This window comes from Bombus impatiens, unplaced genomic scaffold (genome assembly GCF_000188095.3).
Source record: "Bombus impatiens unplaced genomic scaffold, BIMP_2.2 scf_0670, whole genome shotgun sequence".
NCBI classification, from domain to species: Eukaryota; Metazoa; Arthropoda; class Insecta; order Hymenoptera; family Apidae; genus Bombus; species Bombus impatiens.
The window spans coordinates 1-235,087 of NT_177089.1; the positions used below are offsets into that span (position 1 = coordinate 1).

Sequence of the window (235,087 nt, forward strand, 5' to 3'; positions counted from 1 at the left end):
TGCTTTCTCTTACGTGCAGCCGATTTTCTCGACATCTTTCTGTCTAGCTAGCAATTTTATTACTACGACAGCAAGTGCAGGACTAATTAGAAATTTTATTGCGGTTTTGGTAGTTTGGACTCGTAATCCTTCGAAGAAGGATGAGCTGTAAGCCTCCCCACTATTTCTTGATTGGCCAATGGTCCTTTCGGCGGCAGGGTACTGGACAGTGATGTTTTCCTGCCAAATTTCTTCCATTGCTAGCGTTGTTTTACCGTTTGGCTAATTAAAGACATGAAATATCGAGTCGCTCCGCGTCTTTATCAATGATAAATCTTTGAATATGCTCGTTATTCGTGCTACGAAACTTACCAATTGGTACAAGTAATTGAGCATACCAAAGAGAAATCAATTACGATGAATTTGAAGATATATCAATATTAATATTAACATGATAATATTAATATTATTTGAAAATATAGTATAATTATAGAAGAGAAGGATTGATGAATAAATGGAAATTATTTTAGTAATATTACTTATGATTTATTGAGAAATAGGCATAACATTGAGAGCTTCAGATAGACGAACAAACAGTCACGTACTCTTCTTAACGAGAAGTTATCGCGATGATGGAATTCGCGACTATATATTTGGAAATGAAGGCACAAATCGAAACACTGTTTGTGGTAGTGATGAATTATGCGAAATTGTAATTTGAAAGCATGTGCACGATTTGACGGGATGCGTTGGGCTGGCCACGAGTTTCGAAAGAAAACTGGACGGAACGGCAGAAAGCTCCGACTAGACACCGTGTCAATTCGTGAGATAAGATAAGGTCGGAGGAAATATTCACAACGACAGGGTATTTTCTGAAATTTTCTCGTGCAAAATATTATTGTTCTATTATAATTATTATCTTTATTTTACTCGGGACTGAATTAGACAAGTTATATACATGTTTCGAGCAACTATTCGGTGGTAATTTTGAAGACTTCATAATTGCATTCGTGAATATTTAATACAATAATATTTGATAATTATAGACAATAAGAGAATTTCATATTCGTTATGACTCGCTCATATTTCTATTCTTAATCTTGTACCACAGAATATTTATATTTCATTTCATAGGCACTTGATTTATGGTATATTGTAATGACGATTAAAGTACCATTTCTAATACAGATATCAATACACTAAGAATACGATCAAGCAATTCCAACGACAGTGAAGCAAATTTTAGTTTCTTGTACCATTGTAATTTGTATCTTCCTCCTCGTTTATCCCTGTGACTAATTAGAAAATTTTATGTATCTTCGTATTTACAGAATATATTCTAAGCCCATTCATTACTCATAGTAATGAGACATGGAACAAACTATTGTGAATCAAAATAATATTATTAGTTCCGTTTCTACGGAATGGCACAAACATTTCATTGTCGTGTTATCGTATTAGACAGGTTTTTTTTATAACAAACACCTGTCCAGTGGGGAAGAATTGATCTACAAGTAGAGGAAAACATGCTCTTAGATTATAAAGCAGCAGTAGCAATTTATATATACGTATGCATATGTGTGTACAGGTTTATCGCGAGAATTTAATATATAAATATATAATATATAATAGGCGAATAAAATATAATACGAAGATATAACTAATTACGTAATTAATACAGATTAACTGCAAGATAATTTCTTAATATCTTTGATATTTAAAAAGTTCAATCTAGATTCTGAAAGAGTTAATGTTGAAGCATAATAATCAGAAGAAATTACTACTGGTGATACTGTTATATTTGTGATTTTTATTGAAATAAACTTATACTTTAACAGTATAATTACCCCGAAGATTTCAGATTTTCTTTTTGCGCTTACCAAAAATACGTGTGTATTATAACAAAATTGATCTTAACTTTTACTGAAATAGAAACATTATCTGATATTATTTCAATTATGATTATATCTATACTATATATATAGTATATCAAAGCATATTACAGTTCGGTAATTCTAGTATTGATTGGATGATGAAGGTAAAATGTAGGAATATTTAAGAAAATAGAATTGCTTAAAATTTATAGATATAACCGTGTATTTATAGTCCTTTATACAAGATTTATATTCTCGTAGTACCTAAACAGGTTGATTAATGAATTTAATTTCATTGGTTTAATAAACAGATAATAAAGTGCACAAAGCTGGCTTTCGCTTTCTTTTACGCTACATTCACGTATGATAATAAAAATTATAAATTACACAAAAAAGTTTATATCATTTGTAATTCTCGAACAAATATTTTCTATTGTTCGAGTGAAATTATGTTATGACAATTACATTGCACAGCCATTGATTAATAAATATAGTTCGTGTAAATTTCGAAGGTAGAATTCTGTCTGATATAACGTAGAAAAAGAATTGAATGCCTATGTTTAAAATAGGCAAGAAGAGTGAACAAAAAACTCATTGTTTACTACAATTATATATATTATTTGTTAAAGTCGCATTAATATCGAATTAATGTAATGTTTTACTGATGTTTTCTTAAAACTAGGAGAAAAACGAATAGACACTCCACGCAATCTATTCAAACAGATCGGCGAAATGGTAAAAGACAATGCCTGTAATTCGTAGACCGGGGAACGAATAAAACTAGAACGCCATTAAATGTATTACTGAACAAATGCAAACTGCTGCTCCGTGAATCGACATGATGTATGATACAGATTAAATGGGAGTCGAACGTCGAAATTCCATCCAAAGTTTGCGATCGAAACGTACACTCGTTCATTTGTACAAAGTAGAATGTTACTTTTTTTTCATTGCATCAGCAAGAATACTATCGCTAGCAATATGTGAAAGAACAAAGTACATTGTAATAAAAGATTTTTGACCGTAATCGATAAAAGTTATACTACCGTAACACTGTATTCGTAAAGTGCAATACATGTACATTAACTGAATATATCTACGAATGTATAAGATCTCTGAGTAAAAAGGAAAGATCCTTAATACTTTTCAATCATTAATTAGTCTCTTAGTTATCAACAACGCACCTAACATAATATAATTGGACAACATTGATCTATTGCTATTATTATTGCTACTCTCGTTACATGTATCGAGTTTTGTTACTGAAAATCAAGTAGTCGTGATAGTATCCTTGCTAATATACATGTCAATCTATCACTAGAGGAAAGGAAAATTTGTACATCGTTTGTACAATGGTGTGACTCAATCTTGTCTGCGCCATGTGAATTTCGCCCTTTGACTAGACGCCTCCACAGCGACCGGCATCGGGTGAGAATATGGACACGCTGGTTTAGTGCAGAATGGGTGATACTTGCACTGCTGGGCGGGATGAGAGAACACGCATCCTAGTTTTGTGCAGGACAAGCCGAATTTACATTTGGGATGTCTGTAAGCACACTTGTCTCCAAACTTACACGCAGGAAATGCACTATAATGTAGGAAAAGATAAGAAGCAGTTAAAAAATACTTAACTAATGTGAATGATAATGAATGGAAAGAATTAAATAAAATAGTAACCTGCACATAATGAGGGGATGAAGATACGCGCACTTATTTCCTAATGTACAATTGGGCCAGTATCTACATTTCTCTTTCGATTTATCTATCACCGCTACCGTGTTTTCTGTTAGTGGTTTTTTATCTAGACCTGGATGCAAAAGACAACGTTATAAAATTTGTATTATAGAATTTATGTAAGAAGTAAATTAGTGAAATTGTATTATTTACGTTTAGCTAATGGATTCGTTAATAATGTGCTGGATTTTAAATCTGTGGGACTTGGTAAACGAGATCTATTATAAATAATTGGGCTTAATTTTCTCCTTTTTTTTGGTATCTCTTCTATTTTCTCTACATTCTCCGTATTGCAATTTTCATTGTTCTCCTCCGTTCTTTCTTTTACACTTATATCACCTTCAGTTTCAATTTCCGTTGCTTGAAAGACAGAAGTTTCTGATTCATTCTGAATATATATATCGTTTTGAATTGTTGATAGTGCAAGTTCGTCATCCTCATTCACCTATAAGTTAATGTCAATTGATAAAATGAATAAGTAGAATCAAAGAAAATTTACGGTTCAGACAATTACAAAGTACGTACCTCCATTTCCAGTCGTTCATCGTCGTCAGACGTCACTTTATCTTTCATTAAATTAGTGTTATATCCATTGAGTGTAACTAAAAATTTTTGGTTGTCGTCACTCCTTTGGAATAAAGACATTACGACACCCATATGTTCCTCGGTAACTGGTTGCGGTACATCTACAGACCGTATAATACTAAATATTAGAGAAACAATTTTAAGTATCATATATATCTCCAAAAAAAAAGAAAAAGTAGAGTAAAAATACACTTACAAGGCTTTGATTTCGATTCTGAAACATCTGTATTTAATTCTACTTGTATCTTTTCCATAACTAATCTTTTATTGGAATTCAAATGTACTGATAAATTTTGACCCACGTCTCGCACAGCGGGTGATTTAAGATGTTTCAATGTTTGCTTTTTTTCCTGTGAAAGTTTCTTAATGAAAAAATATTCATCGATTAAAATATGTATCAAATTGTTTTTAATCAGTACTATTAATATCTATTACATTTTATACATACCAATAAGGATGGCTCCGGATTCTTTTGTGTAACAACAGATTGATTTGCCTCGGCAACAGCTCTTAATAAAAGTGATTGCGTAGCACGTTTTTGCGTTGGTTGCAATGGTTTTAGAGGTCTTGGTGTCACAATTACTTTACTGGGTATTTTAGTTTCCTCAACTTCTTCCTCTGCATCGCTGCATTCTTTGTTATTCTTTGCTAATAATTTCAGTCGTTTTCTATCAGTCTTAACTGGTACAGGTTTATTTACAGCTATTATATGGGATTTAATAGGTCCACTTGTACCCACAGATTGTGGGTCATCATCTAATTCCTCTTCTGCACCTAGATTGAGGTAGTCCTCATCCTCGCTACTTTGAGAACGTCTGATTGACGAATTAAAGCCAGACTTAACGCTAACTGGCTTAAAATTATTCTTTAATGGTCCCAATCTATTCTTTATATTTTTATTGTTGGACAAGGTATCGCGATCTTGTTCCAAAGGTTTGCTTTTAAATTCTATATGTTCTTTATTCCCTAATTGTTTAGGTGATTTATTAACAGTCGCGATCCCTAAGCGATCTTTAATCGTACCCGTTGTTTTTTCTGCCGATTTCGATTTTAGATTAGAATTTACTTTCTCCCTTAACTCTAAATTTTTGGATGCTTTTTCGACCTTGGAATTACCCAGTCGAGTTTTTATACTACTAACTTTATCAGATTCATGTTTCAATTCGATCTCACGGTTCTTCTTCGTACGATCCTCCGTATCAAAAGGTCTTCCCCTCGGAAAATTATTATTGCGATTATCCAACCGACGCTTTTCAGTCTGCCTATACCGACTTTCGATATCCGTTTTCTCTCTGTGAACTTCAAACTTTTTTCTTGGTGATACCACACCTAAACGATTTTTTACAGATACAACAGATGTAACTTTCGGTTTATTGACGCAAGACTTCAATTTCTTCGTGTTATCATCTGTTCTGCTCTCTCCATCCTCCTCGACTTTTGACTTTTTCACTTCACTTTGCTTTTTCTCCAAACTATCCTTATAACTATTTGTCGTGTCTAGTGATCTTTTTAAATTTCTAGATGGTGTATCGTCCATTTTTGTCTCAACATAGGAGTCTCTAGATTTATTATTAGAAGACTCAAAAGTTGAAACTTCTTTATTTGTATTCATACTTTGACTATCATTTGTCTGTATTCTTTTTGGTACTGATTGCTGGGGAACAATATGATTTGCTGTTCCATCTGATTTAGTCTCGTTATTGGCAACTTTTACAAGTTTATCTACACTTTTATTTTGTGTTGTCTCCAATTTTTGACTAGATAAGAATGTTTTTGTATTTTGTTTATGGAATGATTTATCATCTTTCACACTTTTATTGGAAGACTTATCAATGGTCTGATTAGCAGCTTGATCTTCCAAAAAGGAAGTTGTTGATGTCTTCCTCTTTTTCCTTTCTTCTTCTTGTTTTACAACGACTGTAGGCACAAATTCCCTCAATGATCTTTTCTTAGCTACAGTAACCTTCTGCAATTTTTTCAATACTTGGTCATGCAACCAATCGACAAATGGAGTTGTGCAATTTTCCAGAAATAAATATAGATCCTCGTGCATCTGTTGACGAGACTTTTTATTTACAACCATTACTAAAATATAATCTGGTAGTTCTTCATCGTATCTTATCCCTAATTCCAATAATTTAGCACGAATAGCACTCTGAAAAGAAAAAATAATAAGTCATTTTTATTGTGAAGTTTCTGATATAGAGATTGATGTGTTTCCCTTATAATTTATATAATTTCTTATTATTTTTGGCCATTTACAAAATTTCAACATCTTTATCGTTTCCAAATATTTTATTTTCAATGCTTTTCCACTTTTTCTTGACTTTTAAATATATATATATGAAATTTCTATGCAAATTAATCACTAAATTAATCGAGCGTCGTATCGAAAGTGTAACTCCCATATAAAATTACAATAATTGTAATGTGTAAATTGTCAAAACCTAACGACAAAACTATCATACAACAAGAAAGACATTAAACAGAGACTTGTCGATAATTCGCCAAAGTTCTGCATCGGAAATTATTGAACACAACAAGGCGAATAGAACAATGCAAGTATAATCAGGTAAAAGCGTAAATCTTTCACTTACCCGCAATTGATTCGTAACTTCTATCCCGCGTATATCCATGATGTTGATCACATTTAATAAATTGAACACGCGGGGAAAGAAAACTATTGTCGAGTCACAAAATCGACGATATTATCACGGATATTGAAGAATAAAAACATTCTCCGCCACGAAGGATCAGAATCAGAATGCTTCCTCCTAGTAAGTAAGCAACCTAGGCAGGAAACTCTGTACGTATTCCAAGTATATAGACCTATATTATATAAATAACAATTACTTCTCCTTAATACTTTTATAAACAGGGCGTTTATAAATCTCTTATTACCAAACTAAAAATAATATTCATACCGAAATTACATCGTTTATAATTTAAAATTATACAAGCGCAATGTGGATATAATAAATGCTCAATTCGCTTTTCATCAACTTTATATATACAGTTTCCCCTCTATTAGAATGAGCATACCGTGGACGGAAATAGTTTTGCCGTTGGTACGAGCAGGTAGGTCAGTCTATACTTTACTATCTTCATGACGTAGCAAAGGCGGCAATATATAAATTGAACATATATTTAAATGAAAAGAAAAGATGTGATCATGAATTTGACTAACTTCAAAAATATGTCTTTTCTGAATTGTTTTCTTGGCAAGTCCAAACAAGGAAAAATATATAGGTATTTTAATGTAATTCTCGAAATAAATAGTCCCTAAAGGTTTTACGTAACAGAAAACAGAAGCATTTCTACAACTGTCATTAACCATTGAATATTAATCAAAGCATTCAACGATTAATCGAGCAACTTCAAACAGAAAAGTCGAGATGTCCTGTATGAAAAGTATCTTCACATTTTCTCATTTACTGTATGATCTTTTTGTCTTTTCTATGAGGATTACTTTCGCCATGACTGTAGCTGCTTTTAAAATGATTGTACCCTCTCGATCAAAGAATTTGCTAGGCGAAACGGTGTTGGTAAATAAATTTCATATTTATAGTTTCCACATTCTATTTCTCATCTCCTAAATATGTACATTCATTAGATAACCGGCGCTGGTCATGGAATTGGCCGCGAATTGGCTATACAATTAGCTTCTTTGGGTTGCATAATCGTTTGTTGGGACGTAGATACCGAAGCAAATCGGTCGACGATGAGTCTGGTATCAAAAAATGGTGGAGAAGTAAGGAAAAAGAAATAAAAGGCAGTTTGAAATAAGAGATTGCGTTAAAAGTTTTAAGTATAAGTATTCAGGTGGTATAATAGCAAGTCGTAAGCTCCATCAAATACAAATTTATTTCTATAATATAATTTATTTCTAATAATCGCAACTTTGTTATTGTACCAACAAGCCCTATACCTTAATTAATATATCTATCTATCATATAGGATAGAAATCATTGGAAACCCTAATTTCTAATATTTTTGAATAAATAAAAATCTTATAATATTTTTATTTGATCTTCGATAGGCATTTTCATTGAAAAAGATATATACATATATGTATATTTAGGCTTACGGTTTCGTAGTCGATGTATCGAAAAGATTGGAAGTCCGAGAGGCAGCGAGGTTAATGAGAAAAGTCGGCGTGCCAGAAGTGTCTATCCTGATTAATAACGCCGCTGTATTATATCATTGCCCTTTTTTGAATCAAGACACGGATATCATAGAAAAGACGTTCAACGTTAATGTTTTATCAAATTTTTGGGTTCGTTCATCAAATGTTCACTAATAATTTATAAAATGAAAAAGTTACTTAAAATTACAAGCAACATTAAAAATTGTAAATACCAATGAAACTCTCACTTAAACCTCGAATTTTTTCAACAGACGATAGAAACTTTTTTGCCCACCATGATGCAAAATGGAAAAGGTCATGTAGTTTGCGTGTGTAGCATGTGTGGTATATATGGTGTGTCCCAAAAAGTAGCCTACTGTTCTTCCAAATTTGCTGTGAGAGGTAGAGGAATTTTTAATTGAAATATAATAATTTTTTAAATAGTTTGCCCATCGTTAAAAATGTGTTCAACATAACATTAATGCTGTAAATGCATCATAAATGGTATTGCCGTATTTTATTCCTTCTTTTAAATGAATATGACGCATTTCATGAAAAAGTATGAAATTACTAATAGTTGAATTTTAATAGGTTTGATGGAGGCTCTTTATGAGGAACTGCGATTGGACCACAAGAATACTAACATACAATTTACAACCATTTATCCATTTTATGTGGATACTGGGCTAGCCAGAGATCCAAAATATAGGTAACGTGTGGATAAAAAGTGTCTTGATTCAATCTTTCATTCCAAGTGTATGATTTTTATAGGTTTCCTTATATATTCGGTGTAGTATCACCTGGATATGCAGCGGGAGAAATAATCAAAGCAGTTAGAAGAAATTATACTGAATACTCTATTCCTAGATGTCTTCTTACCCTAAATTCCATTAACAGGTACTTTATATAGGATGATTCAGCTTTTTCCAGCCAAACGTTGTCAATATATTCTATAGATCAAGGTAAAAAAAACACGCCGTATAAATATATGTCACTGGAAGAATTGTTCTGAAGAGGAGTTCTAAGAATTATATGCGAAATGAACGGTGACGAACGTGCGTTATTATGATACGAAGTATAAGTAGGTGCGGAGTATTTACATAAGGTATCGTAATACTTCTATAATTCTAGCTGCATTTAATAAAAATGTTTACGACGTTCGTTACCGCTCATTTGATATACCGTTTTCTTGCTATAACTCTTCTTCTCCTACTAATATATATTTATCTAACATATTTTTTTATCTTTTTCTGTAAAATATACTGATAACGTTTGGCCGGAAGAAAACTGGGATACAGTCGATCTTCATAAATTTTATTACTCTAATTCAGGCTCAAATTCAATCAAGTTCTACTTCTACAAATTCTACAAATTCCAACATTTGAATATTAAATACTTATATTCAACATATTCATTTTCTAATTTATACTCTCGCAAGCATAACATTTTTTTTGAACGTTTATGGCCCACAGATTGATTCCCGAAAGTGCGATGAGGTTGATCCTTGATTTCTTGGCGAATGTGGATCGTAAACGCCGAGAAAAACTTGCAGCCCGTGAAACTGTCGCTTCGTAAAACATAATAATATTCATACATATATAAATTTATGTTTATAGAATGCGTCACAAGATAATGACACGTAATGTCCAATTTAAAAATTACATTGTATTACATACAAACTAGATAACAAGACAATTTTTTGTTAGTACATACGTCATTAGGTATCTTACAGAATAATTACAATAATTATTTTAATTTTATTTATCTCATAGTAAAATATTTTAATAAAGGATTAAAGATAATAGATAAATCAATTCTGTGCAATTAAAGTTGGATGCAAATCACATATTTATTGATGTTAGAAATAATTTGCAATTTAAATTAGTTTCGTTACTTAGAAAAAAAGTTTCCCTATAAATATTCAAAATGTAGAAAACAGGCAAAATAAACAAGTTCTTTAATTTTTCGTACATACAAAGTAGATATAATCCTACTTTTTTCTTCTACAAGATTTTTTCAAAATATTTATGACCTTAAATTTTGAATCAGTTGATAGACCGTTGCGCGTACTCTGTATGTTGCATCCTTTCACTTCCATAAAAAACTTATAGAACTAGATAAAGATAGTATAATGATCGTGCACTTAGGTGGGTACATGTCATTTTGGTTGACAACGTATCGCGACGACGAAAATCGTTATCGAACTGTTACCGCATCATTGGCGAAAAAAATAGGAAAGAATCTTGATCAGCTTAAATGACAATTGATACGATTATGATATGAGGCCGAGATATGACGATGAAAACACAATTATCTTCCTCGACGTATCTGACTCTACTATAATAGTAGTGATAATAAGTATCGCAGACTTCGTTAAGAATCAGAATATTTTTTTTTATTTGTCTATTGAAAGGAAAAGTTACTTCATTTTCGCTGTATTATTAATCACGTTGTGATTAATAATTTGCTTTATAAAATCCAAGCATTGTATTTGCATCATACATTTCGTGAAATTTAAGAGAACGATTTCAATCGAATTCAATGGGAATCGATGAGTTTTCCTTTTGATCTACCTGAACAAACGTTATCGCAGATTAAAAACATATTTTCTAAATAGAAGGTGAAGGTGAGTGTGCTATCGGTGATGTACAGCGAATTCCTACAAGGAGTCCCTTTTCAAGAGACTGGAATGAACTATCTTAATTGATCGTACGAACACTTGTTTTGGCGAAATCTTAGATTTCATTGCGGGAATATAAACTCACTGACTGTGATGTGGTTTTCTCAGCATGTCTCGCGAAACTATATGACCAGCAAAGTCATCTGAACAGAAATTGAAAATATATATACAGGAAAAAAAAATGAATATATATATATATATAAAAATGCCATTTATTTTCATAAAACGGCAATTTTAGAGCGTAGATGTCTTGGAAAACTGCATTGTTTATTTAAATCGTTAGCGAAAGGAATGACAGCAGTCGTAAAAAATAAAGAAAACTATACGAACATGGCAATATCTTTTGTAAATGTGAGTAACTTTTCATTTTTCTGCAGACTGTCCTATCATTTTGTTCGACGTTATATTTCTAATCTTGCAAGAAAAAATTATTTATTTTCGCTTTATGAGTATGTCGGAGATGAAATTTGAAATTTTGGGAAAATCTTCTAATACTTTAGCCTAGATTCTAGCATAGCCGTAATTAAGCGATTGTTGTCATTCAATCTGATTGTAATTATTGGAGATTTGTGATAGTGAGATTGGGCTCGGAGGCGACGCAACTGGTCGCCAAACGCAGCCACGGTCATGGGATGGACGTTTTGCCTGACGGAGGTGTGGAATGGTTGTATGGTTCTCCCTAGAAATGTGGCTGTGGCGACATATGGTCTCAAGGATCGGCCTGGCTACGTGTGATTTTATCTCGGAGGTGTCAATATAATGGGACACACGTTGTATTAATAATCAAACTCCAGGCAGAAACTGCCTAGCAACGGCGATTGGAACTTTCTCGATGCTCCTAAAGAATATTTAACAAACGAACACAATTGTAAGAGAGGAAGATTTTCATCAGTTTGTTATTCGTGCGATCGCCTTGGAAAGTTACACATCGAGCAGTTTATACCGAGCGTCTCAACAATCGTACTTCATGCTTAAAAAGTATTCTACGCTTAATAAAGAGTTATCCCGTTGACCGTGGATTCGCTATCGAACCCAAGAACATTGTCAATTGCATCTTGCGTGTCTAAACACCATGGTTGTTCGTTAAACTTTGTAAAAGTCATTTTTTTGTACCTGTAAATGTAATCTTTATTGTACAAAACTAATGGCTAATTCAAATGAAGAATTGTTACGCGCCTTAAATTCTAACGATAACCCGACAAGTGTATAGCGATATGTTAAAAACTAGTTGTTAATGAAATATGTTTCTATATCTTCGTTTGTTATTCAATAAAATTCTTCGAATTTGTGGCACGCGGTATTTTCCTGTACGGGAGTGCAGTACTGCTTAGCCAAGTTAAACCAGTTGCAGATCTGTCACGTGGAGCCGCATCTTCTGCTAGTGCTTCCATAAAATTCTTCGAAGATCACTCAGTCTTTATGAAATAACGCTTCAGTTACTTCTGGTAAGTCATCTATTCCAACTTTCGATATAGTTCCGCTATAATCGTTATAAAAAAATCCTGCTATAAAGTTTGTGAGTTTCAAACAGAGTGTTTCATTTTATGGTGTCTGTCGTTAGCTAAATAAATCTCTTTACAGTGACTTTGATGTGATTAGTAAGTGTAATTAAAAAGAAATGAAAGAGATCGTGTGATATACATATGTTTTAATCTAATAACGAAATATAAAAAGTGACTCATACGTATTTTTTACTTGGTTTCTTTCTCGGTACACGTCTCGCTAAACAAGTTTACCTTGAAACAAATTGAAAAATTGAAAGGCAAGTTCATGATAAACCTTCCCATACAAGGGCGTAACGTTAAAAGTCAATGACGCCAACATCGTTGGGTTATCGTACGATTATTCTTCTTTGTGGAATTGTGGAATTTGAGAGACTCAGAAATAAAATTTTCTTACATGTTCTCCTTCATACACGTATACAGTATACAGTAACTCGCACAGGACATAGACACCAATGTGTTCGAGAAATTATTGCTCTATACGTATATTTATCTATAATAATATTATTGCATTAATTGTTTTTAAATATGTTAGAACACTTATTGCGATTGGCAGAAATATAAATTTTGCTTCTTTAATACACATAGCCTTTTTGTATAATACGTATATATTAACACATCATTGTCACAAGTCATAAAAATATGGTTTTTGTTGACTGCTTGTAAAATGCCGGAGACACATAAATAGGGCGTTCAAGCACTGCGGTTATACCCAATCTGTAATCATACTCAACGTATAATTTTATTCATGAAAAAACATATGGTTGAAAAAATTGAAGGTAATAGGAAAATATATGCTCAAGATGCCAATGCAGTAAACACAATAAACGATTTACATTTGCTTACATTGTAACCTACGCAGTTCTTCGGGGAGACACGTGCATCGAAAAATATCAAAGAGTAAGAATTGATTAGTATCGAAATGAAATATATGTATTTTGTTTAAAATAAAAAATTCGATCGTTCGATCATTTATTTGTATAATTGAATTTGAATAAGATCTTCCTCGAATGGAGCAAGTATCTTATAAATTAATTGTAAAATAATTACTATGCAGAGTTTCGATTTCAAATTTCATAAAAAAATGTCCGATGTTTTAAAAGTTACAAACATTGTTGTAATATTATCCGATATAGATGAAAACTTCAAAATAAACCAGTTCCCTCGCGGATTTATACGCGGAAGATAATACGAGTCATTGTATCTCAGATTCTTTTGGTGTATTTTTCAAGAATACTTTCTAAAGGCTAACTGTTACAACTTTCAAAGTTCAAACATAAAATGTCAAAGTAAAAGATTCAATTTCTAATTTAATGGGTTCAAAAGTTTAAACATTTAAATCTGAAGCTGCATGATGTATACTTTCTTATTAAAATGCGCTCTTACTATCTTTTTACGCAAATATTTCCGATTTCTTTCACATCCTAAAGTGTCCCATTTTTTTTCAAAATGCCGAATCACGTTTCTCCAGTTTCTCATTTTAATCTATCGAACACAACCAACACTGAACAAGGATCTGGTTTCAGTTCACCTTAACTACCGCTTCCTTCTTTCTCGATCGCTGACTTTTAACACAAAAAGAAAAAGAGAAATAACAATAATTCGTAACGGACTAGCTGTTTCATGAATAAAGAGAGAAAATCAGTCGCGGGACACCCGGAAGAAATTTAACTAGACATGCAATTATTCTGGTACGTGGGCTATGGTTAGTTAAATTCTGTATCTATATGCGATCATTCAGACCCAGTACACTCTTTCACGTAATATCTGTTACATAATGTGTGCAGACTTTTCCTGTTTTTGATTTACAATTCTATATGTATATCATGATAGCTGTCTACTACGTAGCTTAGCAGTTATCGATGCAGGCTGTTACTATTACAATCAAAAGAGAGGGACGGAGAACCGTTGTTCTATGCAATATCTTGCACGCTTTATGCGCTTTTATATTTCATAAAAGGCCATTGTTTTCTCCTGTTTAATAAACATGACGACGTACGTATATAAATTGCTGGAAGAAAATAAAATAAATGGACTTGGAATTTATTTTAGTATTTAATTTGTATTTATAAAAATTGATTTGCTAATATATAGTATCTAAACTATATTAGTATATAAATATATTAACAACACCATTTGTTTAAAAATAGTAATACAATTTATTATGATATTATTAACAATACTACAAAATAATGTTGTAAATAAGTACATGTATGCAAATGTAAAAATGTACGTAAATGATGCCTATTTTAATGAAATTCGTAATTTTCTCGATGACGAAAGATTGAAGTATTGATAAGCGAGAAATAACATGCATATGGATTTATTACGTAAGTCTGCTTGTAAAACGTGATAATATTTGTACTAGATTAGTTCCAGATAGATAGAATTAATACGAGATAACAAATAGTTTCAGAATGATGGAATTCTAAAGAAGACAATAAAAGGCGAATTATCACAAATAATCCAGTCGCTTTTCTGCGACTTATCATATACCAGCATTATCATATATCAAACGAAACTACACTATTACGATTTAACACTCCGGTTCGCATGTTCGATTATGCGGATAAAATGATTTGAAAAAGAAAAGTGTAGAAGCCGGCACGATAGTGTTCAAGCGATCTACAAGCTCAACAAGGGGGGATAAGAGGTTCATAAGGAGCTCGAGTTGGTAGGCTGGCCAGTGATATTAAGCTACACATCAAACTTCAACCATAAAATCGGCCATACGGCGATGGGGTTTCGACGTCATTTCACCAGTTACTAATTGCCCCATTACGCAATGTTGATACACTTTCGCTATATTATTGGATACCAATACTTCCGGATATAATTAGTATACTACGGTACACGAGGCTCCCGTACGATAGCGCGTCATTTGTAGAATATTCTGGAATTGACGCGGAGCTCTCTGGCGTTTCCTCTTTCGTCATGAAATTTGTTCATATACCTATCTTTTTAATTTTCCGATACTGAATCCCCTGACTTTAACATTCTTTTTTTTATCGTATCGTATCTTTCAGAATTTATTTCGTTGATTAAATTATCATAAATTTTCAATTTTAAATTTGCATAAATTTTAAATACTCGATTGCATCACTAGTTAATGATTAGGAGAACGGTTAATCGTTAAAATAAAAAGGAAGTGTTTCTTATGAAATAATTTAGTACACAATTTGCATCGAACGAAAAGTATTGGCATTTCCTACATTTTCATGCTGATCTCTACTAATTTTAATTTCTTTTCCCTTTCAGTGCAATGCATCCCATAAAAGACGAGATGGCGATCGTGGGCTCAAGAATACCGTACTCTTCGTTCACCATTTGGCTCTTTCTCAGCATCGAATTCGTAATTACCATGTTGTTATCTATCTTTCTGAGAATCCTTAAGATATTCAAATCACTGCTGCCGGAACCACCGAGAGATTTGTCTGGAGACGTGGTTTTGGTAAGAATGCAAGGCATCTCTCGTGATCTTTCAGAATACACGCTTGAAATTAAACGTTTCGAAAGTTGAACTTTTTAACGAAAGATCGCAAACCTCAAATTTTGAAGCTTAACGCGAAATTCGAAAGTTGACATTTACCGAACGATCGTGCTCTGATGGAAAATAAATTTTTTAATAGTCTTATGTATGACTTTATGTTCTTCAGGTGGCCGGTGCTACTTCCTCTTTAGGCAGATCTCTCGCGGCTGAATTCGTGAAAAGCGGGTGCTCCGTTATTTGCGTGGATAACGATCACAAGTTAATCGAGGAAACAGCATCGAGATTGAAACGACAGCATCTCACCACCGACGAAACCAAGCCGAGGCACAGAGAGAACGATTCTTCACGATGCAGCTCGACTATATCTGCTTACGAGTGCGATTTCTCAAATAGAGATGCCATTAAGAGAACAGCTCAAAAAGTGAAAGACGATATCGGAAAGATCAACACTTTAGTGACCTGCATTGACAATTCGAACGGGGACGTCTTCGACACGACCAGCAAGACTTTAATGACTCATTTTTGGGTATATAAACTTGTCTTTCTGATTGTTTCTCTTTGTTTCTCTTTGTTGGAACCTTTTAAAGAATACGATCAATGGACACATTAATCTTCATTCACAATTTTAATTTTCACCTCACAATTAATTTTTTTCAGGCAATTAAGAATCGTTAAAAGGAAGGATTGAAATCAATTTATAATTTTATTTATTATTGCTGGGTAGAGTTGTTTATTAATTATCGTTGAATTTGTTAGCGATTATTATAAGAAACGTTAATGACCTTGTGGATGATGAGTACAATTTTATTTATAGGATAGAAAGACAGAATTATGTAAAATATCGAAGAAGATGATGGAATTAGCAGGGTATTATAAATTTATAAATTTTTTTAAATAGCCTCTTAATCTAATTTCGTTAAAAAATGACACGATCGTTCAAATAGTAAAAACGTTTATATTCGGTTCTAACGTGGATGTAAGGAATATATGTTAAGGTATTTCTTCCATTGCATTTACAGACAGTCCTCGCGTTTCTTCCAATGATATTGGATCAAAAACGAGCCTATATAATTGGAGTGACCCCAATCGCATCGAATAACGACTCTTATCATGGTTCCAAGGCAGCTGTGATGAGTAAGCATCTTTGAATATTATTGACACTACTAATTTACTAATAATTAATAATTTAATAATTAATAATTCATTAATAATTAATCTAATTATTGATGTAGGTTTCATGGAATGCATGTGTCAAGAATTGAACCACCATAGTAACGATTTAACATTTTTGGCATTCTCTCCAATTAGAGAATGCAGGTAATGGTACTTCAAACATTTAGATAAAAATAATAATCGGAATATTCAGCGTCTTTCATAGAAAGACTGCTTCTTCGAGTTACTTGGGCAAATATTTCTTCAATCGAAAAAATGTAGACCGTCTACAAGACTTCTCCACGTACAGTGATTCCTATTAATATTCGAACAGTGTTTATAGTATGCGAATATTAATAAGAGTCGCTGTATGTAAATTCCTTTTTTTGGGTCAAATTAATTGGATTTCTGTGACTGTCACAGTACGTTGAAAGAGAATGAAGAACGAGTGGCCAAGAACATCGTGAAAGCAGTACGGACCAATCAGTATAATATGAGCGTCAGCTGGATATCCAAATCGCTGTATCACATAAGGTATTAAAAGATAAATACAGAGTAAAAAGTAATTTTTATCATTCTAGAAAAAAGGTGGACAATTTTTGAGTAATTTCAATCTATTAATTTTCTCAAATCTTTCTTCTGCGATCTATTTGATAAATAAATATTGACATCAAATTCGAAGATCTCCTATATAAAACAAACTCGGTTCCTTATTTGCCTGTTTTATTTTCCAGTTGTATGATCTACAACGGAATAACCTTGCTCACAGAGTGGACCCATTTTCATGGATGCGATTATCACGCGTAAATATGAGACCTCTCTCGTTTCACGCTCGACAGAATCATTAAAAGAAGGATGTCTAGAAATCGCAATACCACGATCTACGATGTTCCAAGGACAGCCTCGGAAGTTCTTTTAATAATTAAAAGAAAAGCAAAGCGCATCCGTACAAAATGATATTTTATTTTAGTCGCTCACGTATCGTCCGACAATTGAAAAGTCTACACAATAGAAGGAAGAGAACATCCAAATAGCGACGCAAAGTTTAAAGAATAATCAACGATAATTACAAAGTTTCCATATACGAGAGATATAGTACAAATTATATACGCATTAGAAAAGAAAAAAATAACGTGTTTATTATTTTTAAGTATACGGTTGTTTTTGCTTGAAAATTCGTTCGTCAATCAGGAACTAGCACGTCGTAATGACCGCTGTCCGAATTACCGGTGAATAACAGTCTAGCTGTAGGGTACTGCGAGCTCACATGATTGTGAAATACTCGTTTAAGTTCGGGTCTGTCTTTGATCTCTCGATAGATCGACAGATTCATGTTATACATCTTGGTGGCGACCGTGCATTCGAGTTCACTGGCGAACGTGCCCACCATGTCCATGTAATTTTCGTAAGTTTGCCGATCCGATATGTTCCACTCGGCCATCACGAAAGGCCCGTACTCGTGCCAATTTTCCTTGATGTGTTGCACAACCTGTCGAACAAGATTTCTATCGTTCGTAGAAATAAAAGGCGCGAAGGGCATGCGATGAAAAGACTTAATTCTTCTTTGAAATCGAACGAAAAATTCTTTCGCTTAATTACAATTCTTCTTTTAAGATGAAAAGGAAGCATTAAAGCGATTTAGAGATTCATAAGATTCTATGGGATAGTTTCTAAATTAGAAATTTTGTTAAGATAAGAAGGTATATAGTAACTGATAGATATAAGATATAGATTGCTTGAAATAAATGGAGGATCTTTTGTTCGTCCAAAGAGTTTCCATCGTTTTATCAAATACGGATCAAATTTGATTTTCCTTCGATGCGTTAAATATTAAACTTTGGTTCTTCTGTAGAACATTTTTATACATTTTCTAATATTCTTTCTATACAGTCTTTGATTATTTCAAGCAATTTATTTTGCCGTACTATAGATCTTTTTCGTAGTTTGCCCGAAAGAATCGCATAAACGGAAACGAAGCGCACCATTGATCGCAGATACCGATGCTCGTCCTCGTTTTGCCATAAAATGTAGCTAATCGCCCGAAACATGCAATTACCATCGCCGTAAATGTTTTGCACGCGAAACGTGCCTTCAGCGCACCTTAAACGAGCCGTATCTGTAACATAAAGATCGTCATTTATATTTTATTACCACTAAGTGCAACATTAAATCTCGCACGCACGTCGATTTACGTTTTAAATCCTCTTAAAACAATAGTAAGTTCTATTACGAAGGTGTACCTCTTTTAAAAAAGATAGAACGCCTGTTTTTATCTCTTTTAACACGTGTATGTGAACAAAATTGTTCACAGGGGATCCAATTAGTTTGTCGATTCCAAACAGAGTTCGTTCGTCGAATATCGGAAGCGTGGATGTAGAAGTCTCCGCGGTCCAGGTGCAGTTCGTGTCCGAATCGATTATATCTTTTCGCATTCTTAAGCAGCGACGAGCGATGTACGCACTTGTCTATTAATAAAACGTGCAAACAGATAATCGATGGCTGTTTTTATAAATAGAGTACTAAAAGTATCAAACAAAAATATAGCCTATTTCGAATATAGCTTCTGTAAAGTTGCTTATGTCGACTCTCTGTCCGTGCGAATATTTTATATTAATTATTTTTGAATATTAAAAATGTCGCATAAATTATCGATTATTATTTATGAAAGGTTACTCTGCGTGTTTTCCCATCTTCTTCGAGTTTCATCGATACTTTTTTTTTTTTTTTTTCTTTAACGAGATAAAAGGAATTCTTCGTTTGAAAAAAAATTGTAAAGATCGGCGCGTGCTGTTGAAAGCAGAATTATTATCGGTATTTTATCCTTCTTCTACTTTTACCTTCTTCAAAGATGTGGCTACAGAAAAGGAAACACCAGAGGCAAGGCAAGAGGAACGCCTTTAAAAATTTTAATACGTGGACTTTAGTGACGTCCAGTTTAGGTATCCTTCTACAACGACAGTATTCGTAAGCCACATTTTTAACTAATTTAATAGTTTAAATCAGGAACAGGTTTGATATTTCGCCTTTTTCCCCTCTTTTTCTCTCCTTTCTTTTTCTTCTTTTTTTTTTTTTTTTTTTACTTAATATCGAATTTATTCATATGCAGATTAATTTATACAGACATAATTTCGTTTATCGACATTAACATTTTAAAAGATTTGACGGGAAGTTCGATCTTCTAATGTCTTCCTTAGTTTGTAATGGGATTACGTTCGCTCGTAGCGTTTTATACATTGGAAAATCAATTTTTAACATATATAAATCAAGAGTACGATAATATCATGTGCTGTAAACGTATCTTCGTTTTAATTATTTCTATAAATTAATGATTTAGAATTTTTATTTTCCTATTCTTTATTACTACAGTTCTTTTTCTATTATTTCGCGATCGACAAGATTACTTAATTAAAATTGATAAATTGATAAATGTGAAAGAATTATATAAAGTATTATATGATATTTAAGATTGTAAATTAAAGATTATGTCTTTTGAAATAATTTGTAATGATCGTTGAACAGATTATTTCAATAACTTATTAAATATTACAAATTTTTTAAATTCCCTCGTTTCATGGGTCACGAAAAACTACCGCCACATAGCGATGAAAAGGTGGAACTAATTATCAGGTGGTAAAATTAACAAATTTAAATTTCTCGGCTACTGGGTTCAATGCTTTAATTTTTGAGAACGTACATGTAGATTTAGAACCTAACGATGTAATTGAAATCAGTTTCTTCTAAATATTCCCCTTCATAGTTATAAGCAATTTTAAAAAATCGTTTATTTTATGGACCATGGAACGCTATAACCATCTAGCCTCGAAATCGGGAAGTTCGGATTTCTTAATTTTACCTCCTGTCGATTAGTTTCATCTATTCCCTGTTAGATGACAGTAGTGCCACATTGTCTATCGACAAAATGATTTTCTAAAATTGCTTATAATTGGGAAACTAGACATACTTAAAAAAACTAATTTTAAACAAAAACATTCGTTTGAAACGTCAAAAGTTAAAAAATTCTGTCTCGGAACTGAGAAGTTGGATTTCTTAATTTTACCTCCTGTCGATAAGTTTCACCTATTCACCGCTAGATGGGTGTAGCGTTTCGGGGTCCATGAAACGAGCAAATTTCAAAAATTCTTAACGTTTTTACGTTCTTATGCTTTTTCTCTAATAGCTTCACGATTTCTGTATGTACGTTCTTAATAAAAAAAAACTTTTAATATCGGATGCGTATAATAAAATTGATATTAAATTTCTCTCGTATATTATATTTCCTTTCATTTCTTTCAGTACTCATTCAATTATGATTCTGTGCTCCTGTTATCTTGGAAGCTTTTTAATAAAAATTTATAATCTAAGCTGAGTAAACAAGAGACTATCCAGGAATAATATATAAATATGTAAAGTTATTTAATATTTGATAAAAAACTTTATTTATTCATTTGGTACAAAATAAATTGTGTTACAATTTATAATAATACATTTTAATATTATTTATGAACATAATGAATACTATTTACGTTTATAAAGATAATTAAGAAAATTTTACAAGACTTTTACATATCTAAAACTTTCCATTGCCTTTATTCAGATATGTGTTTAAAGAAGATATACGTACAAGATAGGAAATGAATGTAAAAAAGGGATCAAAAACTGACCTAGAACGCAATGTATGTAAAGAAGCGGTAGGTAGAGAGGAATACAAAGAGCGGAAAACAGGGGAAATAAAGGAGAATGACCTGACAAGACGAAAAAGGATCGAACCCGTTGCAGGCAACAAAAATGTGGCACTAAGCTTTAAAATAAGCAAGTAAATGCAACACTATTTCGCTGCTCATCCGTTTCAAATAGAATTTCATACTTTAAAAATTATTAATTGTAAAACTATATAAATTATATATCTACTTATAAGGACAAAAATCCCGCTTGCTGCAAATATTTTATTAAAATTAAAAATGCGTCATTTTTATTTCACCTATCAGCATAATGTATACTATATAAACACGTAATACATATTGCGCGTGTCACCATTCACAAACACCGAAATTCACAATGCATTCCGTAGATGGTAGAACAAAAACACAATACGCTCTTCTATACGCTATAGTCTACTCAATTAAATCGTTCCATTCTAAGGAGAACTTTTAAATACATACATACATAGCTTCTTCCGCCTTTAATGCGTAGCACTTCCGCAATTAGAATTCTTGATTTACCCGTGAACTATGTAAAAAGAAAACTCATGTTCGCTAACTTCGAGTAACATCTAAAAATAAGTGAATTAATTCTTTATTAATTCCTCTGTTAATTCCTATCAAGCAGATTTCTGATTAAACTCTTTCATAGAGCGTAGAAGTCCCGCTAATTATAATCGGGATATATATATTTGCAACGTAATACATACATATTTACAATTTGTTGTTTCAGAAGAACCGTTTCACAGAGATTTTGTGTGCCACCTCCTTACACATCATATTCTACTAATACAAATCCCCAATTTGGGGCCAAAAATTCCTGTCGATTCCTAAAGAAGGATTCATAATTTGTAAAGAATTGCTTAGTTCTACATAACAGTTTAAAATTAAACAAAACTGTATGTATTTGTACTTACGTATTGCCACTACCAATTGTACTGGCAGAGAGTAACAAAGTAGGAAAAGCGTAGCGATATCGTCGTTCCAATAGAACGGAACTAGCTCGAGTAGACCGTAGTCAAGTTGCTTGGCTACAAAATCGTGTTCGTATATACGTCGGTGCATGTCACTTGCACCAGTCGGTCGCAAGAAAGGGACGGAACAAGTGCCAAGGAAACATGGCGACGCATTGGAACGTGCCACAGTAATGCAGCTAACGTGCAACGAGATCGTTTCTATCGAGTGATCAAAGATACCCGTGGCCTCGCACGCGAAAACATCTATCTGGCCAAATGACATGGGAATTTGTAATCGAAGGCACTTCCTGCTGACAATATGCACCTTGCAACTCGTGAGTTTCTTCGATGGAAAAATGTTTTTGTCCTCTCATAGAGAAAATTATCGTCATCCTGTGACACACGTAATTCGTATTTCTCTAGCACTGAGTCACTGCGTGGTATTCTTATGAGAAGACTCTGATTATTGGACAGATATTAATCATCGAGTATTTTTTAAATAAAAATAAAGAGTTTAAAGAGTTTGATCTATGGATTGTTGCATTGATATAAACTGTAAACGATTCGAAATGTTTTATCGACGATATCATGGCTCGATGAAACATAGGCACATGCTTGATTATCGCATCGCTTTATCGATCTATAGATCGCATGGTTTATCTCCGCGGAATAAAGATCTCCGTGTAGAAACTGACCGATCCATTTAACATCGCTTTTACTACTTTCTAAGCGCTTTCTTGTCGACTCGCATCGATACCGATACAGAGTTCTACATTGCACTACAGAGATGTTTTTGCTAATTGAAAAATGCAGTAAGTGCATATGAAATAGGATAACTTAACAAAATCGGTTAATTCAATATCGTGTTAATTGATGCAATATCGATTAATTGAGCTTTAAAGGATTTAAAATGGAATATGATAAAAGTAAAAATACAATGGGATGTTATTTAAAGCAAGTATCTTAGTTGAAAGCAAAAAATATGTTAAATGGTTCATGAACACTGGCTCGCATTTGATCCATCGGATTAATTGGGTATTTAGAACACAGAGCAATTGGTGCAAATTAAGATTGTAGACAAAAAGGAGTTGGTAGAAATGAAAGAAATTAATCTTTTAAGATTCAGACATATTCTACTCAGACTCTTTGTTGATTTATTGAATTTAATTGGAATTATTTCATTTTTGCTTGTAGATCACTACGGTAGAGCGCCAGGTCTTCGACTTCCTGGGCTTTATGTGGGCCCCGATACTGGTCAATTTTTTCAACATTATATTTGTAATCTTAGGGTTTTTCGGAGCTTTTCAATATAGACCTAAATATATCATATCAGTAAGTACAATCTCTTCATTTTACTTTAATATATTTTTATATACATATTTATTATAAACAGAAATAATTGTTTGTATACTAAATTTATTTTAGTATTGTATATGGAATACACTATGGTTAGGGTGGAATATATTCATGATATGTTTCTACCTCGATGTTGGTGTACTTGACAAAGTAAGTACTCCTTTTTGAGTAATTTTTTTTCATAATTTTAATTGATTTTTAATCACAATTAATTTTTTAGAATAGTGATATTTTAAATCTTGGTACTGGTAGTTTTTCCTGGTGGCATGTCAATGGACCAGGTTGTAAAGCTATTTATGATGTTACTGAACCAGAATTATTCAGACCTGCCCGACCTACAAACGTGACAGATTGTGTGCTAGATTATGAAGTAGTTGAAATTTTACATGCATCTACTCAATGTATCTTAGGTGTAAGTACCATTAAGTTTCACTATTTAGTAAAAGTGCACTAATTACAATATTTAAAGTAATATTTCTTTTGTTTTAGTTTATTGCAATAGTAGGTGGTATTTGTCTAAGTAAGGTTTTCCTGGAGGAAGATGATAGCTGTAAGTATAAAACTCAAGAATTTCTGTTTTGATTAATGCCAGTGTCAGATTAGCATAAGAATTAGTTTGCAGAGTGAAATTATTTTCTATTTTATCCTGGGATATTATTTGGTCGTAAATTTAGGTAATATTTTTTCCTGATATCGGTAAACAAGATCTAGGAAAAATTTTCAAAATTTAATTTTTTATTTTTATACAGTCAAAAAACTAAAACGTGCAATGATAAATCTTTTTATAATACAGAATAACATGTTTCGCTACAGAAAAAGATTGTGCCAGCCATTCTGGATATTTCTTTTTTAATGATATAAATTTAAGATTTATTATTGCTTGAAAAGAGGGTTGTCGGTTACAGTTGATTTCATTGGTGGATTTGATCCTCCACTTTGGTAAGTGCTTTGCCTGATTCATGGTTTGCACGCATTTGCTCCTTTTGTAAAGCACGAAGTAAAATGGTTTCTCTCATGCACATCATTACTCATCGATTCTCTTGCGAATGTTCAATGTACTGTGAAATAACATCTTTGAAGCTTGAATATTACGCGAATTTATTTTTCGATCTCTGATACAACATGTATTGCAAACGTATAAACTGTTGTGAAATTGGCTATATTCGAATGAGTCTCATATACCATCTAATTTAATTTTAATCAAAAAGAATCACTACCTTCACGTCACAAACACAATAAAATTCGATCTAATGCAATCGATTCTACGTCATATTTCAGTTGACTTTGTGGGAGGTGATGACTTTGGGTTGGCAGGCCACACGCCGTTACATCCTATGTACGTTAGCTACTCGGCTCTTCCATCACCTGCCCACCCTCACAAAAATTCCGCTCAAAATTACCCCGCAGGCACAGCTAGCTCTCATCAATCAGTTTGTCACGATACCAGCTTCCCAAAACATAACGATAAAACATTTAACAGCTCTGGACGAAGTAAATGTAGCTTCAGAAATGACACGATCAGAACTGAACGAAGCAATCTATCCAGTCGCGACTTAAAGTATGTTGATTACTCTAACGACTATTCGAATCCGTTGGATCATTTACAGAGGCCTGTATCCCCATACGACGAATACGATTCATTGGACAGTGCCGCTAAATTGAAGTATCAAAAGAACAAATTGTACCATCCGCACTCGTCCAAATATAGTCCCGTTGCATCTCCGCGTGTCAAATGTCGACCTGTTGCAGCAAAGCAAAATAAAGCCCCCAACAAGCCTAGAGTCTTTACCGACCACGTTCGCGAACAGTCAATGCGGTCGTTTTACTCAGATCCAAGATTGGCAATTGAGAATCAACAGAACGTGACTGACCAAGAGAAACAGAATAGGTCTAAAAGAGATAGTAGACCTCTGTCGTTGTATGCCAGTAATTTTTAAATTGTTAGAAATTAGAAAAATATATATAGAGTTTATTTCTTTCTAACTTAATCCATTCGAGGTCGGGATCTCATTTGAAGAGGATCCTGAGAAATCTAATACTATTTTTAATATCTCAGCAGAACAGTGAACCACTTTTTTATTTAAACCGATAATGATGTAAATGTTTCACCCATTTCTTTTTATACTATTTGACTTTTGTATAGTGTTTCCTGAAGATTTCTAAATTATTGATTTGCTTAAAATTCTTTTTAAGAGAGTTTGCGTTGGATTAATAGTATAGGGTGCATACAGTGCATCGTCGACCTCGAATTGATTAAAACAGCATATGGACTGAAGTGAAATGTATTTTAATGCTATTTTGTAGAGAATTCGAAGGTGTTACATAGAATTCCTATCCTTGCCAAATAGATAGAACGATTAGAGAGTAGCTAGCTTAGGGTGCCTTCTCCGATTGATTTCTTCTTGTTAGTCTAGAAAGAATATCTTTTTCTTTCCTAAATCAGTTTTTTAACATCACAGTAACAGGTTAATAATTTCTACTACGTCTTTAAAGTATTTCGACTGATAACGCAGAATAGACAATGTGTGTTCAGTAGCATCGTTTGCTTTTTTTACGAAGATTTTTATTTACATTTGCTCATAGATATTTTCATATATACGATTCATGTTGGATTAGACAACCATGCATTATTATATTAATGCATACACTGTGATACGTATAGAACTATGAATCATGTTGGTTGAAAATGTTTATTCGATCTTTTTATTATCGAACTTGTAACTTTAAGAAGCTATGCTTGATAGATGAGCTTTCATAATATACGAGACAAAATAACGTTGCATCTGAAAGGGAACGAAGAGTACAGCATGAATGGAAGAAACGCTATATGTAAACATTCACTAATGTATAGGATTATTTATATATTTTTTTTCCTTTTTGTTATACGAATAGTACTTATTAAGAATTCCCTTGATGACACGCGTGGCCTGGCTTACAACATAGCATTATGATAGAGACCTTTAGACTGCATTGAAATTAGCTTATTGTATCATGATGGTGAAGAACTTGTGTTTATAAGGTGCTGCGAAACACTTTTTCATTTTAATGAAACGTGTATGAGTATTTGGTAGTGCATGCTAATACTTGTTTACGGTCCTTAAGTTCGATAGAATATTTTATTTTATATTCTTCTTTTTTAAACAACGATGAAGCTACATTTTGCATATCTATGTAGATGAAAGTATACAGATAATCGAAATTTGTAAGATATCATATACACAGACTCCCTCATAAATTTTTACTAAATTAGTACTTTTGACATTCCATGGATCAATCAATCAAAGAATGTCTAATAATATGTCGAAGCTAAAAAGAAAAATCTGAAGTGACGAAGATGCTGTTCTTATTATAGACTTCTGTGCATCTTAATTACACAGAATGTTCTGTGAGTTGCAGATCAAGGCTCGTTGAAATAGTAGTCCAATCATAAGTGTGATGAGTAAACAACATTCAAAGAATCATCAGGTATTTAACAACTAAACTTATATTCTAGAGTCGAAGATTGATTTAATTAAGATATAAAATTTCATTAAAGAAAAAAGAAAGATATACAAATTGCTTACTCACCAAGAATTGGTTTCTTCAGATGGCACGAATATAAATCATGAATAGGCACGAAGATATCACTGTTTCCACTGTTCTGATAAACAGTTGGTTAATTTGCCAACAATCAAAATCGCACAATAATCGATCAATGAACATTTAATGCAATCCGATAATAGACAATACTTATAATGCAATGCTTATTGAGCTATGCATATACAAATGCACTGAAGAAACGGTAGAGTTACGTTTTGCAGTGATTAATTGATGCTGATAGTTATATAATTTTCAATGTTAAGTATCTACATTCAGGTATACACCTATTCTAAACATCTGTCACAGTCACAATGAAATAGCTCTATACAATAATGAGTTGTTTTTCTCATCACATCTCATTGGACTTAAAGCTGACCTTGTTCACGACTCACGATACTGCCTGTGCGTTACTTAAGATATATTACTTTAAGTTTAATTCTTATTGAATAACTTTGCAAACATTGCATACAATATTATTCGCACAATTATATGATTACTCATCTATTATATTTTAACTCAGACATACTTGACTTAATGAATTTTGCAAGTAAATTGCTCACTAAATGTATACTGTACATATATATAATTACGTTTACGTATTTTACGTAATTTATTTATAAGAGTAATAAAACGTTTCACATTATGCACTGGAGGATTTAGCCGAATATTTAATATTAACGAGTCACTTCAGATTCAACGTTGAAACGTTTGTTCGTAGTACAATCGAAGATTCTTTTATCTTTCCCTTCTTTTGTCGAAAGCTTGTACAGTAGTGTCGTTCTGTACTCCGTTTAAGGCCGTAGATTTTAATTTTATAGTATAATTTATTTTACTGTATCATATAATTTACTTTTGGTGCAGTTTACTGGCGACAATAAACGTGCAATGCCTACTACTTGCTTGCTTTTTTATTTATTAACCCCCATTCTTTTCTTTCACTCCTTCTCTAACATTCTCCTATTCTTCTGTGGGTTTTCGGGGAACTATTTTATTTTATTGTATTTTTTTTCATTCTCGATGTTTTTGTCTTTCAGTCAGTACTTTCCTACTAGATTACTGCAATCTAAAATCTTTACACGATAATTTACCATTTGGTTAGACGAATAAATGACAATTTTAGACTAGGTCTGACTGATCCTTTAAAAAAGAGTCTAACTAATTCAATTACTCAAGATCACGTGAAAGTCGCATCATCGTTTGAAAATTTAGAAAAGAAATGAACATTGATCAGCCATCGAATCGCGTTGGGAGCGTGTTTCTCGCTGTGCATGTAATAATTCAACCACTTCGATTGTTTTTCTCATTCATACAGTTGAAGATTTGTATTGATACTTCGATAACACGCAACTACATTTGTCACTTGACTCAAAAGTGTGTGTTTAACTTTGCAGTTTGTGCTTGGTATACAAATCCAAATATAAAAATCTTAGAAAATATTACTACTTTCTAATCTTCGTTCCAAAAATGAAGGTCCGACGTGATCTATAAGAAATTTCGTTCAAATGTGGTGTAAGAATCGTAAAAAATTTAATACCTAAACTTTATAGTAATTTTTTAATCACTTATTACTTCGAGATTCACCTATCTATTTAATATTCCATTTTTAGATTTCAAATTTCATCCAAAATCACCGCAACTATCTACATTCAGAATTATTGCAGAACCAATCTGCGATATTAATTCGTCAGTATCCAAGCGCAAACTGAATAATTACCTTAACAGAACACCTACTGACAAGATTTTTGTTTGTTTCCAACGCAGCCCAAGCTAAGCGGAAGAAAAAGCAACCGCGGCCTCTGTACAGCATCGAGTACTCTCAGCCAGAGCCCACGGTTCACGACGACAGCGTGTCTCCAAAGCCAATGACTCCACGCAGAGTGAAAAGAAGATCTGTGATCTCTCGTGACGGGACAAGAAGATCCAGCAGAAGGAGTTCTATAAGGCAGTCACGCAGAAAGAATCCCGTGAACAGAATCATGGATCATCAGGAAAGTCTATACGCTAATACAACGCCCAGCAATCTTACCAATCAAAATGTGAATTCATTGTCTCAAGGCACGCTCAACTATGATAGAATCTCGATGAGTTGGGACAGAGATAGGAACTCCAACTGGCAGCCGGAAGCTGTAAATATGGCTGTGTCTTCTCCTACCTTATGGAACCAAGATTCTTCTAACAATTACTCTAACACTAGCAATTATACGAATCAGAGTTACCCTAATTGGGATGCTAGCAACTCTACCAGAAATCTTACTGATAATTGGCAACCAAACGAATTGAGCCCAATGCAGTGGCAAGGTCAGAGTAACCCAACTTTTCAACAAACTAGTACGCAAAGCTTAAACGGGGAAGATTTGGATGAGATCTATAATAATCGACCAGCTAGTGCTAGGTCGAGTTATAGCAATTATCATGGAGTGAGAGCTACACCTCAGGTTCCCAACAGAACAGATATTGTTAGGCAGAGCCAGAGGCAATTTGTTCTCAGTGGACCTCCTGCTTATCAGGATACGGTAATCTGAGAAGTCTGGGGGGAGGTGGTTGGAAACCTGCGTTTGGTGGATGTTTAGTTGGTTAAGGGAATAGTTTGATGGTAATATCGTTTAATGTGTAATTTTTCAAATTGTGATAGTTTTAATGTAATTATGGAATTCTGTAATTCTCTATTGAGAAACTAAAGTATTTTTAATCGTATAGATCTGTTTAGAGGAACTTGTAGAGGATCGAGATCTAGAACCATTGTACTTAATTTTATTAATTTTTATTTTAATTTCAATTTTAAAGGGAATTGATACTAAACGTCCAATACGAACATAGGTTTATTTTTTGATAAGTTATAGTTACTATATTCTTACATTGTAATTGTTACTATTAAGGAACAGGAAGTATTTGTTACTTCTCTGATCGATCAAGCTTTACTCGATAACAATGGATGCAATTGTCTGCATCTTGTTATACTTTGCGATAGATATCTTTAAAGTTTATTAACTTTCAGAAAGATTTCGCGATACTTCGATCTCGTAGCGATCTTCTATGATTTTTAAGCTCCGCCTTTTTATCTCAGGACAGTAACTCACTTTTTAACAAATATTTAAAAGTAATGTTTCATACAATTCGCGATATATACGTATACTCGTACATATCAGCCCTTGATAAGACTTTATCACAGTTGCAATGTGAGACGATAAAAAATTATATCCTTCATACGAGAAATAGAATTCACGCGTTAGATGAAACTATACGAATTCGCTGTTGTACAATTTTTAGAAATCTCTTTGCTCCACAACATTTTCAATTATCTATCCATTATTAACACGATTATTTATAACACTGAATTGTTTTTCATCGGAGAAGTCATCTGTAAATATCGATCTATGATCACACAATCATCCTTATTTATACCCTTTTTCACCTCGAGCCTTCGAAATGAAACGTTTACGCGATATTTTAGAGAAACATTAATTTTTCTACGATCTATTTTCTGAAAATGAGATTTTTACAATGTATATTGGGCGCCATTCGTGTTATAGTCTTCCAGGTATCGAGAAAAGATTGTTATAAAATCGTGAATTTCACGGTGACCAATCTAATGAAAAATTTGGAAAACGAAAAAAATGATTACGTGTTGTAATCATATATATAATAAAATATAATAAAAAAATAAAAAAATGGTCACTGGTTGAATTCATAAACGTGTTTAAACGCTCTATGCATGATAAGTGCAATAAGAGATATTTTTTCATGCGAAAAATCAAAATAGACTACGTCGATGATGATAGGACGTGTGAAATGAAAACCAAAGTATTAAACATCGGTGTAAGTTAATGATAATACTTGTAATATTCTGTATGAATGTAAAACTGCCTCAACTCTTTCGCTGACTGTCGTACAACATAGGTTTAATTAATTAGGCGGTCAACTTACACGATCCAAGTACTTAATTTTTATTATTCTTCGAGAATCTCTAGACGCTTGGTTCATCGATCACGTAGTTATATGTTACTTAAAAATATCATTATACTCTTATTCAACGAATGTGTTGTCTTATTCTTTTTTTATTACATGTTCAAATACTGCGTCGATGAACAAGGTGTTGATTTTTAGAAACTTTAACATTAAGTTTTTAATAGGTTTCTGTTGCCACACGATTGTCTTTTAATAGGATTTTTTAATCGAGGCAATATTAAATACAAATATTCGTTATTTTTGAAAATCTTTTCGGTAGGTCGATCTACTGTGATACTGTGCAGTGGAAAATATAAAACAATAAGAGATTTTTATCATAGAAGGAATGAAAGGACCAAGTATAATAAGTCAAAATAAATTTTGAAAAATCGAAGTTTCGACTTCGATTTTATCTTAATTCTTAATTCGTATATGCAAATTTTACTTTCTATATATAGAATTTTTTATGAATACGATTTGAATAATAATTTCATTTTAAGGTCGAAAAAAGTAAAGTATTAGTGCCGTATAAGTATTAAATATTAAAAATGCAAGATTAATTCTCGAAATTATTTGCAATTTCTGCTTATGCGAATCACTTTTTCGTTTTTCCTTCGCACGGTATTGCAATTGTATAATTGTACTCTCTGTATTTTATAGAATTTATCGTATAAGTATGTTAAGTTTATTTAAAGGGCAGCTACCTTTAATTAATTACGAAATCACGTAAGACTCAACCGTCACCAGCTTGTACTTATTATATTGTTTCTGATTCTTCACGCTCAGGATTGTACACGATTCGTCATCGTTTACCATTACCATTCACCAATGTACAATTATAACACGAAGCAATAATAGCAAGACAATAATAAACGAAGAATAATTTTGATTCAATGAATAGTTTTATTCTCAAACATAAATTTAATAGCCAAATTCTTTCAAAGATTTTGTCTTATTTTTATCGAGTCTGCGTGGTATGTTTTTTGAAGCGATAAATGGAAGAGCGATATACAAACGCTGTACATACACATATATGATTTTTAAATGGATTTAAAACTTTATCTAGATAAAATACGAACTGTTGTTGATAACGAATAAAGGATTAAATTTAATAAATATTAAAATAGATATTAATACAAAAGCAAATATTTTTTCGTGTATAATGTAATCGAAGAATAAAAATTGGTGAAGTAAATGAAAATTCTAGCTTACAACAAGGAAAAGGTTGCGTTGTCTGGTACTTCATGCAAGTGTTAATTGTACAGAGAACTTTCAAATTAGAGAAAAGCGTTCGTTAAGATGTAGAATCAAGATTGTAGATAAGTACCATTCTTTAAGCTCTTCATTTTAACGGAATATTTCCTTTTAACGACGTAGTAACACAAAAACATACTTAGTACTAACTAAAAAACACCCTCGTTAATATACAAATCTATAAAAATGTATAAAAAATGTCAAACCTTCACTATGCTTATCTGACCAACACATTTTATATCACAGACGAATCAATGATCATCCAACATTTACCAAGCACCGTTCTCATATTCCACGAACCTTGCTATGCAAATCAGCTTTCACAGAAGGAAGGGATTCGAACCCTCCACGTCGAACCCACAAAAAGATCCAATTCGCATCAACCCGTTCAGCAATCACTTCCATTCACTCACCAGCCAGCAGATGAACGTTTATACTCCGGTGAATTTCACAATGCCGCGTCGAAGTCGCGCATGTGCCCTATTCGCCGGCTTCTTTCCCTCCTGGCAAAAGACCCTTTCTTGCCTCAGTACCACGTTATTGTCGGGACGTCGAGGGTCTCTCGTGTCATCGTTTCTGAGAACTTACGTGTGTCTAGAAGAGGAAGATCGAAGGAGGAAGTGTCAGCCAACGTGAATCTTCGTGCCAGTTAATCCACGTTGAGTTACTTCTTCGCAGTCGCGTTTTGCTTTGGCGAACAGCTCGAATGAACTGCGAGGCGATCGTCAGGGGCGTGAGAATGCTGAAGATCGTCAAGGTCGGCTCGAACGGACTCAGAAGGCTGCACACAAGCAATAAGGTGCGAAGAATTGCAAAGTCAAGTAGATTCCGAGAGATTCTACTTCGTAGATTTATTGATTGGAGGATTGCCAAGTGCTCGGGCTTTTTGGCACGGCGTGAGAATGTCTCATCGATTGCTTCGTGGACTTGGTGTTCAATACAGAGTTAGACTAGAGGATATTTAATAATTTATTTCGAACGATTTCGCTGACTTTGGAATTAAGATGTGTTGTAGAATTTCCAATTCTATATCCAATATTTATTGGATAGAGAATGAAAGAATGTTCAGTCGCTGATAATTGAATTTGGAGAACAAGAGCAGTATTCAAGGCTGATTATTTCCTATTTAAAATTTTATAGAGAGCTGGACCTAGAAATATTTAAAGGATTATAAACTTTGCAGCTGACTATGAAATATATGTTGGATAGAGGATGAAAGAACGTTCGATTGCTGATAATTGATTTTGGAGAATAACAGAAGCATTCAACATTGATTATTTTCTGATTATTTTGTGGAGAGTTAGACTAGATAAACTCTTTAACTACTTGTCTTCGAAGGTACTAAAGGATGTTGGAATATTTGGTTACGCTAATTGAATTTGGAAAGTACAAGTATTCAGAAGACACGAGCAGAATCTTCTAGAGGATTAGAGGATTCGTTGATTAGGCAGTGTTGAGGTGCTTCTGACCTCGAGGGAGAATCGTCGCTGATTGATCAATCACTAAAAGAACTCAGACGTTGTTAAATAAGACGAAAGTCTAAATGAAAGAGAGCAATAAATTGAATATTCTTTTATCGAAATATTCGACATATATCAAAGAAAATACATTTACTTTCATTTTAATCTTAACATTCTGTGAATATTTGCGTAAAAAATAATACTATTGTATAAATATGTACACAAATCATACAGTGTATACAGTTCGAGGGAAAAAGGTATCTGACATAACGGAGGAGACGTGTTAAAATTGTTCGTTCGCGGTGTGTCCACGTGGGCGACAGCAATGTCCCATTTCAGCGACAGAAATACGCGGCTACTTGGAGTGCACGCGTCTGGATTGGACCGTGTTAACATTTCTGCGCGATAAATTGATGTCAATGTTCATCAACGAGCTATCATACGTCTCATGTTATTTATCATTTATAGTATTTGATCTAGTATGACTAAAAGTCATATGGAATTTATAGAATTGGTTTTCCAATATCGTGGAAAAAATGAGGGGTCTCAGAGGGGTTGAAAACAGAAGAAATTGCGAATAATTATTCTTCCGCAATTCAAATTCGAAATTTGTTCTTGTATTTGTATCTGAACTTTTCCTTAGAAAACCTGAAAGATTAGAAAACTTAACTTTCGATTCGACTTAAAGAAGATTTAAGATTTAATAATATATTTAATAAAATCCATTGTGACTTGTAAACTCTATGAAACTATGTATGAAATTTTGGAGACAAGGTACATTTTAGTGCAAGAGAAACCACTTCCCAATTATTTGAATCGTCTTTCGATCATTCAACTAAAACTTGGATTAAAAGTTATAGAGAATAGATCAGTTTCCTTTATTGTTTTCGTTCTCGTTCATGCAGATCCTGCTGATCTGAATTAAGGGTACACGTGGCAGGTTTCGGCTTAGGGCTATGGTAGTTGATTCATCGAAGAATCAATACAGAATTGCTTGGCAACCACCACTTTTCACCCCTCGTACGTTTTACCGACCCGAAATTTGTTTATCGATCGTTGGACCGGTTTCTGAAAAGCGGAATTGTGCCTCCTTCTCTTTTTATTTCCACCGCTTTTATAATGGAAAAGCGGATTTGACGTTGAAATGGAAAAATGGACACAGAATAGAATAGCAAACGCACAGAATAGAATTTTATACGTTTAATTTTACTATTCTGAAATAATGAATGGATGTAGTAAATCATACTAATTTTTAAGAACAATTCTATATTACGTTAAATGAATTTAAATTCAGATTACAATACATTTTTCTAAAGGCACTTAAATCAAATATCGATAGACGATAATTTGAACTATATAATGAAAACATTCAACAAAAAGAACAAGTTTCAAAATAAATTTGAACAAGTTTGAAATAAAATCGAAACGTTCTCCAACAAATCGTGACAAATTAGAAAATAAAATAAAGCGAAATATTCTTCAAACATGCTTGTTCTAACTAGTTTCTACATTATTTCAGAGACGAGCGGCGGTACCAGCGTCGAAGAAACTGGGACGTGCAAAATACTTGGATGCCGCTTTTGGAAGTGCCTTAGAATTAGAACGAGCACAGACACGGTAATTAATTCATTATCTTACTTCTACCTCTGTTTCATTCTAAATTTTTACAACAAGTCACTCGATTATTTTTAAATTTGTAATTATAGCGTGATCTAAAAGATATCTATTTACAAAGTTAGTTTTAAACAACTCGATTATGTTTTGTAGTTATAGTTTCGTTTCAAAGAACGCGCGTTCTCGTTATTTATTCTCTGTCACGAAGCTACTAATATTAACAATAAGCGATACGACTCGAATGGTGTTACATTTAATCGCGCAAAATGATCCGTAATTACGTGACATTCTCGAATTTCGCATAGCTCCGACCGTGAGAGGAAAACTACGACGTTAGACTAAGTTCTCCAGAGAATATGAGATTTCGCAAGGTATAACGATGAAAATCTATACAAAATCTATACGAGATATGTACATTATGGAACATCAATTCATATAGGCAATGTTAAATCTCAAAAGTTGACTCCTCTTTTTAATTCGCAATTTTATCACTTTTGCAATTAGACAATTTCACGAAGAGAGTATCGACACTTAGGTAAAAAAGAAATGCAGAAAGTCTTTACGAAAAAGAAGCAACTATTCCTAATATGTATTGTTCATTCCGAGTTCTTTGATTTTTTTTTTCACCGTCAAAGAGTTAATCGCTGGTTTCTTTTTATTAATCATTAGTTTCGAAATCATCGGTTGTGATACGTAAGAGAGAATGCCTCTGCAAATAGTGTAATGAAACTATTTCGATTGCATAATTTAAACAACGAACGAAGTCAGAGCAGTTGAACCACGCCAATGAGTACAATAGTCTTCGCAGATGTTTAATCATTTCGTTCATTTAGATAAAAAAAGAAGGATCGTTTCTCGTAACAATGAAGAAATAGATCCGTACTACTAAGTGGAACACAATGGAGTATCAATAAATCCGAAGTAATCGATACTGGTGGTTCTCAATCGCTTCTATTTGTAGAGTTGTTAATTATCATGATACAAAAAGGAAGAAAATGCAATTGTTCCTCCATTGATTCTGCCATTTCCATTTAAATCCCCCTGTAACACTAATCATTTGTGTATTCTTATCTTTCAAGCAATTGCAATATCTTTTTTAAATTAATTTCTTTAATGTCACCTTCCAGTTATCTCTCCGTTCTTCCTTTTGTAATTAATTCGATTATAGATCATCCTTCAAAATTCCTTCTCTTTCGATTCGTAAATTGATGACATCGAAAAGATGATATTGATTATTAATTGAGAACCATTGAACGACAGAGAACTCGACCCCATAGGTTGTATTTATTGTCTGAACGTCATTGCTGGCCATTTAAATACTCCAAAGGATGTCCCTTCGTTGTCTCTCAGAACTTTGCTCGACTTTCGAGAAACTCGATCTTTCGCAGAAGAGTGTTTTGTGTTTGAAATAGACGTATTTAGATAATAGAGCTTCTCATTCAACAATGGACGATTAGTATTCGACCGATTGCTTTTCGCGTTAAAGACAGAAGATAATGGACAGTTTCGACTTCTGTGAACCATTTCTAGACGATTTTCCTCATTTTCAAAAAACGTACTTACGGTAAGAATTGTTACAAAAATCAATATCATACGTATAATATTTCCATATCGTATCATTTTCATTAGTCACAAAAATTGTCCCGAGATGATTTATTTTTAAAGGATTTCTGCGATTTATGGTTGATTTATATTATAATATACACTGTATAAATGCGAAAATATGATTTTTCCTTCGATGGAAATTAAAATATAATGTCTCCAATAATGTAAAAAGAGATCTGAGATTTATGAAAGTCTCAATGAATTTGTTGAAGTAGGAAGCATATTTTATTTACCTTCAACTTTGCATAAGATTTTTCGCATTGTCGGCTTTAAATTGAACTAAAAAGCTTTTGTCACTATTGACCACACGATCGTCACTGTCGACGGTCCAGTGGTTCTAATTAAGCCTAATCAACTGTTTACCGCAGGTGTGATTTATTGTGTAGTATTCAACGTTTGCTTGCGTAAATCACGTGTTCATATCGTGCTATAATGCAACCAATGCGTCGAACATAAAATTTGAACAAGCTCTTTGATATGAAATATTCCCTTAGGAAATACCCTTGCACAATTTCTTTAGATATTTACCTCAAATTCTGCTTTTTTTCATTTAAATTCCATTTATTATTATATATATTATAACTACTCTATACATTATAAATCCATGTTTAATTATTTAATTTATTATCATTTTATTCATTATAATATTTTGTTAAACAAATTAAATAAACAGAATATGTAGGAATTGAAATTAAAATGGAAGGATCTTATTAAATCTGCTCGATAGATGTGGAAATGGTGTGGAAAATATTGAGATACTGCGCAAATATGAAAACATGAAGTACAGTAATAGATGAGTAAAGAGACGGAGCAGAACAACTAAATAGTAGGCAATCTTTGTTTGCAGTTATGCAATTCTTCGGAATCTCGATGTACCGAACCTATTTGCTCCAGAATATACATACTCGAACCGCTCTCATGGAGATTGCTACCTGTTAGCATCTTCCGCTATTTTTGGATCGTGTTTTCCTTTGTTCGAGTGGGGTCGTTTTTCTCAGCTAATATAAGACCGCGTTTCCGGTTATCTTGTACAAACCAACCTGATAAGAATTGTGGAGGAATTGTCTGTGACTCTTCTGAAAGATTTTCCGTTTGGAGAACGTCCATCAAGATCGTAGAATTCGACATTATCAATCAAAACTGTGACTGTCGTGTGGAGCGATGTGCCAATTAATTTGAAATATCGATTTTTTTATTAATACTTGAATCGTTTATTGATCAGTGCTTAAACAAAAATTGGTAGATAATTCTCAAATCAAGTATTTTGGATTGCAAGAAATAGCAAATTAATTTCAAGTTACATACAAAGCTTTTTTAATTTTGATATTAAAATATGAAGGACATGGATCAGAGCATCGTTATGCCTTGTATAGAATTGAACGATAAATGTTCAATGGAAAATTCGGAGTTAGTGCCGATGAGTAGCTTCGTCGATCCTGAATACTATTCAATGAGAACGAAAATTACGTGTTCAATGTGGTTAGAAAAGAAGAGTGAAAATTCGAGGAGGATGCTGGCGCGTTTTCTTAGGTAAAATACACGATTCTCTTTTTAATCTCTTGTCCTTATTCTGTTTTTGCAGCGAGTACAGCTTCATTCATGACAGTCATTACATGTAGTGAGTACTGTGCAACTATGTTGCTGTCAACTATTGCATGGTGCAACATGTGGAATGTTTCAAATCATTTTTTATAAATTGTAGCTATTGAATTCTCCTTTGGTGAAGTGATAATAGGTTTTCCCGTTTCTTGAATACTATGACTATGTATACAGACCGTTGTCAAGTTTCTTCGAATTGATATAATTTCCCATAAACTTCGAGATTTGTAGTTTTAATATAATTGAAATTGCAGAGTGAATTTAAGTTTTCTGAGAAACTTTACAACAAATCTCTCGAATTTTTGTATTATATAACAATATTCTCCCTAAAAGCAATTAACTTACTTACAATGAACATTTACCATAGAGAACATTTATATACAGGTATGTATACGTGGTGTGTTATTTAAATCATTTTAAGATTTTACCATCACTGTCACTCATTACAGTACTGATGCAATTTTAAAATATTTTGTGTAATATATTCATAGAAGATTTCTATAAGTGTTCAAATATTTTTGTGGGTCATTATATAAGTTCTATTATCTATCATAAATATCGTCTAGTAAATGTACTATCATCTTGTTTTTCTAACTTTGTTTTTTTATAAATAGTGTCATTCATCTAATCAATTTCTAATAAAAACTAGTGCTAACAAATTACGTCATTCAATAAACGTCAACTTCGTTAGTCAAGGTATTGATGACGATGTAGCCACAACTAAATTTAGCTTCCCTCGATAGAAACTTTTCAGACAGAGATCCAAGTTTCAAATGTCTCTGTGGTCTATGTTTTGTTACGTTTACAAATAACGAATATTGGCATAGATCCTAGCTTATGCGTACAATACCCACTATACTGTATCAACTATATGATTAGTAATAGTTATGCATGACAGTGGTGAAGTATGTCTTCCCCAAACTTGTTATTATTGTATATCGATAAAAGCAAAGATATATGTCATAAAGTCAAGTAAATTCGTCACTTTGCCAAGATAATAAGTTGCATGCCACGTGGCATATATAGAATATAAGTAGAATGATGCACAATAGTAAGCGTATTATATCTTCCCTCTAGTAAATTGCACCAACGTAGACTGAGAAGATGGTAGTTTGAATTTTTATTGCTATTTTCCGCATTTTTACTCCTATTTTTCAAATTCTATCCATACTCAGCGATCTAATTAAAATTACACAAATATGAAACGAATAATCGTCCAATTTCTCTACTTATTTCAGCACTAGAGATCAAGATCAAGCAACGAACGCGGAAGATGTTCTCTTCGACATGTTTAAAAACGAGGATACCGGCCTCCTAGCGGTGGGAAAGTTTTTGGCTGTAAGTATACCCATCAATTTCATTTTCATGTAATTGATCATTTATTATTTCATTCTCATATAATTGTAGGCTCTGAGGACCACCGGTTTGCGAAACGAAGACCCTAGACTTCAAGAATTTACGGATAATTTACGAAAGGAACACTTGAAGTGCGGAGGTCACGAGGGTGTATCTCACGAGACTCAAAAATTGAATAGAGAACAATTTAGACGGTAATTTCCTCGCAGCGAATTAACATAACTCTCGTTTAATGTTATTTAAAAAATAAAAATTCGCGATACTTAAATTGCTAACAAAAATTCTACCAATTTCTTTTGTTTCTGCTAACAACTGTCCATGATTTAAAAAAGATCTACCGAAACGGAAGATTTAGATTTCTTAGATTCGTTCATAAATTCGTAGATCTAGATCGGTTCAAGATTAAATGATTCGAAATGAGTAGCTTTAATTAATATTAAAATTTCAACTGTATTTCAGAATTATAAATCCGAACATAGTGCTGATCTCGCGGGCGTTTAGGCATCAATTCATTATCCCCGACTGGTCGGGCTTCACCAAGCACATAGAGGACTTCTATTGGAAATGCAAATCGAACTCGGAGGGCAAGGTCGCCTCGTACATACCGCAATTAGCGAGGATGAATCCAGATTATTGGGGCGTTTCCGTTTGCACGATCGATGGACAGAGATTCAGCATCGGCGACACCTCGATCCCGTTTACTTTGCAAAGTTGTAGCAAGCCCTTGACTTATGCGATCGCTTTAGATAGGCTGGGACAGGAAGTGGTCCATCAATACGTTGGCCAGGAACCATCCGGACGAAACTTCAACGAGTTGGTGCTAGATTACAACAGTAAGTTTTAGATTATTATTCGTAGATTGCAGATTTTATATTTTTATGAACGCAATTAAAAAATAAAATCTAAATAAAAAATTAGTTTTACCTATTAAAAATTATAACGAATGCTATATTTTGAATATTTCCTTCTTAGCTTTATAAATACTCTTTATTACTTTTTTTAAGATTTCTTGTTTCTTTGCCATCGTTTTATGTATTTGATATTTTTATGTTTTATTATTTTTATATTATCAAATGTCACACATATATATAAATATTTAATTCCTTACAGAGAAACCTCATAATCCTATGATCAACGCTGGGGCAATCTTAATCTGTTCTCTCCTAAAGTCTCTAATCAAGCCTGAAATGACTTTAGCCGAAAAATTCGATTTTACATTAAACTACTTCAAGAGGCTAGCTGGTGAAGAGAATCTAGGCTTCAACAACGCTGTGTTTTTATCGGAACGGGAAGCTGCTGACAGAAATTACGCACTTGGATTCTACATGAGGGAGCACAATTGTTATCCCGATAAATCGAATCTAAAAGAAATCTTGGATTTCTATTTCCAGGTAAATTCTCTTGGTTTGTCTTTCGTCGTAACTTGTTACAGAAAATACGAGGAAAATGATGTTGAGTAAATATTTAAATAACATGTTTGTTGTAAAGTGTTGCTCCATGGAGGCGAATTGTGACACAATGGCAGTGATGGCAGCCACTTTGGCCAACGGTGGTATTTGTCCCATCACCGAAGAAAAAGTTTTAAAGCCTGACAGCGTTCGAGATGTTCTGAGTTTAATGCACAGTTGTGGAATGTACGACTACAGTGGCCAATTTGCGTTCAAGGTAATTTTTTACCTTTTTAAGGAAGGATATTAAGCTAGAAAGAAATATTCTTGTCATCAAAAGCAGCTTAATAAAGATAAGTCGCGAGAAGAAATCAAGTCAAAATGAAAATCTTGCGAAAATGCAATTTTTTACTGAAATGTTTATCTTTCCTCTGAACTGTTCTATCAATTTATCCTTCGCAACTTATTATTGATAGATATTGAAAATAAATTATGTAACTGAGTATAGGTTGGCATACCAGCGAAGTCCGGAGTGTCAGGATGTCTCTTGGTAGTGATACCAAACGTGATGGGTATTTGCACGTGGTCTCCACCATTGGATCCCCTTGGGAACTCCTGCAGAGGCGTCCAATTCTGCCAGGAACTCGTCTCTGAGTTCAACTTTCATAGGTACGCATGTTATTGACTTTCGTTTAGCGTGCTTGCATAGATTTCAACTTACGTTTAGTTACATTTTGCACACCAACGATCACTATAGAAACAACGTATTAGCTTTTGTAAAAATAAAAAAGAAGTGAAAGAAAAAGAGAAACAATAGTAGCTGCAAACACACGAAATTTAGGAAAGATTTAAACGATTAGATGTCCACTTTTAGATGTAACAAATTTCTTGATTGTTTATGCTATAAAAAGACCACCGAGATCAGTGATAACACACATTAATTAAACTGTTTGTTCTCCTTCCTTTGCTTTTCTCACAACCCCTGGTACACGCAAACCCTGCACGAACATACCAAACCCGAACAAACACGTTCTGCCTATTACTCTCTTCTTTACATCGTCTGTGTTCATTGATGTCCCGTCGTTTTCCATCCCGTCCCGATTAGTGTAGCACCTACTATGATCACAGGTACGACAATCTGAAGCACGCGACTAACAAGAAAGATCCGAGGAGGCACAAATACGAAACCAAAGGGCTGTCGATCGTTAATCTTCTGTTCAGCGCAGCCAGTGGCGATGTTACGGCGATGAGAAGGTTATTATCATTAATTATTTGATTATTAATATGCTTCAGCTTTGCTATTATTGAGACGTATTTTATTTAACTCTGCCGCGGTCATTGCGACATTTTCGGTGCAATCATATTTTTCTATTATTAAAATTATTGATCATTTATAACAGTTATTTGCGATCGGAACACTTACAAATTAAGAATTTTTATTTATTTAAATTATAATCTATATTTATATTTAATTTCAGGCATCGATTGAGCGGAATGGACATGACCCTGTCGGATTATGATGGTCGAACAGCTCTGCATTTAGCTGCTAGCGAAGGGCATCTGGATTGTGTCGAATTTTTAATCGAACAGTGTGGAGTTCCTCACAATCCTAAGGATAGGTAAGTGCCACCTAATCTTTCTATCTTTTAGCTTTGTATCCCCTAATATTCATAAAGAAGATAAATTTTATAATGAATTCCCAGTCAATTAATTCATCTCTCGATTAGAGTCCTTCGATTAATTTTCAAATTTATTTCAAAATACAAAATAACAATATCTCATGGAAATATCGGGTTTTAAGATGGGGAAAAAGGCCGATCGATGAAGCAGAAACATTCGGACACATGCAAGTGGTGGAATACTTAAACAACTACGCTATAGCCTTAAAGACGGAACAGAAAAACGAAGAGAAGGAGAATAATACGGAGGAAGGGGATCAAATGAAAGTAGCTGAATCAACGACGCAAACGCCGATACCATAAGATCATAGCAGCTTTAGATAGGATATTTTTCATAGAAAGTGCGCGGCGTGATTGACTTACAATAAGAAAATGACGGAAGGATCTCGAGATCACAGTGAATCGATTATTTTCCTACAAAAACACACGTTACGGCTGATTTAGTTTATTTTTACGATTAGTTGAATTTGCAGCCTAGAATCAAAATCATTATAATCTTGTTCTTACCACCAAATAGTGTAAATTATATTTATAGCCGTTTCTTTTCTTGTGTCTTAATTATTTGATCTTTTTGTATGAATGTGTGCGTATGTGTATAGATTTTAAGAAACGTATGAATGTTTTTTTGAACTATGTTAATTATTTTTGTTTCTTTTTAACAGGATACGATTCGTATGGCATTTTTAGTATTAAAGATTTATCGTTCATGAAATAGCGACAGTTTGGATGACAGAAGGCTAGCACGTTCATGGTAATTTTACAGTATTATTTACGTGATTTAGTTCTTATTTATGATAAGGAATACTTATACGTAAATGTCGTCTGTTTAAGTATTAATTTATATTTCGAATGATTGTGCAAGAGAACTGACGTATACCGATGATAATTTCTATAATAGTATAAAGAACATTTCGTTCATTTACTACGATACTCGTTCCTACGTGTTCATCGGTGTATGCTTTGAGTATCAGGAAGGAAAAGTTCCAAATTTAGGTACAACTAAGAATCATTTTCTATCAATTTGCAATTGACACTTTCCTAATTTTAGTATTTCCTGTTCCATTTCGTTTAACCTTCCATTTTATTGCTATGTTATATTATATTTCATCAGCGTAGTATTATATTGAAATAAAACGATTTATTTATGACAATTGTTAATAACGAGATTTTAAATTGAAAAAACCAGAACTGTGATTGTCTGTATCCTATATATAAAATTATTAGTCAAAGGAATAAGGGTCGTGGATCTCTATATTAGTAGAGGAAGAGAACAACAAAAAGTGGCTACCGGAAGCGTCTTCTGCTTCCTGTATAGGTGGTACATTTTACCACTATCTGTTTATTCAATCAAATGTTCAACCCTTTATTTGGCAAAATGGAAATGCAGAAAATTGATATTGTTTAACTTCCAAAGAAACTCACTTTTCTGTGAATCATTTGCTTTATAAAATTATTGAAATCCGAATTGCCGAATAAGGGGTTCGTGTTAGTGTCACGTTTCGTCAATTACCTCGAAATCTGCCTTAAAGTAGACGAAAGAATGGTAATTATACAAAGGGGAGTAAAAAACTTATCAAATTTCGCTTTGTGCGATTCTTCATTGTCTCGTGAGCAAGAACATGTAAAAATCGAAGACGCGAAGTGGAATGAACTGCATGGATAACATGGATATTGTCCATTTGGAATCTCTTACCTGAAAAGAGAATTTTCGTGTCAGGAAAGATTCGCCAGATGAGAAACATATCGTTCTGAATACGTGTTTAAATTGGAAATTTCTTTGTGATTCTTGCAAAATGCATCTAAATCTAATTTTTTATTTAAACAAAAATTTCAGTTTATGTAGCATTCTATTGTTTCGCACCTAATTTGAAATAAAAGTAATTAAAGGCACGAATGTTAACACTTCTCGCATTTTTTTGTATAATGCTACCTAAACTTGGAAATTTCTAAACGATTGTATCTAAAAACTGCTGAAAGAGAAAGATCTATACATATACGAAAACGAAGAAGTTTGCCTCTTAAATTCATTCAGGAGATTTGTTAGAAATTCGAGCAGTTATCCTTGCTTAATAAGTGTAAAGAAAAACCACGTTCAACGGGTGGATTAGCAAAGACACGTACAATGAGCGTCAATTATTTCCTCTTAAGTTCACCAGGACTGTCGGAAAAAACGAAATAAGCTTGATTAACGTAAAAAGCAAAACAAAAAAATTAATACTTCAAAGTATCGTATCAAATAAATTTTCCAAAAATGTTACCTTCGCAAATATATAAATTTTCAAGGTCTGAATTCTCCGTCATTTGAATGTTTCGAAACGTCCAATTAATGCTATTTCAAATGTATACATAATGTATAGCAAAATATTCTTCCAATGGACAAAAGACAATACCGATATCTAATATTGGGAAAGGTATTTATGCAAAGGCGACTTTTACTTTCGATCGATGTTATAATTTTACATAAAAATATTTTATATAAATTTATATAATGTTGTCATCGAATATTTTATTCTAATTTCATTCGCGTGGATATTACGAATTAAATTTACGATTATTATTTTATTCCAAAAGTTGAAAGTTGGAAATTACCATAAAAAATATTTTGTATCTTTAACATGACATTAACAATATATACAGATAATAATATTGTCGGTTGAAAGTAAAAACAGCAAAAATAAAATACCTTTTTCTGCCTACATATTATACGATCCTCCAATTGATTTAAGTTCAGATTTTCACTTACAAGTGGACAATAACTTTCATCGATACAATCATTATTCCGTTCATTAACACTCGATCCGATCATGTTTTATTCTTTTATCTTATTGCTATAATAATAGGATGGATTATTTGTGTTAATATTTTGTAAGAATGTTATAAATTGCGTTTAAAGAAGAAAAGTTGGAGAAATTATTTTAGAAATATGTAACTCGTACATCTCCACGATTGTACTTAAATTGCTTGTGAAATAAATATTTCAAGTACACGTCTTTTGTTTTCATTCTTTGACTATTCGAACAAATCTAAATAAGTTTATAGCTCTATAGTGAACCTAAATTATAAAATTTATATAAATTAAAAATTATAAAAAAAAATAAACCCAATTATATAAATATTTCCACAATATTATTTATATGTATCAAATTAATTACAAGAGAAAAATTCTTGACGAAATCTTATTAAAAATAAAAATATAACAAATATAATTAATACAAATATAAAATATAACATAAACAAGAAACTCACTCGGTAAATTTCATAAATTAATGTTTCGTTCATCACGATCACGATACCAATGAAACATCGAATCTTTCATCTTTATAAATCGATATCGCAAATCGATTTTTGATTTGCTACGATCACTCGGAGTTAAATCTTGAGCGATATTAGAATGTGTTTGAAACATGTATTCGAAATACGCAAAACACCTATTTTCAAAATAAAGAATTATATGTAGTCGATTTTTTTATGTAACAAGAGAGAAAGATAAAAAATGTTTCAATTTATTATCTTATTAGTTTATTATTTTGTTCAATTACTTTATATAAAAATTTGTTTCACTTTCTGAAATGATAAAACTTCTTTTCCTACAAAGCACGTGGTAAATGTCATGGTATATGTCATTCGTATAAAGTTTAATAAACTTCGTTCCATAATATCGAGGCATTTAAGACTGACAATACACTACTGTCAAGCACATATCCAATCAGCTGTTTCTGTTTCGTTTCTCGTAGTTATCCGTCAGATCGTTGTTGATCTTGTGCCTGTTTTTGTTCTCGTTCAAAAATTAACTTCGACATAGAAGTTGATTAGAACAACGAATTTTAATCAACATATATATAACATATAGTGCTGAATAAGAAAATCGTTTCAATGGAAGGATCGCCGAAATGAACGATTAACCTCACTTTTCAGCCGCTAGGTTCCTCGAGCAACCATGTAAATCATTGAAAACATTCCAATGTATCATTTAAGTCGATCGTACGGCGCGGATAGTTCATCCACGTTCTTTTCTGCGACATATCGGAACGGTTTGAATTGTTCTCCTCGAAGTATTATCCTCAATGAGATTTCTCGTGGAATCAAGTTGCTGCAGTGCTCTCGAAAACTTGTAGTACGGGTGCTCGGTGTCGACGTTTGCACTAATTATAATATACTATGATGACCGAGAAATCCAGGAAAATAGTGACTAGATTTCACCCGACTCACGGGGAAAATATTATGTTGAGAGAGGACAACACTGTGGCATATCGTACTGCTAGTTTTGCAAACTCTCTGGCCTTCAGCGAAAAGCCACTACAACCAGGTGAAATATTCTTGGTGGAAATTGAGAAGACTGAAAGAGGATGGAGTGGACACATGAGACTGGGACTGACTCTTATAGATCCTGCTTCCATAAACAATAGTCTGCCACAGTTCGCTATGCCTAATCTTGCTAAGCTTGGTAATACATGGATATTTGCCATTACTAAAAGTCATACTATATGGGATAGTATTGAAGGATATGGTAGGGATTTGTAACTTGGTTTCATGTAGTTTAAATCTTTATTAACTAAGTTTTACGTTTATACATATTTAAGGTGAAGGAATACCATCTGGAGAGAAGAAATTAATCACAGATGGAGTAAATGTGCAAACTTCTCGAGGAGTTATCCCATTTAATTCCCTTAGACCAAATACAGTTGATTCTTCTCAGTATATTCTACCTACAGATGCTGGTAGTCGTATTGGAATTATGTATGTGCCACAAGCTGGTTCAGATAAAGCAGAAATGCATTTTATAATTAATGGTGAAGACCAAGGTGTATGTGGAAAAGACATACCATATAAGGCAGGTCCTTTACGTGCTGTAGTAGATGTATATGGTACCACAAAACAAGTCAGAATAGTTCAGCTATATGGTGGTATGTTCCTTTTGTTTCTTAGGTATATTATCTTTAGAGGAATTTCGTTTTCCTTAATAATTATATGTTTCAGCAGTATCTACTCTACAAAGTGCCTGCCGTGATGCTATACTACAGTATACTAAAAGGAATGCAGTTGATTTACTTCCACTTCCACGAGTTCTAAAAGATTATCTGTTGTACCAATCACAATGAAATTTCATCTTATCTCTCGACTGTATTTCCTCTACTCGTTTGTATAGCCATTTCAATACCCATATAATTTCTTTGACAATTCATTTTTTCTACAATTTGCAATGCATTTGTTGCATAAATCATACTTTCATTTATTCTAATTATTTTATCCTAGGACGGATGAATGAAACTTTGTAAAACAAATCTAGAATTGCTTTCATTCTTCTAATTAGCTGTTCTTTCACTTTTTTAAAGTGTATAATTTAACACCTATGTAATACGTGTACTTTGCGTAAATGCTAGGATGTAATATGTACATAATGTAAGAAGTTGTTGACAGAACAGTGAATAAGTTCTGATAAGCGACGGAGTATCGCCTTTTCTAATTCTTGCATTTAGCACTTATTAGCGATTACACTTTTACAAGTTTATGACTCTGCCATTCGCTAGAATTCACACATTTCATGCCGCATGTAAATCTATATAAAATATCATCTAAAGCAAATTTCACTCAGATTCATCGAGGTATGTCATTCTTTTTCTATTGTTACAATTCATCGTACGTAAAAAGAACATTGTAAAATGAATTTGGTCGCACTGTTAAGATTCGCAAAAATGGATCCGATGTTTTTCAAAATAAATGTATTTATTAAAAAAAAAAAGAAAGGAAAAATCAAAGATTTTTTGAAACATCCAACCTTTTTCAATCTAGGGACTTGTGATCAAATAATTCAACGAACATTGTAATTGTATCAAGAATGCTTTACATTTTTTTAAACTGCTTTTAATGTACGTTATAATAAAAACGTCTGTTCACAAATTAAATTTTTAAAAGGAACTTGCGAATCTGCTTGTTGGTAAGAAAATAATTAGCAATATCACGTAAGTGAATAAAACGGTTAAGAAAGCAAGCCATCCAATCACAACCGAAGTGTACCTCCATGTCGATTCTTTTTTATTGGAAGATACTAAATTCGTATTGTCATCCACGTTCATTTCGATTGTAGCCGATACTTTCGGATCCAAAATGCTTAATAAAAATATCTGGCCTATTCTGCTTTTTAAAACCTTAACGGTGGTGACGGATATCCACGCAGGTGCTTCAGCGTTTATTTCATGCATATATCGCAGAATGCTGGTCAATATGAGTGAAAACGTGGCAAGTGCAAGAGATTTCTCATAGAATAGAACTAAAAAAAGAAAAAATGCAATGATAATCTCCATCGATCAGAAGGATTCGTAAAATAAAAAAAATTTTAACTTTCTCTCATTTAAGACTTTTTCATTCCTAATCATCCCATCTATATTTCATTCCTTATTTTAAAAACAAAATAATTAAAGACTTACTTAATCGTGGAGGATGGGTCCCATTGAATGGAAGCTTCCACTGAAGATCCAACAGGCAGAATAAATGCAAAATGAAATTTAAATTCGATATTATCATACGTTCCGTGGACCTTGGCTCTAGCCACAGTACCATCAGTGTCATCATCATCAAGACTACACGTAAATGTAAAATAACATTTTTTATCATATTACACATCCATATATCATAAAATGTTCATTATATTTTACAAACCTATAGCCGACGTCATATACGTTGTAGTATTCATAGAGGAATGTCTTCTTAAAAGAACGTGGTAAGATAATTGATCGGTTGTAAAACCTAAACCGTACTTGGATACTATTACACGTTCACTTTTAAAAAGATCCACCACTTCCCATTCCAAATTATCCTCGGTCGAATTCTCTGAAAACTGAGAATAATATAGAGCGTAAGAATTCTTAAATTTTCTTTCAAAAATTCGAATAATTGATCCATTAAATTACCAATGACATTAATATCTCATATTATCAATAAATTAAACAATCTAAAATTGGTCGTCTATAGTTTATAAAGAATTAGATTATTAACGAGAATTAACGATAATTAACGAGATCTTCGAGACATTGAAGTTTCATACATACATCGTTTAATGTGAAGGAACGTAAACTAATCTCGTTGCTCCCATGAGACCACGAGGCAATATGAATAGTACAATTCATCATATCATAAGGCCACCAAGTGTGATCAGATTCGCAAAATGTTGCGTATGTTGTCATTGGTACACAAAGTATCACACCATCGTGTTGTACTATGCACTCAGCTTGTGGCATCTCAACATCAACGCCCGTATCTGTTCTAAATGTCAAGATTAATGATAATAGTTAAATACTTAAATCTGATAAGCGAAAGTTTGAATGAATTGAAATGGGTTTAACAGGTGGACTCTCGAAATTCAGAAACTAAAAATGATCGTTAGAAAGATTGTTAATAAACGTTGAATCATGCGACGTGTATTTTTATTAATAATTAGACTGTAGATATTTGCATTTACATCTTTATCAATAACTAGACTGCGGGATGTTCTAACAACAATTAGACTGCGAATATGAATGTAATTAAAAAGATGACACTTAAGTAGAAAATTAGTTATTAAATATTGTAACAAGGGGTGCATACCTTGGATATCTTTCCACATTACGTACATTCTGTGCATTTTTGCATCTTGAAATTTCGCATAAATATATAAAAATTCTCAGTCTATCGATAACTTACGTGCTGTGCGTTACGATATCCGGAACCCAGATCTCGTAGCTTTTTACGTGAAGTGAAGTGATAGAATCAAATTGCGATTCGTCCCAAGTGAAATGAGGGTCTTTCCAAACCTATTATTCATTAGAAATATGAAAAATTTAAATTCCTTACATCTGTTATCTAATAAAAATCAAAAATACATCAGAATGATATTATTACTCACCAATCTTAGCCAAACATCGAATATAACGCTGTTGGTTATATCATTCTAACAAATAAAAACAAAGAAGGTAATATATCTAAATCTATAAATGTATTATACGTTGTTATTATAGTTATAAAGACTAAAATCCTTTCAGTTTTATTTATCCATAATTATGTAATTAATGTACATCTTATAAAAAATAAGCGTATAAGAAGAGTTGCTGTAACAATTATAAGAAATATTCAAGGAAATATGTACAAAGATCCTTATTGTGAAATTTTCCAGAGAAATAGGAAATCTCTTTATCTTCGCATCAGAAATATTACTTACAACTTCAAATTGTTGTATGTTTAATCCCAAGTTAATAATAGTGGCGTTGTTATAATGTTTTGTGGGCCTGATTTCCCTATTATAATCGCAAAATAAATAATCTTTCAGCCGCGTTAACGCAGAAGTGGTGGTGATGTCTTTGCACTGCATCGCGCAAATTCCCTGTTTATATGACAGAACGTTGAAGATCACAAATAAAACAGAAAACAAATTCTTCATGTTTAAACCGTGAGGGCACGAAACGAAATGACAGATCCACAACTGTACATCGATAGATCGAGAAGAGCAGTCGCACGCCCAGTGAAACGTTAAACCGAGAAGGTTGAAAACCGCCCCCTTTTCTTCCTTATCATTTAAACTTTTATCAATTTTAGAATTTTCAGTTGTAATATCAAATAAAATAGAACTAGATGATTTTTTATTCGAGAGATCGTTTCAATGAGACAATCGAGACTGAATATAAAATTGTTAGAAAAATCGTGACGTCTTACTGGCAGTGTGAAAAATATTGATCTTGAATCATACTTTTTGAAGTTTAAAGTGAAATTAGATTCATCTACAGTATGGTCAAGTATAAACAGCTTCTTTTATAGTTATACTTAATTATAAAATCTCGTTCGTATTCTATAATTATGCTTAACTATTTGTCACGGTGATATATTTAAAGATCTATATTTATACATTTCTATCAAAAGGCAATAAAAAGTATCAGTATCATTTATTATAAAGGCATCTATTAATAGTATCAGTCTATGGCGATATCGATAAATAAAAATAGATTTATTAGAGGTTACTCAGATTAAAATTCAAAAAAATCTATGTACATAATTTATTTGATAGCTCTACAAATCTTCAATCGATTGTTGGAAAACACCATCCGTCTATAATTTAACATACTGAATAGAATGCGCACAAGGAGTAACTGAAACTCCCACAAATATAATAAGAAAAAGAGGCATCTCCATAAATGATCGTTTATTGACAATGAGAATCTACAATTGACTTTTGATGGAACGTAGAACAAGAAACGATTTTTCATGTGGATGGTACAAGAGTGATCAGAATGATAATGTAGGTGAAAATGGTCACGAAGAAAGACAGCCATTCAATGATGGCAGCGAAATGTCTCCACGACGATTCCTTCGGTTCTCTTCCAGATTTTGGTAAGTCTGAATTATCCTCGCCTTCTCCGCCCAATATTCCCGTGGTAGACAATTTGGAATCGTCGTCAGTAAGAATAAGAAAACGCCCAGCTCTGTTACTCAAGATGAACGATGTGGTCGTAGAGATCCAATAGGGCATCTCGATACTCATTTCTTGCATTTTACGGAGTGCAGCGGTTAAAACTAAGGCGAACACGGCTAAAGCTAATGAATCTCGGTAGTACAGTACTGAAAGAACAAGTATTTGATCTGTTACGATTATTACGTTGATTACAAGATGAGTTGCCGGCAAGCAAAGAGCAGGATATCTACTTTGATAGTCTAATAGAATATTTCAATGTGACGGACGTGGTAGAATGGTTGGATAAGATATTTGCATGAGTTATGCGAATGTAGAATGGAATTATATTTCAGTAGTATTATATGTAGCTAGCATTATGTAACAAATACTTACATATATTTGGAGGATTGATACCATTGTGAGGTAGCTGCCAATGCAAATCGAACATACAAAGTATATGGCAGATTAAGTTCACACCGGCCACAGCCATTCTTTCCGTTGATCTCGAATCCAACCAAAGTACAGTTAACGTAAGTAACATCATCGCTATAGCAGGTGTGATATACGTAGTATGCATTACACCATAATGCCGACTTATAGCGAACTCATAAACGATCATCGGATAAGTATCGTTTGGACAGCATTTATATTTCCTTAATACTTTGTACGCGTTTAATACTTTGAAATCCCACTCGGTATTATTCGCGAACCCATCCATTTGGAACTATCAAATCACGTAAGATTAAATATTAACGTCATAGATATTAATCCTTCATAGACATAGAACAAACTGGGACGTCTGCGTCCCACGTCCAATTCTTTTATTATTCTAAGCTTTTAAAAATTCTGGAATATTTATTGAAGCTTGTACTATGTTACACAATCGGTTTTCAGGTAAAATGATTAAAATGTTTCCCGGGACAATTAAAGATTCGCTTGGAAGAAATTCACAAATGAAATTTCACTCGGTGTACGAGCGACTTAGGTTGCCTACGAAGAATTAATATCAATTATTTAAGATATCATAAATTTTCTCGAATTTCGCTCAAGGAGTCTATCAAAATTCTATTGCCTTATTTCGCTAGCTTTAGAATTTCGAAAATATTTATGAAAATTGGAACTATTTCAACTCAATACCAATTACCGCTTTCTTGTCTAGATTAAAATTCACTTCCTCCCCCGAATGAGACCACGAACCAAAATTAATTCGACACCGATGCGTGTCGTAGGGCCATGAAGCAAAGTCTGTGGCGCATTTAGCAACGTGCATCACCGATGGTACACAGCTAACCGATCCTGTGTTGAAGACCAAACATGTCGTCGGTGGTATACCGGTCTGGTCGAACATCATATCACCACTATATAAAAGAAATGAGATATTTAATGATTAACAGACCGGTACAGATAGATACCTACAAACGATAACCTTACATATATTTATATCTTTTATTTCGGTCAAAAGGAAATTAAGTTCAAGAAAAATTAATATTCTAGCGCTTCTAATGCTTATAATTGAAATATCGATGATTTTTCAAAATCGGAGAGCACAAGATGAGTGGAAGATTCTATTTTAATAAAAGGACCAATCTTGATTTCGTATTCCAATTAAAATTCATATTTTCGATGTCAATTCCTATTATTCTAAGATTTTTGAGAATGCTTGAGAATATTTTTTGAGAAATGTAATGACGATCATTCTGTTGCTTACGAATTATAAACGGAAATATCAGGAATCCAAATGCTATCGCTTCGTACGTGAATAAAATTGATTCCATCAAAGTCACTGGGCTTCCAAGACAGATGAGCGTCGTTCCAAACCTACAAAGAAAAGTGTTTGAATTCTTCTATGAGAAATACAATAAATAAGTAAGTAAATTAAAGAATAAACGTCACTTACGAGCGTCATCCAACTGTGCAGTGTCATTCTGCCATTCCAATCATCCTAGAGACCGATTCCAGCAAATAATAACACAGACGTACAATAAGATCGAGATCTTTAGATTGTGAACAATTTAAATAATTTTGAAAAAATATATTTTCTATTTTAATCGACGCTTACGAAATCCAGGATTTTTGGTAGTAGTTGCATGGTGACGTTGTTGGCAACTTGATGAGACAGAGTCGGTCGAATACTATTATCATATTCACAAAATAGGAACCTCTTCAACCTCAACATTGGCGGGACGGTGTCATGACTTTTGCAATTGTATGCAAGTTCGACATCCTCGATGAAAGCAATTGCTGAGACAGTATTTGGAATCGAAATGAAACTTTTTGAATGGCAGAACTCTGAAGTAGTAGGGTTGTAATAATAAGATCCTCATAAATCTCACGAACAATAAAAAAAGTAACAAGGAGTAATTATAATATTAAAATAATAATTTGACGAATTTTGTTAATATTAACAGAGAACGAAAATTAAATTTACAAATTACTTAATAGTGGATCTTTCAACGATTTGGTTACCACTAAAAACATCCATACATTACGTAAAACTGAATTTTTAAAATGATCGTGGCTGTTATTATTAAAGCATGAAGCTTATTATCATCTTAAACGATGGGCCTTTGTATCTTTTTGAAAGATTCAGAATTCGAACTAAATATAATATGTTCCTTCATACCACTAAAGTTGTTAACATTTATTTTTAAACAGAATGATAGTAAAACACCGGATAGAAAAATTCTGACTATTATTCTAGAATAATATCAAGAAAAATCATAGACAGAACACAATTTTTATAATTTTTTATTTCCTGTCTTAAGTTAAAAGAGAGAGGTGACAGCGATAATCGATGACACTTTACCCGAATTATAGCCAAGAAGAAGGAAGCATCCAAGCACCGTTTGTATTCTCATTTTGATTGAAATGAGCCAACAGCCATCAGTCGACTGAACGATTTCTCGTTCGTAGCAGAACGATTATCAGACGCCCCGTGAAATTCGAAGCTACAGATACGCGAGACGCCCCCAGGGTGGTTCAATACTTTTCAAATATTTTCAGATAGAGTAATAATAACGAGAGAATTCACTATACACAAGCAGTCTGACTAGCCGACAGAATTTTCGATGAGTTTATTCAACCGTGTTCCAGAAGAGTTATCGTTTTCATTGTACGATGATTCGAAGCATAATTTCTAAAATACTTTCGCGATCAATCACATCATACTCGCATTGTATAGGATTAAATTCACTTCTTCTGATCATATTATCCATTAAACAAATAATAACTCCTCTTATCAAATCAAAATAAATATTTCGAAAGTCTTCTTATTTCAAAAACACAAAATTCCATTTAACAAACGATAAAGTAACACATTCTATTAAAACAAAGACTCGGTTCATTCATGTACATGTAGTCTGTTAACTATGCATCATATCCATTCAATGTAAAAAATTGTACAACATATAATATAAGTTTATTTGAAAGATAAAGAGAAAAACACGAGCAACTTCGTGTATTTCAATATATTTTAAAGAGTACAAATGTACTATATAGAGAACATTTTAACCATGGAAAACAGTATAACAAACATATTAATACTACGGTAGAAATCTCTATAATAGCCTTCATAACAAAAAGGTTAACATCCTAGTCGCGATATCCGGCGGAACAAGTTCCCTCATTGTTGGAATGAGTTCATCGCTACAGTTTCTCCCGTACGTGCTTACAATACCGATAAAGTAGCTATTTGGACATGCGTAGTACTACGTTTTCTTTTATATACAACCTACACGCGCTGAACACCAGTCTGCCGCGCGTCTTCGTGCGACCGGACAGTAGTTGTGTAAATATATTTTTCCTCTGGCCATCGAAATCAATTGGAACAATACGTGAACGAATCGAGTGAAGGATCAGGATCGAATTGCTGGGAAAAATATGAAATACATCGGGGCACTCGACGTGGGCACTACTACCGTGCGTTTTCATATAATCGACGAAGAAGCGAACACGATTGCTTCCTCAGCGGAGAAGGTTCGTTATGTTTATTATCAGCTTTCACTTAAGATCAACGAAGAGATATAGATCTGCTGACAACGTTCATAGTTTTTGATTTCTAACAAACGAAATTTATAACAGTTTGTTAGAAGATTTATTTCAGAGCGTGATAAATAATGAAGCGAGTATGATAGATTTTGATGATTGGAAGAATTATTTGGAGGATCTTAGACTTTTTTTTGAACCTCTTCGTTCGATAGTGATCACGTAATTCAGTGTCGTTGCTTATCTTGTATTAACAAGTTTCTTATTTTCTAACTGGGACAGGTATTCTAGAGCGAACCTTAAGTCTTAAATTACAAATTCAAGTTGAAAAGTCAGAAATACACAGAAATGTTGAACTAACTTTCAAGTCAATATGCAACTATATGGATGAATCGATAGCGATAGATTATACAGGAGTGTCTTATTCTCACACATGTAAGAAACTATTTAAAATATTAATAATTCGTGTACACGTGTACATGCTTGCGATAAGCATTCATACATTGATAATATGTGCATAAACGGAGCATACATTTTTTACTGTTGGTGTTACGATGTGTTATCACGTAACAGCTTCTTTTACATAAGATAAAGCATTTTATATCTAAAGACTGTTTCTTGACTACCTTAGCTAATAGAAAAGGTAATAACCTTATCAATCTCTCGATTACGTATCACTGACAAAAAAAAATAAAGCTATTGAGTGATACAACCGAATCGATTAATTAAAATTTTAAAATATTTCCAGAATACACAATATATTAGTTACACGCAACAGCGATTCGGAAGAACAGTATCTCAATCATAGCAACAACTGTATAATTATATCCTCCGTTGGAAAGAAACACTTGCCATAATAACACGAATAATTCTATTTATATCATAGTATGTTATAATTACTTATCTATCATCTTTAAATCGCTATCATCAATACGAAAGAAGATATTCAACTAAAAATAGTCCATCGCATTTAAACAGCAGATAGAATATTATAATATTGAGATATGAATGGTAATTGTAAAGGAACGATTTAAACATTTTAAATAAACAAATAAAGAAAAAAAATGTATAAAAATATGTGAAAGTAATATGTTACAAATAGAGAAATTCTTCTAGCTTAGAAGATTACAAATCGGAAGATGTTACATAAATAATACAAAGAATTACTAATGACCTTCTCACTTTGATCTCTGCTTACGTAGTAATATAAATCGAATAAATTTTCCCGTGTTATTTTTCTATTCAGAATTTATCATGACTGTAATTCTCTCTTACTTTTAACGAAATTGTCGTTCGTCGTTTAAATGGATGAAGCGGTTTTGACGGTATTACATTCTGTCTACATTTGCTTTCTTGTCGCAGATGAGTCGTGACAATATGATATCAACAATGGAAGATCCTGATGATTTAACGATATCACACGTTCTTAGATGCGTCATTAATTACATTATGACAATATTGTATTTGTCGCTGGCAACTGCTTTTTGAAAAGATAACGTGTCAGTAAATGTGTGTTGGCATTACTTTGTCGTTATTTACCAGCTTTTACCCGCGACAAAATATATTAAATTATAAAAAGACTCGATTTCAGAACAAACACGACGTAAACAATAACCATCGTTGCTTGATCTCTACAAATAATCTGCATATAAAATTTTTATTCAAAATATTCAAATTTCTATTATCCGAGCTAGTATAGGATACAGTTTCAGTTATATAAACACATATTCTTATAAGGGACATATTAATATATAATATTATAATATGGAAGTCACAGGTGGAAAATATGCTAATTCAATCATGAATAAAATTTACAAGATTCATTTAATTAGTGACATAGAAAGGCGAACGAACTTATTACGCGATCTAACGCAACTAAAACGTCTAATTCCTTTATTCTTTTAAATACCAGGTTCAACTTTTATATCCAAAGCCGGGCTTCGTAGAAATAGATCCAGACAAGCTATGGACGATCATCGTGAACGTAATAAAGAACACTTTAAAAGGTAAGCTTTAGTGATCGAATAGAACATTGTAGTATCGAAGAATCGAAATTATTTTTTTCTTTTATTGCTCTAGAGGCCAAAGTGGACCCGGAATCGATCGTTGGTATCGGTATTTCCACGCAACGAGGTAGCTTTACGACATGGAACTCGAAAGATGGAAAACATTATCACAAGCCAGTATAACCAACCATTCATTATGCATTTCTGTAGTTTTTTTTTATAAATGTTCGAACGTTTTATTTTACGTTTCAGCTTTATCACGTGGAAAGATCTACGTGCTGACAGCATAGTGAAGCAATGGAACTCGTCGTTGACGATAAGAGGATTGCGAATAGGATCGTACATTTTGCACAAGATTCTGGGCGAAAAACGATTCTTGTTGATGAGTGTTTTTAAATTCCTGAATACACAGGTTCTTGTCTCCTTTAAATTTTCACAAAATTACGTGCCTTCTTTGCATCTTGACATTATTCTTTTCATAATAGTTTAGAAAAAGAAAATTTTGTCTGCTTCCGAATGGAACGTGAAGTACGAATTCTGAATGAAAGATGAAAAATGAGAATTGTAATCACTTCGTTTTCAACGATTGATCTACTATTTTCATTTTCGGTAATTATGCTCAAAAGCGAGCCTCATCTCCGATGATCTTGACCTTGAGATATATTGTAAAAGGGAAAGATTCTGAGCAACGTGCACTTCTTCTTTTGGACCTCCCCATCTCCCATGAAATCTAATCCAACTTACCACTATTATCGCAATACTACACAAATGCAATTTCATCTTTAAACGCCATATAGTTTGGAGTAAATTTAATCTAACAATATAATCTAACCGTTTTCTTTTTCTCGTAATTTTTAAAACAAGATCGTCCCACACCTGGGACAAAGTGCATGTTGCTCAGGACCCTCCCCTTTACGATATATTCGAAATTCAACACAATGGGAGTTGAAGCCTCTTCTTATGCATAATTGTCTCGTTTTCAATCGATTTTGAATCCTGCTGATCACTTAAATCTGAGTTAGTCTTCTGTAATCGAAATTTTATTTGCTTATTGAAAAGAAATGTTATAACTGTGTATGTACATTGCTATTTTTCACTCTGTTATGAATGAAAGATTATCCTAATATAATGATAGAATACAGTAGTATAGAGTGATAGGAAATAAAATAATATTCAGAACACGTAGACGGTTATGAAATTTTGATTTACATATCGTTTATTTTTTGCTACTTGTTTTGCGATGCAACTTAGATAACTCTAAGGTTATTGTGGGCTCTGCAAAACGTGCCAGGTTTGCAGGAGGCGGCGAACGACGGAAACGCCTTATTTGGAAGCATTGATTGTTGGCTTTTGTATAAACTTACGGGTATTCATTTCAACATTATATTTTAAAAGCATATATTTATTTTAAACGAGTAAAAACAGTTCATTTTATTATTTATTTAGAACGTTCAAGACAATTCAGTTTACCAAGACTTTGTTTCAATTTAATTATTAACTATACTTGTTTTAACTTTTAATATCGTCACACCAAGACGTATTATCTTAAAACGATGAAATAAAAAGAGAATCGATGAGAATAAGTAACTTTCTTATTTATATGTAGTAGCATCTTTGAAATAATGTATTTTTTCTATAGGAAAACACGTGACAGACGTTTCGAGCGCAGCAGCAACTGGACTTTTCGATCCATTTCTTATGACTTGGTCTGACCTAATGATGAGACTTCTGGGAATTCCATGTAATATGTTTCCGGAAGTAGTTGATACCAGTAGGAATTTTGGCGTTATCCCAAAGGACATATTTGGTGTTGAAATTCCTATATTTTGCTCAGTAAGTTGTACTTTATTTTACTTGTAACTTTATTGTAACTTGTAACTTTATTTTAGAAGTTGAAACGGCCGAACAGTTCTCAATATCAGATATTTTGTTTATAATAATGTAATTTTTTAACAATGTAATTTGAAACAGATGGCAGATCAATCGGCCTCGCTGTTTGGTTCCGGATGCATGCAGCCTGGAGATTTGAAAATTACTCTGGGAACTGGGACCTTTATGAATGTGAACTCAGGAAGAAAATTACATGCTTCGGTCGCAGGTGATTTTTCCATTAGAATAATTAATTGTTTTATTTATTTCTAGCAGAATAATATCGTTAAAAATCGCAGAACACAAACAGATGAGATTATTCTGCAGTCATGCTTCTAGAAAAAGAATAGACAATCTAAGTATTAGTAAATTTAAAAGATAAATGGAATCATGATTTTTAATCTTTTTCTCAATAGGTTTGTATCCTGTGGTCGGATGGCAGATAGGCGATGAATTAGTATACATGATAGAAGGTGCATGGAACGACACTGGAACTATTGTCGAATGGGCCAAAAATATAGGTAATTTCTCTTAACGAAATTTTCGAGTACATCCACACTGTCATTCGCAAGTAATATGATCTGAAGTAATACGATCTAAATTGGTTAACAAATCGTTGGAATTTTAAAGACTTAGTTCGTTTCAGGTATAATCGACAATCTTGCTGAAACAGCGAAAATTGCAAACTCAGTAAACGACTCCGATGGAGTATATTTTATTCCCGCATTTAGCGGTTTACACGTAAGTTCAATGCTTTAAAAATCATGTTCATAAAAATGAAGAAGTTTTAATTCGATGAAATCGATTGGATTAAGAAAATTCCTTACAATTTATTTACAGATTCCAATAAATGATTACACAGCAGCAGCAGGTTTTATAGGCATAAAACCTACTACAAATAAAAGTCACATTATTCGATCGTTGTTAGAAAGCATCGTTTTCGGAATAATGCAACTTTTCTACGTACTAGGCGAAGAAACTAACTTCACTCATCAGAAAATACGGTTAGCAACGAATTCCTTATGAAAATCACGTTAGACATGAAAAGAATATCCAAAAAATTTGAAATATGCACTAACAATACTTCCTATTATTGTGTTAATTTTAATTCTGCTTTGCTATTCTTGTCATAGGATCGATGGTGGAGTGTCAGCAAACGATTTTGTGTTGCAATTATTAGCCGACCTAACAGGTCTTGACGTAGAACGAGGGACAACCACGGAGATGTCTATTTTAGGAGTGGCATTTCTCGCTGGTTTACAATGCGGTATGTAAATTGCTAGACCGCATTGAACTCTCTACAACTAGAATCCTTGTATCATAAATAGCCACAACAATAACTTGAAATGGTCTACCATGTTCGACTTGTATTTTTCATTATTCTGTTCCTCATTCTTACACAAATTTAACCCAAACTATTGTGATCACATATGTTAGTATCGTGGTCACATCGGTTAGAAACTGAGCCATAAATTAAATTGTATCTGTTTGAAACGTAGTATTATACGATGCAAAATCTAGCATAACATGCCTTTTATTCTACTTTCGCACCGTACAATAATGGAGAAAGTTCGAAACAGTGCGCTTATTTAATCGCACTTTCTCGCGTAATACAAAATGTAGAGAGGCTAATAACGTGAAACTATATTATTTCTTTCCTCTCCTACGTTCACTGATAACCCTTCTGCTTTCCATTTTAATTATATTAACTTTAATTATACTTTAATTATTCGCTTATTTAGGCGTATGGAAGAACAGAGAGGATGTAGAAAAACTTCGAAAAACAGCAAGGATATTCCATCCAAATAAAGAGAACATGATTCGTTATCAACCGATAATTGCTCAATGGAAACAAGCTCTCGAAAGATTCGGCCGATGGTATTCTCGAGATTCGTAATTGACATTAAGTACATAACAAACGAAAAAGAAAACGTTGTACGAGTGAAAAATACATTAAGAAATGCGATATCCTGTGACAGCAAAAATTTATTAATAATATACTTGCATATTGATATTTGTATACTGTCGTAATAAAACTTGTATTTTTATTAAAAAAAAGCAATATAATATTCCTTTAAATCCACAAGAAAATAATCACGGTTCTAAAAAATAAATATATCCCTGTTCAATTACACATTCTATTCGTAACAAATATTTTAGTGAAAGAATTCATTATTATTTAAAAAAATTAAAAATTTCCTATATGTCCATACCTAATTGGAAATAGTATTGAATTGTCATATCTACATATATACTTAACAAAAATTGCAGTTACACGCTTGATGAAAATGGTACGAAAATTCTCGGCATACTTCTATATTTTACTTCTGTGCGCCTTTATTTTAAAATTAGTAGATATACGTCCGACAAAAGTTGCTCGTATCGTATTAACAAAAAAGACAGGAGAAACGTTTAAATTATTAATTTGGTTCGAGAAAAGTCGGGCCGATCGAACGAAGGTTAAAGGTAATATGCCTGACATTGAGGATGGGTGGTCCTGAACGCATAAGAAAATTATATATTAGTCTGCGAAGTGAAGACATTTTATACTGATATTTGTGTGATTTTTCATGGAAACTTCACCTGTGATATTAAAGATTTCCATTGCGTTAAATGCACTTTCACATTCTGGTTAAATTTTTATTTTTCTGACACGACCCACTTGTCCACGTGTTTCATGAGAATACGAAATTACCAAATTGAAGATTCGTAAGAGTTTCAAATAAGATATAACTTGATCTGAAAATTAATGCTGATTCAAAATCTAATTCGAGTAGTCGAGGAATAAGAATTTATCTTACAGAAATATGTCCGAATCATTTTTAAAGATATATTTTTTCCTCTAAATTTTGATCGATTCGATAGTTTTTATCGTAAAGCAGCTTGAAATAAATCAACATTGATATTTTTAGAAAGTTGAATAAACCAGTTTTCTAATATTATTATACAATTATGGCGGAGATTGCGTGATAGACTTTCCCGATTACGTTTACTTCATACAAGTTTGTCCGCACAGGATACATCTGCATCCGCAGAGAAAGTGCCAAAGAAAGTGAACCGAGAAGTCACATTTCACGAACGATCTAGGAAAGTAGGAAATAAAAACGTGCAACTCACTGGAAGAAAGACAACCTCTAATTTAAAGATTGAGCTGGAGAAATTGCGTCGCATTAATTTATTTACATTTCTTAATTTTGCAGCTTAAAATGTCGGCAAGAGCATCTTAAAGTATTTTCTTATTCGAATAATGTCAAATAACTCACACCTGAATGCTATTAATGCAAATTCATTCGCATATTATTTAGTTTAAATATTATTCTACTCCAAGAATTCACAAATTTTACTTCATTGTTATCTTACTATTATCTATTATCGAAACCGAATGAAGCTTGTTAACGTTTAACGTTGAAAATATCGATCCAAATACTCGGACGATAATCGCCGATACGGCGTTTGTATGCAAATAAGCACGACCTCGACTTTTTAAATTCAGCGTAATGTTTCTAATGAAGTTCCAGTTCCCACCAGTCGTTCTATCATTATAGAAATCGACATTCAGTCCTTGATTTTCATCGATTACGTTTGAACGATCGATCGCGCGACGATATTCCCCACAGTACCTCAACAATAATCATCGCATGTTTGTTGGAAAAGTGTACTGGAAAATTACTTGCAACGCATAAGCTTCCCATAATAAACCGTGAAATATGACTGATCAACAAAAATCAGCTATGGTGAGTACAATATTCGCATAGTATGGATTCAAACCTTATGATATTTTCTTCTTTCGTTCAGGAATTCGCTAACAATCCACCTTATCAGTTAATTTTTAATAAATATGATAAAGTCGATCGATCACGCTACCTTTTTCTTTATAAGACAAATCTGAGTAATTGAAAACGACGGTTTATCATCATCGTCACGTTACATAAACAATAAAAAAAAATGTGACGATATTGGTAAATAAGGAAAAAGTCAAAAAATGCAAAAAGTCGTGTTATTCAAAATAAAATATTGTGAGTGCAAATATAATCTATATCTACGATTAAAAAAGAGAAGCTTCTTGAATTTTTATGAAAAACGCGGCAAGAAAAATTGTTCAGGGTCAAATCGAAGAGAACTAATAACACGATATTCTGATTTAACGAAACCGGCAAGTCATCGCATTTGAAAAAGTAAGCTTAAAATAGAATGACTTGTTCTGGTCATTAAATTCTTCAAAACTCGTGTATGTTTCGATCACGAGAGATCGTTTGACATTTATTTAGATAGTTTGCATATGTTAATTTGTTTCTGTACCAATGAATCTCATATTCCTAACAAAATTAGTGGCATTGTCAATTGTATCTTCCGTTCGCATAATGTCGTATAATTTCAATTTAGATGAGATGGACAGTTATGAATAATAAAATTGAAAATAGTTGATAATCGGAGAATACAAGGAAATAATGAAACGTTTAAATTGAAGCGTTGTGACAAAGAAAGGGAATTTATCGAGAAAGCAAAAATAACTTGGTGTGATAGACATATCGAAGGAAATAATTTAAAGAAGAAACAGTGATGAACTGCGGAAGATAAAAGATTTTTATGAAAAATGAGAGAAAAATCTGAAATGAAACGGAAACGTTTCAGATTCTTTTAAAATTAAGAATAAAATATCTTCATGAATTTAATTATTTTCGCTACAAAATTACAAACAACATTTTAATAATGGCGTTGAAGTCAGAGGAATATAAATTATAAATGATGAATGTTGAATATTAAATTTTGATTCTATTAACAAATTATATTATTTCAGCAATAACTTAATTGGCTATTGTAAGTTGGCATAGTAAGTTGATAAGGAAGTCATTAAGCTTGAATGAAATATAATGGATAGAATATTATTAAAACAAAATATGAAAATAACATATAGTTCAATTCCCGTCTACTATTTGTTATAATTAAATACATGTATATACAATATATTGAAATGTATGGAATTTGTATTTTAACAGCACTGTTTTATTTGTGCTTAAATTTCTACGATACGGCAAATCAATATACCTGCTTTTGAGCAAAGCATTCGTTTCAGAGAAAGGAAAAGTAAAAGTAGGCTGGTCACGTGGGTATTTCTTAGCACTTTCGTACAAATTATTTATATCGAATTGTTTATATTGGTTATTTTAAGACGTTTCGTATCTGGAACTGTTCCACATTTCTTCGTTTTCTTTATTTTTCTTTATTTCTTTATTTTTCTTTATTTTTTATTTCCATGTATCTTCACCTTTTTAATATAAAGTAGAAAAAAAGAACAAATTACTCTTAAAACTATATTTAATTGCATGCTTAACAAATATTGTAGTACCCTAAAAACAAAGCGAAACTTCGAGAAGAAGAAAAAGACAAACAAAAATTTAGATAGCGATTATCGTAAATTCCTCGTCTTCGACCTCTCATGTTTGTATAGCTAATTCTTTTCTTATGTTCCGAACATCATTCTCAAATGGAATTGCCATCGTGAAAATTTCATCGTTAGAACCACCAATCCTTTTACTTTATTTTCTATCGCGGAACCCGTTCGAAAAGGATACTTCTCTATTCAGTCGTGATACAGCTGTATGAAAGGCAACTTCGTCTTTTCGACATTCGTAACATGACTAGTTAAAGATCTTGGAGGCGCGATTATTTCGTAAGTGCTTTTGCAATTAATTACGTCTGTGTTACGCTTTAAGAAGTATTTCCTACTACTGATAACCACTTGATTTCATCGTTGGAAAAATTTCGCGTTAATGGTAAACTATGTACGGTGTAATTTAACTGACAAAAAGATCAGTTACATAAACTTGAATTTAGTTTGAAGCAATTAATGTTTCGAACAATTATTGAGTCGTGTGTTTATGTACATATGAACAAGAATCATATATGTATACGTTTACAGAAACCTTTTATGTGAATATACCATGTGTGTTAATAGGAAACATTTTTCAATTTCATTAACACTGTAATGACTATTCTGATCAGATTGGTGAGATCGAAAATAAAACTGAAAATTTGCAGCTTCAAAAAATTCGTTCACGAAATAAGAGAAAACGACTGTTAAAACGATCAAAATTACCGTGCGTATTAATAACGATGGATTAACTACATTTCCTACGCACCAGATGACGAAATTGTAATACTTTGTTCCGTTCCTAAGCCTCAGATAAAATATTTTTTTTCTATGAAATATTGATCACTTGGGATTATCTCGAGTGACTACATAATTTGAATATTCTGATTCAGCAAATGTAATGTTCTTATGATTAGAACAGAAATCAAAATAAAAAGTACGCAACTAAGTTCTCAACTATTGTTAACAATAAGATTTATCGATCGTTAAGTCTCTTATCTACGATAATGTTACGAACCTTAAATAATATAAAAATATCGAAACTTATCAATTTAAATAATAGATTGTTTGGTTCTGTGATATGTAAACTTCGCTAATATGCTAATTGATACGGTTATTTTCAGAGAGAAGTGGTGCTTGAAATGAGTGATACGAATGGAGAACCAATTCGTCCCAAGTTACAGAATATAACGCCAGTCGTAGAAGAGCACCGGATCGATATAGAGTCAGAATTACCAGACGACGACAAGTCCAGTGAGTGATCTCGATTAACATTATTATTATTAATCTTTCATTCCTCGTTCTTCGTATCTTCATCCATATAATATATAATGATATATGGTAATAAATAAATATAATAATCGAGATGATTAATGATATGGTTTTACGAAGGCTTTAAAAAGATCCAACGATGATAAATCGATAAATTTGAAAGTGATTATTTTTGAGACCACGAAGTAAAATTTAACAAATGTGAATATATAATTCATTGCCTTAGGTTCCACGTCGCATTAAATTATAAGAAAATTCTTCATTGTATTATTTAATGAATAATTATTACGATGTTTCGACTTTTGGACGTCGATCGAGTAAGATCAATCTGTCTATGACGAATAAAATATAGTTAATGAAAATAAACTTGTTTAACAGTATTTCTTACGCGGAGCAATTTAATTGTAGTTATGATTATCATATACTGGAGGCCAGTATAAAATTACTTCTTATATATATTATATAATGGGAATACTCATTCCTTTATCTCTTTTATTTAATGGGTCCTAGAGAAAAATGGTGTAAGCAACAAAATCTTTAATTTTGCATTAGACAAAACTGTGAATAAAGCTAAATTTCAATATTTCTATAAGGAAAAACAATCGGTATGCTTCCAACATTGAAACATTTAGACTTTTCTATAATTATTATTTCTTTTAGTATAAGAAAGAGAAATCTCAAAGAAATATTAATTCCAATTTTTATTCTATTATAATTTCGATTCATACCTGTAATAGTTAAAAAATAAATTCGCAACAGAATTGTCAAAATAATATAAATAAATCTTCGTGCATCGTTTTTCTTTCTGCTTTCTTCAATGAAATTTGCTTTCATTTGTTTCTTAAGTCCAATTTGATAAAATCGAATTATCTGTGTTACGTGTCAATCCAATACGTTTGTGTAAGAGACGACAGGAGCGATGTCATTTCTATAAAATACGGTGCTGAGTTTCAACAGTTCCAACACTTCGAGGACGTATAAATTATTCTGTAAATCACTGATCCACGCTAAACACATATCTATCTTTAAACTTTCTTGACTGTCCATCTGTATGATTTTCGAACCAGCTGAAAGTTGCCACAGCTCTCTTATTAAGCAACGCATCATTACGTAGTAACGTAAAGCCGTAATACGTGAAGCTATGCAATGCGGAACTTGTTTCGATTTTTATAATATACTGTACTAAATTGTGCTAGTGGTTTTAGATATCGGTAATGGGATAAATTTTGCAGAAAAGAGCTACACAGAGCCAAAAAAAAAAAAAAAACGAAACTTAAATATAAATGTATTTCGTCTACTAAATATTATAACAAATACTCTACTATGGGTGTCTTACAAATTTTTTAATATTCTACGCATTCTGTACACCTTTGAACTTTTAACTTTCTCATAAATGTCCAACTCCAAGAGTCCTATACCATCTATTAAGATCTTAACATATTAAGTGTAGTAGATAAGGAGGGAAATTTAAGTAAGGATAACGTAATTAAAAAATATAACGTCGATCTCAGAAATTTGTTTACTTCGTCTCTAAGCAGCGGTAAACGCCAAGCTTTGTTATTATTAACTACAAACTCTAGATCTTTGATCGAATTTTTATCATAAATCTCCTCTATTATATATCTTTTAACAATTTCAAAAATTCGATCAAAAATCTAGTCTTATCGAAAGTTAAGAATTACTACTCCCGCGAATTTATTAAAAATCGTCATGTTTCAAAATTTTACTTGGCATTTTGAATTTTAAGAACCGACGAATATATATTCAGAATATTTTATCTCCGAATACCATCGGGCTTTTTCGCAGGCGCGAGTATCAAGGCGCTATGAGAAGGTATAAAAGCGCATGAAAACTTGTTCCAGTAGATTTGTTGCACAATTACGTTCATAGATCTGTCAGCGATAGAACCTAATCGTTTGTGCGCGGTCAGTTCAGTGATCATCTAGACATTGAAGAAAATATATAAGATAAGAGAAATATATGTGACTTTAGTTCTATTAAAGTGCGTATACCTAACGATAGTACACAAGTAACAGTGTTTCATAAATATATTTGCAACTGAAAGGTGAGTGGCAGAGAACCATTTTTTAAACTTTAGAACAGTAGGAATTCTATCATAGATGTAAAATGATTAAGCAATGAATAAATATTGCAAATTTGTTTATTCGAATTCCTTGTTCAAATAATTGAACGTTGAAAGTAATCACCTTCTTCACATTTTTATGCTATTTGAAAAATTGTCTGCCTTATATATATTCATACTAAGAGTGTATTATGTGTTTTTAAAGACTAGTTATCTTGCATGAGTTGGAAATACGTTGACGTTTTATTTATTTTCTTCCTGTACGTAGCGTATTACGCAAGAACTTTTAACAAATCAAACACTTGTAGTATTGCTCTATTATCTCAATATATGAAAATGCTAGTGAGCTAGACGTATCTGCTTATTTATATATACAGTACTGAACATAAGTATTGGCACGCCTACAGACGGAATAATCTTCTTTAAATTCTACCAAACAACTTAGGTTTCTTTGAGAAGTTAGAGTTAAAAGGATTAGTTTATTAAATGATATGCAACAAAAAATGCGTAGAAAAAATTACAATTGGTTGAAACCATGATGGAAATAATAAAGGTCCTTTTCTATAATTTTTTTATCTGAACTTATAACGAACATTTGAAAAATACTATATTTATATAATTGTTATAAATTACAAACGGTTTTCATCAATGGAAAATCTCAGTTTCCCACGATCTTCTGCCTATAACTATAATAAATCTAAAGATTTGTACATTTTTTGATGCCTGTAGCTTGTTATTGCATCAACCGAATTCAATAATATTTTCATTATAGGTTCAGATAAAAAAGTTGTAAAAAATAACCTTTATTTTACCGATCAATTACAATTGTCTTAAAATTTAAGAATAAAACCTTTCCTTCTCTCTATTTTTTCTCAACTCTTTAATAAACTAATTTTTCTAATTTCTCAAAAAGATTCAAATCGTTTAGTCCAATCTTAAAAAAGTTTTAAAAGTTGTACCAACACTTATGCTTGGTATTGTATATGCATTATATGATAATTGTGTTAAAATTTCATATTCCTGCGTAATTATCGGACTTTTTGTGCCTTCAAGGAAAAAAGCGATACAGATCGTCGCAAATCGAAGAATAGGATAGCAATAAAATATGAGCTGTGTAAAAATTACGGTGGAACCGTCAGTAAAGTTTTACAATAATGTTAATGGTATGAATTTTATGAAAAAATATGATGCACCGTAGTATGTTCTGGCGCACATCTTTCTTTTTGTTGTTTTATGTTTCTTTACTAACCTGTCACAAAATTTGAATTTCGCGCGCGAGCGATCGCAAGAAAACGCGCTTATAATTCTGTTCAGCTATATACTTCGATAATTCTGTCGTAACTACTTAAATTTATCGTACAATAGCATAAAACAATATATTTGCTATATTCATCGCTCACGTATATTGAAAACAAATTGGCGATGACTAAAATTAAGATCTACCTTCGATTAACAGAAATCTGAAAGTAAAGTTAGGAAATTCTTATTTATTCATTCATTCAAAGAGTGAAAATTGCATTTTTAGTCAGCTTAATAATAAAGTCAAATTCCTAAGTTTTCGATAAAACAAATATCAATTGAGATTGGGTTAATAAACATACCGTAAAATTAACCTTTACTCAGAATTTCAAGATTAAAATTTGTTACATCATATTATATTTATCGTAACGTCCAAGTTTATGAAAGTAATCATAAATCTCAATTAAACCGTTCTTTTAAAACATGATGCTGACATTCCATTGACTCTCAGATTGACTTTATTTACAACGTAAAAAATAGAAAATTATTTTTTACATGAAATACAAGACAAGGCATCTAACTTCATAATTTCGAATTACTCGAAAATTACTTACTGTACGAAGAAATGTTTCAAATAAAAGTTCAGTAACGAAAGTACATGATTTGATACTGTAATTTATTTTTCGACAAATGGACGCGAAAAATTATTCTTCGAAATATAATTTCATTTAAAAGACAACCTCACTTTGACACCATTCAGCTTTTGAAAGATTTCTTCATACAGTAAGTAATGTTTTAGTTGCTTTTTATCTGATTGCAAAGTGTAAATTAATTTTTATTTGTATTCTATTGTAAATTAAATCACTACAAAAGATAATAATTAGTTTTCAAAAGAATTGTTCAATAGTAATCATTATTACCTTGACAAGTTTAGTCTTCGTGACTTAATATACAGATATCTTTCCTTAATAAACAGAACATTTCTCCAAGCAAAATTTATCTTTTCTGAATCGGTAAAACAGTAACAATAATGTGATAAAAGTGCGACAAATATGACTGTATTCCTAGAATGTATTCTGACAACTATGGACCTTCCTCAGAAAATCTCAAATCTACTTCCGTTAACTTCTTTTGCGTTTATCATTCCACGCGATAACAAAGACGATCATATTACACATTCATAAAAATAAAAATAATTTTAATAATACCGTATTTAAACAAACTCTTTTGTTTAAAAAATTATAATAAATGTATTTATGTAGAAATTATACTAAAAGATAGGAGTATAATTTTTACTTAATAAAATCCCATATTTTAAAATGTTCTAGAACGTAATGTAATATGTAAATGAATATTTATATGAGAATGTAATAAAAGAGGTAGATATTTTTATTTCTGATGACTACCAATTTCGGTGATTGAATCGAATTTCTGCATTCACTGCTAAAAACTGTAGAGGGCATACCAAAGCAATCCCAGAACCTCTGCTTCACACGATCGGTATTTCAGAATATATAACATAAAGTGAGATAAAAGCACTCAACAGTATTAAATCTATCCTGTATTTCGTCCATGATTATTCTTTCCTCATTGCTTCACACAAAAACAAACGTGCTTGTTCAAAATTAAGTTTATTTTTATTCATCAGAGGACAAGTATATATGTACGTATATCTACATATATGATAAAAATAAGTTTAAATTCTTTCAATTTTAATTTTTTACTATTTTTAAAACATGTTCAGTTCTAATTATATTAGTAATTTTTTATTGTATTAATTTTTAATTAATAATAAGTATTTGTACGGAGATTCGGCACAATCAAATAACATTAATTATATTAGAAATATTTCTTCTGTACTTTATTATTGAAGATTTTTATCTATGCAATATAACGTTTTATTGTAAATCCACGTGTCTAAAATGTGTACAGGAAGATAGATATCATTACTTCCAAGAATTGATTCATGGTTTCACTTGCATAATTTAACATTTTATGATTCAATAAACTACGACTGTTGAAGCATAAACATACTTCCATCCTCACCTTCTATATAGTAATATACAATAAATATTTTTGATAATATTGAGATTTATTATAATTTTTTATCATAGATATTAAATAGCATAAGAACTAAAAATATTATACACAAGTTAAGAATATTAAATAAGTCTATTAGCGTATATGACGAATATTTTTTATTTCCGTACAAGTGTGTAATGCGCTATACGTATCTAAGTTTTATTTGTCGACGCTGATATCTTAATATGTATTCAAAGATGGAATTGCTTCGATCCTGTATTATTATAATACAGACATATCTGATTTATAGTCAAACTATAATCTCGAACCATTTATTATTCGAATGAATACGTTCTGTTTCACGTATTTTAAACTTTTTTAATTATATACATGTACATATGTAATTAGTTCTTTTTCAATTGCTTCACATAATCATATTTTTAAGCTGGTTTTATCAAATTTTGGATGTTATAAATAATAATAATAATATGGAATTGTGTTACAGTATATGTGAGAAATATTCAAATAATAATTCTTTTAATATATTACTGTACTATAATATACTTACAGAAATAAAATAATTTAAATATATCCTTCATTATTTACATTTATGAAAATATAAAAGTTTATTTTATATTTATGCATTATAATTTCTGCTATATTATAAATAATATTATATCATATATATTATAATATTTATTATTATATTATAATAAGAGATATACATAGTAACTATTATTATTATATATATTATATATTATATAGTCATTTATTTCTTCTGATTCTAGCACAAACTAAGAGGAAAATGACAGATTATGCAAATGTAAGTACACTGATTTGTTATTCTATTTCACAGAATAAAAAATTTATGTATCAAATTCTCCAGAAAAATATAAAAATAAAAAATTTCTTATTATGTACTTAAATCTACAATTTTTTTGTAGCTTGTTGAACGCACACGAAATGTATTTCTTAGTGGTAAAACAAGACCACTAGAATGGAGATTAAAACAATTAAAACAAGCACAACTTATGATAAAAGAATGCGAACAAGAAATTGCATCTGCTCTTGCTAGTGATCTGCACAAAGTTTGTATAATAACTATCCATTATATTTTACGTTCAAGTTCATAAATAATGGATTTCTTCCTTTGTAGTCTAAATTTGAATCTCTTACAACAGAAGTAATATTTACAGAAGGAGAAATCAAAGATTTGCTTACACATCTCAAGGAATGGTCAGCTGATGAAAAAGTATCTTCGATATTTTGTAACTTTTTATGCGAATCTAACTATCTTATTTAAATGGATAAATATATAATTCAACTATTTGTATCTTTTAGCCTCCAAAGGCAATAGTCAACATATTGGACAAGGTTGAAATTAAAAAAGATCCGTTTGGTGTGGTTCTTGTTATAGGACCATGGAATTATCCTTTCCAGCTATGTGTAGTTCCTTTAATGGGTGCAATAGCTGCTGGTAACTGTGTTATTCTTAAACCATCAGAAATATCCTCTGCCACATCAAAAGTTCTTGCAAAAATTATTCCAAAATATTTAGATCAAGTATGTACTCCAAATGAATTCTAATAGGAAAATGATTCTGAAATAATCAAAAAAAGATATAAGCATTTCTCACTATGTCGTAAAATAATATTGCACGTTCTAGGAATGTATTCATGTAGTGCTAGGAGGTGTTCCTGAAACAACAGAACTACTTAAACACAGATTCGATTACATCTTTTATACAGGTTCAACTACAGTTGGAAAAATTATTCGCAATGCGGCGAATAAATTCTTAACGCCAGTGACATTAGAACTAGGTGGTAAAAGGTATATTCATTAATATACTCTCAGTATACTATAGCACACTTCATAATATAAAAGTGATAAATAAATGCATTAATTTACAGCCCTGTATATATAGATAATACGGCGAATTTAGAAGTAAGCGTGAAAAGAATACTTTGGGGCAAGTGTGTTAATGGTGGACAAACATGTATTGCACCTGATTACGTACTGTGTACTGAGGAAATTCAAAATAAATTCATAAAAAAGGCAAAGGAGGTTCTCAAAGAATGGTATGGTGATAATCCCAAAGAAAGTCCAGATTTAACACGTATAATTAACGAACAACATTATAAGTAAGATTTTTATTATTTTTTATATATATATATATATATATATATATATATATATATATCCTATAATTTCACATTATATTGCATTCTATGAAATCTCATATTTTTACAGACGTCTCGTAAAATACTTAAATAATGGCAAAATAGCACTTGGAGGTGATTGTGATTCTAATGAAAAATATATCTCGCCAACTATACTCGTTGATGTCAAGCCTACGGATCCTGTCATGCAAGATGAAATATTCGGTCCAATATTACCATTTGTAAACATAAATAACGCTTACGAAGCAATTAACTTCATAAATAGTCGGTGAGTTCTTTACAAATAAATCTTTTCAATAATAAACATGCATAAAAATGTTCTACTAATAAAAATGCACAGAAATATTTTTTAATGTTTATAAACTTCTAAAATTATATGCACACTGAAGATTTATTCAATTTCATAAATTTCGTTAAAATATTTTATAAAGCAAATAACAAGAAATAATATATGGCAATTAATTCTTTACGTCTAGAGAAACCCCACTCGTACTATATATTTTTTCCAAGGACAGGAAAGTTCAAGATTTATTAATAACTCAAACTCGTAGTGGAAATGTAGGAGTAAATGACACGATAATGCAATATTGTGGTGAGTTAGGATATTAAGTGAAGAATGCTAGACTTTTTGCTAGTATATGGAATGAAGCTGTAAAATTTGTTTCAGCCCTTACAAATCCTTATTTTATCTAATATGTATTTATATTGGGGTTTTCTGTTGTGGTTATCGAATAATGTGCACATTGGTAATCGTCAAATATTAGGGATGGTATAGGTATATTTTTACGCGTATTGGGGCCTTTTTAGATATTAATAGAATACCTGTTGAATAGAATACCTAGTATATATTGTTCATTGTATATGTTCCATCCATACCGCTTTTCAAAATGGTGAAGGCATAAGATCCATAATCCCATATGAATATTTCATATTACCTAGTAAACCAAGGTGAAAGTTTGTCCTAATTTTATAAATATTAATTGCATTAAAAATGATTATCCACTCATATATTTCTCCTATGCTACAATTTGTTAAATTCTAATTAAATTACACTTAGATTCCCTGTATATTTGAAATTTTTTGTAAATAACATCTTTGAAATTGCATTCCATGATAGTACACATATAATATTGGTAATAGTAATTGTAAAATTCTTACTATACTTTAATGTTTATAATTCTTTGTAATTCGCTACAACCACTTGTACTAAACTTGCACTTGTAAATATAATACAAGGATTCAAATAGTTTGAATTCCCTACAGATCTTCAATTACAATTTCACTTGCTAATTCATAAATTGTGACATATTCTATACAGGGAGAAGCCATTATCATTATACATATTTAGTACTGAAGAGAAGACTGTATCGATATTTCTTGAAAATACAAGCAGCGGTAGTGTTTGTGTTAATGATGTAATAATGCATGTCACAGGTATCTTGATACAAATATACGTCTAGATATTTTTGTGTAATGTTTACACTTATGCATGTTTGCATGTATTGTTTTATGTTTGCGTATATTCGATAATTCCACAAAAATCGGGACTCAGGTGTTGCAATTATGCATTGGTAAAAACGACTCCGTTCGTCGAAATTGAAAGCTCAGATGTCTCCGATATAGAAAAGGACAACACAAGTGAAAGAGAAAGAAGGACTGAGAGTCAAAACGTTCGGCAATATATAAAACATAAAAGATCCGTGACAAGCTAAGACCTTTTTTTAACCAAAAAAATCAAACTTTCTGGAGAAAAATCAAAGATCTGGAAAATATGATAGTAAATGTTTAATTTAAAAAAGATTAAAAATAAAAAAGTTTTACTTCTGGATTGGATTCTAAATATATTGTCTCAGTGATATTTGACATTCAATCATTACACTACTCGACCGCCACGGGCCGTCGACTTCTCAGTGCGTCAGGGGACCTCGCTCCCGTAGTAGGAATGACGACTGTGCAATTATGTAAAAAATCTTTTTATGCAATTATCGAATATTTCCTGTATATATATATATATATATATATATACATACATATATACATACACACACAATAATTTTATATTGTACATATGTTTGTACTTTGTGTATATAATATCATAATATATTATGATATATTTTATATTTAATATTTAATGTATGAACATTAAATATCTGTCTTTCAGTTGACACTTTACCGTTTGGTGGTGTTGGTAATTCTGGTATGGGAGCCTACCATGGAAGATATACATATGATACTTTCGTGCACAAAAAAGGCTGCCTTATTAAAAATTTTAATAAGTTAGGAGAAACATTGGCATCGTAAGCAGCATTCTATAAAATTATATTGTACATAATCTAGCATAGGAATAAATTTGTAGAGAAATAACTATTGCTTGTAATTTATTGCAGATGCCGTTATCCGCCATATTCCGACAAGAAGTTGACTTTCATAGAATTTTTATTGGCAAAACGGCCTGATATACCGGGAATTAAATACGTTCCACATCTTTTAGCATTCGGTTTGGGAATTCTTGTCACATATGGTATTTCAACTGCTTTAAAGGTATATAAACCGAAGCGTATTTAGTGCACATATTAATCTATATTCGTAACAATTTGAACTATTATACATCACCGCACAAAATATTCGCCGCACAATGTATGCAAACTTTATAGTCGTAGAATTAATTTGTGGAAACTTAAATGTTGTAAATGGCTGAATGTTCCATTTTCATTCTAACTCAAGTGATTTACTATTGAAAACTTATGATCTTAAAGAATAGTTTATGCTTGAAATGATTTATGATAGTTAAATTTCAAAATCACATTTCGTTAAATTTTTATACATGTTTTTTTTATATGCTTCCATATAAAAATGTTTATTATGATCTATAATTAAAACGCCGCGAAACAACACGCACATTTAACGAATATTATCATTTATTATGTTAACACAACTACTGACGGCTCAATAAAGGCAATAAGTGTTGCTATATAAATCACCATTATTTTGTTCTTTCCTAATAATTAACTAACATACGAAAATACTTTTTCAGGTTCAAGAAGAAAATTATTAATGGACTTCTCACAATACTGTTACAAAAACTTGTTATCAATTACAAATTTCAGAACGTTATTTACGTATAATTTTTACCTATTCGTATTCTAAATTCGTACGTGTTTGCAACGAGTAAGAGAACTTTTAAATATTAAAATAAAAATCAAATACATTTCTGCAAAAATTTAGCTTTAGAGCTTATATACTTACACACGTATAAAATTTTAATAATCGCTATTTTAATATTATTAATACTGTACAAGTTACTAGAAGATAAATTAGCACAAAAGTTGTTCTTAAAAAAATCGTGTTTTTATGACATAATTCTTTCTTAAATATTTTATAGATAACTTGAGCTTCCACAATAACACATTGTATTTTTTAAAGATTACAGTAAGATTTATCAGTATATAAATTTGCCATAGTGTATATAGAATGTATAATGTGCAAAAATGTTGCCATAATGTTAAATAAATATATAAAAACCCCTACCATTTCACTATTTTTATTAGAATTATATATAATCCGATAAATAATAAATGTACTGTTTATAACATAACAATACATATGAATATATATTGCAAATAAAGTACACATAAAATAGTTAGCATGTAATAAGTATTGAATACGTATCGAGATAATATAAAAAATTTAATCTTCTTTTTAAGAAAAAGTACTTTTTACTAATTTCTTTGAATTACTTCTTTATGTGATAGTTAATATAAGAAAATAAATATGTATACTATATAAGACTGACGCGGACAATACAGAAAATAAAACGTTTGTGCATGAAAAAAGGTATTCATATATTTATTGATAATAAAGTCTTTAGTGTACATTATATATTATCAAAGATTTGTTCATACGTGTAATTAACACATTTTTGAAAATACTAGCTTTGTTTTTGCTTATAGTGTAATGTATTATATACACATTCCGTAACATCTATCGAAGATTCAAATTCAGTATCAGCATCTCAAATATTTATTAATAATATATCCAATATGGTATCGAAGTACTTTTTCAAATCTTACTGACCATGGCAGTTCATCTGCATAAATATATTTATAAACCAAAAGGTTAACATAAATCACAGTTCAAATTCTTACCACTGAACTATTGCTTCCAAGTAACTGACATTTCTCCCCCTTGAGTATTATCACGCTGTGGACTCTGTAACAGTATTAAAAAAATATTAACACTTTTTAATTTTTATCCTACCATAAAATTTAAATAGAATGAATATAATTACTTTAACTTGAATCTGTTGCTTCAACATCGCAGCCCTTAAGATTAACATGCGCGTACGTCTCTGATATTCTTTTCCGACGCTCATAGATTTCTCGAAAGTTGTACTACGTTGATCGACATCCTTTGCATATAGAATCTAAGTATACATAACAAATCAAATGAAAAAATGATTTTTCATAAAAATATTAACTAGCGATAGCAATAATTACCTTATTATGAGAATCTATACGAGCTTGTATCTGACCATCGAGAATTAATTGCATAAGCTCATCTTCCAATTCTGAAACTGTTCTGTTAAAAGCAGTTGCCATACGTCTCATATCTGCACTTAAGTATGGACTAAAATATTGTATTAACGCCCTATTCCGAATTTGTGTATATAAAACATTAACGTGTGGTGCTATGTACATATCCAGAAGTATATTATCCTTAATTTCGTCTAGCAATTTTAAGCAGGATGCATATTTCGACTCGTAAAATTTGAAAATGATATCTCTTAACTGTGGTTCCAATTCTAGAAACAACTTAAAGGAACTGCTAAAAATGACTTGTTTTTGTAATTCATGCCTGTCAAACGTTGCCAAAGCACAGAGTCCTCCATACAAAGCAACATTTCCAGGAGACAACAATTCAAGGCAATCGCAATGATCCAATGATGCTTGTAAAAAGTGTCTTGCAGCCATTTTGTATTTTCTAGTTGCTAGTTCTGCTAGACCAGCTGCAACTTTTAATTTTGTAACTATAGACTGATTGTTATCTTTGCCATGAACATCAGAAAAATCTGGTGTACTTTCTGCCTTTGTTACGTAGCTCAGTACATGAGCCCAATTTTGCAAATAAACGGAAACTTTAATAACATTTAGACACATATTAACAATATGTTTCCCACTAGTGCAATAATCCCTTGCTCTAGAATAACATTTTAAGGCATGGACGAGGTCCCCACAATCTAGATAATGATCTCCTAAATCGTCATGACCTCTTCTGATACTTTCTTTAATTGAATTACTTCTATAATTTTTAAGGTCTGTATCAAATTTCTCTAGTTTTAAAGCAGCCTTTTTTGAACGTGTTTCAACCCAAGCCTGGTCTAAAGTTAACATGTCTTGAGATGTTGACTGTGCTGCAACATCTGGCAATCCAGGTGTGCCTACAGCTTGCACTAATTTTTTGTGTAATATGACATACAAAGAAACATTATATGTTGTCATCACATACGATATAGCCATCTTAAGTGCTTCTATTCTTAACATTGGACAATGGTCAGCTATGTATATAAGCCTGTATAGTTTAGCAAGTCCATTGTAGCTATTGGCATAAACTTCCAAGTCCTGAAAAGAAGTAAAACCAAAAATTTTCATATTTACTTTGTAACATCAAAACTATATATACAAATTTCTAAAAATCATTAACAACTATCAAAGACAAGAGATTCAAAAGAGAATTATATTTACCAATGTTGGATTTTCCACAATATATGGTTCTTCTTCTGCATTATCATTATCTTCTGCAGGAGCATCAACTTGCATAGGCTCCACAACATTTTGCTACATATAAAAAACATCAACATATATTTTGTACAAAAATAAGTTCCTAGTTCGCAGTATCCCAAACGATAGAAATATAAAATACAAAGATAATAAAATTAAAAATAGATTTTAACGAACTGACATAATAATTGTAATATAGAAAAAAACATAACACGAAAACGAACAACATTTGAATTTGTCACGATTTTGCTGCCCCTGAATATTCTATTTACATGAACATTTACACTGTACATTGTTCTAAAATAATTACCTGAACATCGTGAACTTGTAACGGCATGACAAACGTTTTCTTTTATGTAAAATAGCCGAGAAACTCTGAAGCAAAACAAAACTTTATAACAGCAATGTAATGTGCAATAGAGAACCAAGTTATACACACATGTATCATGTATAGTTGATGCAGTGCAGGCAACTTGGAGCGATTAAACATTTTCCACTGTCATAATTTTATTTCGACAGATTCTGATTTGCATAAAATTCTAAAATTCGCTGATGTATGTTACTTTAAATAAATCAATAACAGTTAATTATCCTCCTACTTAAAATTGATGTATTTTAATAAATTTTAATTAACCTAAATATTTTGCTCTGATTTTGAAACAGTGAAATAGTTATTTGAAATAGTTACTATTATTTTACATCGCATTAATAATTCTTTACAACTACCATAACTCGTTTTTTGACATGACTGTGCAACGAACGAGCAACAAAAACTTATGTTCATTAGAAAAAATTTTTTTGGAGCATAGATAAAATGTTTGCATATAACGAAATACCTATTCGCGGTCTAAACTTTTAAATACTTATTACGTATTGATTAATCGTAAACACGAAACTGTATCTTTCACTGGATCAGATCGAATACTGTATAGATAGAATATATAAAATAACGAAAGAAGATTCTTGATAACTCGTCGGGAGCACATACATAATTAGTTTTATGACAGTATTTCCAGCGATAATAATAACGCTTTAATGTTTCATTAAAATATATAATATAATATTTTTGTATACTAAATACATTAATTGATGCTGTACATTATAAAACTTATGTATATTTGATTATATATTTAGTATTGTAATTTACATATTTTACATTAAATTAAATAATATACATTATTTTTTGTATGATTGTTCATTTCCTCCTATTTCATGGAACGTATCTTTCATCGACAAAAACAAAAGCTTGTATTGCGTTTACGCAATGCTAATCACGCGTATTATTTTCCGTGTCGATTATATATGAGCCCGTGAAAAATAAGAACCGTTGCTGATAAATATATTATTTCCATTCAGTATGGAAAATACACGTTCACGTGTGTCCAATATTTTGGTAATGGTGAAAATACACCTTTGAACGTTCCAAATATTTTACAGGGAATGCAAAAAGTATGGTGTGTGTGGTCGATACGATCGAACGGTAACGATTAAAATGAAACGTAGCTAAGCTACCTGGTTTCAGAAGACGCGTGATGTCTGTCTAGTAGTCGTGTCCAATATGGCGTATATACTGTGAATTGCATTAACGTGCAGGTAAGATTTGATTGAATCTTTCTTGATTTACATCAGACAAATAAATTAAAAAGTGAAAATTCGTACATTTTACAATGTTAATTTTTCAAGTTTCTGCATATTTTCATTAGCACACGATCAAACGGAGTATTAACGAAACATTTTTCTTAAAATATGTGAACCTTGTCAACCTTTGCACGTTCAAGGTCCGTTCGTTGAAGTATATTTATGATGACAGGTGTGTTATGTAGAAAATGTGTCCTTTCTATCAAATCGCTTTGTGAGAAAGTACGATTTTGGAACAGAAAATTGATTTACTGCGCGATAACGTCCGCCGTTGGCAACTGCCAGTCGGGTCTGAATAGATCGCCTCTATAATTGAGAAAATTGGAGCAAAAGTTACCAAAACGAATTTATAAATCGTATCGCCCGATTTTTCTTACCGATTATTTACGTTAGTTATAAAACTTGAGATTTTAAATAACATTCAAACTGTTTTTGTAATAGCACATGACAAGTATTTTGACATATTGGTGTACATACCACGAAAATGGAGCAAGTCCGATAAAACTTTTATTTTCAACAGATATAGAAATATGATTTTACTTATCTTTTAATAAGGATAAAATAGATTTAAAAAGTTATATAGATGTATATAAATATAATATAACAAATAAACACAGCACTATACCAAAACATGCGAGTGCCCTTAATTGATTGATAATTTAATCACTCCTGAAAGTGCATCTTTGTTATTATTACCTTATATAAATACCTTTTTAATTTTTTTAACAATGTTTAAAGTAACTTACGGTAAACTGACATAATTCTATAAATAAATAGATATAACTACAAAAAATTAAAAAAGTATAATTTTGTTTCTATAGGTTCTGGTCCTGCCTCTAGTGCAATTATTTTTTGTGGATAAAGGGAATGAGATAAATACTATAAATTTGTAGTAAAACAATGTACAATGAACTACGGTGGGAATATGCCAGATTGGCACCAATATAATGCCTCGCAGACAAATGAAGTCACACCTTCTGCACAAAATGTGAATTCTGGCCATCTTTCATACATTCCTGGTGCCAGTCCACCAACACTAAATGCAATTAGCCTTAGTTCAGAGGGTCTGAACAAGCATCAGAATGATGCAAATTACAATCCAAGAAACTATCAATCTTTTAACAATGTTTCAAATGGCTCAACCATTCCAAATAACAGCCCTCTTGTATCTATGGTGCAAATGCAGAATTGCATTGGCCATTATGGTTCTCCAAATACAAGGAATACCATGTTAGATAACATAAATGCTTCTGTGGATCCTAGGAACACTAATATCGGAGCTATAAATGATGACATAGGATATAGAAGCAACCAAGGACCTTTTAATGGACCTATTGGTCATCTAAATGGAGCAAGCTGCAATTTAAATACATCATCTGGACCTAGAACAGGGCCTGGACCTATCCCTGGACCTAGGACAGGACCTGGACCTGTCCATGGACCTCGAACCAATTCTGGACCAGGAATTGGAACCAATCCTAATACTGGAACTGGTCCTATGTTTGGACCTGGTTCTAGGCATGGACCTGCATCAGTATCTGTTTCAAACTCTGGCGCTGGAAATATGGGACCAAGAAACACTAATGTTGGTCCACTACCACCTTCTGGAAAACCTGTACCACCTTCTTCATTTATCCCTTGTAAAGGAATGTGTTGCAATTCAGATCCAAACATTAATTATCAGCAGTGGGAAAAATATGGATCATATCAAAATAATGGTTCATACAGAGATAATGTACATCCATCGAATTATCAGATCGAAAATAGGCAGTTTGGAAATAATTGTAATTTTAGAAAAGATAATCTAGAAAGTAAAGAAGTAATGAGCCCCGTGTTGCCCAATGCGTCCACTGTAGATCATAGAAGAAACTTTGCAGATTATAAGTATCACAAGGATCACATAATGCATAGAAATTACTCAACATCTTCGGGAATATTTCACAATTACTCCATGCAAGGTTACAATTATTCTACAGAGCAACAGAAATACCCTTATCCTGTGAAAGAACATACGAAAACAAATAGCATGAATATGCCGAATTCAGGAATGCTTAAGCAGCAAGAACAAAATTTCATAGCCCAACAAAAATTCAACAATAAACAATGCCAATATCAAAATGGCAATATGATACCCAAAGGAATGCCTACTGTAAATGTAAATGCAAATATGGTATCCTCTTCTCAAAACTCATACTTCAATTCGCAATATCCGAGAAACATTCCCGCAGAAATCTCTCACGAATGCCAAGAAACCACCAATAATACTGCAATGATGAATAAAATGCAGAATACCTTTATGCATAACTCTCCTCCACAGCATCAAGTGTATCAACATAAAATAGCAATGCAAAAATTTTCAATAGAAAATCATCTTAGGGAACTGAGTAGGATACCTGGCTATCAGTCTCATCCCAAATACAAAGAATGTATTCTTAGATATAGAGAAGTATTAAAATTGCAACAATCATCTGGCTATCAAAATCCAGTTCAACAAACTCCACGTGTAACAACACCAGTAAATACTACAGTGCCACCTATTAATTTGCAGTTCGATCAAAATGGTATGTTAATAAATTCCAGTTATCTACCGGATAATTTCTCTAAGGTGCAGCATGCACCACCAACTATAGAGCAAGCACCAGAAAATATGGATAAGCAAAATAAAGACCAAGATATTGCCATGGTTAACGAGAAGTGCCAGCAATCGCAGCAACGAGAGCAGTTAATAATTCCCCAACAAAATGAACATGTTCCTTCCTCTTGTGCAGAAACGTTTCAGAAACAGAATCAGTTCTCTATACACAAGGACTTTAATCAAAATCAACTAAAAGTACAAACAAGCGAGAGTCACACCTTTAATACTTTAAGTACTAATACTAACAACGAAACGATGATGCAGCAAAAAGCCTCGAAAGAATTCGCTAATAAACCGGATCTGGACGTAAGACAGTTTTTGGCTAATTGGGACGAAACTGACGACGAAGAGGGAACGACCAATATACCAGACACAATTCTAAGTGAAACAACCCCTGTTGTTGTAGTAAGCTATGAAAATATAGATCTTTCATCGAAAACACCACAAGCCTCGGAAGTTCCAAGAAAAAATGGTTTCTGCTCGAACGAAACCTTAGAAAGTAACAAACAAAGTGAAACGAATGTAATAACAGCCCAAGACTGTTTGACAATATCGTATTCCGCATCTGATAATTCTGAGATTGCTAAAACTTCCAAAAGAACGATTGGAGAAGGTGTGGTGAAACCTGGGAGTATCATACATTGTATTAGCAATGGTCCTGACGAAATACCCACAATTCACATAGTGGACAATTTAGAAATAGCAAACATTCTGGGAGCACCTAATGGTCAAGTTATACAAGCTTTAGAGAAGCAAAAGACAATACCATTTTTCAGGGGGCCGAGTAATAATGAAATTGCCGAAAATACAGAGCAGCAGAGTAAGAGTAATACTCATATACTGTCTGTTGATTATCCCACATCTTTGGGTGACATGGATAAGAATACAAATATGGAAAATTCTAGTATTTCTGAAACGACTACAATTCCAATAAACAACCAAGGATTAAGAGTTTTGTCGACATCAGAAAAAGATAATCTGGATGTTAGTGATAACATCGAACTAAAGAAACAGCATAGTTTTGAAGAATCCCATAATCCCGATGATATTAGTTTACCAGATTTACCAACCTCAGAGTGTACACCAATATCTACTACTCTGAACACTCCTATTCATTCTGACACTGAAGAGTCTTCGCAGAACATGGAAGACTTATCAATATCCACAAATATGATAGAAGTAATGCAGAACAGTCCAGTAATTAGTTTTACACAGCTAAACAGCGAGGATAAAGTAAAGAATAGATCCCTTGGTACTTTGGAGTTGGAATTTCAAAAGGAGAACCGTTACAAAAATAACGAAACCAAGACTGGACATGCGCAAGAGGAAACTTTGAATAATTTTGAGTTGTCTAACAACTCTAAAGTGAAATCAAATGAAATAATTAAAAATAAGCAGATGAAAAATCTCGGGACCACTACTGTGAGAAAGAAAGTATGCTTAGTAGATAGCAAGGAAAATGATGCTAGAGTTTCTGATACATGTGGTGTTTTAACATCCATGGAGTATGAACTGGAGGAAGTTGTTGAAGGGGAGAAGAGATCAGATCTCGACTCTCCCGATTATTCGTACGAAAGGGGACACAAAAACATTAGAAGATCGACGGAAACGGTAAGAAAACCGGGAATAGAGAAAAGTAAGTCGAACGATAACGTTGATTCTAATGCAAATTTAAGCCCAAAAATATCTGATGATGAGTCGCAAGCATTGAAAAATGATAAAGAGTTTAGGAGGAGGAAGATAAAGACTTCGATTGTATCTACAAATGCTAGCTGCTCAATGCCTTCTGAACTTGATCTAGATATCAGAAAAAGAGCAAGAGAAGCAATAACCTGGGAAGAAAAATGTATAGATAAATACTTAGATAGAAATCTAAGTCAAAAGAAAGATGCTGATCATTTGAAACAATCAAAGGTTTCTGATACGAGGAAGTTAGAAGATTCAAGCTCATCCCAAGGTGGAGAGCATTCTGTGTGCCATATGACTTCTCAATACAAACACTATTCCGCTGCTGTGATAAAGGATAATGTTACTTTAAATAATAAGAAGACGCACGGCACTACAGACAGGATCATGAGTGAGAAATCATCCGAGTTCTCAACCAAGATAAACGATATTAATACCAAAGAACTCTCCGAAGAGACAGAAATTAGGAAATGTGTATCAAGTAAAATAGTTTCAACATTGCAGGAAGACATTCAATCTCAAACTTCTAAGTTACTGCAAAAAGATTTGAAAAGTGTTGATGGAGACGTTACATACACTGCGGAGGAGATGCGAGTGTTAAAAGAGTATAGAAAGAAGAAAGAAAAGTCGTATCAGGCTCACGATACATATAATGATAATAATAAAGATGAAAAATCGAAATCTAAAAGTTATAAACTGGGACACAAGGTATGTTTGGAACAAAATTCTGTATCTTCAATTAGTTTAAATTCAGAGAATCTGATGACACAGGAAGAATCAAAAAGCCACTCATGTTCGAAAAATTTAATAAAAAATGCTGACTTTGATATTCAAGTTGCTAATGTAAACTTGAAAATTAAAGACAATGATATTGGTAAAGAGTTACTTCTTGGAGACAAAAGCCAAGAACACACAAAAGACCCTCTGGAGGGAATTAAAATTGAAATCAACGTGTCATGTACAGACAGAAACTCGAAGGGACAGGAGCAGAACAAGCGAATATTTTACGACGATCGCAGCCTGTATGAAATTGACGATTCACTTTCCTATTCGAATACGTTGGACTGTCAACGTAGATTACACGCTAAGGATCAAGAAGGCAACCCAAAATTACCCGAAAGAGCTCACAGAGTGTTTGAGAAATCCGATGCGGTTGTAGATATTACAGAAACGAATCAGGGTAAAAGCGAAACGGAGAAAAATTTAAGAATAACGCTTAAGAAAGATAGGAGAGCTTCGCTAGAGACAAGCGAGGAAATTAATTCTATCATTTCTAAGGAAACATGCAATTTAATTTCAGATAATCAGTCTTTTAGTAAATCTTCGCGCAACAATGTATTCTGTAAAGATATATCGAAAGCCGAAATAATCGAGGATACTAGTTATGCTGTTGATCACGTGGATATAATTAAGTCAAAAAGTGCAATATCAAATACTGCCACAATCGATGCAAATAATAAAATTAAGGGAAAGAATAAGCTCGAAAACGATAAGGAAGATAATTTTATATGTGAAGATGATGATCAATTGGCAAGGATACAAAAGCAAGGTTCCACGAATTTCGTGAATATTTCAAATATAATAGAAAAAGAGATAGCGAGTGTATCTCACTCAAAAACTTCTATAAAACTACCAGAAAGCAACTTTATCGAACTCAAAGCCAAGTCATTAAATAACTTGAGCAATTTGGATTTCAAGTTTGGCAAATATTCTGGGATAGAGTCAGATCGCGGTAAACGCATGGATGAGGAATTGGAGGAAGAAGAAGATAATACGGGCAAATGGAAGAAGCCAAAGATAGATGATATTTTTGAAGACTGCGACGTGTTCCAAAGTAGCAGCGGGTATGTAAATCCGATATTCTCGAGCATAGATAAAATAGAGGAGCTCCATACTGTTCCTGTATACACTACCAAAGACGGAAAGATATCCTATAGTCCTAATCGAAGATTCACTTATCACGAATTAATGATGGAGGCTCGTAAACGAGAATCTTACTCCTCAGTGAAAAAGTCCCACTATACGGATACCTGGAACAACTATTACAACTCAAAATTTCGGAAAATGTACAAGAAAAAGCGGCATCATAGTCTTAATGATAAGAAAAAGTATGAATATAAGAATACCAAGTATCTTTATGATAGGAAACGAAATTATTCGGATGAATTCTATGGTAAAAGTCATGTTAAATATAAAGATTATGTTCACAGCATTAGGAACAATAATGCTATTTGGTCTGATCATTATAAAATGGATAAAATGTATAGCAGCAGCGATTCTGATGAACAAATCATAGATCGCAGTAAAAATCGCGTTGCTGAGGGGAACAATTGTAAGAAAGATCAGATTACAGAGAATAAAAGCATAGCTATCCCTAAACCACAAAAAGATGAGATGTTTATTGATGAATTAGATCTGGAATGTAAAAGTAAAGAGAATGTAACAGATGATCTTTCACATAAAGATAATTGTATGGATTTAGAGGAGGCGCAAGTGGTTCAATTTCAAATCCTTGATATTGATAAAAAGAGTGAAAATTGTGTAAGCGCTAATAATAATTGTATAGATAATTGCATATCTCATATGGATTCGGATATTCTGTCAACTTCTTTACAGTCGAAACAGAAAAAACCAAATGTTGAAAATAATGTAAATGAATATTTAATGCTAGATAATTCGGAAATCACGTCAGAAAACTTTCAGACAAATAAAGATAAAAATTCGGCCAATGAATGTACGGATCAAATTATTGATAAAGTTGAAATTATAACTACTCTTGAGAATGAAGAGAAAAATGTAGTTGCAAAAAATGAATCACCAACTTCAAAATTGCTTATCAAAGAATCTTTATTGGATAAAGATAAGCAAGTTAGTTTACACGATCTTGAAAAGAAAAAAGATGATGAAAAAATTACTTCAGAAGGAACAGATGCTAAAGAACAGAAAGAAGAAATTGACATAAACTTGTCTGATAGTCAAATTTCCCTAGAATCAAAAAATAATCTTGAAAATATAGAAAATACAGAAAGTAATAATAAATCAGAAACTAATCACGTTAGCGTACCAATATTTGAAACAGACATAATAAAAGAAGTTTCTGAGCTTCAAATAGATTCGAATAATGCATCTAATCAGGTTTCACAAGAATTTTCGTTTTCAAAACGTCCGAAAGTCGCGTTTAATGAAATAATTGAAGAATCTGAGCAGAATATTAGTCAAGAAAATATCTCAAAATGTGAAGAAGAAACTGTGCAATTTAATAAAGAAGTTGAAATTTCAAGTGAAGATCAAGAATACGAAAAGGATATAAACAAAATAGAAGAAGAAAATAATGAGGATTTAAAAGATCCAAACAATGATACTCTGTTGAAAGACACTTCTGCAATGAATCAAAAGGAATCTGAATCTCAGGCAGTACTGGCAAACAAAACAATTGATCAAGAAGATAATACAAAACACATTTCTATTGAATGTATTGAACATGAAGACAATATTGGCGTGAATTCTGACCAAATAAATAACGTAATTACCGAGAAAAAAAGTTCTATTGATTCCTCAAAAGATGAAATTCATACTGAGGATGAAAATATTACAGAAATTGGATTAAACAGAAGTGGAATAGAAACTATTTTATCAAATGACCATATAGAAGAAACTTCAGTGGAGCAAGATGTAATAACTGACGATTTAAAGGATGAAGGTGGATCAGATGATCTGCTAGTTGCCTCTAAACATGAAACGAATTCCAATCAAGATACTTTGGAAGATAAAGGAATACCTGTTCTTAATACATGTTGCTTTATTAAAAACTCTCCAACTGTGGATGCTGAAAACAGCAAAGATAAAGCTGAAATAGATCGACAGAAAGAAGAGCAAATTCCTGTCGATCAAGCCTTTTCCAAAAGCTCGACTCATTCTTCAGATATAGATATGATAGCAATACCCAAACTGGTTATAAAGAAAACTGACACTTCAAATTCGAAACCAGTGTGCTCACTAGATTGCATAGATTCTTCTGAAACCTGCGATAGATATGATGCAAAATTATTGTCCGAAGTACGTCCAAAAATACCAAAAGTGATCATAATGAAAAATAGATCACGCTCTGTAACTCCAACAGTTGAAATTTTAGAGAAAACTAAGTCTGATAAAGTGCAATCTTTCCTTCCAGAACAAAATGAAGAAAGTATGGATATGGATAACAGTGATTTTGAATCATATACTTTAAAATATGATAATTATGAAAATAAGGTACCTAAGGTGAGGATAAAGTTGGAGGATATATCATCCAAGGACTTAAAAGTATACTTAAAACGTAAGACCATTAAGAAGAGCATTCCAAAAGTGAAGATTAAAAAGCTTAAAATGCAAGAAAGTAAAAGAATCAAAATGAAGGAGAGTTCAGAATCAGAAGGTACTGATTCTGATGAAGATACAAATTTTCATGAGTCAATGTCCAGCGACATAGAAATTGAAAAAACATCAAAATCAAAGTTGAGAAAACAAGAAGAAAGTAGATCTTTGTCACCAGAAAAAGATGGAGGGAATGATTCGAATATTCCTAGAGTTTCTTCAAAAAAAGCTAAAAGAATAAAGGAAGAGGACTCAAAACACACTGCCAAGTATGATAACAACATAGCAATTAATGATGAGTTAAAGAAGAAATTTCCTCAGTGCATTATGGAAAAGATTCCTAAGGTTATAATAAAAAGAACTCAAATTGGCACAGAATTTAAATGCGAAATTAGCAAAAGTAAAAAGACTTCAATCACTGAAACGTCCAAATGGCAACCAAAAGTAAAATTACAAAGATTAGATGTTCTAGATCATATGGTGAAAGATTGGAAGCAATCAAAAATCACATTAAGTGATAAGTTTGATTTGTCTGCACAAATAAAGGATATTAGCAATGAAGATGTGATTGATGACAATAAAGTAAAATTACCTAGATCTAATTCAGTGTCTAGTTTGTCTCCTGCTAAATGCAAACAGAGAAGATTATCAGACTCTGATTACATAAAAATTAACTCAAAATCAACTACTGGGTTCGATGCTAATTTAAGTAAAACTGATAATGTGGCTATTTTAAAATCAGATGATAGTGAACGTAGAAATATTAAGAGGAAAGGAAAGAAAAAATTACTTTCCCAGAGTAGACAAATACATCATAGTCAGAACGATGAAAGTGAGAGTGAAATGGGAGAAACTGCAACAAAACATTCCTTTGAAGACATTCTGACAAATGAAGACAATGATATGATGGTTGTGAAAAAGGAATACTCAACTTTTGGGACCAAAGAGAGTACACCCCTTATAGAAGACAAATTTCTAGACTCTGTCACTCGTTCACATAATTATAATGATAACAATAGTTCGATAATTAAAGTCGATTCCTCAGATGAAAGTCAAACTACAATAGAAATTTTGCCGGCATCACCAGATAATAGCGATAATGAAGTGAAGAACTCTGAATTTGAAAACATTAGTAGAATAGATATGGTGGATGCAATGCCGACTCAATTGGAATTAGAATTGGAACTTATTGACAATAAAAATATATGTTCTGAGGTATTTACATCGAAAATCGACTATGCATCGCATTCCAAGAGTAAGTACATTGAAGGGTCAACTAAGGCATTCTTCAATGAATTTCAACGTGCTTCACAAAATAGTTCTGATCAAAATGAATATACCTTCTTAATGAATAAACAGCAATTACAAAATCTAGAGAGAAGATCAAATGATAATTTTTATTGTAATGACTTATTAATTAAAGAAGTACTAGCTGCTAAAGAAACACTGAAGAAATGTTTGACAAAATCTGAAAATGAAGATGCGGAAAGAAAAAAATCACGACATAGGACTGTAGCTGAAAAGAAGCAAGGCTCAAGTTTCTCTTTTAAGGATATTGGAAAATCATTAGACAAGTCTGAAAAAGCATGTTCTAATAGTCAGAATGATAAAGTGAAAGTAAGTGGAAAGTCTAGAGGTTCAGAAAAAAAAGCATGCATATCTTCTAGTAAGATGGATATAAAGGAAGTTAAAGAAAGCTGTTCAAAACAAAATGAAATTTATTCCATGGATTGCCCTACAGCTTCTACATACGAAGATAACAATGTACTAGAGCCAACTACCATTTCTTTGAAGGCTTCTAAGAAATTTGATGAAATAACAGCAAACACAACATCAGTAAGAAACTCTGGTCATATATCAAACAGATATAACAATACAAAAGACTTGCAGAAGGAAAAATCTGCAAAGAAAACTAGCAGTAGCAATGAGAATCAGAAAGATAATGATAATTCAAATGACACAAAAATAAAAGAAGACAACATGCCATTATTAGTGCCAGAGTTTGTTTTAAATTTTGATTCCAGCTCAGATAGAGATAGTTCCAGATCTCCACCTGTTATAACAAATCAAGAAGAGGTTGAACATGTAGTAGAAGATGCAAAATTGATGGAGAACAAGGCGATTAATCAAATGGAGAAGATAGAAGAGAATAAAAAACATTCCTATAAAGACTGTGGAATGACTATTGCTGATATTATAATGCAATTAGCTTATCATGAAAAGGTGAAAATATTTGCATTTCCCTTGATTGCAAAGTTTTTATATAAGCACAAATGAAGCTAATTTTAATAGTTTATTCCAGGCAACAATAAAGCATAAAAGATATTGTAATTTATGCGAGAGATGGTTTCCTACAACTTCACGACATCGTCGACATTTAGCTGGATACCAACATCGTTATATGGAATCAACACAGCGTAAAAGCATCCATACACTTTTTATTCTGTTCACTGGCAAACCTTGTCCAAGACTTTTGCCAGCAAATGTGATTCGTAATGACTGTTCCATTGGGGAATTGACACCTTTACAAATTGCCGTTCAGGTACAATTATGCTTCATGTACTATTCGTCTACTGTGAATTTCATATACTTAATCTTGTCAATTACGTTTCATAGGATGTTGCAAAATGTGTTGAATATATAGAACAGGATCAGAAAACAAAAGAATGATAGCAACAAGTTACTATAAATCACTTTGGCTGCATAGATGCATTTCCTGTGATTAACTATACTGGAACAAATAATGTGAGTACCTTTAAAAAACGTACTATAATGCTAAACACAAAGTTTATTCTGTAATTCTTTTAATCTTAAAGGAATTGTACATTTTTAGTATGATTACTACTGTTGGTAATCATACTATGTACTATTATAAATATATGTATACAAAGACAATGAAATTAACATCTATGAACTTTGCAACAAAAGAGAGCTTTGTTGATTGATGTTAATTGTTAAGAGTTACTTGAGAAAAAAAAATTATTTTAAGTAGTTAGATATTTAGCCAAAGATCGTAGTAAAAAAAAAGATACATGTGTACGTTAGATTATTTATAGTTTTTGAGGACTACACAGTCTCTTATTTGTACAAATGAAAATATGAGTAATATGATAAGTGAATGTGCTCGTTATAAATCTTTATTTATATCGTGAAAAGACTTATATATACGATGTATAAATACATATATATATATATATACACACAGACACATATATATATATTTATTATTCTTGTTTAAAAAGAATATGAATCCTTGCAATGTTACACAGACCTAAATCTATATATAGTTACATTTATATAAAATTATATATCTGAAACAGGGGCAGTCAAAGTAAAAAATGTCTATACTATATGTTACAAGATAAAATGAACTATGAAATGTTAAAGTGTCCACAATTCGTACATTTCGTACATTCGTAGACAATGTTAGTGAATGTTAAACAATTTAATCTAAAAAAGAAAGTTAAACAATATGTAAATTCTCCAAAATATTAATTATACTTATTACTGTGATTCTAAATCAAATTTTTCTATTCTACTTATCTTTAATAAGTATAAACTAACTCTTTATACAATTCTTTCAAAAATAATTACTTATTTAATTGACATAAGCAGTAACATCTCATAGTTCAGTAGAAAATCTACATATAATATAAATAATGTTCACTCCCCCGTCACGTGTTTATGTCTGATTCAAACCATTTAGGTGTGTCTAATGAGTTATTGTTTATACAAATAACAAAGCTTTTAATTGTTTTTAAATGTTACAAATGTTTTTCTTATTATTCTATTGATATATGTATATTGGAAGTGGGAAAGATCCTTAAAGAATAAGTTCCTGGTTATAAAGTGGGATGGAATTAAATATATTCCTTGTTAAGAGGCTAAAAAACAACTATTATGCTAATACAGGGTTAACAGACTATATCTACAATTGTCTTATAATTTTATTCTTTCTGGTTTACGTTCCAAAGAATGAAAATACATTAAAAGTCACTTTATTGAAAAATCTAGTTTAATCATTGAATGCAACCAAATAAAAGAAATATATAATATATATATATATATATAAGTCTATCGATTGTTATTCCACTTAATGTTTTGTTTCTCATAAGTTTGTTTTAACTGTTTCATATTTTATTTGCACGAGTGCCTTAAAATACACCTAACAGTATTTGTCGTATCGTGTTATGTATATTATGTAAGATTAAATGAAGCTATATATTTCTAATATTCTTGTATAAAATATGCATTATATATGCTGCAATTATGAGAACATTAAAATAAATATACCACTGCATAATAACTATAAATGACATTTCTATAAATATGTACATCATATTTGTTTTATAACTCTTTTTCCATAATTGTAATAAAAAGGTATCTAAACAGTGGTATCCCTTGAACATCTTCACAGGTATATAAAATAAGTATAATATAGTGGTATAAATTAAGAAAAATGTTCTCATGATTGAAGTTTTGTTATGCAAATATTTTATGATATCATTGTGTGTTCTATGTGCCTAAATTTTAAGAAATTTATATCCATCTAAAATTCAAATATGCATAATATTACTTATACATATACATTTAATATAATATAAATATGCATCACTTGTATATTATATGAAGAAAAAAGGTTTCAAAGTTTTTATAAATAAAGAAAAATTGTATCAGTTTGATGTATGTTGTACTTCACAAAAATTGTTTTGAGTGTTTAATTGTGGCTACAAGATATCCAAGTAAATTATGTACATCCAAAATATAAATATGTATAACAACTTGTATCGTATGATATCATAATTCATTAGATTTGAATCTTATAGTTTCTCCATCTAATTTGACTACGTTATATTAATTAAAGAAACAGGATATTCTTAAAAAATAAAATTACATCTAATATATGCTTCATTTAGATGAGCAGTGGTTTTTTAGAAAAATTCTATTATTGACTTCCAATAATGTAAATTATTATAAGATTGCACCGACTCAAATATTTTCAGTTAGAGAAATTTATATTACAAAAAACCTTCTTTTATTTTCTAATTTAGGTTATTCAATTTAAGAATTGAAAATTTTTATGTAAACACACAAATTAAGAATCAGTTTGTAAATCAAATTAATTAATAGAGATGGGTCCATACAAACATTTATTAACTAGAAAAAAATATTTTCGTAAGTCAATATTATTAACACCCATCTACTTGTGATTTATAATTCTTTTATATTTTTAAACATTTAAATCATCACATATAATAACATCATTCAAATGAGGCAGATCTGTATAGAAAAATAAGTGCAATTGTATATTTTTACAAAGCTTACAACTGATAATTCCATACAAAAATACTAACTTTTAAAATGGTTGTTAGCTGTGCAATTCTAAATCAGATAAATCATTTATACAGTTCTGCTAATTTTATACATAATGTGTGATTAACATAGAATAATTGTGTGGCATAAATTACAATAATTGTAAGCGTGTTTTAGATTTGTAGCACTTTTTTCAATTTTAATATTTCAAAAAAGTGATAATTTAATATTTCTATAAATTTTGAAGAAATCTGAAGAGATGAAATTTATTGAAAAGTTTTAAATGTTACGTAAATATTTTGAAACGTACTATAGAAATGTTACATATCTAAACACTAAAACCATTCCATAGTTAAAATAAGAGGTTTAGTTAATAGAAATAAGAACTGTATGAATCAATAGATTATTTTCTGTTAATGTACTTAGGCTACAGAAGTGTATGCAAAACTCTAGTTAATATATTAAAGAAACAATAAATAATAAGAATTACCATGTATGGTGTCCGTTCCTTAATCACGTGTATATCCTTTAACTTCTCTTTACCCTTACATATGCATATATATATATCTATTTTTCACATATATAGATGGTACAACTGTACGATTATCGCAATGTATTATTTATAGAAATTAAAATTTATAAGGTTACGCTACTCACAATTCTTTTTCTCACATTTGAACCGTTTTGACTATACTTACAAAAAATTTAAAAATGAATTCAGTAAATTTATATAGTAGGGACATCTATAATTTTTTACTAAATTTATAATATAAATTATTGTCTATAGTTGGTTTCGTAGGAATTGTTGGCGAATTTAATTTTGTCATTTAATGTAAATAAATAAAACGAATAAAATTTATATATATATTTGACTGATCGAATTCATTTATTTTTTCAATGAGCAATCTAGTTGTTTATTGTAGATTAAAATATTTGATTCTTACAGTTTGAAAAATGATTTTAAATTTTATAAAAAGATATTAATATAGTTCATAATATCTAAATTATATTTTTAATTTCTATTACATATTTTTAAATATTTCTATTACGTATTTAATTAATAATTTCGATGTTATCCTTGGGCAGTTGATTATTTTAATCGGATAATATATAAAGTTATTGATCAAATTCGAAAGGTGAATAAGCATGCGCGTTTTTCTTACTATGTAAATGGCAAGAGGATGATGTTTTACAAAGATTTGCAAGTGTTTTTCCATTTTTTTACGGTTTTGTTATACGTTTCCGGTGAAACATTAATGAGGAAAAATGAAAAACGTACCAGCCTCAGAAACAATTATCAGATGTGCCTCGACACTTTTAAGATTCAAGAAGATAAAATTATTCGAACGCAGGAATCCTTAGACATGGGTGCTAAATATTTGAAGGAATTTGAGTTTAATTCTAGAGAAGAATGTTTAAAATTCTGCTGTGATACAGAAAGTTGTGACGTGTTTATTTTTGAAGAGAAGGTATAGATAATTTCATACAAAATAAATAAGCAAATAATAAAAATATGATTTCTTTTTATTTCAACAAATAAATGATTTATTTTCCACTAATAATAAAATAAATTGAATACCATATAGAATCCTGGAAGTTGTTATCTTTTCCAATGTGGCCCATTGCATGACTTCAAATGTAAATTTACAAGTCATGCTAACTATAGTAGTGCAGTTCGTAGTAGCTATAGTACACAAAGCAATTCACAACTGGAGAAGGAAAGTACGATTTCTCAACAAGAACATGAATTGAAATCTCTTAGGTATGCAACCATCATTTTGATATTCATAATATTTTGATGATAAAAGAATAATATACATATTTTTTATTTATATGAAGGAAATTAGCAGACCCAGCACCAGCAGAATATTCTTTCACAGAATCCCCCATGAAATTAATTGTAACATTGGCACCAAAATTATCATTAACAACATCCCCACCTATCAAACAGGGTATATACAAATTAAAGTTTTGCGTTTCTAATTCAACAAGACAAATGTATAATAATATATGTTTGTAGTTTGTACTAAAAACCAATATGAATGCAGCTTATCTGGAGATTGTATAGCAATATATAATGTATGTGATGGTATACCACAATGTACTGATGGATCTGATGAAGCAACAGATGTATGTCCCATAGAAAAACCAACAAGTTTTCCTTCTATAGCCCAAGGAGTTCAACCTCCACTACCATACCAACAAATGGTTGATCGACATAAACCCTATGCTCCACTGTATCCTCATGTTTCAGAAGTTAATTCTTGGAAATTGCCTAATTTAGCTCAGCAAATGATACCACCTCAGCTACTTCTATATCCAGCTCGTCAGATGGAAGGTGCTCCAGGGTATCAATGGGATTATCAACCCATATATGATCGAAATAAAGCCATTTATAATTCTTATCCTGAACAAAGCAATCTAAATCCTTCTGAACGTAAGTAGTATAATTGTAAAAGATTATTTTATGAATGAAGTGGAAGTGCTTTAAACTGTATCATTTTTAGAAGATCAGTCACATATTTTCAATCATAAGGGATTGGGTGTAATAGGAGAAAAAGAATCAGATGGGTAAGGCATCAAATTTTAATTTTAAAGAAGATATTAAGCAAAAAAAATATTAAAGTAGTTATATTTAATCTTGAATTATTTTAAATTGTTTAGTAGTACATATATGGATGCAAAACATCCATACAAAACGTCGTATTTCCTATCAGCAAATAGGCAAAACAATCAGGTTTATCTGTCTCCATCTCCAATATCGAATGTGCAACAGAAGCAAATAATGGAAACAGAAAAGGATGTTATTATTACAACAACACCTGCTTGTGATGTATGTGTATTCTATGATTTCTAATTTCATTGCAATATTAACATTATATTATTTTTTCTCTTTCAGACATCACATGAACAAAAAGATGTTTCATTAAAAAGTCAAGAAATCGGAAAAATCGATCAACAAGGGGAGAAACATATAGTACACGGAAAAGAAATTAGTCAGAATATATTAAAAAATGAAACTCTGAAATTTAGTCATATTCAAACAAAGGAAACAAAAGGTGCGTTATTAAATAATGTTATTTTTGTCCAATGTTTTATTGTAATTTAAATATGTCATTTTAGAACATAAAAGTGTAATAGTTATAAAACATCATAGCAGAGAGCATGGAAGAAATACCTTAATGGCAGAGCACTTGAAACAAGCAAATGAAAATGAAGTTTTGAGACCCAGGGGAGCAGTCATATCGTTGGCTTTAGGACTTACAATAACAGCTATTACAGCTACATTAATTGCTTGCCGATTACGAGTCGTCCGAAGACGTGGAAGACGGCACGGACTATATGCTCATGATGCGGATTATTTAGTAAATGGAATGTATCTCTAAGTGAGTATACGAATTTCTTTAGTCAAAGGAATGTAGTGATTTTCATACTATTTTAAGTAACAACACAATAAAAAGTGTTTTGTCTTAGTAGTCTGATTTTAAAACTAATTAAAAAACGAAAATGTTTTGATTCATATTTATTTTATATTTGTGAAATTTGTTTCATCATCTTATGTGCAATAGATATTGTGTGAAAGTAATTGTATTAAATTTGTGAAAATTTGCTATAAAATTATAATTTTTACAACGAATATTTAAAGTATTTTATAAAATAAATTTTTGCTCGAGTAACTTACATTTATCAAATTAGTATCTTAATTTGTATAATAATATTTGATTTTTAAAAAATATTGACAATATAAAAAGAAATCAAGAATTTTCGAATAGAATGAATTCTATGATAAAGCGCAACATGAAAATTTACTGTATAATTTGAAAAGGCTTTAATAGATTTAATGGTGAAACTGTACACAAGCGAATGTAATACACATGTATCTTTAATTCAGTGCAGCTGTGTTTGAAAAAAGAGAAAACTACCAGCTTATAACAAAATTATATTTATATATAACTTTTACAATCATACAATACAAAGGTATATACGATTCTTAATAATAGAATCACTGTTTTCAAGATTATAGTAACTAGCTATTCTAAAAAAATTGTTACTATGTCGTTTTTATACCTCAATTGTATCAAAAAAGGAGCTAGGTACCAAAGTATTTCTTCAAAGTACTTACATATCTCTAAAAAGGATTGTTCTTATTTCACATGAATGTTTCTAAATAAAGAATACATGTAGTATATACATAAATTCGATTAATTTGTCCTGTTGGATACAATGGAAATATATAAAAATTGCTATATCATTACAATTGTGTTATATGTGAATTTTCCATACTTAGTAATTTTATTTGTATAAATACTACAACATTATTAGTTTAACCAAACCCAATAATTTATATAAAATATGAACAAAATAATGGAAGCATTTAAATTATCAATACTTCTGCTACTTAACTAACTATATGATAGCTAGAAATTGATAAAGAATCTATATTAAAGAAAATTGTTCTTATATCTTTTTACATTAGAATTTTATGGATTAGAATTAATCTTTAATATAATTTTCATGTAAAAAGAATAATTACATTTTATTAAAAAACCAATTTCTAATGTATAACAAGGGCATATACTAAATTCTGTTACAGCAAATAGAATTGTATTTGATTAAATTATACATAATGTTTCTCTCCAATATATATTTCATCAGTTGTATTTCTGATACTCCAATCACTTTGTATATAAAAAGAGATGGTATTATTCGGTTCAAATATGAATATTATATAATTGAAACAAATTTATATTTTCGTTAAAATAAAAAATCTGTATATATTTAAAAAAATTATTTTAATTATTTTTTATTCAAAAAAATATTAACAGAATAGAAATAATTTCAATTATATGCAAAGTAGTGGTCTGTACCATTATTGCAATGACAACAAGTGAAAATTATGATGATATTTATAAATGGGACTGTACGTATGTTCAAAATGAAATAAAAATACCATTTAATAACATTGAACATTGTATTGTATGCAACTATTGTCTGCCAGTAGCTGCTGCATATTGCTGTGCTCGTATAAATTCAGGGTAATCGATATACCCATCATTATTACTGTCATCTAAAGAAAGTATTGGATCTATTAAAGTTACCAATTCCTCATCCTTAAATAATTTCTGTCCAGTGTTGACTCCAGCTACCTCTTTATTCTCTTGTTCTGAATATAAAGAGTTTATTATATTCTTCATGCAGAAAGTTAGTAACTTAGTAATTAACTGATTCATACATACCATGCCAATGAATTAAGGACTTTATAAGCTCACAACCATCTAACTTATTATTATTATCTGCATCATGCATTTTGAAATAATGAAATTGCAATTCTTGTTCTGACATTTTACTAGTATCTATTGGAACTTCCATGTGCTCTGCGATATGTCTGCAAAAAATTTGTTAATAATTATAAGCTTAAGATTATAAGTTGATGATTTTACATCTATGTAACATACGCTTTTTCATTAACTATGTTGGCAGCATTAAGTATTTGTTGTGAATGATCATGCCCATGCCCATGCCCATGTCCTTGTTGAACCGGTACTTGATGAGTTGGCATATGTTGCTGTACAGGTACTTGTTGAATTGGAACTTGTACAGGTACTTGCTGGAACTTTATAAAAATTTTATTTGTAACGATGCATGATTTCTTTCTAAATTATTTAAACTTGATTCAAATATGCATTACACATAATATGATAAAATACATTAAATGTGTTTTAAATTATATTTATAATTATGATTATAAGAGGTACTAGATCTTTGGTATTTTTATGTAAACCTACCTGTTGTTGAGGAATTTGTTGTGGTACTTGATGTACTTGTTGAACAGGCTAAAACAAATTGAATATAAACTGACCTATGAATGAAACAATGATAAAAAATGCTATCCATGGATTTATAGGTACTGTTTTAATATTCCCTAGTAATAAGAAATAATAGAATCGAATTTTGACTTAGACTTCAACATAACAGCAACCATATGTTTGATTATCTTAGGAGGAAAACTTACTTGTTGATAATGTTGAGGTGATACACCTGGTGGAACTCTTTGTTGTTGAGCGTGTGTATATTTACAAGCTAAAGATCCGATTATAAAAAGCCACAAAGTCCAATTCATATTGTAATGTTCTGCAACAAATGCATGCGTTTAATTACATATTTATTATATATCACAGAAATAATACGCACATATTACATCTAATAATACTGCGTTAAACATTCAATTACGAAAATAGTAGGAAATAAACAAAATTTTTGGAAATACCTTATGTTATTCAATGTATACAAAAATTGACATGAACGCAAATATCTTGTTCATTGGCAAGACTGTATACCGGATTACGAATTTCGAGGTTATGTTACAGAAGTCATAGACTGACGTGGACAGATACCGCAAGTGTTACTTTATGATATACATACATATTTGCAAACCAGAGGCTCAAAGTATGATAAAAGCAGAGATAAAGGATATCAACAAGATAATTTGTTATTAAACATTTTTTATTAAAATAACCATTCTAAATTGAAATAAACATCATAATAGAAATGAATGGAATAGTTTTAATTTTTAATTCTATAATATTTTTATATGGATTAAAATAGGATTGATAAATCAAATGTTATAAACAAAATTCTTCTGTTAAAAGAATGTAATAAAAGGCATCACTTAATTTTAATTTAGAGAAATTAGTTAAATAATTATAATATGAGAATCACTGCATTACTAGACATTATTTTACAGTCAATAAGAATGAAGTAAGAATGAAATCTTTAAATTATAACTTCGAAATCTGTTGATCAATCATTTCATGTTAAATGTTGATGTACTTGTGAATTAAAATTTATTTCATCCTTAAAATAGCAACATTTGGTAAAAAAAATATGGTTTTGGTGCTTAGGTAGTGAATATCTGGGGAATATTTAAATATCTACAAATGGGCGTTGAAATATTTTTTTATTTATGGCGTATCAATTTAAATTTGAATGTACATAAGCAATAATTATTCAAATATGTACGAAAAATTGAAACCAATCTTTATAACATACTCTTTATTTTTGTTCAAAATTTAAAATGAGTTACATTCTGCTTCTAATCAATGAGTTTATCCCGCCGTTTTGAGATCCGTGAGTACTTTCACAATGGCGGAAAAGTATTGCTCTACACGATATCAAATTTGTGATGTGACTGTAATACCTCTGGTAATACATTAAAAAATAACTAAATAATTTATGATTGTTGAGAAGAAATCATATTACTATACAAACTATTCATAAATTGGAAAATTTAAAAAGATTTAATCGTATTAGCAGGTATGTACCAAAACTACACGGTTTCGTTAATTTTAGCACTAATTTTTGTTTTATACAATTTCAGAATTCAGAACTTTATTCCCCCATATTTTTAATTTGTCATTACTTGTATTGAAATAAATATATTAGTATATAAAATATTGTGTGTTTAATAACCCATAATTTAAGATACACATTTAATATCTTTCTTTTATTTTAAATCCTTATCTTTAAAATATTTTGTATGCATTTAATTTTAAGTAATTAGGACATATATATTGTGATGTTTTTACATTCTTTAGTAATTGAATTTAATAAATAAACCGTAAAGAATATGTACGATAGCTTGATAGTTTCATAATGTAAAATTTCTGTTAGTTATCATTGCTTTTTTGTGAGTTTTGTATTTTTTCGGTATTTTTGTCATATTTTAGAAGCTCAAATAATAAATGGAAAATGCCCCAGATACTAAACCACAGGAAGGTTAAAAAATCACAGAAGAGAGTATTGGTTAAAAGGAAACATTTTTTAACGAATTACCATGAAACTAAGTCTTATAAACCATGTGAGTTTCAAAAAGAATATATGTCTATTCAATTATACAATATTTTTAATATATTTAAGACTAATATCAAAATTTGATTGTTACAGTATGTAAACAGCTACAAAGTAACAACAATTCATTAGCAAGAGCATTATCTAAAGAAAAGCATGAAGGTCAGTTATTATTTTCCCAAAATGTTGCTTTAATTGCTGAAGTACAAGATTTAGGTTTAGCTTGTAATAAACGTGATGTAAGTAAAGTATGTTAAATACAATAATATTTTGACAATTTATTAAAATCAGATTTATAAAAATATATTTTTTAGGCCATTATATCAAATATCCTAAAGAATGCTAAAGAAATGCTTAAAATGTTAGTGACGTTGACTGGTTACTTAACAAATACAATTTCATCTTGTCAAGAATTTGTAGAATCTGTTGCTACGAATATGCAGATGTCTTATAATTCTGCTGGAAGTAAGCTCTTTTACATATTATTTCTTTTTATATTATGTAGATTTAAAGATAGGTTCCTAGAAAAAAAAAATTCTTCCAGAAAGGGAATCACTGAAAAGACTGTCAATAAAATCTCCAACTAGAGGAGTAGTGAAGCCTATGGTGAGCGGTTACACCATTACAAAACCCACCATTAATTTAAGTAGATTAAATATGCAGCATATTAATAATTCATCAAACTTAAGTATAATACCAGAGGTAAGAACACCCCCCAGAAATCAAGAGTTAAACAACTCAATGTCTCCTAATGGAGTCTCTGTAAGACGTACATGCGTAAGTATTTTGTAGAATGTTTTAAGTTTAACAAAGTTGTTTGAAAAATTGAGTTATCGAACAAATTAAATATTGCAGAAAAATGGTCGCACATACAGAATGCCTGAAAGATTGTCTCCTTTAACAGTTGCTTCACAAAGAGACAGTGGTATGTTCCGTTAATGATTCATATTGGCATATTTTGAAGTTAATATAACTTCAGTATTCATTTTTAGATGAGAGCGAACAAAGATTAAGCGAGAGAAGTAGCAGAAGTTCTACTGAACGGATGTCAGGAAGAATATCGGAAAGAATGTCAGGAAGAATATCCGGAAGAATGTCAGAAAGACTGTCAGGAAGGCTTTCGGAAAGAATATCAGGAAAGGTGTCGCAAAGAATATCAGAAAGAATTCCAAAGTCGAAGTCAAGATCTCCGAAGAATCGCAGTTCTCGATGTGATATTGAAAATTTGGAACGTATAGGAAGTCCCAGAGTGAAGCTTAACGACGTATCGAAATTATTGCAAAATTCTCATACTATTAACATTCGAATGGTTTGTGTTGCCAGTAAACATATTTTTGCATAAAGTTAATTTCCACGTTAATTAAATCTTTAATTGCTATCTACAGTTAACAGAGAATCAAAATAGCCAAGAAACTGATAGGTCAAGATGTAGTAATGAAGAAGATGAAGATTCTCAGACTAAGATTATAGCAGAGACATCAACTCCCGATGATTCTGGAAACAATAATGATGGAACCACTGGGGATGAAAATGAAGAAAGCAACAATGAATTAGATACTACAGATGAACAAAAGAAAAAAAAAGTAAATGAAACAAAAAGTATTACATCAAACTGGGAGGATCCTCTTGAAGGACCAAGTTGGTTATTTGATAATTCCCAAGTCGTGCCTTCTTTTACAAATAACGACAAAAAGACTGATGATGTAGATGTTTCTAATGATGATAGTATAAGTTTCGTATTAACAGAAAAAGAATCGAAGAATCTATTCGAAGAAACTACGCAAGAAATGTCGCCACTATCAATGTCAAGTAGATGTGCAAATCATGTGAATAATTCCAAGAATAGTATACAAACAAATAATGAAGATGAATCTGATATACTTCAACAAAATGAAAATAGCTATTATAACGGAGCTATAGTGAGAGATGCAAATGAAAACGAATGTAAAACAGACAATGCCTCTACAACGAATTTGCAAAATTACATTACACAAAGACGAGGCTATTTTGAAAGTGACGATGAAGATGATTTCACGCTGGTATACACACGACAACCACGTAATATGCATTTTGACATAAATGATTTAAAGCTGCCAGTACTAGAAGAGTCTGCTTTGAAACCAATAATTCCAGCTGAACCAGAACCAGAAATAACAACTACCCTTCGAAAGATATCCCAAATTTGTCCGATTCCATCTGTTTCGCATGATACTTTGAACGAATCAACGTTTAACCAGTCTACGGTAAATCTGCCACTGCTTGTGAATAATGATAATGAGACTATAGAGTTGGCGCCAGTAAAAAAAGAATCAAAACTATCACAGCAGAAGAATAAAAGGCAGAAGGTAACTACGACGCACTTCAGTGATTTTGTTGAAAATACACCATCACTCAAGAAAAATAATTCTTACAAAAAGAAGAAAGGCAAACCGATGAAAGACCCAAGTGCTGCTAAAGTAGTGCTGCAAAAATTGAACGAATCCGATGTTAAATCTAGGACACCTTCTCCGACTGAAACAATTTCTCGTGATTGTAATCAATCTTTGTAAGTATATTTAGATAAATGATGATGTATATTAACTGTATATGATTATAACTTATACTTATATACAGAAGTCCTGTATCTTCACGTGCGGACAATTCAAGCGATTCAGAAAGTAGTACAAGTACCAATAACACATTTACTTGTAATCGCCCTAGACGAAAACGTGCTCAGATTTCATATCATGAACCTAATTTGATAAAGTAAGTAATTCTATTTTAATTCGTACTAAATTGTTTACATATTTTTTTATTTATATTAAGTTATCATGATTTCTTATTATCTTATTGTCTCAGGAAATTACGGAGGAATCGATAATTACAACGCAATATTTGTCGATATTGGAGAAGCGATTAATAAAATACTGTTATGTGTTTTGTAAGACACATTGATATTCCCTTTGATGTAAATAAGTTACTAATGCGTGTGGTGAATTTTATTGGACGGACTTCTAAATAAAGGGAAAAGAATGAAGACAAAAATAGAAACTAAATTAATTCCTTCAAACATCTATAACATACTATACAGCAAGTTCACTCTTTGAACTGTTCTGCTTCCATCGCTGCGCACACTTTTATTAAATCAGCAATTGTTAATTATTTACAGGATATCGGCTTGCTTTGACGTAGTCATAGCTTCGATGATTTTGGCTTCCTCTCGTAGTAGTGTTCGTATGATGTACTTTTTGTATCCTTAAGTATGTTTCAATGAATAAACCAACATTTTAGAACATTGCGTTTTCTATTATTTTATCAATAATGATAATGACATGAAACTAGCAGATTTTTGTAATATTTCCAATCTGTTGTGGAATTATGACAAACGCAAATGATCCAATCACACATAATTACGAAAAATAAAAAAAAATGCTTATTGAAGCATTCGACGATGGATGAAACAATTTTAAAAGACCGATTTTATTGGCAGTATTCAAAGAGACATCGGTGCATAAATAAAAAAGAAGTATTATGTATAATGGATTTAACTATTTATTCCTTATCCTATGCTGACAGGTTTATAGAGCGGCCAGCATAGAGGCGAGAATTAAATATGTTTGTTTAATTTCAAGATGAAACAAGCAACCAGTGTTACCTTCTCTACATAAACTTTTTTATTAAGTAAATATTTTTTACAAATCATTACCACTTTGACTTTACTAAAATCTAATTTAATAATTGATATACTAATTATCGTGATGAGAACTAAAAGTTTACAACTTGAAAAACTGGATAATTCGTTATGACATAATTGTCACTAACATAATTGATTTGCAACCTAGTAGCAATCGTGGGTGTACGCACGCGGAACTTTCTGTTGCTAAAAGTCTAAGCTTGAGGTCAACGCTTAATTTGCATAGTCGATATAGCAATGTGTTATAAAGCTGTTTTCATATTCATAGTTTCGTGTTTGTGATATCGCAAAGTGCCAAGAAAAACAGAAAGAAAATAGCTAGATATTCATACGATAAAATTTATCATGCTTATTAAACAAAATAATTATATTATACAATGCAACAATATTTTACATTTTACTGAAACGTTTATTTTGTCTACAAAATAAATAATTGAGGTCAATAAATAACAAACAGACTATATTGAAATATCCTTGGATTTCAGCCAATTTGTTAATTGATAAGCAGATTATATTTGAGAATCAATGGATAATCAAGCTTTATGGGATTAAACAATTTATCTACTCTGATGCTTGAATGCTACTGAGATAATCAGACAGATGCGGCTGTTTTCACGTTTTGTAATCGAATGATTTTGAAGGGTTTAAAACGATAGGAATACCTTTCTCAGGTAAATTAAAACGGTAGTTTCTAGCGATGAGTAAATTATTCAGACTGAAAGTATATTTAATGCAATATGTACGATCAATCTACGATCTTGTTTAAGAAGATAGATGTTATATGTCACGTATATTATTTTGCAAAAATAACAATATATATATATTCGAGGGCTACATATTTGCAAAAGGAAGCGTATGAAAATCGAACTCGAGTTCGAGTGTTCTGTAAGAGTTATAGAATTCTAATGAATTACATATGTAGTATCAATTGATTGCGGAACATTTTGCTCAATATACGAATAGTCGGTTACAAGCGTTATGTGGTGAATGCAAGATAGCGTGAAACAATCGTGATTGGTGTATTGACTTGTAGCTCGCTTGATACGGGTTTATGCAATGGATGCATTAACGCGATTCCATGTAAGTGTAATTATGCGCAGCTGACACATTAAAGAGCAGAACAACAAGGTTACCAATTTTCTCATGAATCTTGACCCAGTAATCCTTTTTAAATCTTTCCGCTTTTGTTCTAAATAAATGTTCATCGTTTAAAAAACAAGGAGACATTAAATATGCGAGTATAACGCTTGGACGTTCTTAGAGTCGAAACATGAAACAAGTTGGTCTCACAACACGCGCAACGAGAATGTGAAAAACACCCACTCGGGTAAGAGTGGAATAGTAAAGTTCAAAGAAAGAAACAAAACATGTACTAGCGTAACAGCGCGAGATTCAGTACGCACAGTAAATTCTCTCGTGAAGTACATAAGTGCGATATTTTTGCAGTTCAATAGTGCTCGCATTATTTATGCACCATCATAGAGCACCGCTATTATCGAGCCTCGAAAATAACGCGAATTCGCAACGAGTAAAAGTCGCGTCTTTAACGCGCGTACCGGCGTTCAAACTCTCCCTCCACAGGAATAGCAATGCACGATTGCGCATGCGCCAGCCATTTCTTAGTAGCGCCGATTGTTCAGCCAATGGCAAACGGCGAATGATGTCAGAAGTAGCCAATCAGCACTCGTTCTAGTGACGAACGAGCTATTTTTAGTGGACGTGAGTCACGGGATATAAGGCTGTACGTTTAGTTGGGTGTTCACAAGTTGTCGAGACATCGTGTTGTGCACCTGAGTGACATCCGCATTCTATCACCGATCATGTTAAAACTAGGCTCTCCGGAGTTGGAAAAGTTAATCATCGGTCAGCAGGATAGTTTAGTGACGAATCTACCAACACCTACGCAGATTCTGTTTCCAAAGGCAGTGACCGAGGCCCAAGAATTATACGCTCGAGGTTTCATCGACGCTCTGAACGAGTTGCATCATTCGGACAGCTCGCAAGAACCTGGTAGCATTTATGGAGCTACGTATACGACGTTGGAACCACCTAACAGCGTGCAGAGTACAGAATCTTCGGTGAGTCAAGGTCTGCTACAGATCAAAGATGAACCTCAAACGGTACCTAGCGTGTCCAGTTCACCCCCGATGTCTCCTATCGATATGGAGAATCAGGAAAGAATCAAGCTGGAAAGGAAACGTCAGAGGAACCGCGTGGCTGCGTCTAAATGCCGCAGGCGCAAGCTCGAGCGCATCTCCAGGCTGGAGGACAAGGTTAAGCTGTTGAAGGGCGAGAACAGTGAATTGAGCGCGGTGGTGCATAGGCTGAAAGAGCACGTGTGCCGGTTGAAGGAGCAGGTGATGGACCACGTGCACTCTGGCTGCCAGATTATGGCGGTCTCGGGTCAATTCTGAGCCGATTATATCGGACGGGACTCTCCGACGTGTATTGTTTCGTCTGACGGTGGCTCTTGCCACTCTTATAAACGTGGCAATGTTGTTCCCCTTTGTTGGAGTCGGAAGCTTCTACCATGGAACATCGATGTCGTCGTTGATACTTGTTTACATTTGACTACGATCTCTCGTTTGCTTTGTTGTTTTCGGGAAAAGGGGACACGGTGATGATCGTGCGCGACGGCGTGAGGAGAGCTAAGCAAGACGAAGAAAAAGAAGAAGAAGGGAGTGCCTTGGTGTGCTGGGCGTGAAATAGAGACTCTTTTTTTTTTAAAAAAAAGGAGAGCGAAACAAAAAGAATAAGGAGATAATAATCACCCCTATACGCGTGTCTCTTCTTTGTGTGTGCCTGTTTTTCATGCATACATGTGCACGAGAAACGCATTACGTGCATGTGTATAGGAGAATGGTGCGGAGGGGAAAGACGGATGGAGAAAGAGAGAGATAAACAGCTCCGAGAAGTACGTCGATGGGAAGCAGAAGTGGGGAGTGAAGAGGGAAGGAAAGGATGGAGAAAAAGGAGAGTGGGTGGGACTTCGCGGAGAAGAGTGGGACCTTGCAATGCGGCCATTTTGGAGAACTTGGCGAGTACTGGCGGGAGATTCGAATCTCTCAGCTGTTCTTTCTAAAAATTTACCGATCGTATTATGTACATTCGTCCGGGGGAAAACGATCAAATCGATGTTAATAATCTATCGAAGATCTTTCGAGATTCCCGTTTGTCAGATTTTTTCACGCTCATTCATCATCTTCCTATCGATTTTTTAACGTTGTACTATCCTCGGATTTTCCCCCTGTCGGAGGATAATAATACTTCTTTGCATTCTTTGTAATCAATCCACGGGGCATTTTTCTTTTTGCGATCGTCTGCGTCCTTTCTGCCCTTTTTCTTCTTCTTTTTTCGTTTTGTAACGAATGCGTGAAAGTCTGGTGAGCTAATATCGGCGTTACATTATTCAATACAGGTGGTAAAGGTCCAAGTTGCGGCCTTTTCGCCTAAGGTGCCCGTCGCTGACATCCGTTTAACGTAAGGTTACGCTTCAACTGGCTCACGTTGTTCTCGCGATTCACGGCGTCGTAGACGCTCTAGTATCCTTGTAGAACGTTTGCTTTATCATCGAAAACTTCGCACCATCGATGCCGAATTTGTCTCCGTGTCAATTGAAAGTTCATAGCTCTGGCGACGAACCGTGCACATTGGAACACACTCACCGACGCTTGGAAAAGTGCGATCGATCGCCTATTCGTCTTACCTGCTCGTTTCTGTTTTATTCATTAACCCTTTGCCTTATAATTTAAGTCCCAACAGCGCGTGCCGTAACCATCGGCAGGGTCGCGCCATTTCACGGTCTGGCTGAGCGTTCGAAGTTGTGCAAGATACAATTAATTTTATGTTGCCAGATGTTTGATAAATAATTATTACCGATTGATAATTGAGCAGGATTTTTAAGGGTATCTTGCTAATATTTATCAAGAAAATATATTTGCACGTCCGAATGCGGCCAAGAAAAAAAAATGTTTGTCGCATGTACTACGAGACTAACTCGTTGTAGGTTAAAGGGCTAAACGCGGTGATTTCAACGCCAAAAATTGGTTCCAGGCGCTATTCTATTTTATACAGTCTTTAGAAACAATGGTGGTACTTGAACGGCCGTTCCCGGCCACAAGGTCGATCGCAGTCAAAAAGATGAAATTATCGAAGAATTCCATAAGCTCGCATTTAATGGAAAAGAGAAAGAAAGATACGAACTCGATGTAGCTCGAGACATTTCTCTACAGCATCTTCAAACGACAAAAGTTCGTCGATTTCCGTGAATACGCACCAGAAACGATTAACATTACTAGAAAGCTCTTGTTTCTTAATTTCTCGCCTCTTGTTAGACGCATTCGACACATTTGTCCCTTCCGAAAGATGAGTTTTTCTTAGTCTTCTTGCATTTTATTTTCTCAGATGTTATATACACCTTACGAGTTCTTCAAACAAACCGCGCTTTTTATTATCATTCGAATAAGAGAAAAAGCAAAAAATTATTCTGCGTCGAAGGCTGGACGTAGGTAGTGTTATCGCGAAGCGATAATTCGCGACCGCAACGATTGCCACGAAATCCCGGGCCACGCGAGAATTCCCTAGATTCTTGATAAATCAGGGGGAAACTGTTGACAAAAAGAAAGAAGGAGGAAGAAGAAAGCGATTCCTTCGGAAGATTTCGTGGTAACGATAAATCCTTACTATACAATAGCACACGCATTCGTACTATTTGCAGCCTGTTCTAGAGGCGCACACGCGCAGAACATCACGTGTAGTGAGTCATTGTTGTGTTGACAGTTGAACCAAATCGTGTCGCTGTCCGCATCCGAAACCGAGACGGACAAACACAAGTTTGAACTGTGCGCGACACATTAGCCACTACACGGACACACGCACTTTTTGCGTCCCAGCTTCGACTTGATTACGTAACGACGAGTAAAAAACCAGGCACACTAGAAAGGAGTGCTCGGACAGAAAACGCGTTAGCGACGCATTGACCCTTTAACCTATAATATCGAGTTAGACTCGTGGTACGTCCTTCGAGACAAACATAAAAAACACGAATTAGACTCGTGGTACGATCTTCTGGCCAAACATAAGAAACACGAGTATATAGTAACATAAAATTAGTTGTACCTTGCACAACTTCGAACGCTCAGCCAGACCGTGAAGTCGGCGCGACTGTTGGAACTTAAATGGCGTAGGGCAAGGGGTTAACATTAGAACTACCGAACTCATTAAAATAAAACGAACTTCGTATTATGTGTACAATTAAGGTAAAGTTACCTTATCTGACAAAATTAATATCGGTTGTCATTGAGACAGAATATATAATTATATTTATTTTTTTATTCTACCGTTTCAATTCTAATTACTTTTTATTGATTAGTAGTTCTATCGTTAAAGGCATTCGTTTCTCGCGTATCGATACGATTCAGCCACGTGTTTTTCGTTGAAAAATTCGCCCGAATTTCCTTTCGCTTCTACGTACGTGGCGCAATCGTGTCCACGATACTCTCCGTGAAAAAGCTCTGAATTTTTCTCTCTGTTTCATTTATTTTCCCGTAGCTTTAAGCCGATACTGCGTGTTCCCCCTCGGTTTCAAAGACATTGATACTTTCGCCACTGCTCACGTGATTTCACTATATTTTTTGCATCATCCTATCAAGCCATGTAACATCGGAAATTTTTGATTTCCCGGTTTAACGTAACATAACGATTCCAAGGGTCAAACAGAATCGAGTATATGCAGTAGAAGTGACGAGAGTATTAATTTTTGTGTCTATGGAACTGTCGTTTCGTCATATGTGCATCTAGTCTTGTCCAGTATGCCCTCGTAATTTATCGTACGCTGCGTGATACACTCGCAGATTCGTATAAAACACGAGCAACAGACACATGTAACACGTTCGTAGGTTTCGATTGTGTTACCACGTGCGACGACGACTTGCATTTAGAAGAAACGCGCTTGGGAAGAAGTTTCTTTTTTATTTCTGTACGGTCAGATGGATATTGAAAAGTTAGACTTGCATCTTTCCTTCTTTCTTTCTTTCTTTTTTATTTTTCGAATCGAAGAAGCAAGTGGTAACAGAATCGTACGGCGTTACCGTTGTGCCATTACGCAAGGAATCGCTGTAAAGAAGTTTTCTCCCGGAGTGTCGCAACACTTTTGCGAATAGTACAAGGATGATCATGATCGACGAGTTACGGAGATTTTTGAACGACTTTTCGAGCAATATAATCGAGCAATCGTGCGTTGATTCGTTCTTTATACGAGGAAGCGTATTCTGTTAAGTTTTTTTGCCAACTGATTATACGTTATTGCTTATATTTTGCATTGCGGAAAATTTTAGAAATTTGGAAAATTAAAACATCCGGACGTATTGAAATTTGGACATTGAAAGATATGAACGTTCAGATAGATATTTAGAAATTCTATTCTTAGGTTATTGATGACTGAGAAACATCGTATCTTAATAGCGTAACTTTTATGAATTTGTTTTGCGATTAGCTATGAACGTATTCTGCACAATTGTTTGTTTTTAAGTCGTAGATAGAAAGATATAGAAATGATTAAAAAAAGGAGAAGAAGAAACGTGTTGTGATCCTCCGTGGTTGCGAGCTCGTTTAATTACGAGACGTAGGCTTAATCGTAGTGTAAAGGACGAACTCGAAGCGATTCGTCGTTGGGAGATTGCAATTCGATGAAAGAACAGAAATTTATCCGATATTTTTAGATACACGTACATTGTAATAATATACATATACATATATATATATATACGTGGGATAATTGGAGCAATCGATTCAAACGAAGGGAAGGAATTCTTCATTCATTGTAGATAATCATTGTTTTAATTTCAATTTCAAACATATCTTACGACTAATTATTTTTTAAATCATTCATTTGTGACCTTTCTTTCTTCTTGTTTTTTCTTTTTTTTTTTTTTTCTTTTTTATAAATCGAAGAAAATTCCAAAAGAGCTTGTGTGCGCCGATACTTTTCGCACTTTTCTTCCCCTCCTTTGACGCGCGACTTTCGGCACATAACTTGACAATTTTTTTAACGCATATTATATTTATTTCTCTCTTAAAATACATTAGAATAAGCGTGCTCTGTTTTCTCTTCGCTTGAAAATCTCGTTCGTTTCTTTCTTTTTTCCCCCCGTTCTTTCTTTTTTCCTTTTCGATTTATTTCACGAGAGATCAGCCTCGCTCTGAAAACTCCCGGCGTACTTTCCTCGATTAAAAAAATGATCTTTCTCATTAAGGACACAAGGAAAACGCAAGATGGTAGAGGCGATTGTTTAGAAACCTTCGTTTCTATCCTCTTTTTCTTTCTTTCACGAGCCATGCAATTAAAATTAGTCGGCCATCACTTACGGCGTGCCTTTTTCTCCAAGTGATTTATAAATAGAGAAGAGAAACAAAAAGGAGGACATAATTATGACAACGATCATCAAGGATTCCAAAGATACTTTTTATCGCGCGATGTTTTCATTCTTTCTTCGCGTACACAATTTCTTCTATTACTTTCTCTTCGCATATGAAAAATGTGAATTGGATTAAAAAGAAAAAAACAAAAAAATCATGTGATACGGAAGACGATCTGAAAGATATATGATATTTGTCTTGTTGGAAATTTTCGATCTGTCTTAGCATGGCCAAACAGAGAATAAAGGGACGATTGGTACGATGGAACTCTTTGTAGTGAGATAAAGAGGAAAAGAAAGGAAAAAAGAAATGTTTGGAAAATGAGTAATGTTAGGCTGAGATAATGTGGGAATCTTTTTAGAGTTTAAAGAGTATAAGCGAGCGGAGAAAAAAGCGGTGGCACAAAGAAAAACGTATGAAAGTAAAGATGAAACAACCACAATGTGATTTAGTATGTAAGCGAGAATAACCCCGTTAAAGAAGAGTGTGTGTGTATGTGTGTATATATATACATATAAAAACGATGATTGTTATATGTGTATATATATATATGCGTGATATATAAATAAATAAATAAATATAGTATATAGTACGGTGATGACGACGCGAAGATTTAAAAGCACCGCATATATAGAGTTATGTATAACCCTATACATGAGAGTAAATATTGCTATTGTAATATGTAATAATTATTATAAAGATATATATACGTATATATGTATAAATATATAGACGTATCTGTATATATTTATATATATATATATCGACGCGCATACGTATATGTTACATATATTGTCTACCGATCGAGAAAGCGGAGAAACCTTTTTTTACAAATAATTTTATTTTTGAATGAAATACGACGAAAAAGAATAAAATTTCATTATATTAAAACGTAACGTGCGTGTCTTTTTCCTCCCCCCCCCCCCTGGAAACCGTGTCCCCCACCCTTCTTTCTTACCGATCGATTCCATGCTCGAATATTTTTCTACTTTCTCTTTATCTTTCTTTGACTCGTTGTCCAAATTGTATTTTACATTTTTTCTATTAACGATCATGAAATTGAACGTCGATGGAAAATAGCGATCGAGGAGCAACGAATTTTTGTTGATCCGAGAAATTTGAATGTCTCGTTCTATTCGCGGACGATCTTCTGCAAAGAAGAAACCGGAATTCCAACTTGCGTCTCATCGCTCGCCGTGTTAATTATCGCAATTGTTTAATTGGCTCAATTGAGAAAGTTCTCGGTACGAATTAAGATGGTGAATTTTTGCGGCCTAACCGATTCCAACGTTCGTTTCCCGGAAGCGTGTTGGTAAATCCTGGTTTCCAGTAAAACCGACTTTATCGAGCTGAAAAATAAAAGATCGTTCGTCAGAAATTGGAAACGTTAAATCGATTCTATTAGCTAAGCATATTTACGCTTATGTCGTATCTATGTTTCGTACGCGTATACATAATTCGATATATTTATTACTCCGATGATTCTGCAATAGATAATCTCGAAGAGGTATCGTGCAAAACTTTCACTCGCGTTCTGTGTTTTAATGCGTTGAAAATCAACTGTTTCGTTATTAACAGACGTAAACGGGCGTTTACGATGCCAGCGATAAACGAGCATTGTGTGAAAGCGAGACGTGGGCGGAATTGGGTGTAATTGAATTCGAACCGAAGTAGTTTCTATATTTGCAAAAATACACGGGTTAAAGCGGTTAAAAATAAATGAATATTTTAGAGAAATCCGATGGACAAACTGCTCTTTAATCGTCTTACGCGATGCTTGAATAATTATTTACGGAATCGTGTAGGATGTCGCGAATAAATGTATTTAAATAGCGGCTAATAATTTTACATGTTCTGCTTACATATAAGAGAAAGCGAGCAGGCAATGGAAATTACTCTTTAATTTATTTAAAGTTTCGTTAAATTCATTCGATTTTCTTAATTATTTCACCTTTCATTCGTCTCTTATCTTCCCTTAGTTTCATTTTTTTATCTTTTAAGATTTTCCAACTTTTCCATCGCAAACTTTCTCTTTTCTAATTTGTTGTTTAACGTTCTAACTCAACTTTGTATTAGATCGCCTGAAAAGTTTCTTTCGTTTTATAAGGAAATGATGGATGCACGATATTTTCCGTTTTATATTATTTTATCGAATTACGTACGATCCATTTTGTTCTATCAAAATAAAGATCACCCACAGGCTGAAGACTATCCGCTAGACCTAAACGCTAGATTCAATTAGTTATTTAAATTAAGTAATATTTACTCATTTATAATACTTACTTACAAATCATACTTATCTATAATAAGTATTAACTTATTATAAATAATTAGCCTTGTCACTGCGCCACGCCAGAAAAATTACTGAAAATTCTCAATACGAGAATTGATTGTAAATTTTAATAAACATAAAAAAAAAAAAAAATATGAAGATCACAACGTTCGACAGATTAGGTTTCTTGTTTGTATAAAGATACGTCGTTGTAAAAGACGTGTCAGTAAAAGAAAGACGCTTTAAAAATCTAATTTTCGAGAACCGATATTCGGTGAAACTCGATCTCACAAATACAAAGTTGGAAAAATCTGAGTTTTCTAAACACGAGTTGCAATCGAAGAATTTGTCGTGTTTACGCGATCTTGCAGCTCCTTCTAATTTTCCCCAATTGTTTTCCAATTTCTTTATCGTGACTTTTAATTTAGCCGTATCTTATTTACTTAATTTGTTACAAACGTTCATTGCTATGTCGCGATAAATTTTATCACACGGTCACGTTTTCACGATCGCTTATACGGAATTGAAATTATTATTTCAAGCCTTTATCGCGATAAAATTCCTGTCGAATTTTACAAGATCGATCAGCAACTTTATCGTGATCTTTGCTCGATAATATTTCGAAACGAAAGTTTGACATCGCGATGATTGGTCAGGGTCATAATTGCTCTTCCTACAATCTCTATCCCCTACGCTTCTTACGCGAAGCCTTGCGTTATCCAGATTCGAACGGCTTTGTTTCGCGCGCTCGACGTCCTCGCCGCGTAAAAATAACTCGATAGTTTTCATGTAAACGCCACGATACATCGTACACGGGCATCCGAATTGTTTTTGCTCTCTGACGAAAGATATTTCTTCATTTTTACCGTAAAGGAATCGCAAACGAGCGTGACTGAATATCGATTTTTCAAAGTCTCGTAAATTTAACGGGACTCGCGGTCTTCTAATAAAAATACAGATAATTTCACGTAAAATGGATAATTTTGATTCTGGAAATTAAATTATGAGGTAATTATTAATATTTTCATTTATTCTGATTTATTTTTTCAAAAAATCTTTTCGCGATAATGAGTGACAATTAATAACTTGTCGAACACGTATATTCAAATTATGATTCGGTATAGCGTACGATATTGAATTTCCTTATCTCGTTGATCGTATTTTTATCGTATTAATCGCGATTATGAGGGAACAGCTCGATAAAAGAAGAAACTTCAAGAAGATATTTCTTGACTAGTCGATTTTTCTTACTTTCTTCGCTGATCGTTTCTATGTAATTAATAATCTTCTGAAACAAATTCACCATCGTATTCATCCTTATCGATTAGGAATCAATCGTAACATTGTCTTCCCTCGTGTCTCAAACGAATCGTTCGTCTCCGTAGGCCTCCGCGAAATAACGTAGCTCATAAATAAACGCTTAGAATATGAAAAACGATCATGTAGCTGTCTGTGGCTCATGAATAATTCACGGCAATCGGTCTTGCGTTCGTATCTTTCGCTGGTGGTTGCCTTGATTGAAGTTAAATTCCCATTTAACTGGGACTACGTTCTACGCACGCATAAGTTTTATTTATCTTCGGTCTTTTTCTTTCTCGTGTTTATATTGGTCGAAGAGGGAGTACGATGATTAAAATCGTTTTATCAGAACGGTCGAAGCAACATGTATCACGTTCTTGGTGAAAATTAAAATTACTTTACGTGGCTAAATCAGGGCCGCGGCTCTCCTGCGTAATTCAATTAATATTTTATTATTGTAATATTATTGGTAAAATTGTACAAATTATTAACAGCGCTAATATTCTTCGTTTTTCTTAATCGCAGAAACTTACGCGTATCTGTGCTTTAGGATTTTTCATAAAACATGTTTCGTAAGGTATCGCGAGAAAACATCAAATACGTTGCCATAAATTACATATCTTAAACGTTATTATACGTGATGCAACTGTTAAACTCGATTGCTCATGAAAAGTTAACAATTCGTGTTCTTTATATCTGGTATCGGAATCTTGACGATAAAGAAGCAATAATCTTCCAAGTCGTTAATTTTTTATTTCTTATGACTTTATTACGCTTTGAAAGGGTCGTGCTCAGATCGAATTTCGGAACGCTATATTGCAATTGAAAGACGGATATGGACGCGTTATCGATATTATCGCAGCATTATCTCGTAAAACATGTTCATATCGGTTGCGGCTTATCAATCGAAGAAAGGCAAACAACCGTGTTGATCCTTCCAGCTTGCAACGTTAATAAACGAATTTACTAAACTCTCCTTATGTTTAATCTAAATTGATACGAGTAATCTGGAATCATTTGTTATTTTTTATTTAGCCGAGGAACATACAGATACAATTACCAGAACGCAATGATATTTTCTACATTTTTGTAATTTCTATATGCAATAGAATAAAATATACGTTTTACGCGTATCGCGTTTCCATATGTTTAAAGAGAAGAAAATATTTAATAACACGCTATACATTCTGTATAAATTACAGAAATACCTAGAACATTGAATTGTTCGTATTTCAATATGAAATTTCATAGTTAGATGAAATTCAATTCATATTCAGGGGAGAACGAATATTTCGTATATTTCATATTGCAGCAATTGTTTTCTGAAAAATTAATACAAAATTATTAGTCATACGCGTATTCGAGTCAAGAAATTTTGCAGAAAATCAAATTGATATTATATATTATCTCCGATATTATATAGTATCTTCAAAGTATTTTTATTTCTATTATTTAATTTGTACTTTACTATTTGAATAAATATCTTTAAAATGATTAAATACTATAAAAAATGACGCTAAATAACTATCATTCTCGTAAAACATTATCCGATGGAACATTTGTGTTTCATTCAATGGATATATTATTATTAAAATGGGAATTATAATTGTAATATTAATTGACGAACAGGAACGATTGCCCGTAAGGCGAAGTGGTTTTTCAAAATGTCAGATTAAAAAATCAGCATCGTTAATTCATACGTGATGCTTTCAGTTAACCGTGATGAAATATTACGGAGCTTGTCCAATAAATCTTCGAGGTCTTCTTTCAAGGTTCTGAATCACTGGGGCTCCTTAATCTTCGCTATCTTTTCGAACATGTAATTCGCGTATTGACGATGCAACGACATCTCGAACGATACTTTTGATCGACGCAACTGGACCATCCACGTTTCCAAGTTTTATATCCCATGTTATTCATGAGCTCCACTTTCAATTTCTTTTCTGCTTCTTTTTTTTTTTTTCTTCTTCTCTAATGAACGTTCGAGTTGAATGGAATCGTAGAGAATCGGAATGAAATAGATTAGAAAGGCCGTATCACGATGGCGTCCTCGCATTTTTATTTAACCAGCCAGCAGGCAAATGAAATCGCGATGCTTGCCAGCGGGCATAATTTCCACGAACTCACTGGCTCGACCCCGTTCTCTAATCTAATTGATCGATCTCTAATTAACTCGCCGATCACGGTATATCGCGATTTATCCTGACGGATCGAGAGGAAAACACGGACCATCAAGGGGAACAGGTTCTTCTTCTTCTTCTTCTTCTTCTTCTTCTTCGTCCTGTTCTATCGATCTCGGCTTTGGAAAATTTACGATTCAGCTGTTTCTATCGAAATGCGATTCTACGGTATTTCGCAGTGGATTTAACAAATTTGCATTTAACAAATATCGCGCGTTTAGGTAGCGAAAGTTGAATAAAATGTTTTCGTGGTATTTTTGAGATTTTAAGAACAACGAATTCTGATACATTTTGATAATCTCTGTTTTCATCGATAAATTTTGAGTAAAAACGAAGATTATATTTCTTTTCTTCTTATATTTTAGACAATTACGTTAGTTAATTGAATTAGTTGAATATTCTATATTGCATCTACATTTCGATTTCTTCGATCTAATTACATCGTTTATCAGATTTACTTCATTAGCGTTACAAAATTACGCTATCAAATTTTTCACTCTCTAAGAGATCATGTACATCCAACGATAAACTATGCCAGTTTCGTACTCTAAAGAAATACATTGCACCATTGAAATTCCGCTAGAAACGAATCCACAAAAGTCGGTCAAAAGGCAGCAACAGGATTAATTATTTTCTGATCTGATCTTCTCTTAATTGCTTCCTTCGCTTAATGAATCTTTTACCGACCAACCGGGTTTTATCGTTGGTCTCATCGCGACCGATTAGAACGATTAAAGAACAGGAAACAGAAGCTGTAGTCGCTTTCCAAGAATGTGCAATAGAGGAACAACGTTCTTCTTCCTGCCTCCTTTTTTTTTCTATTTTTTTTTCTTTTTTTTTGCCTCCCTATTTACCTTGGCTCTGGTGGAATGTAAAAGATACGTAAGTCGAACGCAGACAACAGAGGCAAGAAGTTTCTTTTTTAATGGATTTGTCGTGTAGAAACGTGGTCAACAGACGCATGCAGGTGCTGGAAAGAGCTAGCAGAAGGAAACGTTGAGTGATTATACGCCACGTTCGCCGATGTGTATTGAAAACGACCGACGTATGCAAAGTTGGCCACTGCTTCGACTACGAATGCCTGCCAATCTACGTGCGATAGCCATACAAACTACGATCATGCAAATGTATGAGATTATTATACTTGTGAACGAGTTTAGGTATGTTCCAATAATCATAAATTAAGGTTACGTCCGGTTATTGTTTTTGGAATATTTCTAAGTTTTCGCGTTAAAATAACGAACTCCCGGTGCGCAACATTTTCCTTCGAAATTAACGAAGATATTTCGATATTTAGGAACATACAGGCTTTCGTATATCGCAATACAATTTCATCCGCAGCTCTCTCTAATTAAAGATTTTGTTACCAAGTACAATGTAATATTTGCAAATACACGCGAACCAGGTCTATTTCTTGACCGCGAGGTCGAAATTAAACAAATACCTATATACATATATATATTTAGAAATACATCGAATTATACGTTGAACTCTAATTTTATCCGCATTAAAGATTTTACCACAAATTATTTATCATTTGGAAACTTGCAAACTCGTAGATCCTGTCCAAAGATTTCTCGAGTTAAAGATTTTCATACAAAGTATTTGTCGTTATTCGAGAAGACGCGATTTTTACGCGTCGATATTTCACTATTTTTCCAACTTATCCAGAATTTGTTAAAACATAGAAATCTTATCAAATTAAACTGACACGTGTTTTACTTCGTTTACTTTCCTCGCAGCAATGTTCGAGGAGCACACGTTTGCTTTTTACGTGACCTATTTCCTGCGAAACTTGCGGCAATACCACTCGAAAATAGCGCGAAATCATCGTGTAACCACATCGGGGGGCTAGAAACGAGGAAAAATAATCGATTAGAACGGCGAAGGAAAATTCAGAGGCTGGTTATTGTTTTTCTGCGACGGCCACCGTTCTCCCGCAAGGCTATTTCTGCCTCCTCGTATTTCAACTCGAAACCGGACTCGTGGCACTAATGAATCGCGGTTCTCCTGGTATTGCATAAGGCTGTCTTTTTCTTGCCTTTCGTACGCTATCAATTCGTGCTCATGCGTGCACTCATCTCACGCCGTTTCGATTTATTGCACAGGTTTTATGGGAGATTTTTATCTTCTTTAATACTTCACCGGAAACTCGCTAAATCTTTTCAATCTTCTCAACGTTACTCTCGTTATCTTTACAAATCTTCTTTCTAAATATCTTCTCGAAAGATAATTAAATTTAACTGGCTATCCGATCTTCTTTCGTTTTCTTCTCCACGGATTATTCCCATCGTCTCTTTTCCAATATCTTCTTTTCTCGTGGTTTCCAGCAGTTACGAGGAAACTGTTGATACAGTAATCGCGTAAATTGAACCATCGCTTTCGACTAGGAATGCGGCGAGAATTGACTCGACCTACAGTCCGCTGTTTCATATTTATCGCCAATGTTCACGGCAACGTACGTACCATAAAATAGCGTCGAGAAACGCATGCTATTTAGCTCGTTGAATTAATACTGGCTACGCGGTAAAAATATATTCGGTTTCCCTTGAAATTTGTGGGACGAGTCAATACGAGCGAATCTTCGACATTTCTTTTCCTCCTTAAACGTAATATTAATCACGATTGGACCAAGTGGAAACCTGTAACCTAACGTTTGAAAATTACTCCGTGTCGTAAAAGTATTAAATCGTAGATCATCTTCCAAAATTTATAAATGACGAGAAACACCGCTATCTCTCAGAGGAGATACCGCGGTGTGGCAAAATTACAAACGAAAGGTAAACTCGATTGGAACGCCGAAGACATGCACGTGTCTACCGATATATCTATAGAATACCGATCGACATTTCTCAGCTGATTTGTATTTACCGTACCGAGGCTTTGATTAGTCCACAGCGAGTTCGATTACGCTGCAAACAGCTTCGAATGGATAATTCGACGCGAAGGTCGCTCGTGGCCTGCAAGGTTGCGCGTTTAGATCTCCTTAACTGATGCAACACACTTCTCCAAGATGGTGAAAAATGCGAGGACGATCGCAGGCACCCGTATACGCTGTATGGAGTGTGGAACAAACGCTATTATCGCGAATTCCGTTCCCCGTGTCACGTTATTCAACGTCTTGCGCTCTCCCTCTATCCTTGAAACCGTTGCTCAGTTTATCTGCTTCCGACGAAATCACTGGGATCTTCTTTGTTCTACACGCTTTCGACTGTTTAATCCGTTTCGACTGAAAATTATAACGCCTCCTAAAAAAACTTCTTTGTGTTTTCTTTATATTAAAAAAAAAGAAAAAAATAATAATATACATAAAAAGACATGGCAATTTCTTAGTCGTCGAACTGCATATTTGCTATAAGACTCTTTGCAGGCACTTTATTCAGCGAGCTTGTCAACAATGTTCAACGGGAAATCACGAAGAATATTTCTCGTTTTCTCTGCATATTTTACGACGTCGAAAACTCGCTGATCATCGTAAATACAAACACTCCGCACCTGTGCTTGAAAAATCGGTCTGGTTTTAATATTTGCTTCAACCCATGTCTTAAGATTAGACAGTTAAACATCCAGCTCGTGCAAATACTTTCCTTCTCTAAACGTGATTGTTTGAACGCGAGCACGTGTGCGAGTCCATATGTGTGCTCCTTAGTTGAAATCGTACGTTTAACGTTGCACGTATGTCGGCTAGTGGATTCCAGTTCTGTGTCGAATGATCTTTCTATCGAACTGTGTATGAAAGAATATATATTCGTACGTCGTTTGGAATTGGAGAGATAACCTTTCTCACGCGATAAGAAGATGAATAATCGTACAACGATTACCGATTTCCGAGGTCGTAGAAAAATATCGTTATCTATGCGCGATGAATATCATAATGGGATTCTGTGTTCGATGGAAGTAATTGGTGATACGGTCGGGATAAAAGGAAGATAATTCGATAAATCGAGGTTAATTGTTCGATACTTGGTAATTAATCACGAATTAATCACGATTGCGTTGTACGAAAATTAATAATTCGATAGTTAGAGATACAGAAATTTATAATCTGGAATGGCGGTAGTTTGAGATTAGGTTGAGGTTAGGTGTCAACGACTTAAAACTGAATAACCTAAATATCGATTAATCGCAAATCGCAGATAAAGTCGACGATTCGACGCTGATTTAACGTTCTTGCGTATGTTTTTAACATTTCGTTGAAGTTTGCTGCTTCGTGAGATACTTTGTACGCGAGATGAGTAAAACGAGATTTCTTAAGGAGAATTCAGCGGATTTCGTTTGAAAGAGCAACACAAGCCTTCTGTTCGGTACACGGAGCTCCAGATCTGCTTTAATCAGGAAGGAACTGCAGATTAGGCTACTCCACTTTCATCTCGTGAAACGGCGAAACCGTGCCACTTGCTACGGCGTGAAAAATTAGTATAAAATCTGCAGTGAAGCGATGCGTACTCTACAGCTTCGTACGTATTTCTATAAATCGTTAAAATTTATCCGGTGCTGATATATTTTTCCTACAACGGTCGTAAGCCATCCTTCTTCTTTTTCTTTTTTTTCTCTTTTTTTTTTTGAACGTTACATTGCTTTCCCTATCAGAAAAGATTTGTTCGCGATTTAAGATCTCGTCGAAAATAACGTACGACATTTTTAAACATGAAACTTCCATTCAGAGTCCCCTCGCTCGCATTAGCCACGCATACAGTGGATCTGTTGATTAATCTCAAGAGGCGATTAGATCGTACTTGATGTTTTCCTTAGAAAAAAAGAGAGAAAGAACCATGTACGGTGCTTATAAGCTAAGTATATAAATTTTCTTCCTAGTATACTTCGTTGTATCGCGTAATTTCGTTTCTTCGTTTTTCCAAATCGAAATGACAGAAGAAAGAAACTGATCGAAACGATCGAACGATCGGACGAGTGGATTAAAGTGGAAGAAAAAGTCTGGCGGATGGTCGTGTCCGGATGGTCGCGAGGCGTGACGCGTTATCTGGACGCTCCCCAGAGTTATTAAGCGTCGAGGCGCGGGATAAGTAGGCCAACTAAGCGGCGACGCTTTGTGATGTAGATAACTCGCGGCTAATGCAAATGCATTCGTACGCATGCACGCCTATACACGCACGCACGCGATGCCCCTGTATGCGTATGCACGCGTGTTGCGAGCTACGATGGAATGCGCGGGTAAACAAAGAGCACGCGCGAGTACAGTATGTTCCACGAGCGGCGAATATCTTTTATCGTCGAGTCGGTGCACGCTATGGAAACCTAACAAATTTGTACTTGTTAAACGTAGAAGGACGAGCCATAAATTATAGAACCGCGAATTGCGTATTTCAAATGACATACATATGGCAATTATTGAGACTTAAGGAAACAAGAGTATATCAAAGGCAATAACGTTTATAAATTATCGAATTACGCAAAATGGTTGTAATATTTATAGCGTGAAACGATCCTCTCGCTAAGTTCTGTTCCTCTACTTGTGTTCGTAAAAAATACGAATATGAATAAATATCCGCGGACTGTTTAATTATTAGTAAAACTACACCGCGCCATAAGTTATAAATTACAAAGCTTAATAAATTTTACCGACAGGTGTGATAACGAAACAACTGGAATTTTCCAAATAAATGCTTCGTATTATCATTTACAATTATACAAATATAAATTTGCAGAAATATCTATGGATTAATTGATTATCGGTACAACTTCACGAGTCGTAAGTTACAAATTTGCAAGTCTTAGATTCTATCGCTTAACAGCGATAGATGCATCGATTAAATAATTATACAAATAAATTTTCCGTACTGTCGTTTAAAAATCTGAATTTGCAGGAATTGAAATCTGAATTTACACCGAACAACGAAATAGAAAACCAAGCCTTCGTTTCTTTCGCCCATCGATCTATGAAACAGCCTCTAGCCACGATCTCACGGGACAAAGGAAATCTACATTGAATCGCGGCGCGGTGCGACGTGGCGTTGGTGGAAAGCGGGCTTAAAGGCCGCAGATTAGTCGTTAAACCGAGCACCGGTTACATGTGTAAGTCGCGATAATAATACCATAATTCCTTTCAGGAATAATGGAATACGTACACCAGTGACCTAGTGCCGTAATGGCGGCGAGCAAAACGACATCTTCGATAGCGCAGCTGCGTTATTTCATGCATGTTATTAACGTTCCAGCTCTATCCTCCTTCGACGCGAATTCTTTTCACTTTGTCGCGCTGGCATAAATTTATTCCTTCGTCTTGAAATATCGTTTATTGCAGGCGGCCGCTTCTCAGAATCGAAGAATCGAAAACTTTTGCATAGTTTCACGTCATTGCCGCTTCCGAACGAGAATGTTAATGCGTAGCTTCAGCTGGTCCCAGTGCAATTCCAAGACTCGTTTCGTCTCGATTCCAAGAAACGTGGGCAGCGCGATATTTAATCGTCGATTTCCTCGTGTCGCATTTTTCTATGGTGTTCAGCGATATAACGTCACCACTCCTAACAGTCGTCACTATAAATCTATCATCAAGATAATGAGTGAAATTTCACGAATAAACGCAACCACGTGTCACATTGTTGTTGAACGTTCGATAGAAAGTGGTTTTCCAACGGACGAGATTCTGTTGCGAGCGAATTATCGAAATGTGTAAAGACGTCGAAGTGTAAACGAAACTGAAGGTAAAAAAGGTTGTTCGTGAGAGACGAGAACGAGATTATCAAAATCTCTCGAGAGAAAGTAACGGAACGGAACTGGAATAAGATGATCTTTACGACGTTTCGACTACCAGACGCGTATTTACGAACAAATTTATTTATCTTTACTGTTCTTAATTCGACTACAAACTCTCTATGCTCCTTTTAAAATCGAGTCTCGATTGATTCAATTGTTTGTTCGAAATTCCGTTGCGTTTAAATTACCGGAATTTCCAACCACGTGGACGCGTAGATGAAAACCGAGAGTAGAAAAATTCCTTGTCGCCGTAAATAGGAAGAAGCAAGAAAAAAAGCTACATGAACATACACGTTATCGGTGGTCGAATGATTGGAATTGCAGAGAAAGCAAACGAAACGAAAAGGGAACAATGTTATCCTTGCGTTCCGAACAGTTTACCGTGACATTAAAGTCACATTTTTTAATCTGTGTATCAATAAGGATATTGTTGATAGTAACAATGAAACGAGGTCTCTTATCGATGAAAATATGACATCCGGGCACGTGAAACGCGTTTCGAAACGACCAATTCGAATGTAAATAGCCGATTGATGCGCATAATCACGCCGGTGCCCCTTGTATGCTGATCCATGCACGATGCTCCGAAATACACAATACGAAAGTGTGCCTCCAATTTTCTTATGCTAATACCGCGCTGTCCTCCATTCGATGGAATCCTTTTCCAAAGTGCGAGATGCGTTTAATTCGTTTCACGCGCGCTCGCAACGGGCAGGATCGTGTTTCTCTTGAAAACCGAGTCACGGATTCCGCGGGTTGCAAAATACTCGATGCATCGGTGGTATTTGCGCGTGACAAGCGTGTCATTCGAACAGCGATACACCGATGCGATGAACGATGTTTTTGGAGTCGAACGAATGACGCTTTGCTCCGAAATTGAGTTACGTACGTTTTCGGAAATTACGATTTTCCGTAGCTTCGTTGATTTTCTAATGATATTCCGCGTTCGAGGTAGAAACAAACTTTACTTTTATTTATTTATTTACTTAAAAGGGTCTTGACAAAATTCTGTCTACGCGGAATATTATCTTCTTAATTAATATTCCGAGTGTAATTTTGCTTATTATCTGATATGTTCTCGCGTAAGGCTGGGCCAAAATTTTTCTTACGTTCAATCATTTCGATGTTTACGTCGAGTACAATGTCGTGGCGAAAAAGTATACTCGCCATCGAGGAAAATAATTCCTTTTTGTTACTTAAAGTAAAATTTAGGTAGAACAATAAATATATTCGTAATTTTAACACATTTCAGAGTAATAACGAACTAAAGATTAATAAATAGGTGGCAACGATCGAGAAACTGTGGATTAAACTATCGAGTGGTCAATGTTTTCTTAATCTAGGATCCAAGTTCCGGATTTTAGCATACGTGGATTGTGCGTTGGAAAAGTTCATAGGACTCGAAAGCCATCTTTCCGTACTATGCTACAAGTAAAAGATATTCGGTCAATAAATAAATAGTCGATCGTGATGTTAATGCGAAATAAAATAAACTGTTACGAAAGTAATTTTAGAAATGAAGTTGTAACGAAGATGAAGTCACGTCGCATAGGTGAGACAATTTTTTTCTGTTACCGATACCGTTACATACGAGATTATAATATCGGAATAAATTTCTCTTGACATCCAGAGGCGTGCAATTTGTCAATCGAAAAGTGAAAGCGTGAAAAATCGTGTCAGAACAGATGGAACAGGTTTTCAAAGAAGTTGATCGATGGGATGATTTTATCGAAACAAAGAAAAAAAAAAAAAGCATAAAGAGAAGTGGCGAATTGAAAAGAGGTCAATCGCGGTATAAGCGACGAGTCGTATTAAATCAGAAATTGATATTAAGTCGTTCAAACGTTCGGTAAACAAATGGCACGTTGCCAGACTCGAAGCAATACGGCAATACACCGATTGGCAATGCACCAATTTATCACGTGATGGACTAACGAGCCAATGGATTTTATAGAACGTCACCGGTGTATTTAACCCGGGCGAATAGCGACGAATTTTAAAACTGGTTCGTCAGTGATTTGTCGCTACTTTTTTCCCCCGCGAGTAATAGCTCGATTAATTGGAGCAATTAATTCTTCAGAGGCAAATACAAAGGTATCTACGCTCGATGAAATTTATTTTCTACTAGTACTACTAATACTATTTAAATATTCTGTTTATTACTATGTAAATATTCTTTAAATATACCCTCGAGCTTTCCATTCTCTCATTTTCCAATCTTTTCCCTAATTCTCTAATAATTTCCTAATCCTCGAACGAATCTCCAACTTTCGAAATATTGACATACTCGTAAATCTTTTACTTATAGTAAATTATCAAACTTCGTTTAGGAGCCTCGTTTTCGCTTCGTCGATTCTTTTCTTCTCCTATTCTGGCCGTGAGGAAGAAGGAAGGAATAGCAACGTTCTGTCCCCTCTCCCCGTTCTGCCTCCTGTGTCCACAAAGAAAGGCAAAGTTTACGTTAGATAAGGAATTGCGTGCTGGTCGACCAAACACAGATTTCGAGCCGCTTTGTTTGGAATCGCTGACAAAGATCCAGATTATGCGGAGCCAGCATCGAGCTCGCGATAAAGGAATACATAGTTCGAAGGCCGCGGCTAGATATACCGGCTGTCCATGAAACAAAGAAACTCAAACAAAATGCAGGAATTTTTTTTGCTCTTCAATTTATCGCGTGTCGAACATGGTGCCAACTACTGGAAACGGCGTTAAAGAAGGAACAAAGGAACGATTGCAGGTAAATGGCACGTTGTACCTTTTTCGAGTTATTTTTCAAATAATTGTAAGTAGCTGAAGCAGTTGAAGTTGTTTCCTGTATTTAAAATTTAGTTTCGAATCTGTTAGTATAGAATTCTAAAGACAAGATAATAACGAGCAATAGGAATTTTTACATTGTGTAACCCGACGTGAAACAAGGAATCCGTCCCTCGGTCAAGAAGGTTGCCATCTGGGAAAGAATACTTGGCCGAGTATGTAAATAATCTTAAGGAACCGTCATAAATGTGGCATTTTTCGATCATGGCCTTTAAGTTCGTTAACTTGCAATTAGAGAGGTTCCGCAGAATTATTACTTAGCCCTGTACATTAGTTAACGAACCAGGTAATACCACAAACAGCACTCGAGGGCCATTTTTTGTCTATTAGCGACCTTCAATAAAGGGCGATCAGCATTAATCCTCATCCGTTAGTTTCTATCCAATTAATAGCGTTGACCGTTACTCACTTCCTTTACGAAAATCACAATCAACGAATCCGCTTGTTTTGTGCGCTGGACACACTCATCACTAGTTTTTTCTTCGTGACGTGACTGTCGCCAAATCTTACTTGCTAGTTACAATTCTCGCGGAACATATGGTGACTTGCTAACAACGCTTTATACTGAAAACATCTTACAAAGCTAGTTACAATTCTCGCGAAACATATGGTGATTTGCTAACAACGCTTTGTACTGATAACATCTTACAAAGCTAGTTACAATTCCCGCGGAATACATGGTGACTTGCTAACAACGCTTTGTACTGAAAACATCTTACAAAGCTAGTTACAATTCTCGCGGAACATATGGTGACTTGCTAAAAATGTTTTATATTGAAAACATCTTACAAAGCTATTGGGTTGGCAACTAAGTGATTGCGGATTTTGCCATTAGGTGGTATTGATAAAATCCGCAATCACTCAGTTTCCATGATAAAATCCGCAATCACTTAGTTTCCAACCAATAGTTACAATTATCGTTGAACACATTCTAACTTGCGATCAAACCTTTGCATTTTCGCAATTTGACGCATTTGTTATATTGAAAGTTGTTAAGAATTAAGTGTTATTTCAATTGTTAACCAAATTAATATTAATTAACCACCTCTATTCTCTTAACCGAAATAGGGGATCGACTGAATTCGTGGCGTCGATTGTTTAATCGGGAATTTACGCTTCTCGTTGACGCGTTATCTCGCGAACGGTCGAACAGGACTAATTTGAAAAAAATTGTGAAGGAAGTTTGAAGTTCTTTCTTTCTTCGATTCAAAGATCTCCAAGCATTCTATTTTAAACGTTCCTCTGAAAGGATCAATTTCATCGAATCTCTGCCGTAACGTTACAAACGAGTTTCTCGGAAATCAAACTGATCAACTCCATTTGTTTCGTTTCTTAATTTCATTACGCGATACAATTAACATTACGATTAACAGTCGATTATCGAGAAACAAAGGATTTATTAGTTTGTCGGAAAAGTTTCTTTCGTTTTGTAAGGAAATAATAGACGCACAATGTTTTTTGTTTTATATTAGTTTATTGAATTATGCACGAACGTAATAATAGAAATAGAACAAAATGGATCATACTTAATTCAATAAAATAATATAAAACGGAAATCGTTGTTCATCTATTATCATCTTATCGAACCAAAGAAACTTTTCGGACAAACTGATACATCCACACATTCGTATGGCATAAATAATGGCCGATTCTAAAGTAAATTTAAAAACCAACGCTCGTAACATCTCAGTATTTTTTTACAATCTCAATTTACGGAGTCGTGAGCAATGCGAGTTCTTAATATCATAATTATTATACTACGACCATACTTCCAATCTTATTGGGGACGAACGTCGCTCAATGTATGTTTTTTCTCGGTCAGTAGCACGGTACAGCTCGAATTACTTAAATAAATAGGGAGCGCACCAGGGTGCTGATTATGGTCTCGTCTAATCCTAATGGATAGAACCCTCGAAAATGCGTGGCACGAGGCTTTTTCATGGAACCAAGCAAGGTCACGCGAACCCTCTTGGACCCGTTGTTAGCTAAAGAATGCAAGATAAGATACAAAACCACTGAATATCCTCTGTGAACCACTTCCTCGTTCTAGAATTTCGTGCGGCTACTGCGTCGAACGCTCTCGATTCTTTCTTTCTTTCTTCCTTCTTCTGATCCAAGAGATTTTAACATACAACGACATTCGAGTCCTTTCGAAGTACGACCTGCAGCGTTCGACGGTTCCACAGTTTTACGATTTTTATCTATTTACCGAATGGCCAACTGGACAAATTGTAAGGTATAAATTAAATAATAAAAAAGAAAAAAAGACGTGTCACTTAACGCTAGAACTACCGATAGTTAACACGAAGCTATTTCGATAATAGAATATTTGTATATTTCTTGATTTATTACTTCCTTACAGAAGCAATTCCAAGTTATGTTGTACATTTTTGGTATTATTAATCCATCTGGAATCCCTAAACGAGGGTTGACACATTTATAAAATTGTAGAACCGGTCATTTTGACTGCTGTGGTACTGTTAGTGTTAGCATCTAGCGATCTAGCGATCGATCCGGAATTTTCCTGATAACTGATATCGTCATATCGGATGATACGCGGTAAAAATTTTACAAACTTGTGGGAAGTTGTAGAAAACGAGGAAACTGGTTAATTGGGGTTCGATAAACAGATTGCAGGACCCTTTTATGCTTTAGGACAAGTACCAGTCATTTTCACTGGTATTGGTATAAGTAGCCTTGCTACAAAATTATTTTGAGGTCGAATACATAAAAAACAAAATAAAATTCATTATATTATTCTTTTAGTTATCGTTGCTAAAGTCATTACATCATTGCTACTGTGATCTTTAGGAATTTCGTCTATTTGACTCCAGTCTCCTTTAGTTATTTACCACACTTTCGCATCTCTTTTAAATCTCGCGAAAACGTAAGCAAATATCCGTAGCAAGTTAATTGCGATATTTAACCAACGGTAGTGAAATCGGCTCAACTATAACGATCCAAATGAAATTTCATCCCTTAGAATTTTGTATCTTTATCCAAATAAAATTTCTAACCGAGACCAATCTAACAGCAAAGATATCGATCGATCCTAGAATTTCTACTAATCTGTAGGAAGCTTAATCAGTAGCTTAATTTACCACTGTAGGATCAATCACGCGATATCGAACCGTCTAATACGATCTCTGTTCATAAACACATCATGTCGGACAGTAGAAAACAAGGCTATCCGCATGGAAGATTTCTTTTTAAAACTAATCGTTTTTATACCTCGCAAAAATTATCTATGTATTCTGAGAAACTTATCTAATCCCGTAGAAACGTGATCGTTTAATCGTTTTCAGTAACGCGAAAACGAATTCTTCGGCCTCGTTACCCCCTTCCCTCCTCCCTCCCTCGCTTACTCGTAAGTCGTTCAAATAAAATTCGAACGATGCCAAAGTCCAAGAAATAAAAGCCGATAAAATATCTTCAGATTGAACCGAAAGCCACCCTTCGAGGAATAACGGAGATTCGCAAGAAACCGCGTGTCTTATCGTTGCGAAAGGTGTTGGCCATTTAAATGGCGGCTAAGGTTCGCTGGCAATTTCTCCGCAATAAATACGCACGTGACATTCTACGCAGTAGCTTCTGTCGTGCTTAACCCAGAATCGCTCGATTATATGCGCAGCAAGTATTACGGGGCAAGTTCGTTGTCCTCTCTTTCGTGTTGCTGCCCTCTCGTTCGTTATATTAGCGTTATCCCACGCCGCTTTGTTTTCAGTTTATCTTGGGGATGCAGTAGAGAAGTAGCGATGGCGTCGATTCTTGCTTGATCCTGGATTAATCCAGGACGCCGAATCGCGTACGTTTAACAGACAACGAGACGAGCTTTCATCGACCACTCGTTGTGGTGGCAAGAATCGGACAAAGTCGCCAGATGCTTTCGAAAGGATTAAGTGACTTATCGACTAAATGGAAATTCTGAAAATCTTGATGAACACCACTGTGTGATCTTTAGTCAATCGTAGTTTTCTGTATTGTACAGGGTATGGCAGAACACGTGGCATCGTGTCGTACATCTAAAAACAATGGAGAATAAAGGATTCGTATAAACGTTTTCTTTTTTTTTTTTTAATGATTTAATTTGTACTTTACAATTTACATTTGGTAAATTTGTCTAACTTAATCGTATAAACGTATGCTCTATGTGTGGTGGTTGGTGCGAGATATAACGAACGTTGTTAAATGCAACGTCTATGGAAAATGTTGAAATACCGAGGTTCGGAATAGAACAGGCTCTGCAACAAATTCAGGAAATACCAGCGACTATTCAGAGTGTAACTGGATCCATGATAACAAGTCTACAGACTTGCCTTGAAATTCCACATCATTTAATAATAGAGAATAACATCATTAAATAAAATAGACAAACTCGAAGATGGTATCCCGCTGGGGGTAACCATGCATATGTTATCTAGCAATTAAGCTAGAAAAATTTAAAATTCTAAAGTACAAGTTAGATAATAAAAAGAAAAAGAAAAATTTTGAACATTTTCTAGTAGGTAATTAATTAAAAAAGTAGCTAATTTAGTAGGCAAAATCAAAACAGAAAACAAGTTGTATCTCATACACGAAGACAGACGCAACGTGTATGTCTATATGAACTTTTTTCCTTGTTTTTAAGTGCACAAACATCCCACGTATTCTGTTACATCCTGTATTTTGCTCAGGTTAGGTACCTGATCATCATCTCGCGTTAATGTACATCGATATCACAATTCTGCAAAAGACGTTTGAGATTGAAATTGAAAGTTGAATTGAATTTAAAGATAACGGTGTTTTTGTATGGAAATTTTGTGTCGAATTAAAATTCTAATTTGAAATTAGTGTGCGAAAGCAGCAATTGGCAGATTTAAAAGCGTTCTGTTACATCCTGTATTTTACTCAGGTTGGGTACCTGAACATCATCTTGCGTTAATCTACATCGATATTACAATTCTGCAAAAGACGTTTGAGATTGAAATTGAAAGTTGAATTGAATTTAAAGATAACGGTGTTTTTGTATGGAAATTTTGTGTCGAATTAAAATTCTAATTTGAAATTAGTGTGCGAAAGCAGCAATTGGCAGATTTAAAAGCGTTCTGTTACATCCTGTATTTTACTCAGGTTGGGTACCTGAACATCATCTTGCGTTAATCTACATCGATATTACAATTCTGCAAAAGACGTTTGAGATTGAAACTGAAAGTTGAATTGGATTTAAAGATAACAGTGTTTTTGTGTGGAAATTTTGTGTCGAATTAAAATTCTAATTTGAAATTAGTGTGCGAAAGCAGCAATTGGCAGATTTAAAAGCGTTCTGTTACATCCTGTATTTTACTCAGGTTGGGTACCTGAACATCATCTCGCGTTAATGTACATCGATATTACAATTCTGCAAAAGACGTTTGAGATTGAAATTGAAAGTTGAATTGAATTTAAAGATAACGGTGTTTTTGTATGGAAATTTTGTGTCGAATTAAAATTCTAATTTGAAATTAGTGTGCGAAAGCAGCAATTGGCAGATTTAAAAGCGTTCTGTTACATCCTGTATTTTACTCAGGTTGGGTACCTGAACATCATCTTGCGTTAATCTACATCGATATTACAATTCTGCAAAAGACGTTTGAGATTGAAACTGAAAGTTGAATTGGATTTAAAGATAACAGTGTTTTTGTGTGGAAATTTTGCGTCGAATTAAAATTCTAATTTGAAATTAGCATGCGAAAACAGCAATTGTCAAATTTAAAAGCAGTCACGAGGGTACCGGCGCCATCGCTAGGGAAAAGCAAGCACACAACCACCTTGTGTCACTCGTCTGTCTTCCCTTTCTGCCCGGGTTCTGGCACTGTTCTTCTTGTTTCTGTTGCCCTCTCACGCGCCTCCCTCTCGCGTTTCTCCTTTTTTCTCTCTTCGACCTGCCTTTTTGCTCCCTTTCCCTTCACGTCCGCTGCGGGAGTCGTGCTTAATTCGAGCCACTCCCGCTGTTTATTTGCACGTTTTAACTGCAAAGTCCTCCATTGCTGCGCACAATGCTGCGAACGACCCTCGAACGCTGTGTATACTCGTTCTCTTATCCAACGATCAGCTCGTTCCGTTGGAACATTCGACTCACCTCGAAACTTTCCAGTCGAAACGCAGTTCGATCGTTCCGATCTGACGTTCCTGATCGCGAATGAAGTCGTTCGGAGAACTGCAGAGAAACGGAGTTTCCATCGGGGATGAAAGATGTTTCCGATACGTTGTATTGCGACGCATTGTTTCGAGTTAGAGAAGAACATCTTTATTTTCTTTTTTATTATTTAATTTGTACTTTACAATTCGTCCAGCTGGATATTCGGTAAATTTTTCGAAGCCAATATTCGTTTATTGTACTCGAAATGAAACCGAATTGCTTTATTTAATTGCGAATACGTTTGTCGATTTATTGTCATATTTATTTCATCGTTATTTTATTATTCAATCGTGTCAGGGTCTTCTTGCACAATTTCGCGTTCTTATATTTATTGTTAGGAAAGAAATTCGTTTCGAACGTATGAAAACACGTGTGTCGAAGTAATTATTCTGCATCCCAATTTTACAATTCGTATATTTCCGAATTATTATTATTACGTCAATTGAGAATAGATATCTTCTCTATCTTTATTTTTGGTATCTTCGTGTTATTTTATCTCATTCGAAGTAGCGTACATTTTCTATAAATGCGGCAAACGTAGTAATAGCACGTAACACGATCTTCGTAGAGAGATTTTTCTAGCGACCAAGAACTGTAAAAGCAAAGTAGTAGAGTTTTTTGAAAGGAAGGAAAACGCAAGAAACTTATCGCGCCGGCCAAGGCGATAAATGGCCGCTTCGATAACGTGGAATACCAGCGGTCGTTTAACACAGAAGCCAGCACTTTCCTAGAAAGTCCCCGACCGATAGCGGTAGTTTCTTGAACTGTCGGATTTCGTGTAACAACCATTTCTACGTGGTAAAGGGATTACGTGAGACCACCCATGGGAACGCGTATGGAAGGGATTTCCATGGCTCCTCGTTTTACACGCGGCATAACTCAACCGCTCTTCAAAAATCCGCATAAACGTCCCCACGTTTTTATCTCGATCGTTAAAAATTAATAATCGCGTGAGGATAAAAGTCAAAGGGAATCGACAAATACCTTCGAAAGCGTGAAAAATTCATTTCTCTTGTTATTAATCGCGTACCATTCTTACGGTGTTTTGCCTTTTTTATTCCATCGATTTAGACTCGTTTCTTTTTTTCTTTTTTTTTAATTATTTCAAACGAAGAATTCCACCAAAACGAGTATAAAACAGTAAGTCGTTGAATGAGTTTCGAGTTAAGGAGATGCAAAAAAGAAGATCGATACTAGATAGTTCCAAAAGTTCCTTGCGTTTGATAAGGAAATAACAGACGCGTAACATTTGTCATTTTATATTTATTTCACCGAATCACGTATGATCCATCTCGTTCTATTGCTACAAAATGCATCATGCATAATTCAATAAAACAGTATAAATCTTTCAGCGTTGGAATAGAAGAATATTTTTCTGCACTGTTAATCCTTCGTTTCTTACCATAACCGAGATCAAATGCACTGTTAAACGTAAACCGAAACAGGGAATACGTATACCTTCGTCACTGAAAAATTTCATGTACAATTTGCAACGAATAATTCGCATTTCGTAAGATCTGTGTAAACTTTTGGAATGTAGCTGGAAGCGTAAGATCGCTGTAAGATCCGAGCGTTAACATATTAAAAGTCTGTCAAATCACACGTCCCTGTGCACTAATCTTCGTTCACCTGCAATTATTATCAATCTCGTTTATATCGACCAACGCTATACCGACTTCGTCAATACGTAGTTTCCCAAGATAAAATCAGACGCTAGATTAGATTAAATACTTCCATTTAGACTACATTACGTTTTCTATATTTTCAATAATAATCAGCGAGTGTCCGAATACTTGACGTACAGTAGCGTAGCTTTGAAGCACATCAAACGCTCCGACAAATATTTCAACTTCAGCTGCGAGTCCGCAAACCAAAGCTCAATAGAACAAAATATTACAGCTACGTGACAACGTTGGGGTTCGCGAAAGAACGAAACAGATGGGAAGAGAAGAGAAGAAAAGAGAAGAGAAGAGACGAGAAGAGAAGAGAGGAGAACACGCTGATTCTAGCACGTGTGCACGCTCGTCGCAGTGGCACGTTTGTCAGTTCGGAATTACCCAATGTATTTTCCACGCTGGCTCGGCTGTCGCCTCTCGGTTTCGGGCATTGTGCGCGTTTGACCTAGCCATCGAGCCACGTGCTCCGCCTCTTCCGTCTCCTCTGCCTCCCTCGATTCTCCTTCCCTGCCTTTAACTCGACCGCCTCACGCCCCCGCGATTCTCTTATCTTTTCCCCGAGATTAGCTCGCTGCGCAGTTTGCACGTCGATGCACCGTGTTGTGCTGGCGCGAGCAACAGGGAACAAAGGACACAACGTGGAAAACGCCTTCTTCTTCGTATCCTTCCTCGTCTTATTCTTTGTCTCGCCTCTCTTCCATCGACTCTCGCGAAGAATTCCGACCAGGGGTTGTGCTTTTCGACGATGCTCCACGACGAATTTAATTAATATTTCCACGTGTTGCTTTTTTCTTCTTCGAAACGCTCGACGTTCGTCGAATTGTGTTTGAGTTGATGGGTGGAGCGTGTTTGCTAAGGTCTGTTTGCTTTAGTCTTGTTGTCTGGCGGATTAAGGACCCACTAAATTGCCGAGTTTCTAACTATGTGACGATCTAAATACGTACTTATTTGGGATATCCGCTTGGTGAGTTGGTTTACAAGGTCTCCGGATGATCGATTATCGTCGCTATACAGCGTCGCGTTTGCTAGTAAGGTTTAGCAGTACGGAGAAGAAGAAGTGTTTCTGTCGTCTGTAAAACTTAGTTTCGACACCGATGGTCGCATTTGTACGCAAAGTTTAAGCGTAAGACAGATCGCTGTTTGGCATCGATAGTGGTGCAACTTAAATTAAAAACTTAAATTAAAATTAAAAAATGTACGTTTTCGAGAAGGAGATGCTTCTTAAAAATTTTTTTCTTTTTTTTTTTTATTTATCTGTTGAAATTACAATCAATTCTCGCGTTGAGAATTTTCAGTAATTTTTCTGGCGTGGCGCAGTGACATGGCTGTTTATTTATAATAAGTTAATGCTTATTATAGATAAGTATAATTTATAAGTATTATAAGTAAGTGCATATGCTTAATTTGGATAACTAAATGAATCTAGCGTTTAGGTCTAGCGGGTAGTGCCTCTTCAGCCTGCGAATCTGGTCCGTCGTATCAAGTAGTCCAGCGATTAGGGGGTTTCGGTGTTTGTTCACTCTTTTGCTATATCTGTCGCTATATGCTTCTTGAAATTGACGAAGAGACCTTGGCGACTCGTTTCAACGATTTAGAGCGTAAGGCTGACTTAACGCAGCATACGACACTGTTCGCGAAAGCGGTACGATGTTCCGCTTGTAGCGTGACAAAACAACGGAAGATGAGCCAGTGTTGCGAAACTAAAGCGAAATTGATAGCGGCGTAAATACGTAATCAGTTTGCCGTCTGACGCGAAACTCATGGAATTATAAATATACCGTTTCACGGGATGAAAATAGGAACATAACGTAGGCCTTCTGCTCGATAAAAGCAAATTTCAAATGTTCTAGACTACGCGATTCCACTATCGCTGCCAAGCGTGCAACCATACTCTCTCATCGAAGATTCGAAATCTAATAAAATTGCTTTCCCATCAGCGTTTTCAAATAAACGAATCTTCTTCAACGATACGAAGATGCGACCGTGTCTTCTTCGTCGGCACACAGCTCAGGCTTTCTTTTTCTTCCTCTTGGACGAGGCGACGTGCGCGAAACGGTATACGTGGAAAGCAGCCAGACACGAAGGTAGAACGTGACTTGGGTATAATATCGTTCCCTTTCTCGACTTTGTTCGATACCCCGAGTGCTCGAACACTTGGTTTCCTCCGGGTCTGACGGACGTCTGATGTTCAAGGCCGAAGAAAACGTGCCGCGTGGCGATCCGGAATCGAACGGCGAATTCTAGTAGACCGTTCTCTGAATGGCGATACGCGATCAAGGTTGCACGATGGCTCCTGCCGGTCTCCGAGAAACGATCCAGATATCTAACGGCTTTCCATAGCGTGACGTGGTCGCGATCAAGGTTCAAGAACCGATTATCTCGCGGTTTGATACTCCACGTATCGTGATTCAGCAGGTTTTTAATAATAATTAATAATAATTCTTACACGTGTATTTATATATTTGCATAGAGGGTGAGTCGATACGCAGAGTACCGAGAGAGAGAGAGCGATTTTAATTTCTATCTTGTATTTTCCGAGGTATCAAGGTGACTTGGGATTTTCTAAATGGCACGGTATATTTTTGGTAACACAGAGTATATTTTAGTCGATCCGGCTGGACATTCTGTGAAAAACATGTTAATTTATTTACACAGAAATATCATTAACTTAGAATTATTAAGATAATTTAATTTAATAATTCGTCGAATTTCACTTACGAAAGATAAGGAGAGACGCGAGACGGTATTCTTGCGTTTGCGTTGTCTTCGTCCTCCATACGTTCAATTTGACAGGCTAAGATTAAAATCATCCGCTAAATTAATGGCTTCTCGGTATAAATAGGTTAATACTTTTTTGTAGAGAATGTCCAGTAGCATCGACTGATCTTACGAAAGATACACCGTGCCATTTAGTATACTCAATGTCACCTTGGTACGTCAGAAAAGTAAGATATTAGAAGTTAAAATTGCGTTCGTCCGATAAGCCGCAGCGAAGTGCAACGTAATTCATTTAACACGTTTTTTTAATAAATTCAATAGATAACCAGCTATTTTAGATAGTACGTCTTATTGACTCACCTTGTATACATTATGTCGAATCAACCGCAAAGTTCTGTCACGTTTTTCTTATCATATTTTATTCTCGTTTTTGACGAAGAAATTAATCGAAGATTAAGGAGGAAGAAGACGAGAATTTTTACAGAATTTTCACGTTCGATGTTTCGTGGGCAAATAGATTTTCGTACTCTCCGTAACGAAGCTGTATCCTTCGCGTACACGTGTCTATTTTTTTTTTTTTTTTTTATACTCTTCCAGATTTTTAAAAATTCTGAAAAACATTCCAAGATGCTTATCGAGGTCTTTAGCACGTTTTATATACAATCGGTATATCGAAATTGCACGGAATTAAGTTTACGAGATCTTAAAACAGCGCTTCTCGAACGGTCTCTATGTTTTGTAATTTTTCACCTTGAGGTTGCACGCTTTCAACACGAATCTTTATTTTCACGTTCGTACAATGTTCAAACAAACGGTCCAGGCCGTGTCTCCTAACCTTGTCCTCCTTTCTCAAATCCTCGCTCTCCAAAAAATCTCGTCCTTCTCTAAACAAACTCTTGCAAAACCCGAGCCCATCATCCTCCGCTTCCTGCAGCTCGCAGCAAAAAGCAGATCCACCGGTTGTCACTTACGTAACTGCGATCCAGGTCCGCACGATACGTCACTCCGCAACAGCCCTCTCGCTTATCAAAATGATTACGTTTCATCGTTTTTCCTCTTTCTCACAGCTTGTTCGCGAGAATTTATTTCAAGATAATTCGTTAAAGAATACGAGAAGCAGGAACTTCGTATTCAAGATAGTACTGTTCTTCAAGAGATTTCCTACATATCGAAACAATTATGTATGACGTTTCGTGTTTTTTCTTCTCAGTTTTTCAACGACAATTTATTTACGTACACATATTTTTTCCTGTTAAAGTTTCTTGCGATCGATCACGCATTGGCGATTACAGGTAAGTTTGACGACCTTGTTTAACGACTTGAATGCAATTTAACATTTACATATTCGTTGATTAAAATCGATCGAGGATTTTACGCGAATCGGGAAGCTTCGAGTGAACGTAACGCTACTGTTCCAGAGATTTCCTGGTTATCGTAATAACAACGATGTTTCTGTATTCTTTTGATTGAGGTCACACGGACCAAGAATTTTAGATTCGACGTATTTTCTTCGACAGATTCTTCGATTGTAAAAATAATTACGATGTTTCACGTTTTTTCTCTGCTCGGTTCTTCAACGAGGTTTTATATATTCCTCGATTAAGATCACACGGATCAGCAACTCTGTATTCAATTTATTCTTCCAGAGAATTCTCAGTTATCGAATTAATTACAGTGTTTCGTGTTTTTCCCTTGCTCAGTTTTTCAATGAGAATTTATGGATTCCCTGATTAAGATTACGTGAACTAGCAACTCTTTGTTTTACAGTCGGGGACAAAAATAAACGGACAGATAGCAAAAGTAATATCAGTGAAGTTTAATTGATCTAATACCAGTTTTATATACTCGAGTATTATCTATTATAGTGCCGCGAAATACGTGGCACTCGTTTCTGTTGCTCGTTGCACGGAATGATATCTAATGAAATGTTCTTTTTTTTTATTATTTATTAAAATTACAATCAATTCTCGCGTTGAGAATTTTCAGTAATTTTTCTGGCGTGGCGCAATGACATGGTTAATTATTTATAATAAGTTAATACTTATTATAGATAAGTAAGTAAGTATTATAAATAAGTAAATATTACTTAATTTAGATAACTAATTGAATCTAGCGATCTAATGAAATGACACGCAAAACTAACGAAAAGATTCGTTCTATCCGGCTTCGATTATCAGATATGACGAATTTTCTGTCTCGATTTCCTGTCATTTATTAAGTTGCCCGAAATGTTTCTTTCGTTTTATAGGCAAATAATAGACGCACAATGTTTTTCGTTTTATATTATCGAATTATGCGCAAACGCAATAATAGAAATATAAGGAAATGGATCATACCTAATTCGATAAAATAATATAAAACAGAAATTGTTGTTCGTCTATCAATCGAAAGAAACTTTTCGGACAACCTAATAATTACCTTTTAGAAAATGTTGCAAATAATCTGGGATTTCAAGGCGAGTCCGTAGACGCATTATCGTGGCTTCACTTACGCTTTCAATAGTTTCCGGTGTTTGCCGAATTTGTTGAAAAACTCGTTCTATTCCGAACCCTAGTATTTCAACATTTTCAATATACAACGTTTACAACGTTCGTTGTATCTCGTAAACGAACATTCGCACCAACTTCTTTCGTTATATTTTCGTAATATTTTACCGATTACTAAAATATTCATTGATATTATTACGAGTCGTATTTTCCACCACCTATCCCATTTATTTTCGTAATACAAATACGCAATACTAATTAAGAGGGTATTCTGGTCCAGAGGGATGAATTTCGGGCGATTTTTGAAGCTCTGTACAAGCGAAACAAAAAATATTGTTGCTATCCTTCTTTTTAGCATTTATTTATTGATATTTCGGGATTAAAAATTCACTGAAAAAAGCTGAATATTTAAAAAATTACGAGCTGGCAAAGTGGATGCTGCCAAAAAAATGGGGTGCCGTGGCGTACATGATATCAACCCTTCTGGTCATCCGAAACAAAAAATGCGAACGGATTCTTAATTAGTATAGACGCCGCTATCGTCCGAACCTTGGAAAAGTCAATACAACATTTTTTCACAAAATGACGGCCGTTTGAAAAAAAATGTCTCATTTCGCACGTTTTTTTTGACAAATCCGAACGTTTAAAAAATAGTAATATTAAAGATTTTGAGCTGAGCGTGGTCCGGACGATACAGGAGTATATAAGGAATATTCGAACCAAATTTAAAATAAATCGGTTCGTTAGAACTCGAGATATCGCGCACGCCAACTCGAAAAAAGTAGTTTCGAGAAAAACGCGTTTCAAGTTTTGAGACAAGTTTACTCGGACAAAGTTTACCGCGTCGCAGAAATGGTTGTAACTCATAAAATAACTGAAATTTTGAAAAATCCTTTTAGGAGCATATTCTTGAATGTCTTAACTTTGGAAATATGAAAAAAAACAATTTTTCGATTTTTTCAAATTTCTAGACTAGAATACCCCCTTAATTCAATTGGAAGAATGTGGATCGGTAAAGTTTCCGGGTTAATTCCACGAAAGGTTTCTCGAGGCGTCGCAAGAACTCGCGTACCAGATCCACGTGGAGGCTGAACCGGAAAGTATTCGGTATTCTTTCGTCCCTTCGTTCTTGAGCGGATAGTTAGCCTCGCGGAAGGATCCAGAATACGTTGTGCGCTTGTGTGAGCCATTATATGTATATGTAACGGACGACTTCTCGGGGTCAAATAGCTGGCTCGTCGAGCTTCGACAGCCTCCTCTAGACCGCCTCCGACTTCTTCTTTACTCGGTTCTGGGTGTGTCGTTAATCAGACCGAAACCTCTCGTCCTCGAAGAGGATGTTGAGAACGTTCACAGTCGTTGGATGATGTTTGGAATCGCGTCGAGGCGATTAGACGATTAGACGCCGCGTATTTCGATAACTCGAGATTAAACGAGAGAATTTGCCAATTTTATTTACCGAGATTTTTCTATTTTCCAGAACTTTCGTGTTTTTTTTTTATTTATTAAAATTTACAATCAATTCTCGCATTGATAATTCTCAGTAATTTTTTCTGGCGTGGCGCAGTGACGTGGCTGATTATTTATAATAAGTTAATACTCATTATAGATAAGTATAATTTATAAGTAAGTGTTGTAGATAAGTAAATATTACTTAATTTACATAACTATTCGAATCCAGCGTTCGTGTCTCGTTTAAACATTTAGAGGCTCTCTTGCTTTTTTTATTTTTCTGGATTTATTAGTTGGAAATGTTTGTTATCGTTAGTTAGAGGCTTTTGATCTTCTTTTTTTTTTTTTTTGTCGAGTTGGATACGTTTCTAGGTTTAAATAAAACGATATACACGTCGTAAGGCGAATATAAAATGGCAAGCGAAAGACCGAGTCGAGCCAATGTCTGCACAGGGTCCAGGATCGTAAAGTTTGCAAGGATATCGCGGGTGCCGCTTTATTTTCGTCGCCCCGAAAGCCAGCGTCGTTTTCGTGGAAGGAGAACCGGTCGTTTCGAAATCTGCTCGCGGTGTAACCGCCGGCCGGATAAAGAAACTGGTCCAGCGGACGTAGAGAGGAGCCGGTGGTGTTTGGCCATGGGCCAAGTTTCGCGAGGCCCACGGATTCGTCGCGAGCAAACTCTAACTTCGTAGCTCGTTACTTTCCTCCGTTCAGCAACTCGTCGATTAATCGTTTCACGATAGTCTCGCGACACAGTGTTAATGAACTTTCAAAATCTTGCGTATATAATACGCGTGATACATTGTTACAAATTATTCTAATTCCTTCACGCGACCTATATACACGCTCTTTCTACGATGTACGACGTAACAGTAGATATCTGTAAGACGTAATTCTTTTCTACATCAGTCGTATGAGAGCGTGAATTAGATGTAAAGAGAAAGTAATAAACTACACGTACTAACGCTTCTATTACTATTATTGTAAATCGATACGTATCGTATTTGTTGGTAGTTGTATCGGTATGAAAAAGTACGGATATCGATAAAACGTGTCTACAAGCGTTGGAGTAGTTTGGTAAACTCGTGTAAAGTAGTTCTGGAAACAATAATTCAAGCGACACGCTACATGAATCTATTTTTTTCCTGGTGTTTGCGAATCGGTTGCGTCGTGTCGTCGTAAAAAATTTACGAGTATCGAAGCTGGTGCGTGCCCCTTCGAGAAGAGAACGTCTTTCTCGCCGGTTCTCCCTCGTTTTCCACGGACTGTTCGTCGACCAGTCGTTAATCTTAACAAGCGTAGATCCGAAGAGGCGGTGCCGGCCGTCGTCGGATCTCGATCATCCGAATATCGCTCGCTCGAATTGCCCAATTACTCGGATAAAATATGTTTGCGTAATCGTCGGCGGGGTAATTTTAAGGGTTGTAAAATTCGCATCCGTTTCGCTTTGATGAAAAGGCCACGGACAATTTAGATATTTTGAATCGTTCGAGAATAAAAGCGCGTGAAATAAAAACGCGTGTAATAAGTCGCAAACGAGAGAATGAAAGATAGAAAGATGGTTTATTTTTGTTTCTTTCTGTGTACAAATATTCGATATCGTGTAGCGAGGCAACGAACATTTCGCACGTTCTTACTTTCACGGTGACCTAATTGAACTCGCCAAGTTTTAACGATCGTCCGATGTCGTACAAACGTATTTACGTAAAAGATTGTCAATGGAGAAAATGTAAATTTCCGGCACTGACAATAAGACGATTTCGATATCGCTATCAAGGCTCGTTATTTATTTGGCTTGCGGAAGAATAAACGGTGAAAGCTGTTCCGTGAAAACGTATTGAAGCGTGGGTGGCGTCAATAAAACAGTCGTTCGCATAATTTCGTGTAACACGATAAGTGTTACAAGAATTGGAAATGGTTCGCGAAAGATGAAAGATTATTGGCGTAAATGGATCCACGGTGAGAACCGAACGAGGAAAATGAAAATAAAAAGGAAGAAAAAAAAAAAGAAATGGGAACAAAATAAGGAATCGTAAAAACGAAATGAGAATAATTGACGTAATATGACGCAACAACGGTCGCTAAAGAACATCTGGCCGTGTTTTTGTAGAAACTTTTTATACGTAATCGTAGATAGTTGGGGGGGAAAAAACTGATTATTTTAGCTTAGCCGGCAATTAGTCCGAATAATCGAGGTTTCGCTCGAGTCGTTGGATAAAAAAACAAAGAAGATTCATTTCGCTCGCGAAACTCGATTATTAAGAGTAATTGCGCCGACGTATTTCTATGGAAGAAAATTATCATGTCGGTAAACGCGATTGCGCAACCGGAAGCCTTTTTTTAGAATACTCCTCGCGGCTGTCGCTGTCACGGTTCTCGTATGTAACACCTTTGATAATTTATGATTTATATTCAACCTTTGAATTGCCGCTCTTACTCGTTAAGTTTTATATTAAAATCGACGATACTCGCGATATTGATTATTAATCGATGAAATCAAGCATTGCTATTAATGATGTTTCCCACGCGTGTCAATTCTATTTCATTCATTGATATCAAGCAACTTAAATTAAAATTACAAAATTTCTAAATTCTACTGGCTCATTGGCAGACGTTCCAACTTAAGCGTGCAGAGTAAGATAATGCTATATAAAGACATATTAAAACCTGTTTGGACCTATGGGATTCGACTATGGGGAGCAGCGAGTAATTAAAACATAGAAATTCTTCAACGATTGTAATCAAAAACTCTAAGATCCATAAAAGGTGCACCTTGGTATGTTACCAACGAAACAATACATAGCGACCTTGAGATAGCCACAATTAAAGAAGAAACATTCAAATTTAGTAACAGATATAACATAAGAATTGACGATCACCAAAACCCACTAGTTACTCGATTAATTGACACGATGGATAAGATTCGCAGGCTAAAAAGACATTAGCCTCTAGATTTAAGCATTAGATTCAGCTAGAATTCACGTTATTCACGTTATAGTAGCACGCCAGAATAATTTACTTATAATTCTCAATGAGAATTGATCGTAAAATTCTTCCAGATAAAAAAAAATATGAAGCTATATTAAAACCTGTTTGGATCTATGGGATCTAGCGATAGGGAACAGCGAGTAATTCCAACATAGAAATTCTTCAACGATTCCACTAAAAAATTCTAAGATCCTTAAAAGATGCACCTTGGTATGTCATCAACGAAACAATACATAGCGACCTTGAGATAGCCACAATTAAAGAAGAAACATTCAAATTTAGTAACAGATATAACATAAGAATTGACGATCACCAAAACCCACTAGTTACTCGATTAATTGACACGATGGATAAGATTCGCAGGCTAAAAAGACATTAGCCTCTAGATCTAAGCATTAGATTCAGCTAGAATTCACGTTAGTCATGTTATAGTAGCACGCCAGAATAATTTACTTATAATTCTCAATGAGAATTGATTATAAAATTCTTCCAAATGAAAAAAAATTCGTTGATATCGCTAATAATTTGTATTCTGCGCGTAACTCAACTTGCATAGTGAAATCTAACAACGCTTTATCCTCCGGTGGGTGACGTTCTCAAATAATTCGGGTTCTCCAAGACAGCAAGTTTCGTAATCACGCGACAAACAGTTCCTTTGGTCGCGAATATCGTCTGCGAAGATTTTCGCCAGTCGTCTCCATGTCGCTCAACGAACGATCTTCCGCCGAGAGAGAAAAAGAGAAGCGAGAAAGCAACTGCGAATGAATTACGACGATTGCGCAATCGTCGTCGTTATCGAGGGACTTTACGCGTGAAAATTTATTCGCCGCGGCGGCCAATTAAACTTAACGACCGAAATTCCTGCCCAGAATCGGACGAAACCTTTCCTTTCCACTGTGATCTTGCGACGTAGGATCTTTCAAGAACCGCGCGTTTTCTACGCTTCAACTTTGATCGGTTTCCATTAATTTTTGAAATTCAATGAAACGAACGACGATAGCAAAGTTAGGGGCAAAGCGACGAGGAAATTGATTAAAATGATATAAGCGAAGATTGGGTTAAATAAATTGCAAACTAGTTTGATGCATAAATTGCTGTAAATGCGAAAGTATGGAGGCAAAGGTCGAGTGCAAGGAATTGCATGTCAAATCTACTTCTACCTATGGGATCCAACTATGGGGAACAGCGAGTAATTCCAACATAGAAGCTCTTCAACGATTCCAATCAAAAACTCTGAGATCCTTAATAGATACACCTTGGTATGTTACCAACGAAACAATACATAGCGACCTTAAGATAGCCACACTTAAAGAAGAAATATCCAAATACGGTAACAGATATAACATAAGAATTGGCAATCACCAAAACCCACTAGTTACTCGATTACTTGACACGATGGATAAGATCCACGGGCTAAAAAGACAGTACTCTCTAGATTTAAGCATTAGATTCAGCTAGAACTCACGTTATACACGTTATAGTAGCACGCCAGAATAATTTACTTATAATTATCAATGAGAATTAATTGTAAAATTCTTCCAAATGAAAAAGAAAAATATATAAAGCCATATTAAAACCTGTTTGGATCTATGGGATCTAACTATGGAGAGCAGCGAGTAATTAAAACATAGAAATTCTTCAACGATTCCACTAAAAAATTCTAAGATCCTTAAAAGATGCACCTTGGTATGTTACCAACGAAACAATACATAGCGACCTTAAGATAGCCACACTTAAAGAAGAAATATCCAAATACGGTAACAGATATAACATAAGAATTGGCAATCACCAAAACCCACTAGTTACTCGATTACTTGACACGATGGATAAGATCCACGGGCTAAAAAGACAGTACTCTCTAGATTTAAGCATTAGATTCAGCTAGAACTCACGTTATACACGTTATAGTAGCACGCCAGAATAATTTACTTATAATTATCAATGAGAATTAATTGTAAAATTCTTCCAAATGAAAAAGAAAAATATATAAAGCCATATTAAAACCTGTTTGGATCTATGGGATCTAACTATGGAGAGCAGCGAGTAATTAAAACATAGAAATTCTTCAACGATTCCACTAAAAAATTCTAAGATCCTTAAAAGATGCACCTTGGTATGTTACCAACGAAACAATACATAGCGACCTTGAGATAGCCACAATTAAAGAAGAAACATTCAAATTTAGTAACAGATATAACATAAGAGTTAACAATCACTAAAACTCGCTAGTTACTCAATTACTTGACACGATGGATCAGATCCGCGGGCTAAAAAGGCGGTATCCTCTAGATTTAAACATTAGATGCAGTTAGAACCAAACATACGATAAACACTTATTATACATGGCTGGCAGCGGAAACAATAAACACAACAAGCCACCCACATGATAATCGATCAGATAAAAAATTCTACCAAATGTCCAAATTGGACAAATTGTGAATGTGAAATTTTAAATAAAAAAAGAAAGAAAACTTATTATACACGTTATAGTACCACGTTGGAATAATTTACTTATAATTCTCAATGAGAATTGATTGTAAAATTCTTCCAAATAAAAAAACAATATATATATATATATATACTTCTATTCCAAAGAGACCGTAATAAATAAATAAATAATTATTCTTATCGATAAAATTAATGGAAACGAAGAGAATTAAGGTGATATGGTGCTTCAGAAATTACTATCAGTGTATTATAAAATACAATGTGTTTCGTTTCATTTATCGCAAATTGCTTAAAAAAATTCTAATAGGATACTGTGTCAGGACAATTGTTGGTCCAGAAAATGAAAGATTTTTCTCTTCTTCTTCCGCGCAAGCTGTGACCTATTTTCTCTCGACGATATCACTCACGATTAGGACGTTGTAACCACCTGCGATCGGTTTTCCACTCACACTATACATACGTCTCGCGATTTATTCTCGCAATTCGCGAGTTAGCGTGGTTGCAAATACACCAAATATCCACAGTTATCCATCTTTTTCGTTTCGCACTCGCAAACGATCACGTTTCCGTATATATAAAAACATCTGCTTTCTTGCCAAATCGCATTTTGCATCTCGTTGTGTCAAGTACGTAAGATGATAAAAGATATATTATATTACATAGCCAAGGTAGAATTCCGCCGAAAATAAAATGGTGCATTTTCCACCGGTTAATCAGGTCGGAAAATATTATACGCCAAGAGATTAAGGGGGTGTCCTGAATTAGAATGTTTTAAAACAGCGTTTTCTTGTGATTTTTGTTAGAGACGAAAGAAAGAAACGAAGTTATTGAATTTTGAGCTATGGTTCTATATTTATTTAACGAATGCAAACAAATTTTTTTTAAATAAAAAAAGAATTTTAACAGATTTCTAAGCCTATTTTATGACCCACCTCGTAATTCTTGACTGAAACAAACGATCAAAAAATGATTAAATTATTATATATTTTGCTTCTGGGTGAATTAAAAAAAGGCAGAAAAAAATGTGAAATTAAAAATTTTGCCGGGTTTAAAAAGAATGTCTTTTTAAGAAAAAATTTAAGGTGATACAACAATTATTTAAATAAACTTTTTGACGAACTTTTTTAGTTCACCCAGAAGAAAAATATATAATAATTTAATCCATTTTTGGTTTTTTGTTTCCGTCAAGAATTACGAGGTGGATGTTTCCCGCCGATCGAACGCTGCAGCGACAATACGCCCATGAAATAGAAATCTGTTAAAATTTATTTTTTACTTTAAAAAAATTTTTTTGTATTCGTTAAATATATATAAAACCATACCTCAAAATTCAATAACTTCGTTTCTTTCTTTCTTTCCCCTCTAAAAAAAAAAAAAATCACAAAAAAACGTTATTTTAGAACATTTTAATTCAGGACACCCCTTTAACGTTTTTCAAGGGACGGAAGAACGAGCAACGCTCTAAACGCATCATTGCAGAACGACAAGAGGAAATCCCTGGTACGTCAGCGCGACGTACTGTCGGTCGCTTCCTGTTGATCCAAGCGGTCAGAGCACGGTGCCAAGTAGCCCCGCGTGAAATCGTTGACCGCCTTTTCTCGTCCGCGATATCGCTCTGCCAAACGCGTGACTAATCGCCGACGAAAGTCTCGTCGTCTGTTCCTCGGACGCGTTTCTCGATTCCCTTCGTCGCTGTGCCACAACGACGCCGCTAACTTTGACATTTTACTCTGCGATCGAGGCAACCGAGTCACCAGCGATTGCATGAATTATTAATGCGGCAAGAAGAACGCGATGCGCGAAAGTGCGCTGTGATTTACGAGGAGCCGCGTGGGATTTTGCGAGTATTCGTACGGGACAGGGGGATGACGAAGGAGAGACGTTGGAAAATGAAACGAGGCGATCGAGGTTTGCGGAGAATGAATCGGATTAAGTCGATTTTGAACGTGCCACGGAGAACGACGGATGGGTAGAAGGAGGATTTCAAGTTATTTTGGAAGCAACGCTTCAGAAAATTGAGGAAAAACGAATATACCGGGAGTTTATCGCAGGAAAAATTGAATAGATGGGGTACGCGATTGGATTGGCTTTCGGATAATGGAATGGATATATACGGGAAATATTGTTTTCGAAAAAATAGCGAGAGAACGGTCGAGCGTAATATGTCTGGTGGAACATAAATTGGCAAAAATTCGCTCGTTGATTCGTTCAGCTAAAATTCTCTAGTCTAACCAATTCACGCTATTTACCACGTTCGAGCGTAAACAAACCGATCTACACTACGTACGGTCGTGCAATCAGCAAGTAATTAACCCATCAACGTCCACGGTAAATCAATGCAAAGTAAGCAAACAAACTGACGATGGAATCAAAGGCGGGCTGCCAATAGACTACAAAAGAGCGAAGAACAATTGCAAAAAATCAGCGCCGATTCCCTGACAAACTACCAACGTTACGCTCGCATCGAACGAAAACATACACACAGAGAGAGAGAGAGAGAGAGAGAGAGAGAGAGAGAGAGAGAGAGAGAGAGAGAGAGAGAGAGAGAGAGAGAGAGAGAGAGAGAGAGAGAGAGAGAGAGAGAGAGAGAGAGAGAGAGAGAGAGAGAGAGAGAGAGAGAGAGAGAGAGAGAGAGAGAGAGAGAGAGAGAGAGAGAGAGAGAGAGAGAGAGAGAGAGAGAGAGAGAGAGAGAGAGAGAGAGAGAGAGAGAGAGAGAGAGAGAGAGAGAGAGAGAGAGAGAGAGAGAGAGAGAGAGAGAGAGAGAGAGAGAGAGAGAGAGAGAGAGAGAGAGAGAGAGAGAGAGAGAGAGAGAGAGAGAGAGAGAGAGAGAGAGAGAGAGAGAGAGAGAGAGAGAGAGAGAGAGAGAGAGAGAGAGAGAGAGAGAGAGAGAGAGAGAGAGAGAGAGAGAGAGAGAGAGAGAGAGAGAGAGAAGTCGCAGAAAATCCAACGTGAGAATAAAAGAGAAAGGGAATGGTGGAAAAGAGCCGGCGATCGGTTTTCGGGTAAAGGCAAGACTAATAAAAGAAGGAAAAGCATGGAACGCGTGAAAATCGACTTCGAGGCGCAGGTAAAACAAGTAAAAAAAAGGCAAAGGCGTAAAGACAAGAGAAGAGAGAAAAAAGAAACGAAGAAACGAGCGAAAGTCGACTTTGAGGCAAACGCAAAATCGATGAAAGGGAAGGAAAACGACGAAATAGAAAAGCGAAGAAAAGAACGGACAGCGTCTTTGAAGCAACCGTGAAATCGATAAAAGAAAGAAGCGCGGGGTAACGTCGAGCGAGAAACAAAGCTGATAAAAAAGGAAACGCGACAAAAGAGGAAAAAGAATTTGGAAGCAAAGGCCGTAGGTAGAAAGGCAAAGTCGAGGGGAAGGTTACTCGAAGATCTAAACGCGGAGATCTCTCTCTATTCGCGGTCTCTATCCGCAACGTCTCCGGTTGGCACAGACCGTAGTCTGTTTTCTTTGGAACCCGAGCGAGCGATCCGGTTCGGTTGGAAACGCGATTCGCGCTTTTCGCCACTAAGATCTTCGGGCCGCAGGTGGTCAGGCTGCTTGCGGCGAAGCGGTGCACGTGGTCGCTGCATGTGCACACTGTGAACAACCGTTGCGCTGGGTGGAATTAGACTCGCGTAAGCTCGATTTCTCTGCGGACCTAGAACCATATCGCGATAAGGATGGTCCACGGGAAGATACCGGACTTTCAAATAGTAGCAGGGTGATCTGTTTGAGTTAGCGTTTAAACGTATACCGGCTGCGGGTTTGCATACGGTTTAAATTGTGAAATTCCTGAAATTGATTATAATATTTTATATATATTTTATATATATTTATCGAATATAATATTTTACGTGATTGACGGAGGAAGTTGGAAAAACAAGAATCACACATCTAACGCGTAAACAGCGACGTTGAAAATTTGAAAATCGCCCGTTTCGTTTCGTAGTAAATCGCGGGATTATTAGTTTTGTTAGACGCGATGGGATTGCTTTTCGCGAGAATTTCAAAATTCTCGAATGCTCGAATCTCTAAATTCTTTAATTCTCCGGTTTCCGGACTCTTAAACATCGAAATGGCCGATTCTTCGCGCGAGGTCCGAGATTCTTCAAATTTCCAAATTTTAAATTACCAAAATTTCTAATCTCTCGAATAGATCGCTGACACGCTAAATTCCTCATAGTTTCGTTATATCCGTTTACGTGGCCGCGTTCGAGATCTTTCAAGCGTCGTTAATATATTTATATCTTTACGCCGTTAGACAGCGTATTCACGGCGATTCCGTAAAATTATTGCACGCACGCGTACTACATTGTGGACACGACGATCTTTGTTTCGTGTTGCACGCAAATATCCACGACGCTTGCCAAATTTCGCGTACGCCCCTGCCAGATCGAATAAAACACCGTGTATCAACATACCGCGGCAAGAAGATATAAAAGCTCGTTTTTCACCTCGCTGATCGATAAAATTATAGGTATGCAGCGAACGGTGGTTATTTCAAGGAAATGTTTAAATTACTTTTTAATGTTGCTTTCGTTGCGCTTGGAAATAAAAGACAACGTCTATTGTATTTAAATATCTTCATGGTGATTAAGATTAAGGAACGCTCCAACACTCTATACCCTGCTATGACGTAAATCGTAAGCCTGATAGATATTCATTATTCTCTTTGATTATTTTCCACCTGTTTCTCTGAATATCCGTAGATTCCTGGCAATCGATCAATTAGTCCTTGCGTCAACTTTCCGACCAACAATGTATACGCGCGAGTATAAATCGTATTATTTAACGAACGTTTCACTGATTGCGACACGCCAACGTACACGACTCTGCGATTTTAATGATTCGATGATTTTTAACACTAGTTTTACGGGCGTGTCTTATATACCTATTTCTACGAGCACCCGTTAAATTGACAGGCAAACGAGAATACGCATTTTCTTTAAAAAATCAAGTTACTCGAATTTAGTCTGAATCGAGCAATATTAAGCTTCGCGTTTAAATAAATTCTTAATAAATAAAAAGTCTTTTTTCTTTTTATTAACGATAATATTAACGGTATAGGGTAATCATATTTATTGAGCAGATTTTTTACAAATATACTGAATTTTTGAATGAAATCAGCTGGTCAATTCGACGGGTTTCGTAAAGATAAGTATACTACATACAGGTTTCAAAAATTATTATATAAATTCTTTAGACGAAATGATTAATTTACGACGCAAAATGGTTAAAATTAATGCTATGGTTTTTGGGATATTTCATTTCGAACTTTAAAATCCGCCAAATCGACTCGTAAACCTGATGTTAACATCGAAGCTTCTCTGTTCGTTTCTCTGAAAAATTACAAACCATAAGTCTCCCGTTTTACTCCAAATGCTAATTTCTCTATTTCCCAAATTCCCATCTCTATGTCGTCTAGTCACTGTCCACCTCGCTAAAACAAAGTTGATTCTCGAAGGGAACAATGCGTCATTCTTCCATGCAAAACAGACTTTACCTTCCTCAATTTCTCCTTCGACGATGCCAAAATTATCGAACAATGGAATTACATAAATCGGCCATAAATCTTCATGACACGTGCGTTCGTTGGCGTGGCTCGATCGTTATGTAAAGTAGTAGACGCTCGGACTGCGAAGAGGAGCTCGAGTCAAAAAGTGCACGCTCGGGCGAGATCGTCGATCATCGAGGATTCGTCAAGGATTCGTGATAGGCTGATTGCGCAAGCTAAAGAAGATCCAAAGAAGGTTGGCTGACCGTGAGGCGCGACAACGTTCCGAAACGCGGGAATTTCAACGTCTCCGTCGTGGTTCAGCCGCGTTTCCAACACGTCGCAGGACCTTCGAACGCCCACGCGTTCTCACGCCCACCTACGCCGCTTTTGCCTTTTTATTCCCAGCCCTGGCACTATTAATAGGATCAGCCGTTTCTCCGTTTGAAACTTTGTTTCGTTTCGCTTCACGCTCAAAAGGGAAAAAGAAATTCGCTGAGCTTCCATGCGACGGATCGCCCGTTGTCCTCGAGGTCTGTTCTCATCGATCAGGCAGCTGAGATTAATTTCCCAACGAAAAGGATAAAAGCTACGAGCAACGACAAGTTACTTCGAGCGATATAGCGAGAAATATACGAGCCCATTAACGTAATAACATCGACCTAAATCGAGATGGTAATGTCAAGTGTCTCGCTCTGTATATTTACATGCATTCGTACGAGTTTGAACAATTTTTAGCGTGTTGCGCGATTCGAGATCGAAGTTTTAACACAAGACACGATGGAACGCAGCGGCGAATTACGATCGTGGTTGAAAATTAAAAGCGAAATTAAAGAGAACAAGGAGATTGGTCGATCGTAAAGCTACTCTTTTCACGAATCAACGATTAGAAGCAGGTAAAAAGCGTCGAATCTTGATCGTTCTAGGTTTTATAACATTCTTTTAATTATGCCAATACTTTGACAATTTCAACAAATTCAAACAAAATCTACGTATACGAATTTATTCCTGGAAAGGGTAAAAAGTTTCTCGGAGAAACAATCATCGAAAGGCGCACTGTATACAGGGTGGTTGGTAACTGTTGGTACAAGCGGAAAGGGGGTGATTCTAGGCGAAAAAAGAGGTCGAAAATACAGAATCAAAATTTTTCGTTCGAGGCTTTATTTTCGAGGAAATCGACTTTGAATTTTCGCTCCGTACGCGTGCACTTTATCGCGACTCGTTGTAACGGATCTCACTGTAGATTTTTATTCTATATTTTCGACTTCTTTTTTCGCGTTACCAACCAGTTACCAACCACCCTGTATATCGCTTACCTACTTTTCCAACAGTTCAACATTTTCGTACGCTGGTATTTATCAAATTACTTGGCAAAAAGAGAACAATTAAAAAGAGAGAGAACACGTAAGAAACGTTGATCGGACATTTTTCGCCAACTTTCCAAACTTTCAACCGAATTATCATCGTACACGGGACGAGACCGATGTGATATTTGGTAACAATTTCAATTATATCCGTAGAATTTACAGGGTGTAACATACGTATTCCGCGTGGCCGGTACGAGCATGAAATGTACACATGGATGAAATTGCTTTCACGTAGGATACGTCAGGGCTTATCCCATTTGGACAGTTGCCAATGAACCAATAGGCCAACTTGTAGAATGCGCCGAAAATAACGGAGCCTAGCTACGAAAAATTTCAATGTACAAGAGCTGTCAATTAAATGACAGCCGACTAGAGTCTCCTGGTCGGACCAACCGCACTCTCCGAACCCTTTGCTTTTCGATACAATGTTTCGTTTTTCGTCGCCGGAAATCTTCTAAATATCGCGGATATTTACGCGATCGTAGGAGATTCGAAAGCGAAGAAATACGTATAACACGCAGACGATCTTTTTCATACGAGAATATTATTCCTCTTTCTTTCATATTTCCTCTATACTTCGTTCGTCGAATCGCCTCTTCTAAGAATTCCATCCATAAAATTCAGCTTCTCTTATTTTCTCGTCTACGAGATGAGAGCGCAATATAAAAGCGAAGCATCGGCTTCGTACTTTTCTAAATTGACTTGGTTTTTTTCAAACTTCCGATATACACGAAGACGATGAAGTTGGTGTTCTGGGGTTTCGGCAAATGGGACGTCAGGCTGTTTTCCTCGGCAGTAGATGTAAATGTTTATCGGTCGATCGCCAATAAAAACAACGGCACCGTTGCGAGCTTTCAGCAACTTCCTGCTGCCCACCATCCCAGTTCTACATCGAAAGACAAACTGGTTCTAACGTTATCGGGGATTAGAGGCTCGCTCGTCTACTATCCGTTTCCTCTTTATCTTCTTAATCCTCTTTAATTTGCAACAGAAGTCGTTTCTATTTCGAACGTTTCCAATCGACGCGCGTCTTTACCAACGTAATCCATCGCTTTTCCGTTTCAAAAGTTTACGCACGCGTTACCTGCATTACGCGTGTACGATAAACGACAGATCACGTAAGAATCAGTTTGTAACGCAAACAGCCAGCGTTTCTCGTTTCTACGACCTCGATTTATCAGCCTCCTCTCGTCCGGATGAGAGAGACATCGGCCGATAACGATTCGCGAGGCCTGGATACCGAGAGGAATTCGAACGAAGCGGCAGGAAAAGGACGGATAAAAGGAAGGGAAGTGACGAAAATGAGATAAGAATGGAACGTTCGGCGGCGCCAAGTGAATCACGGCTCGCGAAATAAATCTAAAAGCGTGCAAGTTCGCCGGATCACGGCGACAACGAAAATATTGCCGGATCAATTCGTTCTCTCTTCGCGGACGTGTTTTCGAAACACGCGTGATTTATGCGACAGTTTTATTTACGCCACCTCTTCCTGCATACGTGATTTAGACCGTTTCTTCGTGATTAGATCGAAAGTTTTTCAAATTGGCGAAACACAGTCGCATGGTATAAGCAGATTGAACAAGAAGTTTCTTTCTCATCGATGACGCAGTTATTTCGGTAGAATTGAAGTTTCCTAACGTTGTTAAGACTTTGCTCCGCTTCGCTTTCTTTCTTTCTTCTCTACGCGTGTATACTTCTGCTTTTATCCGTTTCGCGGAATTTCCTTTGCTCAACTCGCGTATATTATTATCCTCGAAGATAGCAAAATATAGCGGCAGATATAGCAAAAGAGTGAACCAACATCGAAACCCCCTAATTACTGCACTACTTGATACGTCAGATCCGCAGGCTGAAGAGAAACTACCTGCTAGACCTAAACACTAGATTTAATTAGATATTAAGTAATATTTACTTATCTACGACACTTACTTATAAATTATACTTATCCATAATAAGTATTAACTTACTATAAATAACTGCGCCACGCCAGAAAAAATTACTGAAAATTCCCAATGCGAGAATTGATTGTGAATTTTAATAAATAAAAAAAAGAAAATTATTATCCTCGAAGATCGGGATTGGAAATAGAAAGCCGATTTTTCCAGAAATACCAACACGCATCGTACAAACACATCTATCGGTAATTCGAAGCTCACGGTGTATCGTCGCCAAAATTCGTGAGATCGTCAAAACTTTCACTTTCCAAATTTCTAAAATTCTCTTTAGCCTGTAAAAAGAACAAGAAAATATTTTCTACCCCATTTTACCGAACTACATAGCCAAACGGGAAGAAGGGAAGACACACCCGTTGCGACTTACCAGCGTAATTTCCATTCGATTTCCATTTACAGCCGGTGTTGCAGCGAGGGTGACACGCTCGTACAAGCAGAGCGAGCTTAAATCGAGCTTACCGGCGCAACGTCGTCCGCTTCGCGCCTTTTACCACGCTCGTGTACGTGCTCGTGTTTCGGAGGGGGTGAAAGTCCAGACGGCGCCTGCAAGACTAGCCTCCCTTCGTTCGCAGTCTGACAACCACCTTTCGGTTAATCCGCTGACATACGAGACCTGTTTTTTATCCTTTTCGGGTTTCTCCACGCTTCGAAGAGTTTGTCGCGCCGGGACAAGATAAGAAAGGAAGAGAAAAAAAAGAAAAAAGAACGGAAGTATCGCACGGCAGGAAATTAAGTCGACGCTGGAAGGTCTTCGTTTTTTATGAAAATCGAGCAATTTTAATTTTCGCACGAAGATGGTATCGATGATAATCAAACAGCTAAAAGATTCTACCAAATGTCCAAACTGGACAAATTGTGAATGTAAAGAATTAAAAAAAAAAAATTTAATTTTCGAGATGTTTGATCAGGAAGATTTGTCGATCGATATCTTGGGAGCACGTAAAGATATTTCATTTCAGTATTAGGTTGTCCGGAAAGTTTCTTGAGGAAATAATAGACGCACAGGATTTTTTGTTTTATATTATTTTGTCGAATTCATTTTGTTTCGTTGAGATAAACACCGCGACATTTCACAGACTTGCTTTCACGTTTGTACGACAGACCTCACAAAGGATATAACCTAACAAACACGAGATTATCTGAGATTTTTTTTTTATTTATTTGTTGAAATTACAATCAATTCTCGCGTTGAGAATTTTCAGTAATTTTTCTGGCATGGCGCAGTAACATGGCTGGTATTATCTGAGATGATTAAAGAAATAAATCGATCAAATTCGAAGATGGTATTCCACTGGGGGTAGCCATCCGCATGTTATATTACTATATCACTAAGCTATAATATTTTACCAAATGTCCTACTGGACAAATTGTAAAATGTAAATAAATAAATTAAAAAAAAAAAGAAGTTTGTACGAACGTGCACTGTTGCGAAAAACACGTTTGCGAAAGGACACTTTCCGAGCAATCTAATATTTCGTTGCTTTTGTTATTCGTTTCTTTATCACAGTCGTTATTGTTTATGACTTTTTATCCGACGACGAAGACAGCAGAAATGGTTTAGATACGAAGATTATCGGCGATAATTATTTAACGATGGAGACAGCAATCCGATGCGTATCAAATATAAGACTGTCGCAATTAAATCGGAGTTTTTCTCGAAGCAAAGTTACGTCTACTTTTATCTACACTGTGAATTTTTGAATTTTCAAGCGAAAATTGAACGAAATTGCGAACATCGTGCCTGCGAATATATTTCGTAATGATCAAGCGAATCTAAAATTTACAAAGTCGCAGAACCTCTCTTCTTCAAAGAATTCTTCTTATTTTCCATGGATATTTGATAGTCGTAGAATAGAAAACGTAAGAAATCTAAAATCGCTCACCTCGATCGTCGACCAACTCGACACCCTTTCGCAAACTCATTCCCTCCCACAAAAACCTACAAAAACAATCTCCACCGCTTTCTACCCTTGAAACTCCTGTTTCCAAACACACACGCCCCTTCTTCCGTCCCTATAGGACTCGCTAATTTATCGTCGACACACTTGGAATAAAAGTGATATCGTCGCGTGCGATGGCGAGGGTTGAAATTTTCATCGTCGTTCACGCTGTCGAGCCGATTCTTTCGTTGACCCCCCGCAGACACCATAGGGCGAACTAAAGGGGAGGCCATGGAATAAATGTCCCCCTGTATCTGCCGAAATAAAGCTGGGTATCCATCGACGTTTGCTAAGGTCCGTTAAGGTTCGCCAATGTGAATGTACTTCGGTGGAGATACATATACGTGTATATGTGCATCCGTGTGTACGCGATACATATGTATATGTATTATATGTATTAGAAAAGTTTCTTGCGTTTGATAAAGTGACAATAGACGAACAACAATTTCTGTTTTATATTATTTTATTACCGCGACCTCAAGATACCCACAGTCAAAGAGGAAATAGCAAAATATAGCGACAGATATAGCAAAAGAGTGAACAAACACCGAAACCCCCTAAAAACGCTAGATTCAATTAGTTATCTAAATTAAGTAATATTTACTTATTTATAATACTTGCTTATAAATTATACGTATCTATAATAAGTATCAATTTATTATAAATAATTAGCCATGTCACTGCGCCACGCCAGAAAAATTACTGAAAATTCTCAACGCGAGGATTGATTGTAATTTTAATAAATAATAATAAAAATATTATTTTATTGAATTAAGTATGATCCATTTCGTTCTATTTCTATTATCATGTTTGTGCATAATTCAATAAACTAATATAAAACAAAAAACATTGCGCGTCTGTTATCTCCTTATAAAACGAAAGAAACTTTTCGGGCAACCTAATACGTACACGGATAGCAAACAATTTTTTTTTTTTTATTTTATTGATTACATTCGCAATTTGTCCAGTTTGGACATTTGGTAGAATTTTTTAGCTATTAGATTACCTTGTGGGTGGTTACCCCCAGTGTGATACCATCTTCGTGTGGATAGCAAACAATTGAAAAATATTTGAGAAAGTTTGGAGTTATGTCGGTATATAAAAGAAAAATTGGTTGTTTCTTTCTATTCCTCGTGAATGTTTGGTAAAAATCATGCGTACAGTGCACGCGGTTTATCTCGAACCACTCGAATATTTTGAAACACACGCACGATACGAAAAAGTCGAAAGAATTTTAAAGTTGATATCCCGATAGCGCGGATAGTGCACAGGAGATTGTAAAGTTTCGAAAACGTTCGAGTGTCAACCGCAAGAGTATGAAATAGTGAGTTTTTTTTTTTGTTTATTTATTTACATTTTACAATTTGTCCAGTAGGACATTTGATAAAATATTATAGCTTAGTGATATAATAATATAACACGTGAATGGCTACTCCCATCCCATGGATGGGATACCATCTTCGAATTTGATTGATTTATTTCTTTAGTGTGGCGAGTGTGAAATAGTAAGTTGATAGTATTCGTTCGAAAGTTTTAACGCGTCCCTCGCAGGAAGTTGCGAGGCGATCGGAAATTCAAACAATAGTGAACGCCCCATGGTATGTCAGAAACGAGGACATACGCAAAAACTTGAAAATACTAACGATCTTCTCAATGCCAGAATTGTTTATAAATATTAATAAATAAAAAAAAAAGAAACTAACGGTCAAAGAAAAAATTGGCAGGTACGCAGAAAAATACAAGAGAAGAACGGCAACACATCCAAGTCAGCTGGCTGCTGAAGCGAGCAAAACTCTCATAGAAAGAAGACTAAAAAGAAAACACTCCATTGACCTCGCTAAAGAAATAGAATAGTCAAACTCGGAGATGGTAACCCGCTGAGGGTAGCCATCCACGTGTTATTTAGCAATTAAGTTAGAAACATTTACCAGATGTTCAGCTGGACAAATTGTAACGAACAAATTAAATAATAATAATAACAAAAAAAAATAAACTTTTCGAATAACCCGATACTATGGGTTTGGCTCCTATGGAGGTGGTGTCGCTGAGGCCCAGGTCAGAGATGGCCATGCTGTTACTGTTTTCTGACACTGGAACACTCTCTACGTTGTTGTTTCGATGGCCTGCGGTATGTTCGATAAACCACTTTGGTTTTTCTATCTCTAATTTATGGCCCCTGTTTGGACCTATGGGATCCAACTATGGGGAGCAGCGAGTAATTCCAACATAGAAATTCTCCAACGACTTCAATCAAAAACTCTGAGATCCTTAATAGATGCATCTTGGTATGTTACCAACGAAACAATACATCACGACCTTGAGATAGCCACAGTTAAAGAAGAAATATCCAAATACAGTAACAGATATTTTTTATTTAGTTGTTTACATTCACAATTTGTCCGATTTGGACATTTGGTAGAATTTTTTGGCTGCGTAACGGATATAACGTAAGAATTAACCGCCACCAAAACTCACTAATTACTCAATTACTTTTTTTTTTATTTATTTATTAAAATTACAATCAATTCTCGCGTTGAGAATCTTCAGTAATTTTTCTGGCGTGGCGCAGTGACATGGCTGATTGTTTATAATAGATAAGTATAATTTATAAGTAAGTATTATAAATAAGTGAATATTACTTAATTTAGATAACTAATTGACTCAATTACTTGATACGATGGATCAGATCCACAGGCTAAAAGGACATTACCCTTTAGATTTAAACATTAGATGCAGCTAGAACCAAACACACGATAAACACTTATTATACACGTTATAGTACTCAGAATAATTTACTTATAATTCTCAATGAGAATCGATTGTAAAGAGTCTACCAAATAAAAAGAAAAAAGAAAATTTATGGCTCTGTGTCAATTACGACGCGTGATTGCAAGAATTGCGTATACGCAATGTTATGTTTCAGAAAAAAGACACAAAATTAAACACGCGTTTAAGCAGATATAGTTCGATAAAAACAGATATAAGAGATTTTTGAAATATCTACTGAATAGAAAACAGATATGACGAAAAATGCAGCTTCGTTCGATGCCAAATTGTATCGATGATGGAAGGAATATCTATAAATTCATTTTCTCTCTATCAGAATGTAACGTTCAATAATTTTTCGTGATTTTACGCCATTAATTTCTGAAGCGTTACGCATCGAAGTTATTGGTATTGTCAAAGATTTAAAAATAATCGATGTTTATTGAAATGTATCAGGACGAAAATCGACAAAAATTCTCCGTCGACGTTTCCTATTATAAATAATTAGCCATGTCACTGCGCCAGAGAAACTTACTCAAAATTTACAATGCGAGAATTGATTGTAAAGTACTTGTAAATAAAAAAAAATATTTCGTAAGAGTTCAAATTTCTTTATAAATATCTTCTTTCGAGGTTTGGGGAATACCAAATAGAAAAGGAGCGTTTCTCGAGAAACGTTTAATCTTCTCGCGAACCTAAGTGAATTATTGCACTACAACGTGGATAATTTACACCAACGTATAGTAAAGTCTTTAGATTTAATTTAGATATCTCGTGAAACGCCCGTGATCCGACGAGCTGCTCAATTGCATCGAATCGCGATATCATCAAGTTGCGATGAATTGTATCGAATTGCAATATTGCTAAGTTGCACCGGATTGCACCTAATTGCGCTCAATTGCAACTAATCGCACCAAATCGCACCGAGTCGCGCCAAATTGCACCCAATTGCACTGAATCGTCCTGAATCGCAATATGTAGTTCACGCATCGTTATCTGCGAAAATTAAAAAAGAAATGGTATGACATCACAACATAATTGCACGATGTCATTGTACCAAACGTAATCGAACATCTCGGGAAACACGAACGATACGGAAAAGATGTTCCGCAGAAAAATTTCCACGACGTACTCTTCTCTGTTAAAACACACTGAACCGTCACTCTGTTCGATTCGTATAATAAATTTTACTGTCAAATATATCTAAAGTTCAATTCTTCGCCTTATTTGTGAAACGTTCCGCTGATCTGTCAATTCCGGTGATTTCTTGTGTCTGCGACGTGACACAATCGTTGTAACGTAACGAGGAAACGCGATATTTGGAAACAGGGCGTGCAAAATCATTCTTCTAAAACCTTGTCGTTTCTCGTCGCAAGCAAAGTAATCGTCTTTCTCCGTGTTATTTTATCCTACGTAAGAAATGCAATTTTTATAAATATCGCGATTCGATAAACGAAAGAAAATGTCAATTTTGAATATCTCGAAACACAGTTTTGCCATATACGCGGTGTTCCAAACTCGTCGATTCGGTGATATTACCATTCGGTACATTTGATTCAATTCGCTACTATCGTGATTCGTTTCGATTCGGTACTATCGGCTATTGCGATTTAACGCGATACCACTGCACGATACTCGTATGGCGCGATTGAAAAATCGCTTTGAGAAAAATTCAAAAATACAACGTGGTATCGAAAAATAACCGAATCTAGGAGATAACGGGAGAAGGAACTTTTGCGAACGAGGAAGACGGAAATTTCGAACCGCCGACTGAATACCCGGCTTAAGGATTCGTAATCCTGGGTTCGAAGTCGCAAGGAGAACGCGGCGGAACCCTCGAAACTTTATCGATCTTTCAATCACTGCGCGACAAAGGCGGAGAGAGTACGGAAATCGAGCGACCCTAACTCATCGCGGTGAACCCCCTTGGTTGCTCGCCCCTTTTGTTTTCAAACGAGTCGCCTCTTCAACGAGAATTTTTGCGGAGACAGTGACGATTCCTCGGAAACTTTAGGTATCTTTGTGTACTTGGACAAAGTTATTGCTTTCCTCTTTAGGGGAATCTGGGGAGGTGTTTTGGTGGCTGAAAGTGGAGGAGCGAGGATTTCCAATTGAATTGTCGTTCGATCGAGAAACAGGGAAATTCTACGTTTGATCGTGTAAAATTGAATCGATAACGAGTACGTGATTAAGCTTCGTATTAGGCTGCGTTTGTGTTGAAAGATAAATAATTTAATAATAATAATATTAGCGGTACGAAATAACCGACTGTTTCTTTTTAATCGAACGAACAGAAGCGAAGATGGTAAATTGCTTTGGTTTCGAAACTGTAGATACGACGTTTGGATCGAAGAGACTATTCTTCGTATCCTACGGATAGGCCGTAGTTAAAATTATTAGGTTGTCCGAAAAGTTTCCTTCGTTCCATAAGCTGATAATAAATGAACAACAATTTCCGTTTTTTATTTTTTTGAACAACGATTCTATTGAATTAGCTATCGTCCATTTCGTTCTATTTCTATTATTATGTTCGCGCATAATTTAATAAACTAACGTTGCGCGTCTATTATTCCCTTTTAAATTGAAAGAATCTTTTCGAACAACCTAATAATTTTAACTACGACCTATCCGTAGAATACGAAGAATAGTCTCTTCGATCCAAACGTCGTATCTACAGTTTCGAAACCGAAGCAATTTACCATCTTCGTTTCTGTTCGTTCGATTAAAAAGAAACAGTCGGTTATTTCGTACCATTGTACCGTACGGTTGTACTTGAAAGAATCAAAGCACGGGGAACTTGAAATATTTCTACGCGCGATCTTGAAAAACCAGGATGATAGACGCTAGATAGAACGTTTTAATTGAGAAGATGAGAATACGCCGAGAGCGAAGTTCAAAGACCCGAGAAAGCTGCGAGAATAATCCGGCGAGAGGTTACCCGACTATCAGCAGAGTGCGATCGAAGCGGCGTTGACGAAAAAGTAAAATAAAGACGAAAGAACTGGGAAATTATATCGCTGACGATCCCTGAACACCGATAAGGCGAGAGAAACGGGGGAGGCAGCAACGCGATCCGCTCCTGAATTTACGAGGCTCCGCGGGTGCCGAGGGTGCAGGGGCGTACAGACGTGGCGCCGGGCGTCCCGACGCCTAGACTGGCAGGGGCCGCACGCACGTTGACCGTGAAACGCGCGCGACATCGTGTTAAACTCTGCTCCTCCACAGCTTTGCTTATCGATGTTTCCTTCTTTCTATTCGACTAGTTCCCTGCACTTCACTTAGTAGCTTACAAGTTGCCATTTACAAGAGGCGCTACGACGAATAATATTCTAATGGATTTGTTTGTTTATTGTAAAAGTCATTGGTAATAGAAGATATAGGAACGATGCGCGAGAAAGTGAGTAATTAAGATAATTAGGATAATTATCAGCAATTTAATAGGTAAGACTAGTTCCGGTTGATACGTAATTGACAAAGAGCAATTAATTATTTAAACAGAAAGTTAAGTGGCAAGAATTATTTACTAATAAGATAAGAAGAACGAGACGAACAAGATGAGAGATCGCTGGAGTTTAAGTAAGCGAGCTACAGAAGAAAGACGAGTGGAAGTACGCGCGCTATTGGCGTGTAGTATCATACGGTTGAAGCAGCTAAAATAACCATACAATGTACGATGATGCTCAACTCGCAGTAGTTCCGGATGACGTAAGTTTCTGGACGCGACATTCTAATTTGTCAGTTACATGGCCAATACAGTTTGATAACGATGTTGTTTCTTTTCTTTTAAATATCGTTTACAGCGATCCGTCTCGATCTTTGTCAGGCTACTATTAATTATTGTCCGTTTCGTTGCTACTGACGTATACACTGCGTCAATTCAATTATCTAAATAATGCTGTTGACGTAGCGTTCGCAACTTATGCACCTGGAAAACAGGAATTCAGGGGAAAAATGAGCCGCTCGTTTGCTAACTGGGTTAACTCGATGAGACAAAAAGTAGAGGAAATTAGTGGAATTACATAAACATCGATCGAGTGTTTTGACATTAGAATTTCGAAAAGTGTGAAAAAATCGAGATTAGACTGTGAATGGATCGAGTAAGACAGCGAGCAACGCGTTACAGCGATTGGATACGGATCGAGATGAAAATCCTTGTCTGATTTTTTTTTTATCTCGAAGTATTTTACGATCGATTGTCATTGAGAATTATCAAATAAATTATTCTGGCGTGGTACCGTAACGTGAATAATAAACGATCATCGCATGTTTGATTCCAGCTGAATCTAACGTTTGTCTGATTTGAGGAAGAAAAGGAATGGCCAGGTGTGTTTTTAGTTCTAAGAAATTACACCTTCGCCTGTTTTCATCGATGCAAGTGATAAAACTGTTCTTTACAATTCTTTCTTATTTCCAGATTAGATAGATCGGTTAGATTCGTGGGAGAAAAATTGACGTTACACGGTGTACTCGAAGGACATTGGAAAGATGAAATATGCGAATCGCTGTCGTCGTTTCGCGACAGGATGGACGTGTCCTCTCGTTGGAAAGCCAGGACCTTCGAGCGCGCAACGCACGTATCACTCACACAACCGTGTGTCAGTGAAAATCGCGTCTCGCAATTTAACTCGAGATCACGAAGTCTTGGCGTGTACGCCTGTAAAAATATTTCGCACTTTCTTTAGAAGCGATTAGCACGAATTAACTTCAAAACTGAGAACACGAGTAAACTCGTCCATTTAAATTGACCAATCCCACGAATACAATAATATCCTCGCTCGAACATTTCTTATATTTCGTGTTTCTTCGTTTTTCTCAGAGCTAAATTACATCGCTAGACTGTGTTTATGCAGATATTTATGTGTTCATGGCACGTATAGATATTTCGGAATATAAAAACATTAAGATGACGTGCTTTTGTGACTCTTCGGATTTCGATCGTGTCTTGAACATTAGAACTAACTAGTCAAATCGACTGGTTTTACAATTTTATTTTTAAATTCCTACTTCGTGTTATATTTTTTTCCGCAATGATATAATGACATTTGCAACGATAACTAGAAGAATAATATAATGAATTTTATTTTGTTTTTTTATACAGGGTGGTTGGTAACTGGTGGTACAAGCGGACAGGGGGTGATTCTACGCGAAAAAAGAAGTCGAAAATATAGAATAACAATTTTTCGTTCGAGGCTTTGTTTTCGAGAAAATCGACTTTGAATTTTCGCTCGGTACGCCTGCACTTTATCGCGTCTCGTTACAACGGATCTCACTGTAGATCGTTGTCTCGATGGAAAAATTAAAAAAAAATTTTTATTATATATTTTCGACTTCTTTTCTCGCATAGAACCAATCCCTTTTGGCTTGTACCATCAGTTGCCAACCACCCTGTATATTTTTTTTTTATTATTTATTAAAATCACAATGAATTCTCGCGTTGAGAATTTTCAGTAATTTTTCTGGCGTAGCGTAGAACGGTCAAAACGACTGGTTCTACAATTTGCTAAATGTGTCGTTTAGGGATCGTGGTCCCAGATGGATTAATAATACCCAGGGCCGGCGTGACCATTTGCGGGGCCGGGTTCAAAAATTTTGCGGCTCCTAAATACACACTGAAATCCTACACTGAAATTTTACAACGAGAAATTATTTATTTACATATGCTGTTACATATTATATATTTTTATAAGCAGTTTTTTAAACAAATCCAAGTAATATTTTTTCGCATGCATAATTCGCTTTGAAGGGGATAAAAAATTCAATGAAAGTAGAAAATCTGTAATCATGTATGATTTTTGCAAAAAACTATTAATGTAGTTTAATCTCTCTAAAACGTACATTTCTCTGAAAACGGCTGGATTTTTTTTTTTATCTAAAGTAGTTTCCAGAATATGACGACTTTATGGAGTTACACTGAACTTTCATGATCTTTCCCGCTCCTTTAAACCGAATCATCGCTACTAAAAAAAATGTCTTGCATCAGTTAATGGTATCATCATTCTGTAAAAAGTTAATCAAAATCGGTGTTTTTTAATCGGGTAATTTTCGTAGACCGCGGGACCTCTCAAAACGCGTCGAACTTGCCTTACGCCGGCCCTGATAATACCAAAAATGTACTACGTAACATGGAATTCCTTTTGTAAGAATAAATATAAAAATATTCTATTATTACGTATTTTCTAAAGACCAGTCATTTTCACTGGTTTTGGTAGAAATAGCTTCGTGTTAACTATCGTTAGTTCCAGTGTTAATAGCGCTTTGTTTCGACAAATTCCGTGAACTGCAAGCTCCACGAAACGTTTAACGAATATCGAAATTAATAATAAATATCGAGTTGAAAAAAATCGAGTGTAATGGTTCGTTTTTTAACCACCCGGTAGATTACACGGCCGGTTTAACGCAGGAAAGCTACTTATTCCCCGTCGGGCCGGAGCCTCGCCGGCAATCATACGGCATTAACACTTTAACCTACTCGCTCTCAAAGCTCTTACCATTTCAGCCGTGGCACTCTCTTTTGAACGGTCAATATGGTAGGCGTATTTGAATATTCGTGTGTATACAAGAGTCTTCAAAATAATTATCGATCACGACCAATAAAAAACGAAACAGAATAATAAAGAGTACATAGTGGTATTGTAATAAGAATAACGAAACGGTTTTGTCTTCATTTTTAGAATTATTATACTTATTTATAATAAATATTAACTGATAATAAGTTATAATAAGTATTAACTTATAATAAGTATAACTTATAACTTACAATAAGTATTAACTTATAATAAGTATAACTTATAACTTATAATAAGTATTAACTTATTATAAATAATTAGCCATGTCACTGCGCCACGCCAGAAAAAATTACTGAAAATTCTCAATGCGAGAATTGATTGTAAATATTAATAAAAAAAAAAATTTTAGAATTTACATTCAACTAGAATCAAACATATTCATAACATAAACTTGTTATTCACGTTATAGTACCACGCCAGGATAATTTACCTACAATTTTCAATGAGAATCGATTGTAAACTACTTCCAAATAAAAAATTTTTTTTTAGAATAGCATTTGGTAGGAAAACATCGATTGGAGAAGCGGTATGTATATACGCAGTCGACAACATACGATCGAGAGTACGAAGAACAAAGGGTGCTATGTAAATTTGCGTATAATCATTGATATTAGGTTGTCCGAAAAGTGTCTTTCTTTTACAAACCCGTCTTTTACAACGATACATTTTTATACAAACATGAAACCTAATCCGTCGAACTTTGTGATCTTTATTTTGATAGAACGAAATGGATCATACGTAATTTGATAAAATAATATAAAACGGAAAATATCGTGCGTCCATTATTTTCCCTATAAAACGAAAGAAACTTTTCTGACCACCTAATTTCGAATTTCTTCCTCCGTAGATATTTCTACGACGTGAATGATAGCTAACACGAAGATTAGAGAGAGAGCAAGAATTATCAAAATCGCGTTTCTATTTGGTATTAAATATTGACAAACGCGTGTTTTCTCATTCGCTCAAAGATTTCCAAAATATCGTCCGCCGTGATACGAAGATATTGAGAATATTGAAATATTGCCTGGCTCGATAATTACGCCATCAAGTTCATGGGGAAAAAAATCAAGATTAAATTTTGTTTTTATGACACCGTATATAACTGCGATTGCCGTGACGGCGAACCGCAAGAGAGCAACGCAGCTACCGTGGAAACTGAAAACCCGGCTTAATGGACCTTCCTGAAGGGTACTTAACCCTCATCAACGTTGGTCACCTGGTTAAAAGTTACGCAGATGTGGCCTTAATCCGGCTGAATGCAAGAAAGCGTTGCATTAACCACTAAAGCGATCGGTCGTTGAGCGTTCCCCTTAATGGATCCTTCCAGGGAACCGTTTAGCGCCGATTAGCCCAGATCGTTCGCGTTCTTATCATTGTTTTCGGTCGTCACTCGTGTGAACGAACCTTCGAGAGCCTGCCTTTCGGTTCTTAAACGTCGTGCATTTTTATGTTTACGTCACCATCAACGACACAATAATTCCTAGCAAGGACTCAGTGAAATACCTGGGCATGAGCCTGAACAGGAGGCTAACTTGGAAAAATCACATCATAGACAAAACGAAGCAACTGAAGGACAAACTCAAGAAATTCTATTGGCTCACTGGTCGACGCTCCAATCTAAGCACACAGAACAAAATTAGCCTCTACAAGAGCGTAATAAAACCTGTCTGGACCTACGGAATCCAACTATGGGGAACAGCAAGTAACTGCAACATTGAAATATTTCAACGCTTCCAACTGAAAACGCTAAGATCCCTGATTGATGCACCTTGGTATGTAACCAATGAAACAATACACCGCGACCTCAAGATACCCACAGTCAAAGAGGAAATAGCAAAATATAGCGACAGATATAGCAAAAGAGTGAACAAACACCGAAACCCCCTAATCACTGAACTACTTGATACGACGGACCAGATCCGCAGGCTGAAGAGGCACTACCTGCTAGACCTAAACGCTAGATTCAATTAGTTATCTAAATTAAGTAATACTTACTTATTTATAATACTTACATATGAATTATACTTATCTATAACAAGTATTAACTTATTATAAATAATCAGCCATGTCACTGTGCCACGCCAGGAAAATTACTGAAAATTCTCAACGCGAGAATTGATTGTAATTTTAATAAATAAATAAAAAAAAAAATTGTTTATGTTTACGGACAAAATGTAACACCGCAGGAAGATCGAGTGACGCGAGGAAAAGAACGAATAGGAATATTTTTTTTTATTATTATTATTTAATTTGTACTTTGGAATTTGTCCAGCTGGACATTCGGTAAATTACGAATACGAATGACGATTATTTAACTATTTCGAGTGTGATCTTTATCTCAGGAGCTCCCTTGTCGAGTCCCACTCGACATTCTTTCAGTCGCACCTTTTTTTGTAGAACGTGCGAAAGAAAAGCAGGATTGCATCCTGGAAATTGTTTCAAGATGTATCGTACGTTTAAAAATTAGAAAATTCAACAATAGTGAGGATAAAATTGGTATTTAAGTGAATTTCTTTCTTCCTTTATTTATTTAAATTGTCTTACTTTTTGGTTAAAGTAAATCTCAAATAAAACATTTAAAAGTGTTAGGAGCTAACGAAATTGAAATAAAATTCAGAGTGCAAAGGGTTAAGCGTTCGGAGAAAGGAAGAAGTTGGAAAGGAGAGCCGATTAACAGAAGTCACGAAATCGAGGACTGTTTTGTAATCGCCGAGTTTTACAGAATTAATTGGCAATAATAAGCTAAATTTCGTAGGTGAAACGAAGATATTAAATGTTAAATATCAAACGTTGAACATTAAGTATTAAATGTTAAATACTAGTCGCTTATTATCACAAACATTCGATCGATAAAAATCTACCACGTGTGTATCGCGAAGCAAGATATTCGTACGCGTGAAATTTCGAAATTTCCAAATATTTTCGTGGAAATAAATAAAAATGGTAAGTTTGTTCGATCGATAAATGGATAACGATTACATGGAAGTTACGATCGTATAGCAAAATTCGTAGCCTTTCGCCAAGTCTACCTAATCGTTACAACGTCGTTACGCTGTAGCTGTAGCATCTCGTTTAGAAGGATTTATGGGTGAACAGGTAAATGATACTTATTTCCTAACTAATGACGAAACGAATCTTTCGAAGCTGTTGAGTAAAGATACAGGCGGACGGTAGAATTATGGAGCACGTTAATTCCACGTATTTATCATTTTCATACCTACTATTGTATTTATTATTAATTATTACACTATGCAGTCTGTTTATAGCAAATATTAATAATTTCCCGGTCAGCGTATAAAATTGATCGATTCCAATCTACTTTCGCACACGTGCGCAAGAAAGATTTCCTAACTACAAAAAAACGGACACGCAACTCTCAAACATTTTCGTCAAACTACCGTGTAATTTTCTCTTAACGTATCTAGTAATACCCAAGACGTAATAAAAGATACTTTAGAAAATCAATATTTTTTCGAAAGACTGCCATAATGTTTAACAAACAGATAGTTTTGGTAATATGTGATTCGTTGATAACGTTTTGCATTTCGAAATTGCCGCTAAATGAAAAACAACAAAATGTGTCTTATCGCGTCTCTGCCCTGTGGTCTTCGATCGATTTCATCGTACAATTTCATCGTCGATCGAACACAGCGCAAATTGCGAATCGCGCGCTGCACTCTGAAAAACGTTCGTCAGAAATGGCACGTCAACGAAGTGGCGCTCTTAATTAACGAAAGGATCGTGCATCCACGTGCACTCAAGCTCACTAACACGAGTTCAAACGCGTTGTACGTACGTATGTACGTGCGTATGCCAGTGCAATTAACATAGTGCGGGGGCAGACTCCCCTGACAAAGGATAATCGCTTTCACCCTATTCTCCCGTGGCGGCCTTACAACTTCTGAATGTTATTAAACGTAATTTAATATCTGGCCGTGCCCAACGTGGATCCCTCGCTGGAATTTACAACCGAGGACAGGACGATGTCCTATTAAATTGTGCGGCCTGTGGCAGTTAGCCGTGTGCCGTTTCGACAGCAGGCGATTCCTATGGCCTCGTCGCGCCACGTGGGCGGCATCCGTTTCACTTTCTTCGAAGCAGGAAGAGCTTACAGAGCGTTGCGTAACTTCAATCAACTTTTGTATACGGTGTATTCGTGATTTTACGCTTCTATATATTTTTTTCCTTTTCCCTGTTACTTGGTTTTATTGCGTAAGCGTTATTCATACAAGATGATTACGAGTGCTGACAGATATCATCGAGCCAAGTTACGCGGAAACCTATCAACCCTGGACATGTGAAAGGATTAGTCAGCGCAGTACGGATTCCATGATTTTGTGATGTTCGTTTGGCGAGAAATGGAACAATCCGTGGAACGATGTTCGCGTTATGCGTTTGTCGAAACTACCACAGCATAGTTTCAATTTAGGCTTGTAATTATTTTGCAGGAAACTTCCGAACCACGTATTAATTATGCTACTCACTGTGGCGTAAAGATAATGTACATATTACAGTCCATGGATCCAAGTCCAATTTCTAGGCTAATAGGCTGAAACGGGTAAACCGTTGCTACTACTGCTCGTTATTGAATAAGCCATTAAAAAGTACATCGTAAAACAACAGGTTTGTTAGTTTCTTTTAAAAAAATCGCTCGTTCAAAATTCGTAAGATCGCTTTGCCAACATACGCAAAAAGAAGAATTTCTTTGAAATGAGTTGAAACGAGCGAGTAAAAGGAGGCTGGATGGTTAAGACACGCGTCAACTTTCACGTGGTGTGACCTGGACATTCATTAATCGATATACAAATACCAATTATATCCAATTAATAGCGATTAATTCATCGAACTGTTACCAACGTTCTCGTTGATCTCTCAAATTACAAATTGAGATTTTTCGCTGGCGCGTGACAAAGTAATTCTCCAACCAAATAATTCGATTCTTCGAAGTAACTTCCATTACGTTAGACAATCTTCTTCTGTGATATTTCTGTACTTGAAAAATATGAAAAATAAAAGAATCATTGATGAAGTCAGTATCGTAATGTCAAGTATGCGGGCGCTCCTTATGCCGTAACATTTCAGACGACATAGCAATTCGTAAAGGTTCCTACAATTTCCTAACGATTATAGGGGTCTACCTGATCTTCTGTAAACTGCTTCGAAGTTGATCTTCCGTTTACACGAACCTAATGCCTTGCATCTTCCTTAACGAGAAAAACCACAATCTCGATATATCTTTGGCAGAAGGGCGGCGCCTGTTCTTCTTAGGCTCGCGATAAATATCGTTGACCGGTTAGGGTAAATAATTGATCAGGATAAGGACGAGCAATTAACGAGGCTATCGGTGGATTCGTGGAAAGAAATGGAGGACAATCACGCAACGGGCAACCGTGAGATTTCTTAGTCACGATAAATCTCCCGTTTTCTCCCCTCTATACCATTCTTCTGCTCTCTTCTGGCATCAGTTTCTCTTTCACGAGTACCGTTAGGGGCATGTAAGTGCGGCTAAGTTTATTAGAGCAATTTCCAACACCGACGACAACAATGGTCTCAACGACTAACGATAAGGGGAGAGAAATGCATCGAGAAAGTTGCCTACTATCCAAGAGGGTTTCCATGACGACCGATTATCCGAGAGACCATAATTGCCGCGGTCCCTCGTTGCGGCTCTGGTAATTATTGCCTTTCGTTTTCACTTTGTAATCGCGGCGTTCTTCTTTAAAACTTTGGAATTCTTCCCGGTTCTTTTATATCGCCGCGAAAGTTTGATTGGATGGGTTATTAACCTTGGTATTCCCCTTGGGCAATTTTTAATACCGTCCTGTTGGTCCAACTTTTTCCTAGAACCTTGTTCTAGAGCGCACCGATTTTACGACGCAGTTTTATAATATTTCCCATACGCGCGTATTTTATAATATCTTACGGTATAACTTTCAGTTTCGTAACGATCCGACGAGCCTTGAAATTAGTATTTGTGGAATTAGTACTGGTGAAAAATGATCGTAAAAGTAGCACAACTCGAATAAGTCTCTCGATGTTTGCGAGCTTCTAAGCAAATCACGTAGACGCGTAACGTTAACGAGAGCAATAGAATCTACGAAACAATGGTTGCTGCGTGTCCCTTACTTTTCTCTTATCTTTACCGTTTACCGAGTAAAAGCAGGTAACAGCGCGGTATCCTTTGTTACTGGCAACGGAGACGAGAGGAAACAGGGAGAAAAATTGGAGGAACGAGAACCAACGACTTTCTATCGAGTCAACAGCTTATCGTCTCTCCTGTTTCGTACCATTCGTACGCGCGAAAAACTCCGTTTATTCGGACGTATTCCTTTATCACGATTTTTTGGTAATTTTAACAAGGAACTCGTTGAATACGTTTCTTTCTTCCGTCGAGATTAAGCACTCGATATAATTGAGTTTCAAGGTTGCGACGCTCTTCTCACGCTTGTTCAAGCAACGTGCAACATCGACGAAACTCGTAGTTGCTTCTCAGCGGGCAGCTAATTTAACGCTTAACCCGATGAATAAGTGCGTAAACTGTCGCGATAAATCCTGCAAACAATCGAACAACCTCGAAAACGCGCTCTTCAACGTTCAAACATCCTGAACGTTGCCTAGTTCTCTGGAAGCACAACGAGCAACGTTTCAACAAAGAGTACATAGGCGTAAGCCTGGCACCTCGTAATTGGCGCTCAGTCGTACGATCTACGATCGCGATGTTCGCACGCGATAACGATAAATCTCGAGGAAATAAGGTAGAATTGGAGGCAGGGTTAACCGAGAGAGAGAAAGAGAGAGAGAGAGAGAGAGAGAGAGAGAGAGAAAGAATGTCATGGCACGCATGAGTCTTATGAATTCTTTCACAAAACGAACAGGCCTGTCGCGCGCAGCCCGCAGGAGCGTAACAACGGTCTGCTCTTTCGTAAATTATTTTCTGTAGCTCTGTGGATGTAGCGAAAAGAGAGAAAGAGACGGAGGTGGAGGACAGTTAAAAAGAAGGCGAAAATCGGAGTACAAACAGAATCGGATGAGAGGTGGACTAAGGGAATCGAGGGGCAAGGGTTTCCACGAGTGTTTAGCCTTGACATTCGCCTCCCACATCCTGTCAGCCGAACAGTGGTTCTCATATCAAGTCGATAATCGCGCCCAATTGCTTCTCCTGCGAGCAAATTTTGTCGACGTTGGAATTTTCTAGCGAATTGCAAGAATTATCGTCTCGTGCTATTGTTATATCGTTCTGCGAAACGTCCCTGTCGTGTTCGATGGCTTGGCATGGCTTCCCTTTTCCAATTCCTGTGTCGTTTTATGGCATGGAATAAAGAGCACGTTATTTTTTATGGAATCGATTGTTCGAGGTATGTATTTTGGTAGAAGCGGTGTTTCCCTGGGTGGAGAGAACGTAGGTACGAAATAATTCAACCATGAAACTCCGTTGTCGCATTGTAAATTGTTATGGCGATGCTGTTTGGTTAGTTTACGAAGAATCTGAACATTTTGTTTGTTTTAAACGTGTAAATGTACGTAAATGAGAACTGATGGCAATAAAATAGAATAAAAAGCAATTTTTCTGCTTGCAGCTAGTCGGCTCATCTTCCTCGACAATTTCTTCATTTGCATATTTTTTCTTCTGCGTTTCAGCGTTTCACCTTGACTTCCACCGGACGTTTTCCTCTTTAAAACGCCAGCAAACATTTATTCTCGGACGGCAGTTCTTTTCTTTCCAAAAATGTTAATAGAAGGAAGAGGAATTTGCATTACAACGATAACATTTTAAGAGAACGTCCTGTTTATGAAATAGTAAACCGCGGAGGCAAGAAAAGATCTTGGCTGGAACAAAGTTCAGTCTCGGACTTAGTATCGAGTCTGAAAACATTCGCGCGCAAACTATCGGATAACCTCAAACATTTCGTTTTGAAATATCAACCCTGTCGATTGGTATCGTCGATAGTCAACGTTATTGCACTTCATTTCCAATTATTATTTACATATAATATTATTATTAGAAAATATGATACACGATATGTAACACGGATTAAGACCAACAAATCTTAGCTAGAAATAACATTTCCAAAACGAATCATTCGATTCTCCGGTTCGTTGTCTCCACGTTTCTCGATCCTCTCGATTTCTATTTCGAAAATACTGAAAATTTGATTGCCTTTGCAGGATAAATTCCACGTTTCTAAAACGCTGAAAACTCGCTCTTTCTCCTTACGTAAGCCGTTAAAACGTTAAAACCAAACCTTTCTCCTTACATAAACTGTTAAACGTAAAAATAAAGAATCCTAACGCGATAAAAACAACCTTACGAATATACGAGGCAAACAACCGGCAAGTAGCAAGAAAAACAAAAAAAAAAAAAGAAAAAAGAAGCTGGTTGAATAATTACGAGGATAGAAACGAGCAAGATCCTCTCGAGAAACGACAAATAAAAAATCTCGATTTAGAAAACATCCGGCAACGAGAGCGAATTAAGAACGAATCGCGCAACGAAACACGATCGCGATTTCGTGGAAGAACGGTACTTTTCAGCTTGAACGTGGCCGGTCCTTAAAAGAAAACGTGCCAAGGACAGCAGCGATCAACGACGATTCTCTCTCTCGCTCCTTCTCTTCTCGTCTCTTGGTGGTCGAGATCGGTCGTTTATTAATTTACATGCGGACTCGGCCGAAGGCGCCAGCCGGATGGAGAACCGGAGGAGGATCGACGACGATGACGCGTTTAGTCGTTGCACTACCACGCTTCTGCTCTTCCGAGTTGCTCGCCTATAAACGTATGTATAATTAATATAGCTGGTAGCCACGGTTGCATCGGCGATTCGTTTTCACGGTCTTTGCACGTTTCAGTACGCGCATTATGCATTCGATATTGCGCAATACTTTGTCGTCGTTTGTTTTCTACTTAACCCACAATTAGCGTCGAGATACGTCGTTGTTTATCTGTTGAAACTTTGTTCTTCCCTTTTTACCATATACAGTTTCTTTCCGTCGTAGCGAGCTGCTCGCTTGTACTTTTTGCTGAATTATGCGGTTTAATGACTTTTCCCGACTTTTAACCATTCTAGGCCAGTCTCTTTCTCTTTTAAAAGTCACGCCTTATCGCCAAAACGAGAGTTCTTAAGAGCTCGGGACGTTAAAAGGTATCTTTTATTTGTTTCCTTTTTTTTTTTTTGACGAAGCTACAAACTTAGAAATTTTTCACGGAGAATGAACTATTTTTCGATACTGCGAAGAATGATTTTCCTTGTTTCTTAACTTGCGAAGACGAGAACGATAAATTAAATTTGAGAGGAGTTATTTTTCAGATTGGTAGGAGGAGCTGGTTTTCTAGATGGATAACGCGTCTCTCGGTTTCCTTAGGAATTACAAAATATTTTGCTTCTTCGGTTTGTTTTCGCCACTTCTATTTCACGCTATTTTTTACGTCTCAATTATCCTGTTACACGTTCGCTTCCTATTGTTGGTTGAATATAAATAAAACAGGCGATTTTCTATTAACTATATCACGACATATCGCCTATGCTAATTAACGAATACACATTTATACTGTCTGTGCCTAGATCTATTAATTTAATCTATCAACCGATAATTAGATCCTATAATAAATTACTGCAACTTGCTTTTCCATTTTTCTTCGCTTCTCGGAAATTAATTGAAATTAATTGAATGAATTAAGTATGGGAAAAATAGTCTCTGGTATCTTCTATCTTCGCACGATTAATATCGTATTTTATGAGTCAGTTACACGATCTATGTCTTTTAGATCCAACAGCGATCGTTATCTCGCGTTTTTCTTTTTGGAATAAGGGAAGAAGAAAGGATATCTATGATTCAGTAAGAAAGAATGTTCGCAAATGATCGGTACGCGAAAGAGAATGCAATTGTGTCAGGTAATTTGCATGAGGTGCGTGCAGGTACCGCTCAGAAATTGAAGCTGACGAGATTTCTAATCGTGGATTCGTACCGCCACTTGTCACAGCCATTAATCCTTTCCCAGCTGGGCTGATTCCAAACGACTATAATTTTGTTTGCAACTTGTGTTCCTAATTTCACGTTATTCTGTATACTTCGTATTTGACGTTAATATCAATTTTATGATTAACGTTGCGGAAAATAATTCCAAGAAGAGCTACAGATCACTTTATACATAGCGCGCCTCATCTAACCAATACACGTAACTTTTCCTTCGTGTAAAGTACGCGATTAGATTGTTTAAAGTATCCTTTGTGAGGAATATTTTACGATAAATATCAACTCCGCTGTGATCTTCCAATATTTATATCTCAATCTTGCTCTCGTTCTTGAACAAATAAAACACGCTATTTGACTCTTTAACGAAATGTCGAAGTAAAATTGACAGAGGAAATCACGTGTATGTATGAGTAGGAAATCGTCTACCAACGATAATTTTCTCATACTTGCTCGAGCTTGAGATATTTTTTAATATTACGAGAATGTATAATCGGATGAAAAATGAGACTGTTAGACTGGATTATAGTAACGCAAAGACGAAATATACCAGATCAACGAAGCAAATAAAATTCTTGAAATATAGGTATACACGTAGTTTACGTCTTTCATAGAAAGAAGACTAAAGAGAAAACACCTCACTGACCTCACTAAAGAAATAAAATAGACAAACTGGAAGATGGTATCCCACTGGGGGTAGCCAGCCACGCGTTATTTAGCAATTAAGTTAGGAAAATTTACCAAATGTCCAATTGACAAATTGTAAAGTACAAATTCTTCAAATATAGGTATACACGTAATTTACGTCTTTCATAGAAAGAAGACTAAAGAGAAAACACTTCACTGACCTCATTAAAGAAATAAAATAGTCAAACTGGAAGATGATATCCCACTGGGGGTAGTCATCCACGCGTTATTTAGCAATTAAGTTAGAAAAATTTACCAAATGTCCAGCTTGACAAATTGTAAAGTACAAATTCTTCAAATATAGGTATACACGTAATTTACGTCTTTCATAGAAAGAAGACTAAAGAGAAAACACCTTACTGACCTCATTAAAGAAATAAAATAGTCAAACTGGAAGATGGTATCCCACTGGGGGTAGCCATCCACGCATTATTTAGCAATTAAGTTAGGAAAATTTACCAAATGTGCAGCTTGACAAATTGTAAAGTACAAATGAAATAATAATAAAAAAAAACATAGTTTGCGCGACTTCTGAGTCACGTGATATTGCGAAGGATTAATCTCACTGCATCAACCTCGCCACATTTTCAGACCTTTACTCCAATTCCGTCATTCGTAAATTCTCCTCATCCATCATTCGTCACCGTATTTTCAAGGAATTATACCACAAGATTCCTATTTTAATTTCAGTTACAAGGTTTCGCTAGTATTCCTCTATTTTTCACGCGTTTGTGTAAGCCAGTCGGTGCACCTTGCACGAGTAGTCATTCGTTGTTAGATCATACCGATCGTAAGCGATACAAAATCTTCGAAGTTCGTGGCGGGATCTGGGCGGATCCGATGCAAATCGCACGACGGTCGACCAAAGCGTTCACTTGCCAGTCGATCTTAAGCATTCCAGTCGATTGACTCATCGACGATCGTTTCAAGATAAAGATCGACATCTCCAGGATCAAGATCGAGGAGGTGATCGATGTCGCGTGTACGCGTCGATCGACGTTTGACACCGTTTCATCGCTGTCATATCTTTTCTTTTGATATTGTTATTTATTTGTACCATCCACGTCTTGTAGCTTAGAACGACTTGCGAGTCCGAGCAACTTAAATTAAAATTAACAAAATTAGTGGCTCATTGGCGGGCGTTCAAACTTAATCGTGCAGAGTAAAATAATGCTATATAAAATCATATTAAAACCTGTATGGACCTATGGGATCCAACTATGAGGAGTAGCGAGTAATTCCAACATAGAAATTCTCCAACGATTCCAATCAAAAACTCTAAGATCCTTAATAGGTGCACCTTGGTATGTTACCAACGAAACAATACATCACGACCTTAAGATAGCCACAGTTAAAGAAGAAATATCCAAATACAGTAACAGATATAACATAAGAATTGGCAATCACCAAAACCCACTAGTTACTCGATTACTTGACACGATGGATAAGATCCGCGGGCTAAAAAAACAGTACTCTCTAGATTCAAACATTAGATTCAGCTAGAATTCACGTTATTCACGCTATAGTAGCACGTCGGAATAATTTACTTATAATTCTCAATGAGAATTAATTTAGTTATTTAAATTAAGTAATATTTACTTATTTATAATACTTACTTACAAATTATACTTATCTATAAATAATTAGCCATGTCACTGCGCCACGCCAGAAAAATTACTGAAAATTCTCAATGCGAGAATTGATTGTAAATTTTAATTAAAAAAAAAAAAATGAGAATTAATTGTAAAATTCTTCCAAATAAAAAAAAAAAAGAAGAACATTCTCCTACGAACGATATGCATTTAGAACATATTTACGCTATAGTTGCAACGTAATTACATTGCTTACCATTATCTTCCTTATTCTATCAACCCCCTTGCCAAACTGTCTTCCGTTCTAATAAACGTTTTCACTCGAGGAAGTAAATTTATTTTGGTATTTGGTAGCTGTCTGTTTTCTTTCTTAGCTACATTTATTTTAGGATTTAAGAGAATTCTAACTGTTCCATTTAAATTCGATTAGATCTATTATGGAATTATATGGGACATATCATGGAATATATAAAATTAGTGAAATATAAAAAGAATAGAGAAAAAATAACAACAGCTATGAAAAATTAAATCGTCGGTGTTTGAGAAATAAATTTTCCACAGTCTCAAATATCGTATTTCTACTAATATTACATTTCTCTAAAATTCTCAATTCTCCAGTTTTCAGACTTTTAGATTTTTAAACTTTCATTGGAAATTCCTAAATATTAAATCACGGACGCATAGATCTTGAAATTTTCAAATATCAAAATTTCCCAAATACTCGAATCTCCCAACTTTTTAATTGCTAATTGTATATTCGGGCTTTTAAATTCTCGAGTTTTTACATTTGCACGTCGTTTGCGTTCCTCGACCTTCGGTCGGTTAAGTTAATTAAATTTATCGACTATAATTGGAACGATAGAATTCCCACGAAGGATTCTTTCCTTAAGATTGGAAGACAATTCCAAGGCTGAATCAATTCGACAAATTTCTGACGTAAATTCATGCGATAAACCGTGCTAATTGAAAACGGATCATTGAAACGCAGAATTTTTTACGTGCCCGATACCATAAACTATTCGTCTGTGATTTATCTTATTGAGTCGCTAAATCACGTTTTAGAATCTTGTTTTTCTCAGCTGTGATAGGCGTTTGTTGCCAATTACGAGAATCGTGTTTACCGAGCGATACACATGAATGCAACTTGTAGTTTCCATCTCATCTGGGTTACGTAAGCGGGTTAACATCGCAGTGAATTGGTTCGGTGTTAGGCAAGTTGCTATTACGCTTTGTTACATTCATATACTGGACGATATTACACATTGTATTTGATTCTTCAAATAGGAAGAATAAATATGCTTGCTGTTTATACAGATGCAAGTAAAAATATTCGAACACTTGTAGGAGCTTTTTACGAATAAATTATGTGTGTTATACGAAACATTGCGAAATGTCATTAATACTTCAATGAGACCCGATTATCATTACCTTGGTAAAGTTGGAGACGAATTTGAAACTACGTAGAAACTACAAGATGCATAGCAACAGCATACGAATGCTGGTAAAGTGTATAAATCAAAGAAAAATCAAAGATCAAAAGCGATATTGTTGTGAGTAGAATATTATTGGCTTTCGTGTCTTGGAGACTCTGTAGCTAGTCTATGAATGTCCTATTAGATTCTTCAAATAGGAAGATAAATATGTTTACTGTTTATACAGAAGTAGGTAAAAACATTCGAACACTTACAAGAACTTTTTACGAATAAATTATGTGTGTATACGAAACATTGCGAAATGTCATTAATACTTCAATGAGACCCGATTATCATTACCTTGGCAAAGTTGGAGACAAATTTAAAAATACGTAGAAACTACACGATGTATAGCAACAGCATACGAATGCTAGTAAAGTGTATAAATCAAAGAAAAATCAAAGATCAAAAGCGATATTATTGCGACTAGACTGGTTTGAAATATTATTGCCTATTTGACTCGCGTTTTAGAGACTCTGTAGGTAGTCTATGAATAAGTAATTTTCGTTATAAATTGTCCCATAACTCTGGCTAAAAAGTTTGTAAAATCAGGATACATTGTTAGAAATTTCGTGGAAAAATCGCGCTATAATCTGTTTCGCTCTCGCAAATGTCGATATATTTCGCGTGGAATTTTGGCTTAGAAAAATGATCGGAGTAACGAAAGCATCTTCTAAATGCGCGATCGTACTCGATATCGGCGATCGATCGAAAGAAAGCCGCGAGTGGTGAACGTTCAATTCGCAATGATGTCAGCGGACCTCGCCTAAGTACCTACAATCGTGAAAATAGACATGAAATAACGCCGATTAAACCGTGAATGATCGCAACCACGATGATCGTCGTTTTACTCGGGGTAATTGATGCGTTGTCGTTTCGCGGTGATTCTCTTTCTCTCGTCCCGCCGAGATTGCGCAACGCGATCATTGCGTACGTTTGCGTAACGAGCCTCGATTTTTCGTAACTTATCCGGTTCGCCACATGGAACACGGAACACATTGTTCATCTTGAATAGTCACGGAATAATTGTGGATAATAGTAGAAACGGCATAACGATATTCGTCTGTAATTATTATCGCATCTACGAATAAACAAATCGACTAATGACACGTGAATCCTCTCACGTCTACGTTTACAATACTGTCGTTACCTATGCTATTACATTGACAAAAGTTATCAACTAATTAGACAGATACTATAGGTCGAGATAAGAAAAACAGAAAAAGGTCAGATAAACGTGTGTCAGTGGAAGCATTGTTAGAATTATAGCAAAGAAAAATAAAAAAAAAAAAAAAAAAAAAAAAAAANNAAAAAAAAAAAAAAAAAAAAAAAAAAAAAAAAAAAAAAAAAAAAAAAAAAACGACATATGGGAAGAGCGGTGACGAACGTGCGTTACTACGATGCAAAATGTCAATAGATCGGGAATATTTTACGACTTCAACTTCGCCAATAATAAATGAGAACTTCAGAGAGTAATAAATTCAATTTCATGCCGTTGGAAATCTCGCATTGACACAAATGCTGAATATTTTGAAATGGAGTCGTAGTTAGAGTCGTAGAAGTATTACGATAACTTCTGTCCGCGTTTCATACGATCTTTTTTCTTGCTGTAAATCTTTTCCTTTAACAATGCTTCCAGCGACATACGTCTGTACATGACATTTTTTCCTTATCTTAACTTCTCGAATATAGCGACAGCGTTTGGTCGAAAGAAACTGCGACAATTCTCGCGTGTATTTGTTTTCGGCAAAACTAATCTTAAGTTTCAACGCGTTATGTTTTCCTTGCAGAAACATCATTCTTTGGAAGAAACTATCGAACGAACGCAAAAGTCGTAGGCCCTCTTTTACAATTTTCTTCCATTTGTACGTGATATATGCATCGCGAATTAACAAATTAATCAATTCGAAATATTTGCCCCGTTTCGTATTCGAATTTCTGTCAAGTTTCGCGCCGCGAAAGAACCACATTCGCACATTTTCGTATCTCAGCGACATTCCGAAACCGCTGTCCGACTAAAACGTGCTGCATCGACCTGAATGAGCGATGATCTGTCGGTGTGAGATCTGGAGAGTACGCCGCGTGCGCACGAACTTCCCGCTCCAAGTTAACGTTAATAATTCGTGCTCGCTATTATTTCGTGAGATCTGGCTATGATCTATCGTCACCGATGCATCATAAAGTTGGCGTTTCAAATAGAACAGCATCAACCAAGCGGTTGGAGGAAAACCTGGGAAATTACGTCGACCGAAAGTAATTATATACAGAGTGGTTGGTACAAGCGGAAAGGGGGTGATTCTACGCGAAAAAAGAAGCCGAAAATATAGAATAACAATTTTTCGTTCGAGGCTTTGTTTTCGAGAAAATCGACTTTGAATTTTCGCTCGGTACGCCTGCACTTTATCGCGTCTCGTTATAACGGATCTCACTGCAGATCGTTGTCTCGATGGAAAAATAAAAAAAAAAAATTTTTATTGTATATTTTAGACTTTTTTTTCGCGTAGAATCACCCCCTTTCCACTTGTATCACCAATTACCAACCACCCTGTATATATGAACGCTTGAGAAAAAGACTAAAACTATTGCGCGCATCTTTAGGACTAATAATTGATAAAAACAAGATTCGCATCTGAGAAGCTCAACGACCAACAAAGGACGTTCGTCGAACAGAAGGGACCAATCGTTTAAGAAAAAAAGAAACTGTTCCCTTCGACAATGGAAATATGCAGAAGCAAGTTGACGACTTATACGGTAGACGATAGAAAAGGAATTGCACGGTACACGGTAAAAGAGGAATTTTTCCTCTGCAGGAACCGAGCTGAAATATCCAAATTCAGTAACAGATATAACACAAGAATTAACAAAACCCATTAATTAGCCAATTTTACTTGACACGACGAATCAGATCCGCAGGCTAAAAAAACATTAGCCTCTAGATTTGAACATTAGATTCAGCTAGAACCAGACATACGATAATTATTTGTTATTTGCGTTATAGTACCACGCCAGAATAATTCTCAATGAGAATTGATTGTAAACTACTTTCATAATAAAAAAAAAAAAAAAATAAAGGAACCGAGCAGTTCCCCTTGACCGGCTAAAGCAGGCGAACAGTAGTTTACGAAAAGTGCACGTGAGGATGGCGAAGGAAGCGAAACGGAGTCACGAACACGTGCAGCGGTGTTAATTTTCTCCTGGTGGTGACCGTGACACCAGGCCGCGATTTTGCCTCGAATCTCCTCGACTGTGCATATTTCTGCCCATCCGCAGCTTGCCACTGACTCACTTCCTCCATTCTGCATAGACATTTCGCGTGTTTTGTCATCGATCAAAGTGAGAACTCGCCGTTTCTAACGTTCATTTATTCGGATAACCAAGCGATAACCAAGAGTAGAAGCAAAGGAAGAACGGAAGTAATCGCTATCGATGATGACACGATAATTATTTTGCCTTCGAGTTCTACCGTACGATTCGTTGATACACGATCGAGAAATTGTTTTATCGTCTGAGATAGTACAGTTAGACAAACTTGCATGTTCGTTGCGAGGAATAAGGAAATTTATACGATTCAGCGATCGTTCAATTTTTGTTATTGGAATATTGGAACATTTGGACCTTGTGTCTTTCTACAGGGAAATTGTTTCCACGCTACGAACTTTTTGGAAATCTCAGCGCCTCTTTTTTTTTTATTTATTTATTAAAATTACAATCAATTCTCGCATTGAGAATTTTCAGTAATAACTCAGCGCCTCTCAAACAGATCCTAATCCGTTCTCAGATAAAACAGATAAACAGATCTTTGACGTTCTCGAAATATTTATAAAAACGACTATATTAATTTCCAATAGAATTCTCCGCGATTTTAAGAATAAAATCGGTCACAGATTGCGAGCAAAACTAGTTTCCAAAAGCATCGTTGCAGTCGTTCGTTCGCAAAAGGCAGAAATAACGAGGGGCACGAGGAGAGAAGGTTACTGCACGCACCCACCTCAAACCCAGGTGTTCAAGATTAATAGAAACAGTTCGATCAGCTGCTGCCGGTAAAGATAAAATCGGTCATTCTTTCACCTCTGTCTTTGTTGTCCGTTGGTTAATTCGAAGAGAATGCTCTACACGTACTGGAGCACGAACGTTTACATTTCAATGATTCCCTTTTCCAGCAATATACGGATGTCCTTTTTCGGATAGATAGCCCATCTATCTGGTAATTGTAGCGTTCGATGCAACGTATATCGCTTTACACGCTGAATTCAACACCGTACTATCGTTCGGTATTTAAACACTTACTACAGAAAGCATTTATGTATACATAGGGTGTTTTATGTAGGTAAATTGAAATTTCATTATCATCGTAACGAAACAGGACTGCCACGACCATATTGGTAGCATTTGGAAACGATTTGGAAATTTTTTTTTTTATTTAATTTGTACTTTACAATCTGTCCAGCTCGATATTTGGTAAATAATATGGAAACAATTTGGAAATTTTTTTTTTATTATTTAGTTTTTACTTTACAATCTGTCCAGCTGGACACTTGGTAAATAATTTGGAAATGTATGGAGATGTTTCAAGATATTTATTGTAAATATATATTGGGTAAAAAATTAGTTTACAGAGTGAACAATCTTCTTAAATATATATAACAAATATCGAAGATAGTGAAATATCGAGGCATATGAATACGATTGATAATCGACGTTTTAAATTTCCTTTTTTATCTCTGTATTTTTATTTCTTTAAAAATCAATAGCAGGGCCGTGATTGGCGTTTAACTTTTCCGTCAATCGTTCTAAAAATATTTGTATCTATACCGTCCTCTTATTAGCCGTCACATCGGCTGTACCAAATGGAAACATCAAATTCCAAATTCTTAACATCGCTTATCGCGGAAATTGGATCTATTTGCTACGAATACGATCGAATAGAATCTCTTGAAATAGCCGTGTGACGAACAGATGTTCCGATCTCGTTCGTCGATCCGTCGTCGAAATCGGTTTATTTGCCGAGGGAATCGTGGAAATAAAACATTGCTGCCTGGACAGCCTAAATATTTACGCGACCCGCCTATCTTCTCTCTCATTCTTTCTTTATCCTCCTTCACCGAAAGATACTCTCGAAGCAACGAGACCAGAGTAAAAACGTTTAAGTTTAAGGGCCTTGCATGCCTTAATCGAAGACACTTCGTCGTCGTTGTCGTCGTTGTCGAATGTTCAGACTGTTGCCTCTCTGTTTCGTGGCTTTTAACTCTTCTCTCTCTCTCTGTCTCTCTCTCTCTTTTTCTTCCTTCCTCTCATGAAAGTTTCCTTTTAAATCAATATATTAGGTTGTCCGAAAAGTGTCTTTCCTTTACAGACACGTCTTTTACAACGACGCATCTTTATACAAACATGAAACCTAATCTGTCGAACGTTGTGATCTTTATCTTGATAGAACAGAATGGATCATACGTAATTCGATAAAATAATATTTTTTTTTATTTGCAAGTAGTTTACAATCAATTCTTATTGAGAATCAAGTAAATTATTCTGGCGTGGTACTATAACGTGAATAATAAGTGATTATCGTATGTTTGATTCTAGCTGAATCTAATAATAAAATAATATAAAATGAAAAATGTTGTTCGTCCATTATTTCCTAATAAAACGAAAGAAACTTTTCGGACGACCTAATAGAAGAATTGTTTGTTTCTTAACGCGTACGATCTCGTTGTTTCTTAACGTGTACAGTTCTTCATCTTTTCGAACACGGTACAATACTAATATTATTTGCATTTTTAATTGTTGCGAACAATTACACGGTCGCAGAGCGTGGTGTTTGAGCAAGGATTCGTGACAAGGATAAAAAAGATGTACATAACGCGCAAAGTTTGCTTATCAAATCTTTGTTAGCATTTTTCTTAGTTGTTGCCGCGGTTGAAATATTTCGAATATTTTCGATGTAACAGAACACAGCGATGTTTGGGTAAACAATCTACTAATTTCTCGTGTCACGCTGAAATCATTCGCCAAATCCTCGGATACAGTACATTAAGCAGAGAGCGGAGTTCTCGCGTAATATTTAAAATTCTCTCAAAACGAGTGCGATTTACTTGTAACTGTCAATGAGAATTGATTGTAAATAGTCTACCAAATAAAAAAAAGAAAAAAGAACGAATGCGACCAGAAACTCACTGTTGAATCTGTTGGAACCCACTCTTGGATCTCGCTAAAAAAAATCGTAACATCCGGTTTGTAGAAGAAAAAGATTATACAACGACGTAGTTTGATTCGTTTTCTTTTTTTTAATTCAGATAAAACAGAGAGAAACATTCGGAAACTAAAATTATACGTATTTTTGCTGCAATTTCTCGTACTCTTAAGGAGTAAAAAACGCTATTTGGCAAAAATTGACGAACAAGAATTCCAATTGCAACGAACGAGCGAGCTAGTTTTCAAGCGATTCGATTTCCATGTACAAACGACTCTCACCGATCCTCTATCAATTTTTTACGCATCTATTAGGTCGTCGAAAAAGTTTCTTTCGTTTTATAAGGAAATAATGGATACACAACATTTTCCCTTTTATATTATTTTATCGAATTACGTTTGATCCATTTTGTTCTATCAAACTAAAGATCACAACGTTCGACAGATTAGGTCTCACGTTTGTACGAAGATGCGTCGTTGTAAAAGACGTGTCTGTAACAGAAAGACACTTTCCGGACAACCTAAAACATTCGTATCGCTTAATCACAGACCGACGTTATCGTCGAACAATAAAATCAAAATCGAACAAGGATTGTTTCGTCCTTTTGTCCACTGCATGTGCGCTCTGCGTCGGTATAAGACAGCGGACTTCAAAACGAACCAACTTCTTCTCGCCTGACTGCGATACAATTTCGGTCGTGGAAAATAGCCAGCCATTGGAAAACTGTTTTTTAAAAGCATTGTTTATCCGACGACGCGGCGAGTTCGTGGAATCGAGCGTTTTCTATGGAAAATCTCGACTCGCGGTGTGTCCGGCGCAACACATGCTCCGAGTCGTTTATTTCCTGGCAGCTTCTGAAATTTATTCATTCACCTAACGAACGTCTTGGTACGAGCTATGAATAGGTAAGGGCCGGTGCTTAAGAGGCCAGAAACAAATCGTCCCTGCCACCTCTTGCCTCCTCTTCGCCCTCTCGAGTCCTTCCACGGAAGATGGAGAGAAAAAAGAAAGGAAGCCGAAGAAGAAAAGAAAAAAACAAAAGATAGAAGTGGCCACGATTCATATTGTAATTTCGAAAGCAGGATCCATTTATCTTGCAGGGGCGAGGGAATTTTTACAGGAGATTCGTTATCCTCCGCCGTCCGGGAATAGCAGCGGCGCGGAGGAAGAGGCAGGAGAGAAGAAATAAAATGGAAAAAAGAAGAGAAGAGAGAACGAAGAGACGGGGAGGGAGGAGATCGGCGATGAAGAAAGAAAGAAACGGCGGTGCTGCTCATCGACTCGTGACCACAATGAACCGTTTCCGTGATAATAAAACTAAACGTTGTTTAATTTGTATGGAGAGGCCTTGCAGCTCTTTTGTCCCGGTTGTTCCGTGGCTTTTGTGAAACGCTCGAATACCTCGCGCTACGTTACGGTATAAAAATAGTGGATAAATCAAAAGGACAGGCAGAAATAGATACGACATTGTTAAAGCCATGTACAAAACCTATAAAACGTAAATTGTACGATGGTGCGCTGTTTTTTTTTCCCCCAATTTCATTGTACCGTTCTGTGGCCTCCCTTTCCTTTCGTACGTCAAATTCTGCAAAATTAAATTGAACGCGCTCTTTAAATCGAAGCAAACGTGGAAGTATCTCACTGTTCCTTTGCAAAGAACGAAAAATCTATTGATCGATGTATCAAGAGACGTAGAGTTTCACACAAGAAGAAAAAATATTGGCGAGTTTGAACTTGAACGCTGGAAAATACGAGAGTCGGTGACGTCGATCCACTTTATCTTGACACAATTTTGTCCAGATTTAACCGAGACATTCACGAGTCCAAGATGTATTTCCGTCATTGACAGTACCGAATTCGACGCTGATAATACCGAGACGCTCTGTGCAACAGGACGAAGGTGAAATCCAAAATGAAACCGAAATGAAAACGGACAATCCTTCGTCGAACACCTTCGATACGCGTCTCTGTGTATCCTCCGCTTCATTCGGTTGATCTTCAAAGGTCAACCAGATTGCGTAACCCCTTGATGGTCAGTGGATCGCGAGAAAGATCTCTGAGACGATTGCCTCGATGTACGATCGAGTGATCCGTAAACAAGCGATAGAGGCGAGTAGGTACATGGATGGCAAAATGCGGACCGAGGTCTGGCTGGCGATCAGCAAAGAGAAAGAAGGACACGAGGTAACAAGGTGAACAAGAGAAAAAGAGAAGGTGGTTGTTGTTGACACTCGGGGTGGCGATTCTCGAACCAGGTGGCGGCCGATTGGCGGTGCTAAAATTGAGCGGAGGCGCGATTGGCCGAGCTTGCCTCGACCTCTTAGTCATCGTTCCCGATTTGGAAAATTGGCCAGTTGCCGAATTTCCTATGCCCTGCCGAAGGGTTTTCTTCTACTGTTCCTTAAGGAGATGCATCGGTCTACAGAATCGAAAGAAATCACATTCTTTTTCTAGAAAAATCGTTGAAAATAGGACAATCTTGGCCAGACAATTCGTCCGTTTATTTTCATTAGCCATTTATTTTATTTAGTATCGTCGAAGTATTAGAGCGTGCTAACGTTATTATCATTTATACGATTAAAATTCGATTAACACTGGAACTATCACATTGATTTTACAATTTTATTTTAAAATTCCTACTTCGTGTTATATTTTTTCCCCCAATGATATAATAATTTTCGCAACGATAACTAAAAGAATAATATAATGAATTTTATTCCGTTTTTTACGTATTCAAACTGAAAATAATTTTGTATCAAGGCTACTTATACCAATACCAGTGAGAATGACTGGTACTTGTCAAAGCGTAAAAGGGTCCTGCAATCTGTTTATCGAACCCCAATTAACCAGTTTCCTCGTTTTCTACAACTTGCCACGCGTTTTTCAAATTTTTACCGCGTATCATCCGATATGACGATATCAGTTATCAGGAAAATTCCGAATCGATCGCTAGATGCTAACACTAGAAATACCACACCAGTCAAAATGACTGGTTCTACAATTTTATAAACGTGTCAATCCTCGTTTAGGGATCCCAGATGGATTAATAATAACAAAAATGTACTACGTAACATTGAATTCCTTCTGTAAGGATAAAATCCTTCTGTGATAAAAACAGCTTCGTGTTAACTATCGGTAGTTCTAGTGTTAAAATCGTTCTTTAAAATGTGTGTTAGTGACGCGAGTTGAAACTTTCCCACAGGAACAAGGCTACGTTATGGGTTACATCGACTTCCTTCTTTTCTATTTTACCTTCACTTCTTCGTTTTTGCTACTTCGGACCAGATCCGCAGGCTGAAGAGACACTACCCGCTAGACCTAAACACTAGATTTAATTAGATATTAAGTAATATTTATCTACGACACTTACTTATAAATTATACTTATCTATAATAAGTATTAACTTATTATAAATAATTAGCCATGTCACTGCGCCACGCCAGAAAAAATTACTGAAAATTCTCAACGCGAGAATTGATTGTAAATTTTAATAAATAAAAAAAAAAACTCCTTCGTTTCGCGGAGAAAATTAGTTATTCCTTTCGTTACAGGACAATTTTAAGGACGTGTCGGTTTATTTATTATATCGCGAGTACAGGATTTCCCATTAAAAGAGAATTTAACAAAGCAAGGATTAAGCTTGATTACCAGGATTACGAATGATTAGTAGCTGAAAGGTTTATAGCTGTATCGTTGTTAGAAAATGGTCAACGATTAAGATTACCGAGCTAATTGATACATGTAGGTATATTATTTAAGTGAAATTTAAACCGTGGATCTTATCGACAATTATCTAAATGACATTTGAAATTAGTCGCTTAAATTGGTTACTTAAGATTTCCGTGGATCGTATATCAGTACGATTTTTTTTCTACAAAAATGTACTACGTAACATTGAATTCCTTCTGTAAGGATAAAATCCTTCTGTGATAAAAACAGCTTCGTGTTAACTATCGGTAGTTCTAGTGTTAAAATCGTTCTTTAAAATGTGTGTTAGTGACGCGAGTTGAAACTTTCCCACAGGAACAAGGCTACGTTATGGGTTACATCGACTTCCTTCTTTTCTATTTTACCTTCACTTCTTCGTTTTTGCTACTTCGGACCAGATCCGCAGGCTGAAGAGACACTACCCGCTAGACCTAAACACTAGATTTAATTAGATATTAAGTAATATTTATCTACGACACTTACTTATAAATTATACTTATCTATAATAAGTATTAACTTATTATAAATAATTAGCCATGTCACTGCGCCACGCCAGAAAAAATTACTGAAAATTCTCAACGCGAGAATTGATTGTAAATTTTAATAAATAAAAAAAAAAACTCCTTCGTTTCGCGGAGAAAATTAGTTATTCCTTTCGTTACAGGACAATTTTAAGGACGTGTCGGTTTATTTATTATATCGCGAGTACAGGATTTCCCATTAAAAGAGAATTTAACAAAGCAAGGATTAAGCTTGATTACCAGGATTACGAATGATTAGTAGCTGAAAGGTTTATAGCTGTATCGTTGTTAGAAAATGGTCAACGATTAAGATTACCGAGCTAATTGATACATGTAGGTATATTATTTAAGTGAAATTTAAACCGTGGATCTTATCGACAATTATCTAAATGACATTTGAAATTAGTCGCTTAAATTGGTTACTTAAGATTTCCGTGGATCGTATATCAGTACGATTTTTTTTCTTTTATACTTCGTAACGATAAGTCGAGGCTCGTTGTCGGACATTACACGATACAACTAATTCATCTTCGATACTAAGAAGCCTCAGTTAAAATTACCCAACGATTATTATTTTACACCTAATCTAAACTACATTCTACTCCGTTTCGTTTACTCCACGTTCGTCTTATACATTCTCCTAAATCAAAATTTCTATTACATTCGATGAATGAAAATCCCCTACTGTGTATGTTTTGATCTTACAAAAGAATATTACAATGGGCCACTGCTCCATTCGTTTTCGTCTTAGTTGCCTCTTCATTGTATACTCGCAGTGACTCACAAAAGTACAGGTTCTCTTCATTTCCAATTTCCAATTTCCAGTCATATTAAAATACTATTGCTCAGTCGCATATTGATATTAAAATGAGAAAAAAGAATAAGTAACTTACGATTCAACTTACGTTGAATGTATTAACAACCACCAAAACCCATTAATTACCCAATTACTAATCCGCAAACTAAAGAAGCAATACTCTTTAGATTTAAGTATTAGATTCAACTAAGATCAAACGTACTATAAACTCTCATAATCCAAGTGACAGTACCACGCCAGAACAATTTACTTATCATTCTCAATGAGAATTGATTGTAAAAAGTCTACTAGATAAAAAAGAAAAAGAAAAAGAAAAACTTACGCGAGTAATCGTCTCTCTATTTATAGATAACGTTGCTACTTGTTTCTGTTAAAAAAATCACCCGACATTCACAGCTTACTCCCAAAGGCGGAGAGTAAAAGAAAAACGCGTAGAAACGACACCGCGTTAGACCCAGAAAAAGAGGAAAGAAGAAATAAGAAGACGAGGAAAAGTAAGAACGGTGAAATGTGAACGTGCAGGGAGGAAACGAATACTCGATAATTATCGTCGAGTTTTATTACACGCCAGCCACGTTCCTCGGATCGTTTAATTTCTCGGAAAAACGCATTCACCCCATTCCATCGCGGCTTGAAACCGCGGCGCGTTGGCCTTCGGATTATGCGGTAGGCAGAAAGCCGCGTTTACGCGACAGAACACTCGTCGGAGATGGATTCGAAACGGTGACCCTGGCTCACTGACCCTTTTTAACCAGGGAACCTTCGCTCTGTCTCGTAAACAGTGCAGACAGAGAGGCTCGAATGTCGCAATCGTTATGGCGAAGCGCGGCCGACTGGCTGCAGCATCCTTCGAGTTTCAACTTTTCTTTTTCTCATCAACGAGATCCGACCAAGAGCAAAAGAAAAGGAATTAACGCGTTTCCCACCGACAAACGCAGCCTTACCGTGCCTCGTGTTCGGTTTCTCCTCTCGGATGGCTCTTTCCTTCGAGAATTTTCATCTACAGAGGATACATTGTTGCGAAATGTTTGGCCACGTCGATGGTTACTGTTTTACGATCCAATTTTCTCGTTAAAATGAATAATCTCGCCAGATATAAACTCTGCTCGAATCTACGAAGTATGAGCCGTAGCAACGATTGTCTTCTCTCGGTACTTTCGGATATTGACGCAATTCATCGACCGAATATTGCTTTCCAATTATAATTAGTTTAACTCATTTTGCACAAGCATACGATACTGCAAATGACTTTAGAAGATTTATTCGTAATTTTACGATCAAAAGATACCTTTCATACGATGATCACTTATCATTCGCGTTATAGTACCACGTCTGAATTATTTACTTGTAATTCTCAATGAGAATTAATTGTAAAATACTTCCAAATTAAAAGAAAAAAAAAAAAAAAAATAAAAGAAATGGGTCGAGGATAGAGAAGCGTGTCTGGGCAAGTGTTAGGCAGCTAGCCGTTGCATTTGTACTTTACAATTTATCCAGCTGGACATTCGGTAAATACCTAAAATGTATGGCAGAAAGTATGCGATATACTCGTGAAACACATAGTACGTATGACTGCTGTATAATATGGAATTAAGTTGTAACGAAATGATTGTTTTATTTTCTAATTTCATTAGCGACAAGGCACGTCGTAATACAAAATATTGCCGTTTCTTCGTGACGAGTATGTTCGTCGAAGGCAGTTAACTCGTTAAGCGACAGCGTTGTAAGTGTTCGCGTTTCAACAAGTTAGATCCTATCGATGAGATTTTATTTAATCGAGTATTAACTGGAATTTCGTGGCGTTAAATGGAACTTCCATAAATGGAATTCTATCGTACTGTACGTTCTTTAGAACGAGCTTTTCATTTCAGCTCGCGGTGAACGAACAGTGCAGGAAGTCGTAAATTCCACGGCTTATCAGCTGGTTATTATCATTCGTAACGCGACAGGATCTACAAACGGCTTTATCATCGGCAAAGTTATGGATCTGTCAACGGTCTACATTCTCGACACAGTATTTCCATTACGAACAATCTTCTCGGAGATCGTCGTCTCGAGGAAAAGATCGACAAGATGGCCATGGCAACAGCACTTCTTGCTATTTAAAATTCTCTTTAAGAGCTCTTTACTTCCACTCTTCCTTCGTATTTGTTGAAATTTTGTTACACGAGTTGGAGGAAATGTAAGTTATCACGACAATCTCGAATCTCTTTTTTCATCCAATTTCCTCGGATATAATTTTTCTTTTATTATTTAATTTGTACTTTACAATTTGCCCAGCTGGATATTTGGCAAACTTTTCTAATTTAAAGATACAAATGTTCGATTTAATCATTGTGATATTTAAAAATTCGAATATTCAAAGCTTTTACAGACTATAATATACGGGGTGGTTGGTAACTGGGGTACAAGCGGAAAGGGGGTGATTCTACGCGAAAAAAGAAGTCGAAAATATAGAATACCAATTTTTCGTTCGAGGCTTTGTTTTCGAGAAAATCGACTTTGAATTTTCGCTCGGTACGCGTGCACTTTATCGCGTCTCGTTATAACGGATCTCACTGTAGATCGTTGTCTCGATGGAAGAATTAAAAAAAAAATTTTTATTCTATATTTTCGACTTCTTTTTTCGCGTAGAATCACCCCCTTTCCGCTTGTACCACCTGTAAGTGTTCGCGTTTCAACAAGTTAGATCCTATCGATGAGATTTTATTTAATCGAGTATTAACTGGAATTTCGTGGCGTTAAATGGAACTTCCATAAATGGAATTCTATCGTACTGTACGTTCTTTAGAACGAGCTTTTCATTTCAGCTCGCGGTGAACGAACAGTGCAGGAAGTCGTAAATTCCACGGCTTATCAGCTGGTTATTATCATTCGTAACGCGACAGGATCTACAAACGGCTTTATCATCGGCAAAGTTATGGATCTGTCAACGGTCTACATTCTCGACACAGTATTTCCATTACGAACAATCTTCTCGGAGATCGTCGTCTCGAGGAAAAGATCGACAAGATGGCCATGGCAACAGCACTTCTTGCTATTTAAAATTCTCTTTAAGAGCTCTTTACTTCCACTCTTCCTTCGTATTTGTTGAAATTTTGTTACACGAGTTGGAGGAAATGTAAGTTATCACGACAATCTCGAATCTCTTTTTTCATCCAATTTCCTCGGATATAATTTTTCTTTTATTATTTAATTTGTACTTTACAATTTGCCCAGCTGGATATTTGGCAAACTTTTCTAATTTAAAGATACAAATGTTCGATTTAATCATTGTGATATTTAAAAATTCGAATATTCAAAGCTTTTACAGACTATAATATACGGGGTGGTTGGTAACTGGGGTACAAGCGGAAAGGGGGTGATTCTACGCGAAAAAAGAAGTCGAAAATATAGAATACCAATTTTTCGTTCGAGGCTTTGTTTTCGAGAAAATCGACTTTGAATTTTCGCTCGGTACGCGTGCACTTTATCGCGTCTCGTTATAACGGATCTCACTGTAGATCGTTGTCTCGATGGAAGAATTAAAAAAAAAATTTTTATTCTATATTTTCGACTTCTTTTTTCGCGTAAGAATCACCCCCTTTCCGCTTGTACCGCCAATTACCAACCACCCTGTATATAGCAATCGTCGCTTCTTTCCATATTACAAAATATCTGATTTCTAAGAAATCCTTCTTCTAGTACGTTAAAATACTCTTCTACGTCGTTTATTTTGTATTTTCTGCAACGATGATTGGTCTTCCTTTGTCAGCTGATCAATTTAATTTTAACCAGCGTGTAATTAAAATTCCATCAGGATAACGATATTCCTTCGTGGATGACAATCCAGCGACTCGAAAATAGGAAGCCTTTCAACGTTTATCGGAAATCTATCGAGGCACGGTCTGTTGGACCAAGAATAAATGCGCAGTTGTATGCAAATGTTTTTAACGCCATTGATTCGAACAACGATCATGATGCCTGATCAGAGGAGAGTCAACGCGAGTCAGTCATTCTTAATTCCGTATATGTGCGATAATTGCCACGCTCGAGGGAACCGTCGACTAACGCAAGAATTTTAAATAGATCTTATCCCTTCGTAGCTGGCTGACGCCACTTTGCTGGACAAAAACAGCTTCCTTTTCCCGCTTCTTCGCTGATCGTCGGATCAAGAATACGCGGTCTAATCACGACCATTTGTTATTTACCTTTTCCTAAGTACGTTGCCCAAAGCTAATTTCTTAGAAAGTGGGTACTTTGCTGGAAGAAGCGTATAACCCTGTCGACCCTACAGCCAGATCCGTTAATTACACCAGGAAACATAATCCATGAAAAACCATAATGCAAAGCCTTCTTCCTCGCGCCTGCTCGTTAATCATTCGTCGCCAACAATTTCAGAAACACTTTATCATTGCACTTGGTTGCAAAGTTGCAACGAAAGTTACCGTTTTGTTACTCGCATTCTTACGTTTCTGCTACTTGCATGGTGTGATTCAAATTATCGACTGGAATTTCCCTGGCGATATCACTTTGATTTTGATACTTGGAAATTAGATTGGAAGCAAATAACGATGCGAAAGATTGGAAAGCGTGGCTGATTCTTCCGAATCCCATGTCACTATAAACGCCTCTCTGTTTGAGTTTGTCGTCCGATTCCTAGTTTCTCGTTGCGCAATCGCGTTAAACGATCGCGAAATATCGCTACTGATAGAAAGAAGACTAAAAAGAAAACACCCCACTGATCTCGCTGAAGAAAGAAAATAGTCAAACTCGAAGATGGTATCCCGTTGAGGATAGCCATTCACGTGTTATTTAGCAATTAAGTTAGAAAAATTTATCAAATGTCCAGATGGACAAATTGTAAAGTACAAATTAAATAATAATAAAAAAAAAATATCGCTACCATCGTACCAAGTATATTAATTCTCTCCGGATATATTTTTACCTGAGATGGAATAGCCAGGGCAATGGCACGCAACCACGAAATTTGATGCTTCGTGTTATTTTCGTGGTTCGAAATTCGCGAAATTTAGATAAGCGGTAGTTCGTCCAATTTACGAGAATACAGCTGCATAAATTTTTAGATCACTGTAAATTTACTTTTATTCAAATATACATCGATGATCCGATTTTGTATCTATGCTTCGAAATTGCTTTGAATCGTCACCGTTTGATCATCGATCCGTTGACCGACGCAGGTCCCTGAAAATCCTGACAGTTCCAGGAAAAAAAAACAAAGAAAATGTATTTTTGCATGATATTCAAGGAATATTTCAACAACTGGAAAATACGATTCGGCCGAAAATGACTCGAAGAATGCGATAGGGTTAAAATTGGTTAAAATCGATCGGTTTTTTGGATCGGTTCGTTGAAGGTTCGCCTTGCGGTTATCTTATCGTTGATACGACGACTTGTACTAATAACACTGGTTCCTCGAACGATAATATCGACCTATTTACCCTGAATTATCGATACATCGATACACAATTTCAGGAAATGGACGAAAATTAAACAACATCTTCAATTTGCTTTCCGATAAAAACATTACGATAATTATTTTCGGGGTTTAAGCGTACAAAGCGTTTACTACCAATTGTAAACAATATTTAAAGATTTTTCCATTCTACGATACGTTCTTTATCCCGTCAAACTCGAATCGACCCTTGGAACCACTCAAATCAAAATTTACTACGAATAATTCCGAATATTAATTATATTTTTCTTCCATCTTCAAACCTCTTACTCTAACAGCCATCAAACTCGAGACAGAAGATTCAAAACGAGCAAAGGATTTTTTCATTTGAAAATCCAAGTACCTGGCTTTGGCACCAACCGTCGAATAGTCCAAACGGTCGTTCTCGATATCAATCGTATCTGTCTTGTATTCATCCCTCTTTTCTAAGAAACGCTTCGAAGAACTCAGAAACTCGAGTCGAGCCTCGTAAACGTTTCAAAAAGACTAGGAATCGCTCAACGCGAAGCAACTACAAAATATTTCCATCGTACTTGCTGAATAGACTAAAACTGTCAAACAATCTAAACTACAACCGTGAAGTATCGTTCATACTTTCTTCGAGCCTTTGCCTTTCTTCCACGACCACCTCAAACCACCAAACTCGCAGTAAATCCTGTCGAGCATCTAACCTGTGACAATCTACCAAAATAAATTTCTCGAATGTCTCTAGCAGCCAAGTCTTTGAATTATTCCTAAAAACACGGTAATTATTGAATCACGTTCTGGCAGAGGAACGCGCGTACAGCCAATCGCTTTATCACGTCGCGGTTGACCTCTTTAGAGGCGTTGCAACGCGAAACTGGTTGCATAACGTTGTGTCATTAGACTTTCCTCGAAAAGCAACGCGTCCATAAATCCCTTGTAGCTGTTGACACCGCGTAACCGTACAGCGGGTCTTATTCACCGGTTTATTTTTAAGCGTATTCCCCTCTGTGTCGGTCCGAATTACGTAAGGAGCACGTTTGAAGGGTGAAACGTCGCCGAGAGTTCGGGGTGTGTTCCTCGCGACGAGATGGAACCAGGCCAGTTGTCTTCGTAACAGATTGTATTTCAACCCTGAGACGAAATTTATTCCACGTCTCTTCCCTTTCGACCAATTAATTTTCCTCTCCCACTCTTTATATTCCTGTTTCTTGTCGCGAACCAGTCGACGATTATTTATCGCTTGTGCTTTGCTTTCGCGATCGATGCTCGTTCAAGTTTAATCATCGCGTGCAAATTATACGACAGCCGAAACTTCAAACAAGTTATTCGACAGCTGTCTTAATCTTTTTACGAGGCTTTCGACTTTTCATCTACTTAATTTTTTACTTTAAGCTTCTTTTCTGCGAATATCTTGCGTAAACGTGACCAGGAATATTTAATAAACAAATCGAATTAGTTTTTCTCGGTATAAACGACGCACAATTTGATTTTTTTCAAACGTCGCGAGCGAAACGCTGAAAGTCATGGTACAAGAGATAAATCTATTAATTAACAAATTTTCTATTAGTCGATAATCATCGATAATGGTTACCGATAGCCGCAAGAGAAACGTTGATCATTCATGACGATTATTCGTACAATCGGAGCAATTAAAAATGAATATTTTCTTATCATCTCATCTTTTCAGAAATTTCTTGATAATCGACTTCCACTCGAATGAACGTTAATTTTTGCCGGACGATTTTATTTTAAAAAATGTTATTTTGAATCTCTGATTTTACTTATCCGTCCATTACTCTCCACACTGTATTCTTTGTTCGCTTTTACTTCAACGAAATGCTCTCTAACCGCAATTAATAATAATAATAATTATCACGAAACGCGGATTTGCGTAGATTCTCGCGAGCTGTTCCAGTACGAGATTCGTCGGCTAGCGTAGTCACCGGATTCCTCGTTTAACTATGATAAAAGCGCAAGGTCGTGATCGGTAAGGGTCAACCTTGTCACCAAGCTGTGCCAATTATCTCTCCTTGGATCGAGGTTCGCGAGACAGCACGAGCATCGCTGCAAATTCTACGTGCAAATCCAACAAACCTCCGCTGTAATCCTCTTTCGAATTTATTCTCAAAAATTATCTTCACAAGCAACAAAATATGAAAATCGATTTCGATGTAAACGATATTTTAAGGCGCTAATAAAGCTTTGAATTTACGCGAGAAAAAATGTATTTACAGCGGTTATCTATGAAATTATTCGAAGCTATCTACATTAGTATTTAAATGTATGGTACGAGCCCCATGGGCGAGACAGCTGGTCGCCTGCTGACCCCCATGACGCTACAAACGCTCGCTTCTCTTTTTTGTATCTACAGGGTGTCCAACGTGAATTGTATTCATCTAGCGAATGCGGACCTCAGGTTACAGGATTCCGAGCTTTCGCGGGACAAATTAATCTTTCCGACTAAAGAAACATACAGAAATCCGAAGAATTCCAACGTGGAACGCGTACAGTTAATCGAAGGAGAAATTTTCGACGTAGCTTCCTTAAAGAGGAAAGTAAGAAGAAGGAATGTGCGCTTTCTAAATATAAAAATACGATTTTCAGGCTGTGGAAGTAGAGATTAAAGAAGAAGAGATCGAATATAGTCCTCGTCGTTTTCCGTGTAGATCGATAGATAGAGGCGGACTTATGTGGGCGATTGATCGTCAAATTAAGATTGATTATCGGACAATCGTCGTGGGATGAGTAGGAGACGAAGGAAACGCTGGATGGAAAGTCAGCCATTGAAATTCTAAAGCGTGTTTCCAGCACGTGGCTGTTTGTCGGGAAGCCCGAAATTGATGTACATTAACGATGCTCGTAGCGTGGGACTAAATCTTCTACCAGTCAGCTAGATCCTTTTGTGGCTTACAATTTAAGCTAGTTTCTTTTTTTTTTTTATGAATCGAGCGACACAGTAAATGCTAAGGTCAATGAACGACGAATATAACGAAGAATCGTGCAACTCGATCTTATAAATTGATTTATATCGCGTGGTTTGCTCGGTATTGGTAATATGCTAAAACTAATTAGAAAACTAAAATGAAACTAAAATAATTAGAAAACGTGTGGACAAATTTTCATTTGTATTCGCCAGTTTCGTAAGGATATTTACGTATTTGTTTCTATCGAGACAAAATTCTTCGCCGACATATCGTAAAGTAATTTTTTTGCTAAAAAATCTTGTCCTTTGGAAAAATTCGAAAGGAATAATCCTTTACTGGAAGAAAGGGGTGGGTGGTTCGCGCGTTACGAGCCTGAAGTGTACTTTGGGGTGCGATCGGTGATCGCGTGTGTCAAGGGGATGGTGGAACGAACAGCCGGCGCGGCGCAACAAAATCGTCGGTTGAAGAGAATTCGAAGCGGCGCGGCACGTTCTAGGCGATCCATAGATCGCGATTGATATTCCACGCGTGCGCCACGGTGCCGCATTATTCCGAGGCGTGCACGCCGTCTGAATAAAACGTTCATGCACCTTACAATCGGCTCTCGACGCCGATTTGTCGGCAAATTTGTCGATACCGATTGCTGTACTCGCGCGTCTAGGTCACGGACGATTTGCAAATTTATTCTACATATTCTCCTTGTAATTTTCCTTCGCAAATTGTACGGTACTTTAGGTCGTTCGTGATCAGTTTTGCGGAATCGTTGATATCCTATCTTGGGTTTTAGAATGTACGAACGTGTATAGATTTGTACAGATACACATAGAGAAAGTAATATCTTGGAATTTTTTCATTTTCGTAATAGAAGAGTACCGCGTACTATGATTTTTCGACAGAGTCGAGAAAGGAAAAAAAATCGTTGCGTCGGTGGATAGATCGTTTCAGCCGGGACACTTAAGCCTTGTAATCTCGTAATGCAATTCTTTCGAACGACTAATTCGACGAAGTGAGCAAATGGCCCCTTCCGTTCGGTTTTCTGAGGGGAACCAGACGAAAATCAATACCGGCTGTACAAGCAGGCCCCCTATTCGTGCCTGGAAACCGCGAGGTTCCTGGGGTTTCGTGCAGAAACCAGGTTCCCTGTGTTATTTCGCCAATCGATAAATAATCTAGTAATTTTCTGAAGTTTTAGTTGTCGGTCGTTAAAGCGAAATATGAAATTTTCCGCAACCTACAGTGAATAAATACGATATATATTTTGTCAAGTAAAAAGACGTTGTTTCGCAAAGGAAGCAGCAAGGGTATTGGCAAGTTGTAAAGACGTGAAAATTATTACTTGCCTAATCGATTACGCGATCTAAATAAATTAAATTTAAATGATCTTCAAACTGTCCCATTTCGTTATTTCTTCGATTACTATCTTTTAATTTAACCCAAACATTCAAATAATTCTCGATCCACTATTTCGCGTTCTATCCTCTTCAATCCTTTTAATTTCTCCTATCATCGAAATATATTTTACAAAGGTATTCGATATTTTTCAAACAAGTTACATTCAAATATTTGGATAATATTCAAAGATCTTATCCCTTAAAAATTTATACGATTCTCGATCCAAGATTTAAATACCTTTTCGCTCGATTGTTTTATTCTCTTCTCTCCTTTCACTATTACCTTCAAAAATAAGGTTGAAGCAATTTCCAAGGCACCGTTTCACTGCCCCTTTGCTAACAAGAGTGTCTGTAGCCGTTCTTTCAGCTCGCTCGAACAACAATACGATTCTTTCATTGACCGTTCCGTTGCACGAGCGCAATATTCGTGGCGAGAGCCGGTATCAGCCGGCTGACAATCGTTAATTCTTCACGCGGGGCAACAATTGTCAGTGGTTCTCCGGTCTGGCCACGATAAACGCGCGTGTCCCTTGTAATTGCTTCCTGGTCCCCCTTTGTGTTCGCCTTTTCTTTGCTTTCGTTGCCCGAGGATCCGAGTCGTACTGCACCGCCATTAAACATACATGCTGTCGGCCATTTACGTAACGCACATCCGGTTCGATAGATCTACCGATAGACCAAGCTCGATTTTACCGTTTGTCCTGCGAACGTTTCGTTTTCCTTTTAAAAAGTAACGTTGTCTCGAAAAACCGCGTTTCGCAATAGTCGTCGAGTCGGGTTATCGAAAGAGAAAAATACAAAACGTTCTAGAACATCTTTTATGCCGTGTAATTAATTTCTTTGAATATCTTCTCACGCGTACGTAGATCTCGTTGGAGAAAATGAAACGTATCATTGCCAATTGTTCGTGTATATTTCGCCTTACCGATACGGACGCGCCATACAGCGAAATTCAAAAGTAGAATAATAATAATAAGCACCCTTTTCGACGACCCAATTGACCCTTCGTCCTATGAAGGCGAGATATCTTGGCACGTCGTGTAAGTATGTAGGTCGAGATTTAGCGCCAGCGCCTCTGAGAAAACGACTGGTTCGCCTGCCAAACAGATCGAATTCTACGAACGCTATAAATCGATTCATACGTATCTACTGCGAACGTATAGACGAGAGCGTAGATCTCGTTCTTCTCCGACACGTTCCGCGAACGCGAACTCTGTTTCGGCCGCTCGTCTCATCCGTTATTGCTCAACAATCGTGATTCGACTAGCGACGAAAGATCGCGAACCTTCCGGCTCCAATTTGGACGGAACGTTGTTCGTAGGCTCGAACAATAGCCAAAAATATACCACTCTATACATGTGCGTATATTTTCTAGCAACTTGAGTTTAGCGAATGAAACAACGTTAAACACGTTCGACACGTTAGAATATAACGCGCGACCCGTTATAAATAGAAAACAATTTTGTTAACAATTATTTTGTTCCCGAGCTACGCTACATACCCTATAGCGTTTTAAAAATGAAACAACCGGCTATTTTGTTTTCCTGTCGCGACAGGTAATTTTAGAGACTCTCGATTATAGTCCGCTTTGATTATTTAACACGTTGTATTTAATTATTCGCAGGTTAGTTAGCTAATATTGTACAATTGGATTTAATTTATATAAAATTTCTATACAACTTCGCTATACCACTACGAGTTTTCCAACGCAATATTTATCTTCGTTTTCCATCCTTTCGTATCGTGGCTCTCCTGTTTAATCGTAAACCGACGTTAAATTCAGAATATCCATAGAAATTTATTCGTCAAATTTATTTTTCTCTCGCGATCTTCGCAAGATACGTAAAATTTCCTGTAAAGCTGTCGCTCGTTCGCGTCGCAAAATTATCTACGAAACCTATGTTTTCCCCTATTGACCGGTACAAGCGATGGGAAGGTGGACAGAGAAGTTGGACGATGGGTACCAGTTCGCCCACGGCAGCCCAAGACACGACCCAACTGTTCTCTCGTGACCAAATCGAGCACGGTGTCCTCTCTCCTGGCCCGCTATCACTGCGAAAATTTACGCCTCGTCGTTTTTACCGTTCAATTTATTCGATCGTCGCCCCTCTATACAGCTACTTCTATCCTGTTCCTCTCTCGAATAGCGTTTGGTTTGGTCCGTTATCGAGTCGTTAAATTTATATTTTAAGACCACTGCGCGATAGAATTTTATTTCCATCGGGAAAACATGGTGCGCGCTTATTCGCGTATGGTTATGGGAACGTAGGAAAGGAAGAAGACGGACGAAATTCGATAGAAGAGAGAAACGAAGCGAGAGGCGAGTGAAGAGGACGAGAAATGGGAAAGAAATAAAATGGAAAGCGAGGAGAAAGCAGGAAAAGAGGCCGGGCCAGATGGAAGAAAAGAGATGGCGGAACGAGAAATAAAACTGTGTTTCGCCGAGATTTCGTTCGAACCGAAACCAATCGAAGTGGTTAATTGCACGGATAATGTTCGCTTCGATGATTGTGCAAAGAGCTTGCGCAACGTTCAACGTTCTCGGTGATATATTTCTTTCTTTTTAATTTCCAGTGTGCTATTACCAACGGTAGCGCGTATGTTGTTAAAATCAAATATTACATCGCTCTACGAAGTATAATCAGCGAACTGATCAATTTAGAACGCTAATAAAATATACAGGTTTGTTGGTAACTGGTGGTACAAGCGGAAAGGGGGTGATTCTACGCGAAAAAAGAAGTCGAAAATATAGAATAAAAATTTTTTTTTTATTTTTCCATCGAGACAACGATCTACAGTGAGACCCGTTATAACGAGACGCGATAAAGTGCACGCGTACCGAGCGAAAATTCAAAGTCGATTTTCTCGAAAACAAAGCCTCGAACGAAAAATTGTTATTCTATATTTTCGACTTCTTTTTTCGCGTAGAATCATCCCCTTTCCGCTTGTACCATCAGTTACCAACCACCCTGTATAGAAATTAAACGGATCAATTTAAACCATACTAAATATTAATTCAACTCTGACTGATAGATTTGGAGTAGATTATTCTCGAGTATACACACACACACACGCACATACATATTTTTTCTTCGCGTAGATCCGATGCTGCAAGAAACAAGGTTCTATCATCGATCGCTATCGTAATTCGAGTAACGTACCATCGTACGATAAAAACCGTGGAAATTTTCACGACAAGCTGATCGATCCCATTACCCCACTCGTGCAAGTATTACGAAAAGCGAATAAAAACTGTTTATCCGCTGGAATTATCAAAGGCGACCCTCTAAACTCTAAACCATGGCAACCTTTTCACGGTCTCGTTCTTGCCGAGCGTGTTGCATGCTCGTTGTAATTACGCCAGGTCTCGGCGTGTATTGCGAGGATCGTGGCTCTGACTCAGCGAACGATGACGTAGTTCGATACGAGCTACGTAGCCGGCGATGTTGGTTAGAGAGAATACAAATACACGTGCGAGAGTAGACGTAGAAAAGGAGCAAAACGCGGGAACGAAAGCACGGTTGATGCGGTTGCAGGGTGCACGATGACGCGGTTAGTCTGTTTACCGCGATGACGTAGGTCAGTTATCCACCTCGATAGAACTCCACGTCCCCGTTGCGTAATCGCCACGTGGGGATTTATTCGTGACGTTTGTTTTCGTCGTAGTACGTTGGCCCCTGTCGTCTTTTTCTTTCCTTCTTCTCTTTTTTTCCAATGCGGCACAAAATTTGTTCGCGATAATTTGCTGATTAGTTAAATTGTTCTTTCTTTTTTTTTCAAATATTAAAAGACTTTCCTCGAAACGAAAGTATTCGAACGAGTTTCGATCGATCGGTTTATTCGATTCGCTGGAAATTTGTAGTCGCGAGAATATAAATTTGCATAATCGCGGGCTAAATAGGACGAACCCTGCGATTTCTCCAGCAGATTCTTGCAACTTCGGTATCTTCGCTTTTGCGTTAATTATACGCTGCCCAACGATAACACGATGTTTCACGATCGTCTCATACAAGCAACAACCGTGACGTAAGGATTTATGGGCTCGGTGTCGTAATTATTACGCGATAGAAACGCGATGGATTTTCAAGTCGAGGCCGGCCTTGTTAGCGCGAAACAAGTACGTACTAACTTGCTTGCTTCCTTTCTTTCTGCTCGGTGAATGGCGAAAGCGAATCCTATCGATCGATAATTAACCTGCTAATTATTTCGTGTACGCGAAATAAAAAGTGATTTTATGGAAGAACGTTTCGTGTCTTTCACGCGAGTTATTTAATCGTATCGTATCGTTGCGTTCTATCGTTTGTCGTATTGAGGCTTACGTCTATCGAAATCCTTTTGTACGCGCACGCTCGATACATTTTCGCACGAATTAATCGAACACGGAAGAAGAAAATAGAAAGAGTAAGAGTGGAAAGAAAAACGCGTATGTTGCATCGATGTAATATCGATAATTGTCCTCTTTCTTTTTTTTTTTTTTTTTTTTTTTTTATAAATAAAAAGTGATTTTATGGAAGAACGTTTCGTGTCTTTCACGCGAGTTATTTAATCGTATCGTATCGTTGCGTTCTATCGTTTGTCGTATTGAGGCTTACGTCTATCGAAATCCTTTTGTACGCGCACGCTCGATACATTTTCGCACGAATTAATCGAACACGGAAGAAGAAAATAGAAAGAGTAAGAGTGGAAAGAAAAACGCGTATGTTGCATCGATGTAATATCGATAATTGTCCTCTTTCTTTTTTTTTTTTTTTTTTTTTAATATATAGATCGTTGCAATTGAGCGCTGCATTTGTGGCTTATTTGTATTTGATATCGTATTTCTCGAAACGAATCTCCGTTTTAATTTCCAGTATGAATTTGATTTTATCGGGCTGATATTTGCTGTACGAAAATCGAAAATATGCGAGCGACGTATTTTGCTTCTAAACGAGTTTACTGCTGAACCATCTTTTTGTGCAAATAAATAACGCAATTCATCAACTTGCGGAAGAATCTAGTCGTTTTCTTCCTCAGCCTCTCGCATAAACACATTGGCGATCGAAAGAAGCAGAGAATAAGAGAATAAGAATAAGAGAAGAGAGAATTTTGCTATAACAACAGATCTAAAAAAAAGTGACCTCTTTCTATTATTCTAACAAATCTCCTTAAATTCCAACGCGTTATATCTTTTTCTGAAATTCTAAGTCGGTTTCATCGACTGAAATACTTCGCAATCGTTTCTAATTAATCTGCCGATCTTCCACGAAATTCAGTTCGATTCGGTTGAATTCGATTCGATTCGATTAAATTCAATTAATTTTACGTCGCAGATAAACTGTCGTTTCATTTGCTTGGCAAGAGAAAAATGAAAAATAGCGTAGGACGCTACGTTATGAAATGGTTACGAGGCGAAATGAGGTCGTACAATGTTCACGATTACGCCGTTATCTACGAATAGATAACGATAACGTATAACGATAAAAACAAAGCGTTACGCTGGCCACAGGAACAGATAAGGTGAATTTTTCTCGTTAAAGGACATCGCTGCATTCTGTGCGTTCTAACTCTTTGTTTCTCTTTTATCGTCGCTTATCAGTCGAAACTGTTATCGTAGCGTACGCGTAAAATGCCTATTGCGTCGTGTTCCTATCTCGATATCGAAGGATAACGAAAATACGTCACGAGTTTCCCCACCGTTCGTAACACCGTTATCTTTCGTAGCAATAAACAATCAAACGAGAGTACTCAAAGACGATTGTTCGATAATGAGATTCGTTTACCTCTTCATTAGTTTTATCTTCTATTTAGAAATTATTAATATTACATCGATTGTTTCTCGTATCGAATTATTGATACTCGAACAAGATAAACGACGAACATACGAATAGACGATTAATTATATGGCAAATAAAATTGCTGGTAAATCAAATTTCTGGTATGTGCGTACATGATTTGATCGTAAATCCACCACCATCGACTGTGAAATAATTCTTGAAAGATCCAATCCAATTGCAATTGTTGATTAAAAGCAGAAAAATATATTTTAAGTAGCAAACAGGACGGTTTGTGGAACGATACCAAACTGAGATTCGTTTACCTCTTAATTAGTTCTATCTTCTATTTAGAAATTATTAATATTACATCGATTGTTTCTCGTATTAAATTATTGATACTCGAACAAGATAAACGACGAACATACGAATAGACGATTAATTATATGGCAAATAAAATTGCTGGTAAATCAAATTTCTGGTATGTGCGTACATGGTTTGATCGTAAATCCATCATCATCGACTGTGAAATAATTCTTGTAAAATCCAATCCAATTGCAATTGTTGATTAAAAGGAGAAAAATATATTTCAGGTAGCAACCAGGACGGTTTATGGAACGACATCGAACCGGTGTTCGGTTCGAGATCGGGAACACCGTAACTGGATACCGTTCAAATATTATCGAAAACATGGGATCTCCGTTGGAACGTTGTTTATCCATTCGACAAGTACGTGAGTCACGTATCTATGCGACAATCCGAATGGCCTGGCATACCAGCAGGTACGAATCACTTACGTGATCGTTAATGAAGCGGCCAGCTGTCTGGAATTGCTGTTACAAACGATCACCGATCCATTAAAAGTAAAACCGCAGCCAGAACGCCACGCCCTTCAATTAGACGTTGGTTCGATGTGCTCTGGACGACGATAGAATTTTTAAAATTCTTTTTCTTCTTAGCTCATTACTATGAGTATTTTTATAATTGAATACTTACTTTAATAATTAACACTAGAACTACCGATAGTTGACACAAAGCTATTTCTATCAAAACCAGCGAAAATGACTGGTCTTCAGAAAATACGTGATGATAGAATATTTTTATATTTATTGATTTATTACTTTCTTACAGAAGCAATTCAATGCTATGTAGTACATTTTTGGTAGTATTAATCCATCTGGGATCCCTAAACGAGGATTGACACGTTTATAAAATTGTAGAACCTGTCATTTTGACTGGTGTGGTGTTGCTAGTGTTAGCATCTAGCGATCGATTCGGAATTTTCCTGATAACTGATATCGTCATATCGGATGATGCGCGGTAAAAATTTGAAAAACGCGTGACAAGTTGTAGAACACGAGGAAACTGGTTGATTGGGGTTCGATAAACAGATTACAGGATCCTTTTACGCTTTGACAAGTACCAGTCATTCTCACTGGTATTGGTATAAGTAGCCTTGATACAAAATTATTTTCAGTTTGAATAGGTAAAAAACGGAATAAAATTCATTATATTATTCTTTTAGTTATCGTTGCGAAAGTCATTACATCATCGCGGAAAGAAAATATAACATAAAATAAAAATTGGTAAAAAACGGAATAAAATTTATTATATTATTCTTTTAGTTATCGTTGCGAAAGTCATTACATCATCGCGGAAAGAAAATATAACATAAAATAAAAATTTTAAAATAAAATTGTAAAACCAGTCAATTTGACCGATATGATAGTTCTAGTGTTAAAAAACTAACTGTTATTTTCTCTCGTCGTTGTCCTCGGTCCTGACGCTTATGCCTCGCGATGAAGGTTAACCCTAACACTATCGAAACCTACTTTAGCGGGCTACCTATTGGCCAGAAATACGTATAATCTTGAAATTGGAAATCAAACGAAGACGAATGAAATGGAAACGCAGCGATTTCCATTTCCGCGGATACGAATATCGTACGATTCAAATTGAGCGAAAGGGAATCGATGAATTTGAATACAACAGAGCCGAGTAGAAAAATCATTGTCAATGAGATTACGAGTGCGAGCGAGACGTGTCAACTTGTGTTTCCTGGTTAACGCGTTCAAGCTAACCACGAGGAAGTATCGACGTCACGAATGACGTGGAATAGTAGAGAAAGGCGGGAATCCGTGGATGCTTTCGATGGCTTCGATTCTCGGAAGAATCGATCCAGTGAATGAGGTCGCTCGAAGGAATTCGAGTGGCCGTGAATCATCGTCAGAAACCGGAACTACGCGCGCCGCTTTGCCGTAAATCCTGCACCGATCGTGAATGAAATTTTCTCGGAACTCGGAACTCGCCGATATTGCGTAGTACTACGGCAACGTTTCTTTCATTGCACGGTAGTTCCACGAAAAATGTGTCGACGTGAATGATTTTCTCAATGAACAGATTTACGAAACACACTTACGTATCGATGTTTCGAGACAATTAATTATCGATTCGATGGTAGAGATAGTATTTTGAGAATTAATCGATGCACGTGAGTTTCCGGTTGTAATTAGTCGCGTCATCGTTAACGCGTTTAGCGTAGATCACGTAAAAACACGTCTTTTTTATATTTAACATACGTCGAACGTGTTGCAGGAAACATCTGGTGATTTAAACGTACATTTTCTACAAACATGTTCAGATTGTTTATTTTATCGTTATTCGATGATTGTAATACTAATTTTGCTGCGTATTAGAAACTAATTTCCGTTGTTATTTCTGTATTCAGAGATAGGATCATAATAGCTATTATTTTATTCTTTGATGAATCTATCACACCGTTCTGAGCCGAAAAATCTTTATTGCAATTTCTTACCATACATGGACTAGGGATAAAAACGAAACAACATCTTAAACCTATCGATTAAACCTATCGATTGTATCTAGAGCTATCTTCTAGTTACAATTTATTGTAACTAGTGCATCTGCATATAGACGGCGGGCGCAAACACAAGTTGTCATTTTCAACAATTTCCAAGTTTCATTAAATTATCTAGCAGTTTTGCCCAATTTTATAAATAATTTGGTATGTAGCGTGTCCTGTAACCGGTAAGGGGCGATTCTTCCTGAAAAGAGAAATATATTAGGTTGTCCGAAAAGTGTCTTTCTTTCGCTTTTTACAACAGTGTACCTTCGTACAAACGTGAAAGCAAGTGTGTGAAATGTCGTGGTGTTTATCTCAACAGAACAAAACGGATCGTACGTAAAATAATATAAAACAAAAAACGTTGTGCGTCTATTATTCCCTCATAAAACGAAAGAAGATTTTCGGGCGAAAGAAGATAACGGTCAGTGGACCCTTTGCGACCCAATACCGAGGGACGTCGCACGGTTTCAATCACGCGACGCAACACTAATGATTAATCAACGATGTAACGTAAAAGATACTCGGACATTTAGGATTCTCGCTCGCTTCACACTTTCCTAACGAAATATCAGCGTTTCGCTGGCAATGAAATTTCCAAAAATTTCCACTATTCGTCAAAAATATTCGTATTTCCAAAGATATTCAAAGACCGTCGTGAGCTAGCGTACATTTGTCGCGTAGCGATCATTTTCCGCTTTCCCCTACCCTCGCGTTGAAAACGGGCAATTGAAAATTCACTAATCGCTTTCGTTGCAGCTTAAAGCGGCGCAAAGTGGAACAGAATGGAAAAACCAAGTTGGCCACGGTGATGAGGAAAAGGGGCAGAGGGTGAAACTCGAGCACGAGCAGCACGACCCAGAAAATGAGCGCAACAGGTGGTGGCAGGTATGCGGCTGCCGGGGGATGGCAAGTCGGTGACTCATGGGGTTACACCGGGAACGTTGATCGTTTCTCCTGGATTCCTGCCCTCTTGAACCGCTCTTTCAGCTTTCTGCCCCGCCACGTCTTTACCTGCTGACTCACAATCCGCTCGCACAACTCCTCCTACATGCTTACACCTGAGGAAACACGGGACGATTCTTTGTCCGGGACAGTCTGTTCAATGGACACTGATGATCTCTTTGGAGTTTCGGTTTATTCCTTCGACGTTTCGTAGCTGTATTTTCTCCTTGGCAACATAGCTCGAGGTTATAATTATCTTTGGATATCAGGAAATTACCTGCGACGCGATATATCTTTGTTATTCTGACGAATTGGTCGAAGGGAATTTAAACGTAGTGCCACGTATTTAGGGGAATTAGTTGTCGAAACGAAGTTTAACGATTCGGTCGAGCATCGAGTTGCGTGAGAAAAGATGTTAATTATTTTGGAAAAAGATTTTGAAGTTTCAAAGTCTATTGCGTGCATCTCGTAGACTTTAAAGGCGGATTTCTAGATAACTGTAATGTTTTTTGAAGAATCACAAGAATACTTGGGGACGTCATTCTAAAGGTCGCTGGTTATCGCCAAGAAGAGAAAGAAAAAATAGAATTCTTTTTATCAATCAATAGCAATTGTTCCCGGACCAATGGTATACCGATCGATCATTAGTCCGCTACAAAAAAAGTATCGTCTTCACGTGTACAAACATCGCAATCTTATCTCTAAGTGAACGGTTCAGTGATACTGTAATTACAATAACTGCAATTATCTGTTGGATCTACGGTTCGAATAACACGTTCGATAAAAATACACGATACGCAGGAATTCTGTTTTTCTCGATCATTTTTGGAAACAGAAATACCGGCGAATTTCGATTTCGGTGAAAATATTGTACGCGACGCGTACACGAAAAAGTTTTATCGATAGAGTTCGTATTCGATCGATATTAATAAAAATTTCAGACTCAGCCACCTGTTTTATCGACCGATGTGTTTAATATCTAGTAATCGCACTGTGAAATTAAAATTGGAACACGAAACAACGAAGGCTTATGTTGATAATTAAGTAACAGAAGCGTTAAATGCCATTACCACTGGCCTAATAGCATCGACCGGGAGGAATGTTGGTCCTATCGGTTTCTTATGCTCTTCGTATCAATAACTTGGCCTGTACTGTTACACCATTAAATAACGATAGCCCGTAAGGTTGATAGTCGTATCAGACGCGTCACTGGCATACGGAGACAGACGAGAATTATCGTTCTCTCCGGATAACATTTCGCGAAACGATCAAACAGGAAATTCTGGATCGAACGTTGTAAACTAAAGTTTAACTATATTTCGGTCGATAATAGATTCGCTATTAAACGTACGATAAATCAAACTCGGATTTCAATAGGATTGTGGATCGCCACGAACTAGGTCTACGCAAAGTTAGGGATACTTATGTTTACAATGAAAGCAAACTAACCTCCGAATATGTAGAGAGTAGCCTGTACCTGGACGAAATCAAGGCTAGACTTGGATTATGCTGGTTGAGGTCAGGGCTAAGCATACTTAAACTAGGTCTTTCGTTGAATCTTTCAATAACGAAGCGCAACAGAATCGATTGTTTTCTCAAAAAACACTACCATCCGTCTTAATTTAAATCTAACAATTTCGTAATCCATAAATCTTGCAAACGATAAACCATCTATTTTTGAAAATCTAGTTGGGTAACCATAAAATTACGAAATTGATTCTTCTTTTTTTTTTTTTTTTTATACCATCCAAGACCAGGCACGGTGAAACGAGAGAAACGGTCGATTTAATTCGTTTCTCAGAAAAGAAAATAATAAAAAAAAGAAGAAAAAAATAAAACAACAAAGCAACGGACGAAGCAAAACTATTTATTTTTACTCGTCGCTGAATCCTCCAGTTTCTTGCTGTCGGTCCGCTCCCACCTCCCTCGTAAACTTTTTCCTTTTCCCTTCTGCTGTTCCGCTTTTTCGTTTTCTCGCTGTTTGCTCCTTTTGTTCAGGCTCTTTTTCTCCGGCCATAGCGAAAAGAAACGGATCTGCGGAGCGTGGCGTTTGGTGGGCGGATCGATGACCTTGAATCTGGCTGGAGGCACCATGAGTCACGCTGCGGATTTCGTGTTTCCAGGAAAATTTTCCTGCTAACGCGACAATCGATGCGAGGAGAGAGGAAGAGCGAGAGAAAGAGATGAGCTTCCTGTACGTAAGGGAACCACTAGCCGCTCGTAATTTATCTGAGTCAGCCGGTAGTGCACGCGCGTGTAATCGTCGATGGGCTTCGAGAGTTGGCTAATTTTTTTATTCTGCTTAATTCGTTTCATGGACAAGCCGTGGGCGAGTGAAGCGACGATTTTTTATACAGGCGACTGAAACACGTGGATCGGAGGATTCGAACGAAGAGACACTTCGGACCATCGATGAACTTTCCAACGTTTGCCAACGTTTCGTTCTTTTTCGCATCTCACGAATTGTCGCATCGTGAAGCAATAAAACAACAATTTTTCGACAGAGAAGTTGAACGAATCGCGATGGCACGTATGGTATATAACTGTAAAGAATTTCACGAAATTCACGTTGCGCCATGTTCGTACACGTTCTCTGGTTACGTCGATAAGTTAGAAAAATGAAACATTTCTGTAAAGCAGAGGAGTGCGTTGCATCAAACGTCTCAACCTGATATTCTTCTTACTTTCCTTTTTCATTAAATTTTATAATTGTAATTTCTTGATTAAATATTAAATAAACGATAGTCAATTTTTAAATAAACCTGATTACCTACTCCAAAGCTGAACCAAACCATCCGACGTCTCTATTTGCCATTCAATCCTGTAAAAGCATTTGCGAGAAACGACGATCGTTCAGCGGAGATAATTCGCCGAATAAATGTTTCCTTCGTCTGAAATTCTACACCGTAGGCGTCCGACGGCGTTTTAAAGGTGAACGAGGTAAACACGGGAAGACGAACGATTCGCGATATAAGCGTGTGCCTGTATTGGCGATCGAACAGATAGGATCGAACAGATAGGACCTTTAAGGTCCTAATGACCGGCTAAACTCGGAGGAAACTGCGATCGAAGGTGCCGATCGATCATTGGAACGCGAACGGTTTGCCCGAGGCTTTTCACAGTCGCCTTTTAAAGAGACGAGATAACGTCGATAACTGGACAATCCGAGACCAGCTCAAGACCAGTTTTCCCCTTTCGGTTCTTGCCCGTATATTGCGGCCGATTGCGAATTGTAAAAGCGAGCTCACGCACGTACACGTGGTCCTACCTACGTATATATACGGTAGCTCATGAAAGTAAGTAGGTACTCGAGGCTCGAACAGTTAGCATGGAAAACGTTTACGTACGGTATATCTTTGGCGCTGTGTGTAAAACGTTTTGATATTTCATTCGCGTTGTAACGAGTTACGATTGCCATAATTATATCGGTAAAATTGAAGACTGGTCTGAAAATGTATATAGAGGCTGCGGGATATAGGATATTTACAGGACGTAAAGATATAGTCGATGGAATGCTTGTTTAAACGTGCAATAAGTATAATTAACGTTTGATTATTTCGTAAACGGTTTTGTTTCGAGCAATAGGCAACCTTTGAGAAGGTAGATTTCTGGCGATTTGAAGGGTCGAAGAAGGGGTTAACGTACTGAGTAAACACGGGTGACTCGACTGATTTTCGAATAATTGTAAAACGAGTTCTGACGAGGAAGAACGCGGTCTCTGATCTTGTTTATCTGTATCTTCTTTGCCGGAGAGATGTCGCTTTCTCATTGTTTAAAAGATCTTTGTTTGCGAAAATAAAGAAAGGGAAACGGTATCGCGTAACGTGGCATTAATATTATGAAGAAAGTTGTATCGTTTTACGAGTTCGTAAAGGATGTATGCGTATCGATTGCGACGTTAATCGATATCGCGTCAATTTGAAAAGAAGAAACATCTATATCAAAGTTTCAAATTACTATTCTATATAGTTAATGACGCTTGTCTTGCACTGTGCTACCATCTAATGCAATTTGCCGCAATCTTCTTTGTCACTGACGTATTAATGATCGATAAGATTTACAAACGTACGTGATTACGTTTAAATTAATACGTAAATTGAAACATCTTGTTTAATATCTTTGCTGTTTTAATAGATCCAATTTATATCCAGTACGTGTTAGAAAATATATCAAATAAGAAATATCGATATTACCGACGTATAGTAATGCAGCCATGTACGTTCACTTAGTACATTGTAGAGGGCGTAAGAACACCGATCGGGCTTCGCCTATTTAGTGCATTTGTTGGTACGATCTTTAGAACACTAATATTTAATTAGTATATAAGATAAAATAACAAACAAATGATTACCAATCATTGTTAGTAATATCTCCCCGTAGGTTGTTTGTCCAACAGAGATTAAAATTCTTGTCATTCTTTCGGGTCCTCGTCAGATTCTCGTCGGATCAGAAAGCGATATAGGATACGCATTTCGTTGCATTTTTCTATCAGCCGATGAAGATCAGATCCTGTCTCGTTGGTAAATTATTTAGACGATCGTTGTCAGAATTTGTGTCACATTGTCATATTCCTACAATATTCGGTCTGCAAGAGCTTTCCGAGGTTGGAGATATCGGTCGATTATTCGCGAACGATCTACGTATTGTCGGCGAAGCCTAACATCCGACAGACTTCGAGAAACTCTCTCCAAAAAGGAATAAAGTAATCAAGGCAAAATATCAAAACAGCTATCTCCTCTAAATTTCGAATTCATTCTCTGAAAAATTACGTAACCTCAAACTATAGCCGACAGAATTATCGCGATGCTTCCAACCGAGAAGTATGAAGAAATATATTTGAATACACGTCGCTGTCCAATTAATCACAAAGACCGTTTCTCAATTTTCAATGTCACGAATCCAATCGATGGAGATAGAATTTACGCGAGAAAAGTTCACCTTGATGCGTAACTTGACTGAGACGTAAGTTCGCAGAACGAACGTTCTACGAAGGATTATCAGTAAAAACACAAAAGGGCATTCCGTATTCGCAACTTTACCGATTCGACGAACAATATTCTGCGAAAATTACCATTAAAAAATGATAACAAGATAACTTGATAATTAGATTATCGCGATAAAAATTACCTTAAAAAGATAGTATCAATTTTTAAACGCGCTTATCGACGAAGAAATATATACCGACTAAGTCTATTTCAAATATTACGTATCGCGAATAGTTGGGTAGGAAACTGGTACGAATTATCATGGTCACCGTTGCACAAATTAACCTAATCGTCTTCTCGAGAGGTAAGTAGGTAACAGTAGCGTTTCCCATTTTGGAATAAGAATATGACGACACGTGTTCGTTTCTCAATCGTCGGTTAAAGTAAAAGGAAGGTCGCAGGAACAGGCAAATTGCGCGAACAGATTCGTAGATGTTATCGATTAATGGCATCGATCGAATACTCGTGTTCTAATGACGGGAATCTCCAGCTTCCTGGCTGAGATACGGCGCGCCGCTTCTCGCTAAGTTCTCAGGGTGACAAAGGATTACGCAAGAATTTCCCAGCATTGAAATTTTTACTATCTTGGCACACCCGATCCGTTTTCTGATCACAGAAACTAGTAACATTTGGGGATTTTGTTAACGGTCTAGCGATCTTTAGAGTGCGGTGCTGTTCGTTTCCGGTGAAGTAGAAATTCCATGAATTTTCGAACGAAGATTGGTATTACGATCTTAGTGCCAGAAATTTTGTATTCTTACAAACGACTAAAAGAGATTCTTTCTTAAGAATTAAGGAGATCGCTTATTTAGGATCCGTACAGAAATTACTAGGAGAATTGTCCTTTATTTTTACCAACGACGACGAGACACTTTGCTAAGAATTTCGAACTCTGTACTTGAAGAGAATCCTGTATTTTATTTTCGCAAACGAGCAGGAATTTTCTTTGAAGAATTCGAACGAAAATTGCCGTCTTATAGGTGCGTGACTGTTTTATTCGTATAAAAGATTTTGGGTGGGACGGAAGTTACGTCGAAGATGGTATGGAACGTTTTGTAATCGCCGAAGAATCTGTCGTGGCGCCATTGTGATCTGGAACATCGGAATGACAAAAACAACTTTCACCTTTCGTCCGAGACCCGTCGATTTTCGTTTTGGCCTCGTTCCAACCTTTCGAGGTCGTCCTGAACTCCACGAGAAACACTAGTCAGCGACCTTTCTCAATAAGAATTCATTAATGGCCGAACAGTGGTTCCCTCCGTTTCTCTCTCTTCCTCTCTTCGTCGTTTCCGTCGCTAAACGTTTAACGAGTTAACTACGACGTAAATTATGACAACGATCGTCGTAGGAACGCGTTAACAAGCGGTGAAAATATTCTTCGAATTTTTCATACGTCTCGCTAATATCACAAAGGCTTTCGTAATGATCGAAGAGATCTCCAGGCGAATTAAAAAGGACTTTCGCGATGATCGCAGACTTTTCTGACATAATCTCAAGAATTGAAATAAAAAAAGAAAAAACATCAAGACGTTGTTAACGAAGAAGGGCAACGTAGATCTCGCGACAATTAACACATCGATCAATTAACAGCGATGGTCTTCAGTGACCCCCTTCATTCCCCCCAGTCACGTTTTGCCACATCTTTTAAGACGGTTAAAGGATTTGGACAACATTGTCGGGGAAAAAAGTGTCCAAAACGCGTTATATCTTTCAACAACAAAACGTCACGGTATATTTGAATTTATCGTGGCTGGCAGCGCAAAACGTATAAAGTTGGCGATCAACTCGTTAACCGACATTTCCATGCGTGCGTGTCCACTCTTTGAACCTGGAGCATCGAGTCAAGCGTCAGACATTCTAAATTATCTCATAAATCATCGACGATGTCCAATTCACAGTTACTCTCGCGCGAGCACTTCGTTCCTCCAAATTTATCGCCAGATTCATCCGCGAAACGGACGAGGGGAGCACGTGCGGCTGCCCACGATCCTTCTTCGTCATCCTCTTGGGTTCGGTAAGTTACGGGCATCCGTTGAAACGGATGCGTAGCCGCGTTTCTCACGTAACTGGACGCTGCACCGCAGAAACGAGAGGATCCGATGCTGGTCGTCCTTTCGCCTGCGCGTGAATCACGATGGTTCACGACAAAATCCGACGTGCTTGCTTTCACGCAGAAAACGGTACCGTTCCCGTGGCCGAGTACCGCGGAATGTACCGCGAAACGTTCATGACGCTCCTTACGTCACCGATGATGCACCGGTCGGTTGCCTTTTTCTCCTCGAATTCTTCTCTTCTTTCGCGGGAAAGTAAAAGTCTGAGAAGAAGTAGCGAGAAGCGTTCTGAATCATCAAATGGCTTCGAAAAGTTTGAGGATCATGTGGTGGAAGGTATACCGAAGGAATGCGCCGAGTTTGCGAAGCTTCCAACAGTTCTGTTAATCTTGACAATTTTGCGGAATTATTTCAGCGTTCCTTTGTCTCCTCGTTCTTCTCGGACAATCCTCTTCTTTCGCGAGCAAGTCAAAGTTTCGAAGGATTCAGCGGGGTGTGCGTAGTTTGGACCGAACGTCTCGAGAAGTTTGAGAGGTACATGTACACATAGCGAGGTATATGGCGAAGTGCGAGGAGATCGCAAAGTTGTAAGGAATTTTATGGATTTTGGAGAATTTTGTGGATCGTAAGGAGTAGTTTAATGGCATTTGCGCTATTTTGGAAGTCTCAGCACCTTGGAAGTTGGCCGGGTTTGCGGATCGCGAGAACTTCCAAAGTTTCAGCGTCTGGGAAACGTCGATCGTTAAAAATACCAAAATCGCTTGGAATAACTGGAAAATCTTGGCCATGGACACTGTCAGACTCGCCTTGATAGCATGCGGAACAAATATTCTCATGAAAATTTCCTTCGCTCGTGTATTCCCATCACGCCCGGCCGAAGTCAACGATGCCAAGTATCCTCGCAAACTGCTCTGACTTTTAATTAGGCAGATCGATGAAAACACTTTTAGCCTTGTTAATTAGCGCCTCGCCGACAACTTTGACGAGGTTTGCGGCTAACTGCATTACATAACGCGGTTAACACGTGCTGGAGCACCGGCTTTGCTATTTCCATCGCTGTCTTTTCCTAATGACACGCTCGATCATCGAATCAGCCCGGTAAACCGATAATTCGGTTTGCTAGCCGAGCCACCTCGGTCGATGTTCCTCCGACGTTCGCACACGATCGTCTACGCCTGTGATCCGCTAATTGGATGACTCAAAGGAACGTCACGCTGCGTTTAATTTCATTTAAATTGGTTGCGTCGCGGGGGAATACGATACGACGGAGCTTGTTTGGCAAGACAAATCGAAAGGCTATTTTCCGCCATGTTAGAGAAGATTGTTTCGAGTTGCTCTTTCTTCCAGCGATGAAACGCTCTTCCACCGACGAAATACGTTATCTTCGCGAAACCAGATCGATTCAGCACTGTGATTCGAAACTGTAATTTATTAGTTGGAAAGAGAATGTACCTTGCTGTGTGAGATTGCTTGATTATTAGAACAGACCGGACAAGTTTAGATCGATGGAGTTCGAGAGAGTTGCCGTTTCCTTTAGAAATCAAATTTCTCGTATGCCGGTGTATACCGTTCGACGATAGACGTTGATCTCGTCGACGATGTAGATTTTTATCGATTATGTAAATCGACTTAGTTTCGCATTTATATCGGTTTCGAGCTCACACCGGTCTATAAACCTTGTTACGTTCAAATCGAAGCGATCGGAGGCTCCTCGACAGGCGAATTCGATGTCATTCCGAGACACAGAAACGTCCGGAATTCCTGTGAAAGTTCATCAACGAGTGCTTAATTATCTTTATGGTGTTCTTGTTTCGTGAATGCAGGAAGAAAAGGATGTAGACAAACGGAGGATCGTTGCCGAAGAGCTATTTGTATCATAAAATAGAAAGTACCATTATTTCAGCATTAACCTGATATAGAATAACGCGAAAAGAATGGAAAGTCGAGTAAATCGAATGTTTTAAGAATCGTCTCGTTCGTCTTACGAATCTCGGAGAACTACAGTTGTATCGTATCGACAAACTCACTGCTACAAAATCGCTACGTTTCTGTCTCTGAAAATGTTCGCTCCGATATTTGTCTACCCTTGTTTTTTCTCTTTTTAAGCCATTTTGCTGAAATATACGAGATCGATAGAAACAAAGAAAAACTTTCAAACGATAATTCCCAACAAATTTAACGCTTTGCAAGATGTGGTTTTGCCAATATCGATTAAGCACTGTTCGTTTTACTCGGCAGGTACTCGATCAAGACTCGATATGTGTTTCTATATTTCTACTTGTATTCTCGCGTCGCAGTAATTTCAGTAAGATGTATTACCATCGTTTCCTTCGTTTTCTCGAAGAATAATAAACGTTATCCTTCGCTACTGTTTCATCGGATTGACGTACGATGTCCCGTATGTGACGAGCATCCTTGAGCCTTTTTCCATTTGCAAACGTGCTTTCACGACTCACCGTTTAGATGATCCTTTCATTTCTAATCGTTGCTTGTATCGTTTTCTTTCTTCCTTCTGTCCTTTTGATCGAAAAATTTCGACGCAAAAACCAACAGACCGATTAAACTTACTGCTAATAATAAATTCCAAAATGTTCCAACGATTGGAGTATTTGTGGATCTCTGATAGATTAGATCGCGTGCAACCTAATAATGCAGTAATAAGGCAATGTTTGCATCGGATACGTAATATACAGGGTGGTTGGTAACCGGTGGTACAAGCGGAAAGGGGGTGATTCTACGCGAAAAAAGAAGCCGAAAATATAGAATAACAATTTTTCGTTCGAGGCTTTGTTTTCGAGAAAATCGACTTTGAATTTTCGCTCGGTACGCGTGCACTTTATCGCGTCTCGTTATAACGGATCTCACTGCAGATCGTCGTCTTGATGTAAAAATTAAAAAAAAAAATAAAAATAAGATTTTTATTCTATATTTTCGACTTCTTTTTTCACGTAGAACCACCAGTTACCAACCACCCTGTATAAATCTCTAATCTTCGACAAGGTTAATTCGACGTGAAAATGTCAAGGTTAATTTCTAGTGAAATCTAAATCTAGAAATATTCGACTGTATAAATAGATAATCTAATTTCATTCTCAATAATATCTAATCTCTGGCAAATTTAATCTCTGATAATTTTAATTTCAAGATCATTTAATACCGAGCAAGAGTTAGCCTTTGATAAAATTACATTTATTTAGAGTTGATCGATCGAATCTCTGTGAGAATGTAATTCTTTCATCTGTACGCGTATCGATGAGCACAGTAAACTTACCGAAAAGTTTCGCAAATTGAATCGAAACTAGGTGCAAAGTTCGCATAAACACGCTGCCTATCAAACTCATTAAAGCAAACTCGTTTCGAAATATTATTTCTATATTTCTAAGAAATATCATTTATATCCATGATGCAACCGTATGAACGTCCACTGTATCCAGATCTTTATTAAAACACGCGATAGAGCCATTAAAAATCTTACAAATTTCACCAGGAATTTGTAGCGCAAACTCTAGCAAAACATCGATCTACATCGATGATGCAATGCCATCTGCGATGCATTTAAACGTCCAATAAAAAGCGAAGCGAAGCTGCTTCAAATTTTCTAAGTTCGACCAAGAGCTTCTACTTAGCTTCGACAAAATCACTCGAAAGTTTCAGTTTTCCAGACTTCCAGAGAGTAACGTCCGTATTCGTGACGCAATCGCACGAAAGGCGATCGCGCTTGCATCTCCGTTAGAAAGCACGGTATAGCTACACGAGGTTTTGCAAATTTCATCGAGAATTTCTACGAAACAGTGGCAAATGCACCGGGAAATGTCAGCTGCGAATCGCCAAAAAATATCCGTGCCAGTGATGCGAATGCATCGGGAAATGTCAGCTGCGAATCGCCAAAAAAATATCCGTGCCAGTGATGCAATTGCATGGAACACGGATTCGCCTAATTGAGATGCTGATCGATGACCGCAGCGTTGGTCAATGGAATCGCAATCGATCCCCTGGAGAAGCCAGAGATCGGTCGGTGCTCGTACTCGGAAAGGAATTTCGCGATGAAACTGGCCGATGGATAAACGGTGGGGCGGAGAAGATGGAGCCAGCGGAGCCAGAGAGGCCGAAAGGGACGAGGAAAGGCAGAAAACGGGATTACGTAAGAGGAAAGTAGCTTTCCGTTGCGGGACAGGAGAAACGAAGATCGTGGCGCGTTGAAAAGTCACGTCGTCCCGAAGAATAGAGAATTAGACGGCGCGATTGACAATCGCGATGTTTGTAAATTAGGTTTAGATTTTATCTGCACTTTATCTGGCAAGGCTGTGCGAACATTGAGACGCATTAAGGTCTTCGCAGACTTTATCTGCATCGAATCTGAAGTCCGTTTAAGTTCTGTACGTAGAAGGGAAACGATAAATAGCAAAGCGGAGAAGACAGAGAGGAGATCGCCTCGAAAAAGGCGAAATAAAATGTGTGTACGTGCCAGGAGAATGATAAATAGTAAAGTAGAAAGCAAGGAAGGCAGGAGTAAAATGTGCGTACGAAGAAAATGACAGACAGTTGAATCCTTTCGAATAAATATTTATGTAAAATAATTATCTGAATAAATTTATAATACTCGAATATTTTTATCCGTGACAAATTATTTTTTCTGTTTCGTCATATAACGATTGCGGAATTACTCGAACGATAATAATTGTTTGTTTTTGCTTAATTTTGTACAAGTATATAAGGATAGCAGTATAACGTTTGTTATTAATTTACCAAGGAACGATAAACTTTTCAATCTGACATTTGGAAAATGTTAATTATAAAAACCGATATTACAACCGCACAAAGAAGCTCGAGGATATATCTCACGTTTAGTGTCACGTCCATCTTCGGTACAATATAAATAGTTGTATGTATTACGTAATTTTATTTCGATATATTCCTATTTAAATATACATTTTTCGATTAAATCTCTATTCAAATAAATTCTTAATAATTTCTTATTCGAATAAATCCTCATTCAGATAAATACTTATTCGATTGGATATTTATTCAATTTTGGCGATGAATATAATTTTATTCCATATTTTTATTCGTCAGCTGTTACTCGAAAGAAATTTTGACCAGCATTGGAAGAAAGAGAAAAGATCGAAATTCATCTGAAAACTGAAACGACATAGAATGGAAATACTTCGCGTTTTCCATGTTAGTGTTTATTCGTAAATTATTGCGGGGGAATAATGCATAGATTTTACGTGATCGAGATATCTAGAATAATACGCGCGTCAATATTTATAATTTATAAATGACGAAAGCTCGAAATAAAGGGTATTCCACCCTTCGCAATAAAATATTAAAAGTGCGTATGACAGATGCCGAGGATCTTTGTGCATTTTTATGCACCAAAAAAGAGTAGATATAATAAAAATAAAACAGTGAATATCGGCGTAAAAACGATAAACGCTACTAAAACGAAACGAATCTCAAGTGAAACCTTTGTAGAAGATAAAAACAGAAGTAAGATGGAAGAGAACTTGAAGAAGCAAGATCTACGGACTATAGAAAGAGAAACCAGAGTGTACGTGCGTCTTGCGAAAAACCAGATGTACAGAAGCGAGTGTAAGTTGCACGAGAAAGAAAGAAAAAAAGAAAGATGGAAGAAAGGAGGAAGAAGATGAGATGTTGGATGAAAGATGAAGAGGAGGGTGGAGTGATATAAACAGAGCAAGAAGAAAGGAAGAAAGTCGAGGAAGAGAGAAAGGTGGAGGCGAGGCGTGTGTGCAGAACGGAGGCAATGTCACCGAACTTACATAATGTGTCCTGTTTCTTCAATTACACGCGCCGAGATATCGATGCAGCGTACATTTAGGTCGCTTGTACCTGTATATATATGTATATTCGAGAGACCTTTGCTCCTGCCATAACTGTGGAGGATGGAAATGGCAGTTGCAGAACAAAAAGAATGTGGGACGTTGTTCTTTCGAACGCAGATACGCCCGATGTATTTACTCTTTGTATTATTGTCTCGTTTGTTATGTACAAAGTGAGAGGAAACCTGATTCCTTTACGTCAAATCCTCCTCCGTTTCTCTAAACCAACGAGTTGAACAAATCTCTAGCCATCTTCTTTCTCAATCCGTTTCTAACTAAAACCATCGTAACCGTTAACCGAGAAACTTAAAACTTCCTCCGAGCGATAGAAACAAGCCAAATTCAGCGTTCTATGTTTCTTGTATCGAGAAATCGGAAAAATCTCTAGCCACGTATCTTCCTACGCTGGTAATTTAATTCCCAATCTTGTCGCAATGATCACCGCTGTATCTGTAAACTCAGAGATCTAAAATTTCCTTCGGGAACAGTCAAAATCCTCCTTCTCAGCCCCATCCTCGCCTTGGATCTTTCTAAACCGACAAACGTCGAAGATCTTCGAAATAGCCGCAGAAAATGTTCGTTATAGCCTGTTTTAAATTCACCAATCGATGGAACCTTCGATGCCAACATAACGCAAAGGAACGGAGACACAGGGTAACCTACGATAAATGTCAGATCGGTGGCAAAGATCGTGGGACGAGGCATCGAACCGTGTTACGCCCGTTTCGGCGCGTAGTTCTTTCCTCGGTGGTCAGAACATCGGTAAAATCCAGCTATCGAAAGCAGATCGATCCACGCAACGTCGTCAGCTCCCTCGAGGTGTTCCTCGGCTGGCTAACTTTATCGGGCTCGCTCTACTTTCCATTTTAATTGCGAACACCTGGGATTCTTCGATGGAATCCGACGACTGGAAACGAATGGCAGATGCGACGTGTCCGCGCGAATGGTGGGATCCTACGTCTGTAAACGTCGCCGGCGACACTTTCCACTCGAATGGTTCGTCGACGCGACTGGCAGACGTTTTCTAGGTGAATGGAACGGGGATTCTGGATAGTCGGTTGATACCAATCGACGGAGAAATGGGAGAACGAAGGGTGATCAGGTACGGTACTGACGTGTTTGAAAGTCTCATTACGTGGTATATGCTGTACCAATATCGAGGAGATTGGAGTAGTTTGCAGAGAAGGGCAGAGGATGCGCTTAGAGATTTTGGAGTTGTATCGATTCGATTGGTTTCGATTGAATCTTTTATGGATACAACTAAAAGGAAGCATCCTAAGTAGAGATTCGTTTCATCCTGTAAATATTATAACGTATTACGCGTATTCCGTATATTTTTCAAATTTGCCCAAACGAATAAACGTTCTGTCTATAATAAAATACCAAAACTGTACCGTTTGGCCAGTATGAACGAGCAGAATATAATCAGGAACGTTCCTGCGTGTTTCTTCTACAATGTAAACTTGGCATTTGTTACGTGTATCGGTGCAGTCTAAATTTAGTATTGGAAGAAGGCTAAAGGCACCCTGTATCCTATCTAGACGACTGTTCGAAAGATAAATTATTTAAAAAGATACCGTAGCTGTACCATCACGAGAGTCTTTACATTCCAAAACTGATAATTTTCCTATTATCGCAACTTTTACGATAACTTTTATTTTCCAATTTCCAAAATCGCGCTGTATCGTAAAAAATTCGCGAAAACCAAATGTTCCGTCTCCGTCACTCGTATATCGTGTAGCTTACCAAATTTCCTTGTTGTCAGAGGCGCGGCAGAAATTCCTCTCGCGGAGGGATGACCGATGCGTGTATTGGCGCGGGTGAGAGGTGGAAAGCGAGAAGAAGAAAGGTAAGAGGTGCGGATCCCTTCCCTTTCGTTCAGAAGCTTGGAAGAAGACTCGAGAGGAGATCGGTGTAGTCGCAGTGCATCGGCTGCTACACGCTGGCCGAACGTTCGACGTCGGACACCTTCGCCGGGACACTCATGCAACGTGCGACAAAATGCCGACCACGCTGCCCGTTCTGTGTAAGTGTCGTCAACGTGAACAGGAATCCGATTTCCACCGCGTTCTACCGTATAGCGTACGATTCGAGGCCGATTCCTCCCAGGCTACGCTCGACTTCGACAGAGTCAGATCGATTTACCTGTATGGGAAACGTAGGTCTTTTCCCTCAGCGACAGGTAAGAGCTGTCCATTGGTTAGTCCAAGAAGGTGTAGAAATCGTCCCCGAACGAAGATCGAATCGCGTGTTAACAGATGACCTTAGAAGGTGTTCGGTTGACGAGGGTTTGACGTGGTTTGACATGGTTTGAGGTGTCTGGCTCGTAGTTAATTCGTGGTGCTCGATTAATGGTTGGTTAATGAAGCGCTTCGTAATTGATCGATGGTGTCCGCTCTATAGTTATTTAATTCGTAGGTGTTGGATCACAACGTGTACCTAATTTGTACAGCAGCGGTTGTTTGATTTGTGGTGTGCGGCTTGTGGTTGATCTGTTAGTCTGGGATTAAGGTTAGATATTTAACTAACGCTTGGTACAAAGTATCCACAGTTGAATAGTGGTATTCGGTTTATGGTTGTCTGATTCATAGTTGTTGCATTGTAATGTTTAATTTGTTTGTATTCGATTTTCAATTCGAAATTAAAGCTACATGTTTGATTAACAGTTGGCGCCAAGTATCTGTAATCGAATCGCGATATTCGATTTATAGTTGTTTCATTCATGAATTATCTGATTCGTAGTTATTGGATCACACCGTGTTTGCTTCGTATGGTATGCTCATTTGTTCCGAGGTGTATAGTTTGTGGTTGATTCGAGGAGTTCCATTTTTTATGTACCAGCACATCTGACCTGCGATATCGTATTTATAGTCGGATCGAAGTCGATTTTTACTCGCGTTAACTTTGTGTTGTGTCTTGCATTAGCATGTATTGAAAGGTTCGACTTAAATCTTTATTGAAACGTTTGGCTTCTATCCGAAAGATGATCGAATGTAAGGAAAGAACGTCTACGAGAAGTGACAAGTATATTACAATGACGGCAATGGCTATATTTACGCGCTGGTTGATAGCTTTTGTGTCCTCAGTGACGGTCGAAGAAAAAAGCATAGCTATTGAGTAGTTTGACAGTTATATTTTTAACAGAAGTACGAAGCTGATGTTAGTTAAAGATAAGAGAATGTAAAAAGGGACGAATAGATACTTTAATACTAGAACTACGTTCGGTGTAAATGAACTATCTTAAGGAATAACGATCAAGTATCTCTGACAATCCTTTAAATCTTGATTTAAATCGTAATTAATAAAATTGAATAGTCAGATGCTTCCCGGGTACGATCGGCGCATATTGGGGCCATTTTACAAGACCACATTATGTGTCCGGTATTTTGTGGTTAAAACCTTATGAACGTATCACAAATTAATAAAATTAAAAATGTAGTCTATAGGTCAAGGTAGTGCAGCGATTAGACACAAAATAGCAAAGTTCACGATTCCTAAGTACAGTCATGCTGGCGATTTCTCACGAGACTTGCCTCGTACTGTTTATACTTTGTATCGTACGTAACTGCAGCTGTGTATCTCGCCAAAAAATCAACAATTTTCGGTTCGTCCCGAGTCACTTTCGCAGGTTTGCCTCGTACTGTTTGCACATAAATTTCTAGACGATGAATATTCAGGAATTATGTCAACATGAATATTCTATAAGTATGAAGCACCGAGTGTAAAGTAATTTGCTTCATCTTCGTCTAATTCTCAGTTCATTGATACTTCTTAACAGAATTCAGAAATAACGAGCTTTAGAGGGATTAATCTATTGGAAGATCATTGTTTCAACATTGCGGCTGTTGCGTGGGCGTAATTTATTTCGTTTGGCATTTACTTGGCGAATAAATTGGTGAAATAATAGATCTGCCTTCCATGATATAACAATGAACTCTGAGATATTTTATTTACACTTCCTCTGGAAAGTTTGCAGCGTGCTAAGAATCGAACGGACAGTTCCTTCGATAAATAAATATTACGATATTATTCTTTTATAGTATCGAAGCTAATCGTATCTAATTATATGTAAAAACGAAAATTCTATAGTTACGATATTCCGATCTGTCAGAAAAACACACGGAAAGGTATGTTTCGTCGAAAAAGAAAAAAGTGTGTCAAACATTTGAACCTGATTGTGCATGCAACAAACTTGGAAATAATTTTCTTTAATCTGCGATATATGTTAAATCTGCAGTTCCGCCTTCGCGCGATACAAGTGAAATCCTGGTGATTCGTGAACTGCACGAGAGACAGGAACACGTAAATATATTCTCACGATTCTACTCGGTGTATACAACGAAATTCTGTTACGATTGTACGAATGAACGAGAGATTCAATTGATCGGAAGTAACATGCAGATTGCCACGATAGATTAGATAAAATACAGATTGGAATTTTTGCTGTCGTAACTTCTTAAGAGTCCTCATGCATCTGATCGAAGTTCCTTATTAGTTAAAGTATTATCATTCTGTCGTGACTTTTTCATTTTTACGAGTTACGCTCTTCGGATATATTTTAATTATCTTCTTAATTAAAAGTTCTTAATTAACGTCCCGGAAAAGAAGGTAACATTCTTTGTTGGCGTTTTTATCTTTCTTTTTGAGCGTTTCTTCCATTTTAACGAAATGGAACCTTTTCTATTTTAGGTGAAAAAGATATTCTAATTTGTCGATATATTTAATGGATCGCGTGTAAATTACGGAGGGATGATCTTGTAATTATTTCGCTCGTTACAGTTCATTCTTTACGTCGTCGAATATACATGTAAAAATTGCGTAACATCCTTTCACAGATAAATTCTCACCGTCAGCCGTGCATCAATCAGTAGCTGATCGAATTGCAATTGAATTTAACGTGGCTACTGGTTTCTTCGTGACGACAGTGAGAATGGAGCGTGAATGAAACAAAGAGCTGAATAGAACAACAAAAGCAGTACAAACTTTGTAATAGTCAACTTCGATAAAGTTGAAACAAATTACACGCGAAGTACCGAATAATTTCTTAATCGTAAATATTATCCGAGAAATATTAAGAAATTGAAGAAATTAGTTATTAACAGGTTATTTCAAAGAATAGAAAAATTACTGAATACTTGTACATCATCTTAAATATTATTTTACGTTCTGAAACAAATAAAATCTATTTTAAGTAACATATTTGTTCTTTTTAAATTGGTATAATTTTACACGATAAAAAGTTGAAAAGTACAGAAAGGGTAAGAGATTGGAGTTAAGTACGAAAAAGAAGAAACAATCTCAACGAAATAAATTAAAAGAAAAGAATTCTAATTTTCGAAAAATTAACTGAATTACGTAATAAGTATACTAAACAGTATCTAGATGGCAACGAAACATCTGTAATTAAAAATGCAAACGAGTGACTTTTAACACGAAAACTTAACCGAATGACCTGGTCTTTCACGATTTACGGTATGCGCGGCTTCCAACTTCTTAGCCATCCAACTTCGTGACCTTTCTTGCGTTCATCTTTTTAATGCCAACATCTACCGCGAGTATAGAGCCTCGCAAGAAACATTTTTATCTCCCGAACAAGAGTATCAACCGTGTGGAATTCATGGAACTCTGATTCTGAACGATAATTGCCCCTCCCACGACACGCGATCCCGTTATCTCGCATTCTCAATGACATCATTGAGCGCTATACTTTTTTAATTAGGTTACACGCGAGAAAGCGTCCGAGACAAAACCTGAAACTGCTCTCCTACGTCTTTTTTTTTTAGATGTATTTTTAGACTGTGTACATTTATAGATTTCTATATTCTAGTGAATTAATTAAAGAATATTTTTCTATAAAACAGGATTATACTATAAATATTACGCGATAAAATTGCTCAATTTTTAAGTTAAGCCGCGAATTTTCGACCAAGCTGTAGTTATAATTATTTTTTCGAATTATAAGATCGGAAATTTTTTTTTTAATTTATTTATTAAAATTTACAATCAATTCTCGCATTGAAAATTTTCAGTAATTTTTTCTGGCGTGGCGCAGTGACATGGCTAATTATTTATAATAAGTTAATACTTATTATAGATTGGAAATAAAATGAAAACTATATCTTTTTCGAAACACGTATCAATAGAAATACCTACGTTAAATAAGAAGAAACACGATAAAAGTACAGAGAAATCTAATTGAGGAATCTAAATTATCGTAAAAATGAAACTGAATTTTGAGAGAAGTACAATCTTTAAATTATATTTCCTTCGAATGGATCTACCAATTACGGCTTAAATATCTTGAAACAAAAGCAGACAGTTCTTTCACAAGATCAGTTTAATTAACATGTACCGCTGCGTTTCGTAAAAAGTAAAAAATTTGCGTCAAGATTCGGTTACCTGTGTAAATAAATCGAAAAGGCTGATTTTTCTATTCTTCTTGTCAAGTCTATAAAAATATTGTACGATATAGCCATTATATCTTAAATTATAGTCACTGGTTAATGATGTACTCAGTGCGTCACTAGAATTTCGTCACAAGGATTCTTTTCGTAATAAAATGGAAGCAAATGTCTGTTGCAGTAACCAGAGTGTGCGTCAGAGACGATGGAAATTCAGTGTTCTGAGTTAATGCAACTCGCGGCCCGCAAATATGAATTATAATAGTTGCGACTATACAGCGGTGACGAAACGTCGCCAGAGATTCTACTGACAGAATCACGAATTACATAGAACGAAGAAGGCAGAAAAAAGACCAGCGATCATTAAGGAACAATAGGTGTTTCTCCTAAATTATCTTAAACGCTAAACTGTCAGGTCAAGTGACTAAGGCAGAGACTTTCGTGATAGACTCGTCGCAATTCAATTTTCTGTTTGTGTTCTCGAGACAAACAGCGAAAAGACTTTAGAATCTTAATGAATCACGGCCTTTTCACGAAATTACAGTTGAAACGAAGATTAATTGGACATTTTAACTAGTTTTTGGGACAAACGATAGCTCCAGCTCGAACAGTTAATTAAAAAAATAAATGTAATAAATACAGGCTGGTTGGTAACTGGCGGTACAAGCGGAAAGGGGGTGATTCTACGCGAAAAAAAAGTCGAAAATATAGAATAAAAATTTTTCGTTCGAGGCTTTGTTTTCGAGAAAATCGACTTTGAATTTTCGCTCGGTACGCGTGCACTTTATCGCGTCTCGTTATAACGGATCTCACTGTAGATCGTTGTCTCGATGGAAAAATTAAAAAAAAAAATTTTTATTCTATATTTTCGACTTCTTTTTTTGCG

The 235,087-nt window shown here is 35.4% G+C and overlaps 18 protein-coding genes and 4 long non-coding RNA genes across 55 annotated transcripts in view; 14 read left to right on the forward strand and 8 right to left on the reverse strand.

Moving 5' to 3' along the window:
• Positions 1-2,052: 2,052 nt before the first annotated feature.
• Positions 2,053-6,961, reverse strand: LOC100749137 (zinc finger CCCH domain-containing protein 14). 2 transcript variants are annotated; one of them, XM_012389962.3, is made up of 7 exons: positions 6,770-6,961; positions 4,621-6,327; positions 4,369-4,534; positions 4,113-4,273; positions 3,741-4,032; positions 3,531-3,660; positions 2,053-3,441 (listed from the first exon to the last, which is right to left on the reverse strand). In XM_012389962.3, the coding sequence occupies exons 1-7, from the start codon at positions 6,806-6,808 to the stop codon at positions 3,216-3,218; spliced, it is 2,721 nt and encodes a 906-aa protein (XP_012245385.1). In that variant the 5' UTR covers positions 6,809-6,961; the 3' UTR covers positions 2,053-3,215. The 2 variants fall into 2 exon arrangements, with proteins under 2 accessions (XP_012245385.1, XP_012245386.1); XM_012389963.3 differs by having other exon boundaries at positions 3,216-3,441; positions 4,369-4,522.
• A 154-nt stretch (positions 6,962-7,115) lies between these two features.
• Positions 7,116-10,343, forward strand: LOC100744378 (short-chain dehydrogenase/reductase family 16C member 6-like). Its single transcript, XM_003492290.3, has 7 exons — positions 7,116-7,717; positions 7,786-7,923; positions 8,254-8,448; positions 8,571-8,700; positions 8,890-9,007; positions 9,070-9,195; positions 9,771-10,343. Exons 1-7 carry the CDS (start codon positions 7,568-7,570, stop codon positions 9,871-9,873), a joined length of 960 nt encoding a protein of 319 aa, XP_003492338.1. The 5' UTR covers positions 7,116-7,567; the 3' UTR covers positions 9,874-10,343.
• Positions 10,344-12,256: 1,913 nt separating this feature from the next.
• LOC100749258 (retinol dehydrogenase 10-A-like) lies at positions 12,257-19,304 on the forward strand. 5 transcript variants are annotated; one of them, XM_003492244.4, is made up of 7 exons: positions 12,257-12,423; positions 15,739-15,931; positions 16,137-16,496; positions 16,990-17,104; positions 17,203-17,287; positions 17,546-17,656; positions 17,857-19,304. In XM_003492244.4, exons 2-7 carry the CDS (start codon positions 15,743-15,745, stop codon positions 17,927-17,929), a joined length of 933 nt encoding a protein of 310 aa, XP_003492292.1. In that variant the 5' UTR covers positions 12,257-12,423; positions 15,739-15,742; the 3' UTR covers positions 17,930-19,304. The 5 variants fall into 5 exon arrangements, with proteins under 5 accessions (XP_003492292.1, XP_012245388.1, XP_012245390.1 ...); XM_012389965.3 differs by lacking the exon at positions 12,257-12,423 and adding an exon at positions 14,016-14,171; XM_012389967.3 differs by lacking the exon at positions 12,257-12,423 and adding an exon at positions 15,141-15,329.
• Positions 18,294-19,227, reverse strand: LOC100744500. The gene is made up of 2 exons (XM_033322816.1): positions 19,105-19,227; positions 18,294-18,611 (listed from the first exon to the last, which is right to left on the reverse strand). The coding sequence occupies exons 1-2, from the start codon at positions 19,168-19,170 to the stop codon at positions 18,306-18,308; spliced, it is 372 nt and encodes a 123-aa protein (XP_033178707.1). The 5' UTR covers positions 19,171-19,227; the 3' UTR covers positions 18,294-18,305.
• A 2,770-nt stretch (positions 19,305-22,074) lies between the features above and the next one.
• On the reverse strand, positions 22,075-33,585 carry LOC117152121. 2 transcript variants are annotated; one of them, XR_004462378.1, is made up of 5 exons: positions 33,498-33,585; positions 33,210-33,412; positions 22,737-23,168; positions 22,530-22,649; positions 22,075-22,391 (listed from the first exon to the last, which is right to left on the reverse strand). It is a non-coding gene; the product is annotated as an uncharacterized LOC117152121 (long non-coding RNA). The 2 variants fall into 2 exon arrangements; XR_004462377.1 differs by having other exon boundaries at positions 33,116-33,412.
• On the forward strand, positions 22,897-31,429 carry LOC100744623 (sodium/potassium-transporting ATPase subunit beta-1-interacting protein). Of its 7 annotated transcripts, none has more exons than XM_024370191.2 (7): positions 22,897-23,110; positions 23,970-24,107; positions 24,201-24,281; positions 24,352-24,543; positions 24,621-24,681; positions 25,410-25,467; positions 29,472-29,614. In XM_024370191.2, exons 1-7 carry the CDS (start codon positions 23,057-23,059, stop codon positions 29,479-29,481), a joined length of 594 nt encoding a protein of 197 aa, XP_024225959.1. In that variant the 5' UTR covers positions 22,897-23,056; the 3' UTR covers positions 29,482-29,614. The 7 variants fall into 7 exon arrangements, with proteins under 7 accessions (XP_024225959.1, XP_024225960.1, XP_033178706.1 ...); XM_024370192.2 differs by lacking the exon at positions 25,410-25,467 and adding an exon at positions 25,037-25,070 and having other exon boundaries at positions 29,472-29,611; XM_033322815.1 differs by lacking the exons at positions 25,410-25,467; positions 29,472-29,614 and adding exons at positions 25,037-25,070; positions 27,528-29,152.
• On the forward strand, positions 33,435-45,279 carry LOC100749371 (glutaminase kidney isoform, mitochondrial). 7 transcript variants are annotated; one of them, XM_012389927.3, is made up of 12 exons: positions 33,435-33,708; positions 35,889-35,986; positions 39,171-39,206; positions 40,426-40,525; positions 40,595-40,737; positions 41,003-41,376; positions 41,654-41,934; positions 42,032-42,208; positions 42,440-42,600; positions 43,042-43,185; positions 43,410-43,550; positions 43,733-45,279. In XM_012389927.3, exons 1-12 carry the CDS (start codon positions 33,616-33,618, stop codon positions 43,911-43,913), a joined length of 1,929 nt encoding a protein of 642 aa, XP_012245350.1. In that variant the 5' UTR covers positions 33,435-33,615; the 3' UTR covers positions 43,914-45,279. The 7 variants fall into 7 exon arrangements, with proteins under 7 accessions (XP_012245350.1, XP_003492293.1, XP_012245353.1 ...); XM_003492245.4 differs by having other exon boundaries at positions 43,060-43,185; XM_033322813.1 differs by lacking the exon at positions 33,435-33,708 and adding an exon at positions 33,831-33,915.
• Positions 45,280-47,289: 2,010 nt separating this feature from the next.
• LOC100749690 (neuralized-like protein 2) lies at positions 47,290-49,233 on the forward strand. Its single transcript, XM_012389942.3, has 3 exons — positions 47,290-48,117; positions 48,191-48,514; positions 48,591-49,233. The coding sequence occupies exons 1-3, from the start codon at positions 47,769-47,771 to the stop codon at positions 48,707-48,709; spliced, it is 792 nt and encodes a 263-aa protein (XP_012245365.1). The 5' UTR covers positions 47,290-47,768; the 3' UTR covers positions 48,710-49,233.
• Positions 49,234-49,262: 29 nt separating this feature from the next.
• On the reverse strand, positions 49,263-52,236 carry LOC100744740 (neuronal acetylcholine receptor subunit alpha-5; the record flags this gene model as incomplete). The annotated part of the gene is made up of 7 exons (XM_033322789.1): positions 49,263-49,878; positions 50,036-50,188; positions 50,268-50,445; positions 50,657-50,870; positions 51,288-51,397; positions 51,490-51,534; positions 51,802-52,236. Coding segments are annotated over 7 exons (1,497 nt in total), but the record flags the coding sequence as incomplete, so codon positions are not given.
• Positions 52,237-52,761: 525 nt separating this feature from the next.
• LOC112211998 (neuronal acetylcholine receptor subunit alpha-3) lies at positions 52,762-71,034 on the reverse strand. 3 transcript variants are annotated; one of them, XM_024370172.2, is made up of 7 exons: positions 71,011-71,034; positions 55,085-55,266; positions 54,923-54,967; positions 54,734-54,843; positions 54,170-54,383; positions 53,419-53,749; positions 52,762-53,192 (listed from the first exon to the last, which is right to left on the reverse strand). In XM_024370172.2, exons 2-7 carry the CDS (start codon positions 55,199-55,201, stop codon positions 52,837-52,839), a joined length of 1,173 nt encoding a protein of 390 aa, XP_024225940.1. In that variant the 5' UTR covers positions 55,202-55,266; positions 71,011-71,034; the 3' UTR covers positions 52,762-52,836. The 3 variants fall into 3 exon arrangements, with proteins under 3 accessions (XP_024225940.1, XP_024225941.1, XP_024225939.1); XM_024370173.1 differs by lacking the exon at positions 71,011-71,034 and adding an exon at positions 58,184-58,202; XM_024370171.2 differs by lacking the exon at positions 71,011-71,034 and adding an exon at positions 55,832-56,114.
• Positions 56,757-62,817, forward strand: LOC100744859 (putative glycerol kinase 5). 2 transcript variants are annotated; one of them, XM_003492293.4, is made up of 12 exons: positions 56,757-57,000; positions 58,922-59,015; positions 59,089-59,188; positions 59,268-59,427; positions 60,267-60,381; positions 60,655-60,848; positions 60,987-61,113; positions 61,301-61,405; positions 61,531-61,625; positions 61,725-61,888; positions 62,018-62,151; positions 62,627-62,817. In XM_003492293.4, exons 1-12 carry the CDS (start codon positions 56,905-56,907, stop codon positions 62,779-62,781), a joined length of 1,539 nt encoding a protein of 512 aa, XP_003492341.1. In that variant the 5' UTR covers positions 56,757-56,904; the 3' UTR covers positions 62,782-62,817. The 2 variants fall into 2 exon arrangements, with proteins under 2 accessions (XP_003492341.1, XP_024225937.1); XM_024370169.2 differs by lacking the exon at positions 56,757-57,000 and adding an exon at positions 57,377-57,444 and having other exon boundaries at positions 59,089-59,192.
• On the forward strand, positions 64,454-78,581 carry LOC100744980 (aldehyde dehydrogenase, dimeric NADP-preferring). Of its 9 annotated transcripts, XR_002947356.2 has the most exons (14): positions 64,454-64,618; positions 67,380-67,509; positions 73,660-73,694; positions 73,816-73,959; positions 74,028-74,123; positions 74,213-74,434; positions 74,538-74,701; positions 74,782-75,012; positions 75,122-75,319; positions 75,528-75,643; positions 76,370-76,485; positions 77,213-77,348; positions 77,439-77,592; positions 78,086-78,572. XR_002947356.2 is itself a non-coding variant. In XM_012389936.3 (13 exons), exons 1-13 carry the CDS (start codon positions 64,592-64,594, stop codon positions 78,104-78,106), a joined length of 1,674 nt encoding a protein of 557 aa, XP_012245359.1. In that variant the 5' UTR covers positions 64,454-64,591; the 3' UTR covers positions 78,107-78,581. The 9 variants fall into 9 exon arrangements, 8 of the variants coding, with proteins under 8 accessions (XP_012245359.1, XP_012245357.1, XP_012245356.1 ...); XM_012389936.3 differs by lacking the exon at positions 75,528-75,643 and having other exon boundaries at positions 78,086-78,581; XM_012389935.3 differs by lacking the exon at positions 76,370-76,485 and having other exon boundaries at positions 64,456-64,618; positions 78,086-78,581.
• LOC100745104 (COP9 signalosome complex subunit 1) lies at positions 74,297-82,384 on the reverse strand. Of its 3 annotated transcripts, none has more exons than XM_012389944.3 (7): positions 82,341-82,384; positions 81,139-81,203; positions 80,793-80,885; positions 79,548-80,669; positions 79,340-79,474; positions 79,197-79,260; positions 78,873-79,138 (listed from the first exon to the last, which is right to left on the reverse strand). In XM_012389944.3, exons 2-6 carry the CDS (start codon positions 81,163-81,165, stop codon positions 79,204-79,206), a joined length of 1,434 nt encoding a protein of 477 aa, XP_012245367.1. In that variant the 5' UTR covers positions 81,166-81,203; positions 82,341-82,384; the 3' UTR covers positions 78,873-79,138; positions 79,197-79,203. The 3 variants fall into 3 exon arrangements, with proteins under 3 accessions (XP_024225938.1, XP_012245367.1, XP_012245368.1); XM_012389945.3 differs by lacking the exon at positions 82,341-82,384 and adding an exon at positions 81,268-81,349; XM_024370170.2 differs by lacking the exons at positions 78,873-79,138; positions 82,341-82,384 and adding an exon at positions 74,297-74,471 and having other exon boundaries at positions 81,139-81,280.
• Positions 82,297-96,946, forward strand: LOC100749809 (MATH and LRR domain-containing protein PFE0570w-like). 2 transcript variants are annotated; one of them, XM_033322811.1, is made up of 5 exons: positions 82,297-82,421; positions 83,288-87,012; positions 87,085-93,363; positions 93,443-93,682; positions 93,757-96,946. In XM_033322811.1, the coding sequence occupies exons 2-5, from the start codon at positions 83,374-83,376 to the stop codon at positions 93,808-93,810; spliced, it is 10,212 nt and encodes a 3,403-aa protein (XP_033178702.1). In that variant the 5' UTR covers positions 82,297-82,421; positions 83,288-83,373; the 3' UTR covers positions 93,811-96,946. The 2 variants fall into 2 exon arrangements, with proteins under 2 accessions (XP_033178702.1, XP_003492297.1); XM_003492249.4 differs by having other exon boundaries at positions 83,288-93,363.
• A 642-nt stretch (positions 96,947-97,588) lies between these two features.
• Positions 97,589-100,521, forward strand: LOC100745223. The gene is made up of 8 exons (XM_024370182.2): positions 97,589-97,922; positions 98,040-98,215; positions 98,293-98,405; positions 98,474-98,890; positions 98,964-99,024; positions 99,118-99,286; positions 99,353-99,512; positions 99,577-100,521. The coding sequence occupies exons 1-8, from the start codon at positions 97,635-97,637 to the stop codon at positions 99,837-99,839; spliced, it is 1,647 nt and encodes a 548-aa protein (XP_024225950.1). The 5' UTR covers positions 97,589-97,634; the 3' UTR covers positions 99,840-100,521.
• A 708-nt stretch (positions 100,522-101,229) lies between these two features.
• On the reverse strand, positions 101,230-103,525 carry LOC100749927 (multiple coagulation factor deficiency protein 2 homolog). 2 transcript variants are annotated; one of them, XM_012389954.3, is made up of 6 exons: positions 103,504-103,525; positions 102,467-102,585; positions 102,240-102,287; positions 101,910-102,067; positions 101,691-101,839; positions 101,230-101,617 (listed from the first exon to the last, which is right to left on the reverse strand). In XM_012389954.3, the coding sequence occupies exons 2-6, from the start codon at positions 102,572-102,574 to the stop codon at positions 101,439-101,441; spliced, it is 642 nt and encodes a 213-aa protein (XP_012245377.1). In that variant the 5' UTR covers positions 102,575-102,585; positions 103,504-103,525; the 3' UTR covers positions 101,230-101,438. The 2 variants fall into 2 exon arrangements, with proteins under 2 accessions (XP_012245377.1, XP_012245376.1); XM_012389953.3 differs by lacking the exon at positions 103,504-103,525 and adding an exon at positions 102,722-102,882.
• A 43-nt stretch (positions 103,526-103,568) lies between these two features.
• LOC100745345 (uncharacterized protein MAL13P1.304) lies at positions 103,569-107,575 on the forward strand. The gene is made up of 10 exons (XM_012389951.3): positions 103,569-103,767; positions 104,181-104,311; positions 104,398-104,540; positions 104,616-104,766; positions 104,846-105,078; positions 105,157-105,226; positions 105,294-105,610; positions 105,687-106,846; positions 106,915-107,046; positions 107,140-107,575. The coding sequence occupies exons 2-10, from the start codon at positions 104,203-104,205 to the stop codon at positions 107,159-107,161; spliced, it is 2,337 nt and encodes a 778-aa protein (XP_012245374.1). The 5' UTR covers positions 103,569-103,767; positions 104,181-104,202; the 3' UTR covers positions 107,162-107,575.
• Positions 107,576-109,743: 2,168 nt separating this feature from the next.
• On the forward strand, positions 109,744-116,003 carry LOC100750048 (transcription factor AP-1). Its single transcript, XM_012389946.3, has one exon. It carries the CDS (start codon positions 109,795-109,797, stop codon positions 110,386-110,388), a length of 594 nt encoding a protein of 197 aa, XP_012245369.1. The 5' UTR covers positions 109,744-109,794; the 3' UTR covers positions 110,389-116,003.
• Positions 116,004-163,028: 47,025 nt separating this feature from the next.
• LOC117152118 lies at positions 163,029-174,756 on the reverse strand. The gene is made up of 3 exons (XR_004462375.1): positions 174,742-174,756; positions 167,369-167,375; positions 163,029-163,465 (listed from the first exon to the last, which is right to left on the reverse strand). It is a non-coding gene; the product is annotated as an uncharacterized LOC117152118 (long non-coding RNA).
• On the forward strand, positions 167,371-169,013 carry LOC117152119. Its single transcript, XR_004462376.1, has 4 exons — positions 167,371-167,505; positions 167,607-167,813; positions 168,386-168,431; positions 168,523-169,013. It is a non-coding gene; the product is annotated as an uncharacterized LOC117152119 (long non-coding RNA).
• A 1,997-nt stretch (positions 174,757-176,753) lies between the features above and the next one.
• On the forward strand, positions 176,754-192,092 carry LOC117152117. Its single transcript, XR_004462374.1, has 2 exons — positions 176,754-179,447; positions 191,129-192,092. It is a non-coding gene; the product is annotated as an uncharacterized LOC117152117 (long non-coding RNA).
• A 35,314-nt stretch (positions 192,093-227,406) lies between these two features.
• LOC100745467 overlaps positions 227,407-235,087 on the forward strand; it is a 22,187-nt gene continuing 14,506 nt past the window's right edge. Inside the window, exons 1-2 of the mRNA XM_024370157.2 lie at positions 227,407-228,902; positions 229,566-229,826. Of these exons, the coding sequence (XP_024225925.1) occupies positions 229,802-229,826 (25 nt within the window). The 5' untranslated portion in view covers positions 227,407-228,902; positions 229,566-229,801. The remainder of the gene's footprint in view (positions 228,903-229,565; positions 229,827-235,087) is intronic.

What these genes read in the sequence shown, in the direction of transcription:
- LOC100749137 (XM_012389962.3), bottom strand. Translation starts at nt 6,808, where the DNA reads ATGGATATACGCGGGATAGAAGTTACGAATCAATTGCGG. An exon ending in AGAATCGAAATCAAAGCCTT is followed by an intron (nt 4,274 to 4,368) that starts GTAAGTGTATTT and finishes TACGGTCTGTAG; the next exon opens with ATGTACCGCAACCAGTTACC. An exon ending in AACGAATCCATTAGCTAAAC is followed by an intron (nt 3,661 to 3,740) that starts GTAAATAATACA and finishes TTTTGCATCCAG; the next exon opens with GTCTAGATAAAAAACCACTA.
- LOC100744378 (XM_003492290.3), top strand. Translation starts at nt 7,568, where the DNA reads ATGTCCTGTATGAAAAGTATCTTCACATTTTCTCATTTACTGTATGAT. An exon ending in TATCAAAAAATGGTGGAGAA is followed by an intron (nt 7,924 to 8,253) that starts GTAAGGAAAAAG and finishes ATGTATATTTAG; the next exon opens with GCTTACGGTTTCGTAGTCGA. An exon ending in ATGTTTTATCAAATTTTTGG is followed by an intron (nt 8,449 to 8,570) that starts GTTCGTTCATCA and finishes TTTTTTCAACAG; the next exon opens with ACGATAGAAACTTTTTTGCC.
- LOC100749258 (XM_012389965.3), top strand. An exon ending in TGTCTGGAGACGTGGTTTTG is followed by an intron (nt 15,932 to 16,136) that starts GTAAGAATGCAA and finishes TATGTTCTTCAG; the next exon opens with GTGGCCGGTGCTACTTCCTC. An exon ending in AAATCGCTGTATCACATAAG is followed by an intron (nt 17,657 to 17,856) that starts GTATTAAAAGAT and finishes TTTATTTTCCAG; the next exon opens with TTGTATGATCTACAACGGAA.
- LOC100744500 (XM_033322816.1), bottom strand. Translation starts at nt 19,170, where the DNA reads ATGTTTCGGGCGATTAGCTACATTTTATGGCAAAACGAGGACGAGCAT. An exon ending in ATCGGTATCTGCGATCAATG is followed by an intron (nt 18,612 to 19,104) that starts GTGCGCTTCGTT and finishes CTTGTTCGACAG; the next exon opens with GTTGTGCAACACATCAAGGA.
- LOC100744623 (XM_012389955.3), top strand. Translation starts at nt 23,057, where the DNA reads ATGGGAATTTGTAATCGAAGGCACTTCCTGCTGACAATATGCACCTTG. An exon ending in GACCTAAATATATCATATCA is followed by an intron (nt 24,108 to 24,200) that starts GTAAGTACAATC and finishes AATTTATTTTAG; the next exon opens with TATTGTATATGGAATACACT. An exon ending in ATGTTGGTGTACTTGACAAA is followed by an intron (nt 24,282 to 24,351) that starts GTAAGTACTCCT and finishes TTAATTTTTTAG; the next exon opens with AATAGTGATATTTTAAATCT.
- LOC100749371 (XM_012389927.3), top strand. Translation starts at nt 33,616, where the DNA reads ATGAACTGCGAGGCGATCGTCAGGGGCGTGAGAATGCTGAAGATCGTC. An exon ending in AATAGAGAACAATTTAGACG is followed by an intron (nt 40,738 to 41,002) that starts GTAATTTCCTCG and finishes ACTGTATTTCAG; the next exon opens with AATTATAAATCCGAACATAG. An exon ending in TCTGAGTTCAACTTTCATAG is followed by an intron (nt 42,601 to 43,041) that starts GTACGCATGTTA and finishes CGATTAGTGTAG; the next exon opens with CACCTACTATGATCACAGGT.
- LOC100749690 (XM_012389942.3), top strand. Translation starts at nt 47,769, where the DNA reads ATGATGACCGAGAAATCCAGGAAAATAGTGACTAGATTTCACCCGACT. An exon ending in GGATAGTATTGAAGGATATG is followed by an intron (nt 48,118 to 48,190) that starts GTAGGGATTTGT and finishes TACATATTTAAG; the next exon opens with GTGAAGGAATACCATCTGGA. An exon ending in AATAGTTCAGCTATATGGTG is followed by an intron (nt 48,515 to 48,590) that starts GTATGTTCCTTT and finishes ATGTTTCAGCAG; the next exon opens with TATCTACTCTACAAAGTGCC.
- LOC112211998 (XM_024370171.2), bottom strand. Translation starts at nt 55,883, where the DNA reads ATGAGAATACAAACGGTGCTTGGATGCTTCCTTCTTCTTGGCTATAAT. An exon ending in TACCAAAAATCCTGGATTTC is followed by an intron (nt 54,968 to 55,084) that starts GTAAGCGTCGAT and finishes ATCGGTCTCTAG; the next exon opens with GATGATTGGAATGGCAGAAT. An exon ending in TGCACAGTTGGATGACGCTC is followed by an intron (nt 54,844 to 54,922) that starts GTAAGTGACGTT and finishes TTTTCTTTGTAG; the next exon opens with GTTTGGAACGACGCTCATCT.
- LOC100744859 (XM_003492293.4), top strand. Translation starts at nt 56,905, where the DNA reads ATGAAATACATCGGGGCACTCGACGTGGGCACTACTACCGTGCGTTTT. An exon ending in TTGCTTCCTCAGCGGAGAAG is followed by an intron (nt 57,001 to 58,921) that starts GTTCGTTATGTT and finishes TTTAAATACCAG; the next exon opens with GTTCAACTTTTATATCCAAA. An exon ending in AATAAAGAACACTTTAAAAG is followed by an intron (nt 59,016 to 59,088) that starts GTAAGCTTTAGT and finishes TTATTGCTCTAG; the next exon opens with AGGCCAAAGTGGACCCGGAA.
- LOC100744980 (XM_012389934.3), top strand. Translation starts at nt 64,592, where the DNA reads ATGACTGATCAACAAAAATCAGCTATG. An exon ending in AATGGTCAGCTGATGAAAAA is followed by an intron (nt 74,124 to 74,212) that starts GTATCTTCGATA and finishes TGTATCTTTTAG; the next exon opens with CCTCCAAAGGCAATAGTCAA. An exon ending in ATTAACGAACAACATTATAA is followed by an intron (nt 75,013 to 75,121) that starts GTAAGATTTTTA and finishes ATATTTTTACAG; the next exon opens with ACGTCTCGTAAAATACTTAA.
- LOC100745104 (XM_024370170.2), bottom strand. Translation starts at nt 81,165, where the DNA reads ATGCCGTTACAAGTTCACGATGTTCAG. An exon ending in TTGTGGAAAATCCAACATTG is followed by an intron (nt 80,670 to 80,792) that starts GTAAATATAATT and finishes ACTTCTTTTCAG; the next exon opens with GACTTGGAAGTTTATGCCAA. An exon ending in GTATAGATTCTCATAATAAG is followed by an intron (nt 79,475 to 79,547) that starts GTAATTATTGCT and finishes ATGTATACTTAG; the next exon opens with ATTCTATATGCAAAGGATGT.
- LOC100749809 (XM_003492249.4), top strand. Translation starts at nt 83,374, where the DNA reads ATGAACTACGGTGGGAATATGCCAGATTGGCACCAATATAATGCCTCG. An exon ending in AATTAGCTTATCATGAAAAG is followed by an intron (nt 93,364 to 93,442) that starts GTGAAAATATTT and finishes AGTTTATTCCAG; the next exon opens with GCAACAATAAAGCATAAAAG. An exon ending in CTTTACAAATTGCCGTTCAG is followed by an intron (nt 93,683 to 93,756) that starts GTACAATTATGC and finishes TACGTTTCATAG; the next exon opens with GATGTTGCAAAATGTGTTGA.
- LOC100745223 (XM_024370182.2), top strand. Translation starts at nt 97,635, where the DNA reads ATGATGTTTTACAAAGATTTGCAAGTGTTTTTCCATTTTTTTACGGTT. An exon ending in TGTTTATTTTTGAAGAGAAG is followed by an intron (nt 97,923 to 98,039) that starts GTATAGATAATT and finishes AATACCATATAG; the next exon opens with AATCCTGGAAGTTGTTATCT. An exon ending in GGAGAAAAAGAATCAGATGG is followed by an intron (nt 99,025 to 99,117) that starts GTAAGGCATCAA and finishes TAAATTGTTTAG; the next exon opens with TAGTACATATATGGATGCAA.
- LOC100749927 (XM_012389954.3), bottom strand. Translation starts at nt 102,574, where the DNA reads ATGAATTGGACTTTGTGGCTTTTTATAATCGGATCTTTAGCTTGTAAA. An exon ending in CACCTCAACATTATCAACAA is followed by an intron (nt 102,288 to 102,466) that starts GTAAGTTTTCCT and finishes AATTTGTTTTAG; the next exon opens with CCTGTTCAACAAGTACATCA. An exon ending in AACAAATTCCTCAACAACAG is followed by an intron (nt 102,068 to 102,239) that starts GTAGGTTTACAT and finishes ATTTTTATAAAG; the next exon opens with TTCCAGCAAGTACCTGTACA.
- LOC100745345 (XM_012389951.3), top strand. Translation starts at nt 104,203, where the DNA reads ATGCCCCAGATACTAAACCACAGGAAGGTTAAAAAATCACAGAAGAGA. An exon ending in TAGCTTGTAATAAACGTGAT is followed by an intron (nt 104,541 to 104,615) that starts GTAAGTAAAGTA and finishes TATATTTTTTAG; the next exon opens with GCCATTATATCAAATATCCT. An exon ending in CGTGATTGTAATCAATCTTT is followed by an intron (nt 106,847 to 106,914) that starts GTAAGTATATTT and finishes ACTTATATACAG; the next exon opens with AAGTCCTGTATCTTCACGTG.
- LOC100750048 (XM_012389946.3), top strand. Translation starts at nt 109,795, where the DNA reads ATGTTAAAACTAGGCTCTCCGGAGTTGGAAAAGTTAATCATCGGTCAG.